This window comes from Macaca mulatta, chromosome 15 (genome assembly GCF_049350105.2).
Source record: "Macaca mulatta isolate MMU2019108-1 chromosome 15, T2T-MMU8v2.0, whole genome shotgun sequence".
In the NCBI taxonomy this organism is placed as follows: Eukaryota; Metazoa; Chordata; class Mammalia; order Primates; family Cercopithecidae; genus Macaca; species Macaca mulatta.
The window spans coordinates 45,337,344-45,591,764 of record NC_133420.1 but is presented as its reverse complement, the minus strand read 5'-3'; the positions used below and the strand labels follow the sequence as shown (position 1 = coordinate 45,591,764).

General features: G+C 44.1%; 2 protein-coding genes, 2 long non-coding RNA genes and 1 other non-coding gene across 7 annotated transcripts; 2 read left to right on the top strand and 3 right to left on the bottom strand.

Annotated features, from left to right (window-relative positions):
- Positions 1 to 10,984: 10,984 nt before the first annotated feature.
- Positions 10,985 to 25,256, bottom strand: LOC114672741 (uncharacterized). The gene is made up of 3 exons (XR_003723165.2): positions 25,097 to 25,256; positions 17,557 to 17,632; positions 10,985 to 12,300 (listed from the first exon to the last, which is right to left on the bottom strand). It is a non-coding gene; the product is annotated as an uncharacterized LOC114672741 (long non-coding RNA).
- Positions 25,257 to 25,471: 215 nt separating this feature from the next.
- Positions 25,472 to 150,454, top strand: SNX30 (sorting nexin family member 30). The gene is made up of 9 exons (XM_001099477.5): positions 25,472 to 25,869; positions 76,416 to 76,607; positions 90,473 to 90,583; positions 103,577 to 103,735; positions 109,322 to 109,517; positions 111,580 to 111,779; positions 124,417 to 124,503; positions 139,176 to 139,328; positions 144,258 to 150,454. Exons 1-9 carry the CDS (start codon positions 25,714 to 25,716, stop codon positions 144,315 to 144,317), a joined length of 1,314 nt encoding a protein of 437 aa, XP_001099477.3. The 5' UTR covers positions 25,472 to 25,713; the 3' UTR covers positions 144,318 to 150,454.
- Positions 150,455 to 154,743: 4,289 nt separating this feature from the next.
- On the bottom strand, positions 154,744 to 168,525 carry SLC46A2 (solute carrier family 46 member 2). 3 transcript variants are annotated; one of them, XR_013405638.1, is made up of 5 exons: positions 166,892 to 168,482; positions 164,702 to 164,785; positions 163,842 to 163,998; positions 159,108 to 159,278; positions 154,744 to 155,347 (listed from the first exon to the last, which is right to left on the bottom strand). XR_013405638.1 is itself a non-coding variant. In XM_015117058.3 (4 exons), the coding sequence occupies exons 1-4, from the start codon at positions 168,018 to 168,020 to the stop codon at positions 155,290 to 155,292; spliced, it is 1,428 nt and encodes a 475-aa protein (XP_014972544.3). In that variant the 5' UTR covers positions 168,021 to 168,525; the 3' UTR covers positions 154,744 to 155,289. The 3 variants fall into 3 exon arrangements, 2 of the variants coding, with proteins under 2 accessions (XP_014972544.3, XP_014972545.3); XM_015117058.3 differs by lacking the exon at positions 159,108 to 159,278 and having other exon boundaries at positions 166,892 to 168,525; XM_015117059.3 differs by lacking the exons at positions 159,108 to 159,278; positions 163,842 to 163,998.
- Positions 168,293 to 172,814, top strand: LOC106993640 (uncharacterized). Its single transcript, XR_013405642.1, has 3 exons — positions 168,293 to 168,619; positions 170,109 to 170,245; positions 171,548 to 172,814. It is a non-coding gene; the product is annotated as an uncharacterized LOC106993640 (long non-coding RNA).
- Positions 172,815 to 232,774: 59,960 nt separating this feature from the next.
- Positions 232,775 to 237,171, bottom strand: LOC710706 (uncharacterized). Its single transcript, XR_013405643.1, has 5 exons — positions 237,034 to 237,171; positions 236,242 to 236,315; positions 234,700 to 235,420; positions 234,476 to 234,521; positions 232,775 to 233,052 (listed from the first exon to the last, which is right to left on the bottom strand). It is a non-coding gene; the product is annotated as an uncharacterized LOC710706 (transcript).
- Between the last annotated feature and the right edge of the window lie 17,250 nt (positions 237,172 to 254,421).

Sequence of the window (254,421 nt, the reverse complement as noted above, 5' to 3'; positions counted from 1 at the left end):
ACCACACCCAGCTAATTTTTGCATTTTTAGTAGAGATGGGGTTTCACTATGTTGGCTAGGATGGTCTCAAACTCCTGACCTTGTGATCCACCCACCTTGGCCTCCCAAAGTGCTGGGATTACAGGCGTGAGCCACTGCACCTGACCAGACTAGCCTTTTTCAAAATAAATGTTTAAGAATATTCTAAAATAGGCCAGGTGTGGTGGCTCACGCCTGTAATGCCAGCACTTTGGGAGGCTGAGGTGAGCGGATCACCTGAGGTCGGGAGTTCAAGACAAGCCTGACCAATATGGAGAAACCCCGTCGCTATTAAAAATACAAAATTAGCCAGGCATGGTGACACATGCCCTTAATGCCAGCTACTCAGGAGTCTGAAGCAGGTGAATCCCTTGAACCCAGGAGTCAGAGGTTTCGGTGAGCTGAGATCGCGCCATTGCACTCCAGCCTGGGCAATAAGAGGGAAACTCTGTCTCAAAAAGAAAAAAAAAATGTTCTAAAATAAAATGTAAAAAACACCACAATACCTTTCACCCCTCTCCCCTTTCTGTACCACTACCTTCTATGCAGAAGATTTCTGACCATTATTAGCCTTGGAGGATTATCTACTTAAGGGAGATGGTAGGATTCATTTAGAATGAATTCTCTACATGGAGCCACCTGACTAACATGGAGAAACCCTGTTTCTACTAAAAATACAAAATTAGCCGGACGTGGTGGTGCATGGCTGTGATCTGTTATTAGGGAGGCTGAGGCAGGAGAATCACTTGAACCCTGGAGGTGGAGGTTGCGGTGAGCCGAGATCGTGCCATTGCACTCCGGCCTGGGCAACAAGAGCAAAACTCCGTCTCAAAACAAAAACAAATCCAGAGTCTCACCTAAATCACATATGGGTGAGACTCAAAGTGTAATTCATCTTGAGGTAAATTTCCCTCCAGCTGTGATCTGTGAAATCAAACAAATTATTTACTCCCAAAATATGATGATGGAACAGATATAGGATAGACATTCCTTTCCCAAAAGGGAGAAATAGGAAAGAAGAAACGATTAACAGGACCCAAGTAAGTCCAAAACCCAACAGGGCAAACAACATTAAATCTTAAGGCTGGATCTTTGTTGACACCATGTCCCACCACCTGGACACACTGGAGTGGGGTTTGGATGCCCAAGGCCCTGGGAAGCCTTGGGTATGCATTGAAATGGCATGCCTGTGGCTCTCACAAGCTGACACTGCATACTAGTGGCTCTACAGTTCTGGGGTCTCGGGGTGGCCTCACTCCCTGAGGAGTGGCTCCACTAGGCATTGCCCTAATGGGTACTCTCTGCCATGGCTCTGCCCCTGGGGCAGGTGTCTGCCTGGGTCCCTAGGCTCTCTGAGGCAGCCTTTAAAATCCAGACGAAGGAAGCCCTGCCACCACAGTTCTTGCATTCTGTACTCCTGTACAATTAGCACCATGCGGACACCAGCAAGGCTCACTGCTTGAGTGGCCTGGAGCAATGCCCTGAGCCACACCTGGGCCCACTTGAGCTACAGCTGGGGCAGCAAAGAGTACTGCATCTGAAACTCTGCACAGTGAGTCCTCAGCTCTGATGGGTTCCCCAGGCCTTCTCCCCAAACTCTTCTGCCCTCAAGGTCCTAGCACTCTGGGCTTGTGGTGGGAGGCACAGCCTAAAAATTATCAGCAATGCCTTCAGGGTGATTCGTCCATTGTCTTGATGAATGGCACCTGGCTCCCTTCTCTTCCTACTAATCTTGTTACTAAAGGTAGCTTGGTCACATCCTTGGTTTTTTTTCTCCTAAATGTATTTTTTTATTCTTTACTTGGCCAGGCTGAGAATTTTCCCTATCTTTATATTATGCTTCCCTTTTGATGATAAATTCCATTTTTAAATTGTTTCTCTCTTCTTGCATTTTACTATAAACAGTTAAGAGAAGCCACACAGCACCCTGAAATGAATGCTCTGCTGCACAGAGATTTTTTCTGCCAAATATCATAGTTCATCACTTCTTTTTGTTTGTTTTTTTTTTTGAGATGGAGTTTCATTCTTGTTGCCCAGGCTGGAGTGCAATGGCGCTATCTCAGCTCACTGCAACCTCTGCCTCCGAGGTTCAAGCGATTCTCCTGCGTCAGCCTCCCGAGCAGCTGGGATTATAGGTGCCTGCCACCATGCCCAGCTAATTTTTGTGTTTTAGTAGAGAAGGGGTTTCACCACGTTGGCCAGGCTGGTCTCAAACTCCTGACCTCAGGTGATCCACCTGCCTTGGCCTCCCAAAGTGCTGGGATTACAGGCGTGAGCTACCGTGCCTGGCCTCATCACTGTTAAGTTCTGCTTTCCATGAAGTCCTGGGACACAAATATAATTCAGTCAAGTTCTTTGCCGCGTTATAACATGGACGACCTTTCCTCCAGTTTCCAATAGGTTGTTCCTCGTTTCCATCTGAGACTTCATCTGAATGGCCTTCACGTCCATATTTTTACCAACTTTCTGTTCACAACAACTTAAATAATCTTTTATAAGATTCAGAGTCTCCTGCAGCTCTCCCCTTCTTCTAAGCCCTCACCAGAGTCACGCTTAATGCTCTTTTCATGGCAATACAAGCTTTTTCTTCAGCATTCACTTCAAAACTGTTGAAAGCCACTTCCACATTTTTAGGTCCTCTGGTATCAATTTCTGCCTTAGTCCATTTTGTGCTGCTGTAACAGAATATCTGAGACTGGGTAATTTTTTTTTTTTTTTTTTTTTTTTTTTGAGACTGTGTCTCGCTCTGTTGCTCAGGCCAAGAGTGCAGTGCACAATCTTGGCTCACTGCAACCTCCACCTCCCAGGTTCAAGCAATTCTCATGCCTCAGCCTCCCAAGCAGCTGGGACAATAGGCATGCGCCACTATACCCAGCTAATTTTTAAATATTTTTAGTAGAGACGGAGTTTCCCCATGTTGGCCAGACTGGCCTCGAACTCTTGGCCTCAAGTGATCCACCCACCTCAGCCTCCCAAAGTTCTGGGATGACAGGCATGAGCCACCGCACCCGGCTGGGATTGGGTAATTTATTAGGAACAGAAAGTTCCTTTCTCACAATCTGGAGGCTGGGAAGTTCAAAATCAGGGCACCAGCATCTGGTATTGAGGGAGGGCCTTCTTGCTGTGAACTCATGTAGGAGAAGAGCAGAAGAGAGTAAACCCACTCCCACAAGGCCCTTTATATAGTGACATTAATTTGTTCATGACAGCAGAGCACCTGTGACCTAAACATCTCCCATTAGGTCCCACCTCCTAACACTGTTACACTGGGGACTAAGTTTCAACATGAACTTTTGGAGGGGACAAAAACATCCAAACCATAGTACACTGTGCAGCTCATATGCCCTTTAGCATTACTGATCTATCAAAGTGTTTGGTCTTCTGAAACTGTTGCACTGGCATTGTTAACAGTTCTTCTACAGCTGGGCGTGGTGGCTCCCGCCTGTAATTCCAGCACTTTAGTGAGGCTGGGCTGGCAGATCTCCTGAAGTCGGGAGTTCGAGACCAGCCTGACCAACACGGAGAAACCCCGTTTTTACTAAAAATACAAAATTAGCCGGGCGTGGTGGTGCATGCCTGTAATCCCAGCTACTCGGAAGGCTGAGGCAGGAGAATCGCCTGAACCCGGGAGGCAGAAGTTGTGGTGAGCTGAGATCACGTCATTGCACTCCAGCCTGAGCAACAAGGGTGAAACACCGTCTCAAAAAGAAAACAGAAAAACAAAAACAAAAAACAAACAAACAAAAAAACACAGTTCTTCTGGGCTTGGTTCCATTTACAAATTTAACAAATTTGCTAAAAGGCTCTTATTTAGGATTAATGACAAAATATCAGCCCTATGCTTCATGTTCCAAATCCCTGAGCATTCTTGAAGTTCCTTGATAGTTAATCAGTATCTTTTATTTACTACCCTTGAGCCAATTTTATTCAACCTGAACCTTAGGAAAGGACTGCGTACATATGGTGACTAAAACTAAAGGTACTTGTGGCCAGGTCCTAATCCCTGGAACCTGTAATTATTACCTTATATGGAAAAAGCATCTTTGCACATGTGATTAAATTAGGGGTCTTGAGATAGGGAGATGATCCTGGATTATCCAGGTGGGCCCTCACTGCAATCACAAGTGCACAGGTGTCTTTTTTTTTTTTTCTTTTGAGACAGAGTCTTGCTCTGTCACCCAGGCTGAAGTACAGTGGTGCGAACTCGGCTCACTGCAACTTCCACCTCCCCAGTTCAAGTGATTCTCCTGTTTCAGCCTCCCGAGTAGCTGGGATTACAGACACTGGCCACCACACCCAGCTAATTTTTGTATTTTTAGTAGTGACAGGGTTTCACCATGTTGGCCAGGCTGGTCTCAAACTGGTGACCTCAAACGATTATTCTGCCTCAGTCTCTGAAAATGCTGAGCCACCATGCCTGGCCACAAATGTCTTTACAAGAGAGAAGCAGACGGAGATTTGATGTATGAGAAGGCAATGTGACCACAGAAGCAGAGATTAGAGTGATGTAGCTACAAGCCAAGGGATGCTGGCAGCTCCCAGAAGCTTGAAAAAGCAAGGAAGGGACGCTGTCCTAGAGCCTCTGGAGAAAGTGTGGCCCTGCTGAAACTTTGATTTTGGCTTATGAAATCGGTTTGGACTTCTGGCCTCCAGAACAGTGAAAGGATAAATTTCTGTCATTTTAAGGTACCAAGTTTATGGTAATTTGTTACAGTGCCTGTAGCTCAGAGCACGTGAATGTTTTTTTGTTTTTTTGTTTTTTTTTTGAGACAGAGTCTTGTTCTGTCACCCAGGCGGGAGTGCAGTGGTGCAATCCCAGCTTACTGTGGCCTCCACCTCCCGGACTCAAGCTATCCTCCCATTCAGCTTCCAGAGTAGCTGGGATTACAGGTGTGTGCCACCACGCCTGGCTGATTTTTGTACTTTTTGTAGAGACAGAGTTTTGCTATGTTGCCCAGGCTGGTCTAGAACTCCTGGACTCAAGCAATCCACCTACCTTGGCCTCCCAAATTGCTAGGATTACAGGCATGAGCCAAATGTTGGAATGACTTATTTTTTTAATTGGGGTTGCATTTTAATGAAATATTTCAGACTTATAAAAATACATAGCTAAAAATATAATGGACGCCCTTGAACATACTGCCTAGCCTATCCATGCGGGTTTTGCATGCTATGAACACTGTAGCGTCAATCTGCAGTTGGCTGGAAAAAAATCCCTGTATAAGTGGACTTACGCAGTTCAAGCCCGTGACGTTCAAGGGTCAACTGTATATCCTTTTGCAATTTCCTTTCTCATTAAGGGCTTTCTATGTGCAAGGCACCATGTTGGGCAGTGTGGATGAAAAGACAAGTCAGATAAGAACATTTTGCACTGACATTAGCTAATATTGCCTCTTAGAAGAGCTTAAAATGCAGTATTTTACAGATATTTTCCCTTTATTTGTAAATTTTAAAAAATCTTTAATTTTGTATTGGGCAGTCCCTGAATCAGAATAGGTTCAGAGAAGCCCCCTTGCCATTGTTTGAAAAGAAGTTTCCTGCTCAGTATCTACTTCCTAATACTTAAATGTGGAACTGTAGCTTTGAATTAATAACATGCTTGTCTCTCTTGCTGCCACTTATGTGGCTTCTTTTTAGTATGTAGTTCTCCTAGAACATTTTAAAAGAAATCATCTTATTTTGAGAAATTTTTTATTTTATCTTTTATTTTTTTGAGACAAGGTCTCGCTCTGTCACCTAGGCTGGAATGCAGTGGTGCAATCTTGGCTCACTGCAGCCTCTGCCTTCTGGGTTCAAGTGATTCTTCTGCTTCAGCCTCCTGAGTAGGTGGGATTACAGGTGTACACCACCACGTCCAGCTAATTTTTGTATTTTTAGTAGAGATGGAGTTTCACCATGTTGGTCGGGCTGGTCTCGAACTCTCAACCTCAAGTGATCTGCCTGCCTCAGCCTCCCAAAGTGCTGGGATTACAGGCGTGAGCCACCAAGCCCAGCTTTATTTTGAGAAATCTTTTAATAATTGACACAGAAATAAGTTTTGATCATCCATTTCTAACAGTTGTCAGTCAGCACTAGTCCTGTGTCTGCATATGAAGATTATTCACCTTTATAAGATTTCCAAAATAAATATGATGATGTTTCTCAAAATTAAGAATTGTTTGGAATTTAGGTTTACAACTTAAACACAACCAAACCCACAAAACAGATACATTCTAGCTAATACATTAAATTTTATGTGACAATTGATGTTTTGGCAAATGCAATCGCTATTCACAGTGTAAAGAGGATGTCCTTAGCAATGGTATGCATTTCTTTGGGTTTGCTTGCCTATATCACTGCATGCCCCATGGTACCTCAATTCTCCCACCAGTTTCCTCTATTCAAAAGACTATAAACTCTTCACTTATATAGCACAGTATGAAGTCATTTAGGCTTCATTAGGCTCAGTATTGCCCATAGACCTAAGCAAGCAGGAAGGACTCCTGCCGCCACATTTTAGAGGATCCAGTACACACATGCAAGCACGCAAATTTGTTAAAGGACAGATGAGAACCTCTGTGCTTGGGATCTGGCATTTGGCTCTGTCACAGAACAACCTGGAACCTTGAACATCTGCTTCTGTGACTAACACCATTTACACCCTGTGGAAACACCTCTTGCCCTGTGTTCTTGAAAGAAAAGGCGGCTGGGTTGGACTGCTGTGAAGGTTTACGAGTTATGCCTCTGTTGAGGTCAGAAATGGGACAGCTCATTTTAGCTGGGAATAGCTGAGCAGCAGAACTGAGGCAAGAGAAAAGGCAAATTATTAACTTCCAAATACCTCCTCTCAGATCAGAGGAATTCAATGGAATTGTGCACAACCAAGATGTTTCCCTTTAGTGAGTGTCCATTTTCCTATTTTCCTTATTCTTATTTGTGATTCTGGAGCTCGTCAGAATTAGTTCAGTAGTCACAACAGTTGCACTGTTGGCTAAAGAACTATTTCTGCAATATTAAACATTTGATAATTCCTGTTATATTTGTGTGTGTATATATATACACACACATACATATATATAGGGTTATAAGTAACAAGTGAAGCTTGATACTGATTCTCTAGTAACAAAGATATTGTATTAAGATAAAACAATTTGCAATACCTATGATAATTTAGGACAAAATTAAAAATATCCTACTATTTTGTGATAATTGATCTTATGTATTATGGACTGAATGTGTATGGGATCTTTGGGGTGTCAATTTTCTGGCCAGCACCTTTGCCCGAGTTCTTGTCCTGTGTCCAGTCAGAAGGAGGTACACAGAGAAGTGAAGGGTGAACATGACAAAGAAGAGCTTTACTTAGTGTTACAACAGCTCAGAGGAGACCCACAGTGGGCAGCTCCTCTCTGTAGGCGGGTCATGTGTCCAGTATTCAGTTCTCATCTGGAGAGGGTGGCTCCTCTCTGCTGGCAGGTTGTCTCTGCAGCTCTCAGTGGAGAACGTAGCTCTTCTCTGCAGTTGGTCATCCCATAGTCTCTCTGTCTTCTTTGTACTCTGCAGACCTTTCCCCTGCTCTGGCTGAGCCCAGGGCTTTTATGGAGCTCAGAGAAGAGGCAGTGCATGCTGATTGGTCCGCGGGTGGCCATGGGCGCCCGGAAGAGGCACCATGAGTCCCCACTCTGGTTGGCGGGACTGGAAGCCCGGCCTGAAGGTGGGGCCTTACCAAGGACCCACTCCCTTCCACCCAGGGCTCTGCCTCCCACTGCCATTCAAGGCCCCGGGGCTTGGCCCCAAACCTGCTCCAAGATAGGAGCTGGCTCCAGGAGCGGGGAGCGGCCAGGCGGCGGGAACAGACATCCCCGAGCCAGCAGGGATTGGCCGATGGGGCCTTCTCGAGCCCCAAGGGTGCAGGCTGCAGAGATGTAAACCTGCCCAGTTGTAAACCTGCCCAGGTCCTGCGCCTGAGAGGGCAGCCACAGCTGCACCCAGGGAGCTCCCGCCCAGCCAACTTGGAAAGGTCAGGGTTCCTGCTTGTCCTCGGCTTCTGCCTGCTCTAAGTGCGAAGCCCAGGTCTGCAGCTGTGGGTCAGGTGGTTGCAGTTGCACACAAGAGGGCAGATCCTGCCTCCTTCCTGCCCCGTCCAAGGGCACAGGGAGGTTCAGACTTACAGCCGCAGTTTGGGCAGCTGTAGTCCCACCCAGTAGGGCAGGGCTCCCACCAGCTCATGGAATGTGCAGCCCTAGTTGCGCCTCCCTGCTGCAGTAAGAGTGATGGCAGCAGCCACCGCCATCACCTCCAAAACTCCAATGTGGAAGCCCTAACCTCCAGTGTGACTGGAATGAAATGGGGTCTCTAAGGGAATAATTAAAGTTAAATGAGGTCATAAGGGTGGGGTCCTGATTTGATAGGATTAGTGACCTTATAAGAAGAGACACCAGAGAGCTTGCGGCCTCTCTCTCATAGAACATACTCAAGGGGTCACTAGAGCACATAGCTGGATGATGGTCACCTGTCAACCAAGAGAACAGGCCTCAGAATGAAACCTGCCTTGCTGGTCCCTTGATCTTTGACTTCCCAGTTTCCAGAACTGTAAGAAAAAAATTCCTGTTGTTTAAGTCACTGAGTCTGTGGTCTTTTATTATGGCAGCCCAAGTGGACCAAGATAGTGTTCTAATACAGTGTGTAAAATTTGTGATTTACTTCTGAATCTAAATATTGCTTTAAGAATTTCATTAGCAGCCAGGTGTAGTGGCTTGCACTTGTAATTTTAGCACTTTGGGAGGCCAAGGCAGGAGGATCACTTGAGCTGAGGAGTTCAAGACCAGCCTGGCCAACATGGCAAAACCCTGTTTCTACTAAAAATACAAAAATTAGGCTGGGCGCAGTGGCTAACACCTGTAATCCCAGCACTTTGGGAGGCTGAGGCAGGCGGATCACGAGGTCAGGAGATCGAGACCATCCTGGCTAATACGGTGAAACCCTGTCTCTACTAAAAATACAAAAAATTAGCCGGGTGTGGTGGCGGGCGCCTGTAGTCCCAGCTACTCGGGAGGCTGAGGCAGGAGAATGGCGTGAACCCGAGAGGCAAAGCTTGCAGGGAGCCGAGATCGCACCACTGCACTCCAGCCTGGGCGAGAGAGTGAGACTCCGTCTCAAAAAAAAAAAAAAAAAATTAGCTGGGTGTGGTGGCACACGCCTGTAGTCCCAGCTACTCGGGAGGCTAAAGTACAAGAAGCACTTGAACCCAGGAGGCAGAAGTTGCAGTGAGCCGAGTTTGTGCCATTGCACTCCAGCCTGGGTGACAGAGCAAGACTCCATCTCAAAAAAAAAAAAAAGGAATATACTTCTTCAGTTATAAATATATGTATTACATCCTTAATAGCAAAAAGACACACAACTCTGAAGTGTAAAAAAAATTCTAATCAGAAGTAAAATTGAATTTTTTTCTAAAATTGGAAATGATTCTGTAGTGTACCTCAAATTGTAAGACATTAATGTAACCTTGCTTTTTAACACGTTTCAAGATACATCTGATAAAAATGAGGTAGGACAGGAAGGAGTGTGTCTGTAAAGTGGAGGAGAGAGGTGGGACACAGCTGTAAGGCAGAAGTCTAAGATTGTGCAAGGAAATTGTCGTTGTTGCTGTTGAGTAGCAGATAAATATAATTTTTTTTTTTTTTTTTTTTTTGAGACAGAGTTTTGCTGTGTTCCCCAGGCTGAGTGCAGTGGCGTGATCTCGGCTCACTGCAACCTCCACCTTTTGGGTCCAAGTAGTCTCTTGCCTCAGCCTCCTGAGTAGCTGGGATTATAGGCACACACCACCATGCCCAGATAATTTGTGTATTTTTAGCAGAGACGGGGTTTCACCATGTTGGCCAGGCTGGTGTCGAACTCCCAACCTCAGGTGATCCACCCGCCTCGGCCTCCCAAAGTGCTGGGATTAGATAGATATAACTTAAAGTAGAAAGTGATACATGTCATAGAGGTTTTTAAAAAAGTACCATGGACATGAACTTTTATACCATGGGGTACCATGGAGATTTCTCAAAGCTCTTCATATAATTCTATTACTTCAGGAGTGGAGAAAAGTAAGCCCAGGGTTGGCTTTACAAAGAATATTGGTAAGCCTTGGAAAAGAAGTGGGAGGCACTGTAAATATGTTTAGCTCAGATGTTTCATATGTTTTGATTTTTTAAAATTTTATTATAATGTTTAAATTACAAAATAAATAAACACTTATTGTACTCTGTGAAAGTAAACAACACAAAGTTGTAGAAAGGAAACATTAATCTGGTCTGTCCCCTCCACTAATCTCCATTCCCTGACCCTCACCAAGTTGAAAACCTTAAGTCTGGCTGCATATTCTTTTGTTCTCATAGAAAATCTATACATATATATTCATATATCTATATATATTTACATACCCACATATATTATATATGGAGTTTTCTTCTTTACAAAAATGTGATCCCATAATGCATATTACTTTACCGTTTGCCATTTTAAATGTATGACAGACCTTCCCATACATACAGCTCAAATTTATCTTTTTTTAATGCTGCATAATACAGTGTGGATGCATCAGAATTTTTCTTTTTTTTAAGACAGAGTCTTGCTCTGTCGCCTAGGCTGGAATTGCAGTGGTGCAATCTCGGCTCACTGCAACCTCCACCTCCTGGGTTCAAGCGATTCTCCTGCCTCAGCCTCCCGAGTAGCTGGGACTACAGGTGCATACCACCATGCCTGGCTAATTTTTGTGTTTTTAGCAGAGACAAGGTTTCACTACGTTGGCCAGGCTGGTCTCGAACTCCTGACCTCATGATCTGCCTGCCTCGGCCTCCCTAAGTGCTGGGATTACAGGCATGAGCCATCATGACCAGCTGGATGTATCATAATTTATTCAACCCTTTCCCTAGTGATGTATATGAGATTGTTTCCACTTTCATTGCCTCTACGAATAATGCTGCAATAAATGTCTTTGCACATATTTCCTTAGGTATTAGTGCTTTATTACTTATTTTTATTTTTTTGACACAGAGTCTCCCCCGTCACCAGGCTGGAGTGCAGTGGCATGATCTTGGCTCACTGCAACCTCCGCCTCCCGGGTTCAAGTGATTCTCCCACCTCACCCTCCCGAGTAGCTGGGACTTCAGGTGCGCGCCACCACACCCAGCTAATTTTTTTGTATTTTTAGTAGAGACAGGGCTTCACCATGTTGGCCTGGATGGTCTTGAACTCCTGACCTTGTGATCTGCCCGCCTCAGCCTCCCAAAGTGCTGGGATTACAGGCGTGAGCCACCACGCCCAGCCAGTGCTTTTATTTTTAATTGATTGATTGACTGATTGATTGAGACAGGGTCTCACTCTGTTGCCCAGGCTAGAGTGTAGTGTTGTGATCATGGCTTACTGGCTGCCTCAACCTCCTGGGGTCAGGTGATCCTCCCATCTTAGCCTCCCAGGTAGCTGAGACTACAGGCGCATGCCACCATGCCTGGCTAATTTTTGTTTCACCATGTTGCCTACACTGGTCTTAAACTCCTGGGCTCAAGCAATCTGCCCACCTTGGCCTCCCAAAGTCTAGAGCTTTTATTTTGATAGCACTTCATGTTTTTGCCAACACCGTTTGAGAGTACCTGTTTCTCAGTATTCTCACTAGCAGTGGATGTGGAGGCTGGTTGCCTCTGAAGCTGAAGCTTACATTTCAGGGCGTTTTTTGCTTGAACTTGTGAGTCCCATTTCCCCTGGCCCTGGGAGAAGCCTTAGCAATGTGCTCACAGGGTTGAAACTTGACAAAGTAAGTTATTTTAATGGCAGCCAGATAAGGACAACTGTACCGCTCCAGTCCAAATTCCCCTTCCCTTACTCTTGCCCTTGGGTTTTATGGCCTTGCAGTGGCTGCCGTTTGAAAGTTGAGCTCGGATACATTTATTTGAGTTTAGCAGGATGTATTTACAAGGTTTGCTGTCACTTCTGTGCATAGATAAGTTACTGCTAGACATCCTGGTGTAGGTATGCTTCTATGAAGATGCAGGGCCAGAGGTCACATCATGAAATAAATGTGCCTTGAGGCACTGGCACCAGATGAATGAGAGTACCAGAGAAGAAACAAAGTTTGAAACATAGAGCCAGGAGCTAGTCTGTAAAAAATTCTTCCCGTTGTCAAAGTTATATAGTTGTAAATGAATGAATCACTACTCACCGATGACTAACAAAACTGTAAGTTCTCTTCTATCAGGAATATCCTTGATAATGCAACATACACTCACCATATAGATTTTTTTCTTTCTTTTTGGTGGAACATACCTGAAACAGAGTAAGAATTCCTGGGTTTGTAGGCCAAAAACCTGTAACAGTACACAAATAGCAAGAATGTCTGGTGGTAAGCCTGCTGAGGTATCGGAGGGCATTTTAGCACATTACCGACAACAAATCTGAAGTTGAAATAAAATTTTGTAAACTATTAATAATAAAAAAGCAAAGCAAATTTCAATCAGCCATGCTAGAAGACTTCATTATCTTTCTATTCTCTTTAGAAAATAATACCATAAAATAGTTATCCTATGAAGAATTTAGTAAAGAATATGCATTTAAAGACTATGGAAAATAGTATGATAGAGGTGTGCCAGGCAGCTAATCATTTTAATACTTTTGTGATGTTTGTCATATTTATCAGTTTTGTAAAACGTATAATTGTGGCTATTTATTTTCTAAATGAATATTCAGCTTTGTATCAGGGTTTTTTGTTTGTTTCTTTGTTTTTTGAGACAGGGTCTCTCTCTGGTCTCCCAAGCTGGAGTGCAGTGGCATGATCATAGCTCACTGTAGCCTTGAACTCCTGGGCTCAAGTGATCCTACCACTGCAGCCTCCTGAGTAGATGGAACTACAGGTGCACATCACCATGCCCAGCTAATTTTAAAAATTTTTCATAAAGACAAGGTCTCCTTATATTGCCCAGGCTGGTCTCCAACTCTTGGGCTCAAGCAATCCTCCTGCCTTGGCCTATGAAAGTGCTGGGATTACAGGCGTGAGCCACAGTGCCTGGTCTTGTACCAATTTTTATATTTGAAATTTTGAATTCTTTTTCTTGAAGAAGGCCCCCCAAATTGTTTAAACTTCATAAAGCATGAATCCCTACCTATTATTTATTGGTCTTTTAACATTTGCTGGTAGGACAAGCAAAAATTGTATGCTTTTGTTTTCATCAACATTTTATTGATCTGTAGTGAGACTGAATACATATTTTGACCATTTATATTTCTTCCTTCTTGAATTGACTATCCATAGCCATTTGTCCATTTTTTGATTTTTGATCTCTAGTGAGACTGAATACATATTTTGACCATTTATATTTCTTCCTTCTTGAATTGACTATCCATACCCATTTGTCCATTTTTTGATTTTTTAAAATATTAATTTTAGGGGCTCTGTATTGTATTAAAGATATTAATACCTTGTGAGCCTGGGCGTGGAGGCTCATGCCAGTAATCCCAGCACTTTGGGAGGCTGAGGTGGGCAGATCACTTGAGGTCAGGAGTTCGAACCAGCCTGGCCAACATGGTGAAACCCTGTTTCTACTAAAAAAACAAAAATTAGCTGGGTGTGGTGGCACGTGCCTATAATTCCAGTTACTCAGGAGGCTGAGGCAGGAGAATCATTTGAATCCAGAAAGTGGAGGTTGCAGTGAGCTGAGCCTGTATCATTGCACTGCAGACTGGGCGACAGAGCAAGCCTCCATCTCAAAAAAAAAAAAAAAAAAAAGATATTAATACCTTGTGGGTCATTTGTGTTCCAAATAACTTTCTCCAGATTATCATTCATCTTTTTTTTTGTAACAGCTTTATTGATGTCTAATTCGTATGCCATATGGGGGAGGGGAGTAACTTTACAGTGGAGAAACCTGGCAAACACTACCTTGACCAGGCAATTAAGTTTAACATCCTCAGTGATAAGCCATGTTGACAGTACATGCCCTTGACATGATGATCTAGTTTGGATGTTTGTCCCCTCCAATCTCATATTGAAATATGATCCCCAGTGTTGGAGGTGGGGCCTAGTTAGAGGTGTTTGGGTCATGGGGGTGGGGGTGGATCCTTCGTGAATGGCTTGGTACTTCCCCATGGTAATGAGTGAGTTCTCACTCTGTTAGTTCGTGAGAGAGCTGGTTGTTGTTGTTTTTGAGACAGGGTCTCACTCTGTCACCCATACAGGAGTGCGGTGGCGTGATCTCAGCTCACTGCAGCCTCCACTTCCTGGGTTCAAATGATTCTCATGCCTCCGCCTCCTGAGTAGCTGGGATTACAGGCATGCACCACCATGCCCAACTAATTTTTGTATTTTTAGTAGAGATGAGGTTTCACCATGTTGTCCAGGCTGGTCTTGAACTCCTGGCCTCAGGTGATCCGCCCACCTCAGCCTCCCAAAGTGTTGGGATTACAGGCATGAGCCACCACACCTGGCAAGAGAGCTGGTTGTTTAAATGAGCCTAGGACCTCCTCCTCTCTCTTGCTTCCTCTCTTGCCATGTGATATGCTGGCTTCTCCTTTGCCTTCCGTCATGATTTTATAAGCTTCCTGAGACCTCACTAGAAGCAGATGTTGGCACTATGCTTCTTGTATAGCCTGCAAACTGTGAGCCAAATAAACCTCTTTTCTTTCTTTCTTTCTTTTTTTTTTTTGAGAGGGAGTCTCACTCTGTCACCCAGGCTGGAGTGCAGTGGCTCGATCTCGGCTCGCTGTGAACTCCGCCTCCCGGGTTCACGCCATTCTCCTGCCTCAGCTTCCTGAGTAGCTGGGAATACAGGCACCTACCTGCCACCATGCCTGGCTAATTGTTTGTATTTTTAGTAGACACGGAGTTTCACCATGTTAGCCAGGATGGTCTCGGTCTCCTGACCTCGTGATTCGCCTGCCTTGGGCTCCCAAAGTGCTGGGATTACAGGCATGTGCCACCACCCCCAGCCATAAATCTCTTTTCTTTATAAATTATCCAGTCTCAGTATTCCTTTACAGCAATGCAACACAGATTAACATATATGATGTGATTAGAATGGCACTTTACTGGCCAGGTGTGGTGGCTCATGCCTGGAATCCCAGCACTTTGGGAGGCTGAGGCAGGTGAATCATCTGAGGTCAGGAGTTCGAGACCAGCCTGGCCAACATAGTGAAACTCTGTCTCTACTAAAAATACAAATAATTAGCTGGACATGGTGGTGCATGCCTGTAATCCCAGCTGCTCTGGAGGCTAAGGCAGGAGAATCACTTGAACCCGGGAGGTGGAGGTTGCAGTGAGCCAAGATTGCACCATTGGACTCCAGCTTGGGCAACAAGAGCAAAACTCCATCTCAAAATAAATAAATAAATAAATAAATAAAGAAAGAAAGAAAGAAAGAAAGAAAAAGCAAAAGGCACCTTACCTCGGTAGTCTTCCTCCCAAAAACCCCTGAACTCTACTTTATCCATGAGGACAATATCAGACAAAACCAAACTGAGGGACAATCTACAAATTACCTGATGAATACTTTTCAAGACTGTCATAAGCAAGGAAAGTCCGAGAAACTGTCACAGACCAGAGGAGGCTAATGAGACATGACTGCAAAATGTAATGTGGTATCCTGGGTGGGATTTCAGGATAAAAAAAGAACTTTGAGGAAAATCTAGTTAAATAAAAATAAAGTATACAGTTTAGTTAATAGCAATGTGCCAATGTTGACTCTTCAATTGTGACAAATGTACGAGAATGATATAGGATGTTAACAACGGAGACACGGGGTGAGGAATACGCAAAAACTCTGTACTATCTTTGCAAGTTTTCTGGAAATCCAAAGTATTCTAAAATTAAAAGTTTAAATTAAAAGAGGAGAGGACAATTATTGCTAGCCACATCCTTCCTCAGGGAGTATATCTATGCCAAGAAAGCATCCTGCCTCCAGAAACAAAGAATTGGTACCTCTACAACCTAGTGCTTAATTTGAACCAATTATGTAGGTGGTCAGGAAGGAGTTGTGAGAAATCATTTCCCCTGTCCAAATCTTCCTGCTAGCTCAGAGAAGCCTTCCAAAGGAAGCCTTCCATTCTGGCTGTCCTGGCCACACCATGCGTCCCACCCAGCAAGCACCATGGTTCATAATGACAACAGTGCCCACCCAGATGCTGCCCAGGATTACCAGAAGGCTTATTCTCTGGACCTGTTGCTTCTGAGTCTTGAACCCTGGCTCTGTTCTTGACCTTTGTCATTTGCTTTTGCCACCACCACCATTCCCCTTGCTTTAGTGACTAATTCAGACCCCTGACTGTGGTTCTCTGGTCTCAGGTCCTCTCTTTACTCAGCTCTGCACAATCAATCCCTTGGTTTCTGTACCACCTAGAGCTGTAGGTGGGAGATATTCCTTCCATCCTTCTTTACTTTTTCAACTAGCCAAGCCCAACTGGGTCTCAGCTGGAAGGAGGAGTGGACATTGTGTAGCTTTTTTTTTTTTTGAGACAGAGTCTCGCTCTGTTGCCCATGCTGGAGTGCAGCGGCACGATCTTGGCCCATGCAACCTCTACCTCCTGGATTCAAGCGATTCTCGTGCCTCAGCCTCCCGAGTAGTCGGGATTACAGATGTGCACCACCATGCCTGGATAATGTTTGTATTTTGTTTTAGGAGAGACGGGGTTTTGCCATGTTGGCTAAGCTGGCCTGGAACTCGTGGCCTCATGTGATCCACCTGCCTCAGCATCCCAAAGTGCTGGGATTACAGGTGTGAGCCACTGTGCCCGGCCCGTCTCCGACTTTCATGAGTGGTGGTGGTGGTACTTTTCTGCCTGCCACATCACAGGAAGCTCTGAGTGGGAGCAGAGGGGGAAAACCAAGCCTCCTACCCTGCCAATCAGGAAATCCTGAAATCCTAGCATAATTCATTGCCTTATATAGCTGGGGGGAATGGGGAAGCCCTTTCTTTAGCAAGTCACCTCATCTGGATCTATAATCTGGGCACGAAGTATAATTTTATTGCTGTGCCCCCAGCACTGTCTTGCTACACTGCTAGGTTATGCATAAAGACAAGACCTCCTGCATACACGCTCTCACTACTTCTGTGTAGTGAGGACTTGTCTGCAGGCCTGGGTTACAAAGCACAGGAAGGGCTGGGCAGAGCTGGTATGGCTGGAGCTACCACAGTGGCAGAAGCTGGGGCAAGGATCTGGAAGTCAGTGGAATTCCAAGGTTTTCGGAAGGATTCGCAGGTCTACCTTAGGAAGCCAGGAAATCTGTTTTCTGTTTTAGAGCTTGCCCTCCATCTCTATAAAGCAGTGTTTCTCAATTTATTATTTGTTATCACTGCCCCTAAAGGGGAAGAGTTAATTAGATTTAAATGCTCCCTTAAAGAAAAATTAAATACTAAGGAATAGGGCTGAGCTTTATGGGGGCCACAGACCACTATAATATTTAAGTTTTTTTTTTTTTTTTTTTTGCTTCCCGGCCCCAAGAACCAATTTACATCCTTTTGCAGGTGACACTGGCTCTTTTGAGAATGCATGTTACAGAAGGATGGTACTCTTGCTGTGAACATTGCCACCTACCAGGTGAACTTTCTTCTTAGACTTTCTCCTGCTTGCTTGTATTCTTTGTCTTCTGAATCCATAAGGATGAGTTCACCTGCAAGTCACAGGGATTCAAATTAAACTGCCGGACACCATTTAGATGTTTATATTCTACAAAAGAAGTCTGGATTTAGATGCAGTGGCTCGGTGATGCCACCAAAGACACAGGCTCTTTCTATTTATCCACTCAGCTATCTATCCTCAGGGTATCCGGCATGTCTCCACTCATGGCCACATAATGGCTGCAGCAGCTCCAGGCATTGGTCCACACATGATTGCATTTGAAAGGAAGGGAGAAGAGACAAGCAATGAAGCAATGAAGAAGGAGCAAATGACTCTCTGATAGTGGCTGACACTTCATCAGTCAGCAACTGATAGTGGCTGACACTTCTCTTTTTGCTTATTTCCTCCTTTCTTTGTCATTAAACTAGCATCCCCCAAATCCACCTGTACATCAATATGCATCAAAGTGGAAAGGATCATTGCCAGGAGCACTCTTGGTTGACCTCATGCAAATTACTACCTCTGGGCCTCAGCTTCCTCACTTTTGAAGTAAGGGTCAAAGACTAGGTGCCCTTTTTAATGTAAACTTCTTATTGAAGTAGAACATAAGGGCTCACAAATCAAAAATATACTGCTTAAAGAATTTTTTTTTTTTTTCGAGACAGGGTCTCACTCTGTCACCCAGACTGGAGTGTAGTAGCATGATCTCTGCTCACTGAAACCTCTGCCTCCCAGGCTCAAGTGATCCTCCCACCTCAGCCTCCTGGGTAGCTGGGACTACAGGCACACACCACGATGCCCAGCTAAGTTTTTGTAGAAACAAGGTTTCACTATGTTGCTCAGGCTGGTCTTGAATTCCTGGGCTCATGCAATCTGCCCACCTTGGCCTCCAAAATTATTGAGATTACAGGCATAAGCCACTGCACCCGGCCTGCTTGATGAATTTTTATAAAATAAAACAAACAAACAAAAAACCAAACAAGCCCCCAGATTAAAAACCAAATACCCCAGAACTCACTACTTTTCTGATTTCTCACACTACAGTTTTGCCTGTTTTTTAGCTTTATATAAATGGAGTCATAGAACAGATATTCTTTTATATTTAGCTTGTTTCACGCACTATTATGTTTGTGAGATGCATTCACCATGTTGTTCCTTCATTCTGTTGCGCAGTCTTCCATTATGTGAATGTACCACATTTATTCACGCATTCCACTGTTGACAGCCATGTGACCTGTTTCTAGTTTTCGCTCTTACAAACAGCACTGCTGAGGAGATTCTTGGATCTGTCTTTTCGTGAATGTATGCATGCATTTCTATTGTGTTCTGAAAGTAGAACTGCTGGGCCTGTCATGTGTGATGTCCATGTTCCAGATGCCTTTTTTTTTTTTTTTTTTTTTTTTTTAAGATGGAGTTTCACCCTTGTTTCCCAGGCTGGAGTGCAGTGGCGCAATCTGGGCTCACTGCAACCTCCACCTCTCGGGTTCAAGCGATTCTCGTGCCTCAGCCTCCCAAGCAGCTGGGATTAAGGCGCCTGCCACCACACCTGGCTAATTTTTGTATTTTTAATAGAGATGTGGTTTCGCCATGTTGGCCAGGCTGATCTTGAACTCCCGACTCCAAATGATCCACCTGCCTCAGCCTCCCAAAGTGCTGGGATTACAGGCGTGAGCCACTGCCCCTGGCCTCCAGATGCCTTTTAAGGATCACTCCTAGTGATGGAATCAAACACTCTCATGGAGGCACACAGCCAGTAAGTAGGTTTTCCATTCTATCCAAAGAATCACTGCTAATAACTCAGTGCCCGTGGTCCCAGTACTTGTCAGGTCCATATCTTCTGTAGCCCAACCTCTCTAACAGGTAGCCCTCACAAAGGAATACACATCCATGCCCACACTCCATACACCTGTGCTGGCTTGTAAAGAAAGCCAGGTAGCACGTATCCTTCAGTGAAAGGTGTTTCTATATCCAGATGTGGCCCAGCTACTAGGAGCCTTCAGGGTAGGCCAATGTTCTGGGGGCTCTGGAAAGCATCCACTCCTCTGTGATCAACTTCGTGACCAGACTTATGAAATGAAACTATCAGCCGGGCGCGGTGGCTCACGCCTGTAATCCCAGCACTTTGGGAGGTCGAGGTGGGTGGATCACGAGGTGAGGAGATCGAGACCATCCTGGCTAACATGGTGAAACGCCGTCTCTACTAAAAATACAAAAACAAAATTAGCCAGGTGTGGTGGTGAGTACCTGTAGTCCCAGCTACTTGGGAGGCTGAGGCGGGAGAATGGTGTGAACCCAAGAGGGGGAGCTTGCAGTGAGCCGAGATCACGCCACTGTACTCCAGCCTGGGTGACAGAGCGAGACTCCGTCTAAAAACAACAACGATAACAACAAAAATATCAACAGATAGGTTAGTTCATCTGATCTCTTTCCTTAAATCTTTTTTTTAATTTAAAATTTTTTGTGGGCACACAGTAGGTGTATATCTTTATGGGGTACATGAAATACTTTGATACAGGTATACAATGCATAACAACACATCAGGGTAAATGGGATATCCATCACCTCAATCTTCCCTTATATTTTAAGTGCCTGGTAGAATGCTCACTAAAAATAATCATAAAAGTTTAGGAGCAAAAGGACCTTGTAATATAATTTTCTAATAGAAAACTGCTTTCTAAGCAAGTTTTCAAACAGGAAATGTATTTAAAGTAAGCACTTAAAGGTTTGGAATGTCAATTTATGGTTCAGAAACATGGAAGGATCTTGGCTGGGAGTGGTGGCTCACGCCTGTAATCCCAGCACTTTGGGAGGCTGGAGTGGGCAGATCACTTGAGGTCAGGAGTTCGAGACCAGCCTGGCCAACATGGTGAAACCCCATCTTTACTCAAAATACAAAAATTAGCTGGGCGTGGTGGTGTGCGCCTGTAATCCCAGCTACATGGAGGCTGAGGCAGGAGAATCACTTGAATCCGGGAGGCAGCGGTGACAGTGAGCTGAGATCACACCACTGCACTCCAGCCTGGGCAACAGGGCAAGACTTTGTCTCAAAATAAAAAAAAAAAAAAAGAAAAAGAAAAGAAAAATGGAAGGATCTGGATGGACTCATGCTAGGTTGAGAGAGAGAGAGAAGCTGGCGCAGTGGTTCACACCTGTAATCCCGGCACTTTGGGAGGCCAAAATAGGTGGATCACCTGAGGTCAGGAGTTTGAGACCAGCCTGGCCAACATGGCAAAACCCCATCTCTACTAAAAATACAAAAATTAGCTGGGCGTGGTGGTGTGCACCTGTAATCCCAGCTACTTGGGAGGCTGAGGCAGGTGAATTGCTTGAACCCGGGAGGTGGAGGTTGCAGTGAGCCGAGATTGCACCACTGCACTCCAACCTGGGTGACAGAGTGAGACTGTCTCACAAAAAAAAAAAAAAAAAGAAAGAAAAGAAAAATGGAAGGATCTTGATGGATTGATGCTAGGTTAAAAGAGAGAGAGAGCGAGCGAGATAAATGGAAGGAGCTAAGAGAACAATGTTTCTCAAGATATAGTCTGCAGATCAGCATCAGTGTAAGCATCACCTAAGAGATTGTTAACATTTTTTTAAAATTAAAAATTAATTTAAATTAAAAATTATTCCAGGCCTCACTCCAGAAGCAGAATCTCTTGATGTGGGGCCTGGAAGTTTGCATTTTAACAAGCTCACAAGTGATTGTTAGGCACCCGAAGTTTGAGATTCGCAACACTGACTCCATGATTGTATTGTATAACTCACTGCATTGGGGTTTTCGTGCTTTGCAAGCCAGGAGCTTTTCTATATGGAGAGATAAAATGGTGCTCTCATTCACCCACAAGCCCCTCTGCTGGTTCAGTAGCAAGTTCCAATTTCTTGTTTGCAAAACTGTTCAGATCCTGGACTCAAATGGACCTTGTTTCTTTCCTGGGACATCATTGGCTGAATTAAATTGTCCACACAATTTTGTCTCTGTTGGGGATTGTGCCTTCTCACTTGCCCCCCTTGTTTGAGACAGCCCTCTGTGGTTTGCGACATGTCATCCTGAATGCTCTCTGAAAATGTCCTTTGTCCTCACCAGCCGTCCACTTCAGAAGTGGTGGTGTTATTCTGAGGCAGGGCTTGGGATGCCATATAGAATAAAGCTATGATTGTACTAAAAACCACCAGAGGATAAGCGGCTAATACAAACACGAAGAAGGCCTAAGCACACGCTGTACCAGGGGAGAGAATGAGCGAGTGATGCATTGAGACTGCTTTGTTTCTGAGGTCTGGGTGCTCACATGCAGCCCTGACAGGCTTGCTAGTGAGGTTGATAGGATTTGTTTGGTAAGCATACTAAATTCTGGGGCCCAAAGCCCTGTCTCCTGAAAGGTGCCAGCCTAAGTGTCTAAGATTCCTTATGGATTGGGAGGGCTCCATGCTGTGTTCTTGGGTTCTGGTGGCACTGGGGACCTCCCTCGCCCCTCATGCACACACATACATCTACTGTCTTCCTCAGCTCAACCCTAGAAATCCGTAAATTCCAACAAACACCAGAGCCTTCTGCTCTGACGGAGAAACGTTACACGTTTCCTCCTTTCCTCCTTAGCACCATGCTGCTTTTAAAACTTTTAGTAGCCTGTAATCCCAGCACTTTGGGAGGCCGAGGCGGGCAGATCACTTGAGGTCAGGAGTTCGAGACTAGCCTGGCCAACATGGTGAAACCCTGTCTCTACTAAAAATACAAAAATTAGCCGGGCGTGGTGGCACACGCCTGTAATCCCAGCTACTGTGGAGGCTGAGAGGCAGGAGAATTGCTTGAACCAGGGAGGCAGAGGTTGCAGTGAGCTGAGATCGCTCCACTGCACTCCAGCCTGGGCGACACAGCAAGACCTTGTCTCCAAAAAAACAAAACAAAACAAAAAGAAACAAAAAACAAACCTTTTAGTAGAAGCAAAATCACATGCTCTGGGACACTTATGTTATTTCAGTGACAATTTCCCACCACAGGGAACACTGAAATACCACAGGAAATGGTGAGTATGAATGGGCAGGGCTGGGCTAAATTTCATGGTGGAAACTTTCTACCAAAATACTTTCCATATAAATTCACTTTCTTTAGTTTTGATGACTACCCACTGGATAATTGTGGCCAGCTGCCATCAACTAACCAGAAAACTGGAAAATACATAAATAAACTGTAATAAACTATTTCATATGGCCTTTTAGGAATTTTGGATCTGGGCCCTTTTTTTGTTGGGAGCCTAAATAAGTGGTACTCCAATCTAAACTGAGCAAATGGAGGACTTTGGAGGTCAACATACACACACACACACAATGTATACGCACATATATACACACAAATATATATATGTATATGTGCGTATATATATTTTTAAGACAGGGTCTCCTTCTGTTGCCCAGGCTGAAGTACAGTGGTACAATCTCACTCATTGCACCCTCAACCTCCCAGGCTCAAGCAATCCTTCCACCTCAGCCTCTTGGGTAGCTGGGACTACAGTTACGTGCCACCATGCTGGACTAATTTTTACATTTTTTATAGAGATGGGGGTGTCACTATATTGCCCAAGCTGGTCTTGAACTTATAGGCTCAAGTGATCCTCCCACCTTGGCCTCCCAAAGTGCTGGGATTACAGGTGTGAGGCACCCTACCTGATATATATATATTCAACCAGACCCTACTCAGAATAGTAAAGCATATTTAATTACAAAAACTCTTTATTATTTCATAAGAATAGTAGAAAAAGTCTGACAGAAAGGGAAGGGAAGGTAGGTAGTTAACATTTAGGGAGCATCTATTCCATGCCAGCACTTTGCTAGGACTATGACATAAAGAATGCTATTTAACTCTCACAACCATCTCATAAGGTATTATTACCTGCTCTCCATTCTCCTCCTTTTCAGGTTAGGAACAGGTTCACTGAGGTTAGTAACTTGCTTATGGTCACCCACTTGTAGTGACAAAGCAGAATTCAAATGTGGTTCTTTTTTCACTTTCCCCTGGTGCCCTAAAGAGAAAGCTTGTATAGAGTCTTTTTTTTTTTTTTTTTTTTTTTTTTTTTTTTGAGACGGAGTCTCGCTCTGTCGCCCAGGCTGGAGTGCAGTGGCCGGATCTCAGCTCACTGCAAGCTCCGCCTCCCGGGTTTACGCCATTCTCCTGCCTCAGCCTCCCGAGTAGCTGGGACTACAGGCGCCCGCCACCTCGCCCGGCTAGTTTTTTTGTATTTTTAGTAGAGACGGGGTTTCACCATGTTAGCCAGGATGGTCTCGATCTCCTGACCTTGTGATCCGCCCGTCTCGGCCTCCCAAAGTGCTGGGATTACAGGCTTGAGCCACCGCGCCCGGCCGCTTGTATAGAGTCTTAATCCACACAGATCTCCATCATATTTAAGGCAGCCTGGTTGTTAAAATAAGTAGCACCATTCAATAAGAAAAACCTATGTTATACATCTATAGAATACTCATTTCTAGTTATATTGTGCTATTTGTTTTAATGCTAATTCAGAAGAACAGATAATAGGGTCTGTAGTAGTTGTAAGCAGTCCTTGAATGTGAAAGTGTTAACAATTTTAATCCAACTCCAAGAGGACCAGAACTTGGCATTCCTTAGATGCACCATTTAAAATTGTTCCCAGTGCCCTTTGAATGCTATTTTTTTCCCAGCCAAGGCAGGCTTACGTGGAGGAGATAAAGATGACAGCTTGAGGACTAAGGGTCCAGCCCTATATAAATTACATTGGGGGAAACAAGGGAAGGTCTTTGAAGCTCAGAGTCTCTGACTGATATTTTGGGTAGGTTTCAACCCTCTGCATTCTCTTCTACTTGTTTCTAGAGAAAACTGTGGTAGAGGCCTTAGTGAATCCCAGAGTCAAAATCTGTCATCACCTTTTAGCAGGTAAAGCTAGGCAAACCTTTGAGTTTGGAATGGGTAGGGAAAATGTGGTCCCTCACGATAAGCCTCCCTACCCATTACTTTGCTAGAGGGACTGAAAACCCTTTAAAGACTTGGCCTTGGAAACAGAAGATCTAGGGACAGGTAAGGTGGAAAAAGGAGGTTAATCTACACCCCAATGGGCTGGAAGTAACACCTTGACTATTTGCACCATGCCAGCAAATAAAGCTGAGAATCAGCTCAGCCCAAGGCCTGGAAAGGAAACACAAATGCATGAAAAATAACTTGAACCTCATGGTTCTTTCAAAAGTCTCTTCGGCGAAAGTGTGAGTTGAAGAGTCGTATATCATTTGCAGCTCTATCCTCATGCTCACTCTTCTGAGGTTTGACTTTACACAAACCTTGGTCAGCTGCAGAAGCAAGACACAATGGGGACCTCAGAGTGAGGCTGAAGACTCCCCACACCCCCTCCTTGAAGCCCCTTCCAGGTTCCCCACCCGATGTCCTCTAGCTCCTCTGAGCCTCGTCGCCCTTTATGCTATTCTTCCGATATGGGTCGTAATTCCGTCTATTTCGAGTTCTTCCTGCGCGTGCCTTAGAGGCCATAAGACCCTGACTCACGTGCGTGTCCTCAAAGCCGCCAGCCCCAAGCGTGGCTGCTGGTGGGCGCATCAGTAAAAGCGAGTGGAACGGAGCAGGCTCCTCCAACCTCTTTTCCACCTCTGATTTCCGTTAGACATTTGCTCCGCACGGCGGCCTCCGCGAGGCAACGTTGGACACTGGGAGGACAGACGCAGAGGCCCACAGCGCACTTCCTGCCGGGCGGGGGCGGGGCTGCACCTCCTCCTTCCCTCTCTCCCTCCCTCCCTCCCTCCCTCCTTCCCCACGTGCCCCCTCCCCGCTCCCCCCGCCCTCCCCGCCCCCTCCCGGGCAGCCGCGGCGCCTCGGGGGCGGGGCCGGAGCGGGTGGGCGGTGTGGCTGTGCGGGCTGGGCGCCGCGGCCGTGCTGCCAGCGGACCCGCGGCGGGCTAGGGCGCGGAGCGGGGACGCGCGGCGCGGAGCTGAGCGTCTCAGCGCCGGCAGACACTAGCCGGCGGGTGGCAGCGGCTCCCGGCCCGGCCGGTGGAAGGCCTCGGGCTGAGCGGCGGCCGAGCGGGGCTCGGCCCGGGGCGCTCGGGGAGCTCGCAGCGGCGGGCAGCAGGAGGAAGCGGCGGCGGCGCGTCCCGAGCGGTGCGCGCCATGGCGGGCGGGCCCCCCAAGGCCCTGCCGTCCACGGGGCCCCACTCCCTGCGCGACATGCCGCACCCGCTGGCCGGCTCCAGCAGCGAGGAGGCCGTGGGTGGTGACAGCACGCCCAGCCCGGACCTGCTGATGGCCCGCAGCTTCGGTGACAAGGTGGGGCGCCTGGGGCTGGGGTCTGGGAGGCTTATTTCGCTCCCCGTTGGGGGGATGATGGATCCGGAGCCTTCCTGGGCCTGGGGCCGCGCCCACTCTGCCGCCCCTTCCCGGGGGACTGGCGTGCCCTGGCCCCGGAGCTCTCGGCGAAAGCGTCTCCTCTGCCGCCTCCGCGGGGTCGCAGCCGCAGAGGGACGGGTTTCGCTGCCTGTGACTGGTCGCGAGCGCCGGTGACAGCTGGTGGGGAGGGGTCCAGCCTGCGTGTTGGGGCGGGAGGCGTGTGTGCAGGGCAGGGCGCCTGTGTCCTCGGATGGGGTTCCGAGTTCCTCCAGGTGCATCCCTGCAGGCTGAGCTGCTGCATAACTTGTAGCTCCTCCAGTTTCCTGAGACTGCACAGAAGCAGGAGTTCATGGCTTTCCGTGCTGGGACCGGGCAGCCCTGGGCTTACAGCGAGAGTCTTCTTCCCCCGAGTCAGTCATGTGGGGAGTGATCTTTGTTTAGGTTTGCTGTTTGTCCTGAGGAGTCACCTGACTCAGACCCCAGCCGGCGGCGGGAGGAGAGCTTCGTTGTGGTTTTCTGTCTGGGGCTCCATTCACCTCCGACGGCCTACCACTCTGTTTAGGTTTGGCAGCGGCTGGTTTTGTGGTTGATGGAAAGAAAGCTCGCCCTTTGACCTTCTTTGTACAGAGGGAGGCTCCAGATTTTCTTGGAGCAGCACAACCCTCCTGCTGCTTGGAGACACAGCAGAGTCCAGGCAGGGGTAAGGGACGGCCTCCTCCCTATCTCCATGGCCATTTCAGCTGTGAAGGGGACTTGAGCAGTGATTGTATCCTCGCTCCTGCCGTCGCTTAGTCGCTAACTGCAGAAATTAGCATTGTTCTCAGGTCTTGTGATCAAGATTTTCTCTCCCTAGTAAAATACTAAATGGATTCCCCCTTGTCCCAATATTAATGGGAGCAGGGGACCTAACTTTCTTCTCCCGTCAGAGGGGACACCATGTGGTACAGTAAAAAAATGAGTATGAGAAAATATAACCTGCCCGCCTTGCAGCACTTAAAATCACTAGAGAGTGGGACTTGACTTGATGTACCTTCTGCACAGGGTTTGTGAAAGCTGGGAGTGAAGTTCCAAAGCATTAGGGACAGGAAAATTTAAAAAAGCTAATGGAGGCCGGGTGCAGTGGCTCACAACTGTAATACCAGCACTTTGGGAGGCTGAGGCAGGATGATTGCTCTGGGCCAAAAGTTTGAGACCTGCCTGGGCAACATATTGAGACCCCATCTCCACACACACACACACACAGTATGGTGGCATGCACCTGTAGTCCAGGCTACTCAGGGAGGCTGAGGCTGGAGGATTGCTTGAGCCCGGGAGTTCAGGGCTGCAGTGAGCTATGATTGCACCGCTGTACTCCAGCCTGGGCAAGAGAGTGAGACCCTGTCTCCAAAAAATGTTGAATGACTGAATAAATTTGCTTTCTTATGGACAAAAATTGGTCTTAAAATAGTGTAGGAACTGGGGTTAAACCTCATTTCCTTCTCAGTTCTCTGTAGGATACTGAATTAATTATCTATTGCTGTGTAGCAAATTACCCCAAAACTTACCACCTGGAAATAGTGTCTGTGGGACAATCTGAGTGGTTCCGAATTAGGCCTTTCTTGAGGTTGCAGTCATCTGAAGGCTGGATTAGGGGAGGATCCACTTCTAAGCTCACTCACATGGCTGTTGGCAGGCCTTAGTTACTCTCCATAGGGCTGTTGGATGTGGCAACTGGTTTTCTCCCCAGAGCAAGTGATCCAAGAGAGCCCAAGACTCTAGCCAGTCTTGTATAACTTACCTTGGAAATGACATGCCTATGATGTATTCTGTCGGTCACACAGATTGACACTGGTACAATGTGGGGAGACGGTGTGAATACCAGGGTGTGCATACCAAGAGGTGGGGATCATTGGGCCATCTTGGAGACTGACTACTACAGATAGCTATTTTAAATATTTGCTTAACGAATCACTCATGGATGATACCTGACTCAGAAGTATGGGTGTTTTACTAGTAAGTACTTGGAAGACAAATTCTCCGTACCACCAAGATCTAGTTAGTGGTCAAGAAGTCAGTCTCAGGTCTAATTACTGATGGCTTCCTTTAAAGGGTCTGTTCTGTGTGGGAGGTTGAGTCTTGGAGGCATTCTCAATTATTGAATATATATGTATTTTTTGAGACAGAGACTCACTCTGTCACCCAGGCTGGAGTGCAGTGGCCTGATCCTGACTCACTGCAATCTCCACCTCCCTGGTCGAAGTGATTCTCGTGCCTCAGCTCTCGTGTAGCTGGGATTACAGGCGTGTGCCACCTTGACCGGGTAATTTTTGTATTTTTAGTAGAGACGAGGTTTCGCTATGTTGGCCAGACTAGTCTCGAACTCCTGGCCTCAAGTGATCTGCCCGCCTCGGCCTCCCAAAGTGCTGGGATTACAGGCGTGAGCCACGGTGCCTGGCCTAATTATTGAATATTTATTAAATCTCCTAACAGCTGTGGGGAGCATCTAAATGACACCATTCTCAAGGGCCCGATTTATAGTAAGCCACTTTTCCTTAGAGGCTAAGCATTGTAATTTCTTTCTCTGACTAGGAGTAACATTTTCCTTGAATCTTGGCATCCCCGTATGGTCTCATAACTCTGAAGAAATTTCTGTAGAGAGAAGCTAGCAAGCCACAGAGGTGAGTCAGAGCCAGAAGAAGGAAGCCTTCCCTGTGGCTGGCTTTCTCCTGCCTCAGCAGCATGAGGGTCATCAAAGGGGTGGTAGGACACTTCAGTGCTATGGTCTGTCTTTGAAAAGAAGCCAGTTTTGTCTTATTAGATACTAGGGTTGTGATCCTGGATGACAGGGATTCTGGGTCAGTTCTGGGCTAGAGGAATGAAGATTTGACAGGCTGATCATAGTACAGGGTTATTATGCAGAGGGGAATTGCTTTCTGAGGGGCCAAGATGGTGCTATGAACAGGGTAGCCTTGTGTCTTGGTCCAGCTGACACTTGTGAATGAACTCTGTAGTGCTTGGGTAGAAGAGAAAGACCAAATATAATGGACTGTCCACCAGTTTCTCAAATTTTTCAAATCATGATGTGATGCCTCCCTTCATAGGCTCCCAAAGGAGGAATCCTTTCTATCTACCAGAGGTTGCCAGGACTAATTCTTTTGATGCCTGCTAAACTCACCTTTTTTTTTTTTTTTCTTTTTTTTGAGACAGAGTCTTGCTGTTGCCCAGGCTAGAGTGTAGTGGTGGAATCTCACTACATCTTCTGCCTCCTGGGTTCGTGTGATTCTCCTGCCTCAGCCTCCTGAGTAGCTGGGATTACAGGTGACCGCCACCACACCTGGCTAATTTTTGTATTTTTAGTAGAGATGGGGTGTCACCATGTTAGCCTGGCTGGTCTCAAACTTCTGACCTCAGGTGATCTGTCCACCTCAGCCTCCCAAAGTACTGGGATTACAGGCGTGAGCCTCACTGGACCTTATATGGCTGTCTCCATCTAAAATGTAAATACATCGCTTAGCCTTACTCTGCTTTTTTAACTTTCATCTGCAAATTGTTCCAGGCTGCTTCTCCTCTGACTCAGCCTCCAACTTCTGTGCCCCTCCCAAAACTTAATACTGGATTCTTAAGCCCCATTGTGTGGCTAACACCTCTTCCCACATCCTCAATCTCTTCTCTGAACTCTTCATCTATTTCCTGCCCCCTTAGGTCACTTAGACATCCTCTGAAGTCTTCAAAATAGAGAAGGCTTTTCCTCCATCACCTTTTACAAACCAGGCTCTGCTCCTTTGAGGCTCCTGTCGTTCTTTTTGTTCATTTGATACATATTTGAAGGCCTACTATGAGCCAGGCACTGTTCTAGGAACTTGAATAAGTTAGCTGAAAACTCTGCCCTCACTGGATACATTTCAGTGTGTTTGTACTGTATTGCACAGTAAATGCTATGGAAGGAGGAAAAAGGAGAACTGGCCACGAGGAAGAGGATTTGGCAGGCCTTGTTGAGAACTTGACATTTGAGCAGACTGGAAGGTGAGGGAGTTAGTGGGTGAGTATCTGAAGAGTGTTGGGGGAGGGACCAGCGGAAGCAGAGGCTGGAAGGCACAGGGCCGGTATGTCAGGGAGCAGCCTAGAGGCCAATATGGCTGGGCAGAGTGAGCATTGGACAGTTAGAGGCTGGGGGCAGAGAAGGGAGGGGTCAGATTATATTGAGTGTGGCCGGTCACCCTGAGGACTTTGGCCTTTACTGTCAGGGCCATGGGGTGGGAAGTTAGCATGGGCAGGGGGCATTTCAGGGTCTTGAGCAGGAGGGGGGCGTAGTTCGATTATGTATTGAAAAGGATCACATAGGCTGTTCAGCTGAGACTACCTTGAGCCCCTGAATTAGTTAGGATTCTTTATTAGTTAAAAGGATATGAGCTAAATGCAAACTGGATATAGGAAAATAAAAATCTACTGGCTCACATTGCTGAAAAGGCCCAGGTATTTTGGCTTCAGGAATGACTGGAGCAAGGTATTCCAATGATGTCGGGGATCTGTCACTTTCCATCTCTTGGCTCCGCTTTCTTCTGTGTCAGCCTTGTTCTCACGCCAGTGAAGGGATGTGTTCTATAAACAAGCTTCCCAGCTCCAGCAGAAGGAGAGCACTCCTTTCCTGATAGTTCCGGCCAAAGCTCTGGGCTGGTGTCTCATTGGTCTAAATTGGGTCAGGCGCCTAAACCAGTCTCTGATTCTGATTGCGCAGACCTGAATCAGGTACTTATCTTTGGAATGAGGAAAGGAATTTTTTTAAAATTGGGGAATATATACATGAAGTTTATAACAATGTGTGTATATAAAGAGTAAAACTTATCTGTAGAGTTTAAAGAATAATAAAATGTTCCTACCCCCAGATTAAGATACAGAAAATTTCAAATATTTTGGAAGCCCCCTCTGTGCCTGGGAAGGGAGGAGGTGGTTTCCAGAGCAAAATCAAGAAGTAGATGTTAGACAAACAGGAAACAAATATCCACTACAGACCTTCGACTACTGTTTTCTTTGTCATTTTCCAACTTCACAGCTTCTCACTCTCATTCTTTAAATCTTTAGACCCCAACTTACTGTCTTCTCAAATCATGTCCTCCCCACGGGGCTTTAATCATTCACATGGCTGATCTGTCCGAGTCTCCAAAATTACCAGTTTCTTGACCTCCTTATATAGTGGCGCGATCTCAGCTCACTGTGATCTCAGCTCACTGTAACCTCTGCCTCCTGGGTTCAAGCGATTTTCCTGCCTCAGCCTCCTGAGTAGCTGGGACTACAAGCCATATTGGCCAGGCTGGTCTCGAACTCCTGACCTCAGGTGATCTGCCCACCTTGGCCTCCCAAAGTGCTGGGATTACAGGCGTGAGCCACTGCACCAGGCACCTTCACCTTTTTAACAGTTCATCTGCCCTCTCCCATGGCCGCACCCTGCATTGTAATACCTGGAAGGATTCCAGCTCTGAAATAGTGCCACTGGATATTATCACATTTGATTGTGTTTATTTAAGGTATACAACTTGATGTTATGGGATACACATAGTTAGAAAAGTTTACTATAGTGGAGCAAATTATCACAGTCATCATCTCATACTCATTTTGTTTTTGTGACAAGAGCATCTAAATAGACTCATTTCGTATGATTGTCAAGTATAGTACAATTTTATTATTAATAACTCTAGTCATCATGTTCTACATTAGATCTCCAGAGCTGTACACTCCTCCATATCTGCTACTTTGTATCCATTTGCCTACATCTTCCCATTTCCTCTCCCACCTGCCCTTGGTAGCCACTATTTTGTGTTCTATCTCTATATATTTGAATTTTTTAAAAGATTCCATATATAAGTGAGATCATGCAATGTTTTTCTTTCTGTGTTCGGCTTATTGCACTTAGCATAATTTCCTTCAGGCTCATTCACGTTATGGCAAATGACAAGATGTCATTCTTTTTTAGGGCTGAATAATATTCAGTTTTGTGTGTACACATACAGCGCAGTTTCTCTATCCGTTCGTCCATTGAGGCCTGCTTAGGTTGTTTCCATATCTTGGCTATTGTGAATAATGCTGCAGTGAACGTGGGAGTGCAGATATCTTTATGAGATGTTGATTTCAGTTCCTTTGGGTATGTGCCCAGAAGATTGCTGGGTCATATGGTGGTTCTATTTTCAATTTCTTTAGAAGCCTCCATACTGTTTTCCATAATGGCTTTACCAATCTACATTCCTACCAACATTGTACAAAGGTTCCCTTCTCTCCACATATATCGTTTTGTCTTGCTTTCCCCTCCTGGTTTTCCAGGTCTCTGAGTTGGTAACAACTGACTATACCTGTTCTGTTCTGTGACCTCTTGGATTCCCCTACCTCCTTTAGATTCTGTGGCCCATCTTCGTGGTTGCTCCTGCCTCTCTATTCAGTTCCCTTGCTTTCTTCTGTTTACACCCAGCTTGGATCATTCCATTTGTTCATGTCTTTCATCTACAACCAGGGTGCTCAGGAAGCTCAAAGGTTGCTGCCAATGTAAGTTCACAGGTTTCAGCCACAGCTGGGGCTTCAGTGGTCCTGGACACTCATTCGTTTCCGCAGACCCTCCGTTCTGTGCAGTGGTTTATCTGAAACTTTTCTCTGCTCCTCATACCCTCCACCCTTCTACTACACCCTCCCTTCTGCTGATCGCCTCACCTTCCACCTTAGAGAAGATAGAAGCCACCAGAAAGGAACTTCCCTTCTTCAAATTTCAGAATGATCTGAATCCGTAGCCATGTTTTCTTTCTGGCCCTCGTTCCAAGGAGATAGTCTAAGGCTGATTGAGGATGTAGACCCTCCCCCTACCCCCGATCCTCTTGTAGACCCTGCTCTGCTTGTCCTCCTAACTTACTCCTGTATCTTTGGACTCCCTCTCAACCAGCTCACTCCCATCAATATTTAAGCATGCTCAAGTTGCGCTCTCTCCCCCCCTTTTTTTTGTTTTTGTTTTTTTGAGACAGTGTCTGACTTTGTCACCCAGGCTGCAGTGCAGTGACACGATCTTGGCTCACTGCAACCTCTGCCTCCTGGGCTCAAGATATTCTCCTGTCTCAGCCTCCTGAGTAGCTAGGACCACAGATGCGCACCACCACGCCTGGCTAATTTTTGTGTTTTTGGTAGAGACAGGGTTTCGCCATGCTGGCCAGGCTGGTCTTGAACTGTTGAGCTCAAGTGATCTGCCAGCATCAGCCTCTCAAAATGCTGGGGTTACAGGTGTGAACCACCATGCCTGGCCAAGTTGCTCTCATTTTTAAAACACAGAGTGGCTGGGTGTGGTGGCTCTCTTGCCTATAATCCCAGCACTTTGGGAGGCCAAGGCAGGAACATTGCTGGAGGCCAGGCATTTAAGACCAGCCTGGGCAATATAGTGAGACCTTGTCTCTATTACACACACACACACACACACACACACACACACACACAGTCGCTTGAGCCCAGGAATTTAAGACCAACCTGGGCAAAATAGTGAGAACTTGTCTCTATTAAACACGCACGCGCACACGCAGAGAGAAAGAGTAAAGGAAACTCTGCTGTGATGTTCTTTTCTCCTCCATCTGGTGCCTTTTTTTTGCGGGAGTGGAGATAAGGTCTTACTTTGTTTCCCAGGCTGGTCTCGAACTCCTGGCCTCAAGTGATCCTCCTGCCTCAACTTCCCAAAGCACTTGGATTATAGGCCTGAGCCACTGTGCCTGGCCTTATGCCTTATTTTGTGACTCCTCTTTACAAGACACTTTCTGAAGAGAAGGTTTCTGGCCGTTGCTTCCACTTCCTGACCTCTGATGTACTCCTCAGCCTCCTGCTGCCTGGTTTCTGACTCTGTTCTTCAGGGTCCTCAGTGACCTCTTTATTGCTAAATCCAGTAGATGCTTTATAGTCCTTATTTTACCTGATCCCTTGATAGGTAACACTTGATCCTGTTGATAACCCCCTGCTTGAAATGCTTCTCCTCCACTTCCTGTTTCAAGGTGTGCACGCGGGCCAGGCACGGTCTCACTCCTGTAGTCCTAGCACTTTGGGAGGCTGAGGCAGGCAGATCACGAGATCAAGAGATCAAGACCATCCTAGCCAACATGGCGAAACCCCGTCTCTACTAAAAATACAAAAAATTAGCTGGGCATGGTGGCGTGTACCTGTAGTCCCAGCTACTCGGGAGGCTGAGACAGGAGAATCGCTTGAACTGGGGAAGTGGAGGTTGCAGTGAGCTGAGATTGTGTCACTGCACTCTAGCCTGGCGACAGAGTGAGACTCCGTCTCAAAAAAAAAAAAAAAGTGTTAATGCTGGAATCATGTCTGGATTTGAATCTCAGCCCCACTGTTTACAGTCTTGGTAACAGCAAGTTGTTTAACATCTCCAAGCCTCAGTTTTCTCATCTGTGAAAAGGAGATAACAGACGTGCCCACATCACTGGGTTGATAGGAAGACCCAGCGAGTTTGTAGAGTAGTGGGTGATGTATATAGCGAAGCTTTAAGAAATAGAAGGTGGTGGTGGTTGTTATTCCTTGATATTGTACTTTCCACATTTCTGTCTACATGTTGGCCTATGCTTTGTCAATTTCTATATCAGTTGAGGTCTAATCAGGGAATAAAAGCCAGTGAACGTATTTCAAACAGAGAGACTATAATACAAGGAGTTAGTTGCATAGATGATAGATGGTAAGTTGACCCAGGGAGTAGCAATAGCAGGAAGTTGCTGTTACCCTCAGGACTGGAGGGTTAGGGGAAGAGGCGATGTTAAGTAGAACCCAGGGGCTTCTGTGGGAACTAGACCTGTGGCAGGGTTGTTGAGTAAGAGCTAGGACCTCAGAGGAAGGAGGCCCTGGAGGGGGGAGGCCGCTGCCAGGGACACAATCTGAGGCAGAGAGCAGGGGTTAGGGTGGGACAGAAATACCCCAGCTTCTCTCCTCATCCTTCCCATTCTGGTCTAATATCAATATCTTATATTAGCCAAAATAGCATCCTTGGTGGATGTGTGGCCCTAACGGAGCCAGGCAGCCTTTCCTGAGATTTTCAAGATGGATGATGGGGGAAAGAATGTCTGTCTTTCTACTAGATTGTGAATGGTTGTATCCTTCAATGCAGAGAGTGTCTGGCCTAAGAATGAAGCCAGAGGGAAGTAGAGCTAGGAGAGGAAGAGGGGAAAGATCATTTGAGTTCAGGATCTGACTGTGCCAGCTGTGCCTGAAGTTAGCACAGTTTCCTGGTTATAGGGGGTCATAAATTCCCTTTTGTTGATATTGTTTTCAATTTGGTTTGCTGCTTGAAACTTAAATTACCAATACCATGACCTTAAAATATGACTTGAAAATTGGGTTTTACCTGAGGAGTAGGGAGAAGGGGGTGTTTATTCCTATTGGCAGCCCCACTAGCAGGGGGTATGTCTGCACATCAGCTGAGGTGGCAGAGGTTGTGTTTTCACCAGGTCCATGAAGTTGCAGGGGGCTTTCAGATGTGGGGTGGGAAAAGCCCCAAGGTGAAGGGCAGAGACAGGAAAGACCTGTGTCCCCTGGAGGAGGACTGAGTTGGGTCATGCGTTGGGAGTGGGTTTTGAGAGTCTAGAGGTAGAGATTAGTGAGAGAGGAGGTGGGTAGACAGGTCAGGAGGAGAATGAGACTGTTTTGAATGCTGCGATGTGGAGGTTAGCTTTTATTCTTTCAGCAGTAGCTAGTCCTAGAGGGTGGTTGTTTTGTTTTGTTTTGTTTTGAGACAGAATCTCGCTCTGTCGCCCAGGCTGGAATGTAGTGGTGTGATCTCGACTCACTGCAACCTCCACCTCCTGGGTTCAAGCAATTCTCCTGCCTCAGCCTCCTGAGAAGCTGGGATTACAGGTGCATGCCACCATGCCAGGCTAATTTTGGTATTTTTAGTAGAGACGGGGTTTCATCATGTTGACTAGGCTGGTCTTGAGCTCCTGTGATCCACCCTTCTCAGTCTCCCAAAGTGCTAGGATTACAGGTGTGAGCCACCGCTCCCAGCCCCAAGAGGGTTTTTGAGCAGGGGGATGTGTGATCAGGGCTTGGGATGGGGAGAGACCAGCAGTGAAAGAGGTGAGATAGGAAGAATTAACCTGGTTTTGGTTGGACTTGTTGCCTGGGAAGAGAAAGATTAGAAAATATAAAGATGACAGATTTTGGTGTAGTGGGTGTGACTGACTAGCAAGTCCAGGAGATTGATGCTGAATAGTGGTGCCCTCTTTGAGAGGGGAGCGCAGACTGGGAAGCACGTGTGCAAGTTAAGTGTAAAGATGATGTGGACACGGTTTCAAGTCAGGCGTTCAGGACAGAGGCTGCCTGAAGGCTTGTGATCTCAGCTCGCTGCAAGCTCCACCTCCCGGGTTTACGCCATTCTCCTGCCTCAGCCTCCCGAGTAGCTGGGACTACAGGCGCCCGCCACCTCGCCCGGCTAGTTTTTTGTATTTTTTAGTAGAGATGGGGTTTCACCGTATTAGCCAGGATGGTCTCGATCTCCTGACCTCGTGATCCGCCCATCTCGGCCTCCCAAAGTGCTGGGATTACAGGCTTGAGCCACCGCGCCCGGCCAGGAAGTTCTTTTTTATTAAATAGATGTGTAATCCCAGTAGATCCAAATAGAGATTGGCATAGGAGATGGGGAGGTCTGAGGTCAGAATTTAGACAAAGTGCATATTGACAATAAAATCAGGGGTAGGATGTCATCGCCATTTGAAAATCAAGTGTTAGTGAAGGCCACTGGGAGGAAGGCAGGTGTTCCACGATAAATGAGAGCCTCTCAAAGTAAAATAAGTACATAAACAACAGCCCGGCCAACAGGCGCTGATTCATGTATGAGCAATGGGGTTTGTTTACTAGACTTTAGAGGACTCATATGCTGTCTTATGTCTGCCTTGCCCCATAGAATTCTTCATTTTGGCAGCCAGCACAGGAATCAGGAATTACTGTCATTTGTGTAAGTTTGTGTGTGTGTGTTGGTGGGGGGAAGTGGGATAGTGGAAAAGGTGTTTGGGGATTCCTGCTTGAGAAGGGGCACAGAGGCGGGCGGGAAAAGCACACAGCGTGTTTGGGTGGCCGAGTGCAGGCACTTTTCAAAACTCCTATAGCTCTTGAGCATCTGCTACGTGCCTGGCTCTGTACTACATGCTGGGGCTGTAGAGAAAGATAAAAACGATCTCTCCCCTGAGAGGTTAATGGTCCAGCGAAGAAGAGAGACACATCAACAGATGGTTGCAGTAGAATGTGAAAAATGCTGAATGTATTTACTTAGCTCTGTGGCCTTGGGCAAGTTTCTTAACCTTGTAATGCCTCTGTTTCCCCTATCTAAAATGTGGATTATCTTACAGGGGGATTCTGAAGCTTAGTTGAGTGTTTAGTATCTGGGACACAGTAAAGACCATAGCAATGCTAAGTTTTGTTATTGCCTTAGAAGCAGAACCTGAGAAAGCATTTAATCACCAGTAGTTTGTTTGAGAGGTGAAGAAACTGACATTAGAGGAGCAAGGAAGTGAGACAGGGAAGAGAAGGCAATCAGCAGAGGTGACGTTACCAAGCCAGTTTCCACTGAGCAGAGCTGGAGCTTTACCCCACAGGGGAAGCCCTTGGAAGCCGGCATGGAACACGAGCCTCATTTATCCCCACTCCAGGTAAGGAAGCTGGGGTCTTCAAACAGCAGCTCTCTTTAGTCATTGGTTGACGGCTGCTTGGGTGGGGTGTTTGAACATGAATTCCCAGGTGCTTTCTAGCCTGCCCCATGGGTTCAGTGGCCAGGGGAAGCGGTCAGGCCAAGACATGCAGATGCTGGTAGGTGGGAGTCAGGCTAGTGGGCACTGAAGTGTGATCAGTGTGAGGGGATGTATGGGTGGGGCACTGACAGCATCCGCTACAGTTTATATATGTGTGTGTATATATATATATTTTAGAGATAGGGCCTTGCTCTGTTGCCCAGGCTAGAGTATAGTGGCACAATCTTGGCTCCTACAGCCTTGAACTCCTCCTGGGCTTAAGTGATCCTTCTGCCTCAGCCTCATGAGTAGTCCTCAGCTTCTGACCAGTCTTAGCTCCTAGTGGTGTACCAGTGTGCCCTGCTATTTAAATTTTTTTTTTTTTTTTAAGAGAAAGGAGTCTCACTACATTGCCCAGGCTGGTCTTGAGCTTCTGGCTTCAAGCAATCCTGCTACCTCAGCCTCCCGAAGTGCTGGAATGATAGGTGTGAGCCACCATACCTGGCTGAGTTATTATGGTTTTTTGTTTTTTTTGTTTTTTTTTTGTTTTTTTTTTTGAGACGGAGTCTAGCTCTGTTGCCCAGGCTGGAGTGCAGTGGCCGGATCTCAGCTCACTGCAAGCCCCGCCTCCCGGGTTCACGCCATTCTCCTGCCTCAGCCTCCCGAGTAGCTGGGAGTACAGGCGCCCGCCACCTCGCCCGGCTAATTTTTTTTGTATTTTAGTAGAGACGGGGTTTCACCGTGTTAGCCAGGATGGTCTCGATCTCCTGAACTCGTGATCCGCCCGTCTCGGCCTCCCAAAGTGCTGGGATTACAGGCTTGAGCCACCGCGCCCGGCCGAGTTATTATGTTTTTTAAAAGAATTATTTGTTAAACCTGAGCGGCAGGCCAGGCGCCATGGCTCATGCCTGTAATTCCAGCATTTTGGGAGGCCAAGGAGGGTGGATCATGAGGTCAGGAGATCGAGACCATCCTGGCCAACATGGTGAAACCCCATCTCTACTGAAAATACAAAAATTAGCTGGGCGTGGTGGTGTGTGCCTGTAATCCCAACTACTCAGGAGACTGAGGCAGGAGAATCGCTTGAACCAGGGAGCTGGAGATTGCAGTGAGCCGAGATCATGCCACTGCACTCTAACCTGGCGACAGACTGAGACTCTGACCCCCCCAAAAAAATGTTTAAATTTATGGGATACATATGTAATTTTGTTACATGGATAGATTGTGTAGTTAAGTCCAGTACTTTTAGGGTACTCATCACCCAAATAATGTACATTATACTCAATAATTTCACATCACCCACCCCTCTTCCTTCCCCTCCACCCTTTTGAGTCTCCTTTGTTTATCATTCCGTGCCCTATGTCCATGTAGTTGTGATGAAAGTTATATGTAGGGAATAAAGTAGGGTGAGACCTTGCTTTGGAGGATGGTGGCTTTTCCAAAGAAGATGATGTTTGAGCTGGAGAATGAAGGAATACATGTCTTACAAATGGACAGAAGGAAGAGCAACTCAGGCAGAAGAACCAGCACACACCAAAGCTTAGTAGTGTCAAGTGATGCACGCACAGCGAGCAAGGGGATTGATGAGGCTGGAAAGGTTGGTAGGGTCCTGACTGTGTTCTGTAGTGGCAAATAGTAAGGACTTTAACCTGAGCAGCTGGAAGACCAATTAAGTGTTTGTCGTTGTTGTTGTTGTTTTTAAAGAGATAGGATCTCACTCTGTTGGCCAGGGTGGAGGGCAGTGGCACAATCACAGTTGACTAGAACTCCAGGGCTTAAGCAGTCCTCCCACCTCAGCTTACTGAGTAGCTTGGACTATGGGCATGTTCCACTGTGCCTGGCTAATCTTTTCATTCCAATCAAGTATTTCAAGCAGGGGAGGAGCAGGGCCGTGTTTGGGGTTAGAGTCACTGATCCAGCCCTAGTTGGGATCGGGTAGGTGGAGCCTGGAGGCAAGGAGTCCAAGAAGAAGGCTGTTGCAGTGGGAGGTTGGAGGAGGCAGTTTCATTAGGGCTTTGGCTCACTGGATTCAGAGAGTGTACTGGTTAGTGGTTTTGCTTACAAATAATCGGTATCTAGCTTGCATTAACTTAGCAAAAAGGTAAGCCTATTGACAGGCTTGCTTTAACACAGGAGGGAGCTGGAACTAGGGGTCTGAATGCTACTGAGGGTCGGCTTTATTCTCTCAGACCAACGTCATCCATGTAGGGGGAATTGTGGCAGCTCACCTCCCTCACATTGTACAGCTCTGCCTCCGGAAGGGGAGTGAGTCTCTCTTCCCAGGAGAAAAGGTCAGGGAGACCTGGCTTGGGTCACATGCCTGCCTTTAGGCTAATTAACTGAGCTCAACCTGGGCCAATCAACAGTGGCTGGGGGAGGAGACTGAAACAGTAAGACAATGCCAATTCCAGCTACCGGGTTCAGAAGCAGCCGTGAGGTGTGCAGGACAAACAGTGAAAGATCATTGCGGAAGAGACTCTAGGGTCACCGGCTTTGGGAACTGGCTGAATGATGATGGCAAGAATAGAACAGGAATTTGAGGAAAAGTAGGTCAAAAATTATAGATTTTCTAAGGCATATATGCTTTTAAAAAATTGTGATATACTTCGCATACCATAAAATTCACCCTTTTAAAGCATACATTTTAGCGGTTTTGAATATATTCCCAAGATAATGCAACGGTCACTGCTATCTAATTCCAGAACATTTTCATCATCTCAAAAACACACCCCATACCAATGAGCAAACACTCTCCATTTTCCCTATTCCCAGCCCCTGGCAACTGCTAATCTGCCATCTGTCTCTGGAGTTTTCCTATTCTGGACATTTCATATAAATGGAATCATAATATGTGTGGCCTTTCATGCCTGGCTTCTTTCAGTTCGTCTAATGTCTTAAGCCTCCTCCATGTTGTATGTATCGGTACTTCATTCCTTTCCCTCTCCAGCTTTATTGAAGTATGACTGACAAGTAAAAATTGTGTAGACTTAAGATGTACAACATGTTTTGATACACTTAAATATTGTGGAATGATTACCACAATTAAGCTAACTAAACATATCCATCACCTCACATAATTGCCATTTTGTGGTGAGAACACTTTAGATCTATTTTCTTTCTTTTTTTTTTTTGAGACGAAGTCTCACTCTGTTGCCCAGGCTGGAGCGCAGTGACACGACCTCAGCTCACTGCAACCTCCACCTCCTGGGTTCAAGCGATTCTCCTGCCTCAGCCTCCCGAGTAGCTGGGAATACAGGCATGTGCCACCATATCCAGCTAATTTTTGTATTTTTAGTAGAGATGGGGTTTCACCATGTTAGTTAGGATGGTCTCGATCTCCTGACCTTGTGATCCACCCGCCTCGGCCTCCCAAAGTGCTGGGATTACAGGTGTGAGCCACCATGCCCAGCCTAGATCTATTTTCTTAGCAGATTTTAAGTATAAAATACATTATAGTCACCATGCTGTATATTAGGTCTCCAGAACTTATTCATCTGTCATGGAAAGTTCTTGACCAATATCTCTCCTTTTTCTCCATCCCTCCAGCATTACTTCATTCCTTTTTATGGGTGAATAATACTTCATTTTATGGATATGCCACATTTTGTTTATTCATCTGTTGATGGATATTGGGTTGTTTCCTAAGCACGTGTACTTTTTTTTTCCCAAAAAAAAGACATTAAATACAATTTATGACTTTTCTACAATAATTTTGACATTTGAGGTTAATGGTAATTTTAGATATGAATATACAGTAAGATGGCATTAAGTACCCTGGCTGTTTTTAATCATCTTAACCATTTTAAAGTATACAGTTGAGTAGTGTTAAGTATATTCACGTTGTTGTGCAACAGATCTCCAGAACTTTTTCATCTTGCAAAACTGAAATTCTATACCCATTAAATGGCTGCTGCCCTTCTCTGTCTTCCCCAGCCTCAGGTCACTACCTTTCCACTTTATTTCTATTAATTTGAATACTTTAAATTCCTCCTGTAAATGGAATTGTCAATATTTGTCTTTTTGTGACTGGCTTATTTCACTTAGCATAACATCCTTAAGGCTCATCCATGCTGTAGTATGTGACAGGATTTCCATCTTTTTTAAGGCTGAATAGTATTTCATTGTGTATGTGTATCACATTTTCTTAACCCATTTTTCTGATGGACATTAGGTTGCTTTTGCCTCTTGGCTATTGTGAACAATGCTGCAATGAACGTGGTTATGCAAATATCTCTTTGAGACCTTCTTTTGGATATGGATCTATACCTAGAAGGGGATTGGCAGATCATGTGATAACCTGTTTTTAATTTTTTGAGGACTCATCATACTGTTTTCCAAAGCAGTTGCACCATTTTACAATCCTGCCGACAGTGTATACGAGGGTTCTTTTTTCTCCATGTCTTTGCCAACACTAATTATTTTCTGTTTTTTTTTTTTTTGATAGTAGTTATTCTAGAAAGTGTGGGGTTATATCTCATTGCAGTTTTGGTTTGCAGTTTTCTGATGTTCAATATATTTTCATATGCTTATTGGCTATTTATATGTCGTCTTTGGAGAAGTGTCAATTCAAGTCCCTTGCCCATTTTAAAATTGGGTCTTTTAAAACTGTTATTGAAGTTGTTTATATATTCTCAGTATTAACCCCTTATCAGATATATGTTTTGCAAGCATTTTCTCCCATTCTGTAAGTGCCTTTTTACTCTGTTGGCTGTGTCCTTTGGACAAAACGTAAGTTTTTAGGTTTGCCTGTTCTTGCTTTTGATGTCTGTCCTTTTCTCATCATATCTATTGCCAACTTCAATGTCATGAAGCTTTTCCCCTATGATTTTTTTCCTAGGAGTTTTATGGTTTTGGGTCTGATGTTTAGGTCTTTATTTTGAGTTACTTTTTATTGATTGATTTATTTTTTTGAGACAGAGTCTCACTCTGTCACTCAGGCTGGAGTGCTGTGATGCGATCTCGGCTCACTGCAGCCCCAACCTCCCAGGCTCAAGTGATCCTCCCGTCTCAGCCTCCTGAGTAGCTGCAACCACAGGCGCATGCCACCGTATCCAGCTAATTTTATTTATTCATTTATTTTTTGTGGAGAGAGGGTTTCCCTATGTTGTCCATGCTGGTCTCAAACTCCTGAACTCAAGTGATCCTCCCACCTTGGCCTCCCAAAGTATCGAGATTACAGATGTGAGCCATTTTGTCTGGCCAGCCACTGTTCTTTAATGTTGCTCTTCATTTCCGTTGTTGATATCCTAATTGGATGTATGATTATCTAAATGGTTTTCCTGGCTTTCATTCAGTCAGACCCTCCTCTCCCATCCAGTCTGTTCTGAGTACTGTAGCCAGAATCCACCTTCATAAAGTGCTGCCTTGTATGCATCATTCCCATCTTTGGAGATCTGCAGTGACTCCCCATTGCTTACACAGTAATGGTCCAAGTCCTTAGCCTGACCTTCTGTGATCAGGTACCTGTTTACCTCCCTGGTCCCCTCCTGGGAAGTTACATCTCTGCCGAGTGATTTTCCTCATGAGCTGCCTGGAATGTCATGTGAATTCTTGCTTGCCCACCCTTGCTTATCTCATCCTCCTCTCCATATGTTTCCAGCTGACATCTATTGCTTTAGAACCTCGCTACTTAATGTGTGGCCCATAGATGAGTGGCATTGACATCACCTGAGAGCTCATAGAAAATGCAGACTATCAGACCTAATTCCAGACACACCAATTCAGAATCTGCATTTTGACATGATCCCTAAGTGATTGGTATGCGCATTAAACATTGAGAAACACTGTCTTAGAACAAGGTTATCAGTCTTGGCTAAGCATTCAGATCCTCCCAAGATCTCTTAGACAATACTGATGCCTGGTCCCCACCTCAAGAAATTTAGATCTAATAGGATGGCCCAGGGAGCAGTATTTTTTTTTTTTTTTTGTAAAGTTTCTCTAGATAATTCTTGCTGCTGCTGCTTCTTTTTTTTTTTTTTTTTTTTTTTTTTGAGACGGCCTCCCTGTGGTCACCCAGGCTAGAGTGCAATGGTGCTATCTTGGCTTGCTGCAGCCTCCATCTCCCAGGTGCAAGTGATTCTCCTGCCTCAGCCTCCCACATAGCTAGAATTACAGGCACCCGCCACCACGCCGGCTAATTTTTTTGTATTTTTAGTAGAGACGGGCTTTACCATATTGGCCAGGCTGGTCTCGAACTCCTGACCTCAGGTGATCCTCCTGCCTCAGACTCCTAAAGTGCTGGAATTACAGGTGTGAGCCATCGTGATAATTCTAATGGGCAGGCAAGATTGAGATCAGTTGATTCAGGATAATTCTGTAATTCACTCAGGAAGTTCACTATCAGACAAGCATGCCTTCAGCTTTTCTCATTCAGCCTTGCCCAGTAGGTGTAGTTTCATATATTACTGATAGTACAAACACCTGTGGATGCAATTTGGCAACATCTATCAAAATTACAAATACGTATGTTTGTTTTGATTCAGCAAGTTCTTTTCTGTTTGTCTGTCCTGCGGATAAACTAGCTTATGAAGGGAGAAGGCTTTCTTTCCTCTCCACTTCTAGTTAACATCATTAAAGACCTCTACATTAAGGTCGTTTCTGTCTTTTGATCCTCCCTTCACTTGCAGAAGTGCTTGGCCACATAGCATCCTGGGGTGTGGGGCTGGGACTTGGCATACTTCTCCATCACTGCGATGCCTCCTGCAAGAAAATGTCCACTTCTCGAAGAGCTTGATGCCAGGAGTCTCCATTACTGTGGGTGCAGCCATGTCCATGCGGTCATCCTGAGGGCATAACTAAGGCATCTCAGTTGTTTGGCATGGACCAGGCACTACCCTGGCACAGACAGGAAGAGCTGAATCTTCACTTGGCTTCTGGGATTCCACTCACTGTTCATTCCTTTTGTACCTTACTGGCTGTTCCTTCTCTTGTCTCCGTGGCTGGTTCCAAGCATTCCTTGGAATGCTCTAAGTACTCCATTCTGTCATGGCCTCTCTTTATCTGCATGGCCTCCCTAAGCAATCTCATCCAGCCTCACACATCTACACACTGACAACTCCAGGCCAGAAACCCCTCTCCTGAATTCCAAATTCTTGTCTCCCACTTCCTTTTTGATGTTTAGCCCTGCATCTCCAACAGGCATGTCAAGCTAGTTATCTAGCCCACTCTTGATTCCAAGGATAAGCCTTGGAATTAGCCTCGGCTCTTCCATCTTTTTTATCCCATACTCAAGCCGTGAGCAAGTCCTTCTGAAATACCATATCCAGAATCTCATTACTTCTCACTCTCTCCACTGCTGCTACCCTAACTGCCATCCTCCCCTCTTGCCTGTATTACTGTACCAGCCGCCTGACTAGTCTTCGTGCTTCCACCTTCCCACCTTTAGTCACTTACCCAGGCAGCAACCGGAGGGATTATTTAAAACATAAGAAACATCAGTCGCATCATGTCTTTTTTGCTTTTTAAATTTAATTAATTAATTAATTTTTGAGACAGAGTCTCACTCTATTGGCCAGGCTGAAGTGCTGTGGCACTGTTTTGACTCACTGCAACCTCCGTCTCCAGGGTTCATGCCGTTCTCCTGCTTCAGCCTCCTGAGTAGCTGGGATTACAGGCACCTGCCACCACGCCCGGCTAATTTTTGTATTTTTAGTAGAGATGGGGTTTCACCGTGTTGGCCAGGCTGGTCTCGAACTCCCGACCTTGTGATCTTCCCACCTTGGCCTCCCAAAGTGCTGGGATTACAGGCGTGAGCCACTGCATCTGGCCTCTTTTTGGCTTTTGCTTGAAACCATCCAGAGACTTCTCAGTTTTCACACATTCCCCTCACATCCTCCATGGGCTCCAAGTGCCCATGTAATCCTGCTCTGCTGCTTCTCTGGCCTCTCCATCCACTTCTCTCTCCCTGCCCACTCCCTTGCCTCAGGCCTTTTGGCCCAGACAGCCTGCAGGCTTGTTCATCTATTTCATTCAGGCCTCCCCCAACCTCCCTGTATAAACTAGTAGCAGCCCCTGGCCGGCTGTGGTGGCTTACACCTGTAATCCCAGCACTTTGGGAGGCTGAGGCGGGCGGATCATGGGGTCAAGAGATCAAGACCATCCTGGCCAACATGGTGAAACCCCATCTCTGCTAAAAATACAAAAATTAGCTGGGCGTGGTGGCACGTGCCTGTAGTCCCAGCTACTGGGGAGGCTGAGGCAGGAGAATCTCTTGAACCCTGGAGGCAGAAGTTGCAGTGAGCCGAGATCGGGCCACTGCACTCCAGTCTGGTGACAGAGTAAGACTCCGTGTCAAAAACAAACAAACAAAAACCAAACTAGTAGCAGCCCCCTCCCTGCCCAGTTATTCTCCCCCTTTACCTGGCTTTAGTCTTGCTTCACAGAACTTAAACCACCAAACATACTTGGTTTACTTTCTCCAGTACTGTGCTGTACTTGAAGGCAAGGGGCCTGATCTGGTTTGCTTATTGCTAAATTTCCATGCATGAACAAAACCTGGTATGGGTTGAGTATACAGACATTTGGTGACTCAATAAATGGACCCGTGCTAAATGCCGTGTTTATAAGGATACCTATTGCAGTATTATTTTTAATAGCAAAAGATAAAAGCTTATATGGGTATTAGTAAGGTGCTGGTTTTGTCAAGTATGGTATGTTTTGAAATGCAGTATTAAAAAGAATAAGGTAGCCTTGTATATACTTATATGCAACAATGGAAAAAAACATTAAGTTGAAAAAATATATAAATCGCGTATAGTCTGTCTTGTGTGTGTGTGAAAGAATTTATATGTCAATGTGTCTGCCAGCCTTGGAAGGATGCAGCATTGCTGTGTCAGATGGGTCATTCTCCCAGCCTTCAAGAGTGTAGTCTCCCCGGTTGGCTATTTGACCAAATTAGGGAGAAAGAATCTTTTCTCTCTCTTTCTAATTTGGTTAATAATGGTTGATACCAAATAACTCTGATCATGCTTCAAAAAAAGGGGCCGGTGAGGGCTGTCACTCATAGTCCTGTCGTTTGAGAAGGGATAACAGCCACATTGTCGTAACTGCTCAAAACCCCGAAGAGATAAGGCTAAGCTGTGACAAAGGGAAAAAAGAGACAGTGCTTTTCTGGGGGTTTTTCAAATCTGTTCAGGTCAAATATGGGTGCATGTTGGCTTGTGGTGAGTTTTACCTTTTCTCTCTGTGGTCAATTTTGTGAACTTTTTGTTCTGGCTTGAGACATTCTTTTCCTTCCTGGTTCAAGTCATGGAGCAGGGGCAAACCTTCGGTTGTTTCACAGTTGTCTAGACTTTATTGGACCCCATTTCATGCCCTTGCCCCCATCCTTCCTGGCAGAGGACATTCGTGGTCTTGGACATTGCTAGTTTCCCTGAAAGAGGAAGAGGTGCTTTCAGCCCAGTGACATTTGCTCTGTTCTGGTTTCCTTCAGAACAATCCATATTCTAGTGAAGGGTTACTCTAGCGTCATTTCAGTTTCTCCCCAGAGAGAGGGACAACCAACTTGTCAACAAGTGGAAATGGAAGAAGTGTTTCTGGGAGGTGGTTCTGTTGGGGATTAGACTGACCCCTCTTTGTAAGAGGATGCAGTTGAGTTCCCTTCACTCTTCCGCTGTAACCATCTCCTCCCCTCCAGGTGTGCTGGGAGACCTGGCACATTATTTTAGGTATTCTTGAAGCTTTTTGAGTAACCTAGAAAGTATCTCATACAGTATGATGGCTAGACATTGTTTAGATTTGTGGATTGACAGGTGTGGGGCTGTGGTGCTCGTGTGTGCATGTGGAGATATCAAGTCATGTCTCCCCTGCCATGGTTTGAGCAAAATGCTCACATCTTCACTTCCAGTCTGACTCTGAAAAACAAGGTAGCCACTGTATTTTGCTTTTCTCAAATCATTCTAATTCTCTTAGATTTTTCTGTATCCAGTACTGAGTGTGAGTAGAAAGGGTAATGTTTATTAAACACACATTGCAGTATTCCAAGATTGTAAGTTATGAAAGCAATGTTTGGTTTGCATTTCACATAAACCAGTTTTGTTATTACATAAACGAATATGTCTTCAAGTGTTGATACTGGCATGTTTGCTCGATTTAAAACAAAAACACAGCATTTTCCGTTTTAAATTTTCCTTGTGTTTAAATTATGAAAAGGCTACTTGAAAAGTCTTGCTATTGATTTATTCATGAATCAAGGAACTTCTCAACTATCTGTAGATTTGTGGTGTTCCAGTAAATGGGTCAAGAGAATCTGTTAATCTGTTAATTGTGAGAAACAGTGTTGCCAGAAGCTACATGAATAAAGTATACTTACCACCTCTTGTTCCAAAGCAAGGAAGCACACTGTGTAAAGAAGTTTAGAATTGTTAGAGAGGTTGGTTAGAGCAGTGTTTAAGTGTGAGGCCATTGCAGCTGCGTAGAGAGAATAGCGCCTTTAGAGTTGGCCAAGGGAGTTCTAATATAATCACCTACTGGCTGGCAAGTTACTTACCTCCTCTGAACCCTGTTGTCCCATCCATAAAATGGGGATAATAATAGTACCTGTCTCATAAAGCTGTTTTGATAACTTAATGAGGTTGTGTACAATAGGGTCCAAAAGCTCTTCTGATAACTGATAGTCATAACTCATATGAACAACATACTTTATATGACTATAAAGAAGATTCTTTGCTTTTTTTTTTTTTTTTTTTTTTTTAAGAGATAGGATCTCGCTCTGTCATTCAAGCTGGAGTGCAGTGGCGTGATTGTAGCTCACTGCAGCTTTGAACTCCTGGGCTCAAGCAATCTTCCCGAGTAGCAAGGACTAAATATATTTTGATAGATACTGATAGTAGGGATAGGTGCATCTTGAGGTGTGTGGTGTACCTTAAATATTCAGAAAGTAAAAGATGAAAGAAAAGGAAAAAATGCTTTCTAGAATAGTAAGATTATATAGTAAGACTATGATAAAACTCAAGGCATATGGGGAAGGGGAAACAACCAGTTCTGCAGAAAGAGTACATAAATTGTGGAGAAGAAAATCCTGAGTGAGCTAGGATTCGTTTACTGTAAATTATGACTTCAAGACGAAATCATAGATAGCCTTAACAAATAAGCAGCTCACAATAAATATTCACAATTATGTTATATTTATATTACTATGGATTTGATTATAGTATAAATGTTCACGTCTTCCCCTTAATTTGATTTTCATTGTGTTTCCATAAGAGTAAATTACTCTTGACTCGTTCAAAATGATGATGCTGAAAAGAAAAGAGGAATCTTTCTATGTGACCTGTACATCTTCAGAAGAAAGGTTTATTTCAACTGGCCAGGAAACAGAATTCTCTCCCGGAGGAAATGGATGAGAGAAACTGGACTTAGGAAGTTCATATTCCATTCATTTATTCATCAAATATTTATCAAGTGTCGGGCACTGTGCTAGGTGCTGCCAGCAAATCCCCACTGGAGAGTCTGTTGCATTTCAGGGCTTTTCAGGTTTCTTTTTCTCTCCTTCTACCCCAAGATATAAAGGATAGCAGTCTAAAACAATGGAGAAAAACCGGAAACCAAAATTTGGCTCTTTGAAAAAGAAATCAAGAAAAATGACAGACCTTTAGCTAGGTTGACTAAGAAAAAAAGAAGGTTCAAATTACTAAGATGAGAAATGCAAGAGTGGGTCTGTAAGGTCATGTTACTAATGACCTTACAGAATGGAAGAAGGATTGCAAGGACTGTGAACCTGTGCCAATAAATTATGTAATTTAGACAGAATGGACAAATTCCTAGAAAGACACAAATAAAGCTGCCGTGATCATTCATGTGCAAGTCTTTGGTTGATGTGTTTTCGTTTCTCTTGAGTAAATACCTAAGAATGAAGTTACAATGTATGAGAGTTTGGTAGCTCCACATTCTTGCCAAGACTTGGTATTGGTGACTTTTTTAGTTTTAGCCATTCTAGTGAGTATGTAGCGATATCTCATGGTGGTCGTAATTTGTGTTTACATGATTACTAATGATGCTGAGCCTCTTTCACATGCAAATTGGCTATTTGTATATCCTGTTTTGTGAAGTCTTTGTTCAAATCTTTTGCTTTTGGGTTGTTTTTGTTACTCAGTTCTATATATATAGTTTGAGTTATTTATATATATATATATATTTTTTTTTTTTTGAGACAGTGTCTGGGCTCTGTTGCCCAGACAGGAGTGCGGTGGCATGATCTCAACTCGCTGCAACCTTTGCCTTCTGGGTTCAAGCGATTCTCATGCCTCAGGCTCCCCAGTAGCTGGAATTACAGATGTGTACCACCACACCTGGCTTATTTTTTGTATTTTTAGTAGAGACAGGGTTTCACTGTGTTGGCCAGGCTGGTCTTGAACTCCTGACCTCAAATGATGTGCCTGCCTCACAAAGTGCTGTGATTACAGGCATGAGCCACTGTGCCCAGCCTAAATTTTGTTTTTATTTTTGTTTTTGTTTTTTGAGATGGAGTTTTACTCTTGTTGCCCAGGCTGGAGTGCAATGACGTGATCTCAGCTCACCACAACCTCCACCTCCCAGGTTCAAGTGATTCCCCTGCCTCAGCCTCCCGAGTGGCTGGGATTACAGGCATGCGCCACCACACCGGGCTAATTTTGTATTTTTAGTAGAGACGGGGTTTCTCCATGTTGGTCAGGCTGGTCTCGACCTCCCGACCTCAGGCCCGCCTTGGCCTCCCAAAGTGCTGGGATTACAGGCGTGAGCCACTGCACCCGGCCTAAATTTTCTTTATATATTCTTATTAAGAGTTCTTTATATATTCTGGATATTGTATGTTCTCCCATTCTGTGGCTTTTTTATTTTAAATTTGTGTGTGTGTGTGTGTGTGTGTGTGTGTGTGTGTGTGTGTGTGTGTGTGTGTGTGTAGGCAATGCATTCTCTTCACACAAAATTCAAAAGTTACAAAAACTTATCTGGTGAAAAATCTCCGTTTTGCCCAGGGCCCCGCATCCCTTTCCCCCATCAGCAGGTTTCCCTCCTCAGAGGCAACTAGTGTTACCAATTTCTGGGGAAACTTTATAAATATATGCTATGCATAAATATAAAAATGCCTGTGTGTAGTCTTTTTTTTTTTTTTTTCTTTTTAAAGATGGTGGCGTACCTTACTTTTTTGTACCATGCTTTACACATAAGGTTAGTTCTTGGCGATTGTTCCATATTAGCACATAGAGACCTTCCTCCCCACTAGTTGCCTCCACACTCTTCCTTCCTTTTTAATGATTACATAGTATTCCATTGTTTCAATTAGTTCAGCACTTACTATCTCAGATGAGAAGTCTGTGCTAGTGATTCTTCTTCTTCTTCATGTAGACGTCTATATATCCTTAGATTTTTCTTCTTCTTAAATTTAGAAATCTCACCATTCTTCTGGTATTTTATTTTATTTTATTTTATTTTATTTTATTTTATTTTAAATCCCCACTTGAAATCCAGTGGGCCCTTTTAGTTTTACTGCTTCATCTGCATCCTTCTTTGTTCTTGCTTCTCTTTTTCTGGCGAAAGCACTTATGGATATCTGAGTTTTAGTCTCTCCTTTTTTAGTTTCACCTTTTCTTGTCTCATTTTATTGCATTTTAGTTTCACTGTGTCTCTTGAGAGAATTCGTTGGTTTGATGTTCTATATGATGCATTTATTTTTCGTTTCATTCCATCCTGGTGTTTCCACTTTTCTATTTAAAGTTAAACCCACTTATGTTTGTTTAGCGTTCCCATGTTTTTGGACCTCCTCTGTCTGTGATATCTGGATATGATCTTGGCCTAGGACAAGAGCTGATCCCCTTTAGACTTGAGCATGCCAGGTTTCTAGTCTGCAGATGTGCGGATCTTCTGCTTCTACCTTCTTGGAGATGTGCATGCTGTCCCTCCTGCCCAGCACTGAGACTTGCTCTTCTGCTACCCCTGGGGTGCATATTTGTGTAGCCACACATTCATGTCTATGTTTGTGTATGTAAACATGCACATGTGTGTATAGACGGTGCACAGAGACTCTGCAGTCAGCCTTTACCCTGGCTGTGGTGAGTTGATGGGGTGGGGTAAGTCTGAGACGGCAGAGGATAAAGTATAGGTCTTTGGAACTGCTCCTAGGCAGCCCTCCTTTCAGGATGTGTGGCTGATAACAGGACAGCAGGCTGGATTGACCCTTCTGAACTGAGGAAGTGGGGGAGAGTTTACCCTGCAGGTAGAGAATTTCATGCTCTTCCCAAAATACCCTTCCTCTTTTCCTTCTTCCAGTTGCATTAGCAACTCGTCACTCCACAGTCCTTTGCTCACTGCCCCCTGCCTTCCCAATGCCTGCTTCTGTTCTCAGCCACTGTGGTCTCCGATTTTGGGTATTTTTCCAGACCCTATGTAGCAAATCCCATGTCTTCTCAGATTTAGCATTTCCCACTGACCTGTATAGATTTTGGTTCCTCAACTCTGACTAAATTTGATTTTTCTGTAAATTTAATCCTGTTTCCTATATCTCTTCCAGAAATTCCTCAAAATTTCTTATTGATTGATGGCATCCATCCCTGTTTTCTGGCTTTTTAATGGGTTTATTCTTATTTTTATATTCCTTTTGTCATTCCCTCGGAATTTGGAGTGACACAAGAATCAAACATTGAGCTCAGCCCATCACCATTGTGGACTCAGTATATCTCATTACTTTTCACTGGCGGGATTATGTAGCACCCTCCTTAACCAATTTCCTAGTTCGTCTTCCATGTAATGTTTTTAAATATATGTGTTTATTTAGAGACAGAGTCTTGCTCTGTTGTTCAGGCTGGAGTGCAGTGGTGCGATCATGGCTCACTGCAGCCTCAAACTCCTAGGATCAAGCAATCCTCCCACCTCAGTTTCCTGAATGGCTGGGACTACAGGCGCATACCACCACACCCAGCTAGTTTTAATTTTTTTGTGTGTGGAGGTGGGTCTCACTGTGTTGCCCAGACTGGTCTTAATACTTCTAGCTTCAAGCGATCCTCCCACCTCAGCCTCCCAAAGCTTTGGGATTACAGGTGTGAGCCACCACACTTGGCTTCCATGTAATCTTAATAGTATTAACAGCAACAGCTTTTAACTTCAGTGGTTGCTGTGTGCCATACATTGTATCACAGCCAATTTAATTGTTCTTTTATTTTTTACCCCTCATTTGCTAGACGGACCTTGTTTTGGTTATGTACTGTTGCTTAACCACCCCAAAACTAAGTAGGTTAAAACACAAATGTACTGTGATCTTTTAGGGTTCTGTGGGTTGACTACCCTCAAGTATGTGTTTTTTGCTCTAGGTGTCTCGTGCATTTGGAGTCAGAAGTTGGCTGGGACTGCAGTCAACTGGAGGTTCATTGGACTGGTTGCCTAAGGTGATTCACTTGTGGCCACAGTTGATTGGAGTGCCTGTGTGTGACGTCACCACGAGACTTGGGCTACTCAAAGCATTGTGGATGAGTACCTGGAGGGCATGTCCCAAGAATGAGCATTCTAAGAGTCAGGAAGTGGAAATTGCTGGGCCATATAAGGGCTGCGCCTGGAATTGGCACAGGATCAATTTGGCCATATTCCTTTATTTTTTTTTTTGAGATGGGGTCTTGCTCTGTCGCCCAGGCTGGAGTGCAGTGGTGCGATCTTGGCTCACTGCAACCTCCGCCTCCTGGGTTCACGTGATTCTTCTGCCTCAGCCTCTTGAGTAGCTGGGATTACAGGCAACTGCAATTTTTTTTGTCCAGCAAGTTTTTGTGTTTTTAGTAGAGAGGGGGGTTTCGCCATGTCGGCCAGGCTGGTCTCGAACTCCTGACCTTAGGTGATCCGCCCGCCTTGGCCTCCCAAAGTGCTGGAATTACAGGCATGAGCCACTGCGCCCAGCCTGGCAATATTCTTTTGGTCAAAGTAGTCAGAGGGTCTACCCAGATTCAACAGAATGGGTTGATAGACAACATCTCTTGATGGGGAAGTGGCCAGGTCACATGACAGATAAGCATGTAAGACCAGAGATATAGTTATGACCATCCTTTAAAAAATACCAGCTGCCACAGATACCATGCTGGAGATAGAATAACAGATACCAGGTCCATGCTTTCTCACACCTTATGGTTCAGTGCCAGAGGCAGGTGGATGAACAGGCAATGACAGCGCAGATCATAAGTGTTATGAAAGGGCTAGGTACAGGGGCATGATGAGAGCACTGGGGCGGGGGGATTCGCACAGCCCAGACTGGGCATGTGCTGGTGGGTGGGGAGGTTGGTTGAGAAAGAACACATCTTAGAGCGGGTATCTTTGGAGCTGAGTCTTGAAGCATGAACGGGCGTTAGCTAGGTGAGTAAGGCATCCCATACAAGATGCTTGTGGCACTTGGGGGAATTGCTGATGGTCTGAGGATTGGCAGGGAATTGGGTGCCGCTGGCACGTGTGATGGGAGGTGGCAAAAGTGTGTTCTCCTTTAGATTCTCTGCATCCGTGGCCTTGCCTGTGAGGGCTCTAGCTGGTCCTGCATGCGATGTACTGGCGGGATGTTTAGGTGTCACCTTAGGAGGCTGTGTGAGGGGAAGAGAAGAGTGAGCCTCATTAGCTTCACTGTGGGGAGCTTTTTGTGGATTCTCTTCACTCTCCACCATTCATTTCTCCTGTTTCATATTCTCTTTTTTTCCTTCCCAGTCTGTTGCTCAAGTGAACAAATAGAAGAGGGTTATGTTGGGCCAGGCGTGGTGGCGCATGCCTGTAATCCCAGCACTTTGGGAGGCCAGGGTGGGCAGATCACTTGAGGTCAGGAATCTGAGACCAGCCTGACCAACATGGTGAAACCCGTCTCTACTAAAAATGCAAAACTTAGCCAGGCATGGTGGGAGGTGCCTGTAGTCCCAGCTACTTAAGAGGCTGAGGCAGGAGAATTGCTTGAACCTGGGAGGCAGAGGTTGCAATGAGCCAAGATTACTGCACTCTAACCTGGGTGACACAGTGAGACTCTGTCTCAAAAAACAAACAAGAGACTTAACGTTCATTGCTGAAGGGTGAGGGCAGGTGAGGGAAGGGAGCTGGCATTGGAGAAGCTACTCCATGCAGGGTGCGCTTGGCTGAGTGCTCCACTAGTTTTCTCTCATTCATACTGTATGAGACAGGCGCTTTATCCCTGTTTTACATGTGAGGTAATGGGAGCTCTGAGGGGACGCGGGGAATCTCAGCTGGTGAGGAGCAACGGCAGGCTGTCACTGTACCCTGCCAATGCTTTTGACACCTGCTCCTCTCAGGATATGTGTGCAAGGGCGAGGACCTTGGCCTAGGATGGGGCTGACTGCTGTTATACTAGAGTACACTCAGATTCCAGTCTGCAACTGTGGGGACCAGCCCGCTGCTTCTACCTTTTGGAGGAGGCACCTGCTGTTCTAAACAGTGAGCTTTGTTCTGGTGCCACTACTGGGGTGCATGTTTTTGTAGCCTTGCGTACACGTCCGCATTTTCTGTTTAAACATGTACATGTATATATTGGGGTGAGAGGGCATACCCAATCACAGCCAAAAGTCCTTTGGTTAAAAAGGACATGAACAGAGTTTTGGAGGTGGTTTCCTTCAACACTGTGAATGTACTTAACACTAGTGAACTGTATACTTAAAAATCGTTAGGACGGTAAGTTTTATTTTATGTGTATTTTACTATCGTTAAAAAAGAAAGAAAGTTGTAATTCCTGCTTGGCACAGCCTAAGGAAATCATTCTAGAGTCCTCAAAATGTTTGATTTGGGTTTGCTGATGGCAGCTGGAAGGGGATCTTTAAGCCTTCTATTTGCACTTCTGGAAGCTGTTTTCTTTGCACCAAAATCCAAGAATGGGTTTTTTGCCTTCTCTATGTGGGCTCCTCCCTTGGTGTGGTAGCGCCATCATGCATAGAATTTAAAATGTTCCTTACACCTACCATCCGCACAGCATTTGTCTGACTGCCACTTGTGTCTTCTGCTACCTTGGGTGATTTTGAGGACTGTCTGCTTTCCTGGGGCTTGAATTTCACAGTAGATGCAATTCACTAAGTATAAATATTACCATCTGTCATTAGTCACCACTGACAGAGGAAAAGCACTTGGGTCATTGAAAACAAATGGCTGTGGTAATGTGTTCTGAATCTTTGTCCCCGGCTTAGACATTGATGACACTTAGCCATGGCTGAAAATTGAAGGAGGGGATGCCAGTTCTGTTACCAACATTTTCTTTTTAGCCAAGACGATTCATCCCGTCACAGAGTCCCCTAACCATAGTATTGTCATCCAGCCTATATTCTCTCTTGTTTGCAAAGTCCTTCCTTGCTCTTTTGGCACTGAATGGAGCTTTGAAAAAGCCATTTTATTTTGGTGGTGGTGTCCTGAATATTTTTTTAGCGTGTTGTAGTAGAAACAGTGTGGCTTTGCAATCAGAGGTAATCTTTTTAATCTTTGTCACTTTGGTGGGAGAAACGATATCTTGTTTTCATTTTCATTTTGTTTACTATTGATGAATGATTATTGTTCACTAGCTATATTTACATAGTTTGTTCATTTTTGTACTGGAATCTGCCTTTTAAATACTGATTTTTCAAAACTCTTAATATGTTAAAGCAAACAACCCATTTTCATGTATGTTCAAATCCTTTCCCCAGTTTATTTATATTTTAATCTTTGTTATGTCTTCTTGACATAGAAAAAAAATGCTGTCTATTATGCTTTTCCTTTATGGATTCTGCTTTTGGTTTGGGGTTTAGAAAGCCTTCCCAACCACAAGATTTTATATACTGTTCATCAAAATCAGAAATTGGCAGACTAAGGCCAAAAGGGTCTATCTGTCCAGTTGCCTGTTTTTGTATAGCCCATGGGTTAAGAATGCTTTTTTTATTGTCTTGTTTCATTTTATTAAAACTTTTTTTTGTTTTTTGTTTTAAGACAGATTCTTGCTCCGTTGCCCAGGCTGGAGTGCAGTGACGCGACCTGGGCTCACTGCAGTGTCCACCTCTTGGGTTCAAGGGATTCTCATGCCTCAGCCTCCTGAGAAGCTGGGATTACAGGCGCCCGCCACTATGCCTGGCTAATTTTTTTTTTGTATTTTTAGTAGAGATGGAGTGTTGGTCAGGCTGGTCTTAAACTCCTGAACTCAGGTGATCCGCCTGCCTCGGCCTCATAAAGTGCTGGGATTACAGGCATGAGCCACTGCGCCCCGCCCACCATTAGTCTTAAAAGTGATTTTTGGCTGGGCGCGCTGGCTCACTCCTGTCATCCCAGCACTTTGGGAGGCCGAGATGGGCGGATCACGAGGTCAGGAGATCGAGACCATCCTGGCTAACACTGTGAAACTCCGTCTCTACTAAAAATACAGAAAAATTAGCCGGGCGTTGTGGCAGGCGCCTGTAGTCCCAGCTACTCGGGAGGCTGACGCAGGAGAATGGCGTGAACCGGGGAGGCGGAGCTTGCAGTGAGCCGAGATCGGAGCGCTGCACTCCAGCCTGGGCGATAAAGCGAGACTCCGTCTCAGAAAAAGAAAAAAAAAGTGATTTTTACTTTTTTAAGTGGCTGATAAAATAGAATTATATTCTGTGCCATGTGAAAATTAGTGAAATTGAAATTTCAGTCTTTGTTAGTAAAGGTTTTTTATTTTTATTTTTTTGAGACGGAGTTTCGCTCTCGTTGCCCAGGCTGGAGTGCAACGGCGCAGTCTCGGCTCACAGCAACCTCTGCCTTCCGGATTCAAGAGATTCTCCTGCCTCAGCCTCCTGAGTAGCTGGGATTACAGGCATGCGCCACAATGCCCGTTTAATTTTGTATTTTTAGTAGAGATGGGGTTTCACCATGTTGGTCAGGCTGGTCTCTAACTCCTGACCTCAGGTGGTCCGCCTGCCTCAGCTTCCCAAAGTGCTGGGATGACAGGCGTGAGCCACCGCGCCCTGCCATAAAGTTTTATTAGAACATAACCATGTTCATTTGTTTACCTACTGGCTATAGCTGCCTTTGCACTACAGCAGCTGACTTGAGTTGTTGCAGGAAAGACACTATGGCCACAAACTGTTCCTTAACAAAAAATTTTGCTGACCCCTGATATAAATCATCATGTAGTACTCATTTTTTTTTAACCTTTAAATGGCCTGACATTTATGTTTGCATTTAGCATTAGAGAAACTATTTTCTGCATAGTTAACCAAAAAATCCATCAGCATTTATTGAATAATCTATTCTCTCTTCACTCTTTGAAATTCCATAGTTATCGTGTATTAAAACTCAGATCTGTTCCATCAGTTTAGGGATTGACATGGTGAGTCATCAAGCGATTTGGATGAGAGAGATGTTACTCAAGAGTTCCCTGGGGATGAGATTCCCCTTACCTCCTGCAGTAACACTGAATGTTCAAGCCAGATGTGCCCCTGCACAATGCTGTCTGACCACTCACATTCATTTCTGTAATAAGAGCAGACACTGGTGGGGTCTTGTTTTATTTTTCCAGATTCTGTTGGGGATTGCTGATGGCTAAGTGGAGCTGTGTGTTAATGGTTTCTGGTACTTTGGGTTGGATCTTCTCTGAAGCCAGCTGACTCTTCAACTCCCTTGAGAAGAGAAGTGGCTTGATTTATTTCTCTGCCACTGGTGGTTCAGGAGTTTCACTGTTTTAAGAAACACTAATGAATTGCTTACCACCAGGCACTTCTCCAGATGCCACAGATGCAAAGGTGAATGTGGTTGTAGTTGGGGGTTTCTTGTCTGGTAGGTACCTGTTTAATGAAATCTCCAGTGCCATGGAGGCAGATGGTGGAGGACTACCAGCCTCTGCTCTGGAGTCTCCAGGCTGAGTTGTGCCTCTGCTTCTTACTAGCTGAATGACTTCGTGTCTTGTAACTTTCCTGGTCTGTAACCTATTCTCTTAATAAAACAGGGATAATAAAATTCCTCCCCTCTGCCACCAAGTTATTTTAAGGGTTGAGACATTTCATATGTAAACTGACTTGTACAGTGCCTGGCAGAGAGTATGAACTTAAACATTTAATTTCTTGATCTTCCCTTCCCTTGATTTAGAGCTATGTGTATAGACTGCTGTGAAAAGGATGGATTTTGTCTCCAGGTACTTCTTAGCCCCAAGTGTTTGCTTTCTATTTTGGAGTTTTGTTGTGTTTTTGAGTCAACTCATAGTCCAAATTCCCAGGCAATCAGCTGACCACCTTTTGCTCTCTGCCAAGGGTGGGTCCATGTGTCCTAAGGCGAACACTCAGGCCAGGTGTCAGAGCCAGGTTGCAACAGTCTGTGGGCTGTTTGTGCAGCTGGTCTCCTTAAATGGACTAGGGTCAAGATTCCCCATGTGCATTTCTGTGCTGAGGGCTGCTGGCTTGTGAGAGTGGAAAAAATGGCCTGAATCAGGTATCACTGAAGCAAATTACTGAAGGTGAGTGACCTGTGAGAGGCAGCTGTCACATGGGTAAGAATATGTTAAGGTGTACCCAGTGACCTTGGTTTGAGCCTTTGCTGAACACAGTCATTTCAGTAGGACTTGACCTCATATCCTAAGGATGGGCTCTGTAGATGGCACACAGGGCTGTTGAACTTGGGTTTATTCAATTTTGCTAGAATGATAGCAGTTTCTGATCCTCTGTAATTTACCTGTATTTGAAACGTGATTCCTCCTGGTGTGGCCAGACTGTTTTTTTCCACCTAGGAAACATTCATCAGAGTATCCCAGGCCATACGACCTTGGCGTTGACAACACCTCTCATCTGCCCTTGCCTCTCCTGGCACCTACCCCCTAGGTTAGGTACTTCTGGGAGAGGGGTACCTGGACAGTTAGCAGCTCCCCAACTGCTCCGTCTCGTGTCTCCTCTATTTCCCTCTTTATTTTTTCTGCATGCTTTTTTTCTGAAGTCTTTTTGTAAAATGTGTCCATGGTTGCCGCTTTCTGCTTAACAGCTTAGCTGTTACCTGTGGGGTGCACCTCAGATTGTTAAGCCTGCTATTTAAGATTCCCTCGGATTCTGGAGCTAATCCACTTTCCAGGCCTTATTTCCTGCTGCTTCCCCTGGAGCAGCTCATGTCCATTCAGGATGACTGGTCCCCTGCCCGTGCCTTCTTTTTTGCCTTCTGCACTTCACCCCTTGGCGATTTTGCTGATGTGGTGTTCCGTGCCAGGAACGCCTTTCTCTTCCATTGAGCAGCTCTTCAGAGTTTATAGAGGACTTTCACACACATTCCCGATAATCTCAACGCAGCCTAGCCTGGGCTGGGTTTTGCTGTTTTCCAGTGAACGTCAGTAGATTTAAGTGGTTTTCTTATGACCTCATAGCTGGTAGGAGAACTAGAATTGAAACCCAGGTCTTCTGCTGTCCTGCCGAGCCCAGGTCACACCTCCCTCTCTGAAGCCTTCCTCGGAGAACAGAATTATTCTGGCTTTCTTCTGGGCTCTAGTATACAGGTCACCTAAACCAGATTCCTCAAGTAAATTCCTTATTGACTCCCTTTCCTCCACGTCCAGAATAACACCTAGCAGTCCGTGGGAACTTGATAAGTGTTTGGAAGAATACGTGAGCGAATAGATTTTGCTTTCCGTATCTTCTAATACGTGGTTTGGGGGAGTATAGCACCATGTTAATTAGGCTGCTTAAAACTCCTGTGTGTTGGAAAACATCTATGTTTTGGTCTATAGAATAAATAGGGAGTGATCATTTTGTCCCACTCTTTCTGCCATCTCATAGAAACATAATCAGGTATTTCATTACTTGAAGAAAGTTGCTTACAACACATTTAACTGTATATATATTTTAGGAATGTAATTTTTTTATTTATTTGGACACATGACTTCACTCTGTCACCTAGGGTGGAGTACGGTAACGTGATCACAGCTCCCTGCAGCCTCGACCTCCTGGGCTTAGGCGATCCTCCCACCTTATCCTCCTGAGTAGCTGGGACTACAGGTGTGTACTACCATGCCTGGCTAAGGTTATTTTTTTTTTTTTTGGAGATGGAATCTCGCTCTGTCACCCAGGCTGTGGCACAGTCTCGGCTCACTGCAACCTCTGTCTCCCTGGTTCAAGTGATTCTCATGCCTCAGCCTCCTGAGTAGCTGGGATTACAGGCATTTGCCACCACGCGCAGCTAATTTTTGTATTTTTTGTAGAGATGGGGTTTTGCCATCTTGGCCTGGATGGTCTCAAACTCCTGGCCTCAAGTGATCTACCTGCCTCAGCCTACCAAAGTGCTGGGATTACAGGCATGAGCCACCACGCCTGGCCATGCCTGGCTAAGTTTTTAATTTTTTTGTAGAGACAGGATTTTGCCTAGGTTGTTGGTCTTGAACTCCTGGGCTCAAGCAGTCCTCCCACCTTGGCCTCCCAAAGTGCTAGGATTACTTGCCAGCCTAGGAATGTCATTTGTAGCTAAATTTTGCCTAGCAACAGCTATGCTTAGGAGAAGCTTTGAGGAAAGCCACCTCTCCCTTCATCTATCAGCACCCTCTTCCACAGTAGCCTTAACTAAATCATAATATTCTTCGTCTGATGGTTTTCTGTATTGTATGTGAAGTGGAAAGAAAAGCATCTTTAGAAATCCTTACAGCTTATTGATCTCTTGTGTACTGGCTTCAAGATAAGCCCCCAAGCCTCTCCATACAGATGGATACCCTGTCGTTGCTGCTGTACTAACATGTAGGAGCTGTCTCCTTTTTTTTTTTTTTTTTTTTTTTTTTGAGACAAGGTCTCACCCTGTCACCCAGGCTGGAATGCAGTGGCACCATCTTGGCTCACCACAGCCTTGACCTCCTGGGCTTAGGTGATCCTCCCACCTCAGCCTCCTGAGTAGCTGGGACTATAGCCATGCACCACCATACTCTGTTAATCTTTTGTATTTTTTTGTAGAGACAGGGTTTTGTTGTATTGCCCAGGCTGGTCTCGAACTCCTGGACTCAAGTGATCTGCCTGCTGTGGCCTCCCAAAGTGCTGGGATTATGGGCCTGAGCCACCCTGCCTGGCCTCTTGTCTCTTTTCTGACTTCATTTTACACCTCATAGTTTACAGCTAAGTAAGGCTGTAAGAGTTTTTTCCCTCATTGATTCCTTCACTTTCTTCATTCATCTGTGTCTGTCCCTCTCCTAGTAGTGCATGGCCCTTGTTTGCAGAACTCATTTCTGTCTCTGAACTCAGAATGCCCATGTGAGAGGGTAAGACCATGACCAGTATTACATTTAAGGCCCTTTTCTTTTATGTCTCTCCTTGACTTTTTTTTTTTTTTTTTTTTAACTTTTGAGATGGGATTCCACCATGTTGCCCAGGCTCATCTCGAACTTGCGGGCTCAAGCGATCCGCCCGCCTTGGCCTCCCATAGTGCTAGGATTACAGGTGTGAGACACCACACCTTGCCCCTTTTGCCCCTTTTTTTTTTTTTTAAACTTTCCTTACCTGTCCTTGTCTGGTTACTTAGGTGTGAAACTCCTTTGAGCCATTTTGGTTTAGAATACCCGCTTCCTGTTTTTTCTCTTATTCTTTAATGTTTTGACTATGATGAGACTCTTGGTTCAGGGCCTTTTTCTTTTCCAGTGAGTACACTAACCATGGGAATAGAAATCACCCACATTCGGTCTGAGTCATGTCAGTGGGAATGTGGGAATTCCATCTGGGGCAGCCAGGTAGCCAGTCAGGTGGAGCTCCAGCCTGGAAGGCCATCTGTACTTTTGGGTTGTAGGTGGGCACACTTCAGGATTCTAAAAAGATGCTGTGGAGAAACTGTGTCTCAGGCCTTGAAAAGTTCCACAGAAAAACATCTCTTCTAGCTGCTTTGTGGTGAGATGCAGATCTGAATCAATACAACATTGTTGAGTGCCACAAAACTAGCACCGTGCAGGGAGAACCTGTTCTGTATGGGGAGAAAAAAATGAAGTGAAAACACTGTGGAAGGAAGTATGACCTATTTGAATGTAGTCACACGTTTCCTTCTCATTTAGCACATCCTCTTGTGTTCATTTTAGGTTTGGGTTGAGGGTTTAAGGACAGCGCCCAGCCCTATATGTAGGGTATGGGTGTCACAATTCATTAAGCATGGAAGTACTGTACTAGAGGGTGGTTTGAATTTGGGTTGCTCCAGGAGGTCGAAATGTATTTCTGTTTCCTCTTTTTAGTTTAGAGAGACAGTTTAGAATCTGAAGTGATTTTTTTTTTCCCTCCCTGGGTATTTTTGAGGTTCTAATAATTATAGGTTCTCTCCCAAGAAGCTTAGATATAACATCTAAGCTCCCAAGAAGATTGACATTTGCATGTGCACATGCAAATGTTGGTGCATAATTTTTGGCCCCCCAGGGTGCTTGTGGGTTTCAGAGAGACAGTCCCTATTGTAGAGGAATGGTGAATTTTTGGTAATTTTTGAGTCAAGGACAGTTGTTTTTTTTTTAAAAGACAGAGTCTCGCCCTGTTGCCCAGGGTAGAGTACAGTGGCGCAATCTTGGCTCGCTGCAACCTCTGCCTCCCGGGTTCAAGCAATTCTTCTGTCTCAGCCTCCTGAGTAGCTGGGACTACAGACACATGCCACCATGCCTGGCTAATTTTTTTTTTTTTGTATGTTTAGTAGAAACAGGGTTTCACCATATTAATCAGGCTGGTCTCAAACTCCTGAACTCGGGGGATCCACCCAAGGCAAAGACACTTTTAGTCTTGCTAAAAGTACAAGGCTTTTGCAGCACATCTGAGAAGTGTGGGCTGTAAGAGTGGGTTAACAGTAACCACTTGGCACCTGCTATTGGGAGTTGAGTCCTGCCCTGTTCCTCACTGGAGTGTTTTTTTTTTTTTTTTTTTTTTTTTTTTTTTTTTTTGTCCTTGAGAAGGTTTGGGCTGGGGTGATGATTAATCAACAAGCACATACTCAGCTCTGTATGATATATTGTTTCCTCCTGGCCTTTGTTCTGAAAACCCTAAACGCCCTTTTCTTGGACTTTCCTTAGGCACCTGACTTGTTAGGATCACATGCCGAGTGCACTCCGTGTGTGTAGTACCATGTCAGATGGTAGCACAGAAACATGTCGATGAGAACCAGGCTTTGTAAGATAAACAGATGGTACAGTTAAGAGGAGTTGGGCGAAGGGTAGGAACTGTTGTTTATGAAGGGATCATTCTAGGCATCTTCTTCTTACCTAAGGGGAACGCCTGGATTGTGGTGTAGCACAGCCCTACCCGGGCTCCTCACACACCACTCGAGGGACCTCATGCCTGTTACGTATAAGACTTTTCCTTATGTGTAATAGAGACAACTTGGATGATCTCTGGGGGTGGTTCTACACCCTAGACCCTTGTGTGATTTTGGTGCAGAAGTTTCAGTGGAGGAATGCCTTCCTTAGCTTTATAAATTTTCAGTTGGCAAGATCCTGAGAATCAGGGTCAAAGTGGGCAGAAAAGGGAGCAGGATTGCAGGATTTTTTTTTTTCTTTCTTGAGGCAGGGTCTTGCTCTGTAACTCAGGCTGGAGTGCAGTGGCATGATCTCAGCTTACCACAGCCTCAACTTCCTGGGCTTTTAGGTGATCCTCCCACCTCACACTCCCCAGTAGATGGGACCACAGGCATGCGCCACCACGCCCAGCTAATTTTTGTGTTTTTTGTAGCGATAGAGTTTCACTATATTGCCCAGGCTGGTATCAAACTCCTGGGCTCAAGCAATCCTCCTGCCTTGGCTTCCCAAAATGTTGGGATTCCATGAGTGTGCCACTGCACCTGGCCTCGAGAGCAGGATTTTAGGTCGAGTTGTGTTGTGTCTGTGCCCTCTGGGAAGGTGAATTCTGTCTTTGTAGAAAGCTGTCTGCTTGGACTGTTGAGTCCTCCGGGTGGCGTGCACATCCTTGACCACCAGCAGAGGCAGAATTTTTGTGTTGGGGATCTTAGTTATTGTTAGGAACAGGCTCTCGGAAATGCCTCTCGTCCTTGGTTGTTGGGGATTTCTCAGCCTGGAATGTCCTGGCCAAGGTCTCCCCCAGCCTTGTTTTTCCATTTGGCAAGTCTGCTTACTCTTCTCAAGTTGCCGCCATCAATTCATGGAGCTCTGTTCATAACCAATATTGCATTGCATCAGAGTTAGAGGTCTCGTGTCCATATCCCCAACTAAAGTTATTTAGATGCTATATCCTATTTTGTTTGGTAGCACTGCATTGGGACTTTGGCCTTGTGTATTTGGTGTTTAGTATGTGCTTGAAATACTGGATCTTCCTTAGAAGGAATGAACAGGAATCATATATAATAAATGCAACTGAGAGTTGGGGAAAATCTTGGCTCCTAAGAATCATAAGAATGTCTGGAGAAGTGAATGTTAGTCTGGAGATTCTTAGAAAAATCTATTAACAGCCACTGGCAACTTTGCCAAGGAATGTGGACTTGGGCTCTTTAATTTTGACTTTATGATCTTGCTAAGAGGTGTTCTTTTGCATCAGGCCAATGGGTGGAATTTGCTTGAAGGGCAGATTTTCTAATAGAAAACCTATGAAAAACATTTTCAGTTTCTAAAGAACTTTAGCAACAAAGCTTTGAAACAGGCGATCTCTTAAACCATGTCTAAAGAAAAAGTCTTGCTTTATAAGAAATGGTCCTGAATCCAAAGTAGAAACGTGTAAAACTGTTTAGGGGGATACTAACTTAGAAACCATAGGCTATGGGCGTTGGGCACTGGGAGATACTTGTACAAGCAACCTTGGAGTTTTTGGAGAATATTTTGAAATGGTAATTCCTGGGCTGTGTGGCAAGGAAAACTGAACTTCCTACTAATAAGCAAGTAGCAGCGCAGAATTTGAGACATACTGTTAATAGTTAAGATACATTTGAATAACTCTCCAAAAAAAAAAAAAAAAAACCAAAAGAGAAATCTCTATGTCTTAATATTCCCTACTTTTTATATCACTGTGTCCTATCTAGATTGTTAAAAATTATGCAGACATTTTAATGATTATATGTACTAGTCAGCTTTGCTGTGGTAATAACTCCAAAAATGCAAAGGTGTGCAACAAACATGAATTTCTAGGTCATGTTGTGTGTCAGTGGCTGTGAGTCAGCTTCTCTGGCCCCCTCCTGCAAGTCTTCCCCTTCCAAAGGAGCAGTCCCTGTTTGGGACACAACTGCTTTCAAAGTCGAGTAGCAAGGGAGCTGGTGGAAGCATGCGTTGACTCTTAAAGGATCTGCTCTGATCCGATGTACATTCATGTACCGGTGGCCGGAGCAAGTCACGTGTCCAAGGCCAAAGTCAGTGTGGTGGGGAGTTGTCTTCCTGTGGGAAGTCACTTGGCAATAAGAAGAATATATGATCCTTTTAAAGGAAGGGAAGATCATAATTGTGAACACGAATGCAATCTGCCACTTCTTTCCCAGAACACTTGGTAAATATAGCAGTTCATGTTTACCATTTAAAAATGCTTTAAACACATTTTCTCCCCATTATGTGTATTAAAAATTTTAGATAATTTGAGAGGAGCTTGACCTATTGCCATGAAGTGATGTGGCAGATCACTGTATGAGTTCAAGTATTCTTCTCTATATTATTGCAGTACCTAGACTTTCCAGAATGGTTTTGAATTATGGCAAATACTTTATATCTGAATGTAGTGGACATGCCTTTGTGATTTGAAAGGTTTCTTCATTTTTAAAATACGTCCACTACATTTTTGACGGTTTTATTGTTATTGGAGATAATTTACAGAGCGTGAAATTCACCATTTTAAAGTATATAATTGTGAGTGTATATTCACAAGGTTGTGCAGCCATCATCGCTATCTAATTTTAGAGTATTTTGTCACCCCAAAAAGAAATCTGGTCTTTATTAAGCTGACTCTCCCTGTTCCCCCTACCTGTAGCCCCTGGCAACCAAGTCTGCTCTCTGTCTCTCAGATTTGCCTGTTTTGACATTTCATATAAATGGAATTATGTAGCATATGGCTTTTCTCATCTGGCTTCGTTCACTTAGTAATGTCTTCAAGATTAATTGCTGATGTTTTCTGATAGATATTTTTAAACATATTTAGGAACTTTCTTTTTCTTTTTTTTTTTTTTTGAGATGAAGCTTTGCTCTGTCGCCAGGCTGGAGTGCATTGGCTCAATCGCACTACTCACTGCAACCTCCGCTTCCGGAGTTCAAGCGATTCTCCTGCCTCAGCTTCCCAAGTAGCTGAGACTATAGGTGCGCGCCACTATGCCCAGCTAATTTTTGTGTTTTTAGTAGAGATGGGGTTTCACCATGTTGGCCAGGATGATTTCAATCTTTGACCTTGTGATCCGCCCGCCTTGGCCTCTCAAAGTACTGGGATTACAGGCGTGAGCCACTGCACCCGGCCGGGAACTTTCTTTTTACTTCTTAATTTTACTTAGAGATTTAAATGGAATGGCTGATATGAGTGACACCAGTAAGTATTTTGGTAGTTTTGCACGTGAGTATCTTCAACAATGATTATATATAGAATCAGTTAATGTAATAAATTGTATTGATAAATTTCCTAATGTTAAATCATTCTTTCTTTCCTGGAATACATTTGACTTGATCCTGGTATATGGTTTTTTTTCCAAAAATTCTTTTAGTTTACTATTAGCTGTTACTTTATTAATGATGTTTACACTTGTACTCAGTTTTCTTTTTTGTCCTAATATTTTGATACCAGATATAGATAGTCATCATGAAATGATTTGAAAGGTTTCTCCACTTTAAAATTATGTCTTAGAATATTTGAATAAAGTAGGACTCATTCTTTGAAGGTTCATGAGTGCTCACTGTAAAACACTTGGGACCCAGCTTACCTCTTAGTGGATGCTCTGTGACAACAGTTTTGTGGTTATTTATCTGTTTAGGTTTTTTACCTCTATTTAATTTCACTTTGATCACGTAATTTTTCCTAGAAAGCCAGCTAGCTCATATAGATGTCCAAATTTGTTTGCATAGTTATTCATAGCACAACCTTTTAATTTACAATCATACATAGACACAACTTCTAAATAGTTGTTGTCTGTTCCCTTTTTCCATTTTCCTCTTTTTAAATTTTTTATTGAGACAGCATCTCACTCTGTTGCCCAGGCTGGAGTGCAATAGTGTAATCTCTGCTCACTGCAGCCTCCGCCTCCCGGGTTCAAGCAAGTCTCATGCCTCAGCCTCCCGAGTAGCTGTGACTACAGGCTTGAGCCACCGCCTGGCTAACTTTTTGTATTTTTACTGGAGACAGGGTTTCACCATCCTGCCCGGGCTGGTCTTGAGCTCCTGGGCTCAAGCAATCCACCTGCCTTGGTCTCCCAAAGTGCTGGGATTATAGGTGTGAGGCCACTACACCTGGGCCGTTTTCCTCTTTTTGTATTGGTCAGATTTCCTAAGTTTTAGTTTATCTGATTCATCTTTTAGAAGAATTAAATTTTGCTTTTGTTTACAACTTTCGTTCTTTTCTGTTTTAATTTATGCTTTCATTTTTAAATTCTCTTTCCACTTTCTTTAGGCTTTTTTTTTTTCTTTTTCTTTTAATGGGACCACAGAGTAAGTCTGGCCTAAAGGGTTCTGTTGTATGGACTTCATCTTTGTCAAATGCATGTTTATCTGTTATTGAGGACTCTTGCTTTTTTGTGTTTCGGTTTTCTAGGGTCTGAGTGATGAGCTAATGCCATTTTGACTTGTTTTTATGGTTTACTTGCCTCCGATGAGGTAATAATTCAGGCCTGCTATTTGCCCCCATCAGAACAAGTGAATTATTGGATCCCCTGTGTTTCTGCTTGATGTTGTTAGCATTGTCTTAGATCCATAGATTACTCGTTATCTGTCAGATGGGAAAGAAGCCTGGCTTTCTCTGTGTTTTAGCTGCTCCCCACATCTCAGTAGAGCCCAGTGCCCCCAGCATTTGCAGTCTGGCCTGCTTTGGGCTTGTTGGACACACCCCAGGGCAGCCAACCCAAATGCCTTCATGTTCCTATGAGCTGCTGCTTCCATCTCTACCCATCATGGAGGGGAGAAGGCCATGTGGGCAGGGTGCCCTCTGCTGGTGGCCCATTTGTCTGTGTATTTGTCTGTGCTTGGCATCCCCTTGGTCACAGTCACAGCAGCCAACACCTTGGTGGTCCTGGTTTGCCCCACTGCCGAACCTTCCATGTCCTCTACTCCCCACTGACAATCCAACTTTCAAATTAGTGTGCGTGTAAAGGGGGTTCAAGAACATTTTCTCCTTATTAGGTAACCTCGATAACCTGAAGTAACTTCGGTGACATGGGTTAGATTCTTCTTAGTTCTTTTTTCAGTTGTGGCCCAGGTGGAGCCAGTAGACAGACAACCTTTGAAACCTTTGGCATTTGGATTGTTTCCAGTATTGACGTGACTTCAGTCACTGTTTTTCTTGTTCTTTTTACCTCCACTGTTTAATTTTTTTTTTCTTTCATTTTCTAGGTTAAATTAGTATCTGGAGGGTGGAAAAAGGGAGAAAGCAGAGGCTTGTGTTCAACTCACTGAGTTTATCTAGAGGTCTGGCTTTCTAATTTTTTAAACGAGTGTGTCACATTACACATACAAACATGATCGCTTCCTGGTTATTGAGCCTTTGGGATTTTTCTAGGTTTCACTCTGTGTTCTTTGTATCATGAACATCTTTGAACAGAACATTTTTGAGATTGTCCCTTTGAGTTTATTCTCGAAAGTGGGCTTAACTTTTATTTTACAACAAAATCAACAATCAAGAATATTCAGTTTGTATAGAATATATTCATTCTTTTTTTTTTTTTGAGATGGAGTCTTGCTCTTGTCACCCAGGCTGGAGTACAGTGGTGCAATCTTGGCTCACTGCAACCTCCACCTCCCAGGTTCAAGCAGTTCTCCTGCCTCAGCCTCCTGAGTAGCTGGGATTACAGGCGTGTGCCACCACCCCTGGCTAGTTTTTGTGTTTTTAGTAGAGATGGGGTTTCACCATGTTGGTCAGGCTGGTCTTGAACTCCTGACCTCGTGATCCACCGGCCTCGGCCTCCCAAAGTGCTGGGATTACAGGTATGAGCCACTATGTGTGGCCGACACGTTCATTCTTTATGCATCTGCCCTGTACCTGGCACGAGGGAGGTAAATTAAGACAAGTAACATACAGTCTGTGTATTCAGAAGAGCCATCATTTTATCCTTAATGTAAAGACACCTTGACAGGCTTTGTCAAGCTCCTCTGAGACTAGATCATTCAGTTGCCCACATTCCTCCAATAGAATAAAAAAGAGAAATTAGATTGTTTTAGCATGACTTGTTTTTATTAAAACTATATTGGCTCCTAGTATATACCACTCTCTTTTCATAAATCATATGTTCAATGTAATATAAAATTTTGCTAGTGATTTATGTTAATTTAATATTCTGTCTTGTGGCGGGTTGACCATAATGGTGTGTCTTAAAATTGAAATTCTTTGAAACAGAGGAGTTTGTAAGGCAACCTCACTCTGCATCTGTCTTCCTAGGGTAAAGTAAAACGGGGAAGGAGGAAGAAGTGCCCTTTTTTTGTTTGTTTGTTTGTTTGTTTGTTTGTTTGAGACGGAGTCTCGCTCTGTCGCCCATGCTGGAGTGCAGTGGCCGGATCTCAGCTCACTGCAAGCTCCGCCTCCTGGGTTTATGCCATTCTCCTGCCTCAGCCTCCCGAGTAGCTGGGACTACAGGCGCCCGCCACCTCGCCCGGCTAGTTTTTTTTTGTATTTTTAGTAGAGACGGGGTTTCACCGTGTTAGCCAGGATGGTCTCAATCTCCTGACCTCGTGATCCGCCCGTCTCGGCCTCCCAAAGTGCTGGGATTACAGGCTTGAGCCACCACGCCCAGCCAGAAATGCTCTTATAATGGAAACCTACATAGTGAAAATTGGTATTTTGCTACAGTGGGGAGTTTTCATTATTAATCAACTATGTAGTTGTAACTCTTCACAAAGGCTATTCTGGATATCCTTTGTTATAATAAAATCATTAAGAAAATATATTTGAGGCCCCAACTATGGGTCTCAATGCAATTTTAAATTTGCAGCAGCATTTATTGTGTGTCTGCTGTGAACCCAGCCTCATAGTTTATAAAAGGATGCAAGAATACTTAGAAGTGCGTGTGTGTGTGTGTGTGTGTGAGTGAGAGAGTGAATAGTGATATAGCACCCGCCATGTACCAGACACTATTCCAACTGCTTTCAGATACTAACTAACTCAATCTCACTACACCCATTTTATAAATGAGGACAAGGGGGCTTAGAGAGATTAAGAAGCTTGCTTAAGTTGCACTGCTACTAATTAGTGGTACTGGGATTCAGAACTGGGCAGTCTGGCTTAGGTTAGCCTCAGTTGCTTGTCATTCCACAGACATTTATTGAGTACTTTTGATAGGCAAGGGATTGAATTTGGTCATTTCTAAGATTCATTCATTCATGAAATACTTACTGAGAACCTACCATGGGCTGGAGTAGCATGGTCTCTCCTCTTAGGGAATTTGTAGACTAGTGGGGAATCAGACAGTCAATAAATATATAATGTATTTTCAAACAGTGATAAGTCCTGTAAAGAAAATAAAGCCAGAGAAGGGGCTAGAGAGGGATGGAGGGATGCAGAGTTATTTTAGATTTTATTAGCTGAGGGGGCATCTCTGAGTAGGTGTCATTTGAGGAGAAACCTGTCTGAGGAGAGAGGCCAGCCATAGGGGGGATCTGGAGGGAGAAGAGTGCTCCAGGTAGAGGGAGCAGCAAGTGCAAAGGTCCTGATGTCAGAATGAGCCGGCACGGTGCGTGGGCCAGTTACGGAAGACCGTTGTTTCTAGAGCTGGGGAGAGGGTTGGTGGTGAGGTCAGAGAACAGGGTAAGGGCCAGGTCATTTTGGCCCTTGCAGGTTATGGGAGGGAGTTTCGATTTTCTTCTGAATGTCAGGGGATATCTTTGGGACTTTTGAGTAGGGGAGTGATGTGTTTTGATTTATGATTATTATTTTTTTTAGAGACAGGGTCTTGTTGTGTTGCCCAAGCAGGAGTATAGTGGCACGGTCACAGCTTATTGCAGCCTCGGTCTTCCGGGCTCAAGAGATCCTTCCGCCTCAGCCTCCCGAGTATCCGGGACCACCAGTGAGTGCCACCATGCCTGACTAATTTGTAAAATTTTTGTAGAGACAGGGTGTCTTCATGTTTCCTAGGCTGGTCTCGAACTCCTGGGCTCAAGCGATCCTCCCACTGCCTCATTCCCCCAAAGTGCTGGGATAACAGGCATGAGCCACCGCGCTTGGCCTGATTTAAATTTTTAAAGGAGAACTCTGGCTGCAGCATGGAGAACAGACTGTGGGGTGGCAAAAACAAAGCAGGAGGCTTTTGTGTTGAGCCAAGGAATTCCCTCTCCTGGAGGGAACTGTTGGTCATAATGGTGATAAAAGTTGGTCGTAAAGGTGCTGCCACCACCCGATACCTGCTCTTGAGCTCAAATCTCTGTGTCGCAAACCGCACTGCGGGAGGATGCTGATGGAGAAGCAGCCTGTGTCATTCAGTTCGCCTCACCCTCTGCCCATGCCTCATGAGATGCACATGCTTTCCCTCCACATTCATTGCTCATGGGGACCCTATCTTGAAGGGAGTCGTTTTGGGATAAACTTGTATTAAGACCCTAAGGAAAAAAAGTTAACTTTCCCTGACTGGCTTTAAAAACAGAAGCTTCGGTCCAGCACGGTGGCTCACGCCTATAATCCCAGCTCTTTGGAAGGCCGACACAGGTGTATCACGAGGTCAGAAGTTCAAGACCAGCCTGGCCAATATGGTGAAACCCTGTTTCTACTAAAAATACAAAAATTAGCCGGGTGTGGTGGTATGCGCCTGTAGTCCCAGCTACTTGGGAGTCTGAGGCAGGAGAATTGCTTGAACCCAGAAAGCAGAGGTTGCGCTGAGCCAAGATCGCACCGCTGCACTCTAGCCTGGGCGACAGAACAAGACTCTGCCTTGAAATAACAACAACAAAAACCCTAGAAGCTTCATATTTACTTAAAGGATTTATGGCCAGAGAATAGACATGAGAGACAGCTTAGGGATGGAAAAAGACACACAAGAGAGATTCAGCATGGGAAGAAACCCTGGCCTAAGAACCAGACACCTGGGTTCAATCTTTGGCACAGCACATGCTAGTGTCTGTACATCTGGGCGAGTTACTTAACTTTTTTGAGTCTGCTTCCATGTCAACAGAGATGATACCTGTATTGCTAACCTCACGAGGCTGTCATGGGGTATGGTGAAGTAAGCACTGTGTATGGCTGTGCCATCTCCATCTAAGGTGGCAGTGTCACTGCTTAGGAGATAACAGACCCCGGTAGCCTGTCTGCTATTCTCATGTCTCAAGTAACATTCCCAGGAACACGCTGGGATGAGGACTGGGGGGGTTTTCCATGGTTGCGTAGTCCTAGGAGGGAAGAATCTGGAGTATGTGACAAGATCTGATTGATTGACTCTTCCCTCCCTCACCCCCAACAACTGGTTCGAGAACTAACTTCGTACTGTCTGGCCAAGACATTTCAGATCTTTATGTGGGCTGTTCCTGGAAGGTTATTGGCTGAGGTTCCCAGGGCAAATGTGAGGGGAGTTGGCTTGAAGTCACTACCCAACCTGGGGAGACAGATAATCACACACACCCTGACAATACAGTCACACACACACACGCACGCACACACATGATGAGCAAGGCACAGTTGCAGTCACTGGGGACTCACAGTGTTTGTGGATAAGTCTGATATATAAATAAATGATTAAAACTACAAAATGCTTCAGTGGAGATGTCTTCAAAGTATTGAGAAGGATGTGAGTAATTCTACCAGGGAGTGGGTCAAGGAAAGTGTTAAAGGAGAGGGGATTCAAGCAGATTTCTGGAAGATATTTGGAGATGCTATGTACAACAGATGGGGGACTTTTCCAGCAAAGATAAGGGGCATGCAACCGCTGGGTGATTCCTAGGAACTGGTCCCTTGGATGTGGAAGGTGGTGGTAAGAAAGGAGGCTGCTGAGATCAGGCCAGGCCGGATTGTGGGAAACCACTGTCTGAGCTGATTTTGGCATCTCTGCCTTAAGATTGTGAATTCTTTTCTTTTCCTTTTTTTTTTTTCTTTTTTTGAGACGGAGTCTTGCTCTGTCGCCCAGGCTGGAGTGCAGTGGCGCAATCTTGGCTCACTGCAAGCTCCACCTCCTGGGTTCACACCATTCTCCTGCCTCAGCCTCCCGAGTAGCTGGGACTACAGGCACTCGCCACCTCGCCCGGCTAATTTTTTGTGTTTTTAGTAGAGATGGGGTTTCACCGAGTTAGCCAGGATGGTCTCTATCTCCCAACCTCGGCCTCCCAAAGTGCTGGGATTACAGGCATGAGCCACTGCACCCGGCCATGAATTCTTTTCTTTTGTGCAGTGTCTATCCACTGACAGAGCTGTTCTGAGGCCTGGTGTGCTAGTGTTGATAAAATGTAAAGGAGGGCCCCTGTGAGGCCTAGCGTGGCATCCTGCCTGAGGTCAGTGTTTAAATGTTAACTGAAATGACCAAGACATGATGTTTATCCTGGAGTTCCAGAGAAGACGTTGTCCCCGTACAAATCCACAGACACTGGGGTGTGGACACCGTGTGTCCTGTAGTACCAGTACATTGCAAAAGCAGTCCCATCAGTGGCTGCTGCTGTAGTTGGGCTCTGCAGTCATGTCCACACTGAGAGGGGCTGCTGAAGGTGTGACGTCCCAGCTGATGAGCTTGTCCATCTGCCCTGTAGTCAGAAGCATAGCAGTAGAGAAGTGGAGAGGGTAGGTCTATTGCCATGAGTACCTTCTGTGAAAATGGTACCCTTTTAGTAATTACAGTTTTTTTGATATTACATAAGTATATGATTAAATGATCTGTGGTCAGTGGAAATGGGAGTTGAAGGTGCCTTTTCTGTGTACTTTCCATTACCCCCCAAGTTGGGTGACATCGCCCTTGACTCCAGGCCATGCTTCTTCCCTCTGCCGTGTCCCATTGCTCTTCCCAGATGTCCCATCATCAGCTAGAGCTCATGGATGTGACTGCTAGGTTAACCTCTAATTTCCTGTACGTTCTCTTACGTGGTGGCTGGGTCATAACTCATTCTCTTACGTGGTGGCTAGGAGAGAATATGAGGAAAGCACCCTCTGCTCCTCAGCCTGTGATCTGATGGCCCACAGGTCACCAACGCTCTTCCCAAGATGTCATGTCACTTTCTTGCCATATTCTTTAGTCTCTGTCTCCCAGTTATTCCAGGGTGACATTCAGAGGCCTTGACATCTGCTGCTAGGCAGGGCTCTGTTCTGTTACCAAACCTTCAAACTAAACAAGATAACTAACTAGGCCTTGTCAGTTTCACAGCCATTTTTTTTTAATATTGTAGGGACATAATTTATTAATTGGCTTCCTCCTAAGACCTAAAGAGTGAGGTCTGTAATTTTAAAAACCTATCCTTCCCTTCCTTTCCTGGCATTTGCCCCACTGACCACCCTCCTACCCACTACTCTCTTTTAAAAACATTGTGGAAAATTTTAAGCATATAGAAAAGGGAGGAGAATTGTATAATGAACTTGCAAGTACCAGCTTCAACAGTGATCAACTTGGGCATCTTGTATCATTTATATCCCCACCTACTCATCCTTAATTATTTTGAAGCAAATGCTATTTCATTTTATTCATAAATATTTTAGTATATAATTTTAAAAGATGAAGATTTTGTAAAATCATACTTCCATTAACATACCCAGTGATTCCTTAATATTGATATTCAGATTTCCCTAAATATCTCAAAATCTTTATCTTTTTGTATCTTGTTTTAATGGAATTGGTTGATCTCTTAAGTTTCTTTACATCTATAGGTGCTTGCTCTCTCCTTTCTTTTTTTTTTTGAGATGGAGTCTTGCTCTGTTGCCCAGGCTGGAGTGCGGTGGCGTGATGCCGGCTCACTGCAACCTCTGCCTCCCAGGTTCTAGCAATTCTCCTGCTTCAGCCCCCCGAGTAGCTGGGATTACAGGCTCACGCCACCATGCCTAGCTAATATTTGTATTTTTTTATTTTTATTTTTTTTGAGACGGAGTCTTGCTCTGTCATCCAGACTGGAGTGCGGTGGTGCGATCTCGGCTCACTGCAAGCTCCACCTCCCTGGTTCATGCCATTCTCCTACCTCAGCCTCCCGAGTAGCTGGGACTACAGGCGCCCGCCACCATGCCTGGCTAATTTTTTGTATTTTTAGTAGAGATGGGGTTTGTATTTTTTTTTTTTTTTTAGTAGAGACAGGATTTCACCATGTTGGCCAGGCTGGTCTTGAACCCTTCCCAAAGTGCTGGAATTACAGGTGTGAGGCACTGCGCCCAGCCGGGTTTCTTAATGTTTACCTGGGCCCACGTGGTGGTCTTGAGAAAGGGGGAGAAACAGAGTGTACTCATAGGGATCTTTCCTTTTTTAAAATTACAGACCTCACTCTTTAGGTCTTAGGAGGAAGCCAATTAATAAATTATGTCCCTACAATATTAAAAAAAAATGGCTGTGAAACTGACAAGGCCTAGTTAGTTATCTTGTTTAGTTTGAAGGTTGAGGTTTGATGATGGTGGGGCTATTATGTTCTCTGCCCTTGAACTACTTGCTCATGTTGGTTTCTCCAGCACCTCCTAAAAGATGAATTGGCATGAAATTGATTCAAAGCACTACCATAGTTTGTTTCTCTTGGTCGTAAAAGATTCGTTCACTCAAGAAACCACTGAGTAAGGAGAGGCTCAGGTGTTTCAAAAGTTATTTTTGGATTTTAGAAGTGTTTATCGGTTTGGCTAAACCAGCTGCTTTTGCTGATATTCTCCTGTGTGTGTTTTCATTTAATTTTAAGGTACTCTTTTCTTCTTTTAGGATCTCATTTTGCCCAACGGTGGTACTCCAGCAGGTACTTCAAGTCCCGCCTCTTCATCTTCCCTTCTCAACAGACTTCAGCTTGATGATGACATTGATGGTGAGACTAGAGATCTCTTCGTTATAGTCGATGATCCCAAGAAGCATGTGTGTACGATGGAGACCTACATCACCTATAGGATCACCACCAAAGTAGGTCCCTGTGTTACAGAATGCCTGTGTTGAGTGGTCTCAGGGAATTGGGGTCTACCTCAGTGAATTTTGCCTTTGCTCTCCCTCTCATTGTACAACTCTGTTCACCTTGATCACACTTGTGGGTGTGGCTTTTTGAGAGAATAGGTGTAATTCAGATGAAAGGATTATATATAATAGTTTTTTAAATCTTAGAATGAGGAAGAAATTATGACTAAGATTTTTCAAATAAACATTTAATCCCTATACTTGCACTTGTTTTTTACCATGACACTATTTAACATATTAATATCATATTACTTCTGAAATTTATGAATCATTGTATCAACCTAAATCACTGTGATGAGACCATGAATAAAATTTGGCCTAGGTGGGATAGATGGTAGCAGGAGGAGGAATAATGGGAAGACAGGAACTAATACTTACTGTCTTTCTGGTATGTATCAAATAGGTAATGGGCAGGTGTTGAGATTTAATTGATTGATTAACTTAAGATCATAACAGTTTTTTTGTGGGTTTTTTTTTCTGTTTTTTGTTGAGACAGAGTCTTGCTCTGTTGCCCAGGCCAGAGTGCAGTGGTGTGATCTCAGCTCACTGCAACTTCCATCTCCGGGGTTCAAGCAATTCTCTTGCCTCAGCCTCCTGAGTAGCTGGGATTATAGGCGTGTGCCACTATGCCCAGCTACTTTTTGTACTTTTAGTAGTGACGGAGTTTCACCTTATTGGCCAGGCTGGTCTCGAACTCCTGACCTCAGTTGATCCACCCACCTCGGCCTCCCAAAGTGCTGGGATTACAGGCGTGAGCCACCGCGCCCAGTCAAGATCATAACAGTCTTAAAACTTATATCCTTTAGTTACAGTTTTTCAGTTGAGGAAATGGAGGTAGAAAGTTCAAATAACTTGCTCAAAGTTACAAAGTTGGTAACCAGGATTCTAATTTGAATTTGTAGGACTGTACAGCCTATATTTTAATTTTTTAAAACCATACTCTTTACATAATTCCACTTATAAAAGAATAATTTTAATGTATCATTTGTTACTTATGAAAATTATTTTTTGAATATTTAAAATAGTATTAAAGTTTTAGTCTTGGAACAAGGTTTCCCAATCTTGGCAGTATTAACCCTTTGGACTGAAGAGTTCTTTGCTGTGGGGGCTGTCCTGTAGAGTGTTTATCAGCAGCCCTGTCCTCTATCCTTGAGATGGCAGGAGTGTCCTTCTCTTGGTCCCCAGTTTTGACAACCAAAAATGTCTCCAGACATTGCCAAATGTTCCCTGGGGGACAAGATTGCCACCCCACCCCCCCCACCAGTTGAAAGCCACATATTTAGAGGAAGAATGACAATATTGACATTACTAGGGAGAGAATTCATATTATCACTTTATGTTTTGGGATAAAAAGTGTTTATTAGGCCAGGCGCAGTGGCTCACGCCTATAATCCCAGCACTTTGGGAGGCCGAGGCGGGTGGATCACCTGAGGTCAGCCTGAACAACATGGAGAAACCCCATCTCTACTAAAAAAAAAACACAAAATTAGCCGGGCTTGGTGGTGCATGCCTGTAATCCTAGCTACTCTGGAGGCTGAGGCAGAAGAATTGCTTGAACCTGGGAGGCGGAGGTTGTGGTGAGCCGAGATTGTGCCATTGCACTCCAGCCTCGGCAACAAGAGTGAAACTCCATCTCAAAAAAAAAAAAAAAAGTGTTTAGTCAGGAAGCTATCCTATTTCTTGGTACCCCACCCCCCAACAAGTCACATAACAAAGAGTGATTTACAGATATTTTTGGAACTTTTAATAGATGGTGTCTTTATGGATGGCATTAAGAGGAGCTCTGATGAGCATGTCTCTCGTCTTTTACTGTGTCTTTTTTCTATTTCATTGTAGAAAAAAATTATTTTTGAAAGTTTTGTAAGTTCTGTACCTTTTATTCTTTGGGAAGACAAGCAGGGAATAAAATACTCAAGTTGTGTTTCTTCATCTCTTATTGGATGAAAATTTTATATTTGTGAAAAAATAAAAGAAGCAATGCTGAAGGCCATATACAGAGTGGAAGCAGGGACCCTCCCTCAGCCCTTCTTACTTAGCTTGTCCTTCTTGCCAAAAGCAACCGTGGCTAAAATTTGCTGTGTGTCCTTCTAGTCGTTTTTCTTTGCATTTGCATTCACACGCATGTATAGTTAGAATGTATATAATTCAGATTTTGGTGTAATATTGCTTTCCAATGTTCCCTTCCATTTTATAGTGTTTTTGAAGACCTTTCTGTGTTCTATATGACCATGTCTAGCTTACTTTTTCAATCTCTGCCTAATTATTTATGCAATAATTATATCATGTCTTTTCTCGATGGACATTTAAGCCTTCTCCAGTTTTTTGATGTTACTACTCTGTTTTTTCTTTTCTTTTTCTTTTTTTTTTTTTTTTGAGACAGAGTCTGCCTCTGTCGTCCGGGCTAGAGTACAGTGGCACGATCTCAGCTCGCTGCAACCTCCGCCCTCTGGGTTGAAGTGGATTCTCCTGCCTCAGCCTCCCGAGTAGCTGGGACTACAGGTGTGTGCCACCATGCCTGGCTAATTTTTGTGTTTTTAGTAGAGATGAGGTTTTACTATGTTGGCCAGCCTGGTCTTGAACTCCTGCTGTCAGGTGATCTGCCTGCCTGGGCCTCCCAAAGTGCTGGGATTACAAGCGTGAGCCACTGTGTCAGGCTGCTACCCTGTTTTCTGCACCAGGTTTGCATGTAAAGATTTGTCTATGTACGTGTGCACACGCACAGTCTTACCCCACTAAACCACTGGGCGCCTAGCCCAGACATTGGGCTAGATGCTTACATATGTTACTTCCTCAGAGGACCTAGGTTAATATACATATTTCCAGGAATTATATCCATTTGTTTATTTTTTTCTAGGGTGGCCTTATTTTTTACCCTGTAGTCAGTGAAAGGTAAGCCTGTTTTTTTTTTGAGTTGGTACTGTAAACAGCCAAATGACAAAGTGACCGCCTTGCTGGCACAGCAGTGCTTGCCCACTGTGACATTTTCCCTTGGCTTCTTGGTTCTTCTGCCCCAGAATGCAAATACTGCAGGACTGCCGTTAACTGATTCAGAGGCCAACGCGCAGCTGCAACTCACCAGTCTTTCCTGTGCTTCTTCTCTTTCCTTCCCTATCTTTTTCCCTGTCTGTTCTTATTTCTGTCCCTTCTCCTGGGCTTGATTTCCTGTAAGTCATTAAATGCCTTAGAGTAACGTTTTCCAAGTTCTAGCAGCACATTTTCACTTGGCTGTGATGCCAGCACCTCGATAATCTTGTTGCAGAACTGAGTTTTACTTTTTATCATTTCTTTCACTTCTGATCTCAAACGAGAGTTGTCTTCTTCTCCTGTTTCTAATAGTGACGCCGGGTTTATATTTTGGTGGTGCATTCAGAGGCTTCTTTCTGAAGTTGTATTGAAGGATATCATAGGGGTGTGTGAGAATGAGAGAAAGAGGACAAACAGGAGGAACATGGGATCCCAACACGTGACCCTGTCCTGGGCCTTCCACTTCTGAGGTCCTCAAACAAAGTTAATGGTCAGAGGACAAGGTTGTTCAAATGCTTTGCTTTATTACCTTAAGGCTTTGATGCTGTAGTCCTAATTCAGATTCCTGATGACCAGGACTGGACAAAGTACAGAGCTCTTTTTGCCTGAGCTAAAATGAGTGAGGGCTGACAGCCAATGTAGGCAAAGAATTATCCACCCAAATCTAAGGTACCAGTATCTTGTCTCCCCAGTGGTAGAGAGCCAGTTTAGGCCTTCTTAGGGCAGGCAGCTTCTGGCTCTTTTTTTTCTGCAGACTCCAAGAAAGTAACATCATAACAGCAGCTAGTTATTGGACACTTACCATGCACTGTACTTTTTTGCAGTTGAAACTTTTATTTTTATGTTAAAGAAGTAATGTATGTTCATTATAGAAAAAAAAAAGTGCAAGTAACCTAAAACAATAAAAGAATGCCTATAAGCTCACCAGCAATAAATAATCGTTGGTGACTTTCTATACTACTTTTCTTCATCCAGTTACAAAAATTGAGTGTTTTGTATACTGCCAATTCACTGAATACATTGTGAACATCTTTCTATGTTGGAAATGCCAGTAAGCATGCTTTTATTCTATTGTTTATAAGAGTGCAATAGTGTTCCATTGTATGGATGCGCCCTCATTTATTTTGTGCTAAATGCTTTACATATATTATCAGTTAATCTTCACACTTAGTGAAGTAGATATAAATACTGTTATCTTACAAATGAGAAAATTGAGAGACAGAGATGTTAAGAAAATTGCTCAAAGACATGCAACTCATGGGTGGTGGAGCTAGAACTTGAGTCCAGGTCTCTCTGATTCTAGAGATAATAAATATTAATAATCTTGCCCAAAAGACATGATTTTCTTTCTTTCTTTCTTTCTTTTTTTTTTTTTTTTTTTTAGACAGTCTTGCTCTGTTTCCCAGGCTGGAGTGCAGTGGTATGACCTCAGCTCACGGCAGCCTCTGCTTCCCGGGTTCAAGTGATTCTCCTGCTTCAGCATCCTGGGTAGCTGGGATTACAGCACCATGCCTGGCTAATTTTTGTATTTTTAGTAGAGATGGTGTTTCACCATTTTGGACAGGACTCCTGACCTCAGGTGATCTCTCTGCCTCAGTCTCCCAAAGTGCTGGGATTACAGATGTGAGCCACCGCGCCCAGCCCAAAAGACATGATTTTCAAGAGAGGGATGGCCCTGATAACCAACACTGTGGTCCAGTAGCGTGGCCTATGTGGTTGAAACTGACAATACAGAAATAGACTTGAGGGTGAGGAAACAGAGGCAATCCTTCAACTCCCTTCAGGGGTTATTGTTTTCTTGTGTTTAGCCTCATTACCAGTGGAGTATTAAAAAAAAGCCATAACACCCCAACTAGTTCCTCTTTCTAAATGTCTCAGTGGTCAACAGAGTCTAAATGCTGCTTAGAGGCTGAATTATGTACAATGCAAAGTGGACGTTAGTTTAATGACACAGTTATTGCTGACTGTGGTGTGAGCAGTTTCATTGGTGTAGTGATGCAGAACCCAAGTGGGTTAGAGTGAGTGAGGGGTGAGAGAGAAGACAAGAGTGTTAGGATTTAGGCAATGAAAGCGAGCATAGAGAGCAGTGGTCAGAAATGGGTGTGGGTTTGAGGGAGAGGGAAGCTTCTTTTTTTTTTTTTTTTTTTGGTGGGGGCTGCTGCTGTTTTTAAGGATGAAAGAGACTTGTTTAAGTGCCAGTTGCCCAGTATTGGTAGAGAAGAAGGCATTAGGTTGAAGATTGGAGAGTAGGATGGAGGCTCCCAGGAAGGCGGAGGAAGCTAGAGTTGCCACTGAAGGGGCGGTGTACTTTTTCCATTGTTTGTGGAGAAGGAAGGGAAGTTTGTTTTGTGGCAGGAAGTTAAGGGGTTATTTGCTTATATCTGCAGTTTTCTCTCTGAATAGATGATGAAGTCTTCTAAAGGTGGGGGTGGTTTGAATTGGGGATTAGAAATTTTCAACACTTTTATGGGCTTTTTAATAAATGATTCGGACAATGTGGGAGTGAGCTGACTTAAGGGAGTATGAAAAGAGTGCCTGGCAATGTTGGAGGGTCTCGTTGTAGAATGTATCGTGTCTGTCCGTGTGTTTGCTTGATTTTGTTTCTCCTCCAGCAGTGTGCCCACATGCCCAGGTCTGGTAGAGCAAGTGAATGGGCAGTGCAGAGGGAACGTTTAGATATTGCTGTAAGTAAGTGATTGAAGTTCTGGGCCATGGAACAGATGCTGAGTGAATAAGGAAGGAAGTAAAGACATGAATGGATGGAATGTCTAGGAACTTTAGGTCCCAAGAGGCTGAGAAACCAGGGATTTTGGGAAGTGGAAGAGCATGAAATATAAGGGATGCCGTTTAGAGGGAGATGTGTGGGCTTCTGCCTGGTGACAGTCTGGGGAGAGGCTGTGGAATGGAAGGAGACATTGCTTGCTTAGAGGCTGGTGTTGTGTGTGTGAGCCACCTGGATCTCGAGGGCACCTAGGTTGTGGAAGGACTTGGAAAGGAAGCCTGAGAGCCAGTTGCTTGAATCTTCAGGGCATCAGGAGAAATGGCAGAGCTGTCAGTGGATGACAGCTGTGTGGAGAGATAGAGGAAGTGTGTCACTGGATGGCACGAACATCAGAAGGGTTTTCACAGGGTGGGGGAGGAATGGTGGTCCGGGGCTGTGTGGAACGAGGAGCATGTCAGCAGCAGCTCCTGGCCTTGTGGGCTGGGTGAGGCATGTGGAATGCGAGCAGCTCACAGCGGGACCAATGGCAGGGAGGCCCCATTCTCAGGGAGAGCCAGGTTTCAGAATTTGAATGGGCAGAAGAACGACAGGACTTTATTAACTATGGCATGGGTCTTCCAGAGAGCTTGGCAGAAAGATCTGAGAGGAATGAGATAAGTGGAAGTCCATGTCGGAAGAAAGGAAGGCAGAGGAGCGTGAGGATGAAGAGCTGGAAGCCTCTATAATTGTCATTCTCAGGGCAGTGGGGTTTTGAGGCCGAATGGGACTAGCTGGTTTTTGTTTGATAAGGGAAGAGATCCCTTTGTTGGGAGATGGGGTTTGCCTAGAATTCTTTTTTTTTTTTTTTTTTTTTGAGACAGAGTCTCGCTCTGTCACCCAGGCTGGAGTGCAGTGGCGTGATCTGGGCTCACTGCAAGCTCTGCCCCCGACATTCACACCATTCTCCTGCCTCAGCCTCCTGAGCAGCTGGGACTACAGGCGCCCGCCACCACGCCCGGCTAATTTTTGTATTTTTTTAGTAGAGACGGGGTTTCACTGTGTTAGCCAGGATGGTCTCGATCTCCTGATCTCGTGATCTGCCCGCCTCAGCCTCCCAAAGTGCTGGGATTACAGGCGTGAGCCACCGCGCCCGGCCAGCCTACAATTCTTAAGACCCAGCTGTGGCCTGGGCAGATGGCACTTCTGATAAAGACCACGTCTCTCTGGAGTGAGTCAGTTGTAAATTTTGGATCAAATGGACGTTCTTCAGAAAGACCCTGGGCCACAGTTGTTGAGCACGTCAGCTCTTGGGGCATAACGGGAGACCTTATGTGATAGGGTGAGTGAGGCCCAATAGATGGGGTGCCCTGCTGGGTGACCAATTAGACTGTGATTCTGTGCTGGGTCTTCTAAAATGTTGAACTTCCAAAGGAAAAAAAAAAATGCCAGGGATGTCTGGAGCTGACCAGGGACGTATTCACGTGGAGTGATGGTGTTACACTTCCAGGTTAGCAAAAATGAGTCTTCTGGACTATGACTCTTGTGCTTGGTCACCTGTTCTTAGACCTGACTGGACGTGTTTGTCCATGACCTTGTGATCTTTGGACATTCTGCATTGTGGACACACGATGTGGAAAGACATAGAACAAAATGATGCAGTGGTTGTCTCTGATTATGGAATTGTGTGCGTATGCTTTTTGTTCTTTTTTTTTGTTTTTTTTTGAGACGGAGTCTTGCACTCTTGCCCAGGCTGGAGTGCAGTGGCGAGATCTCGGCTCACTGCAAGCTCCACTTCCCGGGTTCATGCCATTCTCCTGCCTCAGCCTCCCGAGTAGCTGGGACTACAGGCGCCCACCACTACGCCCGGCTAATTTTTTATACTTTTAGTAGTCACGAGGTTTCACTGTGTTAGTCAGAATGGTCTCGATCTCTTGACCTCGTGATCCGCCCACCTCAGCCTCCCAAAGTGCTGGGATTACAGGCGTGAGCCACTGCGCCCAGCCTGCTTTTCGTTCTTTTTAAAAAAATTGTTTTGTTTACTATGGGTATTCAAAAATGGAGATAAATGTATATTTTTAAATTTTCCTAAGTTAGATCCTGGATTTCACGGAGGAAAAATTTACTACAAACTTATCTTTGGAGTTTTACTGGTCTGCCTGTTTTATGAATACTGTGAGTCCTATAAATGTATTTCTCTCCAGAAATTCCAAGTAATGTCTCTTGCCCAATTTTAGCTGGTGTGCAGTGTTTCATTGTGAGTGTGTTTTGCTAGCCTCATTCCTGACTCTACTTTTTCCCTCTGTCCTTGTTTTTTCTTTATCTTTTTCACCTACTTCTAATTTATGTCATTTGATCGTATTTTACCTATCACTATATATTTTCTAGAACAAATTGTGGTAAAAATAAGTAAAATAAATACTGGGTCAGAGAGTACTCAAGCATCCATTTTTTTTTTTTTTTTTTGGAGACGGAGTCGTACTGTGTCACCCAGACTGGAGTACAGTGGCGCAATCTCAGATCACTGCGACCTCCGCCTCCCAGATTCAAGCGATTCTCCTGCCTCAGCCTCTCAAGTAGCTGGGACTACAGGCGTGGACCACTGCACCCGGCTAATTTTTGTTTTTTTAGTACAGATGGGGTTTCACCATGTTGGCCAGGCTGGTCTTGAACTCCTGACCCGGTGATCTTCCTGCCTCCGTCTCCCAAAGTATTGGGATTACAGGCATGAGCCACCACGTCTGGCCTTGAGCGTCCATTTCATGATAACTTTTTACCTTATTGCTTTCCGAAGCATCAAGCAAGGTTTTCTTGCTGTATTAAGCTCCTGATGTCCTTAAAGGAGCTTTTAAAAAATGAACATTATGTGTGTGTGAGACTATAAAAATGTTGTATGAGAATGGTATAAAATTTGGAAATAAGGGTGAATATAAAGAGAACAGTTCTCATTATCAGCTTTAAATTTGTCTTCTAAATTTTTAATATCCAGATATTAGCGTAAATGAAATCGTTATGTACAATTAATTTTGTATCTTCTGATTTTCCCTTAAAACAACAGTCTGGGTATGGTGGCTCATGCCTATAATCCCAGCACTTTGGGAAGCTGAGGTGGGTGGATCACTTGAGGTCAGGAATTTGAGACCAGCCTGGTCAACATGGTGAAACCCCATCTCTACTAAAAATACAAAAATTATCTGGGTGTGGTGGTGGGCACCTGTAGTCCCAGCTACTTGGGAGGGTGAGGCAGGAGAATTACTTGAACCTGGGGGGTGGAGGTTGCAGTGAGCCAAGATCATGCCACTATACTCTAGTCTGGTCAACAGAGTGAGACTGTCTCAAACCCACCCCCCCGCCCCGCCACAAAACAGCAGTGTCTTACACCCTGGTTGTGGTGGCTCATGCCTGTAATCCCAGCACTTTGGGAGGCTGAGACAGAGGATTGCTTAAGGTCAGGAGTTAGAGACCAGCCTGGGCAACATAGTGAGATTCCTATCTCTACAAAAACAAAAAACAAAAAAAGCCCCCAAAATCAGCCAGATATGGTGGCATGTGCCTGTAGTCCAGGTACTTGGGAGGCTGAGGTGGGAAGATTGCCTGAGCCCAGGAGTTTGAGGCTACAGTGAGCTATGATTGTGTCACTGCCCTCCAGCCTGGGGGACTGTATTTACTTTTTTTTTTTTTTTTTTAAGAGACAAAATCTCGCTCTGTCGCCCGGGCCGGAGTGCAGTGGTGCGATCTTGACTCACTGCATCCTCTGCCTCCCAGATTCAAGCAGTTCTCTTGCCTCAGCCTCCCAAGTAGAGTAGCTGAGACTACAGGTGCACACCACCTGGCTTGGCTAATTTTTGTATTTTTAGTAGAGACAGGGTTTCACCATGTTGGCCAGGCTGGTCTTGAACTCCTGACTTCAAGTGATCAGCCTGCCTCGGCTTCCTAAGTGCTGGGATTACAGGCATGAGCCACCACACCTGGCTCTTATCTAAATTAAAAAAAAAAAAAAAGTCTTACCAACAAAATTACTGACAACCGTGGAATAAATATGCCATAATTTCATTAATAGCTTTTTATTGTTGAATATTTAGGTTGCTTTGATTCTTCGCTGATTTAAATAATATTGCAATGAAGATCATTATGCAAATATCCTTGCCACAGTTTAGACATTATTTTCCAATGGTAGATTTCTAGAAGTAGAAAAGCAGTGATTAGATATAATTAAAAGAAAATCATAGAGACTATAGGTGAATATTTTTATAAGCTTGCAGTGGGGATGGCCTTCTTATTGATGACCCCAAAAATAGCATAAAGGGAAAATATGGATGAAATCAACAATAAAACAATGGAAAGATTCTGTATCAGACAAACCATTTGGAAATTATGATAGGCAAATGGTAATAAAGAACTTATACACATGAAAAAGACTTGACTCACAATTTTTATTTTTATTTTTATTTTTGTTGAGATGAGGTCTTACTCTGTGGCTCACACTGGAGTGCAGTGGTGCAGTCTTGGCTAGCTGCAACCTCTGCCTCCCAGGCTCAAGCGATCCTCCCACCTCAGCCTCCTGAGTAGCAGGGACCACAGATGCATGCCACCATGCCCGGCTAATTTTTGTATTTTTTGTAGAGATAGGGTTTTGCCATGTTGCTCAGGCTGGTCTTGAACTCCTGGACTCAAGCTCTCTCCCTGCCTCGGCCTCCTGAAGTGCTAGGATTACAGGCATGAGCCACTGCGCCTGGCTGGACTTACAGTTTTTAAAAAGACACCTCATAAAAGAAGAAAAATACTTTCTTCTTTTGGCCAATAAACATTTGAAAGGACGTTCAACCCCAATAGTAATTAAAGAAACAACTGTAAACAAAGATGATGTGTTATTTTTCATTTATCAGTCCACCAAAGATAACTAGTTCCTGATAATATGTGATAAGAATATACATTGCTGTATTTCTGAAAGTAGTTTGTCAATTAAAAAGTGTATGTACACTTTTTTCCAGCAATTCTATCTTTAGGAATTTATTTTAAGGGAATTATCAGGTGCTCAATGATGTTTCCAAAAGCATTGCTTATTAATGGAAAAATTGGAAACAACTTAAATGGGGATTTGGTTTAATTATCGTGTAACCATTCAGTGGAATACTATATTTGTGTTAAAAAGAGTATGTACATCTGAACTTACTGCTGTAGAAAGATGTCCAAGGTATGCTAAAGAGATACAGACAATGAGTAAATGAATGACTATTCATAGAAAAAATATGGAAACATATAAGCCATGTTAATTGTGTTTTTCTCTATTTAGAGGAATTATGGCTGATCTTTTATTTTCTATTTATTTTTCTCGAAGTTTTAAAATAAGTATAAACCTGAATAAATAGAAGGAAAAAAAAAAGCCTGTTCCTCAAAAGTGAAATTGCTTGTGGCAAAAATAAAATGTGTGTTCTATTGTGCTGTCTTTTGTAGTTACCAAAAATGATTTCAAAGTTAGAGTAGAAATATTACATAAACTGTAATTTATGAAATGGATCTGAAAAACATAAGAGAAATGATTAGTTAATCGTGTAACTTTTTTTTTTTTTTTTTTGAGACAATCTCTTGCTCTCTTGCCCAGGCTGGAGTGCAGTGGTGCAGTCTTGACTCACTGCAACCTCCACCTCTGGGGTTCAAGCAATTCTCGTGCCTCAGCCTCCTGAGTAGCTGGGATTACAGGTACCTGCCACCACACCTGGCTAATTTTTGTATTTTTAATAGAGACGGGGTTTCACTGTGTTGGCCAGGCTGATCTCGAACACGAAAATTAGCTGGATGTGGTGGCGCGCCTGTATTCCCAGCTACTTTGGAGGCTGAGGCAGGAGAATCACTTGGACCTGGGAGGTGGTGGTTGCAGTGAGCTGAGATCACACCACTGTACTCCAGCCTGGACGACAGAGTGAGACTCCGTCTCAGAAAACCCTCCACCAAAACAACAATGTCTTACACCTGATCTTGAACTCCCAACCCCAAATGATCCATTGGCCTTGGTGGATCCTGTAATCCCAAAGTGCTGGGATTACAGGTATGAGCCACCGCGCCCAGCCAATAATCGTGTAACATTTAAGAAGGCAAAAAGTAGAGCCTTGCATCAGTTTGGTTTACAATGAATATGAGTTGCTTTAATGTGTCACCTTTCAAAATATGCCTTTCATTAGCCCATAATCATTGACAGGTTCTCACATGGAGCCTGGTGGGGGAGGTGGGAGGTCTTGAACTTCCCTTCCAACTCTGTTTTTGTTTTTTTGAGACAGGGTCTCACTCTTTCGCCCAGGCTGAAGTGCAGTGGCACAGTCAGCTCACTGCAGTCTCGACCTCCTGGACTCAGACGATCCTCCCTCTGCAGCCTCTGAGTAGTAGGGACTGCAAGTATGCACTACCACACCTGGCTAATTTAAAACTTTTTTTTTTTTTTTTTTTTTTTGCAGAGATGGGGTCTCGCTATGTTGTCCAGGCTGGTCTTAAACTCTAGGGCTCAAGCTGATCCTTCCTTCTTGGCCTCTTAAAGGGCAGCGATTACAGGCATGAGCCACCAAGCCCTGCCCTAACTCTCTTCTTACTGTTGAACCTAGGGCTCAAGGAGGCTTAGTGACAAGTCAGGGATCTGGTAGGGATGCAAGAACTGCATAGGCACGGAGTCCTTCCCACGCCGCCTGTGTGGTGCGGGGATGGGAGTATCAGGCCACTTGTTCCCAATATTTCTGTCATGCTGTGCTTGAAAATTCGTCAACAATGACTTGCTGTCTGGATTTAAGTGTTGTCTTTTTTTTCTCTCTCCAATCCTACAATGCTAATTCCTTTGGGAAAATCATCTGATAAGTCACAATTACCTACATTGAGTGAATGTCCCCACATTTCACCCTTGCAAGAACAGGGGATGTATTTCATAGGCATATGCTGGTGTTTGGGGCTTGAAGAGGGGAAACAATGCGGTTAGTTGGGAGTCAGTCCAAGACCGAGTCCTTGAACTTCATTTTGCTAAGACTGTGAACACAGGTTTTGGGGAGGATGAAATCATAATTTTTGATGCCAGAGCTGTTCACAGCTTTTTCTTTGATGAATGACTCTCATTCATGTGCTTAAAGATTTTCTTGGTGTTGTGAATTAAAACCGACTTTTGGCTTGAAAGAGTAAATTTATGAGATGTAGCTTGACCCATTTTTATCTTGTACTTTAATTTCTGAGAACCGTGACAGTCATGTAGTCTGTACCCTCATAGGGAAAAATGGCTTATGTGAGACACGATTTAATTTGGGCCAGTAAATGAGTAAAAATCTTGTTTTGGTATAAATCAACTTAATTTTATTTAACATTGATTTTCATTGTTGAAGTGCTGCAGTCACACTTCAGAAAACTTTAAAAATTGAGAAAAAGGGATGAGATTATTAATATTTTTCTACAATACAATGGCATTTTTGTATTATTTCTAGATTTTTTTCTTATCTAAAATATAACAGTTTCAAGGTTATGGTTCTGGCAGAATGTGGCAGATTAAGCAAAACCTTTTCTATTTTCATCTAGTCTGCTCTCGAAATGAGCAGTGATCTATTATCTTTACTTTTTGTTTATTTCCCCTTTGGCAAAACTTGTCAGCATATTTAGCAGAAGGTGGAGACATTTTCTTTTCACAGATTTGGATTTAGTAGCAATATCCTAAGTGGAATTTTTCTGCTAAAAGAAATTGTTAGAGTTAAGCTTGGAGGAAATGAATCAAATGTTTCTAAACAATTCTGGTAATAGTTGAAATCTATTTCCTGAGGGTAGGGGGAAAAAAAAACTGTGTTTTTTTTTTTTTTTTTTAAAGACAGAGTCTCGCTCTGTCACCCAGGCTGGAGTGCAGTGGCTCAGTCTCGGAAAACTGGCATTTTTATTCCAGCTCCTTGAATTTTTAACTGGGCTCTGTGTCCCAGACTGGTCTATTCTATGTTGGTAAACTCTGCCATTTGGCTGGTGTGTTTGGTGGCAGGAAAATATGATCTTGCCTAGTTTGGTTATTCTAAGAGAGCTTTTTTTCCTTTCAGCCAAGATATGCTATTCCCTTATGCTTATTTTTTTTCCATTCTCTTCTTTGCAGAGTACTCGGGTGGAGTTTGACCTGCCAGAATATTCTGTTCGTCGAAGATACCAGGATTTTGACTGGTTGAGGAGCAAACTGGAAGAATCCCAGCCCACTCATCTCATTCCCGTAGGTAGTAAGTCACTGCAGCTTGTTTCTCACTTGTCGTGTTGTCTTTCCTGAAGGGGTTCACTCAACTCTCATCCCTTCAATTATCCCAGACTCACCCAGCAAACGTATATAAAACATGTTAATGGACACTGTATATAATACTTCACCTATTAGGTTTTGGTTTCTGATTTGCTATATAGTAAGCCAGTTTTGCGGCTGGCTGGGCTTTTCTTTAGGCACAGGAGCAGAAATCTAGTACAGAATCCATTTCAACCACAGTTTTTCATTTAAAAAGGAAACCACCTAACTCTATTTATTGAAGCAACGTGACATTTATCTACTCCAGTGCTTCCATCTGCACAGTTTTTAAAAAACAGAACCAGAGCAAAAGAAATATAAATCTTTTTTTTTTTTTTTTTTTTGAGACAGAGTCTCACTCTCTTGACCAGGCTGGGGCGCAGTGGCACGATCTCAGCTCACTGCAACCTCTGCCTCCCGGGTTCAAGCGGATCACCTGCCCCAGCCTCCTGAGTAGCTGGGATTACAGGAGCCCGCCACCACGCCCGGCTAATTTTTGTATTTTTAGTAGAGATGGGGTTTTGCCATGTTGGCCAGGCTAGTCTCGAACTCCTGATCTCAGGTGATCCACCCGCCTCGGCCTCCCAAAGTCCTGGGATTACAGGTGTGAGCCACCGCATCTGGCCTCAACATTTATATTGAGTACTTTTTTGACTACTTTTGTTAAAACTGGAAATAATAATGGTTTAGCCGCCAGATGTTTCTTTGGGCCTTGGGGGCCTTAGAGCAGTGTGAGTCATAAAACTCCTCAGAGGGGCTGATTTATCTTTCAGCAAAAACCTTTGTTGAATGATAACTCCCTAGCACTACCAGCTTTCTGTTGCCACCGCATCTCCCAGCCTTTTTTTCTCCATGGTTAGGAAAGGCTGTGTATGTTGTGAACACACTGGTAGCTTTCTCGGTTTTCAGGATGAAAAGAGCCACGTTGCTAGTGCTGTGATAGGAATGGTGGCTCTCACCTGGAACTCAGTTCTTTCTCAGGGCATCTCCTTTTTTCCCACATACCCTTTCTGCTCTCCAAGCCTGAAGTTTTTTTTTTCTGTCTTCTAACCACTTAAAAACATGCCTGAAGAGGAAACAGTAGCTTTTAAACAGTTGGGAATATGCCTTAAAATAGAACCTTAAGGTGGCAAAATTAGCAGCTAGTGAATAATTTTTAAAAAATAAACTGCATTTTAGAACATTATCAGAATTCCAGAATTATTGTGAAGGTAGTAGAGAGAATTCTCAAATCTCATATCCGGTATTAACGTTTTATATTAGTGTGGCACATTTGTCACAATGACCCAGTCATTATTATGAAATAAACACCATTATTAACTATCCCAAGTACCTTTTTATTTTTCTTTCTTTCTTTTTTTTTTTTTTATTTTCAGATGGAGTTTAGCTCTGTCACCCAGGCTGGAGTGCAGTGGTGTGATCTCGGCTCACTGCAACCTCTGCCTCCAGGGTTCAAGCGATTCTCCTGCCTCAGCTTCCTGAGTAGTTGGGATTACAAGTGTGCGCCACCATGCCCAGCTAATTTTTGTATTTTTAGTAGAGATAGGATTTCACCATGTTGGCCAGGCTGGTCTCTAACCCCTGACCTCAGGTGATCCTCCCACCTCGACCTCCCAAAGTGCTGGGATTACAGGTGTGAGCCACCACGCCCGGCCCAAGTTCCTTTTTCTGTTCCTACCCAGGATCCCACATTTTATTTAGCAGTCATGTCTCCTTAGGCTCTTCTTGGTTGTGACAGTTTCTCAGGCTTTCCCTTTTTTGGATGACCATGGCTGTTTTGAGGAGTACTAGTCAGGAATTTTGTAGACTGTCCCTCAGTTGACATTTGTCTGATGGCTTTCCCAACTGGGGTAATGTGTTTGGGGAGGAAACCACAGAGGCGAGCTGCCACCCTCATCACCTCCTATCCAGGGCACATGCTGTCAACAGTGTGCATCATTATTGATGTGAACCTCCATCACCTGACTTGAGGTAGTGCTGGTCAGCTTTCTTCACTGTACCATTACTCTTTCTCCCTGCCTTTCTGTACTGTACTCTTTGGAAGAAAGTCACTGTTTATTTGTAGCCCACACCATGCATCAGGGAGCTGCCCTCCTGGCAGCTGGTGCCTATGAGGTTGGTACTGGAAGCTCAAAGGTAAGACAGTGACACCTGCTGGTGAAACATAGTGTCTACTCTTCCATAGACACTAGAAGAGAATGGAAGAGTTTCCAGAATGCCCAAGGTGGATCCAGAATATCTTTAAGTGTGGTTTCTGATGGTCTGGAAAGAAGCAGAAAGAAGCTACTTTAGAAACAAGCAGAAGCTTAATTTTTTTTCATAAATTCTTGGTACTCACATATCTGGAGTGGAGAGAGATTTAATATGAGAGAGCCTCTCTGATTTAAGTATGAAAGTCAAACCAGAAACCAATCCCCTCATCTGCTACAAAGAATTTTATAGCAGCTTTGCTAGGAGGTGTCTTTGTTATTTAAGCATCATCTTCGGAAGGAAGAGAGGGTGGGTTGAGAAGGTTATAAGGAAGACAAAGGACTCCTGCCTTGGGGAACTTATCAGTTGGAGACCCAGTAAAGATGCAGAAATGTTCATTTCCCTTTTAAAAAAAGGATTTATTGAGATTTAATCTATATAACATATAATTCATCCATTTAAAATGTACAGTTCAAAGGGTTTTAGTATATTCATAAAATTGGACACCCGTCAGCATTATCCATTTTAGAATCTTTTCATCACCCCCAAAAAGAAACCTCACATCCCTTAGCTGTCACTTACAAACACTGTGTATCCCCCAGCCCCTGGCAACCACTCATATACTTTCTACAGATTTGCCTATTCTGGACATTTCATGTAAGTGAAATGATACACAACGTGATTTTTTTGTTACTGGGTTTTTTCACTTAGCATACTTTCAAGGTTCATCCATGTTGTAGCATATATTAATGTTTCATTAATTTTTATCATCATGTAATATTCCAGTTTATGGATATTACCACATTTTGTCTATTCACCCTTGATGGACGTTTTGGTTGTTTCACCTTTTGGCTATTATGAGTAATGTTGCTGTGAACATTCATGTACAAGTTTTTCTGTGGACATGTTCTCATTTTTTGGGGGGTGTATTCCTAGGAGTGTAATTGTTGAATCACACATAACTCTATAATTGGCCTTTTGAAGAACTGCCAGACTGTTTTCAGAAGTGATGACATCAACTTACATTTCCACATGCGATGTATAGGAGTTTCTCCACATCTCCATCAATGCTGTTGCTATCTGTCTTTTGGATTGTAACCATCCTACTGGATGTGCAGTGATATCTCATTGTGATTTTAATTTGTATTTCCCTAATGATGTTGAGCATCTTGTCATGTGCTTTTGGGCATTTGCATATCTTCCTTGGAGAAATATCAGTTAAGATCCATTGCCTATTTAAAAATGGGGTGCCTTTTCATCCTTGAATTTTCATAGTTCTTTTTAAAAATTATATATATATGTGTGTGTGTGTGTGTATATATATATAATTTTTTTGGGGGCGGAGTCTCGCTCTGTCGCCCAGGCTGGAGTGCAGTAGCGCGATCTCGGCTCGCTGCAAGCTCCACCCTCTGGGTTCATGCCATCCTCCTGCCTCACCCTCCCGGGTAGCTGGGACTACAGGCGCCCGCCACACATCGGCTGATTTTTTGTATTTGTAGTAGAAACGGGGTTTCACCGTGTTAGCCAGGATAGTCTCGATCTCCTGATCTCGTGATCTGCCCGCCTCAGCCTCCCAAAGTGCTGGGATTACAGGAGTGAGCCACTGCACCCGGCTCCATATATATATATGTAAAATTTTAAGAGGCAAGATGTTGTTTTGTCACCTAGGCTGCAGTGCAGTGGTGTGATCACAGCTCACTGCAGCCTCTACCTCCCAGGATCAAGCGATCCTCCCACCTCCACAGGTATGTGCCACCATGCCTGGCTGATTTTTAAAATTTTTTATAGAGACAAGGTATCACTATGTTGCCCAGGCTGGTCTTAAACTCTTGAGCTCAAGTGATCTTCGCATCTCAGCCTCTTGAATAACTGGGACTAGAGGCACCCTATGCCATCATGCCTGGCTAATTCTTTTTTTTTTTTTTTGGTAGAGACAGGGTCTTGCTATGTTGCCCAGGCTGGTCTCAAACTTCTGGCCTCAAGGGATCTTACTGCCTTGGCCTTCTAAAGTGCTGGGATTACAGGCGTGAGCCACCGCGGCTCCCAGGAGTAACCTTATGTTCTTAAAATGCCATCTTGGAACCAGAAGTATGCTGGGTGTATACGTTTGTCATCTCATAACAGCAGTTCACTGTGTTTTTCTTCATTATGTAATAGTTGGAGCTGCCAGAAAGTCTTCATTTTGACTTTTTTCCTCAGTGTTTTTTTAAAGCTTTATTGAGATATAATTGATATACACAATAGCCTTGCACATATTTAATGCATACAATTCAATAGGCTTGTATATACCCCCTGATACCATCACCACAGTCAAGGTAATAAACAGATCCATCACCTTCACAAGTTTTCTTGTGTCCCTTTGCTGTTTTGTGTTTTTTTTTTTTTGTAAGAACATGTAACATAAGATGGACATAACGTGTAACATGAGCATGTGACATAAGATCTCTCCTCTTATCACATTTTACAGCATGCAACACCATACAGTCATTCCCCCCCATTTGTGGTTTTGCTTTCCCTGGTTTCAGTTACCTGTAGACCAAAAATATGACATGGAAAATTCCAGAAATAAACAGTTCATAAGTTTTACATTATTTGCTGTTCTGAATAGTGTGATGAAATCTCATGCAGTCCGCCTAGGACATAAATTATCTTTGTCTAGTGTATCCACACTGTAGACACTGCCCACCTGTGCGTCCCTTAGTAGCCCTCTTGGTTATCAGGCTGGAGATCACAAGAAGAATGAGTACAGTACCATAAGATGTTTTGAGAGAGAAAGAGAAAGGCCATATCCCCATAACACTTATTACAGAATATTATTATAATTGTTCTATTTTATTGTGAATCTCTTACTGTGCCTGATTTAGAAACTAAATTTTATTATAGGTATGTATAGGAAAAAACATATGCATATATAGGTATGTATATACAGGTGGGAAATTCACTTGAGCCCAAGAGTTCAAGACCAGCCTGGGCAACACAGTGACACCTTGTCTCTAAATTTTATTATAGGTATGTATATATAGGAAAAACATAGTATATACAGGGTTCAGCACCATCCATGGCTTCAGGCATCTGCTGGAGGTCTTGGAATGTATCCCCCTCAGATAAGGGAGGATGACTGTATTGTTAACTGTAGGCACTTTGTACAGCAGATATCTGGAACTTATTTATGTTTTATAACACTAGCTTTATATCCATTGAACAACTCCCCATTTCCTGCTCTCCATACCCCCTGGCAACCACCATTCTATTTTCTGCTTCCATATTCGTTCAGTGGGTTTGACACTTATTCATTTCCTGGAGCACTAGTTACACAGCAGAGCAATTTCATGATTAGATGGGTGCACGTATTAGATTTGGAAGATGAAGCAGATACATTTAGTACACACTTGAGTGTTTAATTTTCTCTCGGAAATTTAATGTTTACCTCAGTTTTAATGAAGGAAGGTTTCTGGAAGGATACATTTATATTATGTACCAAGTTTTCTTTTGAGTAGTAGTAAACTCATAGGAATTAATGAGAATAAACTTGTAATGCAGCAATTGTTTTTTAATATGAAATAATAAAAACTCCATTTTCTAGTTGGTTTCTTCTTTTTTGTACTATTAAAAATATACCTGCATTTAGCTTACTCAATGGATAAGTTAACAAGTATTTGAAACATTGGTTCAACTTCCTAATGCTTTGCATTTAACTGGACTTGGTGACTATTGTTTTTAATCTCTATGCTTGGTGACAAGCTTTTAGTCTCTATGCTCCTTTATTTATTTGGTAGTTATTTTTGCTTAGAAGCAATATTTTCTATTAGTTTGACAAGGGTAGGAGAAATAGGCCTCTGCCATGTAAATATTTAATGTGCGCTAAATATTTGTTGAATTGTTTAGAAGAAGCAAATAAATTGCTAACGAGGAAGTTGGACGTTTCAGGATTCAGCAATTGAAAGATTTGTCTAGATTTCCTACCTAGAAATAGCAGCTTTCCATTGACAGTCTGCAAGAAATATGCTATTGTTTCAGATTATAAAACAGCTTTATAAACTAATATGGAATATAAATGAAAATGCTTTACTAGAATACTGAGTACTATCTAATATCAATATTTCAAGGTTAAACCCTGAAATATTTAACAGATTATTGTAATACTTTGCAAATAGCATTTTTTTTTTGCAGGATCTAACATATATATGTGTATATTCAGTTTTTTAAAATGTTTTCATTGTAGAAAGTATTAACCATATTGAAGAGATTCGGTATGATGAGTGCCCTTGAAACTCCATCACTCAGTTTCAACATTTATCAGCTCATGGCCAATCTTGTTTCATCTCTGTCCACTCCCTCACCCCTACGCCCAGGTTTTTTTTTGTTTTTTTTTTTAAGCGCCTTAAACAACAGAAATTTATTCTCTTACAGCTCTGGAGGTCAAAAGTCCAAAATCAGTTTTAGTGAGCTAATATCAAGATACAGGCTAGGGCTGCATCCCACCGGAAGGCTCTAGGGGAGAATTTCCTTGCCTGCCTTTTCTAGTTCTTGGGGCTGTCTGCATTCCTGGGCTCATGGCCTCTTTATCTTAAAAGCCAGCAGCATATCTGTCATCTTCTCTGCTTCCACCATCACATCTCCTTTTCTTAAAAAATGGAAGTAAAATCCATATTACATATCACCATTTTAACCATTTTGAAGTATCCAATTCAGTGACTTTTAGTACATTCACAATGTTGTATGACCATCACCACTATTCAGTGTTGTACGACCATCACCACTGTTTAATCCAGAACATTTTCATTAGCCCCAAAAGAAACTTTGTACCCATTAAGGAATCACTCTCAATTTCCTCCTTTTCCCAGCCCGGCTCTAATGAAGAATGCTGTTGTCAACACTGGTGATTGTATAAGATTTTGTTTGAGTGCTTATTTTCAGTTACCTTGGCTATACAACAAGAAATGGAATTGCTGGAGCATATAGTAATTCTGTGTTTAATTTTTTGAGGAATTGTTCAAACTCTTTTCCACAGTGGCTTATAATTTTATATTCCCACTAGAAATGTATGAGGGCCCAATTTCTCCACATGTTTGCCAACACTTGCTATTTTACTTTAAAAATTCTAGTGGGCATGAAGAAGTAGATCCCAAATGACTTCTTTTTTAAGACAGGATCTCACTCTGTCACCCAGGCTGGAGTGCAGTGGCATTACCATAGCTTACTGCAACCTCCAACTCCTGGGCTCAAGCAATCCTCCCACCTCAGTCTCCACAGTAGCTGGGAATTCAGGTGTGCACCACCATGCCCAGCTAATTTTTTATTTTTTGTAGAGATGGGGTCTTGCTGTGTTGCCTAAGCTGGTCTGGAGCTCCTAGCCTCAAGCAATCCTCCCAGCTTGACCTCCCAAAGTGCTAGGATTATAGACATGAGCCACCGTGCCTGCTTCCCACAGTCGATTTTTAAAGACATTTTGGCCTAAACGATATATAGACTTTCTACCTGTAAGTCCTCTCCCCTTTTTGCTTTTTGTTCTCAGTGCTTACAAATTAATAAAAATACTTCGCATTCGTTAGACATCTGCTGTGTGCTTGGAACTGTGTTGAGCTCTTTTCATTTACATGATGTGATTTACAGACTATAGATGGACTTGATTTCACCAGCAACCCAGATTCCTATGTGTAAACAACCCAGACAGTAATAGAAGTGAGCCTGAGAGTAGGTGTGTCCCATTAAGGAATCTTGAAATAGGAAATTTCTGCAGCTACATACATTTGGAAATGATAACGCTTATGACAGGAGGAAATTCTGCTTGCAGGAGGATTCACTCTAGGGTTCCTTTAAATAGCAAGTTCCCCCAATTGATGAATCGTAACTTCAATGTGCTCAATCTGAAGAATGGACCCCTATTGTAGAATGTCATCTTTATGTTAAATGAGGCACTCCTAACCACTTACTTGTGCCTCAGGCCATCCTCTCAAGTCCTATTCAGCAGAAGCAAATGAGAATATCATAACAGGGCTCATGAAGTGATAACAGGAAAATATCCACGGATTTGGTAATTAGAAAGTCATTGGCACTCAATTTTAAAAGGGCTGTTTCTGAACTGGGTGGGGATAGGGCAGAGAAACCCAGCACTGAAGGCAGTATCACAGCCGGTTTTGTTTTGAGGGTTGGGGGAAGGCTGGAGGTTGAGAAATCAATGGGATAGTGTGAAGTCAAGATAAGTGACTCCTTTCAAAAAGATAGAATGAGCCAGAAAGGAGAAGGGAGAAGATACAAGGTCAAGGGGTGATTGGATTCATATTTTTTAGGAAGAAAAACCAACCATGTTTTTATAGATTCTGGGAATAGAGCTGGATGGACAGGAGATGTTGAAGATACAGAGAAGAGATAAATGACAGGTGCACCCTAATGAACAAATGGGTCAAGGACACAGATGGAATGCTTAGCTTTAGGGGAGGAGGGGTTGTTGTCCACAGGGACTAAGGAATGGAGGTGAGGGTGATGCCCAGTGGATAGGCTTCTGCGGAGGAAGCAAAATAGGAAATTTCCATCTGATGCTCTTACACCTGGTTCTCACTTCAGAAAGACAGTAATCTGCTTAGCATGAAAAGCTGGATTATGAGAATGGCTGCCTAAAGGAACGGGGGAGAGAAGAACTGACCAGAATAAAGGAATTATCCTAAAGGACAGCCATATCCCATTAAGATAACTTCTTGGTGCTTTGGACTGGGCCAGCATGGGGCTGAGTGGCCCGTTCGTCTGATCCAGCACTGCATTTCGAATATTCTACTCAAGTGTAAGCTCTGATGGGTGTCACACGTGGACATGTTATCCTTGTGTGGCTCTGTAATTTTATTCCTGATTCGATTCCCCTCTCTTCTTTCATTTACAAACCTTTCCGCTGTGTCCTTTGGAACTCCTGCTCTGTTGTAAAGAATTCCCCAGTATTCTTAGCATCTTCTCTGAATATTCCCACCATGTCAAGGGTTAAATGAACACTGGATGTCCCTGAAGATTAGTAGTCCCCTGAAGCTGCTGCCAGTCTTACAACAAAGACACCCAAACTTGTGTGTGTTTACCCTGTGGTAGGAATCATTCAAAGCACTTTGAACATATTAGCTAATTTAATCCTCATGACAACCCTATGAAGTTGATGCTATTAGTTTTTACCTAGCACCAACTTCTTGAGGTACCAAGAGATGTATAGAACTTGACCAAAGGCAAACAGCTAGTAGGTGGCAAAGTCGAAAGATAAACCCAGGAAGCATGGCATCAGAATTTTTACTCTTGACAACTAAAACATGCTTTTTAAAGCCCTTTCAAGTTGAGGGCACTGAATTCCCTCATACTCCGAATACTTCTTCTCCGGGGGTGGGGTATTGGTGTTACCAGTTCCTAAATCTTTTCAAGGTTTTGTGTTCTAAATCTAGGTTTACTAGGCCTACTCCAAGTAGCCTAGTGTTCTGCTTTTTTGGGTTGGCTAAGCCCACTAATCCTTGTTGCTGTGTCTTTTCTGGTTTGTTTTTGTCCTTCAGGGTTTGTAATTAAAAAAAATCCTCTTTATTGCCATATTAAGGGGGTTTGAGGAGGTTGTGGAGTTAACTACTTGTGTTTAATGTCCTACTTTGAACTTGAACTGCTAGGTTGGTTTAACATTAGAAAATATATTAATTTACCACTTACCGTATTAAAGGAAAAAGCATGTGATTGTCTCGATAGACCTACTTGGCCGTCCTTGTCTTGGTTTATTCCCTAAAGAGACTTGCATTTTCTAAAGAGGGTGCATCTGCATGAGTGTTCACAGCAGCATTGTTAGTAGCGCCACAAAGCTGTAAACCATTCACACGATCATGCACATGTTCACAGGCAGGAGAGGAGGTGGACAGTTTGTCATACAGTCAGTTATATAGTGCATGACTATGGAATAGTAAAATTATTTTCCTGTAGCTAAATATGCATCAATATGGATAAGTTGCAGAAAGATAATATTGAATGACAAAAGCGAAGTATACAGTTGTGTACTGCATAATGACATTTCAGTCGGTGGTGGATGGCATATAGATGGTGGTCCCATAAAATTATAATACTGTATTTTTACTGTACGTTTAAATATGTTTTCTACGTTTAAATATGTTTAGATACCCAAGTACTTGCCATTGTGTTACAATTGCCTGCAGTAGTCAGTACAGTAACATGCTAGGAGCAATAGCCTATACCGTATAGCCTAGGTGTGTAGTAGCTGCATCATCTAGGTTTGTGTAGGTGCACTCTATGATGTTCACACAATGATTGAAATCGCCTGACAATGTATTTCTCAGAGTGTATCTCTGTCATTAAGTGATACATTAACTGGAGTTTTATTTTTATAAACTTAAAAAACAAGTTCAACGAACAGAACATTGTTTTAAAACTGAAACTTAGAGGGGAGCAATGACCAAAAAGTTGAGGATTGTAATTCCCTCATGGGGGCAGGAATAAGTGGAGATCTGATCAGGGATCCGCTGACAGGGAGCTTTGTCAATGACACTGTTGTGTCTGTCAAGTTGAGTGGTAGATTAGTAAGTACTGGTATTATTCTTATCCTTTATGACTTTGAGATATATATATATATATATATTATACTCTTTTATTGTGCTAAAAAACTTAGGACCGTTTTATAGTCTACAATTCAGCGGCGTCAAGTACATTCACAATGTTGTGCAACTATCACCACCTTCTGAAAGTTTCAAAATCACCCTGTACCCATGAAGCAGTCACATCTCATTTCCTCTGATCTCTCCAGCCCCTGGCAACCACTCATCTGCTTTCTGTCTCTATGGGTTTGCCTATTCTGGACATTTCACGTGAATGGAATCATATATATGGACTTTTGTATCTGGCGTCTTTCATTTACCATAATGTTTTTGGGGTTTTTCCACGATGCAACATGTTTTAGTACTTTTTTTTAAATGACCAAATAATAGTCCATTGCATAGATATGCCACATTTTGTTTGCCCATTTACATGTTGATGGACATTTGGATTGCTTCTACCTTGTAGCCATTGTAAACAGGGCTGTCATGACTATTTGTGTACAAAATTTTGTTTGAGCACCTGCTTTCAATTCTTTTTTTAAAGTTTTTAAAAATGTTTGTTTGTTTGTTTGAGATGAGGTCTCACTCTGTAACCCAGGCTGGAGTGCAGTGGTGCAGTCTCTGCTCACTGCAGCCTCCCCATCTTGTGAGCCTAAGCTGTCTTCCCACCTCAGCCTCCTGAATAGTTGGGACTATAGCTGCAAGCCACCATGCCCAGCTAATTGTTTTTATATTTAATATTTTTGGTAGAGATGGGGTTTCACCATGTTGCCCAGGCTGGTGTCAAACTCCTGAGCTGAGGCAATCCACCCGCCTCGGCCTCCCAAAGTGCTGGGATTACAACGCCCAGCCTTGCTTTCAGTTCTTTTGGGCATAAACGTGTGAGTGGAATTGCTGAGTTAAATGGGTAATTCTGTATTTAACTTATTGAGGAACCACGAAACTGTTTTCCACAGTGGCTGCATGTTTTACATTCCCATCAGCAATGTATAAAGGTTCTATTTCTCCACATCCTCACCAACGCTTGTTTTTTTTTTTTTTTTTTTTTTTTTTTTTTTTAAGATTATGGCTATCCTAGTAGGTATGAAATGGCATCTCATGATGGTTTTGACTTCCATTTCCCTGATGACTACTAATGTTAAGCATCTTTTCATGTGCTTCTTGGCCATTGGATATCTTCTTTAGAGAAATATCTATTAGATTTAGTGACCTATTTTTTAAGTGTACAATTTTTAAAATATTTCATAGCTCAAATATTTTAAAACAGGTGCATGGCAGATACTTCTTTTCTCTGTGGTAGTAATAATAAAGAAGGCTTTTTAATCAAGCAGTTGATCGAACTGCTATGGAAACAGATTAAAAGCTCAAAGATCCCTTGGTAGGCAGGTAGTTTTAAATTGCCGACAGTATTGGCTCTAAGTCAGTATAATAGAGAAATGTATTTGAGTAAGGGGAATAAAGGAAATTACATTTTAAAGAATTTTTTAGTATAAACCTAAACCAAAAAATTGGCTCATAAAAGGTATTTTTTTTAGATACATGAATTTACCTAATTTATTCATTCACCAAATATGAATGGGGAATGAAGTACTGGGAGCAGAAGCTTAAAATATTTAAATAAATTTTTACGTGGTTGATGCCTGCCTGCCTGCCTACCTGCCTGCCTGACTTCTTTCCTTCTTTCCTTCTTTCCTTCTTTCCTTCTTTCCTTCTTTCCTTCCTTCCTTCCTTCCTTCCTTCCTTCCTTCCTTCCTTCCTTCCTCCCTTCCTCCCTTCCCTCCCCTCCCCTCCCCTCCCCTCCCCTCTCCTCCCCTCCCCTCCCCTCCCCTCCCCTCCCCTGTCCTCTCCTCCCCTCTCCTCTTTTCTTTTCTTCTTGCCATAACTTTTCCATCATACCATATTTACATCAAGCAATGTAAAAATTACTGTTGAATTTACTCGATAAATATCTACTTTTATGTATTTCAGAGACTATATTTAGTGTTTTATTCCTTGCATTATAAAATTGACAGGACATTTACTCCATGTGTATTTTTCAGAAATCTTTATGTTAATGACTACATGAAGATCTGCCTGATTAAGAAATACTTTTCTTGGACAGAGGGTAACAGAACTGTGTGCCAGCCTGGTGGTTTTTCCTCGCACCATCTCATCCGTGACTCTGATTTTTTTCTTCGTGTCTTTATAGCCTCTTCCCGAGAAGTTTGTGGTAAAAGGTGTTGTGGATCGTTTTTCAGAAGAGTTTGTGGAGACCAGAAGAAAAGCTTTGGATAAATTTCTAAAAAGAATTACGGATCATCCTGTGCTCTCTTTCAATGAACACTTTAATGTTTTCCTTACTGCGAAGGTAAGGGCGGAAGTTTACATACTCTTCTCCCATATTACCATTCTTGGGGCTCTTTGCTAAAAGCTGTTCCGAGCAAGACTCGGTCTCTACAAAAACTTTTAACAAATAGCCGAGTGTGATGTTGTGCGCCTGTAGTCCCAGCTACCCGGGAGGCTAAGGCAGGAGAATAGCTTGAGCCCAGGAGTTTGAGGCTTCAGTGAGCTATGATCGTACCACTCCACTGCACTGCAGCCTGGGTGACAGAGTGAGACCCTATCTCTTTAAGAAAAAAAAAAAAAAAAGCTGTTTTGATCTTTCAGAAGCCACCTTCATGAGCGAATGGTTCACTATAACAGGGTTGTCGTAAAATTGGTCTTTTTTTGGGTACCTATGTGCATTAGCATGCTTTTTTTGCATTAGCAAATCCGTATAGATGGATTCTGTGTTAATATTTAGGAAATCTATCCCCACCCCCATCGAGGACCCCACCCACTTACAGCAGCAGAGGAAGTTAGAATATTTGCTCTGCCAAAAGCAGAGCTAAGTGTTTCTTTAAACACTTGGCAATATGACTGGGTGAGGCCAGTCTGACCAACAATGGGCACGGAAGAGAAGGAACATTTGAGTGTTTGGTGAGGGTGTTCTTCATAAGGGCACTTTGAGTGATTACTTGCAGCTGCATTTTACAGACAAGGAAACTCAAGTTCCGGCAACTTGTCCTTGTTCAGGTAGTGTCACTAGGATCTCAAGTTGGGTCTTTGTGGCTGCTGAGTATCAGACTGATACATCCCTGTGTATCAGACTGCCTGATTGTTACTTATCTGCAGCCATGTTCCTTTCAGGGGGACATTTGCCAGATAAAGCATTTGGGTCCCACACAGCTGCCAGATTCTGTGTATTCAAACTCAAGTTGGTTGTCCACTAGCCTTTCACTACACTTCCCTGTTGGCAGAACCGGCCAGAAAACCCGAGGTGCTGCCCTCCCACTGTCTGCAGAAATGGGGTCACGGGCTCAGACCCTCCTGCTAGCTTCCCTCCAGTCCCATCTGTTTGGTTTCAGGTATCATGTTCCCATGTTCAGGCCATATGTAACATGTTCCATGTTGGCAAGGGTATTGTGGTCCGGATACTTTCTATTTTTCAAATCTGCAAAATTGAGAAATAGTTATAGATAACATTAGTTGATATTAAAGACTTCAGAAAGTGTGCCATTCTTCCCTCAATGGAAGCCACATGACAAAGTCCTTTAGTTGTGTTATATAACCTCAGTTGGCATTGAGCCTTAGCCTTATTGACAACATTCCAATTCAGCGTCTCTTTTTCCCAGAGGCTTTCCCTGCCTACAGGTTGGACTGGTACACTTCTTAAAAATAAGTATTTCCTGGCGAACTGATCCTTAGGTATAATTCCTTCAACTCGTACTCAAAGTACAATACATCCTGTTCTCCAAAAGCACAACTCACTCTCTCCCCCAAGCACAATTCACTCCATTTTCCAGAAAGCCCTCAAGTACAGTCATGTTTACTGAACAAAAACGAAGAGGGAGGGAAAAGCTTGGACCCCTGGTTGTTAGGAATGTGCGTGAAGAATAAGTAGGAAAGAGGGTGTGTGTGTGAGACAGAGACAGAGAGAGAGAGAAGGATATTTATCTATCTGTGGGCCAAGCAGTATGAAAATGACTTAAAAATTATAAGGTCCTTTACTGCCTCGATCAAAATCCAACTCCATGTGAGTGAATACAGGAAAGCTAGCTTTAAACAGAACAAATTCTAGCCCTAGTTCAGTACCACTTGCTGAACAAAATGTGCTAAACAGCCTTATCTTTTCTTTAAAATTTTAAAAAATTGTGATAAAATACACATAACATTTACCATCCTAACGATTTCTAAGTGTACAGTTCAGTAGTGTTAAGTATATTTAAATTAGTTATGCAGCTCATCTTCAGAACGTTTGCGTCCTGCAGATCTGAAACTCTGTGCCCATTAAATGTCAGCAGCCTATTCCCCCTCTTCCAGCTGCCTCATTTTTTCCTTTAACATACCTTGAATAACTTGATCTTGTTCTTAGATGAGCCACTTACATGTTCTACCTTAGGGAATGCAGAGACGCTCTTCCTTTTCCTTGTGATGACATGAGCTTATCAACCAATTAGAAGTGTCCTTAAGAAGAAGTCAATAAGGCTGTGTGTAGTGACTCATGTCTGTAACACCCAGCACTTTGGGAGGCCAAAGCAGGTAGATCACCTGAGCTCAGGAGTTCATGTCCAGCCTGGGCAACATGGTGAGACCCCATCTCTATATATTAAAAAGCAGCAGCAGCAGCAGCCAGTAATGCTGGGAGAAATGGGGACGCTCAATAGCAACTATATACAAGTCAATATTTTCATCTTTGGCAGAGTGGGTACAGCAATCAGATAGATACTACTAAATAACTTTATTCAACATGTAAATTAACTTGGTTAACTGGGACACCCTTTCACAGCTCTACTCGAAGCGGAGCCTGTGCAGTCCAGTGAGCCCATTTGACTCTAGTCCCACTCATAAAAATGCTGTCTGCAGAGGTAATTCCAAGGACTCTGAGGCTTCAGTTATAGTCTTGTGAAGGCCTCGAGCCTTTGAGGATGTTTCTTGTCTAGAATGTGGGAGGACAGGATGGAATCTCTAGACCTACTTGGCCATCCTTGTCTTGGTTTATTCCCTAAAGAGACTTGCGTTTTCTAAAGAGGGTGCATCTGCATGAGTGTTCACAGCAGCATTGTTAGTAGCGCCACAAAGCTGTAAACCATTCACACGATCATGCACATGTTCACAGGCAGGAGAGTAGGTGGACAGTTATAATATATATATTGTATATATTATATATAATATATATGGACAGTTATATATAAACCTATATATATATACACATTGAAACCTCAATAGGAAAGGGTGGGTCAAGAGCAAAAATGAAGGCCTGAAGAAGGAAGTGAATTCAAAAGGAGCCTACACTCAGATACTATAGAGACCTTAGCCTGAAATTGTACATCAAATACAGTCAGTTATATAGTGAACACTCTCTCAGGCAGCCTGACTCTGAAGGGAAGGAGAGAGGTGGAGAGAAACTAGAGGAGATCGCTGCTGTTTTTAAGATGGGTGGCTCACGCCTGTAATCCCAGCACTTTGGGAGGCTGAGACGGACAGATCACGAGGTCAGGAGATCGAGACCATCCTGGCTAACACAGTGAAACCCCGTCTGTAGTAAAAAATACAAAAAACTAGCCGGGCGAGGTGGCGGGCGCCTGTAGTCCCAGCTACTCGGGAGGCTGAGGCAGGAGAATGGCGTAAACCTGGGAGGCGGAGCTTGTAGTGAACTGAGATCCAACCACTGCATTCCAGCCTGGGCGACAGAGCGAGACTCCGTCTAAAGAAAAAAAAAAAAGATGGGTCAGCCTTGGGTGTATTTTACATGCTGAGGGATTAGAAGTTGAGGATACAGACAGGAGAGGGGATCATTGGTAGGGCAAGCCCCTTGTTTTGGGGAAGGTCACAGAAGAAGACTTCTGTCACCAAATTGCAGGGTGGGGGTGGGAGCAGATTTTTCCCAAACACCAAGCAGCAATTGCCAGCTGGATGTCCACCAGTTTAATTCACACATTATTTACCTGGACATAGAATCAGATCCCACAGACTGGGGACTCAGTCCCCAAGACTGAGAGCTTCCAGATGTCAGACATTAAGTTCAAGCCTCAAAAACTTCTGACCAGCCAGCTTCAAGTTGGGCTTCCCGTGACCCCTTCTTCGGGTTCCATTAATTTGCTGGAGCAGTTCACAGAACTCAGAGAAACACATTTACCAGCTTACTATAAAGGATATCACAAAGGATACAGATGAAGATTGGCATTGGGCGAGGCGTGGGGGAAGGGACGTGGAGCTTCCATGCCCTCCCTGGGTGTACCACCCTTCAGGAAACTCCAAACATTCAGCTCTCCAGAAGTTCTCTGAACCCAGCTCTCTTGGGTTTTTGTGGAAGCTTCGTGACAGCAGCATTCCATCCTCCAGGGTGCGGAGAGGGACCCTGTCTGGAATGAGGGCCTTATGACCCATAGTCAGAAAGCCTGGGGAAGAGTCGAGTGCTGCCTTGGGGCAGGTGAAAGGAGGGCAGGAGAAGGTCAGAGAGATTCTGTTTCCTGAGGCTTAACACACCCAACATTAGAGTGAAAAGACTGGAACAAGGGCTGTGGAGGTTATAAGCCAGGAACTGTGGACAAAAACCTATATATATATATACACACTGAAACCTCAATAGGAAAGGGTGGGTCAAGAGCAAAAATGAAGGCCTGAAGAAGGAAACGAAGAAGGAAGTGAATTCAAAAGGAGCCTACACTCAGATACTATAGAGACCTTAGCCTGAAATTGTACATCAAATGCGGAGGGACTGTCAGGCCATGTTAGCCGTGAATTCCGCGTCCCCTGCTCTATCCTCTGCATCAGGCCACGTCACCAGAAAGCTGTCCTTGTTCTGGGTTCCTTTATCTCCCTCTAGTCATCCCCTTCTAAGTCTGGGAATTAACATTCTGTTTGTATTGAGGGTGGATATGAGGAACAGACACCTGTACCTTCTGTAAAACCATTTTGGAAGCTACCCTTTCAGTAGCTGACACAGGACAACCTGAAGATGGTATAGATTCCTCTTAGGGTTTGATGATAGGAGGAAGCTTGTTTTATCAGGCAGGCTAAAAGGTTTTTTTTTTTTTTTTTTTTTTCCTTTTTTGAGGCAGTCTTGCTTGGTTGCCCAGGCTGGAGTGCGGTGGCACGATCTCAACTCACTGCAACCTCCGCCTTCCAGGTTCAAGTGATTCTCATGCCTCAGCCTCCTGAGTAGCTGGGACTACAGGTGCACGCCACCACGCCCAGCTAATTTTTTTTTGTACTTTTAGTAGAGACGAGGTTTCACCATGTTGGCCAGGCTGGCCTTGGACTCCTGACCTCAAGTGATCTGCCCACCTTAGCCTCCCAAAGTACTGGGATTACAGGCATGAGCCACCGTGCCTATATTTAGATACAATGGGTTATGAAACTCAGCATATTTCCAGTTTTGCCTTCAAGAAATCCAGGGTTAAAATATTTTGCTGTTTACAGCATCCATCCTAGGCCTGAGTTTTCTAGAAATGTTTTTCTGTCACAGTTTCCTGCTTTCCACCCTTTACTCCCTTTATATGGCTTTAGTTGGGGTATAAATAAATGAGTGATGGATCTCAGAACCTCTGCTCTTCAGTTTTGCTCCTAAAGACAACATAGGGTACTTTGTATGGGATAAACAGATACTTTAAAAACATTATGTTAGAAACAGCGTTGTGTTTAAAGGGCAGCGTGCTCCGGTGAGTGAATTTAAGGATTGGAGTTCAGCTCTGCTGAAAGGGATCTAGGTGTCAACCCACAGGAGCCTGAGTCTGGTGGTTATGACGTCCTGTCCAGGGTCCGCGTGTGAATGTGATTAGGGCCTCTAACTCAGCTCCTTGTTTCCCGAGTCCTCCATTTCCAAACTGAAGCTGCTTTTAGAAGCTGTTTTATTTAGTCCTGCCCATATGAGTGAGTGAGTGCTTTGAGCTTATTCACATATCATCCTCAGGACCTGAATGCCTACAAGAAGCAAGGGATAGCATTGCTGACCAGAATGGGCGAGTCAGTCAAGCACGTCACTGGCGGCTACAAGCTGAGGACTCGGCCGCTTGAGTTTGCCGCCATAGGTGACTACTTAGATACGTTTGCACTCAAACTGGGAACCATTGATCGAATAGCCCAGCGGATCATCAAAGAGGAAATAGGTGAGCTGTCTGTTGAGGTCTTGATTATGCCCTGCAACCACATTGGCAGAAATGCCATTCATGTGTACTACAGAGAATCAAACTGCAAAATGCTAGAGTGACAGAACTAGGCCATCTTTTGCTTATCAAAGAAATACAAGGAGGGGAGGAGTTAGGTGTGACTGGAATGTCACTTTGCACCCCATCCTTTGTCCTACTATGTCAGCCTTGTGTTTGCTTTTCCCATGGCCAGCACTGCTAATTCGCCAGGTGTTTCCTCTTTTATGCTCTCTTAACTTTAGTTTTAAAAGTGGAGACATAGACTCAACTGCCCTTCATCCATAGGGAACAGTAATTTAATAAACAAACTTAGATACATTTTCTGGCAGAAAGATGATTCAAAAGGACAGCATGGGGACCTATGTTTGCCAAAGTTACGACCCTGATGAATCTTCAGACTTGTGACTGACTCACCCACTCCATCCCGTTCATTTTAAAACCACTCCTCCTGCATGGGGCAGTTGCCGGGGCCTGTATTGATCCTTCCTAGTTTTTGCCTCCACTTCCTTCCCACCCCTCTCAGGGCCACCTGCTTTGCCGCATCCCAGATTGTTGGGATCTTTTGTCTCCTTACATACGTGTGGGGTGGACAGACATGAACAGTGTAAATGATCGCACTGGCATGGGAAGCACGCTGAGAAGGATTCCCCAGCAGCTGCCATTCACTGGTTGCTAAGCCATGATGAAATGGCAAGACTCCTGGTGACAAGTGATGGGCCAGGTTTTCTTTATGGGGGACAAAATAAATCAACATTTTTTCCCTCATTTCTTGTACTTGTTCCCTCTACTTGATCCACTGATGATACCATGTGGGGCCCATAGGTTTTGGAGATAGCTTTGGATACCATCCACACCTAAGGATCGTGTGGAGTAAATTCTGATGGGATCCAAGGGGCTGAGGTGACCACCGAGTGAGAGTGAGTCTGCCAGTAAGACCACATCTCTTGTATCAAAACATTTCCTAAAATGCCATTGTGTATCCATTGTGACTGATTTTTTTTTAACCTTTAAAAACATCTCCCTAAACCTATATGAAACTCTGCCTCCGTTGCCTGTTAAAATACTGCTTCGCAGCTGATGCGGTGGCTCCCGCCTGTAATCCCAGCACTTTGGGAGGCCGAGGCAGGCGAATCATAAGGTCAGGAGATCGAGACCATTCTGGCTAATGCAGTGAAACCCCGTCTCTACTAAAAAAATACAAAAAATTAGCTGGGCATGGTGGCAGGTGCCTGTAGTCCCAGCTACTCGGGAGGCTGAGGTAGGAGAATGGCGTGAACCCAGGAGGCGGAGCTTGCAGTGAGCCAAGATCACGCCACTGCACTCCAGCCTGGGCGACAGAGCGAGACTCCGTCTAAAAAAAAAAAAAAAAATTGCTTCACAGTATGGGTAGGCGAGTGGTTATTTTCTTTTGTTCGTTTGTTTGTTTTTTTTTTGACGGAGTCTCACCGTGTTGCCCAGGCTGGAGTGCAGTAGAGCAATCTTGGTTCACTGCAACCTCTGCCTCCTGGGTTCAAGCAATTCTCCTGCTTCAGCCTCCAGAGTAGTTGGGATTACAGGTGTGTGCCGCCATGTCTGGCTAATATTTTTTTGTATTTTTAGTAGAGATGGGGTTTCACAGTGTTAGCAGGATGGTCTTGATCTCCTGACCTTGTGATCCACCCACATCAGCCTCCCAAAGTGCTGGGATTACAGGCGTGAGCCACCGCGCCTGGCCGGCGTATGGTTATTTTTGAAGATGTTTGGTGGATGTGGCTGCTACTGCTTTTCCCCATAAGGCCCATTATCCAGCGGCATGGCATTCCCATCCATGGGATGGAATGGATTGATGTAACATGAGCTGTCAGAGTTTTAAGCAGTTGTGCTAGAAACAGTGTTGTGTTTAAAGAAGAGTGGGATCAGGTGAATGAATGGCCAAAGAAACACATGTTCATGTAGAGAGCTCTTGGCTGTGGTGATTACTGAGTTAGTAATAGCAGCGACTGCTACCCAGCCAGATTTTAATTGGTTTCTCTTCCCCATTCAGAGTATCTTGTGGAGCTGAGAGAATACGGGCCTGTATACTCCACATGGAGCGCCTTGGAGGGTGAGCTGGCTGAACCCCTGGAGGGTGTATCAGCTTGCATTGGGAACTGCTCTACAGCCTTAGAAGAGCTGACAGATGACATGACAGAAGATTTCCTACCTGTGCTCAGGGAATATATTTTATACTCTGACTCCATGAAGGTAAGCTGGCTTGCTTCTTGTGTATTTGGATGCTTTCTTTGTAATAGCAGTTATCAGAAAGTAATGGATTATTGCCTGTTTGCATGTGATATAAGTTTCCTTCTTCCTGGGTGGGCAGGATCAGACATGTGGACTGACATCATGGACATATAAATGGAACACATGGTTAACCAAGTACGTGAATTAAACAAACAGTTTGGGAAGAAATTCTTACTAGTTTCTCTGAGAGTTCAAGAAGATATAATGTTTGTGAAACAAGAACAAGGATGCCATGGAACAGTAATAGATAATTAGAGCTCTTGGAAGTTAAAACATGACTGCTGAAATAAAACTGAATAATAAAGTTGGAAGGTGAAGTTGAAGAAATCTTAAAGTAAGACAAAACAAAAGTAGTTGGAAAGTAGAACAGAAATGCAAAAGTACTGAAAATGTGAAAGAAAAGAGACATAGGGGATTAATCCCAAAGGTTCAGCATCTGACTGATAAGAGTTCTTGAGAGAACAGGGAAGACTGAGGGAAGGAAATTGTAAAAGAAATAATACAAGAAAATTCCTCAAAGCCGAAGACATAAATCGTCTGATTAAAAGGACATGATAATTGCCCAGCAAAAGGATTGAAAAGATCACCAACCCAAAGCATGTTATTGTGGAATTTTAGAACAAAAGTGATAAGAATTTGAAAGCTTTTTAAAATACAGGGAGGGGCAGATGATATATAAAAGGAACAAGAGTGAGAATGGCTTTGGTCTAGCAGTGGTGAACGAGAAGAGGAACTATGAGGACAAAAAAAACTTTGGCCTCAAATTCTGTATGCAGAATCCGGAGCGTAGTGCGGGAGGAAATGTGCCAGTGCCCACACCGGAAACTTCCCCAGTCTGCACATAGACTGGCTGGAGAACATCGCTTCAGGAGACTCCAACGATAGTGGCACTGATTAGTGAAAGGCTCAGTCTTCATGACCAATAGAAAAAGATACGTGGCTCAGTGTTGAACAAGCCCACCTCTAAATAGCACCCTCCTACTTCCCAAAGGAGATCTGTAGATGATTAATCCGTCTTTGGAGCAGGTCTAGGGCATCCCATGAGGAAAGACCCAAAGTAGGGACTGACCTGAATTCCAGAGAGCATCCTGTCAGTCAACATTGGGTTGTAAAAATGTAAAACCAGAAAGATCATAGATCCGTGAAAACATTGTACAGCTTGAGAAGAGGAATAAAAAATAATGAATCAACTAGTTATAAAAACAAACTATGATGGAAAACTTTAAGTACTTGCCAAAGGACAGAGAATAGTAACAAACTGCCACATACCCATTCTCCTTGTTCCATCTTGTCCCATCAGGTGTGAAGGGTTGATATGTACTAAACTGTGGACAGTGGAAAAGGGAGCCTCTGGTGAATCCCATTCTCATGTGTGCACTATAAAATTGCTAATAAAACCCTTTCAAAGAGAGGATTGAATTTGGATCTCTCAGTGACCAGGGAAATGGTATGAATTTCCTTATCTATAAGTTGGAAATGATGGCAGTGATAGGATAAAGTCAGATGTGAGATCATTAGCCTGAGACCACTAGTTGGAAATTATTGGAACTGAGGCTGTAAACCAAAACTTCTGGCTGTGAATTTGCAGCTCATTCTCCTGTATCACATTGACTTTTGTTTAAAAAAAATTGGGATATACATATTGAATTTTTGATCCTATGGCCGAAACAAGTATAGAAAGCCATCTTGACTTCCTTAAAATGAACCAGAATATTTCACTTATCGAGTTAATGGTATCTGTTCTTTTTTTTTGAGATGGAGTCTCACTCTGTCACCAGGCTGGAGTACAATGGTGTGATCTCGGCTCACTGCAACCACCTCCTCCTGGGTTCGGGTGATTCTCGTGCCTCAGCCTCCCGAGTAGCTGGAATTACAGGCACCCACCACCACACCCAGCTAATTTTTGTATTTTTAGTAGAGACAGGGTTTCCCCATGTTGGCCAGGAGGAACTTGATCTCCTGACCTCATGATCCGTCCTCCGCCTTGGCCTCCCAAAGTGTTGGGATTACAGGCGTGAGCCACCGCACCTGTCCAGTATCTGTTCTTATAAACAAAAATAAGTTTTTACAATTCCTGGAGTGTCCCTGGATTTGTCTCTTACATATACACACCCTTCATCAAATACTCTCTTAACTTTGCCAGATGAGAAATCCAGTGCATACACAGCTCTGGGATACTATAGTACAGATTACTCTGTTTTTGCCTGTGGCAAGTATATTAGTACTTAGTATATATTTGTATTTGAAGCACAATTTAAAAATGTCATATAGCAAGGATTTATCTGGCATCTATAAAACATTATTACACTGGGAGACATAAGCTTGTGTGATGTAAGTTAGATATCAAATAAACATTTGTTTGCTCACTCTTTACCCCCCATGTGTGGGGCATATGTATTGAGTTTCTTGTTTACTGAGCCTGAAAAATCAGGTCAATCAGGCTGAGCGAATGGGATTAATTGTACACAGTCTTGTCTGGGGAAGGGCATGGAAAAGAGGAAGTGTGGACTGGCAGTCTCGGAAACCCAAGCTCTATCCCTGATAGTAGCTGGGCTGAGTCCAGTTAATAAGAAACAAGGCCACCTGCTCCTCCTCTTTTCACCAGGAAAGCGTCTCTGTGGAGTGCCCTGGCCTTGGCAGGAGTGACTGGATGGCCAAACGAACTGTGTCTAGAATTGTCGGGGTCTGTGTGGCTGGTACTGAAGACACCAGGAGAATGATAGGTGTCTTAAGTGGCTTTCGCCACCTTTTCACATTGCTGCTCTTTAAGAATTTTTAAGTATATTTTCTTTTTCCGAGAGAGTCATATAGTTCCATTTCCAAAGTGGCTTTCTGACTTTTGAAACATAAGCAGGGCAGACTTTGCGGTGCAGTATGGAAACTAAACATGGAGCAGAGGACTTGCCATAGGCCTGGCTGTGGCCTGTTCTTTTTATTTTTGGAGATGGAGTCTTGCTCTATCACCCAGGCTGGAGTGCGGTGGCACGATCTTGGCTCACTGCAACCTCCACCTCCTGGGTTCAAGCGATTCTTCTGCCTCAGGCTCCCGAGTACCTGGGATTACAGGTGCATGCCACCACGCCCAGCTAATTTTTGTATTTTTAGTAGAGATGGGGTTTTACCATGTTGGCCAGGCTGGTCTCAAACTCTTGACCTCAAGTGATTTGCCCGCCCTGGCCTCCCAAAGTGCTGGGATTACAGGCCTGAGCCCCCACATCAGTCCTGTGGCCCATTCTTCATCAGCTGCTGAATGGTCCTCAGAGCTGAGAAAGTCCTAGGTTGGTTTTGGTGAGGAGTTACTGGTGTGGTGAGGTTCTGTCAGTCTATCTTCATCATGGCCTTGAGGGAACCTAATGGTGAATGTTTGTCTTCATCATTTGGAGGTAGTGGTCTGTGCCTTAGGAATTTGACATGGTGGAGGGCTGGTCCATCCCTGGATGGGAAAATGCCAGGGCTCATCTAAGTCCTGTCCTGGTGGGGCTGTGGTTGGGGTTCCTCTCTGAGTTCGAAAGGGCATTTAGGATCATCTGTTTCATTTGCTCATGGTTGACACGAAGAAACAGACCCTTGTGGGTAAATCTTTCTCTGTTGCATGGCCACAGGACTATACTCCTTAGTGACCAATCAGCTTGTAGCTGTGTGTTTACTACTTGCCAAGAGGCAAACTGGGTGACTTCAGGCTTTTGAAGCCTGGCCTCTAGTTGTATCTCTTTCAGGACAGTTGTGGCTAGGTATGTTCTGTTCCCTTTGGAGGCAGAGAGCATAGAAAAATAGGGTCATTATCAAGGCACTCAGAACAAATGGAACAATGTGAGTTTAAGCCGTGAACAATGAGAACAGCTTGTACTGGAAAGACAGTTGAAGGCATGTGTCACAAGGTTATGTGTGTGGGGGACAGGAGGGTACAAAGGTTAGTTACCCTTAAGCCCAGACTCGAGTTAAATACCTTGCAGACATCCACAGGTGAGCCCTTATATAGGATTTCACATTCTGTAAACCGTGTGTATGGAAAATGAAATTAGGGCAGCGATGGACTGAAAGAGACCCTTTTGAAGTCCTCACCACTTTTCTGGCAGTGCCTTTTGAGTATTAGCGTTGTCATGACCAGGCCAAGTGTTGGAGAAGCTTTATTCATGAAGATTTGGGCAGGACCATCTTATTTCCCACACTGCCTTATCCATAGAAGGTGGTCAGCAAGTACGTAATCGAATTGGACAATTTGGTAAATTTGCAACACTTACAAATATACAATGATTGCACATTGTACATCTTATTTTTAAGAGATTTATGTCAATGCGCATGCTTATCTCAGGGGTCTTGGTGAATGATTGGGGTGGGATGAGGGTCTGAAGTAAGAGTGGATGAAGAAGGCTGTGGCTGGAGACTTGGATGACATATGGGAATGAGCTGTGCAAGGGTCAGAGGATAGAGCATTTTAGGTAGAGGGGAGCAGCCAGTGCAAAGGTCTGAAAGCTGAAATGAGCTCAGAGTCTTTGCAGATCAGAAAAGCTGGTGTGAGTGGAGCCCGGTGAGCAAAGGAGTAAGTGGTAAGCGGTGAGGTCAAAGAGAGGTAGGAGTCTGGTCCTGCAGTGGCATTTTTTTTTTTTTTTTTTTGAGACAGAGTCTCACTCTGTTGCCCAGGCTGGAGTGCGGTTGCGTGATCTCGGCTCACTGCAACCTCCGTCTCCTGGTTCAAGCATTTCTCCTGCCTTAGCCTCCTGAGTAGCTGGGATTACAGGTGCGCGCCACGACACCCGGCTAATTTTTTGTATTTTTAGTAGAGACAGAGGTTTCACCATGTTGGTCAGGCTGGTCTCGAACTTCTGACCTCGTGATCCACCCATCTTGGCCTCCCAAATGCAGTAGCATCTTAAAGACCAACTTAAAGGCTAGCAAGAGTCTGGACTTTATTCTAAGGACTAGAAGGGAAGCCATTTAGTTTTATGCAGGGAGATGACAGGATGTGATTTTTACTTTTAGAAGACAACTGGTGCTACAGTATGGAGAATAGATTGTAGAGGATGAGAGTGGTGGTTGGGAAGGCCATTGAGAAGGCTGTCACAGGGAGCCACGGGCAGAAAACTAGGTGGTGGAGCCTGGACTGCAGTGGTAGAGACGTAGGTGGATTTGGGGTATATTTTGGATGACAGGCCAATGGCACTTGCTGCTGTAGTGATGCAAAATAAGAAAGGAATTGGGGTTTTTGGCTTTAGCAGCTGGGTGGATAGCAGTACTGTTTATTGGGACGGGGAGGATCCAGGGAGGAACAGGTTGGAGCAGTTGGGAGTCCACTGTTTTGGGCATGTGGAGTTCAGAATGCCCCCTAATCATTAAAGTGGAGATGTCATGGCAGTTGGTTATGAGTTAGTCCAGAATGGGAATAGAAATTTGGGAGTCATTAGTATATGAATGGTGTTTAAATCTCTGAGACCGATGGAGATCATATGAGGAGATGTGATTGAGGTGCGTAGAGTGTCAAGGCCTGCGCCTGTGGCGTGGTAATATTTATTGGTCTGTCATCTTAAGAGGAAAGAACAAGTAGCAAAGGAGCCCACGAAGGAAGGGTTGGTATGGCAGGAGGGAAGAAGTAGAGGATTGCCTCCATGAAGCCAAGATAAATGTTTTAAGAAGCAGCAAAATATATCTGTTGGATTTAATAATATGGACATTGTTTGTAATCAAGATTACAAGTGTGAGATGTGGATGCAGAAGTTTTGGTTTAAAGACAAAGTTTGTCTTCCAGTTGGAGATAACTTGGACAACATTCCGGGGTAGTCCTTTTCAAAAGCCGGTTTAAATTGTCAGGTTTCTTCAGCCTCCCCACCTCTTCCCCACAGGGCCACAAGGTGGCGCTAATGAGTCAAGCTCCGGGAACGCGACCAGTTGGTGCTGTAGGTTGGCCATTTCCGGTGCCTTTCCAAAACCGAAATGAAGATCTGAAGATTGAGTTGTCAGGAAAAAAATGTCCCCTTTCCTGAACAAAAGAGATTATACAGAGTGGCCAATTTCTTGCAGCTAAAATAATGTGAAGAAGCAGGATGTGAAATATACATGATTTCAAAGGATTTAGAAAAATATTAAAATGAAAACTTGAGATTCCCAGTAATGGCAGACTGAATACACATTTAAACTTCACCAAAATGACACTAAAAGGATTTTGAAAAAAAGTCACAAGCCCACAGACAAGAGCAACAGGCAAGGAGGCAGTAGCAGTACAATTTTGGTAAGTACTAAATGACTCAAGCTGATTTTGAAACCGACAGTGGGGGAAAAAACTGAGAAGTCACCTGGTTTACACCGTGGAACCCTCCAAAAAGGTCAAGAGTTGGCAGCACCACGCCCCTCTGGGACTGAGGTAGAGCTGAAGAGAAGAATAAATCTAGAGTCTGTTTAAGAATCCTAGCTTCCGGCTGGGCGCGGTGGCTCAAGCCTGTAATCCCAGCACTTTGGGGAGGCCGAGACGGGCGGATCACGAGGTCAGGAGATCGAGACCATCCTGGCTAACACGGTGAAAACCCCTCTCTACTAAAAAATACAAAAAAAAAAAAAAAAAAAAAAAAAAACGAGCCGGGCGAGGTGGTGGGCACCTGTAGTCCCAGCTACTCGGGAGGCTGAGGCAGGAGAATGGCGTAAACCCGGGAGGCGGAGCTTGCAGTGAGCTGAGATCCGGCCACTGCACTCCAGCCTGGGCGACAGAGCGAGACTCTGTCTCAAAAAAAAAAAAAAAAAAAAAAAGAATCCTAGCTTCCGATCCTCTCCTCTCTGCTCACGCAGGGGCCACTTCCTTCTCCATTTTGGCAGAACTGGGGGTTGATTCTCTGGAGGGGGCCTCTCTCGACCAAGAGACTCTAGGCACACTTGAGGGTGTTCAGTGATGTTGGGACTCTTCTCCTGCTTGGCTCTCAGCCTTAGATCTTCCATGCAAGGAGGAAAAGAGCCTTTTCTAGAAAATCTGGATGGGCCAAGAGAAGTGACCCACAGATACGGATATTGGCTGGCGGTGGAGAGCCAGGGTGGTTCCTCAGTGAAAGGACCCAGCCGAGTCTCCTGTGGAGAATGTCAACAAGCCCTCTGTGCAGAGAGCTTTCAATCCATTTCCATGGAGTTTCCCTCTTGGATGGGTGGACAGATAAGGGTCACCAGATATGTAAGGGAAGATTTGAATATGAATATCAGAAGTAAAAACAAAGAAGAAAAAGCCTACTGAATGAAACACTGATGGAGAAGAACATTTCCACAAAAAAAAATTGTTAATATTTTCCAAAAGAGAAGATATCACAGCCATAAAACAATAATTTTTAAAAATTCAGAGAACAAAGAGCTCTTGGAAATTAAAACCATGATAGGAATACAAAAATTAATAGAAGAGTTAGAAGAAAAAGTTAAGAATGTCACATATGAGAAAAACCAAAAGAGAATTGGAGGAAAAAATATGAAAATTAGAGGATTAGACCATCTGAATAACAAGCGCGCAGGCAGAGAAACAGAAATGGGAAGTATCAAAGAAGCCATTCAAGGAAAAAGACCAGAAGGGAAGAAATAATGTATCACTGGTTGTTCTGCCTGATGAGATTATGTATGACTTCTCCCCCTCCTTTAAATTTTCTAAATTGTATGTAAAAATATCTCTTAAAATGAGGGGGTAGTGTGTGGTTTCAGTATTACCAACATTGCCCCAGGACATCTAAATCACAGGTGGTCCTGGTTTCCATAGAATGAGTGCGTAAAAGGAGCATGTTGAAAGGGGTAACCTGAACTCAGTCATTTAACCGGAGCTGGTGCTATCACTAGGACCAAATCAGACTCATTTTCCTGCCTGCAGGAAAGTGCCCTTCTAGAGGGCTGCCCTAAGCCGCAGGACTATGTGGGTATTTTATTTTTATTCTCATTTGTTCTTTGTTAGTGAACACCCATTACTCTACATGAATTCCACTTGGGTCTTGGGTCATCAGCCCTGGCCTTCAGGAATATGAACCACCCATCCTGCTGTTCTCTACCGGGGGCTGAGCTGTTCCTGCTGCTTTGGTATCCTCTTCCAGCCTTGCATCCTAGCGTCCCTCTTCCACAAAGCTTTGAAGCTGAAAAACTTGGTGGGCTTGAAGAGGCATTTTGGTAGCTGCTGACCTTTGGCGCTGGGGCTCTTTTTCTGCCTTTCCCCCTCCCATAGTTTGTGAGCCCACAGCCTTGGCAGAGGAAGACATGTGCAAGAGTCTGGGGGTGGGGAAGGGACGCTGCGCTTTCCTGTAGATACTGACCACTGTGGTCTTTCTTGGGACAAATCCAGTGCAGATGTTGAAAGCCAAACCACAGAATGCATCTGTCATCCAACTCTTCTAAGCATTTTGTCTTTGTAGATAAAGGCTGTTTGATTAATATTTCATGGATGACGTAACTATAGACCTCTTAATGACTGTTATTAATTTGTTACAAACATTTGGATGACAGATGTCATCTATGGGATGTTTCTATTGTTTAGCCTTTTTATTATAGAAAAATTCAAACATATCACAAAATAGAGTGAAAGCAATAAACCCACATCTATCCCAGCCATCCCATGTGGATCCCAGCCATCCTGCGCGGATCCCAGCCAGCATCAGCAGTCGCCCACTCGTGACTCATCTGGTTCTGTCTCTCTCTAACGCTGCTCCCAACTCCCACCCCGTGGTTTAATTTAACACAAATCCTGAAATCATATTATTTCATACAGAAACATTTAGTACGTATCTCTAAAATACAAGCATTTTTTTTAAGGACTACCTAATTATGTTTAAATATCCAGTTAGTGTTCAGATTTCCCAGTTTGTCTCAGACACAGTTTCTGTTTATTTTTCCAAATTGAGATCCAGACAGGATCTATACATTGATTGGTATGTTTCTTAAATATTAAAAAATCCTTCTTTGTCCATTTATTTTTCCTTGTAATTTATTTGTTAAAGAGTCATTTGTCAGCCGGGCGCGGTGGCTCAAGCCTGTAATCCTAGCACTTTGGGAGGCCAAGACGGGCAGATCACGAGGTCAGGAGATCGAGACCATCCTGGCTAACACAGTGAAACCCCGTCTCTACTAAAAATACAAAAAAAAAAAAAAAAAATTAGCCGGGCGTGGTGGCGGGGGAGGGGGGAACCTGTAGTCCCAGCTACTGGGGAGGCTGAGGTAGGAGAATGGTGGGAACCCAGGAGGCGGAGCTTGCAGTGAGCCGAGATCGCTCCACTGCACTCCAGCCTGGGCGACAGAGAGAGACTCCGTCTCAAAAAAAAGAAAAAGTAATTTGTCTTCTCTTCACTGGAAAATAGAGATAGTAAAGTTCCAGATTATTAGGACCACTTGAAATCGCAACAAAATGTTCTAATGTTTTAAAAAAATAAGTGTCCGAGAGGAATTTATTCCATGTCTCTAATTAAAAGGCACCTTGTGAGCGTGAGGCCCTCCTTGGGCACCCTATGTACAATTTTGCCTTCCCCAAACCCTTGGTACTTACCTTCCATTCCTGTTTTATTTTTCCTCCTAATACCCAGAGCTACCTACTGTATATTTTACTTGCTTCTTGTCTGCCTCTCCTCTAGAATATAAGCTCCACATGGTTTTGTGATTTGTTCTCTGCTCTATCCCCATCCCTGGCTAGATGAATGAAGATGTATGAAGGCAGGGCAGAAGCAGCGTGGGGATGGGTGTGTAGAGGAGGGCAGGTGGCGTGAAGCGTGAGGAGGAAATTCTCACTGTGCCCTTCGCCTTTTTGATGTGTCATATCCATGGGATGCCGATCCCTGTAAAGTTCCGTGAGAAGTTCAGATGATGACTCTTTTCTGCTTGTCATTCAAGGATGGAGGGGCCTCTCTGCAGACGCTGGCTTGGTCTCTTGGCCTCTTTACCCCACTGCCAGCTCGGGCCTCATCTCAGAGCCACAGGCTGGTTTGACCAATTTTATCAATAGAGACTGGGCTGGGGACCCATCATCTCAGAACATCACCAACAGCATGCAAAGGTGTCCCAGTGAGGGTGGTGGTCGTCAGCAGTTTGTCTTGATTCAGAACACATTGTCCAACCTTTAGCGTGGCTGGATCGTGGGCCAGCTGTGAAGCCACATACTGGAAACAGCCTGAATGAGCCACTGCTGTGCCATGAGCCAGGTGTGGCCTTGAACAAGGCCTGCCACTGTCCCTTGGTCTCCTCATCTGTAGAAAAGGGATGATGCGCGTTCGCCTCTGCAGGGTTGCTGGGAGCCTTTTGTGCTGTCCGGCGATGCAGGGCTGTTAGGGTGGATCCTCCAGTCAGCCTGCGCGAGAGGGCAGCATTCTGGCCACGCTGGAAAACACTGAGAGACAGAGACCCTGCTTCTCCTGTGGGCCAGGGCAAGCCCAGGCTAACTGGATGACATAAATCTATAAAGTAAAAAAAAAAAAAAAAAAAAAGGTACTTTGTGGACTTCATATAGCCCAAAAAAAAAATTCTAAATCTATTGGTCTGGTACCATCAGTAGTAAAAATCCTACTGGGGCGGGATATGGCTGGATCTACAGACTCCCTCATCTGTTTTGGGCATGGGGAGAGGAGACGCTTTTGGACTATTGTAGCTGAGTGGGGTTGATGCATCTCCCCCCAACCCCTCACAGTCCCAGGGGTCTTGTAACCCCAGCAGTGCCCCCAGGAACCCCCAGGCTGTGCTGGCATTGTCTTAGGAGGTTCTTGCCACACTGACGGAGTGTGTGTCTCTGGGACAACTCATGCTCTTTCCTGGAAGCGCTAGTCTGGATATGTGGTACTGGATGTTTTTTCCAGTAAGGTGCTAGGCGTCCTGTGAAGGGAAGTGCACACCAGTGGTAAGCAGCCTGCACAGCCCCCACCCTGCCGTTCCATTGCACCTTGGGGAACCACATTTGCACGTCCATAGAGAAGAGGATTTTTTACTACTGATGGTACCAGACCAATAGATTTAGATTATTTTTTGGGCTATATGAAGTCCACAAAGTACTTTTTTTTTTTTTTTTTTTTTTTTTTTTTTTTTTTTTTACTTTATAGATTTATGTCATCCAGTATGGTAGCCACTAGCCATATGTGTTCTTTTTAAGTTTAAATTCAAAGAGTAACATGAAATAAAAATGTAAACCCAGTTCCCCAGTCCTGCTAGCTTTGTTTCATGTGCTCAGTAGGCACGAGGAGGCAGTGGTTCCTGAATTAGTGCAGGTTATAAAACATTTCCATTATAGCAGAAAGTTCCATTGAACAGCACTGTAAATATTCCTATTCAAAGATGAATGAGTGTGGGGAGGAAATGTCAGGGCACTTAGGAGACAGCTGAGTGGCAATTGACGGAAAATTATTGTAATTTTAACCTCATTTTCATTTCTTGATAAAATACTTCTCAAAGCAAACTTTTCAGAGGAAGACTTGAGGTTCCCCGTATTGACACATTCCATTAAAAGGTTGAACCCGCAGCACTCTCAACTCTTCAGTTGCCTGTCACATTTTAGCACAGTCAGGGACACGGGGTGCCTGTGCTTAGCCAGGGGGTGACTCCTTCCTGCCCTGACTCCACACTCTGCTGGAAGGTCCCCTATGGGGAAAGTGCCTGATTAGAAACTTTCATAGCAATTTATTTCTTTTGAGTTAGTGGAAAAGAAAGGTCTCATCACTCTTGGTTTGCCACTTGTGATTCTACTAAAGGAAGGAAAAAGAAACCCGTTGATGAAACAGATACTTTTCTAGAAGGTCTGCTAGAAGCTTTTCTGTTTTGCTTAGTGGGTTCATAGCAGCAGAGCTCAGACGAAGTGAGGGGAGCCCTGGGCACAGATTTATGGGGGCATTCACTCTCAGTTGCCAGCGTTGTACTACATGGGCCAAAGAGGGAGTGTCTCCTTACGTTTTGCACTCCGGGTGCCTGGCTTGCCTCACTCTTGTCCCATCCTGAGCTGGCTCTCATGGGGCCCATTGACCCTTCACTCTGGTGGGCTGGCTGCATGGTTCTAGGAATTCTGGACTTGCACATGTATAGCCCCTTTAGCACATACAGACACATACTGTGTCTGAGCCTCTGTCACACTGAACCCCTCAGGTAGGGAGTGCATCTCTCTGCTCTTTTTACACCTGGATCAGAGTAGAGGACTAGTAAGTGGCTAATGAATGATTCAATGAACAGATCAGTCCGCTAGGGGTCCACTCACTGAATTGAAGAGTGAAGAGTTGTCTTAGACTTTTCCTTTAAGATTTCAGAGAACATCCAGCATTGTAGCCTGCAAAGCTCCACATTTCTGCACAGCTGGGCTCTGGCTGCACACAGTGAAGCGGAGAGTCCTCCCAGCAGTGCGACAGTGGATGGGTGCTGTTTCCCCTACTTGCCTTTTCCTAGAATTTCTTTCCTTTCAGCATCAGGGTTTAGTTACTTTACTAGAAACCCCAGCCTCAGGAGTGCTTCTCTTCTCTTCCCTCCTTTCCCCTGCTTCCTCCAGAGTTTCTGCCATGGCCAGACTGTCCTAGAAGCACGTGGCTGGGCCCGGGGTAGGCCTCAATTTGGGGAGGCGTGGGGGAAAAGCAGCAATCACCTGGGGGTGGGAGGCCCCTTTGTGGACTCAGTGTTACATGCTTCTCTTCTCTGCCTCCCACAGAGTGTATTAAAGAAGAGGGACCAAGTTCAAGCAGAGTACGAAGCCAAACTGGAAGCTGTGGCTCTGCGGAAGGAAGACCGCCCCAAGGTCAGGGAAGCCACCTGGGAAGGGCTGCCAAGCTGTGGTCTCCCTGCTGGTGCTAAGTAAATTCTCATCTCTAGATCTGTGTGACTACGCGTGGTCAGTGCCGGCTGGGCTACGTTGATGAAGTTGCCCTTTTTCACTCCCTTTTCTGTCCTACTTCTGCGAGTTCCTAGTGTTCACTTGGGATTGAGTTTTCTACTGTTTCCTGGGCCTAATTTTTTTTTTAAAGACTTAACAGCTCTGCCATTCATCAGCAGTTCCTTGCTCCATTGAATGGCATTGCAGAGAGGAGGAAAGAATAGCCTAGATCAGTGCTTTCAAAGTGGTTCATAGGCCCACAAACTCTACAATCCATGATGAGGAAAGTATAGAAGCACTTGGAAACTTCTATAGGAATTTGATGTTGCTGCAGAACCAGTTGTACACATTGTGTTGAACACTCAAGACGAGCGTGTTAAACTCGCGTGAGGAGTTGCGCGTGGAGCAAGCTGCATGCTGGTTCTGCACAGCAGGACTACAACTTGGTCGAATTGGGGAAAAAAGCCAACAAAAAGTGGCCCTTTACTCCCCAGAGTTCGAGCAGCACTAGTCTCGCTTGTCTAGGATGCCTTCTGGCTCCAGTGTTTGTAACTGCTCAGTGGGTTCACCTTGTCCGCTGCCTAGACAGAGCTGATTTATCAAGACAAGGAATTTGTAATGGCGTAAGAGTAATTCATGCAGAACCAGCTGTATGGGACACTGGAGTTTTACTATTATTCAAATCATTCTCCCTGAGCATTTGGGGATCAGAGTTTTGAAAGATAATTTGGTGGGTAGGGGCTTAGGAAGTGGGGAGTGCTGATTGGTCAGGTTGGAGATGGAAATATAGGGGGTGGAAGTGAGGTTATCTTGGGGGTCTTCTGCTCCTCGGTGGCATTTTAGAACTGGTTGAGCCAGATTACCACCTGGGTGGTGTCAGCTGATCCATTGAGTGCAGGGTCTGCAGAACATCTCAAGCCCTGATCTTAGGTTTTACAGTAGTGATGTTATCTCCAGGAACAATTTGGGGAGGTTTAGGCTCTTGGAGCCAGAGGCCGCATGACCCCTAAACCTTAATTTCTAATTTTTTTTTTTTTTAATTTTTGAGACGGAGTCTCGCTCTGTCACCCAGGCTGGAGTGCAGTGGCCGGATCTCAGCTCACTGCAAGCTCTGCCTCCCGGGTTTACGCCATTCTCCTGCCTCAGCCTCCCAAGTAGCTGGGACTACAGGCGCCTGCCACCTCGTCCGGCTAAGTTTTTGTATTTTTAGTAGAGACGGGGTTTCACTGTGTTAGCCAGGATGGTCTCGATCTCCTGACCTCGTGATCCGCCTAAGTAGCTAATTTGTTAATCCTGCAAAAGCAGACTGGTCGCCAGGTAAGAAGGAGGTCTTTTCAGGAAAGGGCTATTATCAGTATTGTTTCAGAGTCAAACCATAAACTGTATTCCTTCTCAAGGCTAGTTCATCCTACGCCCAGAAATGAACAAGGACAGTTTAAAGGTTAGAAGCAAGATGGAATGGGTTAGGTCTGATCTCTCTCACTGTCATAATTTCCTCAGTTGTAAGTATTGCAAAGGCAGTTCTCTGTTTTGGGTCTAGACAGAGGATCACAGTTGTAAAAATGCATCTGTTGTATTGGTCACTCTGTTTGTTGTCTTTCTCTTCCCTGAGCCAGGATTAAAAATGAGTAATAATGGCCAATATGCAAGTGCTTGCCTTTGCAGTGTCCTAAGCACTCTCACTGTCTCTTGCACGTTTGCTCTACACAGACTCACAGCTGGCCCTCCAGATCCATGGATTCCACATCTGCAGATTTAGCCAATTGCAGATTGAGAGTATTGGGGGAAAAAAAACAAAAAATAATAATACAACAGTAGAAAATAACACAAGGAAAAAAAACTAATGCAGTACGGGTTGCCTGTCTCTTATCCCAAATGCTTAAAATTAGAAGCGTTTCAGATTTTGGGATATTTGTGTATACATAATGAGCTATTTTAGGGGCAGGACCAAAGTCTAAACATGAGATTTATTTCTGTTTCTTATACACCTTATACACATAGCCTAAAGGTACTTTTATAGAATATTTTAAATAACTTTGTGCATGAAACAAAGTTTTGACTGCAACCCATCACATGAGGTCAGGTGTGGAGTTGCCCACCTCTACCATGTTGACCCTCAAAAAGTTTCAGATTTTGAGCCAGGCACAGTGGTGCAGGTCCGTATTTCATCTTACTGGGGAGGTTGAGGTGGGAGGATCCCTTGAGGCCAGGAGTTAGAGGCTGTAGTGTGTTATGATTGCGCCTGTGAATGGCCACTGCACCACAGCCTGGGCAGCGTAGAGAGACCCCATCTTAAGAAAAAAAAGGTTTTGGATTTTGGGGTATTTTGGGTTTTCAGATTGGGGATGCCCAACCTGTATAACAATGGTGTACAAGGTATTTATGTTGTATTAGGTATTATAAGTAATCTAGAGATGATTTAAAGTATACAGGAAGCTATGCATTCGTTATATGCAAACACTACATGACTTTATATAAGGGGCCGTTGTTGAACATTCACAGATTTTGATATCTCAGAAGTCCTGGAACCAATCCCCACCCCACCCCACCAGATAGCGAGGTGACAGCTGTGTGTGTGTATGTGCATGTATGTGTAAAATCTCATTGATTCCATACCACAACCATGAGGTTTAGGTACCTTTGTTATCCCCATTTGAGAGGTGAGCACACCAAGGCCCAATGTCACACAGCTAGCGCTGGTAGAGCTAGGATGGCACCCTGCCGTTTGACTTTAGAATCTTGCCACGTACCATTCCATCACTCTGCCTCTTTTTGGTTTGTAAGTGGAAGGTGTATTTGTTTTCAAAGAGGGGGGTGAGGGTGGAGAACATTGGTAAGATAATAGCAAGGACCCGCATTTCAGGGAAATGGTTTGACATCAGAGCTGCGGGGTTTTCCTCTTTTGCCGTGGTTCCTGCTGCCGCCGCCATGCCAAGACATACCTGGAAAGGAACCAGCTTTGGAATTTGAAACTCACACCTCAGAAATGATACACCCTGGCTTTGTGTAGTGTCTTTAATGTTAATTGCATCACAGGATCACTGCAGTGGTCATCTGAGGCCCAGAGGGAAGACATTGTTCTTTCCCTGTTTCATGGGTGAGGAAATGAGGCACAAAGGAGCTGGACAAATTGCCCAGCCTCTTTGGTGCCGAGTGGCTCTCCATCCTGTGCACGTTTGTTGTGTTAATTCCCGCATCACCGGTAGTGATCTACACCAGAGCGTAAAGGCTGCATATATCTACAGAAAGGCAGATGATGAGGATTGGAACTGTGGTCACTGGCCCAGCGTATGCAGCTGGCACCCTCCCTCTGGTTCCTCCTGCCACAGCTATTCTCCTTCTTCCATCCTGTTTGTCTGTCATAAGGGAGGTGACAGCAGAAATGCAGCCATATGCTCACAACTGCCCTCTGCCTGCCTGTGGCCTGCTCCACTGACGAGTCCTGAACTGGCCTGTGATATTCTGGAACATCTGCTGAGCCATGTCTCGGTCTCATTTAAAGGAATGACTTAGGATGATTTATTTGTGTATATTTTAAAAGTTTCCTTTCAACGAAGGGATTTAAAGGGATGACATAGGATGATTTGTTTGAATATGTTTTAAAAGTTTGCATTTAGCCCGCAAATGTAAAGATGTAAGTCATTCACAGAAAAACAGATAACCGCATGATCTCACTTATATATGAAATCTAACAAAGTTGAAGTCATAGAAACAGAGAATAGAACGGTGGTTGCCAGGACTCAGGATGGGGGAAATCATGGTCAAAAGGTACAAACTTTCAGTTATAAGGTGAGCAAAATCCTGGGTATTCCATGCACAGTGTGGGTGGTGATGGATGTGTTCATTAATTTGATTGTGATCATAACTACACAGTGTGTACATGTATCAGATCATCACGTCATATGCCTGGAGTGTATATACTTTTATGTGTCAGTTACATATTGAAGGAAAAATAGAAGTCACTTTTCCTGGCTAGGGAGGGAAGGAGAACCAACAAGTTCTGCCACTGGCCTAGTTTGGAAACCGAGGATTCTGCATCTATAAAGACATCATGTGTGTGGTTCTGTAAATAGCATCTGTACAAGCTCAGCACTGAATACAAGCTTTCTCAGAGGCTGATACTGTTATTTAATATGTTCAGCCCTATACAGGACACATTCGTTTCCAAAGCTAGGAGCTGAAGGTTCAGAATAATAGGCCGAGTTAAGTCTTAAGCATGCCTGGCTTGCTGGCTGCTGGAAGCACACACCAGGCTTGGAGCAGTCTCGAGCAGAGCGAGACACTGGTTTTGGCGCCCTCATACCCCACAGCTGCCTGCCAGGGCTCCCGGCCTCACATTCCTGTGGGTCTGGGTGATTCCTGTCAACTCCCCGTGCTGTGGAAATCTTTGGCTGCTGCCATTCTCCACCTTCCTGGACTCCACTTACCCACATGGCTCATCCTCTTGGCCACGGGAATTCTACCAGAGGCCGAGGGTTTCCTCCCCGTCAATGAAAATGACTAGTCAGTCCTGAACACACACCTGCGTTCTCCTAGCACACTGTGGCCAGGCCGTCTTCACCTTCTCTCTTCCTGGTGGGATGTTGAACCGTGCCACATTCACTTTGCTATTTATTTAGCAATTGTTATTTTTAAAGACAAAATGGACTGTCATGGTGGTGTGCCAGTGAGTGTAACGTAACAGTGGCGGCAGCAGAAATCCTTTGCCACCTTTGGGTCTGGGGCAGCAGCTGCCTTGGTGGGCAGAGGAGGGTGCAGTTGGCAGCCTGTCCAAGTCCGGCACAGTTCAAGCACGGGATTTAGAATCGGAGGGCCCTGGGTTCAAAGCCCAGCTGTGCCCCAGCTTGCCTGGATCTGCTCCTCAGCCTTTGCGGGCCTCCGTTGCCTCACACACGTGATTGTTGTGATGCCGTAAGGTGCTTGGCGTAGTGTCTGACGTCAGAAGTAGTGTTTGACGTCGTGACAGACGCTCCCTTGGAGGAGCCTCCTGTGTCCACACTGGCTGCAGTAGGAATGTGGCTGGAGAACTTTGTTTTCTGGGTTTGCTGTCACATATTTTAAGAAGTCCCTTTTCTGACCACAATGTTTTAGACATTGTTTCCTGGGTCCTCAAGCTTCCCCTGCCTCCCTACCCCTCCACACACCTGTCCTCCCCAACAGCCCATCAGGAGGTTTGGTGGATGCTGAGGAAATGAGCAACTTAAGGTTTTTGCTGTGCTTTGCCTGATGGGGTTGTGAGTTCATGAAGCCAGAGCTGCTGTTGACGAGATTTTTTTTTTAAAAGCCAGGGAATTCAGAAGTGGGTTAGGGCTGATTCTATCCCAGGGCTTCGGCCAGGTCTGTTGGGAACTGATAGTGGGAGCAAGGTAGCTCAGGGGACTGTCGCAGGAGTGCTGGGGAGGAGAGGGCCCCTGGTATGGGCATGGCCAGCAGAAGATCCGAGGGAGTCTGGGGGCTTACCTCGTTGTCAGGTAAAACCGAAACCTGAAAAACTTGCTCCAGATAATGAGGGAAAGTTGATTTCTGTGGAGTCATGGAGGGGCATCAAAATCTGATCACTTTTTTGTAACCCAGGGTAAGGAAGTGGCCTCACCTGTCTCCACGACCTTCCCTGTAAATTTCAAAGTGGGGTGATCCTCTTAGAGGAGTCCTAGAACGTCTTGGGCTGGAGGAGCGCGTGCTAAGGGCAGAGGGTGCGGAGGCCTCTGGAGCTGGGGAAGAATGGTGGTGTCCGAGAATGCAAAGTTTTGCTTTGTGGTTGGGCTAAGGCTGGAGAAAGCTTAGCAGACACTGAGGTGGTGATTCCCAGGCAGATGGAGCTTTGGAGACTTGGCCTTCTCCATGTTAATTGTGAGGTTGGAAAAGCAACATGCACTTACGTAGTAGGGCCTGGCTGCCTTCTGCTGGACCTGTTGGGCCACAACCTGGTGTACACTTTAGAATCTAACCCACCATGGAAGGTAGAGGGCATCAGAGCTCTTACAGAAGATGAGGAGAGGCTGAAGAATTGCATTTAGAACAGGACCGGGAGCATCTGCACCCTCGAATGACAGTGAGGGCAATGGAGAGGGAGCTTTTGCCTTTTCCTGTCTTCCATGTTGGACTCTTTTCAGTGCTAATACAGTCGGTATAACTAGCTCCAGAAAGAACAAAGAAGGGATGCCAGGGAGAAGGCTTCACAAAATTCCTAGTTATCTTCAAAAGGTTTAAAAAAAAAAAAAAGCAGGGTGCTGTTTTAGGCCCTGACTCACAAGTAGCCCCATCCTGGGTGCAGTGCCAGCTGAAGAAGTTTAAATGGGTGGTGTTGGAGTGCAGGTGAGGACAGATGGGCCACGTGGAGGGGACCTGGGGTGTCGGTGTGGAGGGGGGCGGGCGCGTGGTGTGTGTGTGGGGAGGGCACATGGCGTGTGTGTGGGGAGGGCGCATGGCATGTAGGGAGGGTGTGTGTGGCATGTAGGGAGGGCGCGTGGTGTGTAGGGAGGTCGCATGGTGGGCATGTGTGTGGGGGGCGGGTGTGGTGTTTTGGGGGGCATGGGCATGGAGGGGAGTGGGGCATTGGTGTGGGAAGAGTGAGTGTGTCGTGTGGAGGTGACTGGGAGTGGAAAGGTGCACAGAGGTGTTCCTCTGGTTGAGAGAAGAGCAGAAGGAAGGTGGAAATTGGGCTCTCTGGACAAACCTATTGAAGGCTGTAGACCTTGGACAGCTCTTAGAACCACCAGGATGGTGAATGTTCTGGAATGGGAAAGACGTGACAGGTAGCGAAGTGAGAATGCCAATTGTAAACTGGTAGCAGGTAGACTTCTACTTACGGAGCTTCCGCAGACCAGAGAGTGGGGCCTGGTGTCTGTCATTTCCAGACCCTTCTGGCAAGTGAGGACCCTCAGCGTGGGGCAGAAGACCAGGTGCCTCCAGTCTGAGCAGGCGGAACCCCCCCAACCCCTCAGCTGACTTATGTCCCACCGCAGCCATCCTCTGCCAGTGTGGCGGTTCCCATGTGATAGACGGGGGCCCGGGGTCAGGGGAAGCGTGGAACTTAAGTGCCAAAGTTTACAAATGGCAGAGCCGGTATGAGGCCCGGGTGCATCTGGCACCAAAGCTGACGCCTTTCCCCAGGGCGCGGGCCCCAGCAGCTGTGCTCCCTGAGGGGGCGCCCTGCCTTTCCCGAGGCAGGTACAGAGAGTGCGTGTGGCCTTCCCTGGGGCTTCACTCTCATGTCATCGTGCAGGGGAGCTCGTGGCTCTCTTGCTGTCAGCCTCTCTGCTCCTCATCTCATGCCCTCACCTCTCCCTCCCTCACTCCCCACTGGCCATCCTCTGAAGTTTGTTTTTATCTATTATTAAAGAAAGCCTTCATTCAGAGAGCTGGTGACTTTCTATTTGCCCAATTCCGTGGCTGCTTTTCAAACTGGACCCTGTCTCAGTGTATTCTTACCTGTTTTCACCTTATAGCTCAAATAGACAATGAAAACGCAGTTGCTGGAAGCTGGAGATGACCAGCCTGGGGGCTTTGGCTTCCCAGAGGGCAGGGGACCAATCTCGCTGCTACTCACACATTGCCAGTTAGAGAGCCCTGTCCCCTGCTCACCCAGCAGCATGTGGCTGTCACTGGTCCTGGAACCTGTCCCACAGTGGCCACAAGTTCCCCTCTCCCCAACGCTTTGGGATTATATCTGTCTTGTGTAGTTTGGAGATTTTCCTAACCTACGGTCATCATGAGAGCAGATATTGTGACATCTCCAACCCAGCTCCAAGAAGGAGACTTAGGTTGAGATTTCTGTTCTAGGGCCTGGAAATGCATGGCACATGGAAGGAGCTCAGTAATGCTTTTTTTTTTTTTTTTTGAGACGTGATCTTGCTCTGTTGCCAGGCTGGAGTGCAGTGGCTCGATCTTGGCTCACTGAGTAATACATTTTTAAATGAATGTTGGTGAATTTAAGTTACTATCCCATTCCCTAGCACACAGAAATGCACAGTCCCATCTACGTGACTCTTCTGTCATTGCACTAACAACCTGTATTCTGTAATGGAAATTATCATGAGAGATTGGGAACCAATGTGAAAAATGCAATTTTGTCCCGTCTATATTGTCTTTTGATGTCTTATCTGGTGATATTTTTCCTTGGTGTCATGATAAGCAACACCCAACCATTAGCAGTGCTGTGCCATCTCAACATCCTTCAGACACATGGTAGCACAACCGTAACAATACCTCAGTCACAAAAATTAAAACATTGAGATGAGAGGAAATGCTGAGGGTGGTGGCCCACACCTGTTATTATCTCAGCACTCTGGGAGGCCAAGACGGGAGATCGCTTGAGCTCAGGAGTTCCAGACCAGCCTGGGCAAAGTAGCAAGACCTTGTTCTACTCCAAATAAAAATATTAGCTGGGTGTGATGGTGCGCATTTGTAGTTACAGCCACTCTGGAGGCTGGGGCAGAAGGATTGCTTGAGCTTGGGAGATTGAGGCTACAGTGAGCTGTGATTGCGCCACTGCACTCCAGCCTGAGTGACAGAGCAAGACCTGTCTCAAAAATGAATAAAATTAAAAAGAAATAAAAGGAATGCTTAGTGTTACTGGTCAGTGAATTGATTGTTACAAGGACACTATCCAAAAAGAATCAAAGGTGAGAAGAATACACGCCTGAGCCTGAGTGTGAGTTGCCAGCATTCCCCTTCTTCGCGTTGGGGAACTTCACAAGCTGGTCACAGACAGCACACCCCAGTTCCTCTTATTTTCTTATGTTTAATCCTTCCATCCTCTTCTGACTCCTACCACCCCGGGCTTCTCTAGCTCTGTTCTCTCTGATTCACCACCTCCTCCTCCTCCTGTGCCCGCCTTTCCGAGTGACTTTTGCTGAGTCCTTTATTAACCCTATACATGCTGGCTTCTCTGTGAGTTCAAACCTTGGGCCCTGCCTCCCTCAGCCCCACTTTTCCCTCCATATATTTAAAAAAGATTATATTGTGGTAAAATACACAGAATATAAAACTTGCCATCTTAACCATTTAAAAGTGTACAGCTTAGTCGTGTTAAGCACATTTACGTTGTTGTGCAATCGATATCTGGAACTCTTTTCATCTTGCAGAACTGAAACTGACTCATTAAACAACTCTCCATTCCCTGTCCTGCCAGCCCCTGGAAACCCCTGTTCTACTTTATGTCTCTATGACTTTGACCGTTCTAGATACCTCGTATCTTGAATAATATAGTATTTGTCCTGTGACTGGCTTATTTCACTCAGCGTGATGTCCTTCGTTTATCCATGTTGTAACATGGTAGAATTTCCTTCGTTTTTGAGGCTGAATAATATCCCATATATATGGGACACACACACACACACACACACTCATACATATACATACCGCATTTTGTTTATCCATTCATCAGTGGACATCTGTGTTGCTTTCATCTTTGGGCTACCATGAATAATGCTGCTATAAACATGTGTGTACAAATGTCTCTGAGGCCCTGCTTTCAATTTCTTTGGATATATACTCAGAAGTGGAATCCAGCAGGATCATATGGTAGTTCTATTTAAAATTTTAAACTGTTTTCCATAGCAGCAATACTGTTTTATAATCCACCAACAATATACAAGGGTTCTAGTTTCCCCATGTTCTTACCAACATTTATTTGCTCCTATTTTTTTGAGACAGAGTCTTGCTCTGTCACCCAAGCTAGAGTGCAGTGGCATGATCTTGGCTGACTGTAATCTCTGCCTCCCAGAGACCAACCAGGCTGGTCTCAAACTCCTGACCTCAGGTGATCTGCTCACCTTGGCCTCCCAAAGTGCTGGGATTACAGGTGTGAGCTGCTGCACCCGGCCTATTTTCTGTTTTTTTTTTTTTTTTTTTTTTTGATAGTAGCCATCCTGATGAGTGTGAGATGCTATCTCATTGTGGCTTTGATTAGCATTTCACTAGTGATTATGATGTTGAGCATCTTTTCATGTCCTTGTTGACTGTTTATCTTCTTTATTTTTATTTTTTTGAGATGGAGTCTCACTCTGTTGCCAGTCTGGAGTGCAGTGACACAATCTTGGCTCACTGCAACCTCCGCCTCCCTGAATCAAGCAATTCTCCTGCCTCAGCCTCCTAAGTAGTTGGGACTACAGGCACACACCACCACGTCCAGCTAATTTTATTGTATTTTTAGTAGAGACAAGATTTCACCATATTGGCCAGGATGGTCTCGATCTCTTGACTTTGTGATCTGCCTGCCTCAGCCTCCCAAAGTGCTGGGATTATAGGTGTGAGCCACTGTGCCCAGCCGACTGTGTATCTTCTTTGGAGATATGTTGAAGTCCTTTCCTCATTTTGAAATTTGGTTGTGTATTCTTTTCCATAAGCCTTTATAAAAGAGCTATGTTTGATTTTCTTGTTATCTCACCCTGCTTTGTGGAGGGAGGCGTCACTCTTCCCCTGGCTGCAACTGCCTCCTTTCTCTGAGCTGTGGACCTGTCCTTCATTCTGAGCCTTTGGTGGCACTAGTGCCACCCTAGTCATCCGGACTAGAAACTTCAGGCTTCTCTCTGACTCCCTGTATTTTATTTCTCATGGGCAGCCAGTTGCCAAATCTGTCAGTCCTGTCTCCACCAGGTTGGTTTACTCCATCCTCTCCCTTCTGGTGTTAGAGCCACCACCCTGGTTCCAGTGTGCCCAGTGCAATCTCATGCTAATATATAGTTTGGAGATGATTCATCTCTGGTGTCTAATGAAATCTCAGGGTGGGGTAGCATTGGCAAAGGGTGGCATAATGTTTGGGAGAACATATAATAATATAGTTTGTATTTGGAAGATGAAAACCTTTTTCGTAACACATGAAATAAAGCTTGAGGAGCAATGCAAAGGGTAGATTATCTTTTGTGAACAGCACATTATAATATTGATAATACTGATAGAAGCTAACAAATGTTTATTGAGCACTTACTATATGCCAGGCACAAGTGTGTCACAGGTGTGCAATGACTATCTGGAACCAGTGTTGCGGGCATAAGAAGAATTTACCAAGACAGTTGTAGGTAAAGAAAAACAGATTTATCAGAGAAAGTAGGAAAATACATTGCAGGAGTGCAACAGGCAGATCAGCAAGAAGGGAGCTGACTGACAGGAAACAAAGGCTTGCTGGGGATTTCATAGAATGGTGCTTGTGCTGTGTACTGAAGGGGGCTTTGTGCAGTGCTGGTAGCTCCAAGGTTGAATGAGCAAACTTGCATTTTTCTATTAACTGCGAGTCTGGTGATAGCTGGGTGCAGGAAGATTGTGTTATTAATATTTGTGCAGGATATGTGTCCTGGACCATGAAGAAAGGCAGAAGTATACCTTAATCTGCCTTCTCTTTTTGCTTTCCCTTGGTCCTGCCAGCCCAACTCCCCCTTCCTAATTAGGACTCCATAAAGCACTTAACACATATTAGCCTGTTTGACCTCATGACGACCTTGTGAGGCAGAGGATATTATTAGCCAGACAGAGAAGCTGAGGCCAGGTCCCAGGCCACACACCTGGTAAGTGGCAGGCAGGGCGTGCGAGCTAAGCTCTGGAAGTTTGATTCTAGAGCTGTCCACTGCAGCCGGAGGAAGCGTGGGGCTTTTTCTGTTCTCCGGAAGTGGGCATGAGTTAACTGGGCCTCAGGAAACCAGGCCTTTGGGACAAGCCCCAGCCTCTTCATTCCCTGCCACCCTCCGCCAATCTTGCGAGCTGCAGTTCCCTCTCCATGCCGCTGTGGGCCCTGCGGCCTGTGCATGATAACCTGCGGTGGGTCCCCGTGTCCTCTCCTCTGTCCCTTGCGTGTACTGCCAGTCTGGAGTGCCTTCCGAGTGGTCACACATCTCACATCTGTCATCTTTAAGGAGCCGCCTCAGTGCCCTTTCCTGCACGAGGCCCGATCTTCCCAGGTTGGCCTCCCTCTCCATCCTCCTCAGCATGCTTATCACGGGGGCTCCAGGGGAAGCGACAACAGTTGCAACATCTCACCTCAGTGTCTAGGCATGTTCCTGTTTCTTCCCAACTAGACTGTAGGTTACGGGAGACAGGATTTGCCTGTCAGGACCCAAGCACTTTTGTATTCCTCGGTGCCAAGCACAGAATGTGTTGTGAAACTGAGAAGCCAAATATTTCCCAGACCGAGGCTCAGGCAGTCATAAAACCCACAACCGTGGTTTAGACCCTAATTTTTGTGGGTCAGTCAGAGTTCCTATCTCCAGAACAGACCTGGGAATCTTTAAACCTGGGAATCTTTCCTCTGTAAAAAGTCCTCTGATTCAGAGACCCCGGCTGCCCTCTTCTCCACGTGTCCCAGTGAGGTTCTCTTTCCAGGCCTTTCCATTTTCTCCCCACAGCAGAAGTTTCATTAAGCAAATAGGAAGTTGCTCATAAGCACCCTCACCCCGATGCAAATATGAGCAGTGGCCAGGAGACAGGTGAGGAAACTGGCCTGTGCCCGTGGGAGGTGAAGCCAGCCAGAGACGCTGGCTCGCTGGGCATCTTTCCACTGAGGCTGATTCCTGCAGTGACTCTGGAGAGGCAAGACCGGGATACTCTGGTTTTTATTTCCCTTTTTCCTGAGGTGACCAGTAGTAATGGGTGGTCTTGGGAGGAGGCAAAAGAGACTGAAATCATGACATCAGAAGAAAAACTCAGTCTCTGACCTGGTACGGTGGCTCACACCTGTAATTCCAGTACTGTGGGAGACTGAGGTGGGAGGATCGCTGGAGGCCAGGAGTTCGAGACCAGCCTGGACAACACAGCAGCACCACCACATCCCACTTATGGTAGAGATGGGCTTCTTGCTATGTTTCCCAGGCTGGTCTCAAATTCCTGACCTCCAGCGATCTTCTGCCTTGGCCTCCCAAAGTGCTGGAAGGCATGAACCACTGCACCCAGCCCAGTACTTTTTTTCCTTCTTCCAGAAGCTTACGTACTTTGAAGAAGGCCTCTTTCCCCGTCTTAACAGAAAAATTCCTTGCTTTTTAATTTCTTAAAGTGTCAGTTACCTCTTTCTCTCCAGCTTATCCTGGTTTCACCCATGTCTAGTTCCCCTGTCAGGCACATTCGAATTCGCTTGCCTTGGCGGTCCCTTCCCCGGCTCCTGTGTTCTACAGCCATCTCCACGTGGTCTGTGGAGAAGACGGCTGAGTACCCTGAAGGTGTCCAGCTCCCTCAGGCCTGTCCTTCTCATTGGCATCATTCTGGGTCAGCTCCTTGCCCATGAGGCCTGGGTATAAACCTCCCCGATCGGTGGAAATGGACTCCCAGTGGTGAGCCATGGCTTGGAGACCGTTTGGTTCATGGGCCCCAGCGCACCGAGCATACAAGGAAGACCACACTTGTGGTTGGGATACATTTGGCAGATTGGGGGTTTGACCTGGCTTTGGGCATGTTGGCTCCCTGGCCACCATTAGGGCCCAGTGGGGTGCTTGAGTTAGGAGAGAGAAGCCAGCTTTTGGAAGTGCTGCAGCCGCAAGGCCCACTGCATCTGCACAGGATGGGTGGAACTCACCAAAGCAAAGTGAAAGTTGTGAAATTTCAAGTGACATAGTTCCCTTTTGAGAAAGTTTTGTAAACCTCTTTAAGAAAAACTTGAAATAGCCTGCTGTATATTTCTTCTTTGAATTTCAGATTTTTTTTTTTTTTTTTTTTTTTTTTGAGACGGAGTCTCGCTCTGTCACCCAGGCTGGAGTGCAGTGGCACGATCTCGGCTCACTGCAAGCTCCGCCTCCCGGGTTCACGCCATTCTCCTGCCTCAGCCTCCTGAGTACCTGAGACTACAGTGCCCGCCACCATGCCCGGCTAATTTTCTTGTATTTTTTAGTAGAGACAGGGTTTCACCGTGTTAGCCAGGATGGTCTCGATCTCCTAACCTCGTGATCCGCCCACCTTGGCCTCCCAAAAGTTCTGGGATTACAGGCGTGAGCCACCACACCCAGCCTGAATTTCATATTTTTTTTGACATGCATAAGTAACTTTCCTCCTATTTTCTCAGACGTCTCTAACTCTCCATTTTGAAATATCTGCTATTGGGAAAAGCATAAACAAGCCTCCAGTTTATTTATAATGTGGGGTTCAGAGGAGGCAGCTGGCCAGTAGTTGTCTTATTGCAATTCTCTGATTAATGAGGAAAGGCGTCATTAAGTGTCACAGCGATGGAATATTTCATGTGATCTGGGAAAACCTACCTCTTTTCTAGTTCTAATATAGGACACAGGAAAATAGCAGGGCAATGCAAATACTGCTGTGTATTTGCAAAGTCCGCACACACTTTCAAGTGTGGATGAGTAAATCCTAAAAGGAACCAAAGACATATGACTCTGACTTGCAGTGTTTCTTCTTCCTGTGTGTAAATGGGGGTGTCCCCCACGAGTCTCTGTTGTGTTTGGATGGGTTTGAAGATTCGGGTTAGGAAAGCCCCTTTTCAGAATTCCTCCTTAGACCTGAAAACCCAAGTCTTTGCTTCCAAATAAATGCCTCCAGAGGACAGAGCATGTTGATGGCATTTTAATGTAGGGCTTTAGCCTTTGACAAATGTGTGCTCAGAGGAGCTCAAGGCAAGAGATGCTAGTTCTGTGTGCAGGGCACCCATGTGTGCCTCCCTTTTCCAGGTGCCAGCGGACGTTGAGAAATGTCAAGATCGGATGGAGTGTTTCAATGCTGACCTGAAAGCTGACATGGAGAGGTGGCAGAACAACAAGAGGCAGGACTTCCGGCAGCTACTCATGGGGATGGCTGACAAGAACATCCAGTATTATGAGAAGGTAATGAGTGTGCCCAACAAGACTGGTTTCTAATGGCCGGAGTCTTTCACATGGGCCTACCAGAAATCCAGAAGCTGGGAATTCTGCTAGTCTTGTCTCCTTCCCTTATTTTAGCTGCTTAGTCTTGGCTCCTGCCTCATGCCCTTGCCCGGCCATGTGGCTGCAGTGCTGGGTTTGGCAGCAGAGCGGGTGCTCACAGGGGTTTCCCTTGCACATGCGGCTGGGGAAGCAGCCCACTGGTCTTCCGTGCTCTCTGGGCCTGCGCTGGTTGCTTCCCAGAGCCAGTCAGACTTTCAGCACAGGCATGCTGCCACCGAATGGAGGCTTTGGGGTTATTTTACTCTGTGTTGGGGTTCTGTACACAGGGGCCCTTCACTTTGATTGTGCAGTGAACCCCTTTGGTCATCTGGTGAAGCCTATAGATCGCTCATCAAAATACTGTTCATTTGTTTTTTAAATGGACTTCAAAATATTGATTTTAAATACCTAAAATAAAGGGATATAGGATTACAAAGGAAAGCAATTCTATTAAAAAGTTTTACTCATGAATCCCCTTGACTTGTGGACCCCAGGTTAAGCACCGCACACACACACACACCCCCCCACACACACATCACACACACCCCACATACACACACCCACACATACACACCACACACACACACCCCCCACACACACCCTACACACACCCCCACACATACCCCACACACATCCCCACACACACCCCACACACCCCCCAACACATACACCCCACATACACACACACCCCACACACACCCTACACACACCCCCACACACACCCCACACACATCCCCACACATACCCCACACACCCCCCAACACATACACCCCACATACACACCCCACACACACCCCCCACACCCACACACCACACACACACCCCCCCCACACCCGACACCCCCCCTACACACACCTCACACACCCCATACACATACACCCCACATACACACCCCACACCCACACACCACACCCACACACCCCACAGACACCCCCCACACACAGCCCCCACACATGCCACACCACACACACATGGAGATTACTCTTATCAGGCTACAGCCCAGTCCCCTCAGTCAAGGTTTGCTTGATTCATATATCCAGCAAACCAATGCGAGGCCAGGTGCAGTGGCTCACGCCTGTAATCCCAGCATTTTGAGAGTCCGAGGTGAGAGGATCACTTGAGCCCAGGAGTTCAAGACCAGCCTAGGCAATGTAGTAGGACTCTGTCTCTACAAAAGATAGAAAATGAGCCAGGCGTGGTGGCGTATGCCTATAGTTCCAGCTACTCCGGAGGCTGTGGTGGGAGGATGGCTTGAGCCAGGAGTTCAAGGCTACAGTGAGTCATGATTGTGCACTACGGCACTCCAACCTGGGTAACAGTTTTTGACCCTGTATCGCGCTATATATACATACGTGTGTGTGTGTATATGTTTATGTGTATATATGTGTGTGTGTATGTGTGTATATATATATATATATAGTGACAGGGTCACAAACTCTGTTACCCAGGTTGGAGTGCAGTAGTGCATTCTGTTACCCAGAGTTCCTTTTTTCCATAATTCCCACACCTTCCCTCCGCTGTTCAGCGGCCTTCCCACTACTACAAAACCAACTATGTCAAATGTCTCCATCGCTCCCCTTGGTAATTAATCCCACCATTCCTAAAGTCCTGGTCCCGGGAGGACCCAACCCTGGTCTTAAGTACATGTTTATCTGTCTTCCCACTATATCACAGGCAGGGCCACCATCTTGTGGCCTGGTACTGCTTCTATACATATTTAACAAATGCTTTTTGTGCACTTGCTGTGTGCAAGGAGCAGTGTGTACCAAATTGATAAACAGCAGGATTCCTGCCCTGTGGAGGGTATGTGTTCATCAGAGGAGCCCACAGCGTCAAAGTGAGATAAGGGAAAGAACGGGAAACTAGGGGAGAAAATACCAGGGGGCATAATGCAGACTAAGGGTGGGAGGGGCGGGTGGAGTGAGCAGGAAGGGCCAGTCTGAGGAAATAACATTTCATCCGAGTCTCAGAGACAGAGGCTTGGAGAACATATATTCCAGGTAAAGAAGACAACATACGCAAGGTCCCTGGGATAGGAAAGAGTTTGGTACATTTGAGGACCAAATAGAAAACTGGTATGGCCTTGGTTTCTCATGGCTGACATACAAAGTCCATTGCAGATCGGAAGTGATGGCCTAGGGAGAGAGCAGGACCTGGAATGCCACAGACCCCAGACCATCTTCTGTATATAAGGTGGGCTTCTGAGTTTAGCTTCCTCTCTAACCTCAGAGTCACCAAGGAGGAATCAGGGAGCAATTTCACCACTCCTCTTTCTGGCTTGACCTAGGATGCCTGTCTCCTCCTCCCTCCTCAGAACTTCTGCCACCTCCTCAGAATTCCTTCCATCTCCTCAGAATTCCTCCCACCTCCTCAGAATTCCTCCCACCTCCTCAGAACTCCTCCCCCTTATCAGAACTCCTCCTCCCTCCTCAGAACTCCTCCCCCTTATCAGAACTCCTCCTCCCTCCTCAGAACTCCTCTCACCTTCTCAGAATTCCTTCTGCCTCCTCAGAACTCCTCCCACCTCAGAATTCCTCCTCCCTCCTCAGAACTCCTCCCACCTCCTCAGAATTCCTTCTGCCTCCTCAGAACTCCTCCCACCTCCTCAGAATTCCTTCTGCCTCCTCAGAACTCCTCCCACCTCAGAATTCCTCCTCCCTCCTCAGAGCTCCTCCCACCTCAGAACTCCTCCCCCTCCTCAGAACTCCTCCCACCTCCTCAGAATTCCTTCTCCCTCCTCAGAACTCCTCCCACCTCCTCAGAATTCCTCCCACCTCCTCAGAACTCCTCCTCCCTCCTCCTCCCTCCTCAGAACGCCTCCCTCCTCCTCAGAACTTCTCCCACCTCGTCAGAATTCCTTCTCCCTCCTCAGAACTCCTCCCACCTCCTCAGAATTCCTCCTCCCTCCTCAGAACTCCTCCCACCTCCTCAGAATTCCTCCTCCCTCCTCAGAACTCCTCCCACCTCCTCAGAATTCCTCCTCCCTCCTCAGAACTCCCCCCACCTCCTCAGAATTCCTCCTCCCTCCTCAGAACTCCTCCCACCTCCTCAGAATTCCTCCTCCCTCCTCAGAACTCCTCCCACCTCCTCAGAATTCCTCCTCCCTCCTCAGAACTCCTCCCACCTCCTCAGAATTCCTCCTCCCTCCTCAGAACTCCTCCCACCTCCTCAGAATTCCTCCCACCTCCTCAGAATTCCTCCTCCCTCCTCAGAACTCCTCCCACCTCCTCAGAATTCCTCCCACCTCTTCAGAATTTCTCCCACCTCCTCAGAACTCCTGCCACCTCCTCAGGATTCCTCCTCTCTCCTCAGAACTCCTCCCACCTCCTCAGAATTCCTCCTCCCTCCTCCTCCAAACTCCTCCTACCTCCTCAGAATTCGTCCTCCTTCCTCAGAACTCCTCCCCCCTCCTCAGAACTCCTCTCACCTCCTCAGAATTCCTCCTGCCTCCTCAGGATTCCTCCTCCCTCCTCAGAACTCCTCCCACCTCCTCAGAATTCCTCCTCCCCCCTCAGAACTCCTCCTACCTCAGTATTCCTCCTCCCTCCTCAGAACAACTCCTCCTTCCTCAGAACTCCTCCCACCTCCTCAGAATTCCTCCTGCCTCCTCAGAACTCCTTTCACCTCCTCAGAATTCTTCTTGCCTCCTCAGGATTCCTCCTCCCTCCTCAGAACTCCTCCTCCCCGCTCCTCAGAACTCCTCCTCCCCGCTCCTCAGAACTCCTTTCACCTTCTCACAATTCCTCCCACCTCTTCAGAACTCCTGCTCCTCACAACCTCTCCTATCCCCTCAGAACTCCTCCCCACCTCTTCAGAACCTCTCCCCACCTCCCCCAAACCCCTCCTGCCTTCTCAGAACCCCTCTCCACTTCCCCAGAACTCCTCCCACCTCCTCAGAACTCCTTCCTAAATGACTCAGTACAAAGTCCTCCTTCAACCCTGGGCTGCTACTAAAAAGCCTTATGTGATTCACCTGCCCTCTTTATGCAAGAGACTTTCCAAAGGGAGAATCATTTCTGCTCCCAGAGGACAATGCCAGAGTGTTCTGAGTTCTTGGCCTTTCACAAGGATCTGGGATGAAAAGAGGTTGGTGTAGTGGAGAGAACATCAGCGGGGGAATCATGAGCTCTGCCATGGACAAGCTGTGTGTCTGGGCCAGTTATTTAACCTGAGTCTTGTCTTCCCCATCCATGAAATCAGTGTGTATGTGTCAAGTAATAATTCTCCTTCATAGAGGAGCTGTGAGGACTGGTGATAACTAACGTAAAGTATGTCACCATGTTTGGACATAATAAAACTCAATAAACACTGGCTTCCCTCTTCCATGTTCCCTTTTGGGAGATTCGGGTGTGGCCCAAACAAGCAAACTTGAGGTTGGTGAGAAAGAGTGGGCTTTCACCCGCTCCGATTCCGGTGGCTGGCCTGCTCCAACTCTGATTTCCATCCTGCACAAGCGCCACCCACACCTGGAGCGGTGTCTCCATCCCTGCCGAGGTCCTAGGGCCTCTTCAGGGGTTTCCTGCTTGGGCTCTTTTCTGCTTTTTTGAGAGGAAAAGAATTTCCTCCAGCGAATCCATTTCCATTCACTGGATATGAGCTTTACAGACCAACATGAATGCATTTAAGCCTTGCAGAGATATTGCTGTCTTTCATAAAGATGGGGTGACACATTCCAAACAAACACTTGTTACCTCCCTGTTTGTAATAGTTATGGAGGATACATGCAGGCATCGTTAGACAAAGGTGACCCAGTGGGATCCACAGTGAAAGGGTAGATCCGAGCAGAATTGAGAAGCTGACCCAAAATCAGAAACTCAAAGCTGATACTGTGTGTGTTTGTTGTCGTTCCAGTGCCTCATGGCGTGGGAGTCGATTATTCCACTACTGCAGGAGAAACAAGAGGCCAAGTAAGTTCCTTCTTGGGACGGAGACTCTTCTACCTACACAGGGCCTGGCACCCCATACCGGAATGTTCCTGCAGTGCCAGAGATACAGCGCTGGGAAAACAACCACAGAAACATCTCTCCTTTGTGTATTTTTCCCTCCCCCACCTTTCACCCCACAGTGGTTTTCAATTAGTATTTATTCCATGGTGGAGTCTGTGAGGCTGGAATCGTCTCTCAGCAGGAGCAGCATACCTCTGTGTTATGAAGGCACCTGTTCAGTGAAGCACTACGAAAATTTGAAACCAAGGGACAAGACAACCTGCAGCTGACGCTCTGGCATTTCATGACAATTTCCTCTTTAGGGACAGCTGAGTTGCCTGTTGTGGGAGATAACCCGGGGCCTGCTTTTCAAGGATGAGGAGGAGGCAGGAACAGAAGGCAGCTGTTGCTTTCTGTGGAAACCTGGCGCCTCTGGAATTGGCCTCTGTGAGCATTGACGCGTCTTGGCCTAGGAGACGTTGGTGCCTCCCTGGCAAGTCCTTAATGTACAGTGACCTGTAGCTGTGAGTGTGGCCTGCTGCGTGCTTGTGATGAGTCTTACTGTTTCTGTTTCACATAGGGACATTTAAATCAGTGTCAATGTGCGTCCGTGCTTGAGTGAGCAAGCCAGCGTCCTTGTCCTCCTGCGATGCCTTTGGGAAGCTCAGGGTAATGCTCCCCAAGCTTGTTTCTGACACTAGAATGCAATCGATTGGAAACTTTCTCTGTAAAATGAAAAAAAAAAATGCTTTTTTTTTTTTCTTTTTTCTGTGAAAGTCTTCAGTGTTTTGCTTGTGCACTGTCATCAGAGCAGGGATTAGACCTGTTAGGAAATATCTATTGTCTTGAAGTCAGAGTAGCTCCCCCATTGTTGAGATCAGTGGGCATATACCAAGCTCCACACCCAGTGTCAGCTTTGTGCAATTTGCCTTTACCTCACCAAAAATACCTACTTTAATATTTCCTCCTGTGTCCACTGAATGTCTGGGCAAGCTTTTGGTGAGGGGGCTGGTATGTCGTGTTGTTATGATACAGTCAAAATTTATCAACGCAGTGTGAATGTTCTACATAAAGTGCTTTAACCCTTAACATTTCCTGGTCAGGAAGGAAACTCAGTACCTGGAGGTCTTGAAAATGACAAATACAACCGCGAGCCCTTTGTTTCCAGCTAAGCTTAAGTCTCCTCAGTGTGCAGCCAGATTCCTGGGGACTGCTGACTGCGGTTCCAGGCTACATTTCAGACGATGACCAGGTTTACTTTTCAGATCACAAAGCAGTCACCAAGGATCTATTTTCCAACCCCCCCTTTTTTTTTTCCTGCTGAAATGAAGCTACATGTCATGTTTGTGTTCTTTCATCCATGGCTCATCCCTGTAAAACTACGAATCTGAGCCTCAAATAAGCGGTAGTTTTTTTTGTTTGTTTGTTTTGTTTTTAATGTAACAGCTGTGTTAAGATGCTGCTTCAGATGCAAGTTCACCTGGAAATACTGGTCAGCGGGCAGCATGTCAAGGTCACTTAAGCCCACTTTTAACTGCGGGTCATCCTCGCATCGGCCAAGGCTGTGGTGCTGTTGATGCCACAGCTGGACAGCATAGGACAGCTTGGTTCTGTTTCATTGTGTTTGACAATGTTGCAGTTTAAATGATAATGTTTAAATCAGTTGGTACTTGTCTGTACTGTTAAACCTATTTGTGCCATTCTCAAGTCCTTTGATGTGAATTTTCAGTTTGCTATAGTTAGAAATGACTCGTTGATGTGGAAGGGTAAGAACAACCCATGTACCCCCGAGTGATTCTGTGCTTCATTCTACCTCTAAGCCATCGTGTTGGCGTGGGTATGGACGCCTGGGTCTGACCTGACACTGTGCTGGGAGAATCAGGGTGTATGTCTAATGGCAAGTTGACAGCCCTCTGTTGATATTTGGCAGAAGATGCCAGACCAGCCCAGCAGCAAATGCTCATCTTTGGGAACATAGGAAGCTCTGCCTTGGGGAAGGTATGCTTTACAAATGTGCAGTGTAATGAATGCTTGGAAAAAACTGGAGTTACAGGAAAATGAAATCTGACTGTCTACTAGTTGCCAAAGCCCGGAAACATTCCTGTGTAATGGTTAGTTGGGAAAGAAGGCAGCACTTGAAAAAATTCATCAGGTTCCTCACTGGGAGATGTGGGAAGGGGCGTGGGATGCACGCGGTCCCTCCCTCTCCTAGTGAGAGGCAGATGGCTGGCTCTGAAGGGAGGCAGGGACCGTGGGATTTGGTCTTGCTCTGTTTGGTCCCCATGTGATGCCCTGTGCTGTGAGACATCAGAAAGATCTGGAACAAGGCAAACTTTCTGTCCTCCTGGCATGCTATTGATAGCAAAGCCCGGAAGTCCAGTGTACATTACAGATTTTCTGGGAGAAATAGTCCTTCTGAAGAAAGGATTCCTTCCCAGTCTCCAGGCTGGTGCCTCATGAGGTGAGGAGCTGGCCCAGAAGGAAGGGTATGTTAGGTGGAGAAGCAGGCTCCCCCAGGCCTCTGAGGGCCAGCAGCCCCAACCATTTGCCTCTTCGTTTTGATCAAGCACATAGGAGATATTCCCTAGAAGTGTCACACGGAGGCTTCTCTGCCAAAGACTGCCTTGTAGAGGTTTCATCACCCCACCCTTCTTGGCTCCACAAAATTGTGGTCCTGAGATCACTACTCCTCTCTTAAATATTTATTATTAGTATTTTTTACTTTACCTCAAGCAGACAGACATAGGTTTTGAGGTTTGAATACATGGCAGTGGAATGCAAGGCCCTCTCCAGCAGCTGCCCCAGGCCTGGGAAGTGATAGATTTCATTCGCCTGGGTTAAAAATCCAGAGGAAGACAGAAGAGAGGAGTCCTAGGAACTGGTTAGATTTTAGAGATGCAAGTGATGTTTAAGAGAGCCTTGTGATTTGTAGCAAGCATGGGCACTGCTTTTTCTTACTAATGTGGTAGATCTACACGGACATTCTAGGCTGTTCTGCTCAGAGCAAGGAACCACTACTCCTCAATGGGGAGGGAACATACCACCCAACCAGGCTTAGAGTTGGGTTTTATCCTTGAATAGAAGTTTTATAATGATTCCTGTTCAACTTTAAGTGTGATTATGGAGATGACTGGCTCCATATTTCACCATGTCATTCCTTCAACTCGCCAGACACCTTTCGTTAGCTGAAATAAACCGGCATGACCTGGAGATCATGGTGACTGTAAGCTGAGTCTGTTTTCATGCCAGATTTCAGCCCCACCCAGAGTGTGTTCTAGACGTTGTTGATTTGAATGGTTTTCTCAGTTACCACTCCACATGGGGAAGTTGAATGAAGGCACACCGGCTGCTCACTTCGTGTGAGGCTGCCTTTTGTGATCAAATGACAGGAAGTTCTGCTTTAAAGGAGGGCACGATGACCATGTGGCAGTCTGCAAGTGGAATTTCTCTCTTGGGATGGCAGCCCAAGGAACATCCAGAGTTTGTGTGACTTGGTCCTGCCATTGTTAGCTTTGAAATCACAGGCATCGGGCTCTGTTTTGACACCATTTGTTGGACTGTGGGACAGTTATTCTTTACAGTCTATCTTGAGCTGGTGAGAGAGGAAGAAGAGGGAAGTCAAGAGCAACCTCCAAGGCCTGTGTTGGCCTCTTCTGCTTGGGTCTTGGGGTGGGTTAGAACTGGGTTCCAGTCTGGCCAGATGGGTTGCTGGTTGCACTGAGGGGTGATTCCTCTCAGAAGATGGGCTGCCTGTGGTCAGGACAGGACACACCAATCTGGACTCCACCTTCCCAGACACCTACTTTAAGGACCTGTGGAAACTGGGTGATCCAATTATAGGGCTGGGGCAACCCTGCTTTGGCCACCTTCATTTACAAACTTAGGTTGGGAGTTTGGATTTCCTGTCTCACTTCCAAAAGCCTTCAAGATGGCAGCAGATGGACAAACCTTCTCATTTCTTATGTCTTCTCTGTCAGATGGCAGGAGGCATTGATCAGTAAATTTGAGGAGAATGTTCTCTCCTGGGCCAGCCTCACAGCTTGCATTGGGTGTGTTGGAATTGTTCTCTTCTGCCTTGTGATTTTTTCAACTCAGTGAATAAACCAGGAATCCAATTTTTCACCAACCCACCCTGTAGACTGTCAGCTTTTTGTTTGTGGGATGCCTGGTCTCCTCACAGTTACACGTATCAGAGTGTGTGTAAGTTGTCTGTGTGGGCAAGGTTGGGGTGGGGGCTCTGTTGCAGGGGGTTAGTCTGTTCTTTCTTCATCGTAAATTTGAGATGCATCCCAAGTATGACTGTCTAACCCTTTCTATGTGGCAGAAAAATATGTTTTCCAGGTAGTTTTGACTACTATAGATAGTCTGTAAATAAGTGCTTTGAAGAAAATAACAAACCAATAAGATATTTGTCTCCTATATAAATATTCTGTGTATTTAGCACTTGAAAACCAACAAATCCAGAATTTAAAAAAATGCCACAGACTGTTAAAAGCCCAACTCTACTTTTTTGAGAATTTGTCCTTACCTACTAATATGCCTTATTCTTCTTCAACTAGTGTTTTAAAAGTCCTGGGTAGAAAGAGTTTTAGAAATGTCATCAGTTGTTCAGCTTCAATAATACAGAGATCTAACATAGTCAGTCCTCAGGCCCCCTAAAGAAACAAGCAAGAAAGTGAGGGCCGTCACTAGGGTTGGCTTTGGGGAGGGGAAAACTAAGTACTGCTTTTGCCAAATAGTATTTTTGATAATGTAAGGAAACACAGGGACCACAAAACCTTTTTTTTTTTTTTAAAGTGTGAAAGATTAGTGCCTTTTGGCATACTATTGATTTTAGAGGATATAGTATCGGCAGCGACAAATCATGTAGAAACAAAGAATTCTATAGATGACAGCGGTATTAAATATTACTCCTGATTCTGCAGAACAGCTTTTGAAGATACTGGGGGGAGTGGGGTATCTTCAAGCCTCAGAGCAGCTTGTTTCAGATAGAAATTCTCCATGGGTTGAAATGCCAAAAACAGAAAACATGATGTTGACTCACATAATTTAGTCCATTTTAGCAGAGCCTTTAGTGTTAGTACCAGTGGTGAGGAGAATTGCATATTCTCTGTCAGCAGCAGCACCCCCGCATCAGGTGGTTCTGAGCTCTCTGTAGGCCGGTCCTAGTAGGTGACACCCAGCAACACCCCTGTTGGACAGGATTGTTCACAGTCTTAGACCAACACTTCAGTCAGAAATGATACTGGGAGTAGGAAAGGAAAATCACTTTTTTTCCTCCATGTGGAAATGAGGAGAGAGGAAAGTGGATTGCAAACCGAAATGTGAGTCAGTGTGATGAAGCAGTAGCTCTGTCATCTGGGCCTTCATCCAATAACAAACCAGCATCTCTTAACGGCGCTTTTGGCCCCCGAAGTTTGGGTCCTGTCTGGTGGATTCCCTGTCCATTGTATTTTCTGTATGCCTGTTCCCTTCATCGCTGTGAGTTAGGAGTGCATTCAGAGATGACGTTCATCTGATATATTCCTGTGAAATAAACTGCCAGCAAACTTTCTAACTTGTATTTTAACTGTTAAAGAAGAGATTAAAAACTTTGGCTTTGGACATGTCCACATTATGGACTGTTATTTCTTATTTTTAAGAGTCATTCTTTACGTTTAAAATTTTAAAATAAAAACCTTCTGAGGTTTTGATGAAGTCCGCCATGTAAATGTTACCTTCTCTCCATGCTGCCATTATGCCAAAACAAAAGCTGTGAAAAAAAAAAAAGTGCTTGAGAGTGTGTGTTGATGAGCAAGTGATTTATTTACAGATGGAAGTCTTTGTTTCATGAAGCTACCAAACTTTAAAGAGAATGTCACCCTTTTTTTTGTTATGGAAACCAGAGATTGTAAAATGGAAAGAGTCTTTTTTTGTTGACTTTTTGATGCTGGCACGAGGTTTTTGTCCACTTTTTTCATATATCTGTGTATAAAAAATTGTTGTTTACTATGGAATTAGTATTACATTTTGAGGTAAACAAAAGAATTTGTATTGCTTGATAAATATTAGCTTGTAAATTTAAAGTTTCTTTACTTCAATTAACTTAAAGGACCAATAAACCCATAAAAGATGCTTTCTTTATCTTGAGTCATGTGGTCATTTGTACCTTTCTATAAGGCAGAAAAACATGTGTGCCTGTTTTTTTCTTTTCTTATTTTCTCTTTACACATTATCAGTTTGCCTGTAAGAATTAAGACATACAGAGTGACAGGAGAAAATATATATAATTGAACTATTTGTATTCTTCTTCACTTCTTTATAGGCCCAAATTACCCTCAATTTACCCTCTTCTACATCTTCCACATCAGCACCAATCTGGGGAGATGAAGAAACTTCCTAATGTAGTAGCCATCATGATTGGCAGGCAGGCTGACAGCCAGCCGAGGTATTTACTACATGAAAGATTTCTGCATTATCCCATAGCAAAGCACAGCATTATATTCTGGGTCAGGGCCAGTTAAGTTGACCTGATGATGGTAATGCATTGAACTTGAGTGTACTTAAAATGGTTCTCAACTTGACTTACTGATAGCAGACATCATTAATCTAAGACTGCAGTGATACAAAATAAGGCAGCAAGGTGAGTAAGACGTGGATGGTGGATCAAATCTCAGCTTTTCCACTTACTAGCTATGTGGCTTTAGGCAAGTCACACTTGGCTGAACCTTTAGTACTATGATCTTTGAGATGAAAACAAGACTTCCATGTGGGGTTGTCGATAGGACTGGCAATATGGTATACAAAGCACTTAAATGTCAGGCAGGTTCTCACTGTGATAGCCCCTTTCTAAAGACTTCCTAATTTAAATATTAAGGCTACTAGGATATTATCCTTAAATATTAAGGATATGGCCAATTTAAATATTAAGGATAATCTTTCCTGTATGTTTTGCCAGTTTTTTTGTTTAATAGGATATTCCTTTTTCTTTTTTTCTTTTGCTTTGTCATGCAGGCTGGAGTGCAGTGGCATGATCTCAGCTCACTGCAACCTCTGCTTCCCGAGCTCAAGCAGTGACCCCACCTCAGTCTCCCAAGTAGCTGGGACTACAGGTGCGTGCCACCATACCCAGCTAATTTTTGTATTTTTCGCAGAGATGGGGTTTTGCCATGTTGCCCAGGCTGGTCTTGAACTCCTGAGCTCAAGTGATTCACTTGCCTTGGCCTCCCAAAGTGCTGGGGTTACAGGCATGAGCCACTGTGCCTGGCCCTGTTTTCTTTTTAAGAAGATGATGGAAATAGAATACTGCAGGACTGTGTCAGACTGAAGGCCTGGAGAATGGAGAGGAATAGACGCCAAAAGCCATGGCAAGAAGTGATAAAGGGAGGTGAAAATAGCTGATTTAAGAGACTCTTAGAGGGGAGGGGAATGGACCGGAGATGACTGGGAGATTGCCAGCCTGGGATTTGGAGGTGATGCCATTAGCTAAAATCAGAAGAGAAAGACAAAAGATGGAGACTGGGCGTGGTGGCTCATTCCTGTAATCCCAGCACTTTGGGAGTCCACAGCAGGAGATCACTTGAGCCCAAGAGTTCAAGACCAGCCTGAGCAACATAGACCCTGTCTCTACAAAAATTAAAAATCAAAAAAGATGGAATGAGTTTAGGTGGTGGGGTGTGAGAAGGAAAACTTGGTTTGGCTTTAGATTTGAGGAAATCCAGGTAGAGATGTTGACTTGGCTGTTGGAAATGAAGTTCTTGAGTCCATGGGAGTGGACTAGATTGCATGGGAAGAGAACCAAGGACAGGACCTTGGAGGTCTCAAGAATTAAGGATACAGGCGGGGCGCAATGGCTCATGCCTGTAATCCCAGCACTTTGGGAGGCCGAGGCAGGTGGATCACTTGAAGCCAGGAGTTTGAGACCAGCCTGGCCAATATGGCAAAACCCTGTCTCTACCAAAAATACAAAAATTAGCCAGACATGGTGGTGCGTGTTTGTAATCCCAGCTACTCAGGTGGCTGAGGCAGGAGAATCGCTTGAACTCGGGAGACGGAGGTTGCAGTGACCTGAGATCGTGCCACTGCATTCCAGCCTGGGCAACAGAGTAAGACTGTCTTAAAAAAAAAAAAAAAAAAAAAAAAAAATTAAGGATGCAGGGAGAGGAGGAGGACTCAGGGAAAATTCTTGAGAAAAAATCAGGCCCCATAGGTGAGAATGGTGATTCTTCAATGAGGACTTGTGAGACACCGATTGTTGAGCCCCAGTCCTAGAATTTGACTTGGGTGAGACCCCAGAATTTTCATTTCTAACCAGTTCCCAGGTGATGCTGCTGGTCCAAGAACCACTGGGTGAGAACATCTGTTAGAAGAAATGGTGACCCTGGGAAAGCTGACAAGGTTTGAAACTCCTACCCTGGTGACAGGTGGGGTTGAAAAGGAGCCAATACTTGGGTTTTGAGAGCTCAGCTCAGGTTAAAAAACACAAGTTTATAGCAGGGTCAATGTGGACAAGGAAGGACATTTCTCTAAGCAGTAAGAGGCTTCTCAGGAGTAGGGAGAATTGGATTCATTCAGGCTGAGCAGCTGGTCAGAGGCTGGAGTAGAAGGTAAGGAGTTGGGGAATGAGCATATTGATGAGTAAGGTTGGAGAGGTTGAACACGATCTTGACTTCAGCTTTCCCATCCTATCTGCTCTGCTCATATTGCCAGACTCTGGGAGAGGGGGTGCTACCTTTTTCCTAGTGGCCTGAGCCCCAAATCTGAGTCATTCTGGCCTCCATCTACCTCACCCTGTGGCATCCATCCATTAACCAACTCCTGTAGCCTCTAGCTCCCAAATATTTTTCCATATCTGTACTTTTCTCCATGTTTATAGCTTCTTACCCTACGTCTGCTATCATTTTTAATTTTATTATTTATTTATTTATTTATTTATTTATGTTTTTTTTTTAGAGACAGTCTTGCTGTCTCGCCCAGGGAGGGGTATAGTGTCCTAATCTTAGCTCACTGCAGCCTTGAACTCTTGGGCTCAAGCAATCCTGTCGTTTTAGCCTCCTGAGTAGGTGGGATTATAGGTGCACACCACCACACCCAGGTCATTTTAAATTTTTTTGTAGAGATGGGGTCTCACTATGTTGCTCAAGCTGGTGCTAAATTCCTGGCCTCAAGTGATCTTCCCAGCTTGGTCTCCCAGAGTGCTGGGATTATAGGCCTGAGCCACTAAGGCTGGGCAGTCAGTCTGCCATTATCCTTCACCTGTTTACTGCAAGGGCCTCGTAGCTCTTCTCCTTTCTTCAAGCTTGCTCACTCCTTCCACCAATTCATTGTCCTCAATGTTGCCAGGGAGCTGTTTCTAAGATGCAAATTTAAGCACTCCGTGTTCCTGCTTAACACCTTCCAACAGCTATCCCCATTTACTCTGAAGAGAAACATCTTTTTCTTTTGAAAGGATATTTTATGTTATTCCTCCTTACCACCCCAGTCTCATCTTACTGTCCTCCGTAATACTTGTCCCTCCATCTTTGCTCCCTTCACACTGAATTCCTAAACTTTTGATATATTTTCACCTTCAGGCCTTCCAGCATGGTGTTCCTTCCGCCTGGAATGTCCCCCAACATCTGGCCTTAGTAACTCCTACTTACCCTTCCAGCCTTATCATAGAAGTCACTTCTGGGATGCCCTCCCTGCTGTCCCGAATCTGGATTCTATGCTCCCTTATATTAGTGAGGTTGGAGAGGTTGAACGTGATCTTGAATTTCTTGAACTCATCTTTCCCCTCCCATCTGCTCTGCTCATGTTGCCTGACTCAGTGCAAGGGCACTAGCTCCTTCCCAGTGGAAGGAGACATCCCTGTCTGATGTTCTGTCTGCTTCGCCTGTTAGACAGTACTCTGCTAGAGCAGACAGTCACATGCTATTCTTTCTGTATCTCAGCACCTAGCATGGGGCCTGGACCTTATTAGATGTGTCACAGAGTTTTGTTCATTCCCTGCAAGAGGATTAGAGGTACAAACTCTGTGAGCCCAAATACCCTGAGATTTGAATGTATTCTCTAGCCTTGTGTCTTACCCTGTATAAGAACGTCAAGTCTGTAGTCATAGACAGAATCTGACCTGGGAAAGAATGATTCACACACTCATACAATGAATGTTGATTTTATTAGGTGAGTCTGCTTTTATAAATCCAAGTAAATGAGGTTATAAAAATGAGTACCTCAAATAAAACAGCTCTTAATGTATCTCCTCTTTCTTCACACCACCCACTTTGGGAAGCACTGTTGACTGGAAGTACTCAATTGAATATCCCATTGAAGAAAGCCTTGTGACATTTGCTTCTTAAAAGCAACAGTAATAACAAAACTACCCAGAAGACAAGGGTCTGAGCTCCATCCCCCTCCTGAGTGTTTGTAGCCAAGGAAGACTCAGGAAAGAAAGCTGGCTTTTTTCAAGGTTTTATTTTAATTTAAAAGACATTGTTCGTGCAAAACTGTTGATAGTTCTTACAAAACATTCCTTCCGCATTCCTCTCAGGCTGTGATAATGCACGCTTTGAGTTCTCCCATGGGACTTTCAGCACAGCATCCTAGTGACTAGTTAGCTATACCTTGGAGCCCTCAAGACAATCCCTTGAAGAAAAGGGGCAGGCTCGCTGTAGCTGGAGTCTGAAAGCCCTCACAGGGCCTGGGACTGCTGTATGCAGCCTGCCTATAACCCTTAAGTTCATGTTCTCCTGTCACAGAACCCAATCTCTGCCTAACAGGAGTATCTTAAAGCTAAGAACGTTTTTCCATCACCAGGAAAATGCTTTTCCCCATCCACCAGGGATCCCTGAGCCAAAGCAGGTCATACTGAGGCCAACTCTGCCTGGAACGTGGGTTTCTTAAGCAGTGGGTTGCTTTGGTCACCAGTTCCCCGGTCCCTTCTTTTGTCTTCTGGGGGTCTGGCCATGGCTGGTGTTTTCAGCTCCTGCAGGTAAGCATCTTCATTTCTCTGTGATGTCTCCATATGGTGACCATGGGACTTGTTTATAGGCCACGATGCTGTAAGAATTGACCATAGAGAGTTACAAGAGAACAGCTGGAATGGCGTAAACGTGAAACTGCCCTCACAGGGTTAATGAGAATTACAAGCCAGGCTTTAGGCAAAATCATAGGTAGGCATTGACCAAGGTGTGCTGGTACACTGTGACCCACTTCCCTGCAGCTGTTAGCTAAAAGGAGCATGTTTACCACTTGCTTCCCCATTGTTCCTTTAGATAGAATCTCTGGGGGCCAGGCATGGTGGCTCACACCTGTAATCCCAGGCAGTTTGGGAGGTTGAGGCAGGTAGCTCACCTGAAGTCAGGAGTTTGAGACCAGCCTGGCCAACCTCGTGAAACCCCGACTCTACTAAAAATGCAAAAATTAGCTGGGCATGGTGGCAGGTGCCTGTAATCCCAGCTACTCAGGATGCTGAGGCAGGAGAATCACTTGAACCTGGGAGGTGGAGTTTGCAGTGAGCCAAGATCACGCCATTTGCACTCCAGCCTGGGTGACAGACTGAGACTCTGTCTCAAAAAAAAAAAAAAAAAAAAAAAAAAAAAGAAAGAATCTCTGATACTGGACCTTTTTACTTTACTTAAGAATTGCTTAAGGTTTTTCAGATCCTGAATTCCAGCAGAATGGCTGGTCCTGAAGACCCTCACCAAGGAACCAATTCAGCACAGGAATGCCGTTTCTTCATCTCCCTGTCCCATGATTTCACCCCTCACTTCTTGACCAATCAGCGATCCCTACACTAGCCCATCACCCATCCAGACCCCTTGGAAGCCCATCCCCAAACCTCCCTGGGAGGTGGGTTTAGGGTTTCCTCCCATCTCCTTGTTTGGGTGCTGTATATCGTTAAACATTTTTTTTCTGCTGCAACTCCTGCTGTTTCAGAGTCTGTTACTGTGCAATGGGCAATTGAACTTGGTGGTCCTGTAACAAAGGTGTGCCTTTTTTCCCCCCCATCCATTAGACCATGTCTTTGTCACCGGTAGACTGAAATTTTTTATCCATTTATGGCATCAGAATGGTGCACTGAGTGGAGAGAGATTGTCTGAAGGAACTTCTCTTACTCCAGGTTCATTTCAGTCTTGCAAGCACTGAACTTCTCCATTTCCCATAACATTGCGAGCCCTTTGCATCCACATTTTTTTTTTCCTGGAATCCCTTTCCATCTCACTTCTGCCTGAGGATGAACTCCCTTCTATATCTCAAGATCAAGACTAAGCCTTTGCTAATTGCAAGCAGAATGAGCTGCCTCATCGGCTGTCTTTCCATAGCTCGTTTATCCATTACATTGTTTAAAATCATCTTAATAAATGGACACGCAGCAGTTAGGAGGTCTGAACTGAAGTCCTGGATCGGTGTGACTTAGGCATGTCCTTCAACCCCTGGCACCCTGGGCTTTCTCATCTGCTTGAGCTCCAGGATCTTCAGGTTCTAAGCTACAGCACAGCGCTTCTCGATGGATGAACAACACCTGGAGTTGCTAAAATGGGTTGCACGCTTAGATCCAAGCCTTTTAAGGGAAACTTTGTAGACACTTCCCAACACTCAGATTTCCCGCCTTCTATGAGTGCCAGTGCACTACTGGGAGGGGCACTGACCATACTTAAGACTCATTGTATTACAGGACTGGCAAGTGGAGAGTGAAGACTTGGAAGCAGCCAGCACAGGGCCACATGACCCTTGACCCCTGCTGTGGACCACTACAGCACAGCCACAAGGCGATGGCCAGCACTGACTTCATGGGTAACCCCAGGCAGCTCTGGGGCGTGGGCAGTCAGCAGTGCTGACTTATTAGTCAGTGTAAGTCAGCGCTGTGAGAGATGCCACACCCTCTGACAGGGCATGCATTCATTAAACAAATGCTTTTTGACTGCTTCTTATATGCTAGGATCTGTGCTGGACACAGAAGATACAGGGAGAGCCAAATAGCCATGGTCTCTGCCCTCAGGGAGACTTCAGTCTAGTGGGCAAACATATTAAACAGCTAACCATGAACTCATCATCATTGCATTCTACAAAAGAGAATATAGGAAGCTCTGGGAGCATGTCACAGAAGGATCTAATTTAGATTGAGAGGGGTTAGGAAAATTCTCTTTGAGAAAATGGTGTTTCAGTTAAGACCACAACTAGTTGGGTGGGAAAGAGGTGTGGATGGAGAAGGGAGAAGAGTGGGAGAAGAGGCGACTGTGGCTGAGGGTTGGGGAGGGTGGTCAATTGCAGGAATAGGAGGCGAGAAAGGGTGGCCAGGCCAGCTTATGCGGGGCTTTATTGCCCATAGTAAGATGTTCATGTTTTGTTTTTGTTTTTGTTTCTTTTTTGAGACAGAGTCTTGCTCTGTCACCCAGGCTGGAGCACAGTGGCATGATCTTTGCTTATTGCAGCCTCAACCTCCTGGGCTCAAGCAATCCTCCCGTATCAGCCTCCCAACTAGTTGGGACTACAGGCATGCACCACCATGCCCAGCTAATTTACTAATTTTTTGTAGAGTCAGGGTCTCACTATGTTGCCCAGGCTGGTCTCAAGCTTCTGAGCTCAAGCAATCCCCCCACCTCAGCCTCCCAAAGTGCTGGGATTATAGGTTTGAGCCACTGCACCCAGCCAAACATTTGGGTTTTATCCTAAGAGCAATGAAATCCAAGTACAGGGCTTTGAGCACGTGATGACATGACCTGATTCACACTTTAAGGACCTTGCTCTGGCCACCTGCTGGAGAGAGGATGGGAGTGGAGAACAAGAGTGGATGTATGGAGATGGTTCAGAGGCTAACTCAGTCATCCAGGTGCTCTGGATTAGGGGGTAGCAGTAGAGATAAAAAGAAAAGCGTAAGTTTGAGACATATTTTGGAGGTAGAATCAATGCATTAGGCCTGATTGATTGGAGGTGGGGGGAGATGAAGGCCAGGGTGGATGCTGGTGACCCTCAGGTTTCTACCCTTGGTGGGTGGTGCAGCCAATGAATGAGATCATGAGATTGGAAAGACGGGAACGTGAGCAGGTTTAGGAGGGTATCAAGAACCCTATTTTGGAAGTTTAAATGGTAATGTGAACTTTTGGAAGTACTTTAGGTTGCTTAGAAAATGTAAAGTGAGAAGACAGCCCAGAACAGAACCCCAAACAATTCCTACATGGGAGGTTTGTACAGAAGAAGCTATCAGATAAATGGGAGAAAAACAAGAATGAGGTGTTTTGAGATCCCATTTGTCAATTTTGGCTTTTGCTGCCGTTGCTTTTGGTGTTTTAGACATGAAGTCTTTGCCCATGCCTATGTCCTGAATGGTACTACCTAGGTTTTCCTCTAGGATTTTTATGGTATTAGGTCTAACATTTAAGTCTCTAATCCATCTTGAATTAATTTTCGTATAAGGAGTAAGGAAAGGATCCAGTTTCAGCTTTCTACTTATGGCTAGCCAATTTTCCCAGCACCATTTATTAAATAGGGAATCCTTTCCCCATTTCTTGTTTCTCTCAGGTCTGTCAAAGATCAGATGGCTGTAGATGTGTGGTATTATTTCTGAGGACTCTGTTCTGTTCCATTGGTCTATATCTCTGTTTTGGTACCAGTACCATGCTGTTTTGGTTACTGTAGCCTTGTAGTATAGTTTGAAGTCAGGTAGCGTGATGCCTCCAGCTTTGTTCTTTTGACTTAGGATTGTCTTGGAGATGCGGGCTCTTTTTTGGTTCCATATGAACTTTAAAGCAGTTTTTTCCAATTCTGTGAAGAAACTCATTGGTAGCTTGATGGGGATGGCATTGAATCTATAAATTACCTTGGGCAGTATGGCCATTTTCACAATATTGATTCTTCCTATCCATGAGCATGGTATGTTCTTCCATTTGTTTGTGTCCTCTTTTATTTCACTGAGCAGTGGTTTGTAGTTCTCCTTGAAGAGGTCCTTTACATCCCTTGTAAGTTGGATTCCTAGGTATTTTATGAGCTTCTGCACAGCAAAAGAAACTACCATCAGAGTGAACAGGCAACCTACAGAATGGGAGAAAATTTTTGCAATCTACTCATCTGACAAAGGGCTAATATCCAGAACCTACAAAGAACTCAAACAAATTTACAAGAAAAAAACAAACAACCCCATCAAAAAGTGGGCAAAGGATATGAACAGACATTTCTCAAAAGAAGACATTCATACAGCCAACAGACACATGAAAAAATGCTCATCATCACTGGCCATCAGAGAAATGCAAATCAAAACCACAATGAGATACCATCTCACACCAGTTAGAATGGCAATCATTAAAAAGTCAGGAAACAACAGGTGCTGGAGAGGATGTGGAGAAATAGGAACACTTTTACACTGTTGGTGGGATTGTAAACTAGTTCAACCATTATGGAAAACAGTATGGCGATTCCTCAAAGATCTAGAACTAGATGTACCATATGACCCAGCCATCCCATTACTGGGTATATACCCAAAGGATTATAAATTATGCTGCTATAAAGACACATGCACACGTATGTTTATTGCAGCACTATTCACAATAGCAAAGACTTGGAATCAACCCAAATGTCCATCAGTGACAGATTGGATTAAGAAAATGTGGCACCTATACACCATGGAATACTATGCAGCCATAAAAAAGGATGAGTTTGAGTCCTTTGTAGGGACTTGGATGCAGCTGGAATCCATCATTCTTAGCAAACTATCACAAGAACAGAAAACCAAACACCGCATGTTCTCACTCATAGGTGGGAACTGAACAATGAGATCACTCGGACTCAGGAAGGGGAACATCACACACAGGGGCCTATCATGGGGAGGGGGGAGGGGGGAGGGATTGCATTGGGAGTTATACCTGATGTAAATGACGAGTTGATGGGTGCAGCACAGCAACATGGCACAAGTATACATATGTAACAAACCTGCACGTTATGCACATGTACCCTACAACTTAAAGTATAATAATAATAAATAAATTAAAAAAAAAAAAAAAAATGAGGTGTTTTGAAAGCCATGTGACAAATATCTCCCGAGGAAAGAGTGATCAACAGCATTAGGGGCCGCCGAGAAATCATGTAAGATGAAGGTGGCAGCAGGTCGATGGATGCAACTAAAAAGTCATTAGTAGCTTTAGTGAGAGTAGCTCTGGTAGAGTTGAGCACGGGGAATCAACTGAGTCAGATTGGAGTGAGTAGGAAGTGAATGGGAGTTGGGGAGTGAGACAGCATATGTGCAGACCCGCCTTGGGAGAACTTGACTATGAAGAGAAGGAGAGAGGGGGGAAGAGCATATGTCAGCTCTGGTAGAAGAATTCAGGAGAGAGTGAAGCAGTGGAGTGAGCTTTCTCAGGAGGTCGGAGAGGCCGCACCCAATTACCAGGTGCAATGCATGCAGTGGATGGGAGAGACGGTCTGGCTTCCTTCAAATCCTGTCTCTGCCACTTCCTAGCTCTGTACCCTTTGGCAAGTTATTTAATACCTTGGAGCCTGTTTGCTCACCTGCAAAATAGGGATAATAATAGTAATTACCACAAAGGATTGCTTGGGAAGATTAGTTTAAAAATATGAAATAAAGTAGTGCCTGGCACTTAGGGCTATTTAACAGTTTGCTGTTAAAAAAGCAAACTTAAAAAAAGAAGATGGATGCAAATGAACATATGACTGTGGATTGGAGAAGATCAGGATATTCTGTTGTGATCATTTGGCTTTTTTTTTTTTTTTTTTTGAGACAGAGTCTAGCACCGTTACCCAGGCTAGAGTGCAGTGGTGTGATCTCAGCTCACTGCAACCTCTGCCTCCTGCGTTCAAGCGATGCGATTCTCCCACCTCAGCCTCCCCAGTAGCTGGGACTATAGGCGCACGCTGTCATGCCCAGTTAATTTTTGTATTTTCAGTAGAGATGGGGTTTCACTATGTTGGCCAGGCTTGTATCGAACTCCCAACCTTGTGATCCACCCGCCTCGGCCTCCCAAAGTGCTGGGATTACAGGCGTGAGCCATTGTGCCCAGGCTGGCTTCTGTTTTCTCTATGAAGAATGAGGCATTAGTTAAGTTCATGTATATTGGAGGGCATGAGGGGAGAGGTTTGTAAATAAGCAGAACCTCACAGTTGTTGCCTCAGCATCTCCCTATTACATCTAAAGAGCAAACAGGAGAGGGCAACTTCTTACGGTGGCATGAAATCGGCTCACTTTGGCACCAGGAAGGGGTGCAGCCACAGCCCCCTGGGATTGCAGACAGGCTGGGATCTCTCCTGGCATCGAGGAAGAGGATGCTGATTGTGATCCAGTCCAGCCTCTGCTCTCTGAGTCCTCCTCTGCTCTGGCATGCCTGCCTGGGTTTTTATGTCATTGGAATGCAGCTTTTCTTCCTGTGGTTCGAAAGCTTTACTGGTCTTTCCTGTTGCTGTCCTTGAAGATTGATGGTACAGGCTTGGCCTCTCCTAGCTATGAAACTTTTTCAGGATCTCATTTCTTTAGTGACTTTGCGGAAGGGAAAGTAATGGAACCACTCCCTTTACACCAGAGATTCTCAGTCTTGGTTGTACATTTGAATCACCGGGAGAGCTTTTAAAATTTCCTATGCCCAGGCTGCACCGCAGATTAATTGAGTCAGAATCTCTGGTGGGTGGGATCCTGATAGCAGTCAATTAAAACCTGGCTTTGTTTGCACATGTCTCTCTATTGCTAAATGTCTACAACAGAGGGAAGCAGTGTGCATAAGTGCCTTATGTGCATAAGCACTCAATCTTACTTGTATTTTCCCATTACTTCCATTTGTCTCTTGATGTCTTTATGACACACATGAACTAGTAACACTCATTTCCTTTTGTTGATTTTTGGGTTTTGTTTAGGTTAAAGAGACTACATTAACCAACTGCCCATAAAATTGGACTGGATCATTTTCAAGCGGGCAAAAACTACTCATCGTTTACTCGTTTGGCCGCAGGCTGGGACTCCTGAGAAGTTTGCACTGCATGGTAGCTCTAGCTAAAATCCAACCCATTCAGCCAGGACTCATACGAAAACAGGAATACATGAAAAGTCCTTAGGGTTGGACAGTTCGAAGACAGAGCTGGCTCAGTTTGCACCTTAGGAATGAGACCTGGTCATGCCCGCTGATCCATAAATTCTCTCAGCTATTTGGTCTTCCTATCTTATTTTTCTTAATTATGAAATAATGCAAAGAGCCCTAATGATTGATGGCTCCTGTCCTAGGAAGCTCAACTTTCCATTCAGGCTGAGATTTGCAATATGATGTGATGTGAGAATTCCAAAAGGGCTTTATCACTGTCCCCTTGAACCTGCCTTCCTTTATTTTCTACTCTGCTGCCTATTATACCACCATTACTGATGTGTAGAGTCCTCATGTGCTACTAGGCAGGTCCCTTGAAAATGCACATCTATATCAAATCCTTGTGCCTTACTGTGGATACATTTATTCTGTGGATATATATATATATCTCCACAGGAATATATATACGTATATATAAATCTCCCCACAGTATTCCTTTCTCATGTAGCAGCAGTGGTAGGAGCATGAGAGAACCTCACTTCAAAGGAAGTGGTAAAAGGGCCTAACAGTCTAAAGAGAACAGTGCTGTCCCATATGGGAACCTCAACCCACATGTGGTTACTGAATACTGAAATGTGACTTGTCCAAATCGAGATGTACCATAAGCATAAAATACATACTAGATTTCAAAGAGTTCGTGTAAAAAAGAAGTGAAATATCTCACTGACACATTTTGTAAATGGATTAGATGTGGAGATGATATTTTGCATGTCAAATATGTTATTAATATTAACATTAATTTCACCTGTCACTTTTCTCTTTTTAAAATGTGGCTACTAGGAAACTGAAAATCACACATATGGCTTGCATTTGTGGCTGCTTCTGTATTTCTGTGGGACAGGGCTGGTTGAAGACAGAACTATTCCAAGCTGTCTTTCCATTTTGTTGATGACCTAGGCTAGTGGTCTCCATAGGACCAGACGTCCTCCTGCCTCTTATCTCCAACACTTGAGTGCTCTGATATTACAAATGAGACAATTCCCCCAGGGAAGTCAAGGGAAGGCCCTGTCTGGAGCTCACACAGTCCAGTCCAGTGGCCAGGAGATTTCAGTGGCACTGAGCACAGAGCCCTGTGAGGGCATGGGGAAGAAACTGTGCTCTGAAATGAGGTCTGATGACTTTCACCTAAAGGCAGCTGAACAAAAGAGGTCTGATGGTTCATGAAGGTTTCCAATCACAGCCTCTAATTATAAGGAAGTATATGGGACTCGTATAAGTAGTCATTACAAAACTGCCAAAGAGTGAGCCAGTGCCTAATGACCCTGTTTCTTACTTGTGATTTTGAGGAATTCCCAAATGGCCAGATTTTTAGTGTGGGAAACAGGAGGACTTTTTCTTTGTGCGAGAGCCTACTCAGGACCCACTGCATAAATGCTGAAAATAAATAATGCGGTGATGGTGGGCTGGAGAAGGTCCAAGATTCCTTGACCTCAGCATCAGGGTCCCAGCCCAAGCAGCAGACGCTGCTCCCATCCTACCTAATTGGGATGATGGCCAGGAAGGAGAGAAAGGAGGAGAGAGCAAAGCAGGAGCCCACAAACATGTCCATGGTGAGCTGATAGATCTTGTTGTACAAGGTCGATGTCACCACGCCAGTCAGAGCCAAGGACAGCTGCAGTATGACAAACACCTTTCCTGTGGAAGGGACAGAGGTTACTCAGGAATGCCTTGCTGTGCCTGCCTCACTCTCCATTAGCTGAGTCTCTGGAGAGCTCTTAGGGGACCCTTCCTTCTTACTCTCTCTCTCTCTCTTTTTAGAGACAGTCTCACTCTGTTGCCCAGGCTGGCGTGCAGTGCCACAATCCTGGCTCACTTCAGCCTTGAACTCCTGGGCTCAGGCAATCCTCCTGCCTCAACCTCCCGAGTAGCTGGGACTACAGGCGTTTGCCACCATGCCCGGCTAATTTTAAAATCTTTTTTGTAGAGATGGGGTCTCACTATGTTGCCCAGGCTGGTCTTGACCTCCCAGCCTCTAGCGATCCTCTCACCTCGACCTCCCAAAGCACTGGGATTACAGGCATTGAGCCACTGCACCTGGCCCCTTCTCAGTCTGTGTGTGGCTCAATTCGCTAGGAATCCTGCCTCTATCTAGTTGAATCTTCCCAAGGCCTGTGGATGATAGAATCCTTCTTTGTGGCTTTTCAGTGACTGACTTTCTAAGTCACTCCCATACCCCCGTCTCCACTCTCTGTGCCCTGGATGGAAACCAGTGTTTCCAGTGTCTTCAAAGATGCTTCTGGAACTGCCTCAAGTGCCTTCTACAGGTCTGTGCCTCATGCTTCGCAGCTCTGAAACAGCCCGGGCAGAAGATTCCAGAGAGATTCCTTTCACTACTCACCATAAGAGGAGCCCTTTATGAGTTTGGACATAGCTGATCGGATGGTTGTGACGGGGATGAGAGCAAACAGCATGACGGCTCGAGCTGAAAAAGATCACACAGGAACACTCCTTGCTGTAGCCCAGCCTGGGCCAAGGAGGAAATTAGCAAAAGCCTCTCTTAGAACCCCCATCTCCCCACAATCCGAATGTGGCTTGACCTGGAAGAAGTCATTTCTCTGCTGGCACACTAGCACCCTCCCTTGACCAGTCTGTGACCCTCTGAGCTCTGATGCTGCTGTGTGTGCCGCATATCAGTCTACAAGGTGGCCGGGCACAGTCGACATGGTGACAGATGGTGAAATGTATCTTTACTGGTGGAATTAAGTGATCACTAGGGAAGTGGAACTGGTGCCACCAAAGGGACACAAGGCCCCTTTCCTTGTTTCTCCAGGAGAGAAGTGTCTGTCCTTGACATTAGTGAACATCTCTGAGAGATGGTCCCAGGAGCTTTGGCAAATTGCCTTCAGCAATGTGTCCCATGAACGCACCCACTGCATAGCTCTCAAGCTCTATTGATTATCCAGATGCAATGTGTGTGTGTGTGTGTGTGTGTGCGCGCGTGTGAGAGAGAGAGAGAGAATGTGAGAAAGAGACAGATACAGACAGACGGCCAGGCGCAGTGGCTCACGCCTGTAATCCTAGCACTCTGGGAGGCCGAGGCGGGTGGACCATCTGAGGTCAGGAGTTTGAGACCAGCCCGAACAATATGGTGAAACCCTGTCTCTACCAAAAAGACAAAATTAGCCAGGCATGGTGGTGCATGCCTGTAATCCCAGCTACTCAGGAGGCTGAGGCAGGGGAATCGCTTGAACCCAGGAGGTGGAAGTTGCATTGAGCCGAGATTGCACCATCGTACTCCAACCTGGGCAACAAGAGTGAAACTCCATCTCAAAAACAAAACAAAACAAAACGAAACAAAAACACAAAGAGAAACAGAGAGAGAGAGGTGGTGGGCAAAAGGGGAAGGGGATACTCTGTCCTATGCTGTTTAATTGAGAACTGACCAGAGGTTAGCTTACCATTTTGTTAGGTGTTTCTAAGATGTGTGACCTGCCTGGGTCAAGAGCCAGCCTCAGATAACTGTCTGAAGTTGTTTTTCTGATATGATAGCCACTAGCCCCATATAACTATTTAAATTAAATAAAATAACATAAAATTTAAAAATCTGTTCTTTAGTTGCACTAGCTACATTTCAACTGCTCAATAGCTACATGGAGCCAGTGGCTTCTTTATTGGACAGAATGGATAGCAACTATTTCCATCATTCTAGAAAGTTCTATTGGAGCATTCATCTTGAGCTTTCTGCTTATAGTTGTCTACCTGTGTCCTCAGATGGAAACTTAATGCTGCTTCCTTGGGGAATTTATTACACTGGTTGTGGAAGGCATTTATCGAGTAATTTTACGCATTTTTAAAAAGCCCTTGCTTGACTCCAAATGATTTTAATTAAGGCATCTTTTCAGTAGAATTACTTGAAATTCCACCCATCCACCTTTTTTTGTTTGTTTTGTTTTTGAGACAGAGTCTCGCTCTATTACCCAGGCTAGCGTGCAGTGGCACAATCTCGGCTCACTACAACCTCTGCATCTTGGGTTCAAGTGATTCTTGTGCCTCAGCCTCCTGAGTAGCTAGGATTACAGGTGTACACCACCACACCTGGCTAATTTTTATATTTTTGGTAGAGATAGGGTTTTGCCATAATGGCTAGGCTGGTCTTGAACTCCTGGCCTCAAGTGATCCTCCCACCTCCAGCCCAAATTGCTGGGATTACAGACCTCTGTGCTCCACCTTTGAAATTCCATCCCTTTAAAATGGAAAGGGGGGGTGGAGGAAGAAACCCAACTCCATCTCCTCTGTTGACTGCCATCCTGAATCCTCCCCTACTGACTCCAGGTACCACTGACCACACCTCCTTGACTGCCCAGAACCATGAACACCACTCTGGTAACATTTCATTCTCAATATAGATAATTAACAATATATTACAGATAAACTCAGGGGCATATAATCTTGTGTCCCTTGTGCCTCCTGGGTAGCAGGTTCAATCCCTGGTGCTGAGCTAGGCCACCCAGACCATGGCATCCCTGGTGTCAGCCGCATTATGCAGAGGGTCAGCAATGTCCTGCCTCCCCAAGAATGATAGACTCACCAATATAGAACATGTATGTCTCTTTCACAAAAGCCAAAAGGAGGGCTCCTGACCCAAAGGACACCATCCCAATCATGATCATGGTGGTGTCCCGGAAGCAGCGGGAGAAGACCAGGACACCCAGGAAGCTGGTGATGAAGATGGTGTACCCTGAAGCCATACCATAGCCCACCTGCACTTGGTTCCAACTGAGAGGCTCCCTCAGCACAAAAAGAGGGATCACGTCCACTGTGCCCACCACCGCCAGGTCATATATGATAGCACCCACAAAGAGCAGGGCAATGGTGGTTTTATGGGGTTTTGCTTTTCCAGGAGATGGAGGGTGACCCACTGCACACTGTTTGTCCAACTGATCAGGATCCAGGGTGCGGTATGTGCCTACTGTGCCAGACGCGGTATCCGCGGGGGGGAGCTCCTGGCTGGGTTTGGCCACCGACTCGGGGACCTTTAGCACCAAAAGGCTGTAGAGCAGAGCAAACGAGGCACAGCTCACGCTGCAGGCCGTCAGTATCAGGCTCTGCCCAGAGTGCCCAGCCATCTGCTTGAAGAGATGCCCGGAAGCCATGCTGCCGCAGAACCCCGCCAAGCCCAGGATCAGGTCAATAAGGATGAGGCGCAAGGATCGGCGGCCCTCGGAGGAGCCCAGCGATCCCAGCGCCATGACCCCGGACCAGAAGGCGGAGAAGCCGCCGAACAGCCCGTTCAGCGCCGCCGCCCCGTACAGCACCTCCACTGGCCAGTCCAGCAACACCTTGAGCAGCAGCCCGAGGCGGGAGAGCAGGAAGCCCAGCAGCGACATGCAGATGGAGATCTTGCGGTGGTAGCGGTCGCTGAGCCATCCCAGCCCGTAGGCGAACAGCAGGGGCGACAGGCCCGCCACGAGGTTGTAGATGATGTAGAAATTGGAGATGGCTCTCTGCTGTTGGTCCTCTAGAGCCCCCCGGGGCGACGGGCTGGCGCTGTGGTTGGAGGAGCCTCCGGTTCCGTAGGACGCCTTCACCACGAGGAGTAGCCCCGCGTCGTACAGGGAGGCAGCCATCTGGGACGAGGCCACCACGGGCTCAACCCAGGTCCTCGGGTGGAAGCGAGGCAGGTGGCCCCTCAACGGGCAGGTGACCTCGGGGCTCATGTGACCTCTCTGATGGGGGATCGAGGGGCTTTCTGGTTGCAGTGACAAGGAGATACTCCCAAATTCGGCTGCTACGGCGGCGGCTCAGGGTTCAGTCCCGGAGCGCGAGTGTGTGCCGTGAGCCGGGGTGCGCGCGGGAGAGTGGCGAGCGGAGCCAGGGCACGCCCCGCTTGTGACAGCAGCCAGCCCAGCAGCCGAGTGACCTCCCAAGTGACGCCTCCTCAGGCCAGAAGAGGCCTCGTTCCGCCCCGCCCTCGCCACCTCAGGAGGAGTAGGGCTGGCGACAGTCCAGGGAAGCCAGGCGCGGGGGAGCGCACAGCGAGTGTCGGCTCCTGGTGCCAGCACCCCCAGGGCCGCCGGGTCACGCTGCTCCTGTGAGCGCGGCCGCCTGACGGGGCCGAATTTCCCCACAACCAGGCGTGCCCGGACCTCCCGCGGATCGCTGGGGACCCCGCACCACCAGGGCAGGGGCGGAGACCCAGCTGGAAGCAAGCTCCCCCGGACTGGCTCAGGGAGCGTTTCCAAATTCTCCCATCCCAGGAAGGCGGGTTTCCGTGAGGAGTGCGACGCCTAGGACTCTGCCTAGGATAAGTACCGGGGTGTGAAGTTTTATTTATAGATTTAATGCAACAGGGACCCATGTGCTATAGGCAGCTGGGTAGCACTTTGAGAGAAGTAAAAACTTGGGAGCCGCTAGGCCCAGGCTCTTCTCCAAGCCAAAGGCCTCTTAGAGAAGAGCCCTGCTTGGTACACCTGCATTGGTGGGCCTGGTGCATGGGCCATGTCCGAAAGGCTCCTGCCTCAAACCGCAGGGCCAAGGGAGAGATGGCAAGATCCTGCCAGCCCTAGATGTCCCCCTAGATGATAAAACTGGACTCTTGGGCAGGGGCTTGAGCCCCCTGGAAGGGGCAGAGTCACCAGGGTCCTCTTTATCCGAAGAGTGCCCAGGTCCCTTTCTGCTTCTTAGTAGTCACTCTTCTGTCTGTGGGCTCACTCCCCTGGGCTGGGCTGAGACTTCCACTTCCCAGGTGGCCTCGCTTCCTGTTTCGGTACATACTTCTGCAAAGAGAACCAGGGTGATGGATGGTGCAGGGGCCAAAATGTACCACGGAGCATGACCTGTTCCATGGTCAACCCCAGGGATGGAGACTCAAAGCACACAGGCTTCCTGCTCCTCTACCCACAACCCAGCATAGCTACAGCAGCGTGGATAATCAGGAACCCAAAGACATGAAAGGGAGACGCAGGTCTGCAGGGAGAGCTTAAAACGCCACGTGGATAATATACTCATGTAGGGAGGAGGGACTGGATTCCAAATGATTTAGCGTAGCTATATGCTCTTTTGGTAGTGTTTAGGTGGGCTATAATCTCCTTCCCTGCTACCCTCAACCTCCAGCATGGCCCAGCCTCCTCGTGTCTAGGCCGGAACAACTCTGACTTCTGCAAATAGAAAGACACACCTAGTCTTGCCCTTCAATATGTGCCCTGTGGATCCGGCCCAGCAGCCCATTTCCTTCTTCCTCCCCCTCACCTAGGGCCACCTTAGGAGATACTGAGTTCACCCAACCCAAGCCTGGCTCTCCCACTCCATTCTTAATTTTTCCAGAGGCTACAGCAAACAGTCCTAACACCTTGATCTTATGAGAGGTGGAGACTCCAGAGGATGAGTGGGTTATGGGGCCAGGTGGTATGCAGCAATCAAATATGGCCATGAGAACAACCTGAGCCAGATGGACCACTCTGGCCACTTGATCAAGGAGTCTGTCCATTCTAGAGCTCTAGACTGTAGGGACCAGCCCTTGTCATCTCTGGGAGGATCTGTGGTATTTCAGTTCTTCCCATCGTCTTGGGAAACCAGGGACATTGGAAGGGTCTCTGAGAGATTCACATCAGATCTAGGACAGATCTAGTGGGAGCTGGGTGAGATTATCCTCTGCCAGCCAGCCCTAGGACTCCCCAGGCTTCTGAGTTCTCTGGCCTGGAAATGAACTAGACACAGGGTAGTTAGTGTCTCTCCCAGTTTAGGCTACTGTGGGTTGGATTATATTCTCATCATGTCCCCACTTCTCGCTCCATCTCTGAATGCAGGCCCCAGGTGAGCTAACACCTGATTATCCTCTGCAGCCCAGGCGAGCTAACAGCTGATTATCCTCTGCAGCCCAGGCTACCAGCAAGTGGAGCCCTGACCTTGCCACTCCGAGATAGAATCTAGTCTCCAGCACAAGGTTGGCTTCATTAAAGTGCAAAGACTAAATCTCTGATGTTTAGATTGATAAAATCACACTATTCCAGAAGAAAGAAACTAAAAAAAAAGTAGCAGCTGATATTTATTGAGCCCTTATTATGTACTAAGCATTTTACATAAGTGAATTTAATCCTCCCAAGAAGTCTGTGAGCTGATCTACCACCCCATTTTTATAGACCGAGAAACTGAAAACAGAGAGGTTAAGCAATTTGCACAAGATCACAAGGCCAGTAAATCAGGAAACTAGTATTTGGCATCAGACAGTCTTTGCAAGCCTACAGCTATGGGGAAAATACAGTTGCCAGATAATTTTCTTTGAGGATGTCCTCTTAACCCACATAGGAATGTGGAGAGGAGTAGAAACAACACAATCATGTTGTGATTATTGTTGATCAACAATGTATTGCATAAAGAGAGAGGAACAAGAGTGGATAGATTACCTGTTGAACCTATATCCCAGGCACTACACTCAGGCAAGGAATACTCTTGGCTACTTAAAAAAATTCATGGCCCCCAAATTCATCTTAGAAAGGAACAGTCTTTGAAAAACACCTTTGGTCAGTGTTAGAGAGTGAAATCCTCAGGTCTGAGGATTCCAGCTGTGGAGGAGGTTCCAGAGAGGGGGCGGAACGTTTCGGCATGAGTCAAGGAGAGGGAAGGGTGAGAGAGAGAACCGAGGAGGGAGAGGAGAGGGGAAAGAAGTTCAGGGAGGAAGTAAGATCAGTGGGTACTGGTGAGAAGAGTCAGGACAAGAACTCTTGGTGTCAGGGTGGTCTGAAGGAATTTTTGAAGAATAGGAATGTCTAGTGTGGATTTTAAACATCTTGCTGTATCATGTCCATGTGAATCCTTCCTGTGACCTCCTTTTACTTCTCAGTTCTTAATTTCTTTTTCTTTTTCTTTTTTGAGACAGGGTCTTGCTTCTGTTGCTCAGGCTGGAGTGCAGTGTTGTGATCAAAGCTCACTAGAAACTCATATTCCTGGGCTCAGCCAATCCTCCTGCTCCAGCCTCCCAAGTAACTGGGGCTACAGGCATGCACCACTGCACCCAGTTAATTTTAATTTTAATTTTTTTCTGGTAAAAACAGCATCTCACTATGTTGCCCAGGTTTCTCAGATTGGTCTCAAACCCTTGGCTTCAAGCAATCCTCTCACCTCAGCCTCCCAAAGTGCTGGCATTACAGGTGTAAATCACTGCATCTGGCCTTCCTGAGTTCTTTAGAAAAGTTTATTCATAAATGTTTTGTGCAAGTGACTTTTTTTTGGCTTTTTATTTTGGTAGAAACTGCTAAAGAAGCTATGATTCATCTCCGGATTGACATAATGCTGAGCAGAGACCACAAGGGAGGAAAAGGAAGCCATGAGAACGCAAATCTCCCAAGGATTCACTGAAATCTGGAATAGGCTTTGGACTTTCACAGGCTACGAGATTGGGGAGTTAAGCCATCTGACTCAGATCTTGAGGGGCAGAGAGACCCTTCAGCTGATGTGCAGACTACACTGATGGGGAAGGCCAAGGCAGGAGGATCGCCTGAAGCCAGCAGTTTTGAGACCAGCTTAGGCAGCCTGGGCAACGCAGTGAGACCCTGCCTCTACAGAAAAAACTAAAAAATTAGCTGGGCATAGTGATACATACCTGTAGTCCCAGGTATTTGGGAGGCTGGAGTGGAAGGAAAACTTGAGCCTGGGAGTTTGAGGCTCCAATGAGCTGTGATCGCACCACTTCACTCCAGTCTGGGCAACAGAGAGAGACCCTGTCTCTCTTTATTGTTAATATTTCAGGGGCTGTGGTAAGCCTTTCCTTAAAAAATTGGGAGCAAGGAAAATAAGATACCCCCTAAAGCACAAATATATAGTAAAAAAAAGTAAAGAAGTACAAACTCACTCAAGAAGACAGAGACAAATCTTGTCAGTGACCACCAAGGACTTTCTTTCAAGTGTTTCCCAATGACTGTCCCATCACTACATGCAAGATGTTGCCCAAGTCTCTTTGCCTGACCTTGAGCAACTTTCTAATTGTGGTTTTACTTCCCAATTATAGCTGCAAACAGAGAGAAAATGTGCTAGTTACTTTGATTCTCCAAATAATTTCCCCTGATAAACTAATAAATTAGCATTCTAGTTTATCTATCTGCCTTTCTGGGTCTGTATCTGGGAAATGGCTTCCCTCCCCGTGTACTGATGAAATGAAGTATATTACGGTTAGACGGAGAGTCAGGCCCTGTCCATAGTAAATTCACCAAAATAATGACTGCCATCCATGGATGTTCTTGGAATATTGTTTCATTGGCCTTTTCCCTCAGAGGCGGCACCCTAACATTGCCCAGTTTTATAGAAACTTTGACTTAGCGTAGCTAAATCACTTGCACAAGGTCACATAGAGCCAGGTACTTAGGGTTGTGTGACTTCAGAGTCTATCTGTTTTCAAAGTGCTTCATTTCCGAGGTAATTGAGTAGAAGAGGTGCATTTTAAGAAGGTGTTTGGTTGTTGAATGTTTCCCAGCAAATATTGTGAGCCTATATTTCTATCTAAGATATTTTCAAACTCAGTGGTTCGTTTGTTCATTTATTCATTCATCATCTATCCATCCACCCATTCACCTGCCCGTCATTCATCCATCTACCCACACATCTATCCATCCATCCACTCGCCCACCATCCATCCATCTATCTACCCATCCATCCATCCATCCACCTACCCGTCATTCATCCATCCATCTACCAATTCACCCTTCTACCCATCCATCCATCCACCCACCCACCCCTCATCCATCTGTCTATCCATCCACCCACCCATCATCCATCCATCTATCCACCCACCCATCATCTACCCATCGTCCATCTATCCATTAACCCACCCATCATCCACCCATCCATCCATCCACCCACCCGTCATTCATCCATCCATCCATCTACCCATTCACCTTTCTACCCATCCATCCATCCACCCACCCACCCGTCATCCATCTGTCTATCCATCCACCAACTCATTATTCATCCATCCATCTATCTACCCATCATCCATCCACCCACCCATCATTCATCCATCTATCCATCTACCCATTCGCCCTTCTACCCATCCATCCATCCACCCACCCATCATTCATCCATCCATCCATCCATCTACCCATTCACCCATCTACCCATCCATCCATCCTCCCACCCACCCACCCATTATCCATCCATCCTCCCCCACCCATCATCCATCCATCTACCCATCCATCATCCACCCATCCATCCATCCACCCACACATCATCCATCCATCTACCCATTCACCCTTCTACCCATCCATCCATCCACCCACCTACCCACCCATCATCCATCTGTCTAGTCATCCACCAACCCATTATTCATCCATCCATCCACCCACCCAGTATCCATCTACCCATCCACCCACCCATCAGCCATCCATCCACCCATCCACCCACCAATCATCCAGATCTATCCATTAACCCACCCATCATCCACCCATCCATCCATCCACCCACCCATCATCCATCCATCTACCCACCAACTCACCCATCATCCATCCATCTGTCCACCACCCACACATCATCCATCCATCCAATCAGCCATCCACCAGCCTATCACACATCCATCCATCCATCCATCCACCCATTCATCCATCCATCCATCCATCCATCCATCCATCCATCCACCCACCCACCCATCATCCATCCAATCCATCATCCATCCATCCATCCCTTTGTCAATCATTAAGCATTTATTGAGTATCAGGCCCACCAGTAGGTACCAGGGATGCAAATTCCTTTGCCCTTAAGGATCTTTTAGTCTGAAGAGTTATCAAAAGTCACTCGTGTTAACACTATATGCTGAAGTCACTGACGCCAGGCCATGTCTCCTCTTTTGTTAAGGAATTTCTCTCCACCCCAGGCTCTGCTGTCAACCTGAATGACCTTACTAGCCTATGTTTTTTGTGTGGTTTCCCTTCCCTACAAAGGAAATGACTCTAATGCAAATCAGGATGCAGATAGAAGAAACTTTGGTTTTCTTTTCTTTTTTTTCAATTTCTTACTCTCCTTTTAAACCTTATCCAAGTGGGCTCAAAAGTCTTACCAAAATCCTGCTCTACAAGGTGTTAATGAGGTATAGTGTGTGGTATATGGTATGTGCAAGAGCAGTTTTTTTTCTGTTTTGTCTGTGGGGTCTTTGTCCACATTTCATACTGTTTTTAAAGCGTTCTGAAATGAATTAAACTTAACTATTTTTGTGGCATAAGTTTTGATACCAGCCCTTTTCTTTAAAGAAAGCATTATGTTGTGAGAACATTGGGATTTTCCTTTTCTTTTCTTCTTCTTCTTCTTCTTCTTCTTCTTCTTCTTCTTCTTCTTCTTCTTCTTCTTCTTCTTCTTCTTCTTCTTTTTTTTTTTTTTTTTTTTGAGATAAAGTCTTGCTTTGTCGCCCAGGCTGGAGTGCAGTGGCATGATCATGGCTCACTGCTGCAACCTTGATCTCCCAGGCTCAAGCAATCCTCCCACCTCAGCCTCTCGAGTAACTAGGACCACAGAGCATGCCACCATGCCCAGTGAATTTTAATTTTTTTTTTTTTTGTAAATATAGAGTCTCGCCATGCTGCCCAGGCTAGTCTCAAACTTCTGGCTCAAGCAATTCTCCCACCTGGGCCTCCCAAACTGTTGGGATTACAGGCATAAGCCACTGCACTGACTACACTTTTTTTGAAGTGAAATCTTTCATGGAGTCAACCACTGATGTGGTCCCATCAGTCTAAATGCCAACAGAAGACCCAACACAGGCCTTTGTTTCCAAATATGCAGAACAAGTTACTAAATACATCTTGTCTTTCCTTCTTTAGGATAACCCCTTGAAGCAGAAGTTTTCTTAAATTTATCATCATTTATTAATCTTACAAATGCTATAGCATAAAAATTATTAGTGAAATCTGTTGACTCATCAGCCCAGGTAGAGAAGCTGGTATTTAACAGTTAATTACACAAAACCTCTTCAGCATTATGTATGCCATCCATACATCAATTTATCACACCATTTGAGAGTAGAAACTTTTCAATTTCTCTTACTGCATTTTGCTCACTGTAAATTCACATGCTGGTATTATTAGGTTCTCGCTACTGTCGCTTTTCATTTCACTGAAATCTTTTATCTTCTCTTTCATGTGTTTACACAAGTGCAAAACAATATTCACAGCATCTTCTAAATTTTAACCATTAATTTAAAACTGCTTTAAAGCTTTGGAACAGCTGGGCACAGTGGCTCACATCTGTAATCTCAGCACTTTGGTAGGCTGAGGTGGGAGGATTGCTTGAGGCCAGGAGTTGCTTGAGACTAGCCTGGGCAACATAGTGAGACCCTCATCTTTACAGAAAAAAAAATTTTAAAAAAGGCCAGGCCAGGCATGGTGGTGCACACCTGTAGTCCAAGCTACTCTGGAGTCTGAGGGAGGATCATTTGACCCCAGGAGCTCGAGGCTTCAGTGAGCTATTATCATGCTACTGTACTCCAACCTGAGAAACTAGTCCAAGACCTCGTGCCAAAAAACACTATTTTTAAAAAACTGAAAAAGAATACAATGCCTAAAAGCGAACAAAAAAACTTGGAACATGCCCATATGGATTGGAAATGTGCCCTCAACAGTAGAGATAGCAGTTTCCTGAGAACCAAAGGGCTGGAAAAGTGCAGAAGAGATGAAGGACTGATTTATCACCATCGGGATTCTGTATGCACTAAAGGTCCCCCTTTTAGGAGCTGATACACTTGAGGTCCCTTCATTTAGGCATTGAGGCTCTGAGCTATCCTCCTTACCTAACACATGATCAGCTATATCAAAGCGAAAATCTCCACTATGTTAAAAAAATGAAGACATGAGAAAAAAAATTTCTGAGTACCTGAAGCTTTGTCTCAGCAACTGCCCTGTGTAACAAGCAGAGCAAAGGGGATTTTTAGGGCAGTGGAACTCATCTTTCTGATGCTACGATGGCAGATGTATGTCATTATGAAGTTGCTGAAACCCATATAATGTGCAACACCTAGAGTGAATGAACTCTGGTGTACACTATGGACTCTGGGTGATAATATGTCAATGAAGGTTCATTGATTGTGAAGAATGCACCACTCTGGTAGGGGATATTGATAGTGGAGACTATGCAGGGCGTAGAGACGTGGGAAATATTAACACTTTCTGCTCAATTTTGCTGTGAACCTAAAACTACACTAAAAAACATGTCTTAAAAACCAAACTGCACTGTGTAAATCAGGGAGCAAAGGGGGCAAGAAAAAAAGGGCAGCATTCCTACTATTTAAAAACGGAAATATATTTATATGAGTCACCCCGACTCTGTGTTTGCTTGTCTGCACATCATTTTGTCAGTCACATTTTGCTTTGTGGAACTGAAAAAAAATAGAGCTTGGAGAGATGTGGCTGGCATAGGCCTGAAAACAAATCTGTAATAAGCAAAATAAAGTCAGGCACATAATCACGTCCTGATCTCAGGGAGCGAAAAGTGTCAGGGAAACACAAACTCTGTGAAAAAGGCTAAAACTAGGAGGCCAGGAGTTCAAGACCAGCCTAGGCAACATAGTAAGACACTGTATCTACCTATTTTTTTTTTTTTTTTTTTTTTGCCGGGCATGGTGGCGTGCACCTGTGATTATAGCTACTCAGGAAGCTGAAGTGGAGGATCGCTTGAGCTCAGGAAGTCAAGGTTGCAGTGAGCTGTGATCACGTCACTGCGCTCCAGTGACAGAGGGAGATCTTAGCTCAACAAACAAAACAACAAAAACCATCTAGTGTAGAGGAATGAAATAAACAGTCAAAGTCATTTTCATACGTAGATATTGCTCAACTTGCAGAATCACAGAAAGACTGAGGAGAAAACCAAATACATCTGCTTCCCCTTCTGGAAATCAAGTTAATGTTTTGAAGATTTAGATTGTTTCATCACATGTTGGGGCTGGTGTTTACTTCACATCACCTCCTCTAATAAGGGGGGAGAACGGTGTCATTTCCTCTTTCTACTGGGTTGTGTTTTGGGACTTCTTTATTCCGTGTATTTCGCCTTCAGTCTGATTCTATCTGCATAGCATCTTCCAGAAGTTCATTGATCGTTCAGATGGAATCATTTGATGGTTCACTGATGGAGTCTATCCTGTTTGCCTTTTTTTCAATACAGTTATTCTTGTTTATACTTATTTACATTCCCTCCACATTCAATAATATTTTGAGAAGAAGAAAAGGTACTTCATATATTCACCCACCATCTTGAGATAAAGCCACATTTTATCTGAGTGTGTTCGGGCTCTTAGATAATAAAGATAGCCTGTCGTTCACCAGGCATAAATCCGCATTTATGATTATAATGCCTAAATCCTAAATTAAATAAAAAACATAAAATTAATGTAGTCTGGCCGGGCGCGGTGGCTCACGCCTGTAATCCCAGCACTTTGGGAGGCCGAGGCGGGCGGATCACAAGGTCAGGAGATCGAGACCACGGTGAAACCACGTCTCTACTAAAAATACAAAAAATTAGCCGGGCGCGGTGGCGGGCGCCTGTAGTCCCAGCTACTCGGGAGGCTGAGGCAGGAGAATGGCGTAAACCCGGGAGGCGGAGCTTGCAGTGAGCCGAGATCGCGCCACTGCACTCCAGCCTGGGCGACAGAGCGAGACTCCGTCTCAAAAAACAAACAAACAAACAAACAAACAAAAAATTAATGTAGTCTATTGTGCTCATATTTAATGCATGTAAAGTTGTGTCTGGCTAGCCACTTAGAAAATTATGGTACGAAATATAGTCTGTTGATTATGAATTCTTTTCATGATTATTTACAGGCATTGTTAGAATAGAAGATAAAAGTATATAAAATGGAAGAAATCGTTCATGCTGGAAGTTTTCTAATAATAAACACACGTAAATGCCATTTCTTTTTTCTGTCTTTATTCTTATTTATTTACTTACTTCAGAGACAGGATCTCGCTCTGTCACCCAGTCTGGAGTGAGCACAATCATGGCTCACTCAGCCTCAAACTCCCGGGCTAAAGCGATCTTCCCGCCTCAGCCTCTTGAGTAGCTGGGACTACTGGCTTTGAGCCCTACCTTGCCGGGCTTATAAACACCATTTCTGAGGTGGAAATACATTTTTAAATAAGTGACTATAGTTTTATAAAATAAATGTAAAGACAGCGACAAGCTCTGCAACAAGGAGGCATAACCACTGTAAACATTTAGCACTTTGTCTTTGAATTTAACCCCCAACCCTTAATATATCATGGGCATTTTCCCATATCATGAAATGACTCTTGGAAATTCTTGACTGAATATGGAAAAGGTATAAAGTGCTCCACAGTACATAGCACTGAAATTTTAAACTCTAATTTAAACTGGGTTACTTTTCAAAGTGTTTTAGTTTTTATTTGATAATATCCTGACAACAAATAAAGTTATAAAAGATGTGCTTTCCAGTCATGACAGACTTGGTTGTGCTGTGGTAACAGCAACAACAACAACAACAGCAACAACAAAAAACCCAAATTTCAATGGCTTAAAACAACCAAGTATTAGTTCTCTTTCAGGCTACATGTCTGTTACAGGTTGCGGGGTGGGGGCTGGAGTCTGCTCACAGTAATCATTCAGGGACCCAAATTGACAAAACTACTGCCATCTGGAACATTTCTGGTCACCAGTCACAGAGAGAGCTCTAGAGGTCTCACACTGGCAATTAGATGCTTAGCCCAGGAAGTGACGTCCACTACTTCTGCTCAAACTGACTGGCCAAGTGGACTTCCTCAAAATTAGAAACTTCTGTGGGGCAATGGACACCATCAAGGAAGTGACAAAAATAACTCACAGAATGAAAAGAAAATATTTGCAAATCATAAATATGATAAGGAACTTGTGTCTAGACTATATAAAGAACCCTTACAACTCAATAATAAAAGGAAAAACACATTTAAAAATGGGCAAAGGATATAAATCGACATTTCTTCAGAGAGCATATATAAATGATCACTCAGCACATGAAAAGTTTGATTGGCATGACTGGGCATTGGAGAAACACAAATCAAAACACAAAACCACTTCACATTCACTAGGATGGCTACAATAAAAAAGAAAGACAATAACAAATGTTGCCTTGTACATTGCTGGCAGAATGTAAAATGGTGCAGTCACTTTGGGAAACATTCTGACAATTCCTCAAAAGGTTAAACATAGTTACCACGTGACCCAGCAATTCCATTCCTGGGTATGCACCCAAGAAAATGGGAACTATGTGTCCATACAAAAACCTGAGCATGACTGTTCTTAGCAGGCTGGTAAGCCTTCTTCACAATAGCCCCAAAGTGGAAACTACCCAAATATCCATCAGTTGATGAATAGATAAACAAAATGTTGTATATTCATAAAATGGAATATTATTTCACATATTATTCCATAAAAAGGAATGACGTACTGAAATGTGCTACAACATGGATGAACTTTGAAAACACCATCCTAGCTGAGAGAAGTCAGGCACAAAAGGCTTCATAGTCTATTATTCCATTTCTACAAAATGTGCAGAATAGGCAAATTCATAGAGATAGGAAGTAGATTTATGGTTGCTAGGGGCTTTGGGGATGACCAACTAATGTTTGGGGCTATATCTGGCTGCTCCTTCAGTGTCTTAAAATATTTTTCATCTGGGCTTTAGACTAGAATTAAATCAAGCAATTAGCAGTTCTCTGGTTATCTTCTCTATTTGGGGCCTTTATTCCTTTTCATAGTGTTTATTTTTTCTTTCTAAGTTTAAAGATAATTCTCCTTTCCCTTGAACACAGTGTAGTGTAGTGGCTAAGAGTGTAGGCTCTGAAATCGTACTAGAACTTGAGTCCTGCCCTGATGCTTACTAGCTGTGTGACCTTAAGATCTCTTGTATCATATTTTCTCGTCTGTAAAATGGGAATCATATTAGGACTTACCTTGAGAATTGCAAAAACTAAATGAGTTAATGCATGTAAGAGTTAATGCATGTAATATGTTTAAAATAGTTTCAATGAATTTTAGTTTCTGTTATTATTAGCCAGATGAAGATGTCAAATGTAAAATTATAATTTTCTAACTGTCAGGTTGTAGGTTTAACTATTTTTAGTTGGTTTTCAAGTTGTAATTATGGCTTTAAAATATAAAATCTTATTTTCTGTGTTCATTTTAATCTCCAGAAGCTTTGGTTTATTGAAGGATTTAGTCTTTATTGGCCAACTGAGATTGTCTTGAGAAGGGGCAGTGAAGGGAATTCATATACAGGCTATTTGAGATCCTATTTAAAGACTTGTGCTTTTTAAACCCAAGAAAGGAGGACTAAGTAATGGGAGCAAGGTGGGATAGAGTGGAAGAGGTGGGAGCACAATGCATTCCTTAAGCTACTTAAATACTGCCACATTGATGTGGAGTTGACTGGTTCATTGTGGTCCCAGAGCAAACAGCTGGGACCACTAGATGTAAGTTTTGGTTTGGTTTAAGGAAGGAATTTTTAATAGTCAGAGCTTTCCAAACCTACCTTAGTACAAGCCACCAGCTTCTCTCTCCTGCTTCACTACAATAATCTCCTAACTTGTTTGCACATCCCTAAGGCCCCCTCCAATACTTTAGTGATATGACAGCCACAGTGATCTTTTCAAACCACAGATATGATTCTGTCATTTCTCTGCTTATAACCTTTCAATGGCTTCCAGTTACTCTTGGAATAAGGACCAAAATCTGAATTAAGATGGGCTTACCGGGTCTGACCCTCCCTAACTCTTCAGCCTCATCTCACACGCCATGGCCCCTTGCTCACAATGGTCCACCCACCTGGTCTCCATCAATTACTTCCTCCAACTCCCCTTGGGGCCTTAGAACATGCTTTTATCTCGGTTTATGACATTCCAGTTCCATTTTCTCTAGTGAGCACCCACTCTCCCTTTAGATGTTAGCTCAACCATCCCATTCTCAAAGAAGCCTTCCTTGAACTTCCTGTCTTGGTCTATTAGATGTTCTCATAGCAGCATGTACCTCTCATGTGGAGCTCTTTCCACTGTTATAATTTAATGACATTTGTATGAATTTTTGATTAATGCCTGAAAGTTCCTTGGGTACAGAGATCACATCTTTTCCTTTTTATCCCCACCTGCATCTTCAGTAAGGAGCATCGTACCTGGCGCATAAGTGCTCAATGGATACTTCTTGAATGAATGCATGAACAAATGAGCAGATAAAGTTGTTTAAGTGAGAATTGTACTCCTTCCACCAGAGATATTTGATCCCGAGGCTACGAAAACTCAAGGCTTCTTTTAGAATCCGAGTCTGTAATTCCAGGATCCTTGCAATAAAGGTTTAATAGTTAAGGAAATGGTAGTGAGCTCTCCAGATTGCTATGGTCAACCTTTTAACCATTGCCACATTGTGTAGTTGAAAAATGCCTGAGCGCCACCTAGCGAGCTGAGGAAATGTTCCTCTTGGCCATTCATCATTGTTCATTCATTCCATCACGTTCGCCACCCAGCACTACTCACACAGACTATGGTGTCCTTGGGCAACATGGCATCTCTGTCCCTCAAGGAGGTCACAAGTTTTTGGTGAACACAGATACCTGAACAAAAGCTCACGGGTACATGTGACAAAGTACACTGGAGATGTATTTTCAAGAGGAACACTGTTTAGCGTGGTTATTGGGAAGGATTTTAGGTTCAGAGAGAAGAGCGAGTAGCAAGGAACTGATTAAATAATTAGGACAGAAAGGCCAGGGGCGGTGGCTCACACCTGTAATCCCATCACTTTGGGAGGCTGAGGCAGGCAGATCACTTCAGGTCATGAGTTTGAGACCTGCCTAGCCGACATAGTGAAACCCCATCTCTACTAAAAATAAAAAAATTGCAGGCATGTGCCTGTAATCTCAGCTACTCAGGAGGCTGAGGTGGGAGAATCGCTTGAACCTGGGAGGCAGAGGTTGTTGCAGTGAGCTGAGATTGTGCCACTGCACTCCAGCCTGGGCGACAGAGTGAGACCCTGTCTCAAAAAAACAAAAACAAAAACAACAACCAAAAAAGCAAAATCAAATTAGGACACACACAGAGAGAGATGGTGAACATCCTACAATAAAGAGGAAGAGAAGGAGGGCTGGCTTCTCTTTAAGCTGTAGAAGGCTGCCGGGAAGAAGGTGAGATGGGCCAGATGTAGATGAGATGTTATATGGGAAGAGGACACCCTAAAAGAGAGCATTGTCTTGTTTACTGGACAGTTTTGAGCTTTTAAACTATTTAAAGATAAATACGTTTCCACTGAACACATCTTGGGAAAATATTATGTGGGGTGAATTTTGTCAAACTTACCAATTTTCACTTTGAAAATGAGATCTGCTCTAATTTGACATCTGAAAGCAGAGATTCTTGACTCTGTCCCTTTGTCATGTAGAAGATCAGCCAAGCCCAGGCCTAGACTATTTTTGGGACTTGGGTCCAGATGACAAATAATTGCTCATTCTCTTCCAATGTAGATAGTTTAATTCTCTGCTTGTCCACAATTCCTCCTTTTCCAAAACCCCAATGCTCTGTTTTGGTAAATTCAGTCCTCAACCCTTTCTAGCTGTGGCCTCAGTTTTGCTGTAGAGGTAGAGGATAGGGCTCAATCCCTCACTCCCTCACTGCCTCTGAGTGCTGATATACTGGCACACCTATTCCGTGCTGAGGAAAGGGATCAGACACTGGAGCCCCTCAGTTCAGGAGTCTGTCACTGACCCCAACTGGAGCCAATAATCTCTTCTACATCCAACACAAACTCTTGGCCAGGCGCGGAGGCTCACACCTGTAATCCCAGCACTTTGGGAGGCCACGGCGGGAGGATCACTTGAGCCCAGGGGTTTGAGATCGGCCTGGGCAACACAATGAGAGCCTGTCTCTATAAGAACAAAAAACTTAAAAAACACCCCAAAACATGATGTCTTGTCTCAGAACAGGAAGAGCTACCGTTTCTGTGAGAGGTAGGGACTGCTGGTTGGATAGGGCAACTACATGCCACTGTGGCTGCCAGGAAAAGAATAGGGGTCTCTCTGTGTGTGTGTGTGTGTGTGTGTGTGTGACAAAAATTTTGAATCTAGAGTTGAAAAAGAGAGTACAGGTGGTTCTCAGGGCCTTAGGATTCCTGCAGATTAAGGAGCAAGACTCCAGAGCCCTGTAGATTGGGGACTGGGAGGCAGCTGGTGCTAAAAGTAGGCCCAGGGTGTAGGTGCACAGACTAGAATCTGCACGGTCACATTGTGAGGAGGTCATTTGTTCCACTGCCTCCTGAGTGCTGCCCAGGATGAAACACATCTAAGGCTCAGGGAAAGCACAGGCTGTGTGAACTGCGAACGACCTTTGCATTCCTATCCTGCAGAGAGTTTGTTGCAAGTGCACTGTGGAGCTTTCCATGGGTACTTTCTCCACAGGCCACTCGCCCAGCGTTTCATAGTCTTAAAATCATCTGGCTAAGGTTGACTATGTCTATTAAAGACTTTTATATGCATATTTCAGCTCATAGGAGCAAGGCTGATAGCAAGGCTGAGATTAGGAAGCGGGAAGCTGGTTATTCACCCCTTTCGCCCCATAAGTCACCCTATGTGCATATAGGTGCTCCCACCCCTTCCTGCCCTACAACAATAGTATGTTCTTTGTTCTACTACCTCGCCTAGGTATTAAATAGCTTTACTTAACTTGTTCTGCAGAAATAAAAATAAATTGAGTGACAATTTAACCCATACAACATTAAGGGCTAATACAATTTTAAAGTTTTAAACAATCGGCTGGGCGCAGTGGCTCACGCCTGTAATTCTAGCATTTTGGGAGGCCAAGGTGGATGGATCACTTGAGGTTAGAAATTCGAGACCAGCCTGACCAACATGGTGAAACCTTGTCTCTACTAAAAAATACAAAAATTAGCCGGGCATGGCGGTGGGCAACTGTAATTCCAGCTACTCGGGAGGTTGACGCAGGAGAATCACTTGAACTTGAAAGGCAGAAGTTGTAGTGAGCCAAGATGGTGTCACTGCACTCCAGCCTGGGCAACAGAGTGAGACTTTGTCGCAAGTAAATAAATACATAAAAATTTTAAAAAATCATTAAGAACAAGACAAATATTCCCAGCTTTAAGAAATGGGTGCCTAGGTTGGGCTCCCCAAAAAGCAGACTTAAGAGAAAGTTTTGTGTTCAGAAGGTTTATTATGTAGTGCTTGAAACCACCTTTGCAAGAATTATAATTGAGGAAGTTATGACAGTGAGAGAGATCAGACCTAACCTACTCCACCCTGCCTCTAACCTTTAAGCTGTCCTGGTTCATTCCTAGCTGTAGGAACTAACCTTGGGAAGGAATTCAGTTTATGGTTTGATTCTGAAACAAAACTGGTAATAGTCCTTTCCTGAAAAGACCCCTTTCTTGCCTGGGGACCAGTCTGCCTTTGTAGGACTAACAAATTAGCTACAAGATTAGAAATTAAGGTTTAGGGGTCACGCGGCCTCTGCCTGCAAGAGTCTGAACCTCTCCCAGTTGTCTCTGGGGATAACATCATTATTGTAAAACCTAAGGTCAATGCTTGAGAGATTTTGCGGACCCTACGCTTAATGATCAGCTGACACCATCCAGACTGGTAATCTGGCTCAGCTAGTTCTGCGGTCCCACCCAGGAGCAGAAGACACAGCAAGAAAGCCTCATTTCGACCCCCATGATTCCATCTCCAACCTGACCAATCACAACTCCTCACTTCCTGAGCCCCTACCCACCAAATTGTCTTTAAAAACCCCGATCCCCCAAACGTGAATGCTCAGGGAGACTGATTTGAGTAATAATAAAACACGGGTCTCCTGCACAGCCGGCTCTGCATGAATTACTCTCTATCCATTGCAATTCCCTGTCTTGATAAATCAGCTCTGTCTAGGCAGCGGGCAAGGTGAACTCGTTGGGCTATAACGTGCTCTAGGGATCAACACCCAGGGGGATGAGAGAAGTGGGATCTGTCTGAGGGAGGTGTTGATTTGCGATGTAGTTGCAACAAAGGCCTCAGCGAATTTAATGGGGGAGCTGACAGGATCCTTCAGTGTTGCCCCACCTTGAGGCCAGGGGGCCAAGCCTTTATACTCCCCACCATACAACGTTGAGCAGCCATTAGGTTCAGGCTGCCCTGGAGAGAGAGGGGCGTGATTTGGGGCTGGGCAGCTCTCTTCCGCTGAATCCAGTTCCCAGGGAGTGACTCGGCTGAGATCTTTCAGCCACTGACAGTTTGAGAATCAAGGCATCAGCTTGGAAAGAGAGGTTTGGATAGTGCCTCACAGCATCCAGTACAAAGGCCAAGTGACAAGAAGAGACAAAGCAAATAGGGAGAAACCCAGCTTCTGCTCTGTAAAGAACATTATAACATTGCTCTTATTCCCATTCTTCAGACAGAAATATGGTTGGTGTTTGAACCAGTCAGGTATTTGAAATCTGTTTAAGATGTGACCTAAATGTGACCAGAAAAGTCTAAATGTATTTGGGAAAGAGGTCACAGAATTGCCAAGTCTAATTTTGTCATGCAAATCAAGTGCACACAAAACTTTTTAATGCAATATTTGAGAAAACACTACCCTTAGGTAACTGGCATGGCTTCATCTGCTGGAATGTACAAATTCCTTCATTCATTCCCTCATTTAATAAGGACTTGTTGGACATCTGCTTGTGAAAGACACCTGTGACGTTAGGGAGACAGTCCCCAAGACCACCCTTACTTCTGACACTTGCAATTTGGGAGGATTCCCAAGACCACCCTCAGGTTTGATAATTCAGTTGGAGGACTCACAGAACACACTGACAGCTGTTATGTTCACAGTTATGGTTTCTTACGGCACAAGGATACAGATTAAAATCAGCCAAGGAAAAAGATGCATAGGGCAGACTCAGGAAGTTTCCTAGAGCAGAAGCTGTAGCATCCTCCCTCAGTGAACTTGTGGATAATACTCTCCAGGCAACACTGTGTGACAATATGCACAGAGTATTGTCAACCAGGGATGCTCACGTGAGCCTTGGTGTCCAGAGTTTTTTGTTTTTTCTTTTGAGACAGGGTCTCACTCTGTTGCCCAGGCTGGAGTGCAGTGGCACTATTGTGGCTTACTATAGCCTTGACCTTTCTGGGCTCAGGTGATCCTCCTACTTCAGCCTACCAAGCAGGTGGGACTACAGGCGTGTGCCATTATGCATGGCTAATTTTTGTATTTTTTGTAGAGACCGGGGTTTGCCATATGGCCCAGGCTGGTCTCTAACTCCTGGGCTCAAGCAATCCACCTGCCTTGGCCTCCAGAAGTGCTGGGATTACAGGCATGAGCCACGATGCCCAGATGGTGTCCAGCGTTTTTATTGGGGCTTCATGCTGTGGACATGCTGTGGATAGCCTGTATGGCTGACCTTTAGTCTCCAGCCCCTATGGACGTTGAGCTGATACTGTGTGGCCCAAAACGCTTGTTATAAATCACATGGTTAGACTGTCTGGTGTCTCTCAAGGAGCCTAGGTAAACAAAGACACTCTGATCAGGCAGGACATTCTTTGGGCCTAGAGATCACCTCCCAGTAACTGAGGCAAAGGTCAGACTTTCCTTTGGGTAAGGCTAATTCTTTAATACACAGAAAGATTCCAGGCTCTGAGGATATAGCAGCAAGCAAAATAGATATAAATTCCTGCTCTCTTGGAGTCCACTATCATATTCAGAAAGTGCCCTTAAGTTGCCCATTCCAAGACCCCACTGGCTTACTAGCCTGAAGTCCTGAAGTATACTATTTTCCCAGGAACAGCTCCTTAAATAGACCTAGAGATTTCCAGGGACCTTGCAAATATAACCCAAATGTGACACTCATGTTGGGATCACTTATTCTCTTGGATCCTGGAATAAAACAATAGAAGAGAGATATTTTTCTTTTAAATGGATCCTTCAGATTGGGTTCCTGCAGCTGAGCTGTTGGGCCCCTAGAAACGGAATTCCTTCTTTTGCACTTTCATAGCGGTCAAACCCTGGCCATCATACCCTGTGCTTGGAATGGCTGCTCATTGCATACTCTAGGCTGTGTGCTTCTACCTGGCCTGGACTGGCAGTCTTCTTTATCTGTGGTTGCTCTATCATTCCAGTTTAGACTTTGTCATTACACATTCCTCAGGGCTCCAGTCAACCTGGCAGATCTGAACATATGTTCTCGGTTGTTGGGGACCGAGGGAACTGACATCTGATTTGTAGCTGAGAAAGCCAGCAATTGGAAAATAAGTGCACTCCCCGACAAAGGCAGAGCAAAGTCCATGAATTCTCAGAAATGATAGCGGGAATGTTGGTCTGGATTAACAAGAATCCTGCCCAGGAGGATGGCCCGCCAGGGGAGATTATGGGATGTCCTACAGGAAGATGCTGGGTGGGGTGAAGGCTATGGCTAGAAAGAAGGCAATCGAGGGGCTCTGCCTACAGCATGGGAGTGGTCATCAGAGGAACCTTTCAGGGGAATCCACATGAGAAAGGGTCAGTGTTAAATACCTGCCAAGTCCAAGAGCACAAAGCGATTTTACCATAGCATCAGGCAAGAGTGAAATTTTTCCTCCTCCCTTTTCCTTCTCCCTCCTTGGACTCCAATCCCAGGGAGGCCACAGCTGCTGTTAGGCATCTGAGAGAGGAGCAATGGGAAAAAGAGAAAAAGACACTTTCCAGGAGCCTGCAGTTTGCCTGCGGTGACTTCACCTAAGAAGAAAGGGCTGGGCACGGTGGCTCATACCTGTAATCCCAGCACTTTGGGAGGCTGAGGTGGGCGGATCACGAGGTCAGGAGTTCGAGACCAGCCTGGCCAACATAGTGAAACCCCGTCTCTACTAAAAATATATAAAAATTAGCCTGGCATGGTGGCCTGCGCCTGTAGTTCCAGCTACTCAGGAGGCTGAGGCAAGAAAATTGCTTGAACCCGGGAGGCGGAGGTTGCAGCAGTGAACCGAGATTGTGCCACTGCACTCCAGCCTGGGTGACAGAGTAAGACTCCGGAAAAAAAAAAAAAAAAAAAAAAAGAAGAAGAAGAAGAAAGGAGAAGACTTATCTTTACAATAAACATCCAAATGTTGATTAAATATATCATAGTGGACAGCATCATTTCAGAATCAAGACTATGTGACTTAAAGTAACCCCTGGCATATAAATGTGTGCTTTATTAAATAACCCACTATTGATGTGGACTCTATGTACAGACAAAAAAGAGGGGGAGAGACTCATTTTTCCTTCTCTTCCTCCTCACCTAATGTTTTGATCTTATCTGCCTTGGCCTGAAGCCAGCTCTGTCACTTGGACCAGCAGGCTCAGCATGACCAGCCAGGAGCAACCCACAGGCATTGTCTATTTCCAGCTTGGATAATGTCCCGCAAGAATCCACTTTATTTTGGCAGAGTATGTACTTAAAGTGGAAAGTATGTGTTTATTAACATTTGCACTGTCCTCATTCAAGGCCATATAAAAATCTCTCAGTGTTTTGACTGGTCTAGATGTTGTCTACATAGTTAAAATGGTATATAATTTAGCTTTTCACAATCTATTATTATACATCATGAATTCTGTTAAATATAAGGCTTCATTTCCCAATGAAATATTTGGAAATCATTTCTCAATTCACACTTAAACAGGCTAATTAGTATAAAAGTCTTTTAGATTAAAAACTAATGATCTGAGAATCAACAGAATCGTTGCTCAAGTTCAGTATTTCTATGCAAGAGTTCCTTACCTTTCTCATTTGCTCACGCCTAATCGAAACCTTTAAGGATCTCTGGCATTTGTTAAGTAAAGGCCAGTTGTTGAATCGAATTAATGCATAACACTATGATATAATAAAGCATCTTCTTAGAGCAACTGCTATATACCCGGCACTACCCTGGACTGTTTCTGCCACTTCGAGTCATTTGATACACAGTGGGAAAAGATGGCTATTGAAGTTATCTGTTCCCCTTTGATACAATCACTAAATGATTCATCTTTTTCTCACAAATAGTGGCAATTTGGGGAAATCTCAGAACAGGCAGGCCTTCCAAATCAACGATGCTAGATAATGTAGGAAGTTCACCCAGGTTGACTGAGGGAGGAGCAACACTGGTTCATTGCATAAAACATTACACAGTGTTTGTTGATCTAACTTGACTTGCAAGCTATCCTGTGAGTTTTATGATAATTTATGGCAATTGGTGGTATAATGCTTGAGTTATGGTACCTTATGATGTTGCTTGTAAGTGAAATGAAGTATACTCCAATGTAGAAACACCTATAATCTGATGAAATTGTAGGATGCATACAATAAATTGTTTCTACAGACATGCTTAAAGGGGAAAGAAAAGCTAAACATATGCCCAAACAGAAATGTTAAAGGGGAATATTCTGATTACTGGGTTTTCAGCAACCCTTCTGCCCACAATCTTGCCTGAAGTTTGAGTAAATTCATGGCTGCAGCCGTAGAAATTCTGTTCTCATCCTTTCTTTTTTCTTTCTTGAATTTCATTTCATTGTGGTAAGAAGACTTAGTAAGGGATCTACCCTCTTAAAATTTTAAAAGTATAATACCTTATTATTGACTAAAGCTGCGATGACTGTATATAGGGCAGAGGACCGATAAGCTATAGAGATCTGCCCTCATCCATTCTCTCTGGACTCTTGCATCAGGTTGCAATAGGTCCTCCACATTAAAATTTCCCACTAATCCCAAATATAATGCATCTAACTAGTTTCCCCCAAGCCAGATGGCAAAAAACCCTTCTAGCTTTGTCTTAAAATCCTTGGCATTATATAAGTTCTAATTCTGTGACTTTAACAGCTTCTTGGAATCAGTCATGCATATGTAGCTCTGGTTCCTTGCTGGGGTATTCACTACCTTAAACTTTCTAAAAGAACCCGATGACCTTCTAGTGTTGTTTTGGGGATTAGTGGGCAGATGTAGAGGACAGTGATGTCTACACTTGCTACATTCTACCTCTTGGCTGTCTACTATATCCACATTCACTTCTTTCCATATAATTTTTAAAATATCCCTGCCTGACAATATAACCAGTATAAAAGTGAAAATATACTCATTCTCTTTCCAAGAGAGGGAAAATATGAAACCATATTAATTCATTGTATCCACATTCTTGCTTAGGCTCTCTATCTAATACCTGTTTCTTTCTAATTCTAGAGATGATCCTCTATTATTTAAAAAAATCCATGGCTGATTGATAAACCTGATCAATATTACCTTGCATTCAATGGTCAAGAAAGGAAGAAAAAAGAAGAGAAATTAAGTATGTGATACATAATAAGAAAGGTAGCAGCTGTAATCCTCACTTAAGTATTAGATCCTGAGGTACTACTGATATTTGAGGGGTTTCTTTGCCATGAATTTTATATTCCTCTTGCCTTTGGCTAACATTTCAGCTAGTCAGGATTCTTTGCTAGATTTTGTATCAGTCAGCTGTTGCCAGAGTAATACTGTATATAAAACAATTTCAAGATTTAGGTAACTTACAGTAACAAGTATTTATTTCTCACTCACAGGTCTGTGGGTTGGCTGTGTCTTATCTGATCTACCCTGGGTTTATTTAGCTGGACCTGGCCTTAAACTGTGGGTTAGATCAAAATCCATTTGCCATATATCTCATCCTCTTTCAACAAGTGACTACCCAAGGCATATTCTTATTAATTCAAAATGCAGGGATACAAGAGGACAAATTCAACTACACAAGTGTATTTCAAACTTTTGTTCACATCATATTTGATAACATCCATTAGGAAGTCATGTGGTCAAGTCCAAAGTCAAGAGACTGAAAAGTATCCTTCACACAACATGAGTAGATATAGAAAATTCTGCTTCAGGAGAGTGAAGAATTGAGACCAATAATTTAGTTTATCATAGGAGTGATTGAACACTTATTTCTGAGGACTTTGACCCCTTGCTGGTCTTGTTTGTAGAAGATTGCACTCTCTTCCATTAACTTTACCACTGGGAGTCTCCTGAACTCTATACATAGGCCTTCTGGCCCCTATCGTGTGGCAGAAACTCTTTTCATGCATGATAATAAGGATAAGTCACCCAGCTAACAACGTGACCCCCTTAAATTGCCTGTCCACCTAATGGTATGAGATCTCTCAAATGGCCAGATGACAATCTCCACTTCAGCAGAATTGATAGAAGCATTCTAACCTTGAACACTAACACCATTAAGCAACCAGATCCCAAAATCCAGATATATGAGGTAAGCAATTTATGAGTGAGTTATTTAGATATGATCACAAGATATGTTACTCCTACCTCTACCCCTTGAGTTCTAGACTTATAAATCCTGCATGCGGGAGAAACTACTTATACTGTATTTTGGAAAACCTTATCCTTGCAGGGGTTTATGTCCAAGGAGGAGTCATAGGTGAGTCCGCAATGAGTCGTTCTACCTTTAGATAAGACCAGCTGATTCTGAATGAGAAGGCTTGTAAAACCAGTTGATTTATTGAATATCAGCTAATTTCTTCACTACTTTTACTTTGACACATATTTCTTGGTTAAAAGCGACATAATGGTAATATAAAATATATCCTGAGAGCACAGAAGACATTAGTTAAGCCGTGGATGTTGATATGGCAGAGGTATGACAGGAAAGGAAGCAAATAGATATTTAATTCCCCAGGGACATATGACTAGCCCTTTTCAGATATGATATGCTGGAGGTGGCAGCCATGCCACCCTTAACAAGTGATATATGTGATGTTTAACCCAGACGTAACCTTCCTCACTGTCATCATGGATATTTGGAGCAAGCACTATGCTCACTGGAACAGAGGCCAACTAACATCTACAGACTAGATTATTCTATTTGCCCAACGGAGCCCCTCCAGCACTGGGAGACTTCTGCAGAACACTCAGAGAGCACACCTAGATTCTCATAGTCTAAGACCATCGGACACATCCATCTGCATAGCTCTTCCTCAGTCTTCCTTTTTTATCCATCATCCTGTGTAATGCCTTTAAATTCTTGATCACTGGATCTGATTAGACACTAATCAGGGATGGGTTAGATCTTGACCTTAGTTTCCCTCTCTCTGAAGGCAAGATAAGACAATAAGATGTGTTAAAAATCCTGCCCCAGGGATGAGGCAGGGGGAGGGAAGCCCTGCTTCTATATAAGAGTGAAGTGGGGCTGCCAAGGTGATGGAACTGTTCTGTATTTTGACAGCATCAGTGTCAATACTTGGTTGTGATATCGTCCTATATCCAATGTCCTACCCTATGTCCAATACCTGGCTGTGATATTGTCCTATAGTTTGGCAAGATATTACCACTGGGGAAAACTGGGTAAAGGGTACACGTGATCTCTCTGCACTATTTCTTATAAATGCATATGAATCCACAATTGGTTTTGAATGAAAAAATTTAACTGAAAACAAACAAATGAACAAACAAAAAATAGGCCTGCCTCAAGGTGGATTGTCTTCCTTCATTGTCTTTCATGGATGCTACTGAGTGAGTTATGATACCACTGCAGACTATGAGTGTTACCAGCACTTCATTCAAAGCCATCAATAAGCCATGTTTAGGAATTTTAGTTACTGATCTATAGTTACTAATCATAGGAAGCTCCTTGTGAGGCTGCAGGTATGGGTTGAGATAGGGAGTATAAACTATCTGCTCATGCATCTTATGCCTTTAGGGACTGTTCAGGCCCTGTCCCATTTGAGGATGTATTTCTGGGCACACTTGTCTCGCCTGGGCGGATAGGGCGGCAGCCAGCTTGTGATGGACAGTTTGGATCATGGGGTTATCTGATAAGAGAGTCTCTGTTAGAGCCCAGGAGCAAGTCAGAAAGAGTTTCACAAAAAAGAACGATTTCTTCCCAAAGGGATGGTGGCTTTTCTCCTAAATCCTTGGAACCACCACTGTGCTTCTCTCAGTGGGGCCATGGAAACTTCTGGGCTGGGGAAACATTTTGTAGCCTCACCAGCTCCACTGATGGAAACCCACAGCTTCAGGGTCATCTTTTTCAGGAACATGTTGGCAGATCTGAGAATCCTGGGTTTGAAGAGTCAGTCTCCTGTGCCAACCTTGATGCTTATTGGGCCCGGCCACAGGTCATCAACATGTTTCATTGATTTTTACTCTGTAGTGTTGCTAAAAACATCAGCTTTAGGCTAATATGTGGGATGTTGACAAATTGAAATATTCTCTCTTTGGTGCCTGTTCTTTAACGTCTTGGGCTTGTTTTAGGGAAAATGTCTATTTCCTATAACCTGTTTCATTTAAAATCTCTCTGTTCCTCCTCCTGCCTTTCATATTCTTGGTTTCCTTAATTATGCCTTTATCTGGCCTTTCATCTAAGAAATTTCTATTGTACTTACAGAGCTTTTCTCAGGAAGTCAAAAGACTTCTTTTGGGCAAACTTCTGCTGGGCAAACTCAGGGAAAGTAACAGGGTCGATCAAAGGTAGTAAGAGGTAGAATATTGGTCCCAGAAGAACGTGACCAACCTGAACATGCTGTGAGCTCGCTTAGTCCCGAGCTCATCTTCCCCTGGGATCCTTAATTCTTATGCTTTGTTCAGTTTGAAAACCTCACCTAAGGTTGGGATGGCCTATGCGTATGCCTTGTGTCTGAAATCTAAATCCCCCCCAACCCCTGCTTCCACAGCAATTCCTTGGGCAGAAGAGGCCTGGAAGCCCTATTCAGATAGCTTCATTGTGCCTTGGCCACTGCATGTTTTACTGGCAACAGCAAGAAATTGAGAAAAGCAGGGCCTTGAGAATGATTCAATCCTTCTCAAAAAGCAGGTATTCTAGCTTTTATTGAAAGGCAAAATTAATTTGGACTGACTCTATGACTAAGTAGCTACCTTAGGGTTCTTAAACATTGCATAGAAGAGGCACCCAGGGGAGGAAAGACCATAATCCTTGATAATCTGCAGATGGAAGGTTTGAATGTTGGACTCTGGGTCACTGCTGTGGGAAGTCATTTCTTATACCCCAACCTGAAATAAGGGGACTTTTCACATATATCTATGGTGTCATTTTCAAAGGAAGATTGCATTGAACCAAGGGTTTATTGTTATTTTGGGGGGCGTGTGTGTGCGTGCGTGCATGCGCGCGCGTGTGTGTACTTCTTTCTGGATTGTAAAGGTCTGGCATGGGTTCAGAAATTTCCAGAGACAAAGGCCTGGATCTTTCTTCCTTCTTCCAGTAACTCAGATAGAATTGGAAGTGTCTACCCCCTTAATTGTTGACTTACTGTTTAGCATATAAAGAGGAACTGGAATCTAACCTCGGAAAACTCAAAGGAACTATTGAAACACAACTAGATATATAAGCGGAAAACCAATCACATTGGATTTAGGACAATTGAATGTTTGGAATATCTGAGCTATGAGACCTGAGAGACTGTGCCATTTTTCCCATAATAAAATGAGGAGTTAGTCCATTGAGGAAAAGCTACACTCACTTAAGTTGAAATACTTGGCTTCTAGCCCCAAGAGTCAGCCTTCCAAGATTTCATTCAAGAAATTTTTGCTTGTTGCTGACTTGTCCCTAACTTACATGCATCATTCAGGAAGGATGTCTAACGAGATTGTAAAGTTAGAGACTGTATTAGAGACTGTAGCTCAGGAGCATTATTGAGCCTTAGGATTATGTAGCAAACAACAATTGGAATTGTATGTCTTCTGGAAGAGAAGACCATAACTTTCACAAAGTTCAGAAAGAGTCTGTTCTTTTGCCTGCTGCTATGCCAAGACTTCCACCTTAAACACCTAGATTAAAAACCTCCTACTATAGCAAAGAAGGGCCTTTATTAAACTCAATGGCCATGAATCAACCTGGACCATCTAAATGTCTTGACTCAATGATCAGTCCTTTCTTCTTTCCCAGAAAATGTTGGTAATGATGGTAGAAGACTGATCAAAACAGAAAGCATCCTGCAACGATAGCTATCTGTCCTTATCTCTCTTCCCCTCCCCCAAACACACATCAAAGCCTCAGATGCTATTAGATGGATTGCATACTCTGCTTAAGGTTCAAAGCATAAATGGAGGATGGAAATCTAATACTTATGGAAGCCAGGGGAGGTTCTCATTTACAGGGGGTTAAGACTCATCTCCAAGATGATCCAAATTTATTTCATCCTGTGTCATGATGAGATTGATAACTGGCTCAGGGATTGAAAGGAAGTCCTTGTTCATTACATAGAGGAAGGACTTTCCAGGGAGTCACAGCCTGCAGATCTGCTACCCAGCCAGCAGATGTCAGTAAGAGCCTCAGAGTCACCAGCATACGCTTTCGGAATGCTAGGTTTCTCTTGTCGTACAGGTCAGCCTGAGGGTTTAGATCACTCAGCCCTTGATATCTAAAGCCACAGCATGTTATCTCAAGGTGCTAGAGCTCAAAGGGAAATGACCACAGTTTGGCCAGATAATGTGATCATTGTGGGAGTCTTATACAGAGAATCTTGTCCCATGGCTTCACTTAGTGTAGGTTGGGAAAGCATTAAGAATAGGTTTCTTTATGTTTTGAATGCCAACAACCAGTGGAGAATGTGCTTTCCTTTATTGACTGTTCATATAAGAGGCAATCGTGATCCCATTCTCCCCTAAGCTTGCCTTGTCTACAATGTTACCCTAGAGACTTCCAAGGGTCCTGCCACCAGTGATCTTTGAGTTTCCAGGATGGGATCTCTGAGGTAGGAAACTTCTATACCATCTCCACCTCCCTCCCACCAGTGTCAACCTTGGATGTGGTGAGATGAAGGCCTTCACACAAGTTTCTCTGTTGACCGCTCCTAACCCTGGATCTGGAGTCTCCTCTGCTGATGTCCATAGAGCTTGTGGCCACTTTCCATGTCTGACTATTTCCTTTGACAGGAATTTGACTCTTCAGGAATTTTGTACTTATTACTCAACATCCATTCAAGACCAATTGGCCTAGGCCAATGTTGATGTTCAATTTCCCTAATAATTAAAGATATAAAAGTTACAATTATCATAAGATGGGAGAAAATCAGACTGGCAAAGAATAAAAAGATGGCCAATAACCCACTGGCTACAATGAAGCCTTGATCACTCATACAGCAGCAGCAGGAGTTTAAGCTGATGGCCCCTTTGGAGGTCCAAACTTTGCATTTATGTGTGTGTATGTGTACACACATGTAAGTTTTTTTTGTGAAGTCCATGCTCTTTAACACCTACTTCTACTCCTAGGAATACATTCTACAGAACCATTCATTCAAGTATATAAAGCGATATATATGGTATATGTACAAGGGTGTTCATTTTTTATAAAAGAGCAAATATTGCAAACTTCTAACAGCTGACTGATGATGGTACTGCTCTACAATGGAATACTATAAAACTGCTAATATATGCTGGCTATCTTTCCACATTTTTTTTGAAAATTTTTATTGTGGTAAAAGCATATTTAACATAAAATTTGCCATTTTAACCATTTTAAGTGTACAATTCATTGGCATTAATTACATTTACAATATTGTGCAACCATTATGTCTGTTCCCAAAACTCTTTTTCATCACCTGTAATAGAAACTCTGTGACCACGAGGCAATAACTTCCCATTTCCTCCCTCTATCCCCAGTCTCTGGTAAGCTTTAATCTACTTTCCATCTCTCTGAATTTGCCTATTCTAGATATTTTATATAAGCTGTCCTGTTGCCAGTTTTGATCAAATGGAAATATACTGTTTTGAAAGAAGAAAGCTTAGTTATAGAAGAAAATAAGCTTAAAAACTAGGAAAATGAATTTTGGTAAGATCCCCTTTAGAAAAAACAGGGAAGAGACTAAAAAACTGTAGACTATTTCACATTTTTTTGTCACCAAAAAATGAGGCAAGTCAAGCTCCTCATTGAAATCTGGCCGAGTCAAGTTGAGGTCTGGGTGAAGGTTGAGCTGTTGGTGCACCAGCATCAGCTGCTCTGGAAATGTGGACATGAATCACAAGAATAATGATTTAATTGTTCTGTTTTAATCAGGAGAAAACACATACATAGGAAGCAAATAACCACTAGAGGCCTTGCAAGTGGTTGACCACCCTGTCTTGGAGAGAAGGGCTGGGATGAGGTTTGGGGGTCTGGACCTGAAGGACAGACTTTGAGTCTTATGTCAAATGATTGTTCTATAGTTTTTAACTTGCAAACTTCTGGATTACATGCAAACCTCTTGTATTGTCCATTAGCTTGGGTCATGGTTAAGATAGATGATCAATAAATATGTATGGGTTCAAAAAAATTAAGTTATCTTGTTGTATCTAACTTATTTCATTTAACATAATGTTTTCAAGGTTCGTCCATGTTGAGTATGTGTGGGAACTTTCCTCCTTTTTAGGGCTGAATCCATTTCATCGTGTGCTTGTACCTCATTTTGTTTATCCAGTCATCTGTTCGTGGACACTTCGGTTGTTTCCACATTTCGGCTGCTGTGAACAATGCTGTAATGAACATGAGTGGACAAATATTTGTATGAATTCCTGTTTTAACTCTTTGGGGTATATACCCTGGAGTAGAATTGTGCGGTCATATAGAAATTCTATGTTGAGCCTTTTGGGGAATAGCCAAATTGTTTTTCACCTTGACTTCACCATTTTACACTCACAGTAGCAACGTGCAAGAATTTCAATTTCTCCACATCCTCACCAACACTTGTTATTTTCTATTTTTTCTCTTCTGAGGATTGCTAACTTAGAAGGTGTGAAGTCATATTATTTTTTAGGTTAAATAAAAATCATGTTTCAGAATAAGATATAGTGGTGTATCCTACCAGAGATGATGTATTACTAGAGATTAAATTTGTAGGACCTCTTCCCCCACCAATCTTCCATTGCAATGAACCAATACTTCCACTCCTTGTATTTATTAGAGGTAGCTTCTGAAGAAGCTCCCTAAGAAAGAGTAGGTCCCTTAGAAGAATTACTTAGGGTATCCTTCCTTAGAAGGTAAGATAGGGGTTCCCCTGGAGTCCCTGAGTGTAGCCTCCTTTTGGGGAGGGGGACGGGTGAGTAGCTCCATTGTCTGGGGAACGGGAAAATGGTCTGGCTCTGTTTTGAGGGCTTGAAGGAAAAAGTGGAGTAGGTTTCAGGAGAGGAATGGAGACAATTGTTTTGTTTGTGAGATGATGGCCACTGGAACCAGATCTGATTCCCTCCTCTTCTTGGGCCCATGGAAACCTGGAGATTGCCTGAGATCAGGGAAAGAAAGGAAGGGAGAACTATACCCTTAGGAGCACTGTGTTACTGTTGCAATCAGCTCTTCTCAATCTTTTCCAAATTATGGGACAAATGTAGTTATCTTACAGATGAAGATATTAAATCAAAGAGAAGTTGACTATTTTTAAACCTTGCAGAGGCTGCTTTCTGGCTGAAGTTACTGGGAGAAGCAATGAAAGAAAAGACACCTTACAGTTCTTCACTTCATCTACCAAAATATGCAGTTCTATTGGCGTTTATAGAAACTTCAGGTAATAGATCAGTGATCAACAGTGCCCCGGGAACAGTGCTCCCATGTTTTTCTACACCCCGACTTTTGCTTTTATGATACTGACTTTTTAAAGAGAAAATTATTTTTTTAAAACCCCCCACCTTCTGGATTTGCTTAATCATTTTCTCATAGTGCTTTTTAACCTGTTTCTGTATCCCTTGAATTTCCTGTAAACTGGAGACTAGGGCTAAAGGCTTAAGTTCAAGTTTAACATTTTCAGCAAGAATGTGTCATAGGCGATGCGGTGGGAGTCATTTTGTATCACATAAGGAGACACAATGTCAGATTGCCCCACTGTTGATGATGCTTAATCATTTGATTTAGATGGTGACCATCAGATGTCACCATTGTAAAGCATGTTTTCCCTTCTGCCGTATCGAGTGACCTGTGTAATCTCTTGAAAAACACTCTTGTTGACAAATCTTGTTTAGAATTTTAAAGCACCCGCTGCCCTCTGCAATACTTCAATGACTTTGAGACTCTTTGTCATCTTGATACACAGTGCTCTATAATTTATCTTTAAGTGCCTCAAACATATCAAAATAAAAAGACACAGGATTATGCTAGACACATAACTTCACAGTGCTCACACCACGGGGAAGGATAACCTTAGTTACTGTGAGAATTCACCATAATAGGCTGGTCGTTATTCTCCCCAGAAAGGGAAGGAAAATGGCTGCCATTGTAAACTGAGGAGCATAGAAATAAGATCAGCTTTGAGGCGGAACGCTGTTTTCTTCTTCTTTTTAAAGATATTTACATGTCAGCGGGTTTTACTTCTTGGAGGTAAAGCACTTTCTAAATTTCTCCTTGGACTATTCACTATAAAGTTGCTGTTTAATCTTCCTGGAACATAACTTTCAATTTTAAAGAATGTAAAGCTTTGTATTATTTGTTTAATGAATTTATAGCAGTGCTTCCCAGCTTCCCAGTATTTTTCGGACTATTGGCCTTCATAGAAAGTGATAATATTGACATGATGCACTGTGGTGTGCTAGAGGAGATTTAGGGGCATCATATGGGACTTATTTTTCATTATATAATTATGATAAATATCAAATGCACATATTAGAAAATATATTAAAAATTCAATTTACAGAAAATTTCCAAAGACAAGATTAAGTTTTTTTTTTCAAATGAAAAACTTCAGCTTTCTATCAGTTTTTATGCAGGAAATACCCCGTGAAATTTATGATTAAGAGTTTTAAGTAAAAACCTCTTCAAATTCTTGATAGCTCTCATCAATGAAACTCTGCATCAGTAGGTGACAAAGTGTTTAACCATTTTTCTTTACAACCATTTGAAATTTTCTAAAAGTTAAAATCATAGTTAACATTGCTTATTTTCTTTCATTGACAATGTAATGTTGAAATTTTATGGTAAATTCATTTCAAATCCAATGGAACTTCTTTATATTCAGTATTTCAAAGCAATAATGAAGTTCTTATTAGCAGATCATCCACACATGGTTGGAAGAGTCGTCTGGAGTTGCCCAGGCAACACTAAAAGGACTTCAGCTGCAAATGGCTAGCCTACATTTGAAGATGGATTTGTCCCCCACCCCCCTACCCTCTGCCCCAGTTCACCAACCCTCTCTGGGCACATCATCCAGCTTCAGTAATTAACATTTGACAATCTTTTTTTTTTTTTTTTTTTTTTGAGATGGAGTCTTGCTCTGTGGCCCAGGCTAGAGTGCAGTGGCCTGATCTCAGCTCACTGCAACCTCTCCCTCCCAGTTCAAGCAATTCTCCTCCCTCAGCTTCCTGAGTAGTGGGGATTACAGGCACATGCCACCATGCCTGGCTAATTTTGTAATGTTTTTAGTAGAGACAGGGTTTCACCATGTTGGCCAGACTGACCTCAAGTGATCCGTCCGCCTCGGCCTCCTAAAGTGCTGGGATTACAGGCGTGAGCCACTGTGCCTGACCAAGACAATCTTAATATATCTATTCTTGCCCCATGTTTAAAAATATTGACCAGAGTAGTAGAAGCAGAACCAGACACCATGTTGTTTTATTCAGAAATACTTCAGTATGTAAAAACACTTCACCATTAGTACACCTGATAAAAGTCAACATAATTCCCTTAATTAGGTAATATTCAAATTTCTCTGTTGTTTCAAAAGAAGGATGTTAGTTGAATTATCTGAATCCAAACTCCATCCAGGGCATTTCATTGTTTCTTAAGTCTCTTTGAGTTCTAAAAAAAAGTTCCCACCATTCTATCCCATTTCTTTCATGGAGAACTGGGGTATTTGCACTGTAGACTGTTCAACATGACATTCCAGATTTGCTGGGTGCTTCCTCTGGCTCCCACATTTCCTGAAATGGTTAGTTACATCAAGAGGTTTGATGAGATTCAGGCTCAATTCTTTTTTAGGTGTGAAGCCCTCATAGCTGGTGCTGAGTGGTTTCGGCTGCCTCACATTAGGAGGTAGTGTCTGTTGGTCCCACCTTGAGTGACGTCAAGCTAATTAGGAGGTTTACAGGTGACTGTCTGTTCCACCCACTATAAAATCGCAATCCACTTTTCTGCTAATGGTTTTAGCATCCCTCGATGGTTGTTGCCTAGATACAGGAATTACACATGTCAATTTTTAAATCCTATTATTTCTTCTTCATTTATTTGCTGGAATGTTTCTGTAAATAGAAATTAACCTCATCAGCTCTGAAATACAGATTGTATGGAAAGGCAGATCCGTATTTGATTTTTTCCCCTTTATTTTTTGTTTTTCATAGTATTGAGTTGTCCTAGCACCCTCCCGGGATGATCAATGGGGTTTAAAAATTTCTTTTAACTATCATTATAAGCTCATGTTTGTTGCTTAAATCCACTGTAGTCCATGACTTTTCTGTCACGGACCATAAAGACGCTGGTGCTTGAATTGTCCCATTTTAAGACAGAGGGAACCCCCTCAAGTTGCTTTCTGGGTGCTTATTGACAAGGCCTTAGTGGTCTTTATGGTTTGTCTTTCGCTTTTTAGCACAACAAGATGTCCCGGGATTACCTTGGATATATCCTGCCCCAAGATCAGTCATTTCGTCAAAGAACCCCAGTTTCTTATAATGAATTTATGTTCTTTTTACAGTTCCCCCTCTCTATTGTATTTGGATGATTAAAAATGGCTATTTAAATTTCCTATATTCTCATTATTTGTTTATCCGATATGTCATTTGCTGGGTTAAAAATTCCATTATGCTTATGATCTTATCCATTTTCATTTATTGTTCTAAGAGATTTTACTAAGACGAAAATAATTTTGGAAGTGAAAAGAGCATATACAAGAAATGTTCAGGAAAATATGGGTTAAATGGCTGACTTTTCAGGGAAAAGCTGTTGTTTGGAGAGGATGGGAGTGGGTAGAAGACTTGAGGACGGTGATGCTTGATTGTGGGGACCATTCATCTTGCAAATTCAATTAAATTTTCAAATTCAATTAAAATTTGAAGTCACCGAAAAATTGTCAACAGGATTTTCTATTGAATACTGTTGAGGGAATGTATTTTGAGAGGTGAATGAAACCAGGTAGTGAGACTTGCTTGAGGGGTTGCACTAGGTCAAAGAATTGGTGAGGTGTTTTCCTACTAGCCACTTTCAATCTTCTACATAGGTCCTGTGCAGCTCTCTTCCAATGCCCCATCTGCCACACAAATAACCTCTTTCAGGATCTTGACTCCCCAGAGGAAATTTTATTTGATTACACCCAGATCCCAGCAGGATCTTGCCCTAGGCATCAAAGAGTGCCAGCTTCTGAGAGTTATATAAAGCCTTTCTCTGCAAACACTGGGCAAACATATTTCTGCCTGCAGAGACCTGGACAAACATCCAAGTTTGGATATATGAGTGGAAAAGAGGCAACAAAAACCAGCATCCCTTTATCTGACTCCCCTGTTGCCATTGGCCCACCCCATTTAGAATCTGAAACTATAATTTAGATGCAGTCTGGGACTCAGAAGAAAGAAGTAGACAGCAAACCAGCTGTAGAGCAGGATAAAGAAGAGCAGTCCTGTGAGAATGGGGCAGATCTCCAGTGTTCCAGGTGGATGCTGATGGACTTGTTAGGGCTGGAGAGGTCCAGGAGGCCCACAAGATCCAGGAGACCTCCTGTCTGGCAAGGGTGGGTGGGTGGGGAAGTCCAGAGGGGGCTCATATGCCTGTGGGCTTTGATTTCACATGAGCTCTCTGGTTGGGTGTTCTAGACGTGGAAGAATATATTTGACCATAAGAGTCTTGGGCTGGGATAGAGAGGAACAATCTTGAGACCAGCCTGGTGGTGTTGGCAATAATTAGTAGGAGCATCCAAAGGGTTGAATAGCCTGGACATCCACCGCCAACTGGAGAATTCTTCTCTGGTGCCAGCGTTAGCCTGGTATCCTTGCTCCTCATTCAGATGGGGGCAGTGTTGGAGGCCTTGGAAGAGCTGCAGTCTCCAGGCTCTTTTCTATAGGTGTCTGCTCCTAAACTATAGCCCCTGGCTCAGCAGTGTACCTGGCTCAGCTGCTCCCCACCCAGCACAGGACTGCAATGCGCCGCCCACATAGCAGACACTCTGCTTGCTTTGGAAGATTGAGACGTTCCTGCCACCAGCCTCCAAGACCTCTGGCCTCCACGGTCGGCCACTATTCCTGTTGACATCCTTTCTGAGGATTTCCAGATGCACTCACAAACAGCAGACTCCAGGTATGCCTCACTTTAGTAGGGCCAGGTCAAAGCTGGACTTTCCCGTCATGGACTACGAAGACACTGATCACCACAGTAAAAGTGACACTCAGATGCAAAACATTGGGAAAAAATGAACAGTATGTGATTGAAGAGAAAAGTGTTTCCATTTAACACGACCAGGTTCCCAATGTAAATGAAAAATAGATATAAACTGACAATTCACCAAAGAAATTTCCATATCCAAATTAAAAACAATTATTTTGTATTTTACATTTACATGCATAGATAGTATAGAATGGTCCCAGCTTTATTTATTTATTTATTTTTTGAGATGGAGTCTCGCTCCATTGCCCAGGCTGGAGTGCAGTGGTGCAATCTCAGCTCGCTGCAACCTCTGCCTCCTGGGTTCAAGTGATTCTCCCGCCTCAGCCTCCCACATAGCTGGGATTACAGGCATGCATCACTACACCTGGCTAATTTTTTTTTTTTTTTTCTTTGAGACAGAGTCTCACTCTGTCGCCCAGGCTGGAGTGCAGTGGCATGATCTCGGCTCACTGCAAGCTCTGCCTCCTGGGTTCACACCATTCTCCTGCCTCAGTCTCCCCAGCATCTGGGACTACAGGCGCACGCCGCCATGCCCGGCTAATTTTTGTATTTTTAGTAGAGGCGGGGTTTCACCGTGTTAGCTAGGTTGGTCTCGATCTCCTGACCTTGTGATCCGCCCACCTCAGCCTCTCAAAGTGTTGGGATTACAGGCATGAGCCACCGCGCCCAGCCACACCTGGCTAATTTATTTTATTTTATTTTTAGTAGAGACAGCATTTCACCATGTTGGCCAGGCTGGTCTCGAATTCCTGACCTCAAGTGATCTGCCCACCTTGGCCTCCCAAAGTGCTAGGATTACAGGCATGAGCCACTGTACCTGGTCCCCAACTTTTAAATACATGTCTGTGAAACACATGCTTGGAACAAAGACTGGCAGGATAGTTGCCCAGTGGATACAAGATATATTCAGGGCAGGAATGAGAGATTTTGGGTGCTTTTAGTTTTTTCCTTTGTTCTTTATAATGAACATACATTCCTTTTCTAATCTGAAAAACTCCAACCCATGTTATTTCTTGATTTGTTATCTATTGACTTAGACAAATAACCTTAAGACCTAGTGGCTCAAAACAATAAACATTCATAATCTCAGCTTCTGTAGGTCAGAAATTTGGGATCAGCTTAGCTGGTGGTTCTGGTTTGAGATCTTTCATGAGCTGGCATTCAAGGCTGCTGCAGTCACTGAGGGGCTTGAATGGGGCTGGATGGTCTTATTTCCAAGGTGGCTCACTCATATGACCAGCAAGTTGGTGCTAGCTGTTGGCAGGAAATGTTAGTTCCTTGCATAGGGAACCGCTGCTTTGAGTGTGCTGACATTGCAGGTGGCTTCCCCCACAGCAAGTTGTTCAAGAGAGGGGAATACACAAGGGTAGGTGAGCGTTAGAGGGGGCCACCACACAAGTGTGGCTATCATATTTTTAAAAAGGGAATCCGTTCAATAAATGACTCTGGAATGGTGATCTGTAAGATAAAATTAAACTGACTAGGCAGAGAGATTCTGATCAGGGAGTATATGATCACTTCAATTCAAGTTGCATCATTTCTCTCTTGGGTCAGTTTCCCCAAGGAACCAAAGACAGTCTGTAAGTCAACCCCATGTGGCATTAGAAAAGTTAAATTTTTAATGTGGTTTAAATTTGTAATGGAAATTAGTTAATTAAGTTTCTAAATAGAGCTAATTATTTGAGGGATTTAATCTGTTAAATGAAGAACTAGGGAGAGTGTTCTCATTCTACACAAATCATCAGATTTGGGAAGAAAATAAGAGTCGTAGTTGGAGTTTAAATGATTAAGAAAAAACTAGATGTTTATGATTTCCAATGTTAATATTTGGATGTTGGTGAAAACTAGTATTCACAAGCACAAATACTTCTCTGAGACAAACAGCCTCAAATGGACTCTTTTAAATTGGGCACCTAAGTGAGTATCTTGATCCCTAGTGATGGATGGGATTTAAGTTTTAAAATTCTTTTAAAAACGACATTGAGTCTGTTAGCCTTTGCAAATGATAGGCTCCTATTTGAAAATATATATACAATCAAACATTTTTATATACGTGTTTCTGAATACATTTCCTAAAATATACTATTAGTTTTAAGTTTTCTTCTTCTGAGTATCATCATGGACTCATTTTCTGAAGACTATTTTTTTTTTATTATACTTTAAGTTCTAGGGTACATGTGCACAATGTGCAGGTTTGTTACATATGTATACATGTGCCATGTTGGTGTGCTGCACCCATTAACTTGTCATTTACATTAGGTATATCTCCTAATGCTATTCCTCTCCCCTCCCCCCGCATGACAGGCCCCGGTGTGTGATGTTCCCCACCCTGGGTCCAAGTGTTCTCGTTGTTCAATTCCCACCTGAGTGAGAACATGCGGTGTTTGGTTTTCTGTCCTTGTGATAGTTTGCTCAGAATGATGGTTTTCAGCTTCATCCATGTCCCTGCAAAAGACATGAACTCATCCTTTCTTATGGCTGCATAGTATTCCATGGTGTATATGTGCCACATTTTCTTAATCCAGTCTATCATTGATGGACATTTGGGTTGGTTCCAAGTCTTTGCTACTGTGAATAGTGCCACAATAAACATACATGTGCATGTGTCTTTAGAGCAGCATGATTTATAACTCTTTGGGTATATAGCCAGTAATGGGATCGCTGAATCAAATGGTATTTCTAGTTCTAGATCCTTGAGGAATCGCCACTTTGTCTTCCACAATGGTTGAACTAGTTTACAGTCCCACCAACAGTGTAAAAGTGTTCCTATTTCCCCACGTCCTCTCCAGTGCCTGTTGTTTCCTGACTTTTTAATGATCACCATTCTAACTGGCATAAGATGGTATCTCATTGTAGTTTTGATTTGCATTTCTCTGATGGCCAGTGATGATGAGCATTTTTTTCATGTGTCTGTTGGCTGCATAAATGGTGAAGACTATTTTACTTAATTATGTTTTAAAATTTCTTTTGACATCCAAATTGTCCCATCTTGGAATGTGAGCCCCTTCTATCTGTCCTCTCTCTCTCTTTCTTTTTTTTTTTTTTTTTTTTGAGATGGAGTTTCGCTCTTATTGCCCAGGCTGGAGTGCAATGGTGTGATCTTGGCTCACTGCAACCTCCACCTCCTGGGTTCAAGTGATTCTCCTGCCTCAGCCTCCCCAGTAGTTGGGATTACAGGTGCCTGCCACCACGCCCGGCTAATTTTTGTATTTTTTAGGAGAGAGGGCGTTTCACTCCTGACTCAGGTGATCTACCAGCCTCAGCCTCCCAAGGTGCTGGGATTACAGGCATGAGCCACGGTGCCCAGCCGGGTTCTTTATGCTTTTAGACTATACTTTAGAACCTAAGAAAGTATCTTCACTTTCTGATAATTAGATGTTCCAGGCTCACAAATTTCACCTGTTCCAAGTCAAAGACACAGCTACTTTTCAAGGATCTGTGCTTCCTTCTAGTGCAGGCTGTGTTAGAGACCAACATCAGGGTCATGGGGATGTACCTCATGACTTCAGATTGTTCTACAGGAGCACTTATGCTAAGGCATCCCAATAAAACCCAGAAACATAGTTTTTAAAATGGTTTTATATTGATGTTGTCAATTTAGTACTAATATGATTTTATGTATTACCTGTGTTTCAGTCCCCATTTAAACCATACTTTTCCACCTCCAAAATTGTGTGAACTTTGCAATCATTTTCTTAACTGAAAATCGTGATTATGTTGCACATAATTTTTTTTTTTTTTTTGAGACAGAGTCTGGCTCTGTTGCCTAGGCTGGAGTGCAGTGGCCAGATCTCAGCTCACTGCAAGCTCCGCCTCCCGGGTTTACGCCATTCTCCTGCCTCAGCCTCCCGAGTAGCTGGCACTACAGGCGCCCGCCACCTCGCCCGGCTAGTTTTTTGTATTTTTTTAGTAGAGACGGGGTTTTACCGTGTTAGCCAGGATGGTCTCGATCTCCTGACCTCGTGATCTGCCCGTCTTGGCCTCCCAAAGTGCTGGGATTACAGGCTTGAGCCACCACGCCCGGCCAACACATAATTTTTTAATTGTCCATCAACAACACCAAAAACAAAAAACTGAACAGTTGTACCATCTCTGAGGGCCCTTGGTATGGAAAAGACAAAGTTATAGTTGGACAGCTTATTTTCATCAGGCTTTGATTACACATGGTCAAGCCTAATTCTTACTAATTCAATAAGGTTAATGAATACAAAATCAATGTGAACAATTATTTCTGTCCTTATTCACTGGCTGTAAAGTGTATTAGTTTTTAAAAAGATATTATGTATAATCAAAATGGAGGAAAAAGATAAATTATAATAAATCTAATGAAAGATGTTTGAGATTTGTATGAACATCCTAGAGTCTCACTTGTCAGCATGTCCACATGCCATATATGTATATAGGATTGTTTATTGAGCATTATTTAATATTAAAAGACTGAAAAGAATATATATATCAATCAATCCCAGAGTACTGATAAGTTAAAAAGTGGAAAACTAATTCAATGGAATATTACAGGGCAGAGACTGATAGAGTTTTTCTGTAAGGGCTCGATAGTAAATACTTTAGACTTTGTCACAGCAAATCAACACTGCCACTGTAGCCCCAAAGCAGCTGAACATAGTGTGTAAACACATGGCTTTGACTGTATCCCAATAAAACTCTTTACAAAAACAAGCAGTGGGTGGGATTTGGTGCTGCTCCAATTTGCTGACCCGTGTTCTAGGGTGGTAAAAAACAAAAAATTAGATTTCATGTATCGACAAAAATGAATGATTCAAATGATTTGAGTGAGGAAAACCTGTCACAAAAGGAAAAGCAGAATGACACCATTGACATAAAGTATTAATTCATGCAAAACATGCTATGTGTTTTTCAAGGAGTCATGTATGTGTAGCAGAAGTCTTAACATATTCATTAGACAAGGAAAAGGGAAATAGAAAACTGATTTTCAAGTTTAAGGTGATTACGATTTAACCTTAGGTACATCAGTATCTTACACAGAGAAACAGAACCATTTTCCATTGTACATTGGCTCCTAAAAGGCTCCTGAAACGAATTATCCCTCTAAACCCACAGATCAGAGGCTGCTGCTTCCCCTTCCACACAGCTGAAGTCACTGGACCCAGTTTTAGCCTGAAACAGCCTTGGCTCCAGCTGAGAGCTGGCTGAAGGAGAAAAGTATTTAAGTACGTGAGCCCTACCCTCCAGGGACTTCAAAACACTTGGCCTTAGCACTTTAAGGAACTGAGAGAGTGGACTCTGGGCTGCTGGCAGTCGGATTTCTGGCTTCAAAAGAGACTTCCAGGTGGGTAGCCTCTGTCCTCAGGCCTGGATGAACAGCCCTGCTCTCTCTCTCTCTGTATCTACTAACTGTCGGTCATGGTGCTGAACTGAGGGGCATATTGACACCAACCTATGGCACCCAGGACAAATGAGGCCCAGAAACCAGTCTTGTTTAGTTCACATTAGCTCAGTATCACGTAAAATCAAGACAGTCTATGTACTTCTGTAGGTTCCTGGCTGCTTTTGGAGAAAGTGTGAAGCTGGCAGTGTCCATCCCCAACACTTCCCAGTGGCCGGTGACAGGATGCGGCAGTAGCTGGTTTCCCCTGATAGAGCTGTAGCAAGGAAGGTGGCTTTCCTCCTGTGTTCTATCTTTTCTTCCCTCTATCTACTTCTCAACGTAAAAACACAACTAAGCATGCGTCTAACTGAAGACTCTTTTCTCCTTAAGGTTTTCAGTTACAGCTGTTCTAAGTTGAGGCCAAAGTGTGCCCACTTGTTTTGGACTCTGTTCACAAGTGCCTCTGTCTGGGATGCATTGCTTTACTAACAAAGGATGTGGAAGAGGGATGTCTTCGACCACAAAAGAAAGACCTGAGTTGGCAATGGATTGAAGGGATTGTAAGAGTTATGTGCTGGTGCGTGTTCCTGGGGGACCCTGAGCTACTTCCTCCCTGTACATAACCCTACACCCCCTCGCTGAGGTGTAGGGTTATATTAGCAACCCCAGGTTCATATTCATAGGGAGCAGAGAACAAAGGTGACTTGCATATAGCTATGATGCTAGACTAGGAAGGAGCCTCACGCACTTAGTGCGATGGTGGCAGAGTGGAAATGGTAGCAGGGCTCATGAAGGCCAAGAGAAGCCTTGACATAGTTGGTTCCCCATCCGCTGCTATATCCCAGGGCTCCAGAGTGTCCCAGGAGAACATGAGAAAACTTGTCATTGCTTTGGAATGGCGACTCTTCCCAAACAGAGAATTAGCAGGCGGGAATGGCCCACTGTTGGAAGATGAATACAGACTTAGAGCCAGAGCCAGGAGATAGGCTGTGAATGCTTCAGTGATGGGAGTGGGTGCAGACTAACAAACAGCAGCAGGGCTGCACACCTCCAAAGTCAGCCTGAGTGGGTGATGATAGTGGCCCAGGTGCTGCTTCTCCCAAACCAGAATACCTAAGCCCCACTGGGAGCTTAAATCATTCTCAGGCGGTAAAGAAGAGCAGGGAAAAGGGAAGAAGCAAAAAATCCTGAAGCTACTTAGAGACAAAGAGAAACAGTACCAGGCAGGAAGTGACAAGACTTGACTTGAATTAGACTTTCTGAAGGCAAAAACTGGAGTTTTAGAGATAAGAGCAGAAAGGTAGTAATGCTTTTTTTTCCTCTCTTTTTTTTTTTTTTGTTTGAGATGGAGTCTCGCTCTGTTGCCCAGTCTGGAGTGCAGTGGTGCGATCTCGGCTCACTGCAACTTCTGCCTTCTGGTTTCAAGTGATTCTCCTGTCTCAGCCTCCCGAGTAGCTGGGACTACAGGCCAGTGCCACCACACCTGGCTGATTCTTTTTGTAATTTTAGTAGAGATGGGGTTTCACCGTGTTAGCCGGGATGGTCTCGATCCCCTGACCAAGTGATCCACCTGCCTCGGCCTCCCAAAGTGTTGGGATTACAGGCGTGAGCCACCACGCCCGGCCAGTAATGCTCTTTCAAATCTAATGTGATATCACTTAAACTCAGTGCACCTGTATTGAGATCTCATGAAGTACTTGTTTCACGGCAATGCTATACCTTAAAACGCCCATCAAGCTCATCTGAGGATAGACTTACACTATCTCCTTGCAAGGTTTCTTGACCTTATGAGCTGGATGATTCTGTTCGGGGGTGGGGCTGTCCTGTGTAGGATGTTCAGCAGCATCCCTTGCTTTCACCTGCCAGATACTCGTAGCCCCCACCTCCTAGTTGGGACAACCAAAAATGTCTTCACACATTGCCAAATGTCCCCTTGCAGTACAAGACCTACCTCCCCACCCCAGTTAAGAGTCTTTGTGCTAAGGCTATCTCCTCTCCTGTGTGTAGGGTCCTGGGGCATAAATTAAAACACGTGGAGGTAACCTCCCAGGCATAGCTAGCAACTCCAGCTGCTTCCCATTCCCTTCCTTTTCAGAGGATTCCAGGGAAGCTGGAGCCTTGGCTGGGCAGAACCCAGGTTTGCCCACCAAATGCAGAGGAGAATGGCTGGAGGGAACCAGCAAGTTCAGATGACCAGCAGCTGTAAAAGACAAAAAGACTAAGGACATCTCTAAAGAGTTAGTGTAATAAGATGAAGTATGACTGCGTACTGTTAAACAGGCACTTGATAAGCTTCACCTATCTTGGTATATGGGGTTTACATCCCTTGAGAGTGAGGTTAGTCTTTAGTAGGAGACTTAAAGATACTTCATACTGGGTGGGTCTGTTCTCTCGTGAATGTGATTGAACCTTACAGTCATTCAACATGTATAGGTTTTTGTTTTCAGGAAAAACCATCCTGGAGTGACAACCATACCTGGAATTTAAACTGTTACGGTGGAGTTTGTAGTGGTGACAAAAGCCTATGTTTCTTCCGAATCCTAATTGTCTTCAAACTCTACCACAACTTTGATCTTTTGAGAGCTTTTCAAGAAAAATGGATGAAACACCAGCTTGAGCCTAAACCCCGATTAAAATGTCAGATCATTTTTTTTTAATATAACTAAACCACCAAATCCACTTTTGCCAGCCCAGATCCTAGGCCTATGGTGCTCTGTTTTTTTCTCACATCAAACCAGATTTTCCTGACATACCCCAGTCTTCAAAGGCCTCAAAACTGTTTTTGAGGAAGTTAATACCTGTGAGGACCAGGACTTTGAAGACTGAGGCAAAATCTTCATGGCAAAGGGATGGGAAAAGAACAGTCCTGTCAGAACAATGTAGGTTCCCAGGTTCTTGCCATTGGAGGCTGGAGAAGGGGAAAACCTCCTAGGATAGTAGAACAGATAATTCTTTTCCCCGTTTGTCGTATAAACTTGGTCCCACTCCCAGCATTGAGTAAGGCAGAGTTAAGCCATCAGAAAATAATTACCTATGCAGGAAGGCAGTCCTGTCGGAACCACATGACAGATGCTGGTGGTCAAGTCGAGTTCTGGATTTTAGCCACCCAACCTGAGGGTCTGTGTCCAAGAACACAGCAAGATTTGGGAGGTGGAGCACGAGGAATAGGAGGGCAGTGTCCCTTAACTGCAGGGACAACTCTTCTTACCAGAATTAGATTAAGTCATTGAAAACTAGGTTGTCTTCCTGAATATTCTTGGAAGTCTATCTTGATAGGTGTCAAATCAGACATACTAGCAGTTCCTTTGAATGATCGGGGATTGGGGTTCCATAAGCTTCAAATCCCCCTCAGCTGTGCCAGAGCTACGCTACTCAAGGCTGCTCCCCAGTGCCATGAGACTTGCATAAGGGAGGCTAGGGGTGGGGGAAACAGATTCAAGCATGAAGCTCATGCCGCCTACCAGGCAGTAAGTCAGTCTTTTCTCCTCTGACCAGGGGTTTCCTGTCTCGGCATCTATAAAACTGTGGCAGGCTAACTCTTTAGCTTGAAAGTAGGGTAAAATCTTGACTCTTGATGGTTCTTAAGTTTTGGTGATGAGAATGGGACACAAATCTGAATTTCTGCAAGAGAAAGGACAAAGATCCTTTGCAGGCTGGGTCAGGGAAGATGAGAAGCAAGTACCTTGGTGCCCTATGTCTGGTAGTGAACGCTGCTGCCCAAGTGTTGAGGGTAGGTCTTCACTGTCCTGTTAATGAGACTAAGGGGTGGGAGGTAGGATTGAAACAAGCAGCCACAATAGTGCTTTTAGTCATCCACTTTCTTCCTAGTGGGGAGAAAGGTCAAGGAGTCACTAAAGCTGACACAGGGTGTTGGGTGAACGAAACTGGTTGAGCCATGAGCAGCTGTTTAGAGACTGACAGTAATAGGCCTGGCTTACTGGTGTAAGCTACAATGCCTTGTTGGACTCCTTGGGCATTGGAAATGGAACAGGTCTGAATTTTGTCAACTGGGGCCTCTGGCAAAGGGAGTCAGCCTCCCACCTGGAGGTGCCATTGGTGTCTTGGAGTTGTGGCCCCTCTGACAGGGCTACTCAGTAGACCTCTTTTGGAAAGTAGCTCTTGGCTTGCTTCTTGAGTTCCCATTGAAATGAAACACCTCATCTCCAGAGGCTTTGTGACTTAGTCGTGAAATTATTTTGGGATGGGTCAACTTGCACTCAAAGACTAACAAGGTAGAAAGCACCCCAAAAGCCTTGCTTAGAAATAGCCACGAAATAGCCAAGAATGAAACAGTCTTTACCCAGTGGTATCTTGGCTTTATGTGGAAAAGTAGTTGTAATTCCTATGGAGAAACTGCATCCTACCTACTCTGCTACTGGGGAGGAAAAGCCACCAGCCCAAGATGCCCTCCTTTGTACTTGCCTGAGCCTGCCTGAGTGATGGTCTGGCTGAGTTGAAACCTCAGTACCCACTGGGCTGATGCAAGTCCTCAGCCTCAGAACCAGCCCTGCAGAGCTAAGAGTGAATATGGTTGCCCCACTCAGAGCAGAACTCAAACTCCTGGGCTGTTAATGGCCTAGCTGTTTGCCAGTTCATGTTCTAAGTGGAAGAACAGATCAAAGAGGCCTCTCAAACTGGAACCTTTCTGGGTCACTCCCTCAGATACCCATGGCAAAGTCTGGTTCTGAAACTAACTAGAATCAAGCTGCTGATTGAACTGAACTGTGTTTTGGATGCAGAGGCCACTGTTGCACACCAGACTTCTGACTCCTGCCACAAGCTCATGCCATATCACAAAAGGTAGTTCCCTTTTCCCTGCCTGGAAGATTGACTTTATCAGCTCTAACCCCCATCTAAGACTGATGTTTCTCCATAGATTCCTCCTCAGGTTATTGATGAGCTTATTTTCCCTAAGCCAAAAGGGAGGCCTTGGGGACTCAAACCTGTTAAATCTTAGTGTCCTATCCCTTTTACCTGATCTACAGAAGGTCTGGGTGTGAGCAGGGAATGGTTGGATAATAGCTGGAGTTGTAGCTCCTGGAATGGGACATCAATTTTGTGGAGATGATGGGAGAGCAACAAACAAGCCAGCATCTACTGAGGGAACCTGTCTTATCCCCTAGAAGGTGAGAAAGAAAGAGGGGCATTAGTGACACCCCTCCCAGAACTGTGCTGGAGTCTTGATACAGAAAGAAAAATCCACAGCCTGTCCCTCAAACTATAGCAATCTGACTGCTGGATCTGCCATCCTCAGCCAGACAGCTGACTGTTTAAATGTCCGTCTTGCCCCATCCTCTAGATGATGCATTTGTTGGCCATCATGGCTTCATCCACAAAGCGGCACTTACATTTGATAAACACTGGGAACATTGAAGTTCATGTTGAACAATGAACGTTGGGTCATTGGACATTGACCCTCCTCTCAGAACTGCCCTGAAGTTTTTATACACAAGGAAACTCTGATATGTCCCTCAAACCACAGCAATCTGACTGCTGGGACTGCCATTCTCAGCCAGACAGATGACCTATTTTGTGAAGTGGACAAATGCAACCCAGCTGGTATTATCAATAATCTAGACTGATTCTCCTCAGGCAGACCCCCTGAGTAGATGGAACTGGGAATGTTCAGGCAACCAGCTGGCTGGGAGGCTATGCTGGAGCCACTGTCAACCTGTGCTAAGTGGTATAGATCTCACTTTGGGTACGGTAAAATTGTAAACGCTGTGTCCAGGGATGCTCTGTTCTACATAACTGTAGCTTCTATTTAAGCTGTACATCAGTTTGCCTCTTTCCTAAAACACATTGACTTAGACCCTTAGTGGTGGTCATAGGAGACCTGGTAGTTTTTAGGGAAACACTACCTGGGTCCTGGCAGACACCCAGGCCAGCCTAACTCACTGGCCGGGATTGTTACGGATGGGACTCACCCTAGACCTCTTCCTTGTGAGCCAAGGTACAGTCTGTGCAATTGCTAATACATCTTGCTCCATCTGGGTTAATGCTTTGGGTTAATACAGAAACGTAAGGAGCAAGCTACTTGGTTTTCTAAGGTAGATATTGATGGTTTGAAGTATGTTCAGCTGGAACCCTGGGGGTTATAGCTAAGCTCAATGTTACAGGTTGGTCCAATTCTGATGCTTACAGTACAAACTAGAATTTTTGTCTTGGCTCATGTTGGCCATATAAATCACACTGGTTGAATGGCACACTCATGGAAAAAATCTGCCAAAAGCTAAGACCCTATAGAAACAAGGGAATGATGCTGTTGGAGGGAAATCCTCAAAGGTGTTTCTACATATCTTGTGATGACTTATGTCCTAGACTAGCTTTTTAAGGACTCTAAAAGGACTTTAAGGACTTTTATATGGTAAACCATCAGGGAAGGTAGAGATGCTGTCTTTCTGGGGCAGAGGACAGACTAGCTTCCTGACCAGAATAATAAAAATAATGGCTTACCACTGTCGCTTGGCTGTCCAATGGTCATTTCAAACTTAATATCTAAATCTGAACTCGATCTTTCCAAAATACTACAACTCTTAGTTTTCAACTAATGTTAACTTTTTTCTGTTGCTTGGGCCAGAAAAAGAACATGTCATTCTTTCATTTTGAAATCCTGTTGGCTGTATCTCAATATATCCAGAAACTCACCACTTCTCACCATCTCTATTTCCACACTGGTGTCAGTCTGGGCCATCTCTGGTTTAGGCTTGCAGCAGAGGCGGGGCTTAAGTGCATGTCTGGCCCATCCATGCAGATGTCCCCTTTGCCCTGCTTCTCTCCTGGGCTGGAGCCTCTGCAGAGCGCTGTGCTAGAATTCTTTGCTCTTCTTGGCTTTTCTTTCCTCTTGGCTGCTGCACTTCCAGCTTTCTTTGCTTTGCTGACTCAGCCCTAGCACACCTGCTTGCCATCAGTCAAAATGGCACTCCTCCTCTGCCATTTCCCGTTTCACATTTTTTGTCTTTGAATGCTACTTCTGCCCCCTCGATTTCCACCCCCTTCAACCTTTCAGTTCATGGGGTTTAGTGGGGTTTCAGGAGGGAGCACAATTAACTGTATGTCCAATGTTCCATGTTTAACTGAGCACTAGAGGGAATTTCTTAAATATAACTGGCCTTACAGACCATGTAGCTGCCATATATCCCTCAAACCATAGCAATCTGACTGGTGGGTCCCTTAACATTAGCTTCAAACACCATCTTACGAGTAAGTGTATTACTTCATAAGCTGTGCCTTGAAAGTGTTAGGGATACTGCTAGCATTGCTAGAATATTAAGTTTTAAAATCGTTAAATACATTCAGTGGGTAGCCTGAGGAAAGTTGGAACATTGCCTGGAAGATGGAGGTAATGTTACTAGCACAGGGAAGACCTAATGATTGTTTAGATGTAAGAACTCAGTTTATTGGCAAATTTGTGCTTTGCCCTATTTGCACATCCTGATAATGTGTTTTCCGCAAGTTTTAATGTGTTATTGAACACCAAGAGCACGATTTCCTGCTACATGTGTGTTGAAGTTGCATATTACAAAAAAAGGGTCTCTATGCTAGGCACGATGGTTCATGCCTGTAATCCCAGCTATTTGGGAGGCTGAGGTTAGCAGATTGTTTGAGGACAGGAGTTTGAGATCAGCTTGGGCAACATGGCAAGACCCAGTCTTGAAAAAAAAAAAAAATGCTGGGCGTGGTGGCACACACCTGTAATCCCAGCACTTTGGGAGGTTGAGGTGGGCAGATTGCTTGAGTCCAGGAGTTCAAGACCAGCCTGGACAACATGGTAAAACCCTGTTTCTACAAAAAAATAAAAACAACAAAAATTAGCCAGGCATGGTGGAGCATGCTTGTAGCTCTAGCTACTCTGGAGACTGAGGTGGGAAAGTGGCTTGAGCCCAGGGACTCAAGGCTGTGGTGAGCTATTATCATACAGCTGTACTCCAGCCTGGGCAACAGACCCCATCCTTCCTGTACCCCAAAAAGTCCCTTCCCCCAACCTCTGAAGTCCACTTTAATCCAGTTCAATGTGTGTGAAAGTGAAATAGCTAATACCTTTTCAAAACAGCTCCTGGTACCTCATCTTAGGTTCCTTTGTAACTTATAGCTGGTGCATTAAACAGAAATGTAGATGTGTAAGAGTGGAACAGTAGCTCCTAGATCTAAAAATTGTAGCACTTCTAAATTAACAAGGGAAAAAAATATCAGATCAGCTACTCTAAGGAACAAAGTAAATTCAGCAAAAATAAATAGGAAATACAAGTAGCTAAATGGAAGCTAGATGAATTCTGCCTATTACCAAGTGGACTGTCAGCATGGATTAAAGAACACCACTGTGTTTAGATTAAGGGAAGGCAGAGATTAAAAAACAGGTGGGGTGATGTTATTGGACAAATGGGAATTTAAGAAAGGTTGAGACTATTAAAGCAGGAACAGGACAAACTGGGATTTTATATACTGTGATTGTGACTTAAATTGGAAATATGGTAGTCACACTTGATCTACCTCTAGCCAACTGTAAAAGCAAACAAAATCCCAAAAAACAAATGAAACTTGATAAGAACAATCTTAGTGGGGCTCTTGGAAAATACCTCTTAAAAGTGACCGGACTATCTCATAGGCAAAACAAAGTATGTGAATAAAACAACTATGCAAAGAACATATTTCTGTGGAATATATAGGATATATGTTTGTCCACTTAAAATTTTTTCAAGGGTCTTTTCTGATCAATAAAACTAGGAATGAAGTACAGATGAATTCTTAGTTTGAACTGAGAAATCATGAGATTAGATACCTAGATTCAATAAGAAATCAAGATAAACCATAACAATGAAAAGGGAACATTTTGTACCAAAAATAATGGAATACTATTTAAGCTGAAATCCGAGGGCATATATTTTCATATTTTTAAGACTGAAAAATGAGCTGGATGCTAATTTCAATAGTTTGGTAAGAAAGAGGAAGAGATACTTAAAATAAGTAATATTTATTGAGCATATACAAATGCCAGGCATGGTTTTACATGCAGTAGCCCTTCCAATGAATTAGGTAGGTGCTCTCATCCCATTTTACAGAGAAAACAGAAGCAGAGGAGGATCGGTCATTGTTCTAGATCACACAGCCTGACACTGACAAGGCTGGGATTCCAGCGTAGGGAATTCGGCTCCAAGCCTATGGCCTTGACCACCACGCTAGACTTTTTCCTTCATGTTGAAGCTGAATGAACTAGAAACAGCGAAATTTAAAAGGACCTGGCTCTTTGGAAACTGAAATACATAAATCCCTGGTAAAGTTGATTCAGATAGTAGAAGAGTGAAAATATGATTGAGAACGAGAAAGGCAAACCAATAACATAATTAGAAGAGATTACAAAATGCATGAGAATATTGGGTGTAACTCATTGGCAATTCGAAAAACTAAAGAATTTCACTTCCCTAGCAAAACATGAGTGTTCAAGATTGACTTCATGTACTTGGCAGGACAGGCTGTGTTATATCGTGGTAACAACCTTGAAATTTCAGTGGCTTAACGCCACAAAAGTTTCTTTCACAGATTAAACTGGACAAATAGGAATGTATTTGTCCTGTATGTTCATCACAGGCTAGCTGAGGACTCTGGGCTTTGGGTCATTGCCCTCTAGGACCAGGCAGGTGGAGTAGCCATTGTGAGCTGGTGATGTTGCAGAGGGTAAAATGGATAAATTACATACTGGCTTTCAAAACTGCTGCTGAGGAGTGACATCTATCACTTCTTGCTACCAGCCTGACAAGTCACTCGGTGTCACACAACTTCAAGGGGATGGCACAGGGAGAGCAATTCTCTGTGCCCTGGGGGGAACCAGAAATAAAAGCATATGCCACAGAATGTTGTCCCAGTAGAATGTCTTCTAAGTTTTATTTTAGTTATTTGTTTGTTTTGAGACGGAGTTTTGCTCTTGCTGCTCAGTCTGAAGTACAAGAGTGTGATCTTGGCTCACTGCAATCTCCTCCACCTGGGTTCAAGAGATTCTCCTACCTCAGCCTCCGGAGTAGCTGGGATTATAGGTACCTGCCACCACACCCAGCTAATTTTTTTTTTTTTTTTTGAGACGGAGTCTTGCTCTGTTGCTCAGGCTGGAGTGCAGTGGCTGATCTTGGCTCACTGCAAGCTTCACCTCCTGGGTTCACGCCATTCTCCTGCCTCAGCCTCCCAAGTAGCTGGGACTACAGGTACCTGCCAGCAGGCCTGGCTAATTTTTTTGTAGTTTTAGTAGAGATGGGGGTTTCACCATTTTGGCCAGGCTGGTCTCGAACTCCGGAACTCAGGTGATCCACCTGACTCGGCCTCCCAAAGTGCTAAGATTACGGGCGTGAGCCACCGTGCCTGGCCTAATTTTTAATATCCACATTATCATAGAATATTTGTATCTCAATATTTTTTGGGCAGTTTGGGAAAAATTTGCTTTCATTTAAAAACTTAGTGCAACATTTTAAACAATCTGTGGGGAAAGTTCATGTTACATTCCACGTAAAGGTAGAACTTCAGAATCCCCAACAAAAGTGATATGTGTCTCTGATGCATCAAGAAAAGCACCACAGGCTTACTGAATGCAAAGCAACTATTAATTTTTGGTGATGAATAATGTTTTAAGCTTTTAATGTCCCAACATTACAGTTTGCTGTTTTCATACAGGCATTTAATGTGTTTTAGATTTTAGGAAATTGTTGGGAAGTTTTGGGTTCTCTGTAACACATTACAATTTTTCCCTTTTAAAATACCAAGTGCAAGCTAGGCATGGTGGCTCGAGTCTAGTCCCAGCTACTTGGGAGGCTGAGGCAGGAGAGCCCAGGAATTCGAGGCCAGCCTGGGCTAAAAATAAAAATACCAAATGTTGAAGGAACTGGAACTCTCCTACGTTGCTGATGGAGATGTAAAATGGTACAACTCTAGAAAAGTTTATCACATTCTTAAAATGTTAAATACCTACTATATGACCCAGCCATTCCACTCCCAGAGAAAAGATAAATGTACATGAATGTTCATAGTACCTTTATTTGTAATAGCCAAGAATAGGAAATAATCCAAATGTCCATCAGTGGATGAATGGATAAACAATTTGTGAGATATGCATACAATGGAGCATTACTCAGCAACAAAAAGGAAGAATGGACTATTGACACACACGACTTTGGTGAATCTCAGAATAATTATGCTGAGTGAAAGTAGTCAGACTCCCCCTGCCCAAAGAAAGAGTATACACTGATGATTGTGTTTATAGAAATCTCTAGAAAATGTAAACCATAGTGACAGAAAAGTTTTGGGTGACACTGCGGGAGGGCGAGATCACAAAGGGACATAGGAAAACCCCACACAGCACTGACTCTCAGGTCTTGGAGATGCTGGGATGAGGCCCTGGGCTGTTATGGCACACGGTCCCTTCGTTCCCAAAGGGCATTGAGGTCAGCCGCTACTGAAGCTGAGTGTAAGTGAAGGCTCCAAAATAATTTCAAGGTCCAGATTCTGGAGATACCTATGTGGGCCCTGGGCTCTGGCAGGAAAAGGAACTAAGAAATCCTTAGTTTCCAAACACTTTTTGGGGTCTGCCCTTAACCTGCAGGCAGCGGGGAGCAACAAACCATTCACTGGCTGCAGGTTCTGTCAACATATGGCCCCTATAGCAGCCCCTAATTCCAAGGTCTGCAATCCCTGCGGGCACCCTGATGAGACCAGAGAGGTCTGGCAGCTCCCCAACCGACCCCAAGGTTCTAAAAAGCATCTGCACCTGCCCCTACCTTAGTGAGGCGGCTATAGCCTCATCCTTCCCCAATCTCCCTACAGCCCTTTTGAGCTGCTTTCCCCTCCATGCTCCTCGGCGACCTGGCTTCTTAGATCTGCAGAGAATGGGAGGAAGCCAGAGAGAGCCCCAGGCCTTCTGGAAGAGGCCTCTGGCTGGGCTCCAGACACCTGGCTCTTAACTGTGCCAGGGAGCTGCGGGCACCCTGGAAACACAGCACCAGCATCCAGGCATCTGCCCATTCACAGGGCACCTCTCTGTCCTGCAGGTGAGACGAGCCAGACCAGGGCATTGAAGAGGCCCTAAGAGCCAGCCAAGGCATTCTCTAGGGCTCCTCTGGAGACCGGGGCAGATCTGAAGAGACCAATCTGCAATCCCCGCACCCAGCGGCCACATCCCTCATCTCAAGCTCTGAGGCAGAAAGGGAGAGGAAAGGAGGCAAGGAGGGCGAAAAACTGAGTCGTAAGACTTTAGGAGACTCCTTCCAAGGTGTCCAAACCTTTGTTGGGCTGCCCCGGGTACCCCCTCTACAGGGCACTGTATCTGGGCTCCAGTCCTAGAGATTCTAGTTACCAACTAGTTCCATCCTTAACTGTTTTTCATCTTTGGCTGCAGTTTCAAATCATTGCTTTGAAAAGTCCTCATGCCCAGAACATTGGGAACTTACCCTCATTTTTCACTGGTCAAAGCAAGTCACAGAGCAACATGAGCTTTCAGTGTGCCTAGGAGGACCATGAATCTTTGGTGGTGGTACATGAAATACTTGGGACTATAATGTCCCCCTCCCCACCCCCCAAACTGAGAAGGAGCTGAGAGACCAGAGGATGACTGTGCTAAGTCTACCTGGAGGAATAGATGAGTTTATTAGGACTTACATACAGGACACTCCTGGACCGCGGCAGGACAACTCTAGAGATCTGTGCAGCTTCCAGTGTCTAAACTGCTTTTAAGCTAATTTTCTGGCTCTTTGCTTACTGTGTTTGAGTGATGAAGTTGTTTTTCTTGGTAGATTCTCAGATACTCTCCAGGATGTTTGGGGTCTGAGGGTCACCTGCTCCTCTGCTGGGCACCATGGCCTCGGCTCACTGACCAGCCTTCAGGGTTCAGGCATTGGACATACAATCTTAAGTAACCTGGTGGGGCAACCCTCATGCCACAGGTGGACAGCACAATAACCACAGCCCAAGAAAAATAGGAAACGGAAAAAAGACAGTTACCAAAGATAATGGCCTGACAGTTTTACAGATACATTCTTTGTAATTTGAATCATAATCTCTAAAATAGGTTATCCCAAAGCCATTAAAATTATTTTCAGATGGAACACTCTCATATATTTTATGAATTTAACATTACCTTAACATAAAAATATATATGAATTACACAGAAATATACCATGGTGAGTCTCAAAATTATGAAACTAGATATAAAAATTACAATTAAATTAACAAACTGAAGAAATGTATTAATGGAATAATAGCAAACTTATCAAATAGTGCTTACTGTGTGTCAGGCACTATTCCAAGTGCTTTGCAATATTTAATCTCTGCAACAATCCATTACGTATTATTTTTATTCCCATTTTACAGTTGTGAAACAAATAGATGGATCTTTATTATATTACTTGCTTTAGAGCTGAGATGAAAAAGTACAGTGAAGATGTATGGAGAGGAGCAACTCAATGGTGGGGAGATATCTTTTCTTGGTTTTAAAGAATGTGAAGATGCAGGCATAGCTGTCAGTTTGGGGAAGAGGTATAGCAATATGTGTTTCATACAAGATGACCACTAAGGTGGTTATCCCCTTATTTTTGTTGAGCAAAGTCTCATATCTTTATCTGCTGCAAGAGCCTGTGAGTTGATTGGGAAACTGATTTGAGGGAATGGAAACCAGTAACATGTAGGTAAAGACTCCCACATGCTCAGTCCTTTTCTTCTGAACCTTGCAAATCTACTTTTTCATTTCTATCTGCATATTTAGAGATCTCTGGTGCCCTTAACCCCCACTACCCCACCCTAACTGAACTCAGAAGACTGAGTCATATTCCAGAAACACCTGTTTCCCTTTATCTGGCCGGTTATGTGTCTACCACTTCACTAGCATCTTAAATCCCAACTTTTATCAAGATCCCCTGGGAGGCGGGACAGAATGGAGAATGAACGAGGTACGTAGCATTGTGACCAGGGTTGTAGAAGGTGGCGAAGGAGGGTCATGGCCCCCAGTTCTTCTCTTGGAGGCCGATTGCTAGGCCTGCTCTTGTATGTGTAAGGGATAACTAGGCCCTTGTTCCAAGAGCCCAGGATTTTATGAAGCCATCTTAGAGTACTCTCCATCCCACCAGTGGGCAAAATGTGAAAGGTCCCACATTCTTCAGTGTGAACTGAGACATCCTCCTGAAGATACTAGGACAAGAAATGGAGAAAGAGAATGGGTTTTCTACTCCTGCCTATGCAGGTCATGGAAGCTCGCTTTTTTTTTTTTTTTTTTTTTTTGAGACAGAGTCTCTCTGTTGCCCAGGCTGGAGTGCAGCAGCATGACCATAACTCACTGCAACCTCCACCTCTGGGTTCAAGTGGTTCTCCTGTCTCAGCCTCCTAAGTAGCTTGGACTACAGGCACACACCACGCTTGGCTAATTTTTGTATTTTTAGTAGAGACGGGGTTTTACCATGTTGCCCAGGTTGGTCTTGAACTCCTGACCCCAAGTGATCTGCCAACCTCGGCTTCCCAAAGTGCTGGGATTACAGACATGAGCCACCACACCTGGCCAGAAGCCCACTTATTAAAGCAACAAACACTGAGTGCCTGTGTCACACTTGGTATTGTTTCTGGTGCTGATACCACAGTGAACAAATAAAATTCTTTGTTGCACTTACATTCTAGAGGTAGTGGGTACAGGCAACAAATAAGTATGAGGCACCAGCCAAGGAGGTTGGGGAAAGAGTACTCCTTTATTCTTGGGGTTCTGGGGGCTACCCTCTGTGAGGTGACCCCCAGGGGCCAGAAGGTTGTGAGGGAGTGCATTGTGCAGACATCTGGGGGATGAGTATTTCAGACAAAGGGAACTGCAAGGAGAAGAGTCTAGAGGTGGAATTGTTCTTGGGTTTTTGAGGAAAACTGTGCTCAGGGCTAATTCAGGTATAACAGGAACATGGGGAAATGAAGGTAGTTGTGTTAGGCTGTGGGAATCTGGGCAACTGGGTAATGGCTCTTGGTACTGCTGACCAGGTCGGATGTGCAGAGCCCGGCTCTCCAATCAACCAGACACTCTACTTCTCTCTTCACCAAGTGGTTAGCCAGTAATTGTCTCTTGTTCTAATAACCAAAAACGGAGCCATCATAAACATTTTGAAACCAGTGGAACAATATTCCTGAAATACTGATTTTTAAGAACAACAGCTAGTTATGATGGGCCTGTTTCCAGGAACAGACAGTTTCAACGAAAGTTCTGTCTTGGGATAAGAGTGTTGAAAAACAACGTTCTCTATGCCAAGAATAGAAATTTGGAGTCTTCATTGTTGTCCTTGAATTCCTGAAATAACCTCAGAATGTCCTGATTTGATATTTACTCTGGAAGTGTATTTGACATTTATCTAATTTTCTTCCATTCAGGCTTAAATTATTCATAATGTTTAAAGATGAGCAGTAACAGGACTATTTCAAAAAAGCCCCTTAACCACACAGTTGTATAATTTAATGCCCATTTTATTAAAGGCATTCTAAGTGGTTCATTTTGACAGACGTTTTTATTTGGGGGGAAATGCAGCACAAAACAACTATAGTAAATAACAATTGGAGTGGCCAGGTGCGGTGGCTCACGCCTGTAATCCCAGCACTTTGCGAGGCCGAGGTGGGTGAATAACTTGAGCCCAGGAGTTTGAGACCAGCCTGGGCAACAATGTGAAACCCCATCTCTACTAAAATACAAAAATTAGCTTGGTGTGGTGGTGCATGCCTGTAGTGCCAGCTACTAGGGAGGCTGAGGTGGGAGGGTCACCTGGGCCTGGGAAGTTGAGGCTGTAGGAAACCATGATTGCACCACTGCACTCCAGCCTGGGTGACAGAGTGAGACCCTATCTCCAAAAAAAAAAAAAAAAAAAGGCAGTTGTAGTAAAGGCTGATAGAAAGGGGGATCAGCAAACATTTTCTCCAAAGGGTTAGATAGAAAATATTTTAGGCTTTGAAGCCCAAGAGGCAATCAAGGATATTATATAGGTATTTATATAACAACAGCAAAACATATGTCTACTATTTTTTGGGGGGTGAAACTCAAGATATAACATTGCATACAATGATTTTGCAATACAGGTCTTTTAATGAGAAGAAGGGAATTCTTTTTTGGCATAACAGTTGGCTGAACTGGAGCTGAAAGTTAGTGTTTCTAGTATCACATCAATGGCAAATGTTCTTGGCTCATGGGCTATGTGAAAACAGGCAGTGGGCTGGATTTGGCCTATGGGCCATAATTTTCTCACCCCTTGGATAGAAAATATGGTTTCAGTGTCTAGTCCTGGAGGTTCTGGCCAAAGTTACAAGGAAAAGAGAGAGCATGAAGCATAAAGATTGGAAGAGATACAGTGACATCATTTGCAGATAATATGACCATATGCCTGTAAAACCAACATAATCCACAAAGTGTTAGAACTAATTTTATGAGAACTAATAAAAAAATCTCATCAAAGTTGCTGGAGAGATCATCCTATAAAAATCAATAGCAGGCCAGGCGCAGTGGCTCACGCCTGTAATTCCAGCACTTCGGGAGGCCGAGGCAGGTGGATCACCTGACGTCAGGCATTCAAGACCAGCCTGGCCAACATGGTGAAACTCCATCTGTACTAAAAATACAAAAATTAGCCAGGCGTGGTGGCACACACCTGTAATCCCAGCTACTCAGGAGGCTGAGGCAGGAGAATGGAGAGAACCCGGGAGGTGGAGCTTGCAGTGAGCTGAGATCGCATCACTGCACTCCAGCCTGGGCGATAGAGCAAGACTGTCTCCAAAAAATAAAAATAAAAATAAATAAAAAAATAAGTAGCACTTTTCTATACCAGCAAAAACTAATGGCATTAACTGATGGTAAAAGAAAACAACAAACACCAAAAAACTGAAAGTATAGAGTTAATAACCAAGAATACACAAGAAAATCATCAAGGAGAAAGCTTTAAAATGTTAAAGGACATAGAAGATTACCTGAATAAATTGACAGGCATTTCATGCTCTTAATGAAATGAGTTAAAATATTTCTATTCTCTCCTGGTAAATACCTTGTGGATTTAATATATGATAAATGTGGCACTAAGGATCAGTGGGGAAACACAGATTGTTTAGTAAATTGAGTCAGGAAAACTAGATTTGTACTTCGTACCACATATAAAGGTAGACTCCAGATAAAGACTGAAATGTGAATGACAAAGCTATAAGTTAATCGGAAAAAATATAGGAGAATATTTTTGCATACTAGAAGCAGTAAATAATTTCCAAAAGAAACCTTTGAAAGCATAAAACATAAGCCTCCTATTGCCCAAAAAAAGATGAATCTGATTGCATCAAAGTTGAAAGACATCATGGACAAAGTTAATCAACAGTGACTGTGAGAGAAGATATTTGCAATAAATGAAATTAACAAGCTACGGTGTTCCAGGAACTCCTGCATGTATGCACAAGAAAAAGATAGAAATTTGAATGGAAAAATCGCATGAATAAGCAATGTACAGAAGAGGAAACCCCAAAGGCTAACAAGTAAAGGAAGAGATTTTCCAACTCATTAGTATCCAGAGAAACGTTAATTATATAACATTGAGATGCCGATTTACACCTATTACACTAGCAAACCTGGGAAAGCTGGATAGGGCCAGGTTGGAAGAGATATGGAAATGCAGGAACGCTTGTGCAATGATGGTGGAGGTGTAGATGAGTGCAGCCTTTCTGCAGAAAGTCTCGGGACTTAGTCAAATCATGTATATACATACTTTCTGGTGCAGAAGTCCACTCTGGGGCATATATCCAAAGAAATCGCACAAAGATCCAGAAGAGGAAATATATAATTATGTTCACTGCAGCACCATTGGGTTGGCAGGGGGGAGGCAATGTGAGTTTCCGTTACTGGAGGTAACATGTGGTGGATGCATTTGTAGGGGCCCTGGGTAGCAATTAGAAGCTTTAAGTCTGCTAAGGATGATGGCCTCCAGCTCCATCTATGTCCCTGTAAAGAACATGATTTAATTCTTTTCTATGGCTACATAGTATTCTACTGTGTGTATGTACTATATTTTCTTTATCCAGTCTATCATTGATGGGCACTTATGTTGATTCTGTATCTCTGCTATTGTGGAAAGTGCTGCAATGAACATACATGTGCATATCTTTATAATAGAACAATTTAAATTCCTCTGGGTATATACCCAGTAATGGAATTGCTGGGTCGAATGGTATTTCTCCTTAGGTCTTTGAGGAATCGCCACAACTGGGAGCCAAATGGTGAGAACACATGGACACACAGAGGAGAACAACACACACTAGGACCTATCAGAGGGAGGAGGGTGGGAGGACGGAGAGGATCAGGAAAAATAATGGGTACTAGGCTTAATTCCTGGGTGATGAAATAATCTGTATAACCCCCATGACACAAGTTTACCTATGTAACAAACCTGCACATGTACCCCTGAACTTAAAAGTTTTAAAAAAGAAGCTTTAAGTCTATGATCTTGCTATTTATTTTCCCTTTGTCCCATCAGTTGCTTCCTTTTTTCTCCTGCCCTCTTTTGGATGGAATATCTGTTATAATTCCATTTTATTTGATTTGTTTGTTTATTAGCTATAACTCTGTTATTTTAATGGTTGCTTTAGGGTTTATAGTAAACATCTACACCTTATGGCAGTCTAACTTCCACAAATGATATTATTATGCCACTTCATGTATAATACAAGAATCTTACAGCAGTGTACTTTCCTTTCTCCCTTAGCCTTTTTGCTATTTTTGTCATGCATTTCACGACTATATATGTTAAAACTGCATATTACTGCTGAGCATGGTGGCTCATGCCTATAATCCTGGCACTTTGGGAGGCTGATGCGGGTGGATTTTCTGAGCCCAGGAGTTTGAGATCAGCCAGGGAAATATGGCAAGACCCCATCTCTACTAGAAAAATTAAAAAAAAAATTAGACACGCATGGTGGCTCATGCCTGTAGTCCTAGCTACTCAAGAGGCTGAGGTGGGAGGATCATCTAAGCCCTGGAATCAACACTGTAGTGAGCCTTGATTGTGTGCCACTGCACTCCAGCCTGGGCAACGAGAGTAAGACTTGGTCTCAAAAAAAGAAAAAACTGCATATTACATTATTATTGTGTTGTTTAGTTATCTTTTTCAAAAATTTTAAATAAGAAAAATATAAAGACACTCATATTATTACCATTTCTGATGTGCTTCATTGCTCTATGTCCTACTTTTATGTGGTGACATTTTTCTTCTTCCTGAAGGGCTTCCTTTAATATTTCTTGTAGTAGTGTATGTTTCATCTCACACGTTGTAGTTTTCATCTATATAAGTTCAGTTAAAATGACTATTTTAATGTCTTTGTTGAGCCTAACATCCGTGTAAGTTCTGGGTCAGTTTCAATTGATTTATATTTTTCTCCTCACTGTGAATCATATTTCTCTGCTGCTTTATGTACTAGGCAATTTTTTAAGTTGAATGCCAGATAGTGTGATTGGATTACCTATTTCTCTAAATATTTTTGAGCCTCGTTCTGGAGCACAGTTGAATTACTTGAAAACAGTTTATTTTGATATTGTTTTTTAATATTTGTTAGTTGGGATAAGAAGAGCATTGAATTGAGGGCTAATTATTCTTTACCCTGAGGTAAGAAATTTCTGAGTACTCTACCCAATGCCCTGTGAATTATGAGGTTTTCCATATTTTTCCCCAAATGTATATAAAAACTAACCTCTATTATCTAGACATGAATAGATCTGTAATGTAATTGTCTTTTTCTTTTTTTTAGAAGAAAATAAGAGGAATGTTACTTTCTAGAAAATAGTGGGGAGATACTGGAATCAAAAGAGAGACAAAAATACACAAAGCGTAAGTACACAGAGGTTGGGTTGGAGTGTGGAGGAGGCCTAGCTTGGGGCAGGGGATGGAGGACTCCTAAGGAGACCTACAGTAGGCAGAGAGGTGTCCAGGTATCAAGAATTCAGATATCACAGCCTGGAAAGCTGGTACTTCTAATTACATGTTAGCAAAACATTTGGTCAAATGGTTGCTTGCTGTACCTTGGAAGATAGACCATGTGCTGACAAAGGCTGCAGAGCTGGGGGAATAGACAGGAATGATTCAAGGTATTGGCATATTGGTATTATGTTGGCAACTTCTTGCTGCTTTCAGCAAAACTTATAAGCGAGAGAGTCTTGGAGTTAGCCAAGCTTCAAGTAGGGAGAGCGTTACTAAAGTAGGCGTCCTCTGCCCTCAGCCTCCTCTAAGTTGATTGAGGGTTCTATACCCCAAAATTGATTGCTGCTTCTATACCCCAAAGCAAAGCAGTGTAAGTAATGGCTGTGAAGTAAAAATCTAGGCTTGCCCAAGAAAGGTTGTGAGCCTGCTGGCAAAAAATAAAAAGGGTTTAAGGATCCACCTCACCCAGATCCATTGTTTTAGATGGTCTCAAAGTAGCCATAATTAAATTTAAAAAGGGGATGGGATAGGCATAACATAAAAGCCAATCTAGGAAATACCAGAGTTTCCAGGCTTAAATCTATGTCTAGATAAAACTTGGGTGGTGTAGTTACCTGCACATGGAAAAGTCGAGAGGCAAATATAGCAGAAGTCTACTAAGTTTTTGAGAAATTTGTATTATCAAAAGAAATTTAGCCTTGGCCTATAGCAAAAGCATGATGGAGTCTCACCCTGTTGCCCAGGCCGGAAGTCAGTGGCATGATGGCAGTTCACTGCAGCCTCAAACTCCTAGGCTCAAGGGATCCTTTCACCTCAGCCTCTCAAGTAGCTGGGACTGCAGGCATGGAACCGCTACCATACCCAGTTAATCTTTTCTTTTTTTGAGACAGGATTTTTCTCTGTTGCCCAGGCTGGAGGGCAGTGGCACAATCACAGCTCACTGCAGCCTCAAACTCTTGACCTCGAGCAATCCTCCTGCCTCAGCCTTCCAAAGCACTGGGATTACCGGTGTGAGCCACCATGCCTAACTGCATGTGATTCCTTACTCCTCAAAATAATCTATCCAAATATGCACAAGCAGGAAATGGGTAGCGATCATGAAGGAAAGGGACAAGAAAGAACCTTCCAGAGTCAGGGGCCACAGAATCCTGTGGACATAAGACCATGCTTCCACCAGTCTCTTTTCCTTTACCACATGCAACTCAGCTTTAACCATGCAAATAAGGACAATGTCCTAGGTGATAGTACAAACAAAGAACTGGGTTCCTGAATAACTACAAGGAACAGAGTTGCCAGCCAACTTGGATCATTTATGTTAGATTGTTCATAGAAGATAGAATTAATTCTATCTTCGTTAAATTATATGGATTATGATTGAGTCTCTTACAGCAGCCTAGTTTATCTAGCAGGTTAGATAAACTAATGAAATGTTTAAAACTGACATATTTATCCTTTCCCACTAAACCTACTCCTCCAGCAGATTGCAGTAAATGGCAATTCCATCCTCCTAATTTCTTAGTCCAAAGCCCTTGGAGGCATCCCGTTCTAGCCCCTACCAGGTGCACAGTATCAAACCAGGTCTTGCATTGTGATTTAGCTTAGTGCTTCCCAGAATTCTAGGCTGCAGATACATGGAGCGGGCATGGGCTCTTGTCCTAAAAGTGTTAATATCCTTCAACCAAAGATCCCCACAAACATACATATAGTTGAACAAATTGGGTTGAGTATTGCAGCTAGGAAGAACATGCACCATTGGGAAGCCCATGTGTGTTTTAGTAAGAGAGAGGTAGAAAAAGGGCTATAGGATTTGGAAAAAGCCTACTAAGAAAGCTCCAGATTTGGTGTTGTCAGAAAGGGGGAAAATTTAAAGATTGGATATCTCAAAAAATATTATCAATAGAGAGGAAAGACAAGCATGAGGATAAAGCCGTAATTGGTAAATAAATAGCTGCCACTCATTTTAGCTAAGAGAGGCATATTTGTGGATTGCACAATGATCCTGTTTGATTGATTGCAGAGTGACTTTGTTTAATGTTGATGTTTTATGAGATTGTGTATGTCCAACATAACAATCTGGCTTAGCTGTGAGCAGCAGCCCTGCTTGAGAGCTTGTGATAGCACTGAAGCCCAGCTGTGGGAGTCCAGGATTGCTTTTTTTCTTTCTCAAATGAGTGATGGTGCCTTATCACAGGCAGCCAGCCTCTCTCTGAGACTCCAGGTGAGGGAGAGGAGCTGTCTCAAACTCATTCTGCTCCTCAGAGGTGTGCATCTTCAGCCTGCACCCCTGTCTGGCCATTATGACACTTGTTCCTGTCACTACATTGACTCAGGGTGCTTCTGAGCTGTTCTAAGAACCCAGAAAAATGATGCTGCTCTGGTCCATTTACCCTTATCATTCCCATTTGTTTTTTTTCTTCTTTCTTTGGAAAGAGATTGTTCTGCTTGTTGGCTGGGCACAGTGTTTCATGTCTGTAATGAAACATAGTGTGTGGATCGCTTGAGGTCAGTAGTTCAGCTTGGCCAACATGGCTAAACCCTGTCTCTACTGAAAACACAAAAATTAGCCAAGCATGGTGGTGCATGCCTGTAATCCCAGCTACTTGGGAGACTGAGGCATAAGAATTGCTTGAACCTGGGAGGCAGAGGTTGCAGTGAGCCAAGAGGTTGCAGTGAGCCAGCCAAGATGCCACTGCACTCCAGCCTGGGTGACAGAGCAAGACTCTGTCTCAACAACAACAACAAAAGGGGGGAATTCTTCTGGATGTTTCTGTTTCTGATCTATGAACATTTCCTATTTTCCATTGGGTATTAATATTTCATGCCTCACTTGCACAAAATGTTTGGAGTTGAAGGGGTAAGTTTCAGTGTGAGCTCAAGCTGCTGTCTTGACTTGGAAATAGCAGAGGGCCTTTTTGTGCCTCCCTCTGGGCTGTAGTTTCCTAATACGTGGCACTACCCAGCCATCTCTCATCATCAAAGTGGTCCTCAGTTGTTATTGTTATTAATTTTCTAAGTGTTCTCAAGGCTTTGCCAGGTCATGCACTTCTGGGCATCAGCTGTTCTCTCTCTTACATGCCAACAGTAAAAATTGAGAGATTTCAGCATAACTGGTTGTCTTTCTACGTAACCTTTTGCCATATTTCAGCAAACCAGACCAAGCATTTGATCCAGGAGTAATAATCTGAACCTAATTTAGTCTTCTGATCTGGGAGAAAAGAAAGATATGGGGATCTTCAGCTGCCTAGAAAACCTCCTCTCATTAACCTTTATGCCCATAGGGGCTAAGCCATTCTTCTTGCAGGACCCATCTTGCTCTGCCCTAACACCCATGGGTAACTTTACATTTTTTTTGAATCTGCTGTTGATGGGAAAGGGTTATTAGTGGTGAAGGATCTTGCATGTCTCTTTGCCCAAGCCTGTTAGCTTTCAAAAGAAGAAGTTAATAACATTCCCCATCAATGCCTCCTGACAAAACCAAGTACAGGTTGCTGAAGACAGGTATTGTTTGCATTTAATGAAATCTCACTTACTGTGTTCACAGTAGATAACTGTGGTGGTTGAAGGGGGTTTTTCAAGAGTGTGAAAGGATCCTGAACCCATCTTATAGGATGGATGGTATAGAGAAGCTGGGATCTAGAGGCATCTCTGTCAAGCTGGTATCAGCCCCAGCAACATCTATCTGTCAGTGTCCCCAACTGAAAAGAGAATTCTAGGATGCAGAAATCATGGGGCAAGTCTTATATTCTTATATTATTTATAATGCTCTTATCAGATCACTAAGAGATTGGCAAATCAAAGGGTAAGCAGCACTCATGGGGACTTGGGATAACCTAACAGGGAATTACTGCAGAGGAAGGAGAATCCTGAAGCTCAGAGAAGATTCTGAGACACTAGAGGAAGATTACGGGTTCAGGGGCAAGGAAGCCCCTTCATTCGCTCCCTGTCAGCCTCACATCCTCACAGATACAAAGACAAATTACATGACTGCAAGGTTAATGATTTATTGATCATGTAGAGTCAGGTGTTATTCACGTAGAGTTCCCCTGGCTGTGTGACAAGGACAGTCAGAAATTCAGAGAAAACCTTTGATTCTTGGTGAATTTCTGAGTCTTCATAGGCAGTTAGGGAAGATCCTAAAGATGCAGGGATGATGTCTTCATGTGTGATATGATGGAAATCAGGTCACAGAACTTGTCACAAGAGGACATGGGGACCAGGAAGGGAAGATGGAGTCCAGGTGAGGAAGTATTCACTCAGCCCTAATTAAGCAGAGACGAGAGAGAACACAGGAACTTATTAAATATGCCTTGCATTGCATGAATGATGAAGAGAAATTCTATTACAGAGAAAAATGATGAAGAAATGGATCTGACCTTGTATTCTAACTTATGGTATATACTAGAATAGAAGGAGGAAGGATGTTGAGTAAATGACTTTTGCTTTTTTGCAATGGCTAGTGCCATCTTAACCTTCCCCCAGGTGATTATATGAAAAAGAGAAAGGAAGTAATAAAGGGTCCTAGGTTTGTTTCTGCCATCTTCAGCATTAGAATTTTTGAAGAATTTTTGATAAATTGAGGAATAATGGCAAAATCTATAGATATCTCTTATTAAATACTTGCTTTATGCAAGCTGCTAAGACTTTCACATACATTATCTGAATAAAGCCCTATGATAAATCTAAGGTAGTTGAGGAAACTGAGTCTATTTTCCAGGTTGATGGAAAATGGGAAGGTCAGACAGTTCCATTCCCAGGTTAGAAGTCAAGGACATACAGAGTACAAAGGCAGAAATGTGGATCGTAAGTTAGAGGGTGAGATGGCCTCCTAGGAGATGGTCCACAAACAGAAACGTATTTGAGTTTCATACAACTTACTACTATGTTTCCATTTCATATATGAAGTCTTAGTGATTTTTAGCACATTGTCAATTACTGGGCCCTTTTCACAAGCATTATATCCACACAGCAACTCTGTAAACTAGGCATCATTGTTTCCTCTTTTTTTTTTTTTTTTTGGTCTTTTTTTTTTTTTTCTCCCTTTCATGGAGAATGGCGTCTCGCTATGTTGCCCAGTCTGGTCTTTTTTTTTTTTTTTTTTTGAGACGGAGTCTCGCTCTGTCGCCCAGGCTGGAGTGCAGTGGCCACATCTCAGCTCACTGCAAGCTCCGCCTCCCGGGTTTACGCCATTCTCCTTTCTTAGCCTCCCGAGTAGCTGGGACTACAGGCGCCCGCCACCTTGCCCGGCTAGTTTTTTTTGTATTTTTTAGTAGAGGCAGGGTTTCACCGTGTTAGCCAGGATGGTCTTGATCTCCTGACCTCGTGATCCGCTCGTCTCGGCCTCCCAAAGTGCTGGGATTACAGGCTTGAGCCACCGCGCCCGGCGGTCTTGAGCTCCTGGGCTCAAGCGATCCTCCCACTGCTGCTTCCCTAAGTGCTGGGATTTCAGGTGTGAGCCACCACACCTGGCCCATTGTCTCCTTTTAAAGTCTTAGATTATTTGCTCAAAGCTCATGGGAGAATTGGGTCCTCTATCCAGGTCTTCCAACTCCAGATTTCAAGCTTTTCCCACAAGCATCCCTACCAAATTATTTTTATGGTGTCTTTGGGTGCAAACCCCTAATGCTTTTGGAAGGCACTGGTCCCTGGGCCACCCTCTCTCCACCGGAGTCAGAGATCACCAACCTGGAGTCCTAGGCTGCTCCCCCATCTCGGGCCTGGAGACAGCGATCTGTTGAGGGAAAATAAAACAAATTCAGATACCGACACCAGTTTATTTTTCAGAGAGAAACCAGATGATTCTCCAAGTTAGCACAAAGGGAACTGATTTGGAAGGTATTACTTCCCCTGGATTACTCCCTTCTGTAACATGGGAATTTAGGAAGAGAACGCCGGAAACCCCAACTTACCAACTTTAGTCAAGTCAAATATGTTTTCCTTAACAATCCCATGTTCTTCACAATATTTCACAAACCTCTCCTTGAGTTGTCAGCTCACATCCGGTGTTCGGGCTGTGGGAAGAGTGACAGTCACTGCCATGTCTTGGGTATTCATCATAGAGGCAAATGAGGGGACAGGGCTCCAGACGGATGGGAAAATGAATGGCACCCATTGGATGCCCAGGCAGAAGTGTTGGGGTGGGATATAATGTGTCCTAAAGTTGACATCAGTAGCACAATGAAAGATCATTATTTCCTATCACTGAGCTTGAGGGATTACCAAAGGTAAGCATCTGTTTTCAGAGAAGGAGAGATGGCCCAGGACAAGGTGAGGAAGAGCACTTTGTATCTAAGTTCCTTGCCTTCTCTCCTTTCCCCACCCCAAGATGAGTGTCAGCATGAAAATACTCTACCATAGAGCTCCAGCAGTAGGAATGTTTCCCCATTCTTGAAATTCTTGTTATAAAAAAATATATAATTATCATAGTCCGTTTCAAGTATGTCAACGACATTGTGTCCCTTATCTGGAGGAAACAGAACACAGTTCAGAACTCCTTTGATCCATAGAAAGCAGTTGAAACCCTTTACCTGTTCTTTCCCATGACACAAGTTCAAGTGCGTATCCCATTAGAGATAGTGAGGATGCTGAATGTCTTCCATTTGCATCGCCCTGGGCTTCATGAGGCAAATTCTGAGAAAAGGGTAGGTTGATCACTAGTAGTCAAAAAAATTTAGCCCCAGCAGCAACTCAGCCTTTAATATCCACCCCCCCGCCAGACCTACCCACCTCCAGCAGCATCTCTGTCAGTGATGTGTCTCTGTCCTCTCTAGAAACCCCACTGGCATTACTTACTTGATGCTACATCCTGAACAATGTGCTGTGGCGATGACCATCAGGCATCAGAAAGCCAGGCAGAGAATAAGAAGCTGTCCTGCCAATTTACTTTTTTTTTTTTTAAGACAAGGTCTCGCTTTGTTACCCAGGCTGGAGTGCAGTGGCGCAATATTGGCTCACTGAAACCTCCTCCTTCAGGGTTCAAGCCGTTCTCCTGCCTCAGCCTCCCGAGTAGCTGGGATCACAGGTGTGCGCCATGATGCCCAGCTAATTTTTGTATTTTTAATAGAGACAGGGTTTTGCCATGTTGGTCAGGCTGGTCTCGAACTCCTGACCTCAGGTGATCCCCCCTGCCTTGGCCTCCCAAAGTGCTGGGATTACAGGTATGAGCTACCATGCCCGGCCCCAATTTATATTTTTTGCCCTGCCAAGTAACTTTTGTTGCAGGAGGTGCATATGACCAAGTCACCTTCCTGAGGCTGATTGTATTATGTGGCAGGCACTGGCTTTTACATGAAAGGTTCTCCCAAATTCAGGTTATTGGCTATTAGATGGCCCCCATTTTATTACCAAAATAGTCATTGATCAGAAATTGATCAAGATCCTGAAGATACTGGGGTTTAGTAAATTCCTTGCAGTTGGGAGTACAATTTAGAAAGACTTAAAAAAATACTTACAGTCAGCGCTACATATGGCATTCTTTTCTGTTGGTTTACAAGCCAAATTAATTTCAGTACATGTTCCATTTTCACTGTAAAACAATAAATTGATGCCCAAGAGCTATTGATGAGGCTGACTTGCTCACCTTCTACTCTACCAGTAACTTGAGTTTCTGATTCGACTTTTGAACATTTGTTTGTACAATTATCAAAGACCTTTTATGTATATTATTTCACATGATTTGATATGTTAAGAATGACTTAAATGACAACTTCTATCACTATTGCTACTTTCCACTGTTGCTATTACTACAACTACTTGTCTAGATCATTAGCTGAGTGTTCACCACATGCCAGCCTCTCAAGTAAGTGCTTTACAAATATGATCTGCCTTGGTATACACACACATACACACACACACACCCACACGCACCCCAAAACAAAAACTGAAAAAAAAAAAAACATGAGGAAGAATTATTCTCATTCCCTTTTACCCATGAGGAAAGGGAGGTGGAAAGAGATTTGTTTTCTTGGTAACACAACTGGTAACTGAAAGATTCAAATTCAGGCTATTAGTTCCAAGTTCAGTTTGCTTAACCTATGCTATATTGTCATACTACTTATGATTCTGATATCCCTCTACCTCCCACTTCCCCCACTCCAATTAAATTTATTCTTGTTACTGACTCTTGTCTCTGAATCTGGAAAAGCCCCAGATCCATCAAGTCCTGGATCAGTGCATGTGTGTGTGTTCAAGACCATACCCAGGCTTCCATTTTTGCTTCCCCAACTAAAAAAGGCTGTACTTACATTTCATGCAATTTAAAAGTCAGAGAAGAGTCCCCCAGGTAATCAATGTGTTCGACAAAAACTCTCATGCTTCCATCTTCTTCTATCTTTTCCCTGCAGTCAGAGGCCAAGAGAACCGAATACCACTCTCCTGAAATCTGCAATAAATAAGATCACTGGGTAAGAAAAGAGGAGTGGGGATACCACATAGACACTTCTTTCCTTGAACTCTGGCCTGTGGACCAGGGCTCATAATGAAGTGAAGATAGAATTAGAACTCAGATCAGTTGGCACCACACCTAGGGCTCTTTCCACTTCCCCTTTAGGGAGGATGGAGATCCCCAAGCATTGTCATCTTTTCACATGGTACAATTGCTCTTAACCCAAGGTCAGAAACCAACCCTTTTGTCTGATATGTTAAGGAACTCCTGCCCTACAATAGGATCCACATGGCTTCAGAATCCCTGAAACCATTCCCCAGAGCCAGAAGTCATTGTGCTCCATGACTGTACCTTTGACAGGTCGAAGTTGCTTGTCACAGCGTTATTTTCTTCCTCCTGGGCACAGACGAGGGTCAGCCCCAGACACAGCAACAACAGCATCATCTTGGTAGGGGATAGCACTGCTTCCTCCACAGTTGCTGGGGGTGGGTCTTTCTCTAGCAGTGGCTCCACTCCCCAGCTCATCTGTCTTTATATCCAGTCTGTGTTCAGTTTTTTGTCCATGGGGCACTACCTTTCCCTTCCTCCTCCATGAAATGATCTTTCCTTCACTGGTGTGTGGCCAAGGATTGTTCCTACCCTTTTGAAACTTGGCAATTCCATCTCTTTTAGATCTAGCTAGTGACCTCAAATTTCCCAGAACACATTATCAAGAAAAATAGCAGATGCTCTAAGGGGCTGTCATTTGGAACTAGATTTAACTGTGGATCTGGCTTAAAATCAGAAAGCCGATTATGTGTGGCAGGAATGGGCATAACTGAGAAACAGGATGTGCCAGAATCTCTGTTCTACCTCTTATACAAGGTGTGAAATTAGGTGAGTTACTCAATTTTTACAAGCCCCAGAAACAAACTGTTCTACCAAAGATGAAAGCACCTATCACAAAGCACTAAAATAGGGTTGAACAAAAAAAGTCTTTGAAGTATGGTGTCTGGTATTCAGTACATTCAAATTCCTTTTCCTTATTCTCTGAACCCAACTCCTGCAGCCTTCCCTTTCCCCACAATGAGTGACCAATATTTAGTCACTATGTTTATGTCTTTACCATAAGAGACATACACATGGGCTCATAAGAGAAAAGGGGAAGTACAAGATATTATTCCTTCCTTCAAAGAACCTTCAGTGAAGTTGGAAAAATGTTTCACATCCTTGGTAAAAATTTAAACCTACAAGCACATGAAATGACCCAATTGAGTAACCTAATAAAGTTACTATTATAAACTATAATAAACGTTTATAATAGTAATGGAGGTGCCCAAACACTGTCATCTTTTCATATGGTACAATTGAAAAGGGGCCAGAGTGGGGGTATCATGTCAAAAGAGCCTACGAACACAGGTTTTGGAGTCATGAAGACCTGGGCTTCATTCCTATCTCTGCCATTTTGAAGCCATGAAGATAGATTGTGACTTCTGAGTCTTCTGTTAGTTTCCTTTTTTTTTTTTTAAGATGGAATCTCACTCTATCACCAGGCTGGAGTGCAATGGGCGTGATCTCGGCTCACTGCAACCTCTGCCTCCTGGTTTCAAGTGATTCTCCTCCTCAGCCTCCCGAGTAGCTGGGACTACAGGCAAGCGCCACCACACCCGGCTAATTTTGTATTTTTAGGAAAGATAGGGTTTCACCATGTTGGCCAGGATGGTCTCCATCTCTCGACCTCATGATCCACCTGCCTTGGCCTCCCAAAGTGCTGGGATTACAGCCTTGAGCCACCATGCTCAGCCTGTTAGTTTCCTCTTAACAGGGCTGATGACACCTGTTTAATACATTGCTAGGGATTCAATGGGGTGATGTGCGTAAAACCTCCAGCATCATGTCTAGCACACGTTGAGCTGGTGGGTCAGAGAATGCTTCCAGGATAAGGTAGGACTTGTAGTAGGTGTTGAAAGTCAGGGAGGGTATGGAGATATGGTGTCCGTGTGGGAATAGCATTGCGGGAGGGAGGAATATCATGAGATAAGATCTTATGCCACCAGCCAGGGTTGTTATATAGCTCATTTCTGCCTTGTGCTAATGGTCTTCTTCTGTATCCCCAAAACCAAAAAGAGTTTGGCATTATGGGAGGAGCTGAGCACAGGGCAATGAATCTAGGAATGGTGACATTCTGTCTGTAGCCTGCTTAAAAAGTCATCCCAGACCCTTGTGTGAGTTTTCCTGGTTCCTGCTCAACCGATGTTCAGTCACTGGTGTTTTGAGGCCTCTGTAACTTCACCATCATAGGTGGCTGTGGGCTCTCCTGGCCCTGAGATGGAAGAACTGAGCTTGATAAGTGGTGACACAGGCTGTGTACTTGATTTCCTCTATTTGACTCTCTCCAAGAACTCATGGCAGCCTGTGAGCCACCAGGTTTGCAAAACGAACCCCCTTCTTCCTGGGTCATGATGCTGAGGGAAGAGTCAGCAACCACCGCAGTATCCAACCCCTCCCACTGCCACTCCTAACTCTGCACTCTCACAGCACCGTATGGTGACTCTGCTTCTGTTTTCATTACCTATGAGAAGGTAAATTCCCTTCTGAAAGTTGAGACATCTTCCTTGTTGTACCTACCATGGTACTGAATACATAGTATCACCTTTGGAATGTTTATATACTAAATCCTATCATAAAAGCACTAAGGATTCTTGATATTAGAGGCAACCTTCTAGAAAATCATTTCATAAATAGGAATATTATGTTTGGGTGATGACATCCTAATTTACATTATCGGACCACAGGAATAGAGGGAGAATCTAGGACTGAAGACTGTGATCAGAGCCTATGTTTGGATGATCTTACTAAAATCTGAGTTGAATATTTCACTCTCTGGCTGCTTGCTTCCATTTCAAACCTACCACATTTTTGATGGTTGGTTTAAGCATTGCCAGGACAGCCTGTGATCACTGAGATAGCAAGGCCAAGGCTGCAAAAATTCCCAAGAGGTATGATGCAATCTAGCTAGGCAATTAGTGAAAGAAAACCTAGACAAACCAAAGCTGAACTAATATTAAAATGTGAAATCAGTCAGGAGGGATGCTTTGGTTTATGATAGAATTCCATTAAATAATACTGTAGCGCTGCATTTAAATATTTGTGGTAGGAACTATAGATTAATAACCTGACACACTTTCACAAATTATAGATGATCAGTAAATATTGCATCAAATGAACTGTAGACTTCTTTAGTGGAGAGGATTGGAAGAAGTAGAGAGAGAGAGAAGGATGACAAAAAAGAAAAAGAATAACCACTGATGTTAGCATCTCCCAGACAGTATAGAAAGTATAAATACATGAAGCAAAGATTTAATTTATAAAAGTTCACTTGACCACCCATCTACAGGGAATACATCTATTGTATAATGCAAGATACACAGGGTATAGGATTCAGAGTAATTTGTCTGTAGTACAGCAATTTGCTTTAGGAAATGACGCTATTAAATAATTTTTTTAAAAAATAGTGACTTAATTCGACTAACATTATCAAGTGCCTCTTCTATGCTAGGCCTATACTAGGCACTTTGAGGGCTAAAGAGATAAACCAGATGGGGGCTGTGCCCTCAAGAAACTCCTGGCCAGTGTGGGGATGATTTAAAAACAAATAAACTACCAGGTCTAAAGTGAAAAAAATTAGGAAAACAGAGGTGCCAATAGTAATGAACAAGAGGAATAACAAGAGAAAGACTGACCACCTAATTCTAGGTATGAAGCCAGAAAATTTTTTTCCTACAGATAAGCAGGACTTTGTCTAAGACACACAAATTCATAAGAGTGGAACATAGCAAGCTTTTAAATTTTTTATTTATTTATTTTGAGAGGTGTCTCACTCTGTCACTCTGTCACCCAGGCTGGAGTGCAGTGGCGCCATCTCAGCTCACTGCAACTTCCACCTCCTGGGTTCAAGCAATCCTCCCACCTTAGCCCTGAAAGTAGCTGGGACCACAGGCATGTGCCACCATACCTGGCTAATTTTTTTTTTTTGGTATTTCTAGGAGAGATGGAGTTTCACCATGTTGCCAGACTGGTCTTGAACTCCTGAGCTCAAGTGATCTGCCTGCCTCGGCCTCCCAAAGTGCTGGGATTACAGGCATGAGCCACCGCGCCTAGTCAGCAAGCTTTAATGGACCTCTCCTGATACAGTGGAGAGAGAAACAGTGGAGGTTCTCTGGAGTAAAGGTTCTGTGCTTTCCAGCAGGGAGAAAGGAGTGAGTTGAGTTGTCCTACAAGCCTGGGAGCCCCAAGGAAGCAGCTCCTTCCTTTCTGCCAGGGGAGGAACGATGCTTCTGATGAATGAGTCTCGGTCTGTACAACAGTACTAGATGGACCGAGTGTACGTCAGTTATCTGTCACCATCCTAGAGAGGTGGCCTTTGGATCTTCTCTTTTATGAGACCAACTGATTATGATCCTAACTCTTGTCAGGATTAATTCCAGGACTGAATTCCACAATGTATACATATGTCACAACATGCTGTATACCACAAATACACACAAATTTTTACTTGTCAATTAAGAATTTTTCAAAAAGATTACAAAAAACGTCATTCCAAGGCTGAGCTGCTCAGGCCCCAAAAATCCATCAATCTTTTAAGAACATGGCATTGACAGCTGAATCCAAACTGCTGTATTAACAGTCAAGTTGCATCAGCTAGTTTTATATTTGTGGCCTTTAGATTTCAACAGACTTAGAAACAATCTGGTAATATTTGTTCAAAGTCATATTTGCTTAAGGAGCTCCAAGCACAGAATTGTGCCAGAGTGTACTTACCATGACTAATGGTTGTGACTGGGATGTATTTTTGCACCAGTACAAGTTTCATCAGTCCTGGGGCCACATAAACAAAAATAATATTTTGATGCTGGAAATAAAAGAACTCAGTAAGTTTTGATGAGTGTTTTACAAACATTATCTTCTTTAATCCTCATAATAGCTCAACATGGTATGTATCAATATCCTGTTTTACAGTGGTATGAACTAAGAATTAGAAAGGGGAAGTAATCTTACCGAGGTCACATAGCCAATAAATGAGAGAACCCATGCGTGAACCCAAGACTGATTTCAAAGCCCCTACTCTTTTTGATTCCACTACACAGGTCAGGGCTTAATGTTTCTAACATGAAGGGCAGATGGTTGAATAGAAGGAACAGGAATAAATAACCCTGTAGACCCTAAGAGGAATCTGCCTGGTAGTCACTACTGTAGAAACTGCATGCAGATTTCTTAAAAACATGGTACTGTGGCTCATGCCTGTAATCCCAGCACTTTGGGAGGCAGAGGCTGGTGGATCACAAGGTCAGGAGTTCAAGTCCAGCCTGGACAACATGACAAAACCCCATCTCTACTAAAAATACAAAAATTAGCCGGGCATGGTGGCAGTCAACTGTAATCCCAGCTACTCGGGAGGCTGAGGCAGGAGAACCACTTGAACCCAGGAGGCAGAGGTTGCAGTGAGCTGAGATCATGCCATTGCACTCCGGCCTGGGTGACAAGAGCAAGACTCCATCACAAAACAAGCAAACAAACAAACAATGTGGCACTGAGGGTAGCTACAAGAGTTTGATAAAGTGAAGACAGAGGAATAACTCTTTCCTGGTCAACAAATATTTGATGAATGAATAGGGAGTATTGCTCTCCTAATAATGAATTAGAAGTCTTCATAGCAAAAAATAAGAACTATTCCCTTCCAATTATGGTGTCAAGTACATGGTCATCAATCACATTATGACTCCCGTACCCACCTTCAATCTGTCAAATAGAGTCATGGAGCACAGTGACTTCTGACTATGTTTCTGCTCAATATAGGGCATTTTATATAGAACCTAAGGGAAAAGTCAGCCAGGTAGTTGAAAAATGACAGGCCCAAGTAATGACTCAGTGTGTGGGTAAGGGGTTTATGGAGTCCATATATGACCAAATGACAGACCATTTATAACCAAGTAACTGGACTGAAACTAGCTGACTGGAAATGGACATAATGATGTTCTCAGTCACACTTTTGATTAATTGAACAATTCATTCATTGAGAAAGTCAATGGGAATATTTAAGTCCTGTTATTATAACACCAAGGCATATTCAGTTCAAAGAAGATAGCAAGAAGCACACGCTTATTTATGTGCCAGAGTGGAAGTATTCCTTGGTCCCCTAGCATCCAGGATGATTATCCATTCTGCTGGTACTGGCTCAAAATGTGCTTTAAAATATCTACTCCTTTTACCAATAGAAGATCGCTTGGAGCCACCAACACTCCATCTGTGTCAGCTGGATGCTAGCCCCACATAACAGATGCTGATACAGACTTAGGAATGCAAAGGGTTTATTGGGGAATAACACTTGTGAAAGGAAAAAAGAGAAAGCAGAATTAGAGAAGGAGAATTGCCAGACAATGATGTAAGTCTAACAAAGCCTCTGTTAGCCCAATGGGCATCTCTGGAGGATGCTCTACAACTATAACCTAGGAAAAACCAGGCCATACAGAGATAGGAGCTGAAGGGGCACGGTGAGAAGTGACCAGAAGACAGGAGTGTGAGCCCTCTGTCAAGCCCGGACAGGGCCACTAGAGGGCTTCTTGGTCTAGCGGTAACACCAGTGCCTGGGGAGGCAACTGTTACTTAGCTGACCTTGGTCTAGCAGTAGCGTCAGTGCCTAAGGAAGGCACCCGTTACTTAGCAGACCGGGAAAGGGAGTCTCCCTTTCCCCGCGGAAGTTAGAGAAGACTCTGCTCCACCACCTCTTGTGGAAGGCCTGACATCAGTCTGGCCTGCCCGCAGCCATCCAGAGGCCTAAATGTCTCCCTGTGATGCTGTGCTTCAGTGGTCATGCTCCTATTTCACTTTCATGTTCCACTCTGTACACCTGGCTCTGCCTTTTAGATAGCAGTAGCAGAATTAGTGAAAGTACTAAAGTCTTTGATCTTTCTGTGAAGAGCATAGAAGAAATAATGATGGAAGCTGTCCTCTCTCTCTCTGCCTCACCTACCTAAAAGGGAAAGGACCCCCTGTCCAGAGGACACGTGACTCACGTGACCTTATCAATCACTGGAGATGACTCACACTCCTTACCTTGCCCCTTTTGCCTTGTATACAATAAATAGCAGTGTGGTCAGGCATTCGGGGCCACCACCAGTCTCCGCACTTTGGTAGTAGTGGTCCCCTGGGCCCAGCTGTCTTTTCTTCTCTTTGTCTTGTGTCTTATTTCTATGATCTCTTGTCTCTGCACACGGGGAGAAAAACCCACAGACCCTGTAGGGCTAGTCCCAACAATGCAACCAACTGAAAACCTAAGTAGGAGGATACTTTTGTAACAAATAGCTTAATCTCAGCCAGTCACAGCAGCCAAGCTTGTCAATCATAGGTACCAACTGATCAGACCATGTTGAAATCAGAGAAAGGCAGAGCTGTAACCAATCAAGTTACTTCTGTACCTCACTTCCATTTGCTGTTCATAAATGTTGCCTGTGCATCCTGAGGAGTGGAACCCTCTGAACTTCTGGTTCTGAGGGCTGCCCAACTTATAAATATTTATTTGCTTAGTTAAACTCTATTAAATTTAATTTGTCTGAAGTTTTTTCTTTTAATAGTCTCCATAGCATATAGAGCTTTATTTTCACACAACAGCAGCCAACTACTTATTGGCTCATGTTATTATCAAAATATAATTCACAAAGAGTTGAGAAACATAACCCTGAAACAACCATGCTCTATAGGAGCATGTGTCAGATTTAATCGTTTAACTCATGATTTAAGGAACCAGAAGAATGACAGCTTATCCAAAGGACGCTATGAGAAGCTGATGAGAAGCTGATGTAAATCAGCAAAAGAAAAAAAATTCTGGAATGAAATTGCTAAGTTAGAGAGTGGTTAATGTCCTAAAGACAATAAATGTACAACTTTGTGGTTATCTTCTTGATTGCACAGAAATTATTTACGTACCTACCAAACAAAATGATTTTCACTTTCTCAGATTTTAAAATTACTTTCTAACTTCAGAGTCTGGCTCTTAAAAAATAGTAAATAATAAGTTAAACATGGTCACATTTGCCAGGAGAGCCAGATGAGCCTATGAAGGCTTATTAGATAGTGCTCTAGGCCATGTGCGATGGCTCACCTCTGTAATCCCAGCTACTTGAGAGCGTGAGGCAGGAGAATCACTTCAACCTGCGAGATGGAGGCTGCAGTGAGCTGAGATCATGCCACTGCACTCCAACCTGGATGACAAAGAAACTGTGTCTCAAAAAAAAAAATAGTGCTCTAGTATGTCTTTAAAAGGACACACAATCGTCTTTTTACCTTTTTTCAATTTTTGTATAATTCTTCAAAACACTAGTTTCTATGGTCGCGCATACATTGGAAAGGTAACAGTGAAAAGATAATTGAAACCTGGGTTCAAATTCTGACCTCACAATTCGACCTCTGTGATCTTCAGTTTCCTCAGAGTTGTTGCAAAGATAACATGAAAAGGTTTAGAAAGGGCTAGAAAGCAATTGATTCCCAATAAATATTGGTTCCTTCACAGGTTTCCTCTCTTCTTTTGAAGATAGAGACCATATCTGGTACTCCTTGTGTCCCTGAGCTCTGTGTAGTGGGTTTTCAATAAATCAAAACATCTTTTACTGTTTTTTATATATATATATATATATATGTCTTATCTGTGATTTAGGCAAATTCCTGTCTTCCTGTCTCTGGCCTTCAATTTACCTATTGATAAAAATGAAAAGATTCAGAGTTTCTTAAGTCAGGACAGCACTAGTTCTAGAAGAGGTTTTGGAAATGGGGTAGGGGGAGCATTTTTGGTATTTACAGTAACTGGAGAGAATGACATTTGGTATCCTGGATCCAGAGGTGATAAACCCCCTTCAGTGAGCAGGCCAGTCCCCCACAAGGTGGAACTGTTTCATCCAACACAGTTCATCAGAGAGAGAGAGAGAGAGAGAGAGAGAGAGAGTAGAGCGTGGGAGAGAGAGGGAAAGAGAGAGAGAGAGATACTTTTAAACAGATTTTGTGAGAACTCACTATCACGAGAACAGCAAGGGGGAAGACCAGCCCCATGATCCAATCACCTCCCACCGGGCCTCACCTCCAACACTTGGAATCACAATTCAACATGTGATTTGGGTGGGGACACACAGCCAAACCATATCAGTCAGCTAGTTGCATTCTGAGTTCCTTTCAAACAACTCCTCTTTTCTCCATTCTTTTGCTCGTGGCCTTGCAACCATATCCCCCGCCAGTGGACACTGTCCCTTCAAACAGCTGGTTTACATTATCTGTTTCTGGCTTCCTCCTGGGTACTTACACATTTTTAAACCAAACCTAGTTTCCCTATCAGCTCCCCCTTTTGCCTTGAAAAGGGAAAAGAAAGCAAGTCCTTTAAGCCAAGACACCAAACCATTTTTCTTCTGGGAAAGCAGGCTTCATAAAACCACGTGATTCTTTTTATTAAAAACTAGCAAAGCAGGAAAACAAAGTAGCCACAAGGTGGCAGAATACGAGAGATTTTAGTTTTCTGCAGGCTAATTGATGAGGAAATGTGTGAAATGGTACTGTCTTAGGAAGTCGCCTGTTGTGATGTATTGATAATGTAGCATATAAAAAATTGAAGGAAAGAGGGAGGCAGGTCAAATGCTGCTGAAAAGTCAAGTAAAATAAGGACCGAAAATATGTCCATCTGATTTTGTATCCTGGAGATAACAGGTGGCCTTAGAAAGACCTGTACCTATGGGGTGCGGAGGCAGCAGCCTCACCAAAATCTCTGCCATTGTCTGTGCTTCTGTCTGTTCCTGCTCATCTACAGATGAGAGGAGAAGAATTAATAACTCCATTTTCTATCAGCAGCTTGGGATACAGTTGAAGCTGGTTGAGGATAGCAAAGAGGAAGACGGACTGATTTGATGCTTGGCTGATGGGACCAGAGGCTGCAAGTGGAGCAAGGCGCAGGATCGCCCCCAACAGGTCAGCCAGAAGCTGAGCTGCATCCCACAGCCACCTAATGCGGGTGGTACTTCCTTTCTTCCTCTGTGTATTGTGAGAAGGTTTCTGTGATTAGGGGTATTAAATGTTGGTTTATTTTTGTTATTTATATATAAATAGAATTTACAGTACAAACTACAGGACTGGTACACATTATGGTCCCTTTTAAAAATGGAAAAGTCTGTTATTTTGACAACTTTGAGAAACATGGCAATGGCTATTGGCTCTAATCTTCGTTTCATTGATTTCCACTCACAAGAGGAAACTGTCCTCTACACAACTTCCAAAGCAAACTTCTAAGAGTGGAAATGAGTGAGATCGCTTCACTCCACTGCTCAAAATCTCCAGCGTCTTCCCATCACTCTGGAGATTTGGGGTTCATGGGCTTCCCTGGGGATTCTCAGATGGAGGGAGATCTGAAAATGGGTGTCTTAAATTTGGGGATGCTGAGATTTCAGGTGATACCTTTGGGAGGAAGGACTGTGAAGGAGTTGGATGAGGAATCTACTGAAGTTTGGTGAAGATCAATAATTGACAGCATCTGCAGAGCTGAAAAATCTGAGGCCTATGGGGAGTGTGTTGGTAGGAGATAAATGAATGGGACGACTTGTGAGAAGTTAGTAAATTAGAGAACTATAGGTTTTAGTGATTGTGGGGACCAGAGGCTCAGGTTTGGGGGATATTTTTAGGGATTCAGTGTTGACAGTCTATAGAGGTCAGTGATTTGCTGTTTGTGGATTGGTTGGGATATACAGAATTCAGGGGTTGGAGGAAGTTGTGGGATTCAGTGTTTGGAGGGGCCAGTGGTGGTCAGTGAAGAGATACTTCTGGGAATTAGTGATTGGGGTTGCCTGTGGGTAATGGTGATTAGGATCTGTGGGGTCTATGCTTGGGATATTTCTTTGTTGGTGGAAGCTATGACAATCAGGAATTTACAGGAGGTACTGTGAAGTTAGTGACGTGAGTTATTTGAGAGTCCACTGTGATTTGCTCTTGATTGATGACTGTAGAAGTCAATTATTGGAGAATTGCTGGATATTTTGTGAGTCTATCAGGATCCATTTGGTGATCAGTGGAAATCAGTGGTGAAGGGGAGTCTAGGATTCAGTTGAGAGGCTTCTGTGGATGTTGTGATTTAGGGGTGTAGGAAAGCCTGCAATCAGGGGATTTCTGTGGACTCAGGGATCTATGGTTTCAATGATTTGATATGGGGGAGTGTTAACTGGAAGTATGTGATTTGAGAGTTTTTCAGGCATCAATGAATTGGAGCCAGCATGGCTCAGTGGTGGGGGATCTGTGAAGGGCAGTTTTTAGAGGTTGTATTTTTACTGACCTTTAAAGATAAATTATATATTGTTGAGTGTGGGGTTGGGGGGGAACATGTTTCAGAGACAAGCCCACAAAGATGAGAAAGAATCAACATATAAACACTGAAAATTCAAAAAGCCAGAGTGTCTCTTCTTCTCCAATGGCCACAACACCTCTCCAGCAAGGGCATAGAACTGGACTGAGGCTAAGAGGAATGAATTGATGGAAATAGGATAACCTTCTACAAAAATTAACTCAACATGGATCCAATAAGATTTAAATGTAAAATGCAAAACCGTAAAACTCTAGAAGGAAATCTAGGCAATACCATTCAGGACATAGGCATGGGCAAAGATTTCATGATGAAAATGCCAAAAGTAATAGCAACAAAAGCAAAAATTGACAAATGGGATCTAATTAAACTAAAGAGTTTCTGCACAGCAAAAGAAACTATCAACCTACAGAATGGAAGAAAATTTTTTCAATGCATCTATCTGACAAAGGTCTAATATCCAGAGTCTATAAGGAACTTAAACAAATTTACAAGAAAAAGCAAACAACCCCATTAAAAAGTGGACAAAGGACATGAACAGACACTTCTCAAAAGAAGACATTTATACAGCCAACAAACATATGAAAAAAGCTCAACATCATGAGCGTTAGAGAAATGCAAATCAAAATTACAGTGAGATACCATCTCATGCCAGCCAGAATGGCAATTATTAAAAAGTCAAAAAACAACAGATGCTGGTGAGGTTGTTCAGAAAAAGCAATGCCTTTACATTGTTGGTGGGAGTGTAAATTAGTTCAACTATTGTGAAAGATGGTGTGGTGATTTCTCAAAGACCTAGAACCAGAAATACCATTTGACCCAACAATCCCATTACTAGGTATATACCCAAAGGAATATAAATTATTCTCTTATAAAGATACATGCACACATATGTTCATTACAGCTATTCACAATAGTAAAGACATGGAATCAACCCAAATGTCCATCAATGATAGACTGGATAAAGAAAATGTGGTACATATACACCATGGAATACTATGCAGCCATAAAGAGGAATGAGATCATGTCCTTTGCAGGGACATGGATGGAGCTGGAAGCCATTATCCTCAGCAAACTAACACAGGAACAGAAAAACCAAACACCACATTCTTTCTGATGACTAGCAGAGAGTAATGGTCATAGCTTTACTTATACTTTCCATTTTTCATGCAAGTCCCTTTTTTGAATAACTCAAACCTGGAACCATACAGAAAAGTAATTCTGAGAAGTATAGTTCCCCGTTTAACTAAGTTAGCAGAACAAAAACCACCTATGTAGTCAAGAGGATCACTTTTGGCAGACTTGAGCTGAGACCCAAAGTATGACAATTTGTTAACCATGTGAAGCATGTGGGAAGGGCTTTCAGACAGGGAACAGTGAGTGCAAAGGCTTGGCCTATGTGACAGAAAACAGACCAGGGTGGCTGAGTCACAAGGAGAAAGGGAAAATGGTATGAAATAAATTAAGCTATATAGGGAGAGTGGCTAGATTATGTGGGGCCTTATAAAGTAAGGAGTTTGTGGCCTGGCACAGTGGCTCACACCTGTAATCCTAGCACTCTGGGAGGCCGAGGCGGGCAAATCACGAGGTCAGGAGATCGAGACTATCCTGGCTAACATGGTGAACCCGTCTCTACTAAAAAATACAAAAAATTAGCTGAGCGTGGTGGCAGGCCCCTGTAGTCCCAGCTACTCAGGAGGCTGAGGCAGGAGAATGGCGTGAGCCCAGGAGGCGGAGCTTGCAGTGAGCCAAGATCGTGCCACTGCACTCCAGCCTGGGAGACAGAGCAAGACTCAGTCTCAAAAAAATAAATAAAATAAGGAGTTTGAATTTTATTTAAAGTGCAAGTTACTGAAGGGTTTTAAGCAAAGAAGTAACTATCAGATTTGAGTTTTTAGATCACAGTGTATGGTATAAGCAAGAATGGATTGTGAATGGGGCAAGGGAAGAAGAACTAGCAAACATCTTTGCATATAAATTTGTGTGTGTGTGTGTATTTCTGTAATCCAGATTCCTAGAAGCTGAATTTTCTTGTCAAAAAGTAAGCACGTTTTAACTTTAAATATGTATCCAAACTGCTTAAGTATTATCTCCTTGAAGAGCCTTCTATGACCCTGCCATCCAGGTTTGCATATTTGTTCTTTACTTTGTGGCACTCTATGTATTTTCTTCCTAGAACTGAAAATAATGTGTAAGATTTTGTTTATTTTTATATTGTCTATCTTTTTGGTGTAGGCATGACCTTGTTTTATTTCCTATTATACTCATGATATAGTAGGCACTAAATGAAGATCTGGGCCAGGTGTGGTGGCTCACACCTGTAATCTCAGCATTTTGGAAGGTTGGGTAGGGAAGATTGCTTGAGGCTAGGAGTTGGAGACCAGCCTGGGCGACATAGTGAGACCCTACCACTATGAAAAATTTAAAAATTAGCCCTGTGTTGTGGTGGGCACCTGTAGTCTCAGCTACTCAGGAGGCTGAAGTGGGAGGACCACTTGAGCCCACAAGTTGGAAGCTTCAGTGAGCTCCCTCCACTCCATGATGGCACCACTGCACTCAAGCCTGGGTAACAGAGTGAGATGCTGTCTCAAAAAAAATAGATGTTGAATAAATAATTTCTGGTACACTTTGTATATTTATCCCCACCAAAATCTCATGTTAAATTGTAATCCTCAATGTTGGAGGTGAGGTTTGGTGGGAGGTGATTGGATCATGAAGGCAGATCCCTCATGAATGGCTGGGGCTATCCCCTTGATGAGAAGTGAGTTCACACCAGATCTGGTGATTTTTAAAGAGTGTGGCACCTCCCCCTCACTCTCTCTCTCTTTCTTGCTCCTGTTTTTGCCATATGATGTGCCTGCTCTTGCTTCTCCTTCTGCCATGCATAAAAGCTCCCTGAGGCTTCCCCAGAAGCTGATGCCAGCACTGTTTCCTATACAGCCTGTAGAACCACAAAGCAATTAAAAACCTCTTTCTTTATAAATTACCCAGTCTCAGGTATTTCTTCATAGCAATGCAAGAATGGTCTAATACAATTTCCCCACTAAAACCTCTGCACAAACTTATACCTTCAGCAACAGCATATAAAAGTCTAGTTTGCAAATTCCTAAACCAAAAGGAATATTACTGTCTTAGGAGGGGGGAAAGTTTAAATGATATTTTATTATTTATATTTTTAAATTAAAGCTATTATATATCTCTACACACTAACCAGAATGACAAAAACACACAAAAACCTCACAACATGAAATATTAGAAGAATGTGGAGCAACCAGAATTGTCATACATAGTTGATGGAATATAAAATGATACAACCACTGATTTATATACTAGTGAATGAAAAAGCCAAAAACAAGGCACATCACTTAAATTTAGAACATTCAAGAAAAAGAACCAGCTGGGCCTGGTGGCTCATGCCTGTAATCTCAGCTCTGTGGGAGGCTGAGGCAGGAGGATCACCTGAGGTCAGGAGTTCGAGACCAGCCTGGCCAACATGGAGAACTCCGTCCCTGCTGAAAATATAAAAATTACCCGGGTGTAATGGTATGTGCCTGTAGTCCAAGCTACTCAGGAGGCTGAGACAGGAGAATCGCTTGAACCCAGGAAGGGGAGGTTGCAGTGAGCTGAGATTGCACCACTGCACTCCAGCCTGGGCAACTGAGCAAAATTCCCTTTGAAAAAAACAAAAAAACAAAAAAAGAAAAAAAAAAGGTCACGTGCTAAATCAGAATGACCTTTTTAACAGGAACACTGGAAGCTAGAAAATTATATAGAAATGCCTTCAAATTTCTGAGGAAAATGATTTTTAACCTAGAGTTCTTTTTTATGTTGTTTTTCTTTTTTTAATACCCTGCCAACATCTGTATTTAACCTAGAGTTTTATATCCAGCCAAACTATCCATCACGTGTAAGAGTGGAACAGTTTTACAAATGAGAAGCTGAAAATTTTACTTCCATGTATTCTTTCTTGGGAAGTTGCTGGAGGAAGAAATTCATGAAATGAGGGAAGAAACTAAGAAATAGAAAGATCTGGGATCCAAGAAATAGGAGATTATACACAAGAGGGAAGTAAAGGGAACTCCTAGGATAACATGAAAGGAAAGTCCTGGGGCCACGTGCAGTGGCTTATGCCTGTAATTCCAGCACTTTAGGAGGCCAAGGTGGGCGCATTATTTGAGGTCAGGAGTTTGAGACCAGCCTGACCAACATGGTGAAACCCCATCTCTACTAAAAATACAAAAACAAACAAAAAAAAAAATAGCTAGGTGTGGTGGGTGCACACCTGTAGTCCCAGCTACTCGGGAGGCTGAGGCAGGAGAATCATTTGAACTTGGGAAGCGGAGGTTGCAGTGAACCAAGGTCGCGCCACTGCACTTCAGCCTGAGCGACAGAGGGAGACTCCATCTCAAAAAAAAAAAAAAAGGAGAATCCCAAGGTGAAAGTGAGCAAAAACACAAATAGCTGACTGAAGAGGGTGACGCGCTCCCTCTCCAGCTGAATGTGTCACCTTGTTCAAAAGAAAGAGATGGAGGAATAAAGAGGAGGGAAAGAAATTACAAGTAAATAAATGAGGATTTTTACTTATATATTAGTTCTACTGCTTTTTTGTTTTATACATCACCATTATCTGCTTTTATCTTTATTATTTTGTTTCTTTTGTTTTTATATTAATGTTTTTACTAGTTTTTTGAGAATTTAATTCATTTCTTAATTTTCTTCCATTTTAATGGAAATGTCCTGGCATCTGAGTGCTGACTCCCTTCAGCCCCCTGTCAGACTAGCAGAGCTCTTGCTGGCCCCAGGTTCTATGCATGCAAAAATGAGAGGCAAAAACTGCCAGGCAAATCAGCAGTTGCAGTAAAAGGCAGGGCTCTGGGAAGCTGGAGTGGAAGGTTGGTGGCTGCTAGGTGGAGCCAGAACACTTGTAAGTGGGGCCATAGTTGGCTTCTGGTGCAACTTGAAGCCTGGTCTAATTATTTCACCAAACTAAGATGGTGAGGTCAGCATCCCATTCACTCTTTTCTGTCCCTCTCTCTGCACCCCACTCTCACCAAGCCTGGGCAGCAGGCCAAAGAGGCCAGTTAAGAAATCTCTGCAGGTGCCACAAAGGAAATGAGACCATGAAAAGAAAGTGAAGGGGCCACCATGCCCAACCAAGAGAGAGGAAAGGATAAACCAGACAGGAGAGCAGATGGCACTGCAGAGGGCACAAGGCCCTGGCTTAGCTTTTGGAGAGTGACAGGGTATGTGTGTATGTGGGGGGGTGTGTGTGTGTGTGTGTATGTGTATTCATTCTCCTGATCCACTCTGCCCATCTTATTTCAGCAAGATAGGCTTCAAGCTCTGAAATTCTTTTCTCCAGTCTATTTGGTTATTAATACTTGTGGCTTCATTGTGAGGTTCTTGTGTTGTGTTTTACCGATCCATTGGGTCACTTATGTTCCTCTCTAAACTGGTTTTTCTGGTTAACAATCTCTGTAATGTTTTATCACAGTTCTTAGCTTCTTTCCATTGGGTTAGAACATGCTCCTTTAGCTCAGCAATGTTTGTTATTACCCACATTCTGAAGCCTACTTCTGTCAATTCATCCATCTCAGCCTCTGCCCAGTTCTGTGTCCTTGCTGGAGAGGCATTGCAATCATTTGGAGGAGAAGAGGCACTCTGGCTTTTGGAGTTTTCAGGTTTTTTGATTCTTTCTCATTTCACGAGTTTACCTAGCTTTGATCTTTGAGGCTGCTGACCTTTGGATAAGTTTTTTGTGGAACTTTTTTGTTGATGCTGTTGTTGCTGTTTGTTTTTCTTCTAACAGTCAGGCTCCTCTTCCATAGGGCTGCTGCAGTTTGCTGGGGGTCCCTCCCATACTTGGAGGTGTCACCAGTGGAGGCTGGA

Excerpts from the sequence above, each read along its gene's own strand:
- SNX30 (XM_001099477.5), top strand. The coding sequence starts at position 25,714 with ATGGCGGGCGGGCCCCCCAAGGCCCTGCCGTCCACGGGGCCCCACTCC. Across the intron at positions 109,518-111,579 it reads GATCATCAAAGAGGAAATAG|AGTATCTTGTGGAGCTGAGA; the intron begins GTGAGCTGTCTG and ends TTCCCCATTCAG. Across the intron at positions 139,329-144,257 it reads ACATCCAGTATTATGAGAAG|TGCCTCATGGCGTGGGAGTC; the intron begins GTAATGAGTGTG and ends TTGTCGTTCCAG.
- SLC46A2 (XM_015117058.3), bottom strand. The coding sequence starts at position 168,020 with ATGAGCCCCGAGGTCACCTGCCCGTTGAGGGGCCACCTGCCTCGCTTC. Across the intron at positions 164,786-166,891 it reads GACATACATGTTCTATATTG|CTCGAGCCGTCATGCTGTTT; the intron begins GTGAGTCTATCA and ends GATCTTTTTCAG. Across the intron at positions 163,999-164,701 it reads CATAAAGGGCTCCTCTTATG|GAAAGGTGTTTGTCATACTG; the intron begins GTGAGTAGTGAA and ends TCCCTTCCACAG.